A 220,065-nucleotide genomic window follows, 5' to 3' on the forward strand; every position below is an offset into this window, starting at 1 on the left:
AGTTTACCTGCGGAGTGTGGGGTCCCTGGAGCAGTCAGTGCCGTGTCCAGAGGCTTCAGAGTCAGAGTTGTTCCAGCTCAGCAGGGCAAGGTCTGAGTGTCCAGGGCAGCAGGGCCAAAGGCTGCTCTCGCTCTGGGAGGTGGAGTTCCCACGTGATGCCGCTGGCAGGAGGCCCCAGAGTCATGGAAAACAGGGTCACCACCATCGGTGGCAAAGTGCCACCCCTGCCTCTTGTCTCCATGGTGACCACTGGCAGACCAGGACACGGGGATGTGTTTATGGGCATGGTCCTGGAGGTGTTTTCCAGCAGCAGTGATTCTGTGACTTCCCAGGGTCTGGATTTGCAGAATCCCTTCGACTGGGAAAGATGACTGAGGTCACCCTTTGATTGATCACCATCTTGTCAACTAGACCACAGCACCAATGTGACATCCAGTTGCTTCTTGAACACAAGATTCCTGTGAGATCTGGAAAAATTGAGTGCCTCTGGCTCAGTTTTTGAGTAGGAAGAGAGGCTGAGGGCATTGGGATTGTTCAGCCTGGGAAAGAAAAGGCATCAGAAGGACCTAATTGTGGCCTTCCAATACCTGAAGGCAGCCTGATGGAAGAATGGAGAGTGACTATTTACAAGGGCCTGGACTGACAGGACAAGGGGGAACGGCTCCCCACTGCCAGAGGCAGGGTTAGATGGGATATTTGGAAAAAATTCCTCCCTGTGAGGCTGGACTGGCCCTGGCACAGGCTGCCCAGAGCAGCTGTGGCTGCCCCTGGATCCCTGGAAGTGTCTCAGGCCAGGTCGGACGGGGTTTGGAGCAACCTGGGACGTCGGAAGGTGTCCCTGCCATGGAATGGGATGTTGGGGGCGGGGTTTGGGGGCAGAATGGGCCAGGACGCCCCGCCCACCAATCAAGCCCCGCCCACCACAACGAGCCCCGCCCACCACCGCAAATGAGCCACGCCCATACCGTGAAGCCCCTCCCCTTTCGGGCCCCGCCCTTTCCCTCGCAGGCCCCGCCCCGGCTCCGCCCCTTCCCGGCGTGAAGGGGAGGCGGCCGCAGCCCCGCAGCTGCAGCCATGGCGCTGGTCACCCTGCAGCGCTCGCCGACCCCCAGCGCCGCCTCCTCGGCCAGCACGAGCGAGGTGAGCGGGGACGGCGTGGGCAGGGACGGGGAGGGAACGGGAGGGTGAGCGCCGGGGGCGGCGGGGCGGTGGCGGGGGAGCGGGGAGGGGCGGGGTGAGGCCCCGCTCGGGGCCAGGCCCCTGCAGCCCCCCCAGCATCCCGTAACCCAGAGCTTCTGGCTCCATCACCCTCATGGTCCCGGCCTCACGGCTCTGGCCCTTCACAGCTTTCCCCCTCCAGCCCCTGGTTCCACCCCCTCGCGGCCCCTTGGCCCTCCACAGCCACTTGTCCCCTGTCTTCATCCCCCCGCAGTCCCCATGGCCTGACTTCCGACAGCCCCTGGCACCAGCTCAGCCCCTCACAGTCTCTCCTCCCCCTGGTTTCATGCCCTTCACAGCCGCCGGTCCCTCATGGCTCCCAGCCCTGCAGCCCCCGTGGGCCCCCATAGCCCCTTCCCCCCAGCCTTGCTCCCCTTACAGCCCCCATGACCCTGAGCCTCACAACCCCCACCAGTCCCTGGCCCAGCTCAGCCCCTCACAGCCCCCACCATCCCAGTCCCCTCTCAGCCCTGATGGTGCCCAGCCCCGGCTTTTTGATGCTGCCAGGCTGAACCAGGCCTGGCTTTGTCCTGCCATTCCCCCACACACAGCCCCATTCCCCTGTGGCTGTCCCCCATTCCAGCCCTCAGCTGGCAAGGAGCCTGAGCTCCCTAAACCCTGGGGCAGCCTGCTTCACCTCTCTCTAGCCAGGTAAATCTCTGGGTGGGGTGCTGGGCCTGTCTTCATGGAGCAGCTGTGCTGGCCCTTGTCCCTGCTTGGCATCCCAGAGCTGCCACCACCTCCCGCCCCAGGGATGCTCTGCTTTGCCCTGTGTTATCCCTCTGTCCATGGCACCACCTTTCTCCACATCTGCTGCAGCTCCTGCCCCTCAGGGAGCTCACACCAGCCCTTCTCCAAGGTGACCATTGTCAGTTCTCCAGGAGCAGCTCCCATCCTGCTCCACCCCATACCTGTGCCACTCCTCACACCTCCACCGTGCTGCTGCCCTCTCCTTCCCCCAGCTCTGCTGCTCCAGGACCTGCACCTGCCACTTCACCTGCCCCATGGTGCCATCCATGTCCTGCTGGCCTGGCACTCTGCATGTCCCAGCTCTGCTGCACACCTCCTCCACTCCTGTGCCCCAGAAATGCCCTCTCCTACCTCTGCCCAGCCTTGGCCTTCTGCTCCCCCACACACAGCTCCCACGTGCCATCCAAACACAGCTGCACCTCCAGTTTCTCTTTCTTCTCACCTTTTTCCCTCCTAACTAATCTCCTCTGTGACTCTCAAAGACAGGCCTGCTGTTTCCCTGCACATACTCTCCCCCAAGCTTCTTTCCTTTGATGTTTAGTGCCCTTGGCTTCGCTCTGTCCCCACTCCTGCCAGGTAAACAATCCTATTTGTCACCTGTCAGGTCCCTGTGACTCCCCCGATTAGCTGTGCTGAGGGGGGAGCAGGAGGGGGGAGCCACAAAGCTCCCAGGTTCTCCCTGGCCCCGGGGGCTTTGGGGGGGTCCCTGGCTGCAGGGACCCAGTTTGGGCCACGCTGTGCCAACTGTGGAACTTGGAGATGTGAGCTGCACTTTTGGAAGGAGTTTTCAGAAGGAATTTTGTGGGATCTGGTTTAGACAGAGTCTTAAACAAGACCTAGTGGCCTCCCAGTCTAGAGAGATGAAAATGAGCTGTAACCCCAGAGCAGGCAGTGGAATTAGACTGGATTTAACTGGTGCAGGTGGGAGAGGAGTCAAAGCAGGCCTTGCCATGTACATCTGTCTTAGGCATTGCTTTGTGGCAGAGCTGCTGCTAGGGATTTGATGTGGGGTGACCATACAATTCTCCTTTTTCCTCCCAAAAATGCTGCCCCAAATTTGCCACCAGGTGTTGTCTGTGGCAGGGCAGCACCCACAGCTCAGCTGTGCTGTGTTGGCTCCCAAAGGAAGACATTGAGTCCTGTTAGAATGGTCTCTTCTGGCATGAAATACCATAAAATTATGATTTTCAGATTATTTTTCCAGCTTCAACATGTTGTTTTTTGCAAAGTTAATTTGAAGAAAAATCCTATAAAAAACTGCCAGCCTGATCCTGTTCTTTTAGGATATTTCTTGCAAGAACAATTAGGATTCACTGGGGCTTTTGCCTGAATAATTACTAGAAGATATTTTAGTGAGAAATGATGACCATGTGTCCTTGCTAATTGTGACTGTGCTACCGTGGCCTCTCCTAACTCAGGAGCCCAAAGGAATTTATAAAATGGATGCTGCTGCCTTGACATAGTGAGCCATAAATTCTTAGGTGAGAGCGGTTTGCACACACACGTGCAAACTTGCACTGCTTGTGCATCTCCCTTGCACACACCTCCCACTCCCCGTGGTCCTTCAGAGTGGCCACGCTCAGCACAGTCCCCAGGGAGAGACAGGCAGAGGTTGCTGGGGTCTGCCCATGGTGGGATGAGCAGCTGCAGCTGCAGAGCATCACCACAGTGTGTGGTGCCCCCCAAACCCTGCCAGCTCCCAGGGGTGCTCTGAGCAGCACAGGACAGGCCAGGAGGGCTCGGTGTGGCAGCCTTGCTGCTGCCTCCCTTTGGTTTTCCTGCAGTTTTTAGTAGAAAATACAGGGAAAGTCAGCTTTGGGAACAGCTCAGCTCCCGCAGGAGAGGAGCCCACAGCAGCTCCAGGCCCAGCCCTGCTGCTGAGCCCCAGCTGACGACATCCAAGAGTCATCATCCTCACAGTCACGTTTGTTTAAAAAGGAAAAAAGTTTTTCTCCCCTTTGTTGCTACGTGACAGCCCCAAACAAACAGGAGGGTGACCCTGCAAAGGTCCCAAACCTGCCAGACCTCCAGACCTTCCCAGGGCTGGGGCATCTGCCAGCGGGGGCACTGGGACTTGGGGTGCTCTGGGGCCCTGCCTGCAGCCCAGCTCTGCACTGTAAACAGACTAAAAATAGCCATGGTATGCTCCTCACCCTCTGCTGGGTCAGTTGGGACAGCCTTGTGCATCTCCCCTCCTCCCAATGGCCACAGTTCCAATATCCGGCCTCTGCTCTTGCATTTGCAGGATTTTTTCCCCCTGGCTTTACTTGGTTCTCACAGACTGTCAGCAGAGCAGCTCCTGTGCCCTCCAGCCTCTCAAATCCTAACTTGAGAGAATGGGGAGCGATCCAGGTCCCCTCATCCCTCCAAAGCTCCAGTCTTGAACCTTTGAAATGATGCAAAATTTGTACAAAACCACCTGGAAACAAGTAACTCTTAGGGAGATCCTTATTTGATGTGGGTTCTGAGCAAGGCTGTAGGAAATTCCAGGATGTTCCCCAATGTCAGCACTGATGGAGCCTGATTGCTGCAAGGCTTGTGTCCCTCCAGCTTTGTCAGGATCAGCTGTGTTGTGAATGTGAAGGATTTCATGTAAGGTGAAGGATTTCTTGCTTTGCTTTTTGGGCCCAAATCTTCTCAGCCCTGCTCTCCAAGCCCTTTCTCCTCTGCACTCACACAGAACCAAAGCAGAACTATCTCAGAGCCTGTTGTTTTGGTTTCTTTTTTTTTTTTGTCAACTCTGGATACAATTAACCCCAACTCTGCTTTTCTCTAATAAGGAATTTTGTCTAGAAGCTACTAGGGAAGCTGAAGGGGATGACTGCAAAGCATGACTCTGTGAAAATGCTTGGGTTTGGAAGCAGGCTGAGGTCACACTTCTCTTTTAAGGAGACTCAATAAAATGTAGTGTCCCCTGAGCAGCCAGATTTGCTTCCGGAGGGGCTTCCTACAAGTGCTTGGTGCAGAAGTGCCCATTTTAATCCACTCCTGCCACCAAAGCAGCGTGTTCCCCTGGAAGGCAGCAGGCAGAGGATGTGCATTGCTGGGAGCCGTGTGCCAGCACCAGGTGGAGGTGGCCTCCTTGTCCTGCCAGTGTGATCCATGGAGCTGCACATCAGGGACATCCCAGGGAGCACTTTTGGCTGTGTCCTGGTGCTTGGGACACCCCCAATGCCAGTTATTTGTGGCTGCCAGCTGCTGCCCTCACGTGTGTGCGCGGTGGCAGCGAGGTGTGCGCCGGTGACGTCGGGGCTGGCGCTCTTCAAAGCGCTCTGCGCTCCAGGACCAGCTTGCAGGATTAGAACCTAATAGCTTTAAAATCCCCCTGAGCCCCTTTGTCACCCGGCGCCGGGTGCTGGTGCCATACAGGACTAGGGAGTGTCATTTATCCCTGGCTCCAGGAGGAAAAACCCTGTGGAAAACAGCCCCTCACACCCTGTTGGTGCAGGGATTTTATTTAAAGGTGTCAGGTGCAAACACCCAACGTGTAACTCTTGTGTCCTTTCCTCCCCTCAGGCAGAGGCCGGCAGTGATGAAGAGCGTAGACTGAATGTGAGGTAAGCTGAACTTTTGGGCTCTAAGTTTGCACTGTTGTTAATTGTCTGCCCAGCATCTGAGTCCTGACCCTGCAGAGATCCCCTTGCCTAGAGGATCCCCTCCAGGTGTTTTTTGCAGAGAGCTGAACCTGGGGATGCTCTCTCCTTCATCAATTTTAAGATGAGCATTGAACGAGATGAAAGAATAAAAGAGAGTTTGTGATCTTTTTTCCACTCCTGAGAAGACACTGGAAAATTACTGGTCAGCTCTGGCCACAGCACTTCAGTGTTATCACAGCATCTCTGGCTCTGCTGCTGTTCCCTGAGGCTGGGGCTCCACTCAGGAAGGGGCTCTGCTCCCAGGGTGGGGAGAGGAGAACTCAGCTCATTCCTGGCTATTATCTACCAGGAATTTGCCTCCTTGGGCTTGTGCAGAGCCACTGTGTTCATGTGAGGGTAAGAAAGGGCTGAGCTGTCCTGCCAGAGAAGAGAGAGGCTCCTCTTGCTGACATTGTTCAGATCTAAAGTGGTGACACAAGCTCATGTGCCAGGGTCCTGGCTAATGGGCTCTGAGTAATGCTGTGGATGGCTCACTCTAAGCCTGGCTCTTGCAGGCAGCTCTTACCCTCTAACCTGTAAACCACAGCCCAGGGGAGCAGTGTAAAGGCACAGCAGTGGTTCAGCACTCAGTCTCTTCTCCTTGTCCCTCCTTCCTGCTTTCCTTATCCTGGCTTCAGGAAATGCAAAGCTGCTCATGCTGCTGCTTGGACTGTGTGTGCCCTGCTAGTGAAGTCAGAGACCAGAAAGCTGGGCTGCTTGTTGACAGAGAAGGAAATTGTTGGTTTTTTTGTTTCTGAGTTCTGGGATGGTATCTCCTGGCTGCAGCCTGCCTGGGAGGCCTGGAATTCCATGGCTGTCCTGTCTGCACACACATGGGTTGCAGACAGAAGTGCTGTGTGCTCTCCTGTGTGTATGGGCATTTCATGGCTGTCTGTAATGCCGTTTGAGAGCTGACCCTGTGGAGAATGGATTTTGTATTGATGAAATCAAAATTCAGGGTTCCTTGTTCTGCTCCTTGTACAATGCAAGGCCCCAGCAGGAACCTGCTGAAGCCATGATCAGCCACAGAACCCTAATTCTTGTGCTTTTCCCCGTGTGGTATTAAACAGCAACATGTAACCAAGCAGGATGGCAGCCTCCTCTTTTGGGTATGCACTTCTGTGCTGAAAGAGAAAATACAGCTTTATCCTCTTCACTGCAAATGTTCTCACTGTACAAACAAATCCTGGTGAGACACCTTTGGTCTCTCTGGCCTCTTAGCAAGCTGGGCATAAGCATCCACCCCTGACCAGAGCCACCAGGAGTGTAGATGCACTTAGAGCAGGCTTAAAGGCTGATACTTTTCTCCTGGCTGTTGAAAAATGCTGCAGCACTGACGTTGGACACTGAGATCCCTTGAGCTTCCTCTGTCCTTCAGTCTCCTGGGGCTGCTCTTCCGTATACGATTGTCAGGATAAGAATCTGGTAATTAAATAGCCAGACAGAGCTCGAGAATCAGATGGCTCTCACGTACAGCCTCTGCTGTCCTCGGGGGGAAACACTGCCAAGAGCTGCAGGAAATATGCAGACATAACACAGATGATGAATGGAGCTCCTCTTGGTTTGGTGGGTTTATCCTGTCCCCTTCCCTGCTCTGGTTCGATCTGCTGAGACTCTGCCCGGTGCCCAGGGGGTGGCAGAGTTGTTCAACTTCATTGCGCTCTGAAAAATCCCTGCAGGATGGCCTGTGCTGGTGTTTGTGCCTCCTGCAGTCCTGGTCTAGCCTTGGTGACAGCTGGGCTTTGTCACACGTGCTCTGAGCACAGGGGTCAGCAGTCCAGCCCCTGGCTCTGCAGACTTTGGAGATCTAAGGGTGAAGGGAAAGGAAGGATTGTTGGAAACATGTCCCCAGTGAGCTGCCAGCTCAAGCTGTGTCTCATCAATACAGGATGGCTGTGCTAGTACACATTTGTGACATAATGTATTCATCTGCCTGCTGAACAATTATTTTTGTTCATTCCAAAACGTTCTGGGATTTTCATTTGAGGTTGCATAGTTGGATCTGGTTCCATGAACCATCTGATTGTTTTCTTGGAGGAACAGGTCTGTGTCATGGTGTTGCACCCAGCCATGTCTTGCTGCTCCCTGGTCATCCTTCCTTATGGTTTCTGTCATTCCAAAATGCTTTTCTTTCTCCCTGGAACAGCTTCTACCCCAGAGCAGACCAAGGGGACATTCTCTAGGTTCAAAGATATTGATGCTATCTGCATTTTCTTAGACATTAATCTGCTTTAAGTCATCTTGTTCTCTGTTACCAAAAACTTTGTGGACGCTTCGACAATATAACATCCACACTGCTCCAGGCAGCAGGCAGCCAGGAGTTTGTATGGCTTCCTGAGGGGAAAGACTCAGAGCAGGAGGAAAAATAAGAGAACTGAGAGCCCTGTTGGGCTCAGTGGTGCCAGAAGCTGCAAGTCTGAGCTGTGTGATCAGTGTCTGCTCAAACCTTCCCTCCTGGATAACCATCAGGGAGATGCTGTGGCTTGATCCCTTTTTACCCCTACTGGTGCAGTGCACCCGCAGCTCACCCAAATCTTTGTAAAACTACTGTCAGGGCTAGACCAAGCCCATGGGAGGATGTGTTAGCCTAGAGCTAAGCACAGCCCTAAGTTCTCTGAGATCGAGTTCCGTGCGAGCCTCGTGCGTGCGGTGCCTGTGGCCTTATCTCAGCCCCAGATCCTGCTGCTCCAGAGCAAACTCTGAGGAGATGCTATCAAGGAGGAGGCAGAGCAGAGCTCTTTCCCAGCTGCCTGCTCTGCCACAGGGCTGGATGTGCAGTTTTTCCTTTTTGGTGTGACCCAGTTGATTCTCACTCCTGGCCGTGTGCTGGCTCTGTCACAGCGAGGCAGAGGAGTTGTTGTACAACCCAGATCGCTCTGTGAGTGTTGGCTGATTCTCAGATGTGGTTGGCAAACACAGCAAGATAATCACTGGTTTTAATTACAAATATAAATAGGTTTGTTTAGCCAGTCATTCTGTAATCTTTGCCATTATTGGCTTTCCAATCACAGCCTGAATGCAGGGCCGGGTGAATGTTTTCAGGCACCTTCTGCAGAGATAGAGGTTGAACCACTGCAGAAGGCCTGGAAGTTAGTTATCTCCAGGCTCTGATCAAGCCTGAAGATGGTTATGGAAAGAATTGTTCTTGTTTGGCTCCTCTAAACCAAATTTTAAGAGCTGGCAAGAGCAGCTGTGGATGGTAGAGGTTTACAGGGTTGGGCTCGTGTGTATTTGCAGATCAGTGATCAACAGGAGGAGTCATTGGTGCAGACAAACTCTTAACAGAGCAGCTGCAGGTTTAGATTGGGTATCAGGGAAAATTCCTTCATGGAAAGAGTTGTCAAGCATTGGAACAGGGTTGCCAGGGCAGTGATGGACTCCTCATCCCTGGAGGAATTGAAAAGCTGCGTGGATCTGGCACTGGGGGACATGGTTTAGTGGTGGCCTTGGCAGAGCTGCAGGAACAGCAGGACTTGATCTTGGAAGTCTTTTCCAACCTAAATAATTCCATGATCATCCCTCTGGCACACACCACAGGACACCATTGTATCTTATATCATATATGTATATATTTTACATACTTGATGTATATTTAATGTTTATTATATTTTAGTGCACTGAAATGATCTTTTAACACCTTGATCCTTAATTTCTGTAGGGATTTAGGAGCATGTTTTGCTGGAGCAGCACTGAGTGAACACCTTGTACCCACAGTTGTGTCCACGGTGCTGGGCAGGGGGAACACAGGGGCGGCTGCCTTGACGATTTATTTGTGGGGACAGCAGCTCATTACAGCCTTGACAAGTCCTGCTGGCTGCAGATTGATTGTGTCCCGGGGAGCTGGTGGGAGATCTCGGGGCAGAAGTTGCTGACTCCATGAAGCGTTCAAAACAGGACGCTGAATCACATCCTGGCCGGCGGCAGCATCCTGCCTTAGCGTGCTCCGTACAATGGGGAGGCACCGGCCCAGCCCCCGGCCCTCGGGAGCTCTCAGCCCGGAGGTGTGGCCCTGCAAGCTCAGGAAGGTGTAATTAGACCTTTACATTTTGTGGTGGGTTGTGTGTGGATGTTCAAAGGCCACAGAGCTGGGGGAACGTTCACTTATTTGACACTTATTTAAGATCTGGCCTTTCCAGGAAACTGTTGCTGACTTGAAATTGAGCAATATGAGGAATTTACTTGGATGTAGGTAGAGCAACAGCAGGAGAGCTGCCAATTTAAGGATGTGATGATCAGACTCTTTTGGAATTGTATCTAAATCTTTTTGATTTTTTTTTTCTTCCATGAAACCTCAGCAGTTTGGCAGAACTCAAACCATGAGGCCCTATTATCAGAGGTGCTGGCTGTGCACTGAGCACTTGTTCCTGTAAAAGGCCAGTGTGGTCACTGTTTATTTAGGTGTTAGAGCTGGGTCAGAACAATATTTTGGTTTCAAATGCCTCTAGATTTTAAATATCTTAATCTTTGATAATTGTCTGCCAAGATCTATGAATCAGGCATTTCTCATACAAATCAGAGCTGGGCTCTGCCTGGCAAATACTCCTAAGATGTTTTTGGAATGGGGAATGGACATAACACCTTCCCAGGCCTGGTTTTAGTTCTAATGAAGAGTGTTGAGATTATTTCCTGAGAGCACTGATTTCCCCAAACATTTACACATCCCTTTGCAGCATTTAAATCCCTGATGCAGAATCACTTTACCACTGCACAAAAATAAGCCAAAAATAAGCCCAGATTCAAACAGATTAGGGTGCACAGCACATCCATCAGTTGTTTAGGTTTATCTGGGATCAGGACTCTCCTCTGCAGGGCTTGTCTTCCCTCTCTGAAAATTTTAGTTTCTTGAAGAAATCCTTGCTGCAAGAACTGCTGGTGAAGGAAACCTTCATATCAGGGACCAAGTCAGCCAGAAATGCAGGGTATGGGACAAAATGTCCCGTTCAGATTTCCCAAAAAGCTGCCAGGTTCCTTGTTTGTTCTGTCTGCCATCCAAATGGTCACATCCAACCGTGTCCAACACTTGCATCCCAGTGGAGACTGCTGCCCATGGCTTGGCATCTCCCTCCCAGCCCTGCAAAACATCCTGACCTCCAGCTGTCTGCTTCCCTCTGCAACACCATCCTGCTTGGAAAAGATGCCTTTGGATTGGAGGGGGAAAAGAAGGATGGTCCTGGGGTTTTTACCACCACTTTTCCATTGTGTGTGAACTTTTCCCCTGCCTGGCACTCTGCAGATTTTGGGAATGCTGGCTGTGTACCCTCAGGGGGCTGCAGTCCAGTCAAACACTCGAGGTGTCAGGGCTGAGCCAGAACTTTTCTCACTCTGCTCTCACCGCGCGTGATCCGCCTGGATTTATTTTGTTTTGTTTTTTCCACATTACCAATGTGTCAAGTACTCCCTGGTCTCTGCTGCCTTTTTTGGAGCCGTTCTGAAACCTGGCAGCTCAGCTGGTTTTTGGGCTGCTGTGCCACCAAGATTCCCAGCCGTGCTTCCGATGCCATTGTCTGTGTCCTGGCTGACCTTCACTCACACTGCTCAGGAGCTGCTCCCTTAATCCTTCAAGCTGTTCTTCACCTGCCTTTTCTTTTCCAGCAGCGCCCTTGGAGAGTTTCCACTTGTTTCTCTGGGAGACACTGAGTGGGTGAAATGGGGTGACTTAATAAAATAGTTCCAAGGATTAAAACAAAGGGCTGACAGGAGGAATGCAGGAGGATGGGCCCGTGTGCTGACAGCTCAGCTGGGGAGGAGGACAGGAGCAGGATCAGCTCCTGCCAGGAGCGCGGGTGGAGGCTCCGCCTCTGGTGTGCCCTCCATGCTGGGCATCATCCCACCTCTCCTTCAGCTCAGACACTGCTCTGGGACAGCTCCAGGGCTTGTGGCCTGGCTGCCCCTTTACTTGTGGTCATGGAACAGCAATGGCAGGAACATGGCAACACCCAGAACAGTGACTTGTAGGAAAATACAGGGAGCCAGTGTTCTGGGAATAGTCAGACCACCAGGGAAATCCATGTTGTTGCTTATGCTGAGATCTCTGTGTGTTCCCCTGTGCCAGCTGCTGCTTTCCCATGCCTTGTTCTCCAAGTCCATGATTCCAGGTGAGGGTGAGTTGGTGTGTGGAGCAGCTCTGCCCAGCCGCCACGGCAGGGTGGGTGGCCCTGGGGTTGGCACAGCGGGCTGGGGACAGTCCAGGGCATGCACTGGGGGCTCCGTAGGGTTAATACTCCTTTTCCTAGCAGCTCGTGCAGGCTGAGGTTTGGAGAGGATCTGGCCTGGCCTCCTGAGACAGTGACTGTCACCAAAATGCCATCGTGTTTCAGTGGGAATCTCAGAAACGCTCCTTGGGATTCAGAGCGAGTTCCAAGCCCATGGCGTAGCTGGGTGATGCTGGGATCAGCCTCGTGCCTTTTTGAACTCTGCGATTAATGGGATGAGCAGAAAGGATTTCTTTTTCCTTGTGAAACAATCTCTTTATTTTATTTGGCTTTTCACCATGCAAGTACTAGGGATTCCTAGAATTTTCTCATTCCTGGCTGTTTGGGAGCAGTTCTGTCAATTTACTTTGCGCAAGTCTGCTGGAATGGGGAATGATCCATGATCCTTCTCATTTGTTTGTTTCCCTCTTCCTGCCCTTTCTCTTGGAGGGTTTATCCCAGCTGGTCCTGGGCTGTCTGCAGGCACAGCCTGGATCCTGGGGTTGCCCCCAGGGTGGGATACTCAGAGCTGAGCTGGTTCTGCTCTGTGCAGATCTGGATCCGTGCTGATTGCTGCTCCAGCCCAGTGCGTCCCAGCAGTGGCTGGAGGGACATCATCAGCAGTCTGTTTCTGTTGGGAAATTGCCTTTTGTGGGCTTCATGATTGATTTCATTTTTGTCTTTTTGCCCTTTGTGCCAGAGGAGCGTTTGTGTGTGAATGGCCTGCAGTGTCTGCAGCCCTGTCAGCATTCCTGCTGGGCTGTGGCCCACCATCCCCACGCCTCCGAGCCCAACAATGCACACTCACATTCCCCTTGCTCCCTGCTCTGCTGAGAACAGCAAAGCCTGTTGAGTTTTTTGGTCTCCCCAACATCTCACTCCCTTCAAAACAGATGGGAGAGATGTTTGCTCCTGCAGGGAGGCTTTACAACCAACACCCCCCAGCTGGAGCTGCTGCCTGGCCCCTTCCTGGCACAAAGATGCCCTGGCTGTGTCTGAGGAAGGGGAGATGTTCTCCTTGAGAACCTGCAGCCCACGTTTTGCTTTTCTTCTGGGGGTGACTTGTCTTCAGCTCAGGAGGTCAGGGAATGATGACTTTGAGTGTGGAAGTCATGGTATGGAAAGAGCTTTCCTGCCTTGCATTTCTGGTAGTAAAAACACCTCACCAAGTGGTCCTGAGCAGATCTCTGACCTTACCAGGTGTTTTGGGCTCCTGCAGTCCTGACCACAGGTCAGTTTGTCAGCATATCCCAAATCCTACACATGTACAATAGCACTTTGTTCTCTTTGTTCTAAACCATCTTTGCACACTGGGCTTTTCTAGGTGCTGCTCTCTGGAGAGCACACTGCTCCTGTGGCAGCCCTGCTCCATGTGGGGCTGAGCTGGGACGGCTGTGCTGATATTCCCACCTGTGTTTGTCCCTTTAATCTTTGTGTGGCACGGAGCAAAGGCCGCTTGGACACACTTCACTCAGAGCAGGAGAAGGGACTTGCTGCTGCTGCTGGAGTTCCTGGGGCTGTGCAGTGCCACGGGAAGGAGCAGCTTTGAAGTCCCTTTTTCCCCTCTCCTGTTTTGTGCTGCTCAGGCCCCTTCCAAAGGCCCCTCTGGTGGTCAGGAAGTGTTATCAGATGTGCCTCTATCAGGCCAGAGCAAGCAGTGCCTCCGCCTTAACCGTCGGCTTTTTTGGGGAGCAGGAGCCACACAGCTGCTCTCAGCTCTTCCTGTTTCTCTCCTTTCTCTTTGATGTGCTCCTGCCCAGCTTGGGTTGTGCTGCAGTTGTGGTGTGGCTGTGGGACAATGCCAGTCCCCTCTGCTCACTGCTGTGTCCTGCCTAAAATCCACCCTCTGGAATATGGAGGGTCTGGCTGGGCTATGGGAGCATCCAGCAGGGCTGGCTCACCCCTTTCCAGGGCAGGTTTTTGTTCTTTCTCAGTTGCCTTGAGGTGGCCAAGCTTGTTCCAGACCAAGCAGCAAAAGGGGGGAAGAAAAAAGGGTGAAAAAATCAGTTCTCTTCCTCCTTATCAGCAGGGCTGCAGAAAAGGGAAGTGTGTTCCATTCTGTGGTGCTCTGGAGGCCTGTTTTTCCCTCACCTTATCAGTCTGGAAATGTTTTGAGTAGAAGATGCCATGAAACCCAAAGAACTGGGAGGCATTACCATGTTTGCCTTCGTAAAATCATGACCAATTTTGAGAGAAGTGAATACTCCTTTTCTTGCGGGGATTTGGGTTTTTTTCTTCCTTAAACACAGACTTGGTTGCAGGAAGCTGCTCACTCACCTCAGGCTTGCCTGGGTCTTCCCAGGAAAAGTGGTTTTCTCTTTTCTGGCTCTGTCTGTGGATCTTTATTTTGAGATGAGTTTTGTAGCTATAAATGTGTTAACAGAGTGTTTTCTTGTGTCCTGCAAGATCATTATGGCTTATGTGAGATTCCCCATTAAAACATGGAACTCAAGCACATGAGGATTCCTCCTGGGACACCTCACAGCTGGAGCCACGATGGCAAAGCAAAGTGCCTGGGGAAAACTGTTGTGGGACTGGCATCTGGCTGCCCAGGAGCATGAGCAGCTCTGTCTCTTTTCCCAAAATCCCGTGTTTTTAAGGGATTGCTTACTGGCATTCCTGGCCCCGGGGGGTGGCAGTTTGTACCGCCGAGAAGGCGCTGCCTATTGTGTTCCTCAGCGGCTCGAAATGGGGTTGATGTGTGTTGCAGCCACGCTCCTCTGGAGCTTTCCCAAAGGGGAAGAAATATTTCCTTTTCAAGTTGAGCAGCACGGAGCCAAAGGATGGAGCAACAGCCTCTGGAGCCGGCTCTCAGCAGGGCTGTGGCCATGAGCACCCTGTCCTTGCCAGCCTCTGGGGGCAGGAGGGACTGTCACTGTCTGTACCCTCCTCCTGGCACTCCTGGCATTTCCCAGGTGTTGGAAGTGTTGGTTTTTCCCTCTTTTAGGGTAATAATTTCCTGGGTTTGGTAAGCTGAGGTCAGGGAGTGGGAGGAGAGCTGGTCTGCAGCTGTACTGGAGCATCAGGGTCCTGGGGCTGTGAGTGGGCTCTGTGTTTATTCGAGAGCCTGAAGTGACTCCTTGTAGAGAAGTTTGTGCTGGTCAGGATTCCTGGAAGGGCATCCAGGGATTGGGTGGTTTCTGTGGTGTGTGCCTGTCAAACTGGGTGAAAGCTGGCTGAGAATGCACAGAGAGCTCCTCATTCCCTGCTCAGGCTGGTGGGACCAGAGTGGCCAAAAGGTGTGTGCCTGCAGAAAGAGTTGAGGTTTGTAAGGAACAAATATTCGGGGAATTCAGTGCTCCCCATCCCCTAACACACAAACACTGAGCACCTGAGAGACTCCTTGTCCAGCAGGAGCTCAGGAATGGCTCTGAAAATCCAACGGGGGAGCTGTACACTGAGGGAAGGACCATTTACATTTCCTGTATCTGTATTAAAGCATTGCTCTCACTGTAAAGGCACGATCAGGCATCAGTCCATAGGATGCTTTTCCTCTAGTCTGTCCCTCCCAGGGAATATGGACTTCCCGCAGCCAGGGGCTGTGTGGGTGCTGATAGGAGCCTCTGGAGCACGAGGGGGGAAGCAAACAAACAAACAAGTCTGGAGGAGGGAAACGATTAGCCGAGCCTCAGCTGGTTGTTTCCCCTCTTGAATGGCTCTCTTTCATCGGGATGTGTTGGGACAAGTGCTTTTTCAAGGCAGGATATCAGTGGAAGACACAGTGTTCCCTAAAAGCCATCCAGTTCCCGGGGAGCATCGGCAGCCGCGATTCCTCTGCTCCGCACAGAAAATACGCTTGACCTTTTCTTTGCCTTCTGCTGTTTTTTATGGGTTTAGAAGCAAAAGGATGTGAGTTTTCCAGCTGGTTATGAATCTTTTCGATTTTGCTGACTTCTGTCTGACGCTGGGGCCACCACGATGCTGCCGCTGTGCAAAGAAAACCAGCCCGAATTAGTATGTATGGGTTGTGCTTTGGGGCATCTGTCACCCCCGCCGAGGGGCAGAGGATGGGATGTTCTTTAATGCCAGGATTTGGTGCTCTTTAGGAGTTGTTTTTTTTTTTTTAAATAATGCTCGGAGTTTTAGTTGTTTACTGGGATTGCAGGATTTAAGAGGGAGTTGTGCCTTGCCTTTCTCCCTGAGCTGTGCCCAGAGCAGTTGTGAGAAGTGGCAGAGCGCAGACAGTTCCCAGAGCGGAGATAAGGGCTGGGCTTGGGTAACGTTGTTGTTACAATGTGGTGTAAACTGTGAGCAAAGAGGCGTTTGGGTGTGTTCCGTGTGTCTGGCACCGTGCTGGGCACATGGAAACCGGGGCTGGTGTGGAGATGGGCAGTGCTGGGGGCACGGGAGGGTTTGTGCAGGGGAGCAATGGGCATTTCAGTGGGCATGGAAACCTTGCTCTCAGCGGGCTCCTGGCTTTGCTTTCTGGTTCATTTCCACGCACATGGATACATGGGAACAAAAATTCTGCTCTGTGAGTTGTCCTTTTCCTGGACCACTCACTGCTCCAGCAGCACAGCTTTCCCTTTTGCCTGCAACTGGGAATATTCTGCTTTATTGTCACAGATTTCCTGACTGCAGGAGAGAAGAACATCTGTCAAGATGTATCATCAGAGCAGGAGATCCTGATAACTTTGGGAAAGAGCTCTGCTTTTTCCAAGGTTTTTCCTGCTGTAGAAATCCTAGTCAGTACTTTGAGATCAAAGATCCTTTGGGGTAAAACACTGGAGTAAAATATCCTATTTCAGGATTTTTTTTTTTGCTTTCCCAAAGGAAATTTTCCCCCAAATTCTCAGGGTGGGAATGCTGTGAATTATCTCCAGGTGCGTGATCTAAGCATTCCCTGCCTCTTGTGAGTGCTGAATATCCCATGCATTGTGTGGGGGTCGCTGCCTTTGTGTCACTTCTGGCCTTTTTTAACGCTTTCCTGTGAGGTCTGGGGTGAGAAGGAAACAAGGCTCTTCCTGGCTGGCTCCTGGAAGGAGCCACATTCCCATTTGTTCCCATTTGCAGCTGTGAGTGCTGTTATCCTGAGCCAGGCTGAGCTTGGATCCTGCTCGGACCCAGCCAGTGAGGTGAGGGGGGAATGCTGGAATCCTGTGGGAATGGAAGTGGAGAATTGTTGGAATTAGAGTGTGCTTCTCCTGCTGTGTTTTATTGATCTTGTGGAGCCTGAAATTCAGGCAAAAATTTTAGGTCACTTTTTAAAAGCAACTGAAATCTCTAATTTAAACCTGATCCAGATTTTTCTGGGGAATTCATGAAATTCAGTTGAAACAGGAGGAAGCTTTCCTGGGAATTTGGGCTGTGTTCTTAAGTTAAAAAATCTGAAATTATGTGAATTTCATGTCTGTCCTCACAAAAATGCTGAGGTAGAACAGAGCATTGGGAGCATTACCAGTCACTCCTGGCCCAAGGCAAAGACCATGGATAAAATATGGAATAGATGAGTGCTGGGAGTAGTGACTCCAGTGGGATCATTTGCTGCAGCATAAGGAGCTCCTGTGTAGCACAGCCTCATAATGGAGCATTTCTGTTTAGTGGATGCAGACACTAATTAATGATGATCTATGGCTGCAAGAGTGGGGAGGTGGAAAATTGGGCTTTGGAGCAACAGATGGCTCTTGTGCTGTTTGGGGAGCAGAGCAAACACATCCCAAGCAATTCCTGTGCAGCTGAAAGGTGCCTCAGGAGACAGGGATTTCCAGCCATGTGGGAAATGCGACTTCCCTGCTTCTGGCCAAAGTTCTCATGTGAAACACGACTGTGCTGGTGCTGTTCTGCCTTCTCCTCCTCTATGCTCCTGGGTGTCATTTCCCTCTGGAAATGTCACTGTGTTTGCCCAGACTCTCTCCCAGGATGCTGATCCAGGCTCAGCACAGCCCAACCTCTGCTCTTGTGCTGGTTGTTTTTCCCTCAGGGTCCAGAGCTGTGTCCTTTCCCTTGGATGTGCAGGTTCCACCTCCCTTCCCCTTTAAATCTACACAGTTGCAGGTTCTTGTTTTTGCATTCCAGAGAAATGTCAAGAACAGCGATCAGCAGGAAGTGATGGGCTCAGAACCTGCTCTCCAGTCCACTGCAGGTCTCAGCCTGTAAAAAGTCCAACCCTTTGCTGCTTTTGAGTTGCAGAATTCTAGAATCAAGTGATAAAGTCATTTCCAGCCCATGACAGCTCAGGCAAGTATCTCCTGCAGGGGCCAAGTAATAAAACAGTGCTGGAAAATGACAGATGAATAATCCATGAATAATCCCAGAGTCATGCTGTGCAAGTGGCTGTGGCAAAATCCTACTATTTTAGTGAGGAAAGCACTTCCTTTCCCAGATGTGCACATTTTGCTGCTCTTTCCTTTCAGCTGACTCCTGTGTGGTTTTTTTTTATTTTCCAGCCTCAGCGAGAGCTTTTTCATGGTGAAAGGTGCAGCTCTTTTCTTACAGCAAGGAAACAGCTCCCAGGGCCAGAGAAGCCTCCAGCATCCCCACAAACATGCAGGTAATGATTCAATCCCCTCTGGAGATCCTTTTTCCCTCCCATCCAAAGGGACAGGCTGATGGCACAGGTGGGTGACACCCCAGCTTGTCCTGGTGAGCCTTGTACAAGCTACTGAGCAAACCCAGGGTTTCAAATTACTGAGTTTTTTATTGGGATCATTGAATTTTGGTTTAAACTTTTATCATTTTCTTGGAACTGTGACTGGAATAGAAACTCTGTGAAACTCATGGCATTTTGCGTGGCTTTCTTTAGGCAGGGAAGCCTGTGCAGCCAGAAGGGCTGTGTGGAATATCTCTCCCTGTTTTCCCCTTTGCCACAGAGGAGGAAATGTCACTTGTGCTTCAGTGAGTTAATCTTTGCCTCCCCTTTGCCTTGTGGCAGGGCTGAGTCACAGAGCCCAGCACCCCTTGGGCACTTGGGGATGTCCTGCACATTTCTCCAGGGGCTCTCCCAGCCTCCAGTCATCTGAAACTTGGGACTTTTTGCTTTGGAACTTCCTGTTGCTGGTTTTGTTTGGATGTTGCTGGTCAGAGTAAGGGATGTTTGATCAGGATTTGGGTATCTGGACAGATGTACATTTGTTAGCTCCTCATATCCTGGTTTCAGGAAAACCCCCTTTCCTGTCAGCTCACCACAATCTGCTGGAGTTTATCATGGTTTAAGAACAAACTGTCCTGCTTCCCCCAGTCCCTTCCAGTTGCCAGCCGGTGGGAAGAAATGGCAGGGAGTGGTGTGGTGAGTGTACACACAGATTGGGATGCAGATAAGGGCATCCAGGGAAGTTGATTCTGCTTCCCCAGAGTTTACACCCCCCTGCCTTTGGCACTTTGGGAATAGGTGGGTACTGGGCAAGAAGAACTGGGATTTTGGGGCATTTTGAGAGCAGGAGCCTGTGGGAAAGGCACAGTGTGGTACTGTGTGGTGCTGCTTAGCAAACACTCCAGCACAAAGGGGGTGTTTGAGTGCCAAGCTTGGCTTTGGGTTTCTTTAACTGTCAGCAATTCCACATACCCAGCAAACAGCCCACGGAAGGAATTTTATCTCCCATGGAAAGTTATGAGTGCATTAGTGAGTTATTAGATGGGAACTTGGTTTGTTTTCCTGTAGATTCCTTGTTCCTTTCGTCTGCTTTCCCCAAACAGAAATGTATCCACAGGCCTAGAGCTGAGAGGACTCAGTGCATGAGCAGAGCTTGGAGACAGAAGGGCTCCATCCCCCAAACCAGGCTATTCCTGCAGCCCTTCCCTCTGGAGGTCACTCGTGCTCAGTCACACCCTCTGTAGGGCTGGTGGGGCTGATCCCACCACGCTGGGGGTGATTCACAGCTCAAAGTTGTTATTTTCTCTTTTGTTCCTGTTTTTTTAATCAGAGGTTTTTCCTCCTCTTCTTCCTCACCTGTTCTCATGGCCAAACCTTTCTGTCCTCTCTAGGGTGCTGTAACAGGAAGAGAAATCCTCTCTTGTGCCTGGCACAGGTGGTTTCAATTGATTTGATGGCTTCCAAATACTGTAAGGTTGGGTTCTCACCCATCCAGGAAATGCCCATCCAAGAATCTCATTGCTCTTAGTGCTCTCTGGGACAGCAAAGCTAATTAGTATTTTTTTTACTTAAAAACATCCAATTACTTAAAAGGTCAAGACTCTGCTGATTCCTAGTGTGGCAGGAGCCCCTTTGTGATGATTGCTGTGCTTTCTGTGCAGGTGACTTGCCCCAGCACCTCCAGGTGATGATCAACCTCCTGCGCTGCGAGGACAGGATCAAACTGGTAAGGACAGGTGCATTTTCCTGCTCTCATTTCTCTTGGAAGTGTTTGCAACAGACCTGTAGAGGAGCAGGAAAAGCATTGGCAAATCCTGGATTTCAGAGCTGCCTTAACTCTGTGCTGGTTTCCAGCCCTACCCCATTTTCCTGACCACTCGTTTTGTCCTGGTCCTTGTGTCCAGCTGTGAGCTGGGTCAGGGAACTGCTCTGTCTGAAATGGGTTGTTGTGTTAGATTTCATTTTCCATCCAGCTGACAAACAGTAATGCAGGAGGAGAGACAGGACCTTGCTGGTTCTCTTGGACATTTTTAAGTCAGCCTTGAAATTGCATCAGCTGGGCTGGGCTTTCTTTTGAAGAAATCTGCAGATAAAAATCTGCTGTAAAAATCACTTCTCTGCAGAGAAGTTGATACCAGTTGTGCCTCCTGCAGGACTGAGCTATTTCAGTGAAGGTTTGGGTGTGGGAGAAGCCTGCCTGTTTTCAGTTCAGTGCATGATCAATGTTTTTACACTTCCTGCTTGAAACTTCAGAACAAACCTTTGGGTTGCATTTTGTAGCGTTTCCCTAATCTGTAATCTCAGCTCATCTTCGCCTCACCAAAACAGCAACAAGCCTTGCTGTATCTTCCATACTGCACTAAATAAAGCTTTTGGGGGTAGTCAGACCTTGCAAAGCCTTTTGTGCAGCAGTGGCAGCACTAATGAGGCAGAGGTGGTTTGCAGGCCGTGCGTTTGGAGAGCGTGTGGAGCGACCGCGTGCGCTACATGGTGGTGGTGTACAGCAACGGGCGGCAGGACACCGAGGAGAACATCCTGCTGGGAGTGGACTTCTCCAGCAAGGAGAGGTAGGTCTGAGCTGGCAACCAGGCAGGATGGGCTCTTTGGCAGCACCAAACTGTCCCCAGGCAGTTGGGTTACCAGCATCTGCAGATTCCAGCAAGAGAAAGGACGCGGGGATTGTCACAGATACATTTTATGAAAAATGCTTTCCTTAGGGTTTTTTCTCCTGAGAAGCTGAGAGGCCTCAGGAACAAAATGTAAACAATGGTTATCTGCTGCTGTGGAATGCAACAGGTGCATCTGTGATTGGTCTCATGTGGTTGTTTCTAATTAATGGCCAATCACAGTCCAGCTGTCCGGACTGTCTGGTCAGTCACAAGCCATTGTTATCATTCCTATTCTATTCTTAGCCAGCCTTCTGATGAATCCTTTCTTCTGTTCTTTTAGTATAGCTTTAATATAATATATATCATAAAATAATAAATCAAATCTTCTGAAACATGGAGTCAGATCCTCATCTCTTCCCTCATCCTAAGACCTCTGTGAACATTGTCACAGGGGATGAGTCTCTTTCAGTCTCTGTGGAATCAAAGGCTGTGGCATCCACCTCACCAGTGGGAGTTTGCTGCCTGCTCCCTGCAAAATGCTCTTGCAGACACATTTGCAAAACTGGAACTCATTCTCTCCCCCAGACTCCAGTGTGTTGATGGAATGATGCAATGGAGCTGCTTTTGTAGTAGCTTTGTTGCCAAATAACGTCAAAAAACAATACTGCAGAAGTGGCTCCAAAACCAACAAACAACTGTGTCAGCAACGAGCTGTTCCTTTTGTCTGACTGATAAGAGCACACAGTATTTGGAAAAGCAAGTGAAATATTTTGTTATTGCAGCCTCTCTCAGATTATTCCAGTTCTGGTGAGTAAACCAAGGCAGAAAAGCTCTTGGCTCAGGGCGAAGGGGCTGGTTTGACAGAGCTGGAGTCAGAGGCTGGAGCTGCCAGGCTGTTGTGTGTGTTCTCCCAAGATTTAACAAGCTGCCATGTCCTTGTGGTGCAGCCTCTATGGGTTTTGCTTCATTCTGGAAAACCTTAGTGGTGGTTTCCCCTGGAAGGTGGGAAGGGGAAGCTTTGCACAGTAGAGGGATCTCTAGGGAAGCTCCCAGCCGTGCCTTCCATGTCAGATTATTGTCATTGGCTTTGATGCTGCCTCTGTTCTGCTCTGCAATTCCCATGTGGCATTTCCTTGGTGTGCCACAGCAGGGGAGGTTTGCCATGTCACCTCCATTCTGAAACAACCTTGCATTAATTGGCAACTGGTGATTATTAATGTGAGGCAAGAGGAAGGATGGATTTCTGTTGCTGTCTGCATCCCAATTTCCTTTAAAACCTGAATATCTCAGTAGCTTAATTATTTATGGCTGGAAGTTCCTGGCCTTCATTATAGCAGGGTTTTCTTGCCAGATTGCCTGTCTGAACTGAAAATGTTCTTTTGGGTCAGATAAACCCCTAAAACCCATTTTCATCTGTTCCACCTGTTAGAGTGATCCCATGGAGATTGCACCACGAGTTATCACCTTGTCAGACCTTCAGACTCCAGCTTCCAGTTTTATTTAATGGCCTGAAATATTACAAGAGATTACTAGAGCAAGGCTTGAGGATTTTAAAAATTAAAGAGTATTAATAATTTAGGCTATTGGCATGACCACATTGTGGCCTATATTTAACTTCCTGTCTCACCATCTCTCTTCCAGTAAAAGCTGCACTATAGGAATGGTTCTTCGCCTGTGGAGTGATACTAAAATCCATCTGGATGGGGATGGGTAAGAAACCACATTGGAAGGATAAATGTGAATGTCCTTCCCTACCTGGGGGCTGCTCTAGGAGAGATTCTCCATCACCTTGCAAATGAAGTGCCCAAATTGGATTCATGGCTGCAGAGTCCTCTTATTCAGACAGTGAGTTCTTGTCTTGCTGCCCTCACACTGCTCCTGTGGTTCCAAGGAATGCTCTGAAACCCCACTGAGGACTGGAGCTCCCATTCCTGGCAGCCTCTTGCCATTCATACTTGGGAGGTTGGAAAATCAGTGAGAGAAATTCTCATCCTGATTCTTTTGGCCTATGGGTGCCCCAGTGCAGTGGCTGTTTGTAGAGAGCAGGTTGGGGTGCAGACAAAAGCAGTTTTTGACTCAATTTTCCCTCTCTCCATCAGTGGCTTCAGCGTGAGCACTGCAGGGAGGATGCACATCTTCAAACCTGTGTCAGTGCAAGCCATGTGGTACGTGAGGGGCTGGGCTCAGGGAGACACTCTCCTTTCTGTCAGTAAATTTTAAAAACTCAGCTGTATTTTAGCCTTCTCCACAATGGGTATTTAGTGAGCTGCAGCAGAGATCTGCTTCCCTGTGTTGGCAGAGGGGCTGTGGGAATCCTGATCCCAAAGCAGGATCTGCTGCTTCAGTTCAGAGCAGCTCTGTGTCCTTCAGCATGGGGGAAGTGGCACCAGGGAGATGAATAAATATGAAAGATGAGCTCAAATTCCAAGAATTTCCTCTCTCTGCGTGTTTCTCTCACTGGCTGACAGAGGAGGTTCAGGGCCCATTGCCAGCCTGTGGCATTCCCTGTGTCCTGCCCCATTCCTGGGGTTCCTGCAGCCCCAGGTGCCCATTCTCCTTCCAGCTCCTGCCACCCCTCCCCTGTGCAGGGATTCCAAAGCCCTGAGCCAGCAAATTCCTCCCTGAAGAGGCTGCTCCACATGGAACTGCATCTCCCTCTGCCTGGGCAATGCTTGGAGCCTGGAGAGATCCCAGTCCCTGCAGCATCTCCTAGAGAGGAGATACAGCTGTGGATCAGGATGTTGTGCTGGGGATGGTTTGGTACAGAAACAAATACAACTCCTGTTCCTGTCAGTTTTGAATTTGGCCCCTCCTGTTGCCAGCCTTGGATGTGGTTGATGTATTCAGTGCAACAATTTCAGAGCAGAGCCTTAAAGAAAGGAAAAATTGAGGAGGGAAGGAAGGAAAAAGTAATGTTAAGATTTGCAAAAACAAATGACCCAATCTGGGCCTTGTCCCTGGAGCCTGTCAGGGGCCAGGAATGCTGGTAAATATGCATCAGGCTCCTTGCTGGAGGTGGTTGGAAAATTGTCCCTGTTCTTTATCTTCCTTTGGCTGTACAAGCTGGTTAATGATTAGGTCCCAGAGCAACTTGTGCCTCCTTTTCCCCTATTAATTAGGAGAAGATTTCAGCCCCTGCCTCAGCCCTGCTGTGAGAAGCCCCCAAGGTGCAGTTTGTGCCTCTTTGAGCTCTGACACCATAAATTTCCTGCTTTCAAAGAGCAAACTGCAACAACTAAAGCTGAAAACCACTTTTTCCTCTGTGAAACTCTCTCAGCTCCTGCTTTGTCTGCTCACAGCTGCCCAAATCTCTTCTCCCACCCTGCAGGTCTGCTTTACAGATCCTCCACAAAGCCTGTGAAGTTGCCAGGAGGTACAACTACTTCCCAGGGGGGGTGGCCTTGGTGTGGGCCACCTACTACGAGAGCTGCATCAGCTCGGACCAGAGCTGCATCAACGAGTGGAACGCCATGCAGGACCTGGAGTCCACCCGCCCCGACTCCCCTGCCCTCTTTGTTGACAAGTCAGTGCAGCATTTTATTTGGAAAAGTTTGCTTGGCTCGTGAAGGAAATCTCCCCTTTTCCCTGTTCTTCCTGCCCTGGTTCTTTTCTGGGGCTACAAAAGAGAATTTGTGTGAAATAATCAGACCAGAAACTTCAGCTTGTGATATAATGTATGAGCACCAACAGGCTACTTTTTTTTTGTTATTTTTTTCATTATTCCCATAAAAATTCCCTTTAACCCAAGCCTTTCCCCTCACCCCTCAGTGCTGTGCAGGTGCTGCCAGCCTGGATTCATCCTCTCCTCTTCCTGTTCCTCCCCAGGCCGACCGAAAGGGAACGAACGGAGCGGCTCATTAAAGCCAAGCTCCGGAGCATCATGACCAGCAAGGACCTGGAAAATGTGACTTCCAAGGAGGTAAATATCAAAAATTCTCACTCTTGTTCTTCCTGCCAGACTCCCTCTCTAGAAGAGTGGTGAGCGGGCAGCATATGCCTGGGTGTCCCTGGCTTTGGAATGTGCATTTCAACCGTTCTGTAAAGGCTCTGCTCTGGCTTTGCTGCACCTCCCTCCTGAGAAATCAGGATAATCCCAGCATCACAACTCTCTGTCAGGACCTCAGGAACAGCTGTGTGACTTTCAAATTAGATTTGAAGGCTTTATTTTCTTCTTTTTTTTCCTGGACAAATGTCAGAGGACCTTGCAGACAGCATTTTGCTGGTGAGTTTATGGATGGAAAATCACAAATCAAGGCTAGAGCTCGTTTGGATCCATCCCCCAGGCTGGTGTAATCCATCCACCCACAGTGCAGACGTGATCAGAGTGGGAATGGTTCTTTTTGGGGTGGTTTTTGGTTTTTAAGGGAGCTTATTAACATGCAAGTGGTAGGAGGAAGCTGAGAACGTGTCTGTCTGTGGATGTGTTCCTCACTCCTCCTGCAGACAAGCTCTTGTTCTTTATCTCTCAAATTACTATTTTTAAGGAGCAGGTACCCCAAAATACTTTTTTCCCCTCAGATGTTATCTGAAGCTTTATTTAAAGCTCCTTAGTTTGGGGATTTAGGATACCAGGATGCCAGGGCAAGGGACAGTGGTTTTAAATTGCCAGAGGGGAGGGATAGATGGAATATTGGGAAGGAATCCTTCCTGGTGAGGGGCTGGGATGGAATTCCCAGAGAAGCTGGAATCCCTGGAAGTGTCCAAGGCCAGTTTGAACAGGGCTTGGAGCAGCCTGGGATAGTGGAAGGTGTGGAATGAGATGAGCTTTAAGCTCCCTTCCCACACAAACCATTCTGGGGTAATTGGAGAGATGCCACATACTGAAATTCCTGGTCTCCAGAAGGCTGAGTCCCTGTTGCTGTTTTTAATGAAAAAGTGAAAAGTGTTCTGCAGGGAAGTGCCCAGAAATGTTTCTGTTGGACACCAAGGTTCCAGTGCCATCCTTTGTGTTTGCTCTGCAGATCCGAAACGAGCTGGAGAAACACATGAACTGCAACTTGAAGGAATTCAAGGAATTTATAGACAATGAAATGCTGCTGATCCTGGGTCAGATGGACAAACCATCCCTGATTTTTGATCATTTGTACCTGGTGAGTGGCAGAAGCTCCAGGAGAGCTCTGCTGTGCTGTGTCCAATCCTTTGCCACTAGATGGTACTCCAGGCAAAACCAGGCTCTGCCTCTGGAACAAAGACTTCCCAGGGATGAACACTTTGTGCCCATTGGGTCTTTTTGTTGTTGTTCTGGATAGAGTCAGAGGAATTGCTCGTGTTTCAGGGCAAAATCTGCTTCTTAACAGTTTAAAGCTTTCTCTTGTGAAGGTCTGGGGAGAATCCAAGGTGTGAGTACCCCCAGAGATTTAGGATTTGCCTCACTTCTCATGTGTGGCATGTCTGGGATCACAGGTGCATTCACTTTGTTCTCCTGAATTATTTCTCCCTGTGTTTAAAACTGCAGAGTGGCCAGGGGCAGTGATTTGGGATGAGCTCAGTCTCACCCTGGCCTAGAACTAACTGTGGGTGAGTTGTGCCCTGGTCCCTCCTTCAGCAGGTCCCTGCCTGCTCAGGACAGGACATCAATGCCCTATTCCTGTCTCAGAGGCTGTTCCCAGCATTCCTGTCAGCTCAGGAGGATGGCTGGGGCTGGGGGATTGCAGAACCTGAGGGAAAGGGGCTGTTTTGGGGCCCCTTGGAAATGTGTGTTTGTGCCTGTTGCAGGGCTCCGAGTGGAACGCATCAAACCTGGAGGAGCTGCAGGGCTCGGGGTGAGTACTGCTCCTCCCAGCTCCAAACCCTCCACTGTGTGCCTGCAATTCCCCCAGGACCCTGGAGAGGACATTTGCAGGCTCTAGAGATGATTTTACCCCTCAGCCATGGGGTCACTTCACACCAGCAGCTCTGTGGAGAAATCTCTCCAACCTCAGAGAGTGAAAATAACAAAAGTTGTCATTGGTGAGGTCCATCAGGACCTCCATCCCCCAGTGTTCCTGTGCCAGGTGTGAATTCCTGCAGGCTGCAGAGCAGCAAAGGTTGCAGCACTAAGGAAAAAATCTCCATTTCAATGGAGCAGAGCTGCCTGTGGATGAGCAAACTCCTCCTCACCTACCTGGACAGGCAGCTCCAGGTGTCTCTCCCATCCCCATGGTGCTGCTTGGCTCCTTTCCCTGCCACACTTCTTGGATCAGGGGGAATTCTGCCCGTAAATATTTGCTGCTCACTCAAGGCCTGCGCCAGCCTTGCTGTAAGGAACTGAAATTCTTCACAGTTTCAGCACAGCTGAAAATGTTTCATTTGGAGTCCTTGGGAGCAGATGTCTGCACATCTTGGGACAAGGAATCAAGCAGGGTATTAATGATTATGTCTTGCATTGGGATATGCAGTGTCCAAAGGCAAAGCTGGACAAATTCTGAGACAAATATCCTGTGTCCTTGATTTTTCTCAGTGATAGGAGGTGATAAATCAATCTGGACATTCATTCTCGGGTACATTGTTATCCCTGCTGTGATATTTGGCAGGAATGAAGAGATAACATGTGACTCTCATGGTTTTGGTCAGAAAGAAGGGGAAGGGATGGGATTGCAGCTAAAACCTGCAGCTGGAGATGGTGATTCCTGGGCTGTGTTCCCAGATGATTCACTTCTTTCTGCATCCCCAGAGCTCTGTAGCACAGCAAGGAGTTCCTGGTTGGGGTACACAGACTCGGAGACAGTAAATGGGATAAAATAAATTTATCCCTCCTGTACCCAGGGCGTTTGGACACTTGGGATGTGCTGGCAATGGGAGGTGGCAGAACAGCCCCTGTGTGTCCTGTGTACCAGGAGTTTAGGATTAGGGCTGTAGGCAAAACCTTACAGCTCGTGTTGGGTTGGATTGCATGGATTCACAGTGTCCCTCAGGGCCTGTTTGGTGACCATGGCAGCTCAGGGTGTCTCTCCTGGTCCCACAGCATTGACTACATCCTGAACGTCACCCGGGAGATCGACAACTTCTTCCCAGGCCTGTTCGCCTACCACAACATCCGCGTGTACGACGAGGAGTCCACGGACCTGCTGGCACACTGGAACGAGGCTTATCACTTCATCAACAAGGCCAAGTGAGTGCTGGGACACCTGGCCCTGGGGGAGGGCACATCCCAGCTCTCTGTGTCTCATCCTGGGCCCTCACGAAGCCACAGGAACTGCAGGGCCTTGGCATCATCGTTCCGTGTTCCTGGAGCGCCCTCGTGCCCTGTCCCATCCTGGACTGGCATTAACCTGTTCTAGCCCAGCATTTTTGTCACTACTTTGTTTTGCTTTCGAAAGGAAATGAGGATGTTTCCTCTTCTGGAGACGTTCTGGAGCTGCTCCAGCTGTGTCTGTGTTGGACCTGCCCCAGCTGTCTCTGCAGACAGAGCCTGTCAAGCCCTGTTCAGCCTCTATGCTCAGCCTTTTCCCAGTGAGCCCAGTATCCAAACACTTGGATGGAGGCATGGTGGTCTCTGAAATGAATGAGGCTGCCCATCTCTTAACTCCCAGCTTTTCTGGAGAGGGATTCTTCTCCTGGCCCCCATCATCCCAAGCATTCTCCCCTCCAGAGCCGTGGTGCAGGGTGGGCAGAGCACTGTCCCTCCTCTGGTGAATCCATAACAAATCCATAACCAGTGACATGGGATTTATTCTCCTGTTTGTCCTGCTGCAGGAAGAACCACTCCAAGTGCCTGGTGCACTGCAAGATGGGCGTGAGCCGCTCTGCATCCACCGTCATCGCCTACGCCATGAAGGAGTTCGGCTGGTCCCTGGAGAAGGCCTACAACTACGTGAAGCAGAAGCGCAGCATCACGCGGCCCAACGCCGGCTTCATGCGGCAGCTGCTGGAGTACGAGGGCATTTTGGATGCCAGGTAAGGCTTGGGATGAGTGGGAAGGAAAGGAGCTGGTTGTGGATAACAAAGGCTCTGTTGGTGTCATGCCCGCAGATGTGTGAGGGGTGTAGCCTGAAGGGTCCCTTCTCAAGGGGCCAATCATGCTTTTCTTAAACCTTCCCTGTGCCAGGCTCCCTGCGTGGAAATTAGCTGGGAGAGCTGCTCTGGTGTAATTCAGGGAAGGTTTCTCCGTGCTTGGGAAGCACGTTTGGATTTCTCAGCAGTCAGTGCTGCTCAGCACAGCATTGTTCTTGTTTTATGAGGCAGAACTGAGCTCAGGCCATTCTGGAGGCAAAGTGTTCATGGTTCTGTGCCAAGCCCAGGGCTCTGTCACTGCAAGGGCTGTAGTATTTATCTTCTAAGGACAGAGGAGAGAATGCTGTCCCCTGGTTCAGCAGGAGCTGTGCCACGGGACGTGCAGAGGGGTCATTTTGGGGTGTTGTGCTCTGGGTCCTGAGGAGTCTCCCAAAGTCTGATCCCACCACAGCTGCGCTCAGGGAACTGCTCTGGAATGGGCAGGTGGGGGGAAAAAATCCCAGTGTTGAAGGTGGTTTGTGCAAGTGGGATCTCAGGTCTGGGCCCAGCCCCTGGGTTCTGGGCTGTGGAGATGGAAGGAAGCTCCTGGCACTGGGCACCCTGCAGGGCAGTCACTCGTGTCCCTGTCCTCTCCCCAGCAAGCAGCGCCACAATAAACTGTGGAAGCAGCAGGCAGAGAGCAACCTGCCCCAGAACACCGACGGCACCACGGGCTCGGGAGACTTCTTACTGGAGAGCTTGGACATCGACCTGGAAAACCGCCTGGCTGACCTGGACATGCCTTCCCAGTCTGCCTACCTGGACAACCGGGCCGGCTCTGAGGGCTTCGGGTACTGCTTCCGCCGCCTCTCGGACACGCTGCTGGAGAACAAAATCCCCGGGGACAGGGAGGGCTTCTTCCACATGGAGCAGCTGGAGCGGGATGCCCTGGTGGGACAGCCTCCATCTGCACCTTCCCAGGGGAGGCTGCTGGAGATGGAAAAGGCCCCAGAGAGAGTGGAGCCGCTGGCAGAGCTGGGCGGCTTCTGTGAGAAAGAGGCAAAGAAGAAACTGGACTTCAGCCCCAGGAAGGGAAGGATGGTCCTTGGGGAGCCAGGGGAGGACGGTGTCAGGGAGGAAAATCCCATGGAAAAGTGGAAGCGGCGTTTGTCCATGCACAAGGAGGAGAGCAGGCTTAATAGGGAGAACTTGAATAACAACAACAGCAAAAGGAGTTGCCCAGAGGATTTTGAGGTGCGTATGGAGGTGAGATGGAGGTGTTTGGCATGGCTGACTCTGCTGCAAGTGAAACTGCTCTTCTCATCCTCATAGCCCAGTTTCATTTGACTTGGATAAAGCCTTTCATTCCATGATGAGCTTCTCCCCTTTCGAGGCGCTTCTCACCAGGGCTTTGCTTGCCCGAGCTGTGGATGTAGATGCCAGAGAGTGCCCAGTGAGTGCCCTGTAAAGTGCTGTGGGCAGCTCACTTGCATGACCCTCGCTTGGCACGGTAGGTATTCCTTGGAGACACTGTCTGCTGGGAAAGCACGTGGCTTTAGTTCCTGCTGCAGGGCCTGAGGTGGAAATGGGCTTTGTTCCAGATCTCTTTGGCTGTCCCACACCTAGTGGGCTGTGCTGGTGTCTGTTCCCTGCTTGTTGATCTGTCCCTGTTTTCTCTCCTGCAGCGTGATGCTGTGTTTGGGATCCTCAGCAAGGTGAAACCTTCCTACCAGTCCTGCACTGACTGCATGTACTCCTCAGCGGGACTGGCCCCCGAGCCCTTCGGGGAGCAGTGCGAGAGGCTCGGTGCCAGCACCGCACGGCGCAGCAGCACCATCTGCACCCAGCCCCCGCTGCTGTCCCACCTGCACTCCCACCTGATGGAGCACCTGCCCAGCAGGGCACCCCCCGAGGAGCCAGGCAGGACTAAACATAATGAGGCTCTGCTCCCTCTGGCACCAGGAGCTGGGGCTGTGGACGTTGGCACGTGCAGGTCACTGGATCAGCACTGCGGCCTTTTGGGGAGAGGGAAAGATGCGCCAAAAACTCTGCTGCCCAGGAGAAACTCCCACTGTGACAGGAGCCTCCTTCACGCAGAGGTGGTGAGGGAAGAGTCTCTGGCCAGAAAGGATCCCAGACCTGCCAAGGACCCGAAGTACCTGTTGTTCAGCAAAGACTTGGAAAAGCCGAGCGCCAACAGTTACTTGATGCAGCACCAGGAGTCGCTGCTCCAGCTGCAGAAAGCGGGGTTGGTCAGGAAGCACACCAAAGAGCTGGAACGCCTCAAGAGCCTGCCCTCAGACCCCTCAGCGCTGCTCAGGGACAGTCCCCTGGGCAGGGTGGACTCCAGCATCGTGGAGGAAAGCGAGGACTTGATGGCCCATCCCAGCCTGGTGCCTCTCCTGACACCGGCCCCACTGGTGCCTGGAGACGCCGAGAACGACGTGGAGAAGCTGGGGGTGAAGCGTGTCCTGGAGGGGATCTCCCAGAAAACCTCCACGCCAGCCGGGTGCCGCCTGGAGCACACGAGCAGCTTCACCAAGGACTTCCTGAAGACCATCTGCTACACGCCCTCCTCCTCCCGCAGCTCCAACCTGACCCGCAGCTCCAGCAGCGACAGCATCCACAGCGTGCGGGGCAAGCCCGGCCTGGTGAAGCAGCGCACGCAGGAGATCGAGACCAGGCTGCGCCTGGCCGGCCTCACCGTGTCCTCACCCCTGAAAAGGTCCAATTCTCTCGCCAAGCTGGGATGTCTGAACCTGTCCTCCGAGGACTTGTCGAGTGACGTGGACGTGGCCACCATCACGGACTCCAAGGAGGCCGTGTCCAGCGAGTGCTCCATGCTCTGTGAGCCCCCGCCGAGGAGCGCGGACGGCACCTCCAAACCAGGGGTGAAGCCTCTGGCTGGGAACTTGAAGAACACGCTTTGGATGGGCAAAAGTTGATGCCTTGCTGGGGGGGAGGGGGCTGGATTTTGGGGGTTTGCAGCATTTATTCATTACACCAGTGCTGTTTTATCATCTGACTTGCAGCAGCTCATCTGGTGCCACCTCCTCGTCCCCTCTTTGTGCTCCGAGAGAGGAAGAAAGAACCACGATGGGTCACAATGAAGGGCACAAGGGAAATCAAATGTGTTGCATGGCTTAGAGGAGGACTTGGTGTGTGACTTGCCTGTTGTCCTGCAGGATACTCTTCCTAGTACTGTTTGCCAAGTGTAATTATGTGGATTTGTGTGTGGTTATGGATAGATATTTGTATCTCTATCTATATCTAAAATGCTGAAATATTCTGTTTCAAAGACTCAAAATAATTATTCATGACTTTTTTTACAGAACAAACACAAGTCTCTGTTTAAACAGGGCACTTGTGGAAAATCCTTAAAATGGTGACACGCACACTACCTCTGTTCTCGCTGGCTTTTTGTCCTGGTTTATTGTTTGGGGCTTTTATCCAAAAGGCTTTTCCCAGAATTCTTGCTGTTGTTTGAAGGAATTCCTTTAGCTGTAAAGGCCTGGAGGAGTGTGGACACAGGCCTTGCTGGGAGGTGGCAGAGTGCTGAGATGTGTCCGTGGGGACGCTGTGACCTGATGTCACCCTGGCTGTTGCTGTCACAGGTGTTGTGTTCTTGAGGTGTTTTGCTGTCGTTGTGGTTGGTGTTGTCCCAGTGCTGACAGAGCCTGACCAGTGGTTGCCTGTGGACTCTCGTGATATGAAGTGTCAGTGTCGTGGGTGCTCTTGGGACCCTCTGTCACTGGGCTGTGGGTGACGTGAGGTGGCCAAGGAGGGGTGGCTCTCCTGGACCCCAGTAGGTGACAGAGTGTCTTTTGTGGTTGTGCTGTTGGTTTTGTAGGATGGTCCCTGTGCCCAGGGAGCTGCTGGAGGAATCCTGGCTGTTGTTTATGGTGGGCATCAGGAGTTTGGGTGCCACAGCCAGGCTGGGCCTGTCCCAGAGCTCACAGGGCTGTGTGGGAGAGCCCTGCTGGGGGGAGCAGTCGGACAGAAACACGGACACGCTCTGAGAGAGGGATGTTGGAGGAAGGGTGAGCAGCCAGGGGCTGTCTGTGCTCTCAGTCCAGTGTTACCCCCTCCTGCCAGGGCTACTGCTTGGATTCCATAGGGAATTCACATTTTCTGTGAGTATTTTTGGCAACCAGCCTTGTTAAGAGCTGCTCCATGTGAGCCCTCTCTGAGTCCAGGGAGAAGAGCTTGGGAAGTGAGCAGGGGATGTGCTCCAAACCTCAGTGCCCCCTGATCCCATCTGAGGCCTTGTGCCTTTGGATGATGTTTTGAAGTAGATTTGGGAGGTCAAAGAAGTAGATTTGCTCACCCTGGCTGTGAGTGTGAGTATTCCCACATTTTAAAATCTCCATGGAAAGGCTTTCTTGCAACTCCCCTCTGAGGTGGGGCAGAGCGAGGCTGCAGCAGCTGCTCTGAACTGTATTGATTGAAAATCCAGTGTCTTGAGGAAGGGAGCTGTGCATTTTCCTGCCCTATATGCCTGGAGTTCCCTTTTTCCCCTTAAACATAAGATCCTGCATGTTTAATTTGTGTGAGGAATTGTAGGGACAGGCAATCAGTGAATAATTGTCCCTCCTGAAAGAATCTGAATTTGATTTGCATTTGCTCCACCCGGGAGTGCTGGTGTGGAGCAAAAGCTGCTTTGGGAGGGAAGTTTTGGAGGAGCCTCTGCTTGTTTGGGCTGAGGCAGCGCTGGGTCGTGCTCAGGGCAGGATGAAACCCCACAAGCCAGGGCCGGATCCATTCCCTGTGTTTGGATCATCTTTATCTTCCTTTGCACCCAGATTCAGATTTGGGAAGGGGCAAACGGGAGGCTCCCGGGCTGTTGGGTGCCGCAGGGTTGGAGCAGCACCTGGGGAACCTCCCTGTCCCCTCCCCAGGACAATTCCACCGTCACCCTCGGCTCGCCAGGGCTGCCCACAGGTTATTGTTCTGTTAGTGCTGCTGACCCTTCCCATCACTGCCTGGCTGAGGGAAAAGGTGATGGAAACGGTTTTGAATGAGTTTGGAAAATTCCGTGAACTGATACAAGCGAACATCTGATTTCCTTCTTGTTTCTCGAGTGCCTGCCGAGTTCTGCCGCGTCCATCCCGCCGCGTTCCGGGCTCAGCTCAGCACCCTCCACCTTCCCCTGCTGCTGCTCCTGCCTGGCTCTGGCTGGATCAGCCCCAGGCTTCACTCCGGGCTCGGGGCTCCCTCCCTGCGTGCTCGAGATGCAGGCACGGCTTGGTGGGAGCTGCTCCGGGAGCTCCGCTGTGCCATTCCCGGGGGTTGTAGCCAAACTCCCCCGTCCCGTCGGGTTTGTTGCATGACAAGGTTGATGTGCTTGTCCTCCCCACGTGTCGTACGTGTCCTTACGATGGAGTGCCTTACTCATAGTTTACAAACACTGTGTATCTGCTGAGCTGTTGGACTCTGCTGTTTGCTGTTCTCTAGGGAATTTTTGGTGCTTTTGGTGTTTCCGATGGCAGTGAGGCCGTCCCTCCTCCTGACCTGCCCTCCTGTCCCCGCCGAGCTCGGCACTGCTCACCTGCTACCGCTTCCCTCTGCTCTGGGCATGGCAGAACCGAAGGGCTCCGTGACAGCCGCGGTGCCTGTGGCTGCTCCCGGTGTCCCCATTTATCCCATTTATCCCATTTATCTATGCATCGCTGCCGGAACGCGGGCGGGGTGTGCAGGGACATATCCCATCACCGACCACGCTGTGCTCGGCAGATCCAAACCCTGTCCCGTCCTGCCAGAAATCCTGAAATGCACAAACCGGCCCCTTGTTCCCAGTCCAGGTGGTGTCGCTCCATGTGGCAGCAGTGCCCGACCCCCGGGAGCCCTGTCCGTGCCAGCGGGGCTTGTCCCAGCCGTGTCACCGAGCGGTGGGGACAGTCCCGGGCAGTCCCTGAGGAGGGGGTGAGTGACGTGTAGCTGTTCTGTGCATTGCTGTACTCCATAACAACGTTCCTTTATTCCACGGTATTTCTTATCCCAATTTTATATGGAAATCTGCAGGATTTTTGTACTGTATGCCCGCGGGAGGGATGCATCATGCACTTTTTTTTTTACTTTTGTTTGTAAAAATGTCCTGGATATTTTGTGTTCATCTTGTGAGGAAAAACAAATAAACTTTTTTTTTCTTTTCCAAATGAGTTTTGTAGCTTTGTTTGGAGGTGGGGAAGGAACAGATCCTGAAGGGGTGGAAAGAAAAGGAGGGAATGGGATCTATCCCAGGAGCCACTGCCTGCCCTGTGTTATCATTGCCCATCTATCCTGGCTCTGCTTCCCTCATTTTTGGGTCCTGGCTGTTTTCTGATGCTCCTGAAGGCTGGATCCAGAGGAACAGGATGGAAATCAGTCATTCTCACCTGGTTTCTTCAGAGACCCCAGCCTGGGTTCAGGAAAAGCCTCTCACCTTCTGGAAAGGATGCCAGCAGTGGAGCAGTGGCACGTGGAAAAGTGACACCTGCACCTTGCCGAGCCTGGAAAATCCCACTTGGGAGAGGCCTTGATGCTGCCACAGCAAGGTGGGCTGTGGGATTCCACAGGCCTGTGCTGCTCTCCTCAGCAGAGCCACATGCCAGGTGTGCAAGCCCAGGAGCTCCCACAGGGACTGGCATGGACAGCAGCTCCCAGGCTGGGGAAATCGCCTGCCAACGATCAAGGGCACTGCCCTGGGCTGCTGGGGGTGGGTTTGGAGCATTTGAGTCTCCTTCACCTGAGGATATCCCCAGGGAGGGATGGATCTGCAGGTGTATGAGCAGCTCTGGCACGGCCTGGGCAGGTGAAGAACAGCTTCCTGCTGTTGTTTGAGCTCCTGGAGCACAGCCTGCCCCTCAGCCAGCACCGTTCTGGGGGCAGTGTTTGCTGTTGGCTCATTTACCTCCCACATCCCTTGGCTGGGTCAACAGAGGCATCGCTCCCTGCTCAGCTCAGCTTCCTGAAGACGGAACCTCCCCAGGGAGCCATTCCTGGCTCCAGAAGTGGGTGTGAGTTGGATATGGAGAACCACAAGATGGGACTGTGGAATGGCTGGAGCATGCCCAGGCTGCCGGTGAGTCCCTGGCTGTTTTTTTGTTCTTGTTAGGATTGGAAATCGGTCCTTTTCGGAGTGGTTCCTCACGGCTGAATGTTACATCCTGTTGTGATGTTGCCATGGCAAAACCAGGCAACATCTGGAGCAACACAAATTCTCTCCAGCGACCAGGGAGGGTTTATTTATAGCCTCACTGACCAGAGGAGATGCCTGAGCCTGGAGCTGTCGTGGGCAGGGGCAGCCTGGCACTGGGTGCCCTCCTGGCTGGGAACTGGGGTGCTGGGAAGGTGCAGGGTCCAGCTGTGCCCCTCGTCTCTCCCCCATGGAGGAGCTGCAGGTGCTCCAAAGCTGATCTCCTCAAGGACCCTCTGATGGGAGAATGGTTCCCTGGCAGCATTCCCAGTTCCGTGTGGAGTTGGGGTGGTGAGCAGGTACTCTAATGGTGGTTTTGGGTAAAAAGATGAGGTTTAGCAGGAGGGTGAGGCTGATTGTAGCACACAGAGAAGCTGCAGGAAGGACTCCAGGGGCTGTGGCTGCATTTCCACACTGGCAGAAGAGAAGCTGCTGTCTGACAGTGATTCTCCAGCTGCCTGCAGCCCCAGGATGATGCCTCTGTGTTTGTTCCTGCTGGGCTGTGGCTGAACAGCCGCTCTGGCCCCTGGAAAGGTGGAAATGTAAACATTTTCTAAGCAGAAGCTGCAAGTCAGTGCTGCCAAGGCCAGAGGAGCCGGTTCCTGCAGCGGGCACAGGCCGAGCTGTGCTGCCAGTCAGGTTTGCTCCCGCCTCGGTGTGTATTCCCTAAAAGTCTCTTCCTCCCTCTGTTTGAAGGACAGGACAGCAGCAACGCTGCAGCAGCTGCCTTTTCCTTTTATGCAGAGGGTTCAGGAGCAGAACTGCGTTGGTGCTGTGTCAGAGTTCCAAGCAGCTCCCTGGAACATGGGACACAACACCCAGGACAGATCCCAGGACATGGTTGTGCCCCTTCCACATCAACCCTGGGCTCTGCAGTCCCCACACAGGACAAGCTCAAACCACCACAATATCCCCAAATCATGAGGGTTTGTGAGAAGCATAGAAGCAATTTGGTTTTGTCACAAGGGCTTTGAGGGGAACACCCAGAATTACTGATTGGGTCACAGTGCAAATGTTGAGCGAGTTCATCCCGTGGGAGAGGTGACTTGGCTGTGAAATTCCTCCCTCCTGCACCTGCCAGCACACCTTGCTCAGCATTTCTCTACCTGTCAGGACTGCTGCTGCCAGGTGCTCCTGTTGCTGTTGGCAGGAGCAGCAGGAGCCCGGCCACCAGCCCTGATCCCGCTGGGAGCTGGTTGTGTTTGCTCTGGGCAGCTTCAGTGGGGATTTAAGATTTCCAGTGGAAACAAACGGGGTTTTGTCTGTGCAGAGCAGCTCTGCAATGTGCACTGATAAAGAGCAGTCCCAGCGAGGGGCCTGGCTGGCTCCAGGCTGATAAGGGCTGGGATAACCGTCATCCCTCACTCCTTCCCCTCGGCAGTGGCCGGGATTCACTCCTGGCATGGGACACAGGATGAGGTAGTGGCATTGTGACCATGGTCCAGGTGTCACCAACACAGCTCCTGTGTGTCTCTGGTGCTCAGAGGTTGCTTGGGTCCTTGAGGTCTCTTGATGAGGCCCTGTGGGATTTTCCAGCCTCATGGAATATCAGGAGATGTCTTTGGGCTGGGGCCAGGCTCTGTTTGCCAACTCTTTAGGTGACACTGGGGTAATTCAGCCCCAACAATGCAGAGGTGCCTGTGCAGGCACCTCTTTTGGGATGATCTAGGTGTTTTCCTGCATCCTGCCTCGGGATGCTTCCCAGCTCAGGGAACCATAAAAGGCAAAGCACAGGGCAGCGGCTGGGCTGAGAGCTGAGCTGGGAGCTGCGGCTCACTGCAATGCCAGGCATCCCAGCTGTGTACAAACGGATTAGAGCCCTCCAGCTCTCCGGCTCCACCGCCATCCGGAGGGGTATCCAAAGGGAGCAACGTTCTGCCTGGAGGGTTATTTAGAGAAGTGCCCAATGCATTAATAGGGATTTTTGATAAGTTGTGTTTTGGAGTTTCTGCAGGGAAGGTTGTGTCTCAGGCTGCTGTCAGGCTCCTGTGTTTATCTCGGGCAGCCGGTCTCTGTCACAGCAATTCCCTTTTCCATAACGTATTCCCACAGATCATTCCAGCTCTCCAGCTCTGCCCCGCGCACTCTGTGCAAGCAACATCTCTCCCTCAAGCTCTGGGACGCAGCCCAAGGCTGAGTGCTGCTTCCAAGGAAGGAGCACTGGGGGAGCCGCTCCGCGTCCCACGGGCACAGGGCAGGGAGGAGGGAGCAGTGCCAGGGGCTCGGATGCGGGTGGAACCCACAAGGAACTGGCAGAGGTGATTCTGCCCAGACAGCCCGGCAGGAAATCCCTCTGGAAGCTGCAAAATTGGAGGCAAGCCGGGATTGCTGCACAGGACTGTGGGGAGCTGTTGCTGGAGTAGGTTGGGGAAAGAGGAGAATCCCTGGAAAAGGATGCAGATGGGAAGCAAATCCTGACTGTGAAGTGCCATGGACCAGCAAATTAGCAGCTGGAGGGATTTTTCCAGTTATCCAGGTGGGATGTGTTTGGGTAGGGACCAGCGTGGCATCAGCTGTGCTGGGTGCGGTGTCAGGAGTGGCAGAGCACGGGCTCCATCGTGCCAATGGGATGTTCCTCTCCGCTGGCCATGAGGCCAAGGAACGCCGGTTCACATGACCCAGGCTCCGACGCTTCCAAGTGCCGCCGTCTCCCAGAGCAGAGCGAGGAGGAGGCGGTGCTGAAAGCCCGCCGAGACCCAAGGTGGGAAAAATCTTGGCTGGCCAGTCCCAAAGCATTTGGAACCAGGAATTATAGTGACAGATCTCCCGGCCATGGAAGCCTCCACCTGGCAGTACCGTGGATATTTACGGGATGACACAAGTAATGCGAGGGGGAGAGACTGCCCAGCTTCCCGGGGAGACTCTGCAGGCACCTGTGAGGATTATCCACTGCTGCAGCTCAGCCAGGAGGGCTTGGGACACAGCCGAGAGCGGGGGGACCGCCCCGACCTCCGCAGCGACACCGCAGGCCCTGCCAAGAGGTCAGAGATGAGCAGCAGCGGGCAGAGAGGGCAGCGGGGGCCGGCAGGGGAGCTGTGCCTGGAAGAGCATGCCGTGTCCAAAGGGTGCAGGAGAGGGCGGGAGGGAGAAGCCCCTCCAAAGGTGTACGAGCTGGAGGTGGTGCCCAGGCGGGTGGGCACGGGCAGGACGGTGAGGCCGGTGGTCTACAGGCTGGAGGAGAGCGAGTACCGGCGCCTCATCCAGGAGGCAGAAACGGAACCTGAGGAGGAATGGGAAGAGGCAGAGGACACGCTACCCTTGATGCAGGAGGGCTACGCAGGGGATGGGAAGGTGGCAAGCCCAAGCCTCAGCAGGCTCAACTCCTTGGAAAGAGTCCTGAGGAGGCAGATGAGCCGCTCGGACTCGGAAAGCAGTGTGGAGGGCAGGCAAGTGACCAAACTGAGCCCCAAGGGCCCCTCGGAGGGAAACAAGCCGACCGTGCCCGTCAGGTCCGACAGCTTCGAGCTCATGGATTACATCCTGCAAAGCAAGCAGGACGCAGGCACACCTGTCTCCTACATCCCCAGGGACAGCAGCAGGGACAGCCTGAGGCAGGCACGGAGCTTCGCCCCCCAGCCCGATGGAACACTTGAGCTGTGCCAGAACGGCCAGGCCAGCGAGGAGGATCCGGCCAGGAAGCCGGAGCCAGAGCAGCAGGTAGTGAAGAGCCTCGAGAGAATGGTCCCTGCTGTCCCAAATTATCCCTCGGTGTCCAGAGACACGGGCAAGCTTTCAAGACAGAGCAGCAGCCAGCTCCCGGACAGCCGGGAGCAGCTCGGAGGTGAAGCTGATGAACTCGATTCCTACATCCCGAAAAGAACCCCCCCGGCCCCCCCTGTCAGGACCCACAGCAAGGAGTGCCTGGCTCTGAGTATGAGCAAGGCTGTGGCGCTGACGGAGGCGCTGCTGGAGCCCCTCGGCGATGAGGCCAAGGCTGGCAGGGAGCAGTGGGCAGCGGCGGGCACGGAGCTGCTCCCTGGAGGCAGGACTGCGGGAGGAGGGGGCTCGGAGGAGCCGGAGCGGAAGGGGAGGCAGAGTCAGGAGGATGAGAATGTGCTTAAAGTTGCCGATGCCAAGAAAACCTTCGAAAAGCCCAAGGCGTCGGAGGGGACGGCAGCAGCACCAGCGCCCAAAAAAGGTGAGGAGTGAGGGGTGCCGGCTCTGCCGTGGGGCTGGGGGCGTCCTGGAGGTCGCAGTTCTGGGGCAGGTGAGAGCACTGCCGTAGGTGGGAAATAGCTGCCCGGAATAGCCAGGTAACAGACGGGATGTGCTCAGGGCACACGGAGTCTCCTAAGGAGGCAGGATGGGAATCAGGTGTTGGTTCAAAGCCCTTCATGCAGTGAAAGTGTTTTGGGAAAATATTTGTTTTGTCAGACATAGGTACAATTTACTGCTTCTCACAGCAGCTACAGTGCAGCAGTGTCCATAGGATGCACCCTCCCACTGCCATGTGGGATTATTTGCCTCTATCTCTCCAGGCACTGGGTGAGCCAATGTAATTTTATTTTAGCTATTAAAAAAGCAGCATTATTTTCTCTAAGTTCTTTTTCTCCTGCACTGTGACTTCACTGAATAAGCCATCCAGGAGAATGACATCAACTTGGAAACCCTTTCACTGAAAAAAACCATGGAGAAGTGAACTCTGTTGAAATTTTCCTGGTAAAACAGCAGTTCTGCAAAAATAGGAAGGATAGAAATGAGTGTTTGTGTGAGAGTTTGGATCCCGCAAGGAGCCACCCGACCCACGCTGCTTAACTCCCATCTTCTGTTCAGTGACAATCTGCAATTGTGCATTTCCTTATAAGGGAAAATAAGTGTTTTAAGGCACAGGAAATCTGTGGTGGCTTTGAACTGAGTTTGCTTAAAAAATAGGTGTGATGCGTTACTGTCGCGACAGAGTTGGAGCGCGAACGTGGCACAGTTTGTGCATGTCAGGGATGACAAAACCCCTGCAGGGATGACAAACAGCTCCTGTGCTCTCAGGAAGCAGCTGAGGACACATTGCAGGATGTAAGGAAATAGAGGTGGGAGAGGTTTGTCACTGCAAGCACTGCCAGGCTCAGAGCATGGAGCAGGGTGGTGGTGTCTGTGTGGATCTCCACAGCCCTCGAGGGGGAGGCTGTCTGGTGTCACTGGCACAGCGGAGCTGGAGCTTCCCCTCAGCCACACCGGGCACTGGGATGTTTGATCAGCTCATCCTTCCCGGCATGGAAGGAGCAGGTGGATGGAATAGCTCTGGCAGAAGAAGGGGTGAGAAGGGATACAAGGAATCAGCTCCCTCCCCAAGGCAGCACCAGCTGCAGCCCAATCCCTCCTGACACATTTTTACCTCCTTGTTCTGCAGAAGAAACAGGGAGGGAGGGTTGAGACAATATTTCAGTGCTGAACTGTGGAAATGTTGCAATAAAAAAAACCACAGACTCACGGAATTGCTCTGGTTGGGAGGGACCTCAAAGCTCATCTCGTTCCTCCCCCTGCATGGACAGGGACACCTTCGACTGGAGCAGGAGCAGCTTCCCATTTTGCTCTATCCATGGCAGTCTGTTGGGGTTTTAAAAACTGGGTTAAATATTGATCTTCCCAAATCCCAAACATCGACATCTCACCTGGATTTACCCTTATGTGTTTCCTTTCTTATATCTCTGATTTTTCCAGCACCTTTGGTCCAACCTGATCCTAGACAGCAGAGAGAGAAACAGAAGGAGATGGCAAAAGAATTCCAAAGTGCTTGAATAGTGAGGCTCTGTGATCAGTGCCCAGGAACCCAACACCCAGCCCTGGCTTCTTCTCTGATTTTTTCCTGCTGTTCAGGATGATAGGAATTGTCAATCCCAGCATATCCATGTTGTAAATAAAATACAGCTTGATTTTTTTCTTTTCTTTTTTTTTTTTTTTTCAGTTCTGCTTTCTTGTCTCTCTCCTCCTCGTTAATCATCCGGAGACAGCAACAAAGGAAATCCCATCTGTTGCAAGCAATTGCTTTGGGTTTATTTGGTGGCCCAACATTTTAATTAGGTATTGGGACCTACCTCCTTTTCACTGCAGAAATAGAAGAGAAATGAAAATATATTTCACAATCCTGTCTAATGATGGAGAAAAATACATGAGGAAATAGATTAGCTTGAAATTAGAGGGTTTTTTTTTCTGTAAAAGCTCATTTTTTGATGCCTTTCTTCCAGATGAGTTGGGAGGGATGTGTCTGACACTGATATTGCTGCACAAAAGGTGTGAGAGTGGGGAGATGCAGTAATAGATGTGCTGGATGAAATCTATTGTAAATCATTAATAACAATAGCATTAATTATTAATGCACATCCTGGCCTAATGTTCACTCATTCCTTATCCATCTCCAGCATCCTCCAGCCTTTCCAGTGGCTCAGGAGCGATGTCAGCACAGGCCCTGATTCACCACAGTGGATTTTATTGCCCTTTGGGGAGGGGGTTGTGAATGACCCCCAATTCTGGGGTCTGGAAGTAGCACAGTGATGGTTCCACGTCACACAGAGCTGGCAATAAAGCTCAGGGGTGGTGGCTCCCAACCCTGTCCTTCAATCCATTATTTCCTCTTTCCTTCTTGCCACACTCAGACACTTCTCCCTTCCTGGCTGTTGTTTCAAAGCATCTGATGGAACATTTTGCTCTCCTTATCTTCATTCCCTAATTCTACAGCTCCCCTTTCTGGCCAAGGATTGAATAAGGCCAGTCCAAAGGGATTTTGCTCTCCCTATCTCTCCAGACAAACCCTTTGCAGGAGCTGGGGAATACTTCCCTGGGCACAGCACATCCAGCCAGCCAGAATCGATTTTCCATTATCCAGAGCCCTTTCGTGGTGGCTCTGAGAACATTTTCATCTTGGCAGATGCTCAACAGTTGATGATCATGGAAATGTCTCCTAAAAACCAGGATTGGGAGTAGTTTCATAAAGCTGCCACTGGCACTTGCTCTGTGCCCACAGACATGGAGGAATCAAGGCAGAGAAAGGAAATTAATGCTGAGAGCAAATCTAATTCCACTCAGGGAAAGGGAAGTGGGGAGGATTTGTCACTGCAATCAGTTCAGAGATTCCCAGAATGGTTTGGGTTGGAAGGGACTTTAAAGACCACCTTATTCCAACCCTCTGCTATTGCCAGGGAACATTTCCCTGCACTAAAAATCACTAAATCCCAATAATGTTCAGTGAAAGGTAAGATCACATTCCTGATTTTAGCAGGAGCAGCTCTTCCCAATGCTGCTGGGCCTGGCCTTGATGGGATCCCTAAATTATGGAAGCCATAGAAGAAGAGATATAAAAATATTCAAATTTCATGTGGGAGAACCTAGTACTTCCTGGTAAATAAATATTATTATAAAGTAAATATAATAATAATAATAAAAAATCAAAAGGTTTCAGGAAATAAATATATAAATAAGGACATAAAAGTCCTTGGAAAGCTGTATAACTTGGATATGTGCAAAACCAGGGTTCAGGACTGTCCTGTCTGGCATATTTTGTTTGATTTAGAAGTTAAGCTGCAAAATAACAGGACTTTAAATTGCTGATCTCTCTAAACCCTCCCTAAGCCATTTCCCTCCATTCAGAATATATTTAGCAATGAGGATTTCAGCAAAATGAAATGTTTGAGACAAATCCATCCCTCCAGTGACCTCACTGGTTCCAAAAATGGGGTTTGTCACCCCTTTGGGATGGCTCAGAGACACCAAACTGGAGAAATTAATCAAAATTTCTCCTTTAAAAAAGGTGCCTCAGGTGTTTTTTCCTCTTCCAGCTACAAACGTGGCCTTGGTGGGGAAGGCTGTGGGACACACCTGATGTGGGCCTTGGGAAGCACATCAGGCTCATCCCAGGAGCAAAGCAGGGGGATTTATTGCAGGGGTGGAATTGATGCATATTTGCAGGAGGCTAAATTTAGCAGCTGACATAAGTTTCAGAGGTGGAGTCTGTAGCCACGGTGCTGTTTCCCTATAAAGGCTGTGAGATAGTTTGCAGCAATCCTGCAGTGATGTAGCCGAGGGGAAAATATGTGGGATGGCTAAAAGTGGATTTTTTAATAAGTCCTGAATTTCTGCAATATGTGCTAACCAGGTGCTGGCAAAATGGGGCAAATTTTGATGTGTTTCTCCTTGTAGCTGTAAGGGTTTGGTGTTTTTTCTATAGAAAAATTAGGATTTGTGGCATATTTTGACAAGTTGTTTCACTTGCAGCACTGTGGATAACATTTAAATTGTTTGTTAGGGTGGTTTCACTCATCTGAAGTGATGAAAATTAGTGGTTACAGCAGAACCAAAGAGCACATGTAAAACCTGAGCTGTTTCTACTGTTTGTTGGAAAATTCAGCCTAAAATTCCTGTAATTTCTTCATCACTTTGTGATCTAAACTGCTCATTAATCCCAGACAGGATCTGGGTGTTCTTTGGAGTGTTTCCATCCACCTGTTTTAGGAAGCTCAGGTAAAAAATCCACAGGTATTATTTCCACCTGAGTACATCTTTAGCAACTCTTCCTGCACAGTGTTGAGGAATTTTCATCTCTGCAGGATCCACCCTTCCCAAGGCAGCTCTTGAGAGGATTAGGCTTCAATCAGATTTCTCAGGACAAATTTCACTTTTGTGTCCTCTCTGTGTCACTTTCTTTTCAGTTGGAGGCCAAAATTCTTCTTTGGTTCCCTTTCTGAGCTGGTGGGCAGTGCTGGGTGCTGCTGCCTTCATTCCTGTTTTCCAGTCCAGGCTAAAGCATTGCTTGGTATATGATTAAAATTTCAGTTTTATAAAATTTAACTCCCTCACACAGTTTTGAGACTTCTAATAAATTAAGGATGGGCAAGCAGGACTCTCAGCACTATCACTGACTCATTCTGTGACCTTCAACACATCATGTACGTACGTGGAAAATGTGAATCACAACCTAAACTCCCTAAACTCTGGGTTACCTTCAGCTCTGCTCCAAAGCTGCTTTCATTTTCTTCTCTTTTAGCATTAAAGGGATTGTTTGATGGAGCAGGGTGGTGTAATTGTGCTGGGCTGGTTTTCAGAAAGAAGCTATTGATTAATTTCAAGGCGATTGTTGTCATGGGCAAGGGTGGAGCCTTGCCACTCCAATCTGTTTGTGTAATTTTTTATCAAGGTGTTGCTCAGTAGGCGAGAGAGGCTTTCCCGCTTGTTGGATCAGCAGTTACACTTAGTGTCAAAGGTTAATTAATTCAGGATAACATGTGTTTAATCTGTAGCTACTGATGTTTCCACCAGCTGTGACAGTCAGACCAGGACAAATGTATCTCCCTGAGGTTTTCTGTGGGTTTTAACACCAGCTATCACTCACAGGGGGTAACTCATGGTCCTGTCACAGCTCCGTGGGGGGAGAGCAGGGCTCTCAGCTCAGCTCATCACGGCACATTTTCCTCCAAATTTTGAAGGATTAGAAGGTAAATTAGTAGGGTGATGCTCCCCTGAAACATCACCCCACCCCTTAAGCATCAAACCACATGCAAATGAACGTGCAAACGTCGGCCCAAGCGGATGAGGAAGCTCGAGGAGTTTTGGTTTTGGCCATGTATGGTAACACTGAGGGCTGTGGGTTCTGCTCGGGTGTTGCTCACCCGCCCCTCGGGCTCCCTGAGGCCGCGATGGCCCCGAGTGTGGCGGTGTCACCTGTGTGCAGCCAGGTGTGTGTGCAAAGTGCTTGCCTGACCTGCCACAACACATACACACAGATACAAACCTTGCACCTCAAGGTGCAGCATCTCCAAATTGCCTTTACCACAGTGCAATGGGGAGAACCTCTGGTCTCAAACTTCTGCCATGGGTGTCTCATTGGAGCGTGGTTCTTAGCTGGGGTCGAGCTCTGCAGTCTTTAGCAGGGGTTTTTGTCACTGTCCTTTTTTCACCACAGCCGCTGTGATTTGGTGTGACAGCGCGAGGTGACGCGGTTGTTTTCTTGTGGAGCTCCTGGTTCTCCTCAGCGTTGCCTCTGAGGACAGCAGGCTCACCTCACCCCTCAGGGCAGACACGGCCGCTCCGTCAGGGAGAACACGATGGGTCCCTCAGGGAGGACATAACCAATCCCGCAGGGATGTCATGACCGGTCCCTCAGGGAGGACAAGACCGTTCCCCAGAGAGGACAGGACCGTTCCCTCAGAGAGGACATGACAGGTCCCTCAGGGAGAACACGATCGGTCCCTCAGGGACGAGGCGATCCGTGCCTCAGGGATGACATGATCGATCCCTTAGGGCAGACACGGCTGATCCCTCAGGGATGAGATGACTGATCCCCAGGGATGACATGACCGGGCCCTCGGAGCGGACAGGACTGGTTCACAGGGAGGACACGGTCGGTCCCCAGGGCGGACACGATCGACCCCTCAGGTCGCTCACGACCTCCCGCCCCCACTCGCCGCGGAGGGGCGGCGGGGCGGGGCCCGAGAGCGCGCGACCGCGCGTGGTGGCGAGAGCTGCACGGCCATTGGCTGGCCGAGCCGTCACTCACGGCTTCGACCCGCCCCCCACAGAGAGCGGCTGGAGCAGGCGGGGCCAGACTGAAGGGGCGGGGTCCTTTTGTGGGCGTGGTCATGGAGGGGGCGGGACCCGCGGCCTCTTTGCCCCGCCCCGCCCCGCGGCGCTCAGTCGGGCGGCGGCGGCGGGCGGAGGAGGAGGCGGAGGCGGCGGCTCCGCCGGGCTGAGGAGCGGACGCGGGAGGCGGCTCGGGATCGCGGTGCGGCTCGGGGGCGGTGAGGGTGAGCGGGGAGAACTGGACAGCACAGGCCAGCGGGGCTGCGGCAGGGCTGGGCGGCGCGGTGCCCGCGGGAGGGAGCCGGGCAGGGCGGGGGGTCCGGCCGGGCGGGCCCTTCCCGCGCGGGGCCGCCGAGCCCCTCCGTGAGGCGGCGGCCGCTGTCAGCGCGGGGCCCGCGGCGGCAGCGCCCTCCCCGCACCGCCTCGGCCCCGGCCGCTCCCCGCTCCCTCCTTATTAGGCAGCGGCGCGGGGTCGCCGCCGCATCCGCATCCGGCCGGGGCCGCCGGGCAGGGCAAGCCCGGGGCGGGGCAGCGGCGCCGGGCGCTCCCGCCGCGCACCTGATGCCGCGGCGGGGACAGCGCTGGGGGGCTTTTGTTCGGCACGTTTTCGTTTTTGGTTTTTTTTTTTCCCATCCGCCCGGCGATGCAGCAGCCGCTCGGTGCCACCGGCGTGTGCCGCCCCCGGAGCGCCCGTCCCCGCCGTGCTCCATGGCAGAGGACAAAAGATGAGCGCCCTGATGGGGATTTAGTTTTAGGTTATTTTTCGGAGGCTCCTGTAGAGCAGGTCCTTGTCACGCCGTTCTTAGGGGCTCTTTGGAGGCTGTGCAGATGTGTGGACTCCTCCTGGGCTGTGTGACATGTCATTGAATCACCAGGGGATCCCAGAATGGTTTGGGTTGGAAAGGACCTTAAGGACCATCTCATCCTATCCCTTTGCTGCGGGCAGATGTCCCTGGGCTTTGTTTTCCTATGCAGGAAGCCACGTTGTTTAACAGTGATATGCCAAAGGCTGGAATTTAAATGCTGGTCCATACCTGTGCTTTATGAAATTCCCACTGATTCCATGAACAGCACGATCTTGGACACATGGGCAGGTGTCTGACACCACCACACAGAGAGACGTTCAGCTGTAGGACATTGTGATGCCTTAACTGACTGATTGCACAGGAGACAGGTCTGAAAAAAAGCAGAAAATAAAAAAAAGGCAGCGAAAGGTGCCAGGGAACAAAAGTGAACCCGATGGAAGCAGTTTTATTGTTGAAGATAAGTGAGATGCGTTCGGGTTGGGGTTTTTTTAGCAGCTGGAGTTGGTCTGAGCACGTCTGTTCGCGCAGATGTGCGTGGGGATTACTGGAGCAAGACCAAGGACGGTGGCAAAATCAGAGAGGGATGTTCTGAACACACCAGGCTGCGGTTGATTTTTCAGTTCGCTGCTGAATTTCCCGATTTTGTTTTAAATTTTAGGCCAGGCTGTTCCCAGATTACCTGGTGCCATCCTCTCCCTCCGTGTGCCTCGGTGGCACGCACGAGGGAAGCTCTGGAGTGTGGGACAATGGTGTGAACTGGCACAGCATGTCCTGGGAGCAGCGTGTTTGGATGTGGGGAAAGCAGCGGGTGTCGTGTGCGGGAGGCAGGAGAGGGTTTATTCCATTTTCATTTGAATAACCAGCATTGAATCATCTTTTCTGCTCAAGGAGGTGGGGGGGAAATCCAGATGGCTGTGTGCTTGCAGGAAGGTTTTATTGCAGCTAATAGTGGTGTTTGCTAAGGACTGTGTACACAAAGGTAGAAGAGCAAATACTTTTGTGGCAATGCGTGTTTATTTTGGATATATGTGTTTTGCTGTGTTTTCAGTAGCCCCAGTAAGACCTGACACACATGGGGACACGTCAGGCAGCATTTGCTTGGTGCTTGTTTCAGTGCAGCACTTCATAATAGTAATTTTTCAATGGTCACTTGTAGCCTTTTATCCAGATTGCTTTAATCAGCGTTTGTGTTCTCTGTTGGCATTGCTCTGTCTTCTCCTGAGCTGTCTTTTCAAACATCATTGGATTTTTTCAAGTGAAATCTTCATGCTTATTGCATCTGTCACTTCTGGGATTCACTCCAAGCAAAAGGCAGGGATTCAGTTTAATGGCAATGAGGAGGAATGTGCAGAAGGGGGAAATATCAGCTTTTCTCTGGGTGATGCAGCACAGGGTGCCGAGCTCTGCCCTCGGTGACACCTTGGTGGCCACGTCCAACATTTGACTTAAATGGCTCATTAAACCAAAACCTTGTGTTGTGATGGGAGGGGATTTATGCTCCTGAGTTTCATCTGGTGATCAATTCCCAGGAATATCCCTGGGATGCCAGCTTCCTATTCTGAAGACACGAGCAAAACACTTCCTGGCCTGAGTTTGCAGCTCGGTGAGGTCATCAGTGCACCACTCCCAGGGCCAGGAATGTCCTCTTGGGCAAGCTCACAGGCACATTTTCACTTGACTTTTAAAGTCTGGGTTTGTTTGTTTTGATTTTGTTTTACTGAGGTTTTTGTGATAATCTCAGCCCTTCTCCGAGGATGTGTTGGAACAGAAACTCACTGAGGATTTGAAGTGCCCCAGTTTAAGCCTTTGCAGGGCGTAGGAACAAGAATTAAATGTCTGTGTTCTCCTCTAGCTTGCTCCCTGTAGTCTCCCCCACTCAGTATTTTTGGGCTGGCATATTCTGGTGGGTAACTCTGAAATTGGTGTGATTAGAAAATGCTTAGAGCTTCATTTTAGGCAGCTCCTGGAGCCATGTGTGAAGAGTCAGGCTGCTGGTGGCTCGTGGCTGACAAGATGGGAACTGCCGAGTTTTTGTCACATTCTGCACAGTCACTGGTGGTCGTGAACGCCAAGTTAAAATGAAGCAGAAAAAGGTTTTGGGCTTAGCTGAGTGAGTCAGGAAAGCAGCAGTGAAAGTTCATTTTTCTGGATGTGTTGCCTCCACCAGTATGGTTGGGAATTGTTTACTGGGCCCTTTCTTTTTATCTGTTAATGAGATTGCTTTGTTCTGCTTTTCCTCCTGTGAGTAACTGTGCAAAAAAAAAAAAGGATTATTTGTTTCTTTTTGAGGTTATAATTGTTCAGTACATGACTTTTTGTGGCTTTTCTCATCTCAAACCACACATAGGCATGTGAAATACCAGCGTGACACAGAACTGCTCAGCTGCTCCCAGGTTCCACTGGCAGCTTTGCAGGGCTTGTCCTTGGAGGAACAAATTGTCTGGAGAGGATCCTAATGGAGTATCCCGGCCATTAGTTGTATCACCAGCCATTAGTTGTGTTCGTGGGGTTGTGTAGGGAATATAAATCCAATCAGGATTAATGGCTGGAGATAATGATGTAGCTGGAAAGTAGAAGGTGGCTGTTGGTGTGGCAAGTGGATGATTTGACTTTATTCCCCTCCCATGAAATTCCCGATGCCAATAAGACAGGAGGGATCCCTTGGAGCAAACACCTTCCTAAGGAGTCACAAAGTGCTCCTCAAATGGAAGAGGATTTTGTGATGGAACATCCTGAAAACTTTAAAATCCTGCTCTGTAGGTCAGGAAATTGACAGAGAAGTATTGAAAATGACATCTGCTGCTCCCTCCAGAGGTTTCTGATGTGCCCATGGTGGATAGAAGAGATCTCCTTGGTCTGAAAGTGACAAAATGTGGCCTTTTGGATAATTTCTCCTCTGTGCTGATGACTTAGAGGGAGAGTCAAGGCAGAATCACTGCACTAGGGAAAGGACAATTTCTTCAGCACGACCACTTTGCTTCTTCAACACCCCTGGCTTTGTTGGTGATAACAATAAGTGATCTCTAATCTGCTTTTTGCTGAGCCTGTGGTGACGTTTGAGGTCTGGCTGTTGGTGGGAGAAGTTGCAGTGACTCTGACATTGAGCTGGGCCTCTCAGCCCAGCATAATTAGGTTTGTCTTGTTTTCCTTTTTTAATAATTGAATTTGAAAGAGCAGTGGAAATAAACCAGTGGTGGGATCTGACTTAAAGTGATTAAAGCTCAGCCTGATGCTGAGATGAGCTCACAGCTCTCCTTGGAGTGTTGCTGAGCTGTGCTTGAGGCCAAATGTTCCCCTTAGGAAGAACTAGGGTTTCCCTGTGGTTTTCCAGATTTTGGCTGCCATCTCTGTAGGAACAAGCACATAGGTAATAATTCTTCTGAGCTGAACATTCAGGCACATTTCTGCATTTTTAGCAGATGTGTCTGAGCAGGATTTCATAGAACTCCATGGGAATGGTGTTCCTGAAACTACTCCTTGTTTGCATCCCTGTATGAACCTGGGCAGTGCATTGCACCTGCAGTTTCTAGTTTAAGTAATCCCTGGAAAATGGAGTTCAAATCACTCAGTTCTGAGTATTTGGAAATATGGGAACTTCCCCTCCCTCCCCCCTGGTTCTGCATATAGTTGCCATGGAGACCGTGTTCCGGAGTCCTTGAAAATCCATTGTTTCTCCCAAATAAACATAAAATCTGCAGTATTAAAGCAGCACATTTTGCATCATCCCATTCCTAAGCATTCCTTCATCAGGAACTGTTGTGATAGGACAAGGAGCAATGGACTCAAACTGAAAAAGGGGAAATTTGACTTCGATTTAAGGAAGAAATTCTTCCCTGTGAGGGTGGCAGGGCCCTGGCATGGGGTGCCCAGGGCAGCCCCATCCCTGGAAGTGTCCAGGGCCAGGTTGGATGGGATTTGGAGCAACCTGGGAGGGTGGAAGGTGTCCCCGCATGGCAGCAGCTGGAATGGGTTGGGCTTTAAGGTCCCTGCTAACCCAAACCAGTCTGTAAACCTGATGAGGACTTGACATTTTACAGCGTGCCAGACCTGGATGCTGGACAAACTGATAATGGGTGTAATTAGCAGCTCCAGGGATTAGCAGGCAGTGACAAATTCAATCCTTGGGAAGTAGGGTGTCCCTTGGGAACTGGGCAAACTGGCCATGCTGGGCAGATGATGGCTTGATAGGGAAGATTGGCATCAGCAAAGCCTCAATGCTCAGGCACCTGCTCAGGGCTGGAATTACCTCCTGGAGTCGCTTTTTTTTCCTCCCCTTTTCACTTTAAATACTTAAAAATCCTTCATGGTTTGTTGCTTCCTGCTGGGATCTGGATTCCCCAGCTGACTCAGGGTGTCTGCTTGGCATTTCCTTGGCATTTTTCATCATACCTGTGTGAAACAGATTGGTGTCCTTCCTTCCAAGCTGGGAATGTGAGGTGACACGTTTTACTCAGGGTCTGGCAGGTCCTAGGCTGGGAATACTTTTAGCACGTACTACTTGTAGCATGTACTACTAAGTGGAGTTGTTGTTTTACACATGCTTCAGGTATTTGCCCCACCACACATAGTGGGATGTGTACATGTGGATAAATGACCATTGTTACACTTCTAATTTCTTACTTAATTCCCTTCTGCAGTACTTACATAATGATACCATATAGTGGAGGCCCAAAGCTGTCTCATTCACAACAGGAGGTGTATTGCATTTTTTTTTAAGTTTTCAGTGATACTTTTTAAAGTTTATTTGAATTTTTGGATCTGCTGAGATCAATTTGCAAGGCAGGAGAGAATCCTGAGCCAACTTAGGCAAACACAAGTTGCCAGACATTCCTCTGCAATATATTCTGCTTTAGCACAGCCTGAAGGGTGGGCACAAAACTCTTCTAGCTCAGTGTTGCTGTGCTTCCAGCATCTTTTTCTTGGCCACTGCCAGGAAAATTGCTCCTTTCTGGAACAGTTTGTTCTGTGTGGTGTTTTAAGGTGCTGCTGTTTAAGGTGGGTGCCCCTGGTTAGGGTCAGGCTACCCTGGGGTTATCTCTCTGTTCTTCCCTTGGCTCCCTGATGTTTCTTTGGGGGTAAAGGTTATCTTTTTGTTCTTTGTATCCCTGCTTTGCCACATCCATCTTCTGCTCTACTCAGGGTATTCTTAAGTGCTTTGCAAGCTCCCATAAAAACCAGCTGGGCTTATCTGGGTGTAATTGTGTTGTTTTGGCTGGGCTCCTCTGGAGCTGCTGGAAATGCCACAGGGATTCCCAAAGGACTGGAAGTGTGGGCTGCACGTGCAGCAACATGACTGTCAAACCAACAGGTAAGTAAAGCTCAAAGGTCATCAAGGCACAGGCTGTAATTCTTCACTGGAATCCAGTTCTCCAGCTGAGAGCAGCCAGCTGAAGTTGCAAGAATTCCCCAAGGAATCAGCCTTTGCCCAGTGTTGGGGTGGGTGTGATTCTCCCTGTCAGGGAAGCTCAGAGGTGGATGTGGGGCCATGGAGGTGTCAAGGACACAGGTAGGAATCTGAGATCTGTCTTCACAGCCTAGAATGTTTATAAAAGCTCCTTAATAGACTAAATCCTCTTTTCTAAGTTAATTTTTGGTTTCTTGCGTGCCCAGAAGAGTGAGAAAGGTGCTTTGTGTCACCCTTATGGTTTGACACCAGTTGTGGTCCCCTCATTGTCATCCCATGACAGGTCAGTGACAAATCTGTAGGACAGAGGAAATGTTTTTGAAATTGGAAGCCTCTGCTAAAACAGATGCTTGGGGGGCTGTAGTTGGCACCATGAGACAGGGATTTAAAATCAAGTGAGCAGATTGAACTATCTGGGTTTGAGTTTCAGCCTCCTCCTGCCCCATCCTCCCTCCCCCAGCCCTGATTTCAAATTGCACGTTACGGAAACAGGACGGAATGACAATGGTGCTCTTGGAATTATAGGCTGCTTGGCCAGAAGAGCTGGCAGGACAGCAAATGGAAATGTGGAGAAACACACGCCAGTTCCAACTGGGAGCACTGAGATTCATTTTGCAGCTTGTTTGTACTGCGTTAAAATCCAAGATGTTGGCATTGTCCGGCCCAAACCTCCCACGTCCTGGGGTGAGGATGTTGTCTTGTCTTTGACAATTCACTGTTGTCACTAAAAGCAGTTCAGTGTGGGGCCTCACCTGTTGGGTGGGTGTTGTTGAGAAGTGTTACTCAGGATGTGGCAGCCAAGCTCATTGGCACTTTTTGGAGCAGAGTGTATCCACTGGAAATTCCAGTGTGATGGACCACACTGCTCTGTGCTGTACCTCCAGTCTACCTGAGATGTTCTCCAGGACTCCAGCCCATCCTGTTTGCTGTCACAGCAGGAGATGTGGTGTTATCCATTGCACTTGGTCATCCTGCTGCTCCCAGCTCCCATTCCCCAGGGCAGCTCTGGCTTCTCCTGGCAGGGCTGGAGCTGTGCTCGGTCCAGCAGAGCTCGGAGCCGCTGTGGTCAGGCCGGGTCATGTGGAGAACGCTGCTCCTCTCTTGGTCAGTCTGACTCACTCTTGGCCAGGCTCTTTGGGAGCCTTAGTTGTGCTGATCTGTTGTTTCTGCCTTATTCCGGAGTTGGGAGGAATTTTGTTAATTTGGTGTTTGGAGCAGAGGGTTCTGCAGGTCCTGGTTCCCTAAAGGTGCAGTGCTCTAGGAGAACTGGGACCTGCAACCTTTTATCTGTGAGACTGTTTATCTCTTAAAACACCTTTAATGTTTAGAATTTTTTCCTATGGATGCCAAGGGATGTTGCAATTGACGAATAGAAAAACAGCTTGCCTATTTCTTTGGGGATTGGGCTGGAGCCCCTCTGCTCTGGAACCAGGCTGGGAGAGCTGGGGGTGTTCATCTGGAGAAGAAAAGGCTCCAGGGAGACCTTAGAGCCCCTTCCAGTGTCTAAAGGGGTTCCAGAAGAGCTGGAGAGGGACTTTGGACAAGGGACAACATCTTTTCTGTTAGAAAAAGGTGCTTGCTTGCTTGGGAATGCTGGGATCTGGTGGTGATTTGAGAATTTCATGAAGCTGTGCTGGGGAACAGCTCTTTTTCTGTTCATAACCACCAACCTTTGCCCAAAAAAAAAAAAAAAAAGCCTCCGGTGTATCTCAGGAATATGGTCTGGAAAACGTTGGCATGTAACCTTTGAGTGAGAGAGGAATCCAGCGGGCTGGGGCAGCAGCTCTGACCAGATTGCTACTTCCCTGTTAGCTCTGATAACAGAACTAGGTCAGTGCTGGGGAGAAGCATTTTATCACTGGATTCCCTCTGCTGGAATCCTGGGAGAGCCTTGCACTCCTGCTTGTGTTTCCCTTGGGATCACAGTGTGGTCTGGAGCCCTGCTCTTCCCTGCTCCCCATGGGTGTCAGGGGCATCCCTGGGGCTGCTCTGGTGTCTCTGGCTGCAGCTCCCAGGGCTGTTGTTCAGGATATTGCTCTGGCTCTTGGCAGTGGATGGGATACAGCGTGCAAAGAAGCTTCTCTGGTGTTTATTCCAGTGGAAAAGAAAAGGAAGGATTTTTGCAGGGGATGATGTGAAAGGCCACAACCTTCTGTGGTCGGCTGCTGGAACAGCGGTGTCGGAGGTGGGAGTGTGTGGGAGGCTTCCCTTTCCTTGTCCAGCAAAAAGCTTCTGTGGTGTCCAACCACTGTGCAACTGCCTCTGCTGGCAGCAAAAGTGGAAGCTGGAATGCAGAGATCACAGAATCCCAGAATGGTTTGGTTGGAAGGGACCTTAAAGCTCATCTCCTTCCCCCCTGCCATGGGCAGGGACACCTTCCCTGAATGCACTGAGGCACTTGGAATGTTCAATCCCTGCTCTCTTAGCCCTGTATTTTGTATGCTACTTGCCTTTATGAGGTTTTGTCCTGAGTCTTAATCCTTTATTTTTAGCTCCACTTTGCTCTCCTCTTTTCATTTTAATACCCTTTTTTAGTCCAGCCTGTGGTAACATCCCCCAGCACCTCTGTGGTGGGGCAGCTTTAGTGCTAGCTGCCAGAGGATGCTCTAAAAGGTATAAACCCAAAAGAAGAGGTTGTTTGGAGTGCAGCAGAACTCCCATTCCTGCTGGTGTCTCCCTTTGCTGGTTCCCCATCTCTCTATGGCTCCTGCTGAATTATTTTGTGTAATGATTTTTGTGTGCATTCATTGCTCTGCCTTTCTGGTAGATGACACAGATTAAATGAAGCCAGACAACGCTCTCAGTTCAGGGTAATGACTTTAACTGCAGCGTCCTTTTGTCACTGCAAATTATGGTCAATGATGTAATGCTGGATGTGGAGATACAGTGACAGAGCGTGGGAGTGGTAAGATCATCCCAGAAGGGTTTGGCTTGCAAGGGAGCTTCAAGCTCATCTCATTCCACCTCCCTGCCACAGGCAGGGACACCTTCCACAGGCAGGTGATTCCCCAAGAAGATGGATTATATATCCCTGGAAATCTTGAAGTGAAAATAGCCCCAGGGGGGGAGATGTGAGACGAGCACACACAGGTAAACCCTCAGGAAATAACGAGTCCTTGGTGATCCTGGGAGATTTGAGCTCTACAGGCACTTCTGACTCAAGAGTTCTTCATATTCTGAAGGTTTTCATATGATCATTTCAGGTTACAGCTCTGAAATCCAGAGTTGTATCAAGTGTTTCACAGGTTGCAGCCAACACCTTGCTCTTCGTCCAGAACAGAAATTTCAGCTTATTCAAAGTTTGGGTCGTGTTACATTTTTCAATGTGCTGGGCTCCCCAGTTGAGATATAATCAAATTCCCTGGTAGTTTGTGGTTTAGGTTCCCATCCCAAAATAGAATCTTGCCAGTGGTAGAACAGCTGGAAATTTCAGTATTAAGTTCATATTCCAGCTTTTTGTCTTTAAAATGAAGTGAAATCAGATGGCAGGGTCTTGCTCAACCTAGGCTCAAGTAACCAAAGACTGAAAATAATCTGCACACAAATATGATGTGTTTTGGAATTGTGACCATCTGTAGTAGTGTTCACCTTTGTTTTAAATAACTCTGAACAGCTGAAAACAACAGTTCTGTCAGCAATGGACTGGATATGGATTGATTGGAAAAGGGATACACAGAGGGAACAGAATTGTGTTTAAAAGCACAGAAACTGCATCAAGGCATTTGTGGCTGTTCCCTTTTTCTGCTGAGCTTTCATGTGAAGTTGTGGGGTGAGCTGAACTTTTTGTGGCCATGTGACATTTCTTCCCCCACTTCCTTCTTTGCCCAAGTCTTGCAAGACTTCGAATCACGAGACTGAGTTCTTTGGTTCCGTGGATTCTTGGAGAGGGAGATGAAATTTTCCAAGAGCGTGGAGTGACAGGAGAACAGGGAATGAGTTCAGACTGAACCAAGGGAAGGTTTAGAGGAGATATTAGGAGAAATTGTTCCCTGTGAGGGTGATGAGGCCCAGGCTGCCCAGAGAAGCTGTGGCTGCCCCATCCCTGGAAATGTCCAAGGCCCTGTTGGACGAGCCTTGGAGCAACCTGGGATAGTGGAAGGTGTCCCTGCCCATGGCAGGGGGTGAAACTTGTGAGCTTTAATGCCCTTTCCAACCCAAACCATTCTGGGATTTTATTATCCTGATTCCTCCTGCAGCCTGTCTGGTCACCATGGTGGTCGGATTTCCCTGGAATAGGTGTGCAGCTGGACCCTGTCCCTGGGGCTGGGCATGGCCCTGGGTCACTGAGAACCCCAGAGCTTGCACAACCAAGGCTCTGGAGTGAAAAAAAATGCCAGATGGGAGGGATTAGGAAATAACCTGGAGGTCTCTGTGCCTTTTCTCAGTGGGTGCAGCTCTTGGCTCGGTCCCTGCTCCCTTGGGCCCACAGTGGTGGAGCCATCCTTGCTGTGAGGAGCACGAGGGGATGGAGATGTTTCAATGGCCTCAAACCCCCTGAATGCCCCTGCCCTCCCTTCCAGTGTGGCTCTGGACTTTATCTTCCATAGGATGTTTAGCAGATTCCTTGTGAGCTGTTCTCTGGTGCTTATCTCCATGATGGCCAACTGCTCTGCAGATGTGGCTCAGCCCTGCTCCCAGAGGGTGTTCTCTCCATGCCAGGGGCAGCTTGGATCATCCATGGCCTGGTTTGGCTTTAGGATTATAACACAATTCCTAGATTTTTTTGTAAAACCAGCTCTGAGCACAGAGATGTTTTGCTGTTGAGGCCCAAGTGGCTCAGCCCAGCTGAGGCCTCACAGTTGGTATTTGGGAATCCTCTGGGCTTTCCCATGTTCCAGTTTCACCAATGGGAACCATCCCCTGTCCCTGCTGACCCCAGCACCCCATCCATCCCATAACACCATTCATAACTGCTGCTGGTGCACTGCCTACAGAACCATGAAATTATTGAGGCTGGAAAAGACCTTTAAGATCATCAAGTCCAACTATTGACTTCTTAATTTTTATTTCTCTTAATCTGCTTCTCATTTTTTAACAATTAAGACTGGACCTTTATTCCAAAATTCCTTAGCAAGGCTCAGACTGGGAGTTTGGGGATTCACCATCAACAGCTGCAACTTGACTTTTTCCACTTAAGGAAGAGCCTTTCTAGTCCCAAATACCAACCTTTTATAAATGCTGTTCTCCTTATCCACTGGATTTGTATCTCCTCACCCGCCTTAACAGTAGCCTCTGGCTGTCTGACTTCAACTGGCCTTTTATTCCAATGCCTCCCTTTCCAGAAGGGATCACAGTCACATGGGCTGAGCAGGATTTTGCCATTAGTGGGGGGTTTTCCTGTAAGTGTTCCCTAGCAGGATGCATTTCCTCTTGCATAAGCAGGCTGCAAACCCTCCGAAGCCACAGAAATCCATCTGTTGGATTCTTGAGACAGATAAATCCTTTATAAACAGGAAAATGGGCAAACTCATGGTAGCTCTTGTGACACATCGTGATGGGAGATCAGAAAGGAGTGGGATGAAAAGTGTCCCTGTGCGAGCACGGCCAGCAGCATCCAGCCTTTCCAGGCTCCTTTCAAAAGCTGCCACAAGGGCTGGGCTCTTCAGAGGGCACACACTGGCAGATGAACCCAAAGTTTTGGTAAAATTCAGCTGGAATTCACTCAGGGAGGGAATGAATAAGAGGTCTGAAGGCTCGTTGCTGTGTCCCCACCAAGATGCCGTGTGTGGCCGAGCGGGATCCAGGAGCTCAGCAGCCGTAGATCTGTCAGCACTTCTATTGTGGAGGCCTTTGCAGGGTGTCCAAAGCTTCTGTTTTAATTTTGCTGAGGGTTGTAACTCTGGCAAAATTTAAAGGCCTTTCAGCTCCCAGTCAGGAGGTTTTAAATCCTCTAATTTTGCACTTTACCCCCCAAAAATATATTCTGTCCAGCAAGGGGATAGGGAGTTCCTTAGCCAAGGTTTAACACCATAGATAATGACCTAATTAACTTCTTTTTTTAATGCTCATGTTCCAAGTCCACTTCCTAAGAGAAAATCCCCAGCACAGCCCCATTAGCCATGGATACATTTCCTTACCCACTTGGGTATTTCCAAAGTCACTTCCCAAGGCTCCCTGAACCACCCAGGTCATCCTTCTGCAAGTGTGATAGAGGCTGAATCAGCCTTTCCTTAGGGTGAATCATCTCAGGTGTTGGTGTCTCACTTGATAATCCTAAAAGTGGCACAAAAAAGACATGGACCTGTTAGAGCAGGTCCAGAGGAGACCATGGAGCTGCTCTGAGGGCTGCAGCCCCTCTGCTCTGGAGCCAGAGAAGGCTCCAGGGACACCTTAGAGCCCCTTCCAGTGCCTAAAGGGGCTCCAGGAGAGCTGGAGAGGGACTTTGGATAAAGGACGGAATGACACGACAAGGGGGGATGGCTTTAAAACAAAAGAGGGTAGATCTAGATGGGATTCTGGGAAGAAATTTCTGACTACGAAGGTGCTGAGGCCCTGGCTCAGGTTTCCCAGAGAAGCTGTGATGGCCCTGGATCGCTGGGAGTGTCCAAGGCCAGGCTGGGAGGTGTCCCTGCCCATGGCAGGGGGTGGAATGGGATGGGACCTTTCAGGTTCCTTCCAAACCATCCCATTAACTGGCCAAGCCTGGAGCTCCTGCCTGTGACTCTGCTGAGAGAATTTGCAGCAACCAAACCGAGCTTTGGATTTCCTTGGAGATGGATGAGGAGGAAGAGAAGGGAGGGCATCCTTTGCACTGCAGAATTGAGAAGCAAAGAGGAAACAAAAACACTTTTCCCATTTAGGGGCAGTCTGTGGCAGGGCTAGGGACTCTTTTTGGGGTGCTCAGCTCTCCCTCCCCCCGTTGGGTTTTTCACCTGCTCTCCCTGAGCTGAAAGAGCCACAGTCGCTGCTCCTTCCAACCACAAGCAGCACATTCCCCCCCTCCTTCTCCTTGGAGAGCTGCCAGATCAAAATGGCTCTGATCCAACGCCAAGAATCACTCCCTTTGCTATGGAAATGAGCACTTGGAGGCTGCTCACCATGTGTTGATCAGAGAGTTCCTGCTAAGGATGACGAGCTGTAGGTGGGGAAGAGGGCAGGGAAGGTGTGTTCCAACAGATCCCTTTGGAACAAATAAGGATATTTTTGGAGGCATCTGAACTCTCTGCATTTTTAAAAGGTAATTTCTAGAAAACCGAATGATTACCCTTTGCATCAGAGGGTGAAAATGAGAGAAATCAAGTAGTTGGATTTCACCATGGGGTAAAGAGTTTCTCTTCTGTGAAAATGGAAGGGGTGACAGATCCCCAGCATGTGATATTTGAAATTTCATATTTTTTTTCCTGCTGTTCTGGTATTGATCAAGTGAAGAAGTGATTCAATTATCCAAGTGATACAAATAATCCTTTGTAACCATCCCACCTGAATTGCCAGCTCTGGAGCAGCCCCATTCCCAGCCCCCTGGCTCTGTGGGATGTGATTCCGGGCAATTTGCTGTGCTGGCTCAGCACGACAAGTTCAAACCTTCACTTTACCTTCTTCCCAGCAATCTGATTTTAATCTGGATTCACAGCAGGGTGGGAATGTTGCCAGGGGGTGAACACTCCTGGAAATCCACCGTGCACAAAGCAGGAGCCTTTTCCCTGCTCCTGGATGAGCTGTGCAGGCAGATGATGAGAAGAATTTGCTGCAAGGGGTGGAAAAAGGCTGAGGTGTCACACTGGGCTTGGGAGAACATTCCCAATATCCTGGGGGTGGCCTGGGGTCACCTGCAATGGTGGGAAGATGATGGTGCTCACTGCCAGACCTGGCCATGGCCTCAGAGGTTCTGCTGAGCCTTCCCAGCTCTGGGAGGAGCCCTGGGGATGGAATTGTGTGACAGGGCTCGGAATGAGTCGACACAAATCAGTAACTGGGTGTGGAACTGCATTTTTTATCATGTGTCTTATCTGCACCTTGAGAGTTCAGCATTTCTTGTCATTTGGGCATCTTGGAGTTGAAATTCGCCTTTTGTTTGTGCATGGTTTGGTGAGGTTGGGATTGTGCTGGAAGTGTCCAAGGCCAGGTTGGATAGGAGTAGTGCAAGGTGTCCCTGCCCATGGCAGGGGGTGGAACTGGATGAGTTTTAAGGTCCTTCCAACCCAAACCATCCCATGATTTTGTTGAGTGCTCTCACCTGCTGGCTGGGGCTGGAGAGCAGCTCCTGGTTTATGACTTCCCATCACACTCTGGTGTTCCGGGGTGTGTCCAGCGTGGAACAGGTCTTTGATTTGTGCTCTGAGGGAAACACTTGGCAGAAAGTTCATTACACAATTCCTGTGACTGATGGAAGCAGGGAGGGAGCCCAAGTTCAGCTTCAATAGGACAGAAATCATTAACAATTTCCATATAGCTTTTTCCTGTGGACATCTTAAACACCTCAGTTCTTCCCGAAATTTTGCATTTAAAACCTATTTTTTCTTAAATTCTCTTTAAAATATCAGTGTGGCAAAGGTAGTGTGGGGAACTCCTACCTGCTCTCTGTGGCTGGGAATGACCATGGAGCCCATGGAGCATGGAAGGTTTTCAGTGGCCTCCACCCCACGCCTGGGACAGGTGTCCCCACCACAAAACTGATTCTAAATCCATATGAACTGGGCACACTGATGGCTCCAGTGGCACTGGTACATCCCTGTCCCAGCAGCTGAGCCACTGTGGAAGTGACCTGTGCCAGTTCCCAAATGGGCTCTGGTGTAAAACAAATCCTCTGCTCCTTCTCCCTTACCTCTGCAGAACTGGAGAGTTTCACTGCGGAGCTGTCTGTTTGGTTAATTGGAACATTTCCCTCCTCTTCAAACACATTCCGTGGCATTTCCCGGCTCTGATGAGCGCTTCCCTGCAGTTATGCTGCTTTTTGTCGTGGTTAATTTTTTATTTCACCTCCCAGACTACAAAACAGCCATCAGCACTCGCTCAGCTCTTCCCTGCGAAGCCTTTGCAGTCGCAGACAGCCCTGGGAGCTTTCATCACGTTTGCAGCAGACAGCCTGGGAGCAGGGATTTGGGATAGAACCACATTCCCAGTCTCTCACTCTGGAACATTGCACTGGAGTGAGGAGCTCCAGGGACTGGGCAGTGTTTCCCAGCCTCTCCATGTGCTTGGGGACCTTCTGGGAGGACAGATAGGAGGTGGACTCTGCTTATTTTTAATTTTTTTCCCTTTTTTTTTTTTTGCTATCCCTAGAGACTGGGACAGAAATATTTTTCCCATATGTAAAAGCAAAATGCTGTATGGAGACTCCTCTTCTGCTCCATCTTCTCTGAGGGAGAAAGTCTGGGATGATGGGAAAAGCCCTTCCCAGATGTGAGGGTTCCATAGGTTGTATCCCTAATCCAAGTGTTGTCCCTGTGTCTTCTCCCAGGTGCTGGAATTTTCCACACCAATCCCCTTTCCCTCTATTCTAACTCCAGCATTCTTGAAAATCATTTTTTCTCAAGAAATGCTACAGACACACCAAGTTAATTGAAGTCATTAACTTGTTTCCATTACTCCTTTCTGCCTAGGAAACAATTTTTTTTTAGGGTGATTTTGGAGTTAGAAGAAAGAACTGGAAGCTAGGGAACATGTGGAACCACTTCACAGGAACACCGGATTTTGAGGGCTTGCATTTTTATTTACATCTTCTGGACCTTGTCTGACTTGAAAGTAAACAAGTTCAATCCAAGACTAGATTTATCCCTGAAAATATGTGGAGACTTGTCTAAAAACTGCTTTTGGGATTAGGAACTTCCTTTACTGCAGTCAGGGAACACATTTACAGTGGAGAAATTAATGCTTAACTGGCAAATTCTGTAAAAGCCCCCTGGAAATGCGGTTGGGTTGGGTGCAAAACAACCTTAAATTCTAGTTAATAAAAGAAGGAAAAGACAAAGCTGGCTGAGAATTTGGCAGGTCTTGAGGTGGAGGTGTCCAAGCCAGGTTGGATGGGGCTTGGAAGAACCTGGGATGGTGGAGAGTGTTCCTGCCCATGGCAGGGGGTGGAGTGGGATAAATTTTAAGGTCTTTGCTGCCAAGAGGACGGTGCCAGACTCTTTCCAGCAATGCCCAACAACAGGATGAGGAGCAATGGGCCATAAACTAAACCATGTGGAATTCCACCTCAACATGAGGAGGAACCTCTTCCCATGGAGGGTGGCTGAGCCCTGGAACTGCCCAGGGAGGGCGTGGAGTCTCCCTATCTGGAGAAATCCCAAACCCACCTGGATGCATTCCTGTGTCACCTGCTCTGGGTGACCCTGCCGTGGCAGGGGGGATCTCCAGAGATCCCTTCCCACCCCAACCATTCTGGGATTCTTCCAACCCAAACCATTCCACGATCCCACGAGCAGCGAGCGAATCTCCGTTTCCGCATCGCCGAAAGCGCGGCCGCGGTGCTGCTGAGAACATCCAGTGTTGATCCTTGTCCAGGAATCTCCTGGACAAGCAGGACATCCCTTTCCCTGGATCTGACCCTCTCCTTTTGCAGACACGATGAGGCGGGTGGTACGACAGAGCAAATTCCGGCACGTCTTCGGCCAGGCGGTGAAGAACGACCAGTGCTACGACGACATCCGCGTGTCGCGCGTCACCTGGGACAGCTCCTTCTGCGCCGTCAACCCCCGCTTCGTGGCCATCATCGTGGATGCCAGCGGTGGGGGAGCCTTCCTGGTGCTGCCTCTGCACAAGGTAAGAGCTGCTGGAGTGTTTCTGGAGTTCCCTGCTCGGCTGTGCTGTCACCCCGGCGTTGCTTTGGGATAATGAAGGTTGTGGTGACAGCGGGTGCTCAGTGGTGCCGTGTATGAATGTGTTTAATGTCTGTAATCAGTCTGATGCTTTCTGTGCATTAAACACAACAAACAAGCTGTTTGCTTGACTCATCTGAGCTGATTCTGGCAGAACTTTCCACGTAGAACTGTATTTTAGAAGCCTCTTTATGATCAAGTCTGATTTTTCTACTGTCAGGGATTCAGCTTTTTTTTTTTTTTTTTTGAACCACCTGAATCCAACTGCTCCTTACAGATTTAAACCAGGAACCACCTGAGCCCAACTTTTCCTTGAGACTTAAACCAGGAACTATCTGAATCCAGCTGCTCCTTGCAGATTTAATTCAGGAACTATCTGAGCCCAATTGCTCCTTGCAGAATTCATTCAGGAATACTCCTGAGCCCAATTGCTCCTCGCAGCCCCACACTGGGGAGATGCAAAGGAATGAGCTGGTTCCAAGAAGGGCATTCCTGTTGCCCCTGGTCCTGCATAGAAAAGTCACATCCATCTTCTAGAGGAGATTCTTCTCATCTCTTTCTATAATGCTTAACCAGCAAATTCTTGTGATCAAAAGACTTTTTTTGCAACATTCTTTTCTCGGTGACCCTCAAACTCCTCTCTTAAGCCTGTGGTTAAGTTGTCCTCAGTCTGTCATCAGTTCCCAGCTCCACTTCCAGATCTGCCCTGTGGAACACAGAATTAGTGCCCAGGATTCAGCACCACTTCCCTCCCGGCCCGGGCAGAGCGGAGGCAGCGACGTCTCCGTCGTGTTAAGCAAAGCCAAACCCCAACCTCCCAAAATAGCTCAGTTTGCTGCTCTGATGAGCAGCCCTTCCCTGCTTAGGGCTCATCCTCAGGCCACGTGTCCTCCTCCTGCCTGGACCACGCGTGGTGGCACTTGGTGGCACTGCCCTGGGTTAGGGATTCCTCCTTCAGCTGCATCACGGCACAGATGTTGACAGCTGGGGATGTGCATCCCTCTTTTCCTCTCTTAAATCCCAGTGTTTGGAGCACAAATCTGATGAGGGAGACTGGGGGCTCAGCCTGGAGAAAAGGAGGCTCAGGGGGGACCCTCTGGTTCTGCACAACTCCCTGACAGGAGGGGGCACCCAGGGGGGGTCGGGCTCTGACCCCAGGGACAGACCCAGAGGGAACAGCCTCAAACTGTGCAAAGGGAGGTTTAGATGGGATACTGTGGAAAATTCCTTCATGGAAAAGGTTGTCAGGCACTGGAACAGGCTGCCCTGAGCAGTGATGGAGTCCCCATCCCTGGAGAGATTTAAAAGCCTTGTGGATGTGGCACTTGGGGACATGATGGCCTTGGCAGTGCTGGGGGAACAGTTGGACTCAGTGGTCTCAGAGGGCTTTTCCAACATTAATGATTCTGTGTTTTCTCAGTCCCTGGCAGAAATTCCTGTTATTTCTGAGTGCCCTTTTGCATTTTTAAGTGCCATCTTTGGCGTTATGTTCACATCCATTCTGTTCTTCCTCCCACCCTCTTATTTATCACTGCCTTGGTGCCCTCAGCTCCATTCCTGCCTTCCACAGGCATTTAATATCCACATCTGAGGAGGTTCCATGGGAAGCTGGGGGAGCTGTGGCCCTCACCCCCAGCCTGACACGTTCTTTTGCAATGCAGTGCTTTGCTGGCTCTGCTCTAACCAGTTCCTGTGTTCCGCATTTATTTTTATAGCCTGGGCTGATGAAATTGTTCCTTTAGTTCCTTCAACACCCTAAATAACATTTGGATTTCTTTTGGAGCCTGTTTAGCACAGATACTTATTAAGCTCCCCGCAGCAAAATCCTTGTTGTTATAGTCAAGGAAAAAAAAAAAAAAAAAAAAGGCAATTTTAAACCATGGGTTTGAGCTGATTTTAAAATTGAGCCATAAAAATACACTTGCTGCATTTCTGCAGGGGAAATGTCCCATAACGACATCGTGGCTGCTCAATCCCAGCGCTTTGCGGCTCGCTGGGAATTACCTGGGATGTGGCTGACCCTTGGTGCGGGGTGAGCACAGAAAAGGGGCGATTTTACTCCTTTTAATGTGCTTTTCTTGCCAATTATCAGTGACCTTACAGGGTTTTGTTGCGGCCGGGGTTCGTCGCTGCCGGGCTGGTGGCTCCCGGCGCTGAGCGGGATTTCTGGGGGGGGTTTTGGGGCGGGCTGAGCCCCCCGGGACCCCGCTCCATGTGCTCGGGAAGGGGGGGCGGACACCGGCGGGAGGGGAGGCCCCGCCCCTCGCCCGCAAGCCCCGCCCCTGCGCGCGCGCGCACCCGCGCTCTCCGCAGCGGCACTGCGGCGGCCGCGGCTTTTTACCTTATATGGTCATGGCAGCGCTCGCGGCCGCCGCGCTGATTGGCGGGGGCGGGGGCGCGGCGCGGGAAGTGCGCGGGAATTAACCCGTGAGCGCGGGAATGAATTAACCCGTGTGTGTGCGCGGGAATTAACCCGTGAGCGCGGGAATGAATTAACCCGTGTGTGTGTGCGCGGGAATGAATTAACCCGTGAGCGCGGGAATGAATTAACCCGTGTGTGTGTGCGCGGGAATGAATTAACCCGTGAGCGCGGGAATGAATTAACCCGTGTGTGTGCGCGGGAATGAATTAACCCGTGTGTGTGTGCGCTGAATCTGTGCTCCAGCAGCACTAGAGAAAAATTTCTTTTTTTCCCCATCCTTCAAAACTCTTTGCAGTTTTTATCTGCACAGAAAAACCTGCTGCAAATGTTCCTTTTTGTTTGAGTTCATGCAGAAAGATCCATTCAGCCACGAGTTGTGTTACATAAGGCCTTTACCAGAGGTTTATTCAGTCCCTTTTGGATATGGCTTTTATTAGATTTTTCCATTTTCCTGATCCCTTCCTGCAGCCCCTTCACAGCAGGATCTGGGATCAGATGGTGCCCTCAGAGGCAATTAGCATGTGGGTGGGGGCGTGCACACCTCGGGAATGATCTTCTCCAAGGAATATGCTGTTCTGCAAGTGACAGGCCTTGGTGTTCATCCATGGCATATGAGAGTTGTTAAGCAGCTCTTCCCAATTCCTATTCCACCAGGAAGGATTTGGGGGAAAGAAAATAATCTTTTTCTGAACTGTGTGTAGAATAAAATCAGGAGGTTTTTGCTGTGATGGGTTTATTGAGCCTTTCCTGCCATTTTAGGGGGAGTGTGATGGATTTTGTCCTTTTATTTCACCTTGGATTTTTTCTCTATAAAAAGAAGTTTATATTTATCACTGTCAGCTTGATTCCAATGGATCATCAGGTTCTAATGCAGTAGGGAAGAGAGGGCAGCAGAGGGGCTAATGGATCTCATTCCTCCAGGGAAAAAAGCTGCAAATTCCATCCCCTGTCTTACAGCCAGAGGTTTGTACAAATATCTCTGCAATTTTAAAGCTTTGTCCAATAGTAAAAATGGAAGTTTTACTTGGTGGAGCCCTAGATCATCTGTGTTCCCAGCACATGGGGATGATTTTTGTGGATCCTTGTGGATCCCTGTGGATCCTTGTGGAACTTTGTCTCCTTGCCCAGCAGCTCTGCTCTCCCTGGGTGGATGCTCATCCTCTCTGAACAGCAGCAGAGTTTTCCACTTTATCCAGAGCCCTCAGCTTCTGGGATACCCATTGGCTTTCCTGCAGCTGGGAAGGAGCAGGGGGGATGAACTGCTTTGGAAATCATCTTTTAGAGAAGGGGAAAAAGCACTACCTCTGTCCCTTTTTAATTGTAATGCCATTTCTGGGACAGATATCCATGGAAATGCTGGAGCTGTGCTGCACTCCCAGCTCCTAGTGATGGGATTTTGCAGGTTGGGTTGGTTGTGAGGACTGTTGGTGTCGCTTTTTGGGTTTTTTTTTAACATTTTAAAGCCAGCATGTGTCCATTCTGTGGCAGCCTGGGATGGAATCACAGAATCATGGAGTCCTTGAGGTTGGAAAAGACCTCCGAGCTCATCAAGTCCAACCTTTGACCAAGTGAGCCACATCACAAAGTGCCCCAACTGCTTGTGCTTTAACACCTCCAGGGATGGTGACTCCCCCACTTCCCTGGGGAGCCTCTTCCATGCTTGCCCACCCTTCCAGTGTGGAATTTTTCCCCAACATCCAATGTCACAGCCCTGCAGCTGCCAAGGTGACAACAGGAGCACTGCTGGGGGATTCTTAGAGAGCACAGTGGCCTCTTATTGCCTGACTTTCCCGTGGATCTTTAGGGAATAACACTTCCTAATCTTCCAGATTAGTTCAGGATGCCAGGCCTGGGCTGTGGGGTGACTGATGGGTGTTGGGCATGGGCAGGAATTTCCATTTCAGCCCAGTTTTCTCCCAGTTGCCTCCTCCAGGCTCAGCTGCTGCAGCCAGAGATGGAGGCTCAGTGCTCAGAAGTTCCCTGGATGAAATTCAGGAGATTTTTTGAGGAAAATCCACAATTTAAAGAAAAGAGGAGTGTTTTCTCTAGCAGAGAAAAGGTGCAGTCGGTTGGGGTTTCAAACTTTGCAGTTGTGACCTGATTTCCTTCCTCAAACTTGTGCAGAGTGAGGGGGGGGGAGCTGCTTTGGCTTGTGCAACTCGATGCCACTTCCCTAATTTAAATGGAGATTTCAAGGAGCACAGCCATGGGCTGGGGAAGCAGCTGTTCTCCCTGATATTTTTACCATAATCCATGAGCTGTTTCCTGCCACCAAATGCCCTTTTCTGGCAGAGAAACGATCACAAGACACTCAAATTAATTCATAAAACTCCCACTTTTAGGAACAGTTTTCTTGTCTTGCTTATCCATCCCTTTTGGATTTAATAGTATTTTTTTCTTCTCATCTGCCACTTTTTTTCTGGTCTGGGTTTAGTACTTCTGATGATTTAACTTTTTTTTTAATCTGGAATACATTAGATACATTAAAATTTAATTTTAATAATTAAAATTAATTTAATAAGGCACATTTGCCCCTTCTGAAACACCTGAATATTGAGTGTGTATTCAGTCAGCATCAACTTTATTAAAAAATCCTCAAATTCACCTTTTTGACCAGCATTTTATAAAATACAACTCCCGATTTCAAAAGTTATCAGGGATGTGTCAGACCACAACCCCGGTGGATTATGAGAAGGATTGAATTTCCTGACATTAATTTTAAGCTGTGTATCAGCACTTGAGGTTTATTTTAAATCCTCTCCTAATTATAAGATTACATTTTCCAAATAAATAAATAAATCCCCAAACCTGGGAGCATTAGAGTAGCATGGGAACACACCCAGCTGGCAAACCCCGTGGTGTCCTGGTTGCAAAGGAATTCTCTTGAAAACCATGGGGTTGGTGATTTTGCAGCCTGGTGGGTTTTTATAACCCTACTGCAGCTTTCCCTTTTGGCAAATCCCCTAAAATACTGACTTCTCCAGCTTTTCTGAGCACACTGCAGTGCTGGGAATTGGGGTTCCCTGCTCCAGGGGGCTGAATCTGATGGAGGAGTCTCCGGGAGGAGGAATCCGGTGGATGGAATTTGCAGCAGCGATGCTGAGAGGTGGTAAAACACAGCCCTGAGTTCAAAGCTGCCCGTTGCTCACTCTGAGGGGTCAGTCCTGGGGTGCTGCTGGGGGTGGCTGTCCTGTGCTGTCCCCTGGGGGGGTGGCAGGGTCTCTGCTGGGCGTGTTGGTGACGAGGGGCGGATGCAGCGCCGAGCTCTCAGAACGTGCTCAGGAAGGCACCGTGGTTTCCTCTGCTCTGCAGAGACCGTTTGGTGCCTCTGACCACAAGGCAGGAGCTTCTCCCCAAGGGCTGGGGCTCGTGCTCGCCCTGCTGGGGCCTCCTGCAGCACTTTTATGTCCTTATTTAGTCTCGTTTTGATGTTTGCTGCTCGTTTTTGTACATCCCCAGAGGCGGCCAAGGAAGGACCGGACGTGGCACTCGGGGCTCTGGGCTGGGTGACAAGGTGGGCATTGCTCACAGGTTGGATGATCTTGGGGGGTCTTTCCACCCTGAATGATTCTGGGATTATTTCCAACCTGAATGATTCTGGGATTATTTCCACCCTGAGTGATTCTGGGATTATTCCTGGTGAGCAGCAGTCTCTCATCTCATGCCCAAGTGAAGATGTTGATGCCCCTGGGCTCTTTATCTCCCTGGGATTGTCTTCCTCTGCCAGATCCCAGGGAGCTGCTGTGTGGGATATCTCTTGCTCTGCTTTGTCCTCTCTTCCTTGGTTTGATAATTCTTAGTGGATAAACAAGCTTGAGGTTGCTGCCTCTCCCCCACTGCTGCTAAATAACATCTCCTTTCCCCATTGTGCCTGCCTGTTCCCTGCTGGAAACGGGGTTTGGTGTCACTCTCCTGGTGCAGGCAGGGACAGGGGGTGTCTGTAGGTGATGCACAGGGAATTCTGTCCCTCTGCCGTGCTCAGGTGAGACCCCACCTGCAGCAGCTCTGCAGTCCCAGCACAGGAGGGATGTGGAACTCTTGGAGAGAGTCCAGAAGAGGCCATGGAGATGCTCTGAGGAGCCAGGCTGGGGGAGCTGGGGGTGTTCACCCAGAGAAAAGAAGGTTCCAGGGAAACCTCAGAGCCCCTTCCAGTGCCTAAAGGAGCTCCAGGAGAGCTGGAGAAGAACTTGGGATAAAGGATGGAGTGACAGGGCATGTGGGAAGGGCTTTAAGATAAAAAAGGGTAGATTTAGATGGGATTCTGGGAAGAAATTCCTGACTATGAGGATGGGGAGGCCCTGGCTCAGGTTTCCCAGAGAAGCTGTGATGCCCCTGGATCCCTGGAAGTGTCCAAGGGCAGGTTGGATGGGGCTTGGAGCAACCTGGGATGGTGGAAGGTGTCCCTGCCCATGACAGGGAGTGGATGATCTTTAAGGTCCTTCCAACCCAACCCATTCCATGGTTCTGGAAGCTCTGCTCCTTATGGAAGTGCAGGATCCTGCTTTAAGAGCCAAGCTCCATCTCAGGTGGTGGGAAGCAGCTCCTGGGTGTCGCTGCTGTCACAGGCTCTTAGCTGCTTCTGCTCAGGCTGTGCAGGTTCATCATGATCAAAGCTGAAAGGTGAAGTTTGGGGTTTAATTTGCTGAAATTAAATATTTTTTGGCCTCCCCACAGTAATAAATGACTGTAAAAGCCCAAAACTGAACTGACAAGTGCTTGTGCAGCCTGGAAATAGTTACCAGGAGCTCCTCCTGGAGGATCCCACTGATTCCTGCCAGGGAGCCAGAACAGGCAGTCCCTGACATTTTGCATTATTATTCCTGTTTTTCCTTTTTGGTTCAGGCCTGTATTTGTCTGTTGCCTGTCATGTGCCTTCTGCAGTTCGTGTGCTCTGCATGGTTCTCCTTTTAATTGGGTAAATTAAAATGGATGAATTCTACATGGCAGTTGGGTGCATTAATTTTTTAAATCCTATTTCACATTATGGCATCCAAGAGGGATTACACAGGCTTTAATTTTTGAATGGCAGGTTTATGGCTTTTCATCTACAACCCTTCCCCTTTTAATAATTCCAAAAGCAGCTGAATCACTGAGCTGTTTTGGGGTTTTTTTTGGTTTTTTTTACTTTTGAAGCCTAAATTTGGCCTTTTAGGAGCTAGTGGGATTTTTTGGGATCAATATCTTGTTTTGCTGTTTGTGGAGGGCTCCAGGTCAGTCATCCTCAAAAGCCAATGTCCAGCATTATTCTGGTTATCAGCCTTGAATAGGAGCAGCCTCCCACATGAGGCAGGGTGGGAGGCATAAATTAAGGAATGTCACCTCCAAGGTTGGGGAATGTTCCCATCCAATGGCACAAGTGAAATTCCAACCATTTCTTCTGCACGTTTAAACACAAAAGAGGACGACCCCATCCCAGACCTCTCCCTGCTGTGTCTCTTCTCCCATCACTCATCATGAAAAGGTCATTCCCTGGAAACAAAACCCCATGGAGCAGGGCCAGGGCTGTGGCTGTGGAAGTGGAAGAGTTTCCTCCTCACCCTGCTGTTATCGCTGTGCATCTTCAGCATTGTAAATATTGCTTCCCTTGTGTGCAAGGCTTGGCCGAGAGAGAGAGGAGGATGATGAGAGTGATTTTCCTTTTCCTTCTTTGTGGGATCAGGTCCTTCAGGGGCTCCTCAGCAAAACGTAGACCCAGGGGTAGAACTGGTGTTTCAGCATCACTGGATTTGGGCCAGTTCAGGTTTAAGTGGCTCATTAGCTCATTTTCTTGGAAATGTTATCCCTGTAGGGAGCTTGGCATTGGTGGCCTCAGTCCTCTGGCCATGGAGAGGTTGGTGTGGAGCAGGTGTGGCTGTCACAGTCCACGTTGGCAACTTTTATTCTTCAAAACAATATTTTCCTCTGCTCAACTGCATCCCAAAATCTTCCCATCCAAGCAAAATCCTTCTGTTTTAAGAAACCAAGCAGACCTGGTGAATTCAGTGACCAGCAATGCCCTCCAATGACATTTTTATCTTGGTTGTCTTCAGCTATCTCCATTGGGAAGCAGATGAAACCAGAACTTTGCTCTTCCCAAGAAGTTGGGGTGAAAAAAGGGCTGGTGTGGCAGCAGGTGCTGAGATGTGGGATCACAACCCAGCTGTGCTGGATCTCTGAGCCCTTTCCTTTGCTCCATGGGGAGTTTCCAGCTTGTTGATGCTGGACAAGAGCTGCTGGTGTTCCTCTGCTGATCCATGAGTTCAAATCTCATGGAATTCTGGATATGAAAGAGCAAATGAAGGGTTGGGAAGCACCTTCCTTCAGGATATCACAGCTCTCTTTCTTCTTCTTCCCTCCAGACAGGCAGGATTGACAAGTCCTACCCCACAGTGTGTGGCCACACGGGGCCGGTGCTGGACATCGACTGGTGTCCCCACAATGACCAGGTCATCGCCAGCGGCTCCGAGGACTGCACTGTCATGGTGAGTGTCCCTTCTGGGCTAGGCTCTGCTCCCTGCTGCAGCTCCTGCTCCAAAGGACACTGGAATTCCTGGAGGTGTCTCCAGGAACCTTCTGTTCCCAGGTGAGGTGAGGGCAGAGTGATCGTGGAAGGGTTTGGGTTGGAAGGACCTCAAAGCCCATCCCATTCCAACCCTGCCATGGGCAGGGACACCTTCCATAGACCAGGTTGCTCCAAGCCCTGTCCAGCCTGGACTTGGACACTTCCAACCTGTGCCAGGGCCTCACCACTCTCACAGGGAAGAATTTTTTCCATTTTTCCTTCCCCTTGGCATTTGTTTGCTGTTTGGGAAGAGGAATGAGAGTGCCAGTCTGTGGTGAGGTGTTCAGATTTGTTGAGCTTTGAGAAGACAGGTGGTTCCTTTCCTCAGATATCCCAGTGGATGTAGAGGTGTGTGTTGGGAAGAGGAAGGGATTGGAAGGGAATGAGCCCAGCAGGTTCCAGGATTCCTTCAACCCATGATTTAAGGAAGTTGCTTGAAATTTTCCCTGTATCTCCCAAGTTTTGAGCAGGTGTCAAAAGGTCTTTTTTAATAAATAAATAAAAATAATTTCACAAATTCTGCACCTGCCAACCTTGGATCGAGACCTGTTTTAAGTCAGTGATGGCCCAGCCGGGCTTGCTCCGTGACGGATGTGGAATCCCATGTATGCAAACACAGCAGAATAAGTGAAAGAAAATCCTTGGAAGATGAAATAATGCCAAATAACTCCAGGGATCTTTGGCCATATTTAGAAATGCTGTAGGCTGAATGTTATATTGAAATCTTATTATAGATCATGTCAGATAAATTCCTTTGCTTCTGTTCATCGTTAAAATGTTTGGGAGGGGATTCATCCCAAGAGGCTTTTCCTGGGACAGCTCTTGCCTGTGATCTCTCAGTCTTGGAAGCTGAAACATGTTAACAAAACGGGCTATGTTTAATATTAAACAAAACAACAATTTCTGTGTTAGCAACTCTCACTACTGGGCTGGAACTGAGCTTTGGACGGATGCAGGAATGTTTCTCCAACCAGAATGTAGAAGGGCTGCACATTGGGAATGTTTCTGAAATATGAGCATCAGTGAAGGCCCAGAGCTGCCTCCTTGGAGGCAAAATAAGTCTGTAATCCAAGTGCAATGAGAAATATGTTGGGAGGCTCCAGAGGGACTGAATTGTGGAGAAAAGCTGACAGAGTTCAGTTACAAGTTGTCCAAGTGGACAAGCTCTCTCCCTCCCACCATCCCAAATCCATTCTGTCCTTCACACCATCCTGATGTGGACACAAACTGCAGGAATCTGCACCTCCTGCTGGTCTCTGGGAGTTCTCCACACATCCCAAGGTGGGGATGAGCTTCCCATCCATCCCTGGAAGAAAGAACCGTGTGGGAAGGAGGGTGGAGCAGGATGGAGCTCTCTGGGGTTTTGCACCCTCGTGGTCATGTTTGGTGTGACCTGTCTGGAGTGGAAGGGGAAATAGGTGAGTCCTTGCTGCACTTCCAGGATCAGGGATGTGCAGGGTTTGGGAGATGCTGGGCGTGTGTTAGCTGGAGGTTTGGAATGGGAGATGATGGATCCCAAGTCGTTCAGGACAGTTGGGAACTGCAGGTGTGTAAAGAACACCCCTGGCTTGGACTTTTGGGAATGAGCTAATGAGCTTTCCCAATTTTAATGGCTTTTCTGGCCTGGCATGGACAGTTCAGTGTCCTGTTTTCCTGGAGAAAGGGTTTGGGTCCTGCTTCCTGAGCAGCCTGAGCAGAATAAACCCAGGGAGCTTTACAGGACACATGGCTGCTCGGGCGCTCCGAGCTCTGCCGGGGGGAGACACAGAAAAGTGACGTGGGGGATTCTGTGCAATTCCAGCTGCTGGAGAAAAAACCTTGTTCTTAAAGAGCCATCTGTGCCCTGGCACTCAGGGATTTAGGATCTCACCCTCTGCCACAAGAAATCTCAGCTTCGACAGCCAGACGTGTATTGAGGGGGAGGATGTGGCTTTGGGATGATCTAAGGGAAGGAACATGGATTTGGGACTGTGTGAGGGAGAGAGCTTGGATTTGAGATTGTATTCAGGGATAGAATATGGATTTGGGATGGTATTGAGGGAGAGAACATGAATTTGAGGTGCAGACCACTGTCTCCAGGTGGACAGGGCTGATTCCCTGCAGCCATAACTCTGCAGCCCCCCTGTGGCACAAGGAAGCTTCACTTGGCCCTATCCAAAGCCAGAAACCTTTTCCTCTAAAGAAATTCCCAGATTTTTACAAAACCTGCCCATAAACCTTGAACAGGTTTGGTGTTGGGAATACCAGACATAGCATTGGAGAGGGGACTGGGAAAGAGAGGACCTGACATCCCTCTCCAAAGGCTTCCTTGCAAATACCTTCTGTGGCCTCTTCCCTTGGAGGAATTGTTTCCTTGTGCCAGCAAATGAGGAATTACTTAAATATTCCTGCTTGATGTTGTGCTGAATGGCTCTGATGTACTGCAGGCGTTTTGTTCAGCTGGAAAATGTTTTAGTGGATAAAGATTTCTAGATGGTATCGAGGCCCTTCCTCAGATCTGGAAAATTTTCTTCATCAGAAGGTGGATTTTAAGGAATTTGTGTGGAAAGGCCAGAGCAGAGCTCATGTGATGGAGCAAATTCCTTTAAAAAATCAAAGAGAGCTCTTGCAGTGACCTGAGCCACCAAGCAGGACCGGGAGAATGAGGAGAAGGTCTGACCCTGCAAAAATGATGCACCAAGAGCCTCTTCCTGCAGGGCCATGGATAAATCCAGGCCTCAAATTCAGTTGCTTCCTTACTTAAAGTGATAACAATTGATATGTATGATGTAGGAAGCAATGTTTTTTATAGACATGGATTTAATCCTCCTTTCAACTTGTGCAGAGCCAGAGGAGGCTGGTTTTGCTTCTCTTTAAAGGGGGGGAAAGAAAAGTTTGCTTTGTTTTCTGTCTCATATGCTATTTGTGCAAAACCTTCCCCTCCTGCCCTTCCTGCAGCCCCAAACCTGTCCCTCAGCTGTGCCACCACTCCACTTCCTCCTGCACAAACAAACAACCTTGATAACATCAAACCCCCCCAAAAACAGCCAGACACCCACGGGAGGGAGAGCTGACAAACCCTTCCTAAAGCCCAGGCAATCCTGCAGCAATTTAAGGTTTCCTTGGAGTCATCCTGAGTCCTCCCCCTCGGCAGGGTAAGTCCTGCATCCAAAATTCTGTAATTTCCCTGTGAACCTGATTTGATCCCAGGCTGAGGCCAGACCCCCACCCTGTGCAGGAACGAGGGGCTGGGCCAGCTGGGACCATGCCCTGACCTTTCACATTTGTTTCTTTATTATTTTTGGGAATAGCAGGCAGGACTATTGGGTCAGTAGTCTGAAATCTGCCCAGGATTGCAGTGCTCTGCAGCTGCTCCCAGCTACCAGGGCTTTACCTGACAGAAAATTCCATCTATCTCATCTATCTCCAAGGGCTTTTAAAACAAAACCCTTTTTCACTGTGATTTTGCCTCCCTTTCCATTCCCACCCCCTGCACTTGCTGTCCTATGTTTAAATTTGGTGTTGGAGTTTTCTGGCTCCTTGCTCAGAGGGATCTCAGGATCCTTCCTGGCTGAGATGGTGCAGAACAGAACTGAGTCCTCCCCCTTGGCAGGGTAAGTCCTGCATCCAAAGTTCTCTGATTTCCCTGTGAACCTGGTTTCATCCTGGCCCTGCACAGACATCCCAACAATCCCACCCTGTGCCTGAGAGCCTTGTCCAAAGGCTCCTGGAGCTCTGCTGGCCTTGGAGCTGTGACCATTTTCACCCCTTGCAGGGGAATCCTCTCCTGGGGCAGTGTTCCTGTTGTGATCATTCCTCCTGGGACACTGAGGGTGCTGAGAAGGAGGGCACTGGGAGCTGTGTCCATGAAAAACTAAATCAGTTTGGGGTTATTTAGAGGTGAGCTGGTACCCACTGAGAATCTCTGTATCTTGCTGGGTTTTTTTTCCAGAGCCAGTCATTCCTTTGAGAAGGGGAAAACTGGGATTAGCACAGAAATCCACGTGTCCATCTCAGTCTGCCTCACTTCCTAAATCCACTCCCTCACATCCCACAGCTTGTTGGGCATCGTGGGCAGGGGCTGGCAAGCCCCATTCTCCCAACTCCAGGAAAAGCAAACAATGGGAAGGATGCAAAGCAAACATGCTCTGATGCTGCCACCTACCTACAGCAGCTCCAACTGCTCCCCGAGGAGCTCTCCCTGGAATTCCATGGCATTTTTTAATACACTCTATGTAGGTCAAATTCAATTCCAAGATAATTGTCCAGTGCTGAATTGCCTGGACTGCTGAATTGTGGGGCTGATCCTGCCCTGGGGCTTTGGGCTGATGGGTTTGTCTGTCCCATCCCTGGTCGCTGCCAGCTGCAAAAGCCACCTCCCTCCTGCTGGAATTCCAGTGCTCTGGCATCCTTGGGGGGCTGTTCCTCCTCCTGGTGGCCCTTCCCTGAGGAAGTTTGCAACAGAAGGGTTGTGTAACCAGGCAAGAAGTGAACAAGCAGTGCTGATTTGGGCTGCTCTGGCTTTTTCCAGGACCAAACCACTCTTCTCTAATTAAATGGGATCTGGAAGGATCCTGAATCTAACAGGAAAATGAATTGCTGGTGTTCCTAAAGTAATCAGAAGTAGGCAGTGGTAGAGCTCCAGCATCATCCCTGTGAGGGACAGGCATAGTTTGGAAAGATAGCAGCTCATTCCATGGAATTGGAGCTGCAGGGGAGATTTTCCAGACTCTGGGGAGCAGGAGTGAAGTTGATCTGTGCATATGGAAATACAGGGGTTGCACCATGAGGAGCTGTGGGTTTGTGCTGGCACATGAGTGAGGAAGGATGTTCCTCATGGATCAGCCAGGGGTTTATTGGCTGCTGGGAGTGATTCCCTCCCTGATTCTCCCTGATTCCTTCCCTGATTCCCTCCCTGTTCACACAAGAAGTGACAGCTCCGGCAGCTGCGGGACGCGGGAAGCAGCCGAGCCACGCACTCTCCAGAGGGGCTGCCCTTGCCTGAGCAGCTTTCCTTTGCTTTCCTGTCCTTCCCAGGTGTGGCAGATTCCTGAGAACGGGCTCACCCTGTCCCTGACAGAGCCCGTGGTAGTGCTAGAAGGCCATTCCAAGAGAGTTGGCATCGTGGCCTGGCATCCGACGGCGCGGAACGTGCTGCTCAGCGCAGGTAGGAGCACAGGAACGGGCAACAGCTCCTCTCCCTGCCTTCCTTCCTCTCCAGCTTTTCCTTCTTCCCTCTCCCAGCTGCTCAGATCCCTGGGAATCACAAGACCTGTGGCAGTAGCTGGGAACACTGGGACACGTGGCTCACAGCCACCTCTGCATCTCACCCTTTTTTATCTTCAGTTTACAGGGATAAGCACCAAGGAATTGTCTGGAATTGGAGTATGAAAGTTGTTCCAGACTTTATTTGATCTGCAAGAACAATTTACATCTACATTCCCCACATCCCTGTTCTCATATACTTTTAGAACAGGCCCAAGTGTTTCTCCTTTCCCTTGATCCCTGCAAAGTATCACAGAGTCCAGCTGTTCTTCCCACAAGCTCTCATGGTCAGCATTTTCCAAATTGTCTCCTTGGTCAGTACAGTCCATGGAATGAGATTCTTTAGACCACTGAAAATCAGTCACATCATTATGGAAATAAATTGGATAATTCATTATCCATTGGTACCATCTGAGACTTTCATGGGTTGGGTCCCAAGGAAAGAATTGAGTCCTTTCAGTTGGATTGTTGGATGAGCTGGGTGTTTTCCATTGATAAAAATCCCTCCTGAGCTCCCAGTCTGCGTTTTGGTTTCCCCAAAAAACCCTTGGGAGCTGTGGGGGGTTTATCCCTTTTTCCCCACTCCTGGTTTTGTCCCCCAGTTGTGTGACTGGAGCTGTTATTTCCCATTTTAGGCTGTGATAATGCCATCATCATCTGGAATGTGGGAACAGGAGAAGCCCTCATCAACCTGGATGACATGCACGTGGATATGATCTACAACGTGAGCTGGAATCGCAACGGCAGCCTCATCTGCACAGCTTCCAAAGACAAAAAAGTCCGAGTTATCGACCCCAGGAAACAAGAAATTGTTGCTGTAAGTTTGCTTAATCATTAAAGAAACAAGCTGGATTCACTCCAGCAGGGAATGAGCAAGAAAATATGGAAGAAATATGTGGATTTTACACACCATGTTGAGTTGCTTTCTTCAAAAATTACAGGAGGAATAGTAGGAGTTGGAGGATTTGTCTGGGTTTATTGGGATTAGTGTTTGAACTGGGATTTTAGGGCTCAGTTTTAAACCTGCAGGAGTGTAATTCCACATCTAATCCTTCTGTATAATTACAGTTCCAGAGTTGTGCATGCAAAGCAGAGCTTTAGTTGTAGCTTACAAAGAGGTTTTCCTTCAGCCTTGCAAGAGGCCGACTGGCAAAGCTGGAATGAGCCAGGAATGTCCCCTTCTCCCGTGGCTCCATGTCTGGGCTCTTCCCTCAGGCAGCAGGGGAGGAGAGCTGGATGTTGGAGGAGCAGCATGTCCAGAGAGGAGCCACCACTCCAAGGGTTTTTCTGTTCACTGCTGATCCTGACGTGCTCCTCTCTTCCAGGAGAAGGAGAAAACCCACGAGGGAGCCCGGCCCATGCGAGCCATTTTCCTGGCAGACGGGAACATCTTCACCACCGGCTTCAGCCGCATGAGCGAGCGGCAGCTGGCCCTGTGGAACCCGGTACGGCCCCAGCCCGGATCCCTGGGCTCCTCACATCCATGCCCTGCTCCTACCAACCCAGCCCTGCAGCCATGGAATCGTGGAATGGGTTGGGTTGGATGGGGCATTAAAGCAAATCCCATTCCAGTCCGTGGGCAGGGACACCTTCCACTAGCTCAGGTTGCTCCAAGCGTTGTCCAAACTGGGATGGAGCAGCCACAGCTTCTCTGGGGCCTTCTTCTTCAGGGCTTCACCACCCTCACAGAGAAGAATTCCTTCCTAAATTCATAGTTTATATACTTGAGGTTATTCCCACTCCATCTGCTGCCTGCTCCTGCTTCCGTGATTTTGGCTGTGTGGTCACTCAGTGAAGGAACTGGGCAGGAGCAGCAGGTTGGAAGTGCCTGGGAAGATGCACAGGGAGCAGAGGGGCTGTGGGAAGGTCACTTCTCTCTGTGCATTGTGGAGAGCAGGCCAGCAGCAATCCCAGGAGGGTTCAGGGTGGAAGGGACCACCTGGATTGTGTCCAGGTGGCTTTTGAGTGTCCCCAGGGAAGGAGGCTCTGTCCCATCTCCCATCCTACTGACACTAACTCACTGTGTCACATATTTCCTTTGACTTGGTGAATTTTCCTGGCTCCTGTTTTTATTTAATTTAGTGATTAAAATGCCCTTGGGGAATCAATCAGTTCATGAACATTCCCAGCATTTGTTGTAACACACGGATCCTTCTGGGTGGTGCAGACACCACTGGGAGCTCAGTGCCTACAGAGAGTTAATAATTTAGACCCTCCCTCTATGAACAGAAGCTTTTCCAGTCTTTATTAACATCCCTGGCATTTTTATTTCCAGAAAAACATGGAGGAGCCAATAGCCCTTCACGAGATGGACACCAGCAACGGGGTCCTGCTGCCCTTCTACGACCCAGACACCAACATCATTTACCTGTGTGGGAAGGTAAGGAGAGGCTTTGGAGGCACCTGGAGGGAGTGGGGCCTGTGAAATGTTCCCCAAAATATCAGTGCTGCCGTGAATGTGGGGCTGCAGAGAGACCAGGCTGCTCTGGAATGGGTTTGATCCTCACTCTGCAGAACCTGGGAAGGACCTGGATGTTTCTTGGAGATGGATTAGGTAAAGCTGCTCCTAATGCAACAAGTCCCACGCTGTTGCCAAAAGATTTCTTGCTAGTGTTGACCTGGATGATTTTACACTGATATGGGAAGAAGGTACATTTTGGGTGTTGTCCTTGGAGATGCTGGAGCATGTGGTAGCTCTCTCTAATTTTATGGGGTTAAAGAATAGAAAACTGGAATTAGGTGCTCCTTTCTAAAAGCAATTTGTAGGAATTTGGTGCCCACATGTGATGGACTCCTATAAATAGGAGCCCAAGCCAAGATGAGCAAGGAGCTACAAAGGAAGATCCATACAAGTGTGTTCATGAATCCCATCTTTGTAGCAGCTGATGAGGAACATTTGGTTTCTATCTGCCCCCCCTCCTGCAGTTTCAGAGACAGCAGTGTGGTGGAGTTGCTTGGAATTAAGGATAAACTGGTTTATAGCCTTTCTGCCTGATTGTGGCAGGAGGTTTTTCCACAAGAGGTGAGGAAGGGGTCACTCCCAGCCTGGCAGCACGAGCTCAATCCCTGTCCCACAGCGTTTGGAACAGGACTTGGAGGAATTGTTCAGTTGATGGGACTCAGATTGTGGAGGGGATGAGCCTTGCTTCAGAAACAGCTGTGAGCTGTCCATGGCAGCATTCCTGGAAGGAAATGAGAGCAGCAGTGTGGGCACTGTGGTGCTGCAGCTTCTCCTGGGGTTCCTTGCAGGGTGACAGCAGCATCCGCTACTTCGAGATCACGGATGAGTCCCCGTACGTTCACTACCTCAACACCTTCAGCAGCAAAGAGCCGCAGAGGGGCATGGGGTTCATGCCAAAGAGGGGCCTCGATGTCAACAAGTGTGAGATTGCCAGGTGAGGAGAGCTCATCCCAGGGCTGGGAGCTGGGGCTGGGGATTTCAGGAGTGGTTAAAGCAGCAGAGCAGTGAGCACAGGGCAGCCGTGGCTCAGAAAACCCAGGAAGGGCAGGAAACATCTCAGGATGTCACTGCAGTGGCTCCAGGAGGGAGCATCAGTGCTGGCTGGGAACATGAGCCATCTCTTCTCCCAGGAAACAATTGATAGGACAAGGGGAAATGTCCTCAAATATTAGGAACAATTTCTTCATGGAAAGCAGGGTCAGGCATTGGAAGGGGCTGCCCAAGGCAGGGGTGGAGTCCCCATCCTGGAGGGATTTAACAGCACTTGGGGACATGGGTTATGGTGGCCTTGGCAGTGCTGGGAGAATGGTTGGACTTGATGATCTCAGGGATTTCTGTGGTTCCTTGGGGTTGCTCCTTTCCCATCTCCTCCATCTCCCTGATCCTCACTCCCTGTCCCAACTCTCCTTTTCCTTGCAGGTTCTTCAAGCTCCACGAGAGGAAATGTGAGCCCATCATCATGACGGTTCCCCGCAAGGTGAGCACTGCCCTGGGGCCTGGCTTTGGAGCCAGCTCCTGCCTCCCAGAGCTCCTGACTGATCCCTTTCTCCTGCCTTGCAGTCTGACCTCTTCCAGGATGACCTGTACCCGGACACAGCGGGCCCAGAAGCAGCTCTGGAAGCAGAGGAGTGGTTTGAGGGGAAGAACGCTGATCCTCTCCTCATCTCCTTGAAGCACGGGTACATTCCAGGCAAAAACAGGGATCTCAAGGTGGTCAAGAAGAACATACTGGACAACAAACCTGCTGGGAACAAGAAGAGTGATCTCATAAACGCTCCAAAGAAAGCAGCGGATGCCTCAAACTCCGTGAGTCAGCTCCAGGGATTTTGGGGGTGATGGCCTCAGGTGGGAATGCCAGGGTGGGACCAGTGACAGGGCCTGAGGGAATGGCTGGAGCTCTGCCAGGGGAAGGTTAGGTTGGATATCAGGAAAAAGTTCTTCCCCCAGAGGGTGCTGGGACACTGACCAGGCTCCCCATGAGATGTCACAGCTGCAAGGCTGCCACGGCTCCAGGAGCATTTGGATAACACTCCCAGGAACAGTTGGAGTGTCCTGGTCAAGGCCAGGAGTTGGACTGGATGATCCCTGTGGGTCCCTTCCAACTTGGGATATTCCGTGATTCTGTGATTCTAATGCTTCTGTAGATTGGAAGATTACTTGAAATTGCTTTTTCTAAATCACGGAACCACTAAATGTTTGAAAAGATTTTCAAGATCCCCAAGTCCAACCCTAACTCAAGATCCCCAAGTCCAACCCTAACCCAGCACCAGCACCTTGTTCACCACTAATCCCTGTCCTTTGGGACAGAGAGGAAAGTATGGCTTAAAGAGCAGGTGCTGGTCCTGGATGGGTGCACGGGTGCTGCTGGAGATGCTGCTCCATGCCCTGAGCATCCCAACTGCTCCAGAGTCTGTCACAGCCTCATCCCTCCAACAATCCCACTGGGAGGAGCCCTTTCCTTGGAAAACCCCAGAGCTCTCCTCACTCATCCTTTCTGATCTTCCAGCAAAACGACGCCAAATTGGACGAGATTTTGAAGGAGCTGAAATCCATCAAGGACACGATCTCCAGCCAGGACGAGCGCATCTCCAAGCTGGAGCAGCAGATGGCCAAGATCGCGGACTGAGGGGGCCCCAGCCCAGGCACATCCCAGCTCCCAGTTCAGCCAGCAGCAGCCTGCAGCATTCCAGTACGAGCTTTCCTGTTCTCCTAAATCCACGTCAAGAGAGCCGATGATTTCAAGCCAAGCTTTTTAGTGAAAGATCTTTTTCGTTTCCCGATGTTCCGATGAATTTCTGTGACTGTGTCAAAAGCAAGAAGTGCTACTTTTACAGGTTTTTTTGGGTTTTTTTCCCAGATGTTATTATGAATCCTTGAAAAACTAATCCATTCTTGACTTCCAATGTCATGCCCAAATATCTTTTTCTAGATTTAGGGACCAATGCCACATTGTTCTTAAACCTTTTTTTTTTTTTTTTTAGAGTTGCCAAAAAAATAGAAAAAAAATCGCTTTTATTTTTCTTATTTGCCACTTTTGCAGTATTTGTGTTTCCATTCCAAGGGACAGGGGGTGTGGGGGGTGTTTACACTGTGCAGAGAACAAAGCTGAAGCTATTTTGTATAAATCCTCCATTTGGAACAATCAGGTGGGTTCCCTTCCTTTCTCTTCCCTGTGGAATCCCCTTGGAGATGGGATCAGCTGCCTTTCCTGCTCCACAACGTGTCCCCAGCCCTGTTGGCTGACCGAAAAATACAAATATATCATTCTGAATGAGGGGATTTATTTCCTACTGAAGTTTTAAGCCAGCACCATGTTCCCATTTTCCTCCAATCCCAAGGTTTGTTTCCATGACCAAACTCACCCGTTTTACTTGCTCATTTTTATTTCCATTTCAAGGCAGAAGTGACTTCCATGCAGGAATGTTTTTATCTATGGAGCATGGAGTTCCAGGTGAGCTGTGGGATGCCAGCAGTCATTGCTGTAAATCCTTGTTCCTGCCCCCCAACACTCCTGAGCTCATGGATTTTAAGGAGCTTTTGGAATCCATCAGCCCTTCACACCAGTGCTGATAATAGGAATTTTCTGTGCTTCCAAAGCAGCATTAGCAGCAGAAAGGTGATTTTTCCATGATAATTCTCCACAAACAAAATGCCTCTGTTGTTACTTTTTTATCATTTGTTTTCTCCTGTCCATCATTCCCATTCCTGCCTCCCACCCTTCCATGCAGGAAAGGATTTGTTCCCAGATCAGATGAGCAACCTCCAACCCCAAACCCCCCCCATGTCCTCCCAGCCCTTCAGAGCAGAAGGGACTGGGAGGGTGGATTTGATCCCACTTTGGAGAACTGGTTTCTCACACAGCTCCTTTGGGATCCTGCAGGGAGAGGCCCTGTGAGTGCTCTAAGCTGGTGAGCTCCTCCTGGAATTCCATGGAAGCTCAGCTCAGCAAAGCTCTGCTCAGGCTCTGTGGAGGAGCTGGCAGGGATGATGGGGCAGGCTGGCTCCCTGCTCCCAGGCTGTGTCCTTGTGCTGGGAATGGGATCCAGGACACCCCACAGAGCTGTGCCAAGCAGGATTGGTGCTGCCATTCCTGGCACAGCCCATCCCTGCAGTGCCAGGGAGTGCTGATAACCCATCCTGAATCCAAAGGTGGGCAGAGACCATCAGGTGTCTGAGAGCTCTGGATCCTTATCCCAGCTGGACTCTGTCCCTGTGGCAGCTCCGTGTGCTCCCACCCGGAGCATCCCAGTGGACACGAGTCCCTCATCCAGGCTGAAGTGATTTTTTTTTTTATTTGCCATTAGTTTAGCTAGGAAATCTCTGATTTTCCATTTTTCCCAGTGTTTGCATGTTCAGAACTCCAGGTTAAGGATTCCCTGTTGTGGAGGGATGTGTGTGTGTGGAGGCAGAATCGGCCGGGGGACGTTGCTGGAGAGGCACGAGGACGGGATGGAGGAGACAGAGGATGTGGTGGGATTGCAGAGCAGGAAAGCTTCAGAAAAGTGGGATTTCTGTGTTTTAGGGACAAGTGGCATCCCCTGCCCTGTGCCCGTGGATCCACAATCCGGCTGCTCCAGGTTCTTTGGCTGTTTGGTGACGTTTCTGTATTGCAGTAAATGCCTGAGATGTGTATTTTTATGGATTTTTTTTTTTTTCTTTTTGGATCCCAAACCCAAAGGTTGTTCTCCCCACAGTGGTGATTTCTGTGTTGATTTGTACGTGTGACTTCAGGGTTGTGTGCTCGGGGACCTCAGGTTTGTTCCTAACATTGGAGGGAAATCAGTTTTGGGAGCCGCTGGATTGAGGTGCCCGGGGGTGGGGGTGTGGGAGATTTTAGTTCCTAGCCTGTATTTTATTTAAATGAACTGATGCCTCGCCAGGCTCAACCGGAGTCAGTGCCTGAAGCTTTTTGTAGCCGTGATATCCCGGGAGAGAACCAGCCCAGTCCGGAAAGACGCGCTCTTATAGAGCGGCCAGAGTATCTGTCCAAATATTTGCTTCCATTTTCAAAAGATAAAAGTCATTGATTATAAACTGCCTCTGCTTGGCTTTTCCTTTGCCTCTCGGCATTCCAGGTCTGATTGATAACTGGGATATGGAATGATGGACGCTTCAGTGGGGGGCTGTGAATTAGGGGGTCCTTGGGGACCTTCTGCTCTTGTCCCAGGAGAGCCAGGGCCCATTCCTGGGGTCACACATGGAATCTCCCTGGTGATTCCCAGTGATGAACCCAAGAGCTGGGCTGGATGTGGGATGTGATGGGATCTCAGGGTGGATGGGGGTGATGTGTTCCCAGGAAGGAGCAGCCCTGCTTGGGAGCTACCCTGCATCTGGCGGGGTTCATTCTGCTCTTCCCCAGGTGAATTTGTTTCCAGGCTGCCGGAAGTCTGAAATGACACAGAGCCCGGGCTGGAAACAGCATCTCTTACTCCACCCAGGTTTGAGCTTTCTCAGGGCTGAGGCATTTCAGGGGATGTTGCACAACCACCTCCAGAACACCCTGACCCCGGCGCCGCCCCAAAGCCGGGCAGGGATGCTCCCAGAGAATCAGTGCTCCCTGATCCCATGGATCCAGCCCAGGGATGCTCATCCCACAGGCCTGAGCCCCTTTTCTTCCCTTTTCCAGCCCCCTGGCCAGGTGTTTCGGAGCAGGGCCGGGCCGGGGTTTCCGAGGGCGGGGGGTTGTTGACACCCCGAGCCCGTTCCTGCGGATGTGCCTCTTGCAGCACCTTCGTGCGGCTGCGGCTGCGCCTCCCGCCCGAGCCTGCGGTTGGGGCGGGGGGTTTCCTGTCGTGCCAATGCCACGAGGCCGGGACAACACCCAGGACAATACCAGGCAGCCCCCAGGAGAGCCCCTCCGAGTATCCTGGGGATGGTGCAGAGAGAAGGAGCCCGGCACACGGGCTGTGCAAAAACATCGAGTCAGGCCCTCACCCTCCTCCACCTCGTTTGCCGGTGCTGAGGTATCTCAGGGCACCCTGGCCCCCTCCCTGGCCATGCCCACACCGTGCCCGCGGGGGTGGCAGCCCTGGCACCAGGTTCGCCGTCACTTCTGCTTTCGGGGCGACGCGAGCCCCGGCGCGCAGCTGCTCCGGTGGGGCCGAGCCCTCCGAGGAAGCCCCTTTGTGGGGTGCAGGCCACACCCTGCCACCCTCCCCGGGGGTGCCCGCAGCCCCCAGCCCTCGCTGGCCCCGCTCTCGGAGTGACGTCCTTCCCCCGCGGGCGCTAAACCGCAGCCGCTTTTCCGCGCTCTCTCCCTTCCCCGCCCGGCCGGAGGTGCAGGCGCAGGGCGGCCCACGACGCCCCGCGAGTGCCGGTGCTGGGGCTGCCCTCGCCCCTCCGTGCCCGCCCTCGCCTGTGATTCCTGCAGTTGGGATCCCACCGCGTCCATCAGCACAGGTGAGCCCTGCTGGGATTGGGCTGGATCGGGGTTTGGCCCCGGGGATGCTCCGGGTGCCAAGGGGATGCTCAGGGTCCCTGAGGGTGCCGCGCTCCGGGCTGGTCCCTGGGGTCTGGGGAGGTGGGTGGGTGATTTGGGGGTGTGGGAGCCTCCTGGGGATGCTCGGAGCATTCAGCCGTGTCTGGATGCTCTTGGGTGCGGATCCTCGGGGACCTTGGTGGCCGCCGCCCACCGGGGCTGCCGAGGGAGCTGTGGGGGGAATTGGTGATGGAACAGGGGGATTTGGGGTGAGTTTGGGGTGGATTTGCCTCTCCTGCTCCAGCACAGAGACACAGGCTCATGGTGGCCTCAGCCCTGGAGCCCTGTGCCAGCCTGGAGGGTGGAGGGGGGGACGGGCACCCTGGCAAAGGGTGTCTGTCAGAGCGTGGGTGACATCCCTGTGGTTTCATTTCCACACGGACACTCATCCCACAACTGCCCCGTCCCACAGCAGCCGCTTCCATCACGGCTGATTTCCCATTTCCAGACACTCAACTTCCTTATCAAAACTTGCTCCTGGAGCAGAGCCGGGCTGAGCTCCCCTCCCGCAGGTGGGGGCTGTGGCAGGAAGAGGATGGTGGGTGCCTCCTCCATCCCCCAAACCTGAGGGGGAAAGGAGGATCTTCGGTTGGAGTGTGATCCCACACTGGGGCTCAGCATTCTCCCGCGGGGAGCAGGACCCCGATGTCACCTGCCCTTTCTGTCCCCTGCAGGTCCCATGGCGCTGGGCTGGGCCCTGCTGGTGCTGCTGGTGCTGAGCCCCCTGTGGGCGTGTGGGGCTGAGCTGCTGGAGCCGGGGCTGCCCTGGGGCGGGCAGTGGGTCTGGGGGGAGGCCAAGCCCCTGCCCCTCTCCCGTGGGAAGAGGGATGACCGTGGGCAGGAGCCCGGTGCCACCGCAATGATCAGCAGTGACAAGAGCGATGGTGTCTTTGTGCCACCACCCGGCACCAAGGCCAGCCTGCTCCAGGTGCCAACCACAGCTGATCCCATGGATGATTCCCCTGAGCCTGAGCTGCTCCTGAGCTCTGCAGCACCAATGCCCAGCACCAATGCCAGCCTGCTCCGGGTGCTTGCAGTGTCCACCACAGCCGAGCCTATGGATGAGACAGATTCCCCTAAACCTGACTTCCTGGAGGACTCTGTGGCACCAACAGTGACCAGTGCCAGCACCAGCCTACTCCGGGTGCCCACCACAGCTGATCCCATGGATGAGACAGATCCCCCTGATCCTGACCTGCTCCCGAGCTCTGCCTCACCAGCAGCACCCAGCACCGAGGCCAGCCGGGCACTCGTGGTGCCAACCACAGCTGATCCCATGGATGAGACTGATTCCCCTGCTCCCGATCTGCTGCCAGGCTCAGAGCCTGGCACAGCGTCAGCAGCCCAAAAGAGCATCCCCACCACCACCCCCAGCTGGCTCACGGCACTCATCGAGGAGGACACAGTGACTGATGGCCTGGACAGCAGCTCCTCCACGGGGCCGCGCTCAACAGCCCCCCCAGCCTTTGTCCTCACCAGCACGGGCTATAGAAAACCCAAGAAATCCGGAGCTCCGCCTGCATCGACCCTCCCGGCCACTTGGGACACGACGCCGGTGGGCACCGCGGTGCCCTGGGAGCCCAGCGGGGTGATGAGCAAGTGCCTGCTGGCCATCCTGCTGCTGGGGCTGGTGGCCGCCGTCTTCCTGGTGAGCACGGGGGTGCTGGGGGCGCTGCTGTGGCGGCGGGCGCGGACCGGGGAGCGCCGCTTCAGCCGCACCGAGATGGTTTGCATCTCCTCGCTGCTGCCCGACGCCGAGGCGGCCGCCGGCCCCCGTCCTGTCCCCGCCCGGCGGCACAAGCTGCTGCTGCCCGACGGCAGCTCCGAGCCCGATGGAGACAACCTGACTCTCAGCAGCTTCCTGCCGGAGCACTCCTGAGCCCCAGGGATGGCTCCTGCATCCCGCAGCGCTGCGGAGCCGTGTGCCCGGTCCCCGATGGAGCCGCGGGCAGGGCGCCCCTGTTCCCCGGTGTTTTCGCTTGGACCAGTGTGACGGAGCTGCTCCCCCGCGCCAGCTCAGCCCTCGAGGCCCATCCCATTAAAGAGTTACCCGGACATGGTGGTCTCTTCCTGGCAGGGACCCGCCAGCCCCCTCCCGGCCCCGCCGCCTGCCCACATCCTGCTGCCAAAATTTCGCTTCTCCATCCTCCCCCTCAAGCCCCTGGGGGAGCAGAAACGAAACCCGCGGCCCGGCAGGGACCAGAGCCCGGGACCTTGGGGATGGGACTGCAGCCCCCGGGACCTCCTGCTCGGGCGGGGGGGACGGGGCGGAAACGGGGGGGACGGGGACAGGGACAGGACGGGTGCGCTCGTGGCACAACGTGTTCCTGCCTGCGGTCGCTGCAGCGAGGCGGGGACGCCTCCGGGGCCGCCGCTGCCTGTCAGGTGCTCGGCCCCGGGGGGAACGGTGGCCGCAGGGGCTCGGCATCATCCAGCTGGGACTGGGAGGGATGGGGAGAGCGAATCCATGAGAGGCCAGCGAAGGCCCCAGCGTTTCACCCGCTCAGGCAGGTGTCAGTCACCCCTCAGGCCACCAACTGATCCCTTCCTTGGGGGAGTGAAAATAGCCCAGGACTGGCCCTGTCCTGCCAGGCTCAATGCCCCCATTTTTCCATTTTGCTCCACCCAGGTTCCCCATCCCCACATCCCCACATCCCCATCCCTGCTGTGACCAGCTTCAATGTCCCCATCTCTCCATCCTCCCCCCAACCCCACCAGATTCAGCATCCCCATTCCCACATCCCCATTCCCACATCCCCATATCCCCTTCTCCACATCCCCAAGCTTGCAGCCTCCTCGAAGGCCACTCTGGGCTGGCTCTCCAGGAGGAATTGCCAGTGTGGTCATTCACCTGCATCCCAGCCCTGCTGCCTGTTTACATTCACCCTGAGCTTGGGATATTTTCCATCTGGATCCTGGCAGCTGCACAGCCCCGCTCCGGCTGTGAATGTAAATGTTTATGGGTGAGTCAGCCGGGCCAGGGGACCCGCAGCTGGTGGCCGTGGCCAGTCCCTACGCAGGACACCCTGGCTGTGTGCTCCTTGCTGATGCCACCCTGCTCTGTCCCACTGTGTCCCCCTGCCAGCCAAAGCAGCCACGGGGAAGAGGGATGTTCCCATCCTCTGGCTTCACCCCAGAACGGCTCATCCAGCCTCTGTCCCCGTGAGGATGAGGCCGGTGAGTCCCGAGGAATAGGATGGGGGCAGATCCAAGGGATTGCTCCCACTCTCCCAGCCCTGTGCCGGTGCTCTCCAGCAGGAGCCCAGTGAGGAGAACCTTTCCTCCACCGCGGGAGCGGGAATCGCCCTATTTGGCGCAGTCAGCAGCTCCTGTCGGGCTGCCATGGCCCGCCTCACGGCGCAGGAATTCAGGGGAAGCCTGCGCGGTGTCACAGCAGGATCCTCAGGGCAGGGTGTGGTGGGGGCTGTGGTGGGCGACAGCGGGCCAGGGGTGGCACAATCCCACTCACGACGCCGCACATGAAGCTCCACACGCCCCGTGCCGCTCTGCAGGACGGGCACCCTCCGGGTATTCTGCTGGCACAGCAAAGCGCAGCCCAGGGAAGCAAATTAGAAGCAGAGCAAGGCTGCAATGCCTCAAATTGCCGGTTCCCCGGGCGGGCTGTGCCGCCGAGCCCAGCCCTGCGCGGCCGCGCGTTCCTGCTGCCCCAAATTACACGGCGGGGCCGGGCGGTCCCGGCCCTGCCCAGCTCGGAGGGGCCGGGCCCGCGCCCGCTGCAGGCAAAAACGGCATCGTAATGGGATGGTGGGAGCTGGCACCGGGAACGGGGCCGGGGATCCCGGCTGCGAGGGTGGGGACGCTGGGCAGGGAGGGATGAGGACTCTGGGCAAAGCAGGATGGGGATCCTGGCTAGGGTGGGATGGGGCTCTTGGATGAATGGCAATGGGGACTCAGGACCATGTGGGATGCAGACCCTGGACAGGGTGAAATGAGACCCTGGACAAGGAAATTGAGCCCAACGCCGGCATTACGGGGTGCGTGGGGGGAACTCAGCCCCATCCGCACCTGGGCTGCAGGAGCAGGGCCGGATGCTGCTGGAACTCCTCGCCCCCGGCCTCCCCTCGCCTTTCCCCCTTCCCCTCTAAGATTTCATCACTGAGCACTTAAGGCCGGGAAAAGCCGCCCGAGCAGCTGCAGGGAGCCGCCGGGGCAGACAGACGGACGGAGCCTTTATTTCGGGGAGCGGCGGCGACGCCGGAGAAACCCCAGCGGCGCCAGCCCCGCTCCGGCCGAGGGGACAGAATCCTGCCCCCCACCCCGCGGGGGTCACGGTCCTCAGGCCCTGGCCGTGGCTTTTTGGGGGGTCTGGCAGGTCCCCAGAGAGGAGCAGAGGAAAATAGCAACGGGATGAGGTCACACAGCGGCTGCAGCCTCTTGAGCAACCTCAGGCCAGGCCGAGAGGACCAGGGCAGGGGGAGAGAGAGATTGGGGGGGGCTCAAGAGATGCCCCCAGACCCCAAGACTGGAGACCAGGACCCGGGGAGCTGAGCAGCTGCTGTGTTTGTCTGAGGAACCAGGGGGACCCCTGCCTGTGTCCCTGCCTGCACCCCAAGGCAGAGGTGCCCAGGCCAGAGCATTTCCAGGCTGGGATTTTAGGAAATGTTCTTCTGAAATTACGGGGATGGTCCCAAGCCATGTTTGTCCCACTGCCTCAATAATGCCAGGCCATTGATCCCACATCCCTCACTGTCCCACTTAGACCCTTGGATGTGCATTACCCCCACCTTCGTGGATAAAAACAACATTAAAAACAACCCCCTGTGTGTGACCCTCATCCCCACTTGCACCCCAAAATGTGGCCCCTTCTGGGGCTGCTGATGGGGGGCACCGTGGCTCCTTTGCTGACGGGATAAGCCAGGAAACACCCCCAGCCCCAGCTGTATTCCATCTGGGAGGGGGCTGGGGGCTGCCTGCCTTTCCCTGGCCTCCCACACCCCCTCCCCATCCCGGCCGTAATGAGAACAAGCTGGTCCTGGGCTGCGACGCAGGAGGAGGAGGAGAAGGAGGAGGAGAGGAGGGAGAAGGAGGAGGCTCCATCCCAGCAGGCTGCAGAAAGGGGCTCGAGGTGTGTGGGACAGATCCCGTCTTCCCGGCTGCCTCCTGCCGGCTGCGGGCGAGGTGAGGATCCCACTGGATGTGCCAAGCTGCTCCCCAGTTTTTGGGGGGCTCTGGAGCAGGGCACAGGCTGTCCCACAGCCAGGGGTGCTGCAGTGAGGGCAGGGCATGGTCCCCACGGCGGGACACGGGACAGAGTCAGCCACATGGCTGCATTCCCAGGCGGGAATCGGAGCGTGCTGCCTCTGGACAGCACCAAAATCCTGAATTTCTGGAGCGGTTGGGAAGCGGAGCTGGGAGCGAGCTGTGGGTCTGGGGTTGGGCAAGGAAGGGGCTAGAATGGGATTGGGATGGGGTGGAGGGCTGGCAATGCCCGTGGTGCCAGGCCCTGCTGTTGGCACTGCTTTGGGCTTTGCTCAGCCCCTCCATGGCCACGGCTGCTCCTCAGCTCTGATGGCTGCCGGGGAATCGGTGCCGTCCCCATCCCGGGACCCCTTTCCTGCCGAGGGGCCCCTGTCTGGGGTGGAGAGGAGGATGAAGGGGCTCATCTCAGCCCCTCAAACCCTTCATTCTCCCGATGCTGGTCAGTGCTATGACCCCACAGCCGCAGCAGTGCCCATGGGGAGCCGGGAGGGTTGGGGGTCAGGACACCTCCCACCTCTGCTGCCGTTTTTTGCACTGGATTAATGGAAACCAGATTGTGCAGCCAGGAGAGAGCCTGGAAGCCAAATCCTGCTGCTGGAGTCCCTCTCGGTCTGTAGAGCTGCTGCCTTGGGTTTGTTTGGGGGGAAAATAGGATGTGGATTGGGATTTGGGGAGCCTGAGGTTGGGGAATTGTCATGGGGGGTCCCTGCTGATGTACCCGGGGAGCTTTTCCTGAGACCTCCCCATGGAGCCGTGTGGAGGGGAAGAGCCCTGGGAAGGGCTCGATGGCGTTACGTGGCGTGGCACGCGTGGATCCCTCGGGAATGTCTCGCGGTGGAGACGGTCACGTCCCTCTCCCAAATCCCATGGGGTGCAGAGCCCGGCCAGGGGCTCACCCCGGTCATCGCCCGGTGGGAAGCGCGTGGCCTGTGTCTTACAGCACTCTGTGGGCTGTGGAATGGGGCAGATCCAGCCCCATCCGGGTGAGGAGCACGGCACAGGGACGGAGCCGGCCTTCCCCTTCCCAGGGACGCTCAGGCAGCTGGGACCCCATTCCCTGCACCCCAGCTCTGGGGCTGCCCCTTTGTCCCACACCCCATCCCGGCTCCACTCAAGCACATGGTGGCACCAGGGTGAAATCCTGCCCCAAACTATTTTTAGCCACGTTCCAGCTGGGAATTAACGGTCTGGGACGGCGGTTGGGAAATGCCTCTTGCGCCGGGCCCAGCCCCTTTGTAGCGTCGCCTGTGTCAAAGTTTCCACTGCAAACCTCCATTTTTCAGGAATTCTCTAATCAGCCAAATGACCGTTGTCTGGAGCCGGGTGCTGGCAGCAGCCCCGGTCCCCAGCCTTGAGCAATCCCACCCAGCTGGCTTCCAGCTGTGCCCTTGGAAAACAAACAGAGCCCCCTGCTCTGTCAGGGTGAAAACCGAAGCTGCCTTTCCACTTCCATAAGGAAATTCAGGCGGGTGAGGGCTGGCTTGGGGGGGCTCGCTCTGTTGGGGTATTAACGCGTCCCCCACCTCTCTGCATCCCACAGGTTTCCTGCAGGAATCCTGGGAATGGGCTCAGCCATGGGCACGTGGTTGCTGCTCTTGGTGCTGCTGGTGGCAGCCCCGGCTGAGGCGGCGGCGCCCCGGCACCGCCCGGTGCTGCCGGACACGGCGGGCAGCGGGGACGGGGACGAGGCGTCAGCCACGCTGCCCGCCCAGCCCGTGACCCCCCGGATCAGCCCCACCGTGGGGGAAGCACCGGGGACCACGGTGACCAACAGCTCGGCACCGGGCGTGCTGGACGGGCTGGTGGACTTCTTCAAGGAGTACCTGCTGCTGGTGGTGGTGGTGGGCTCGCTGTCCTTCGTCCTCCTCTTCATCATCTGCGCCGCCGTCATCGTGCGGCAGAAGCACAAGGCCTCTGCCTACTATCCCTCCTCCTTTCCCAAGAAGAAATACGTGGATGAGCGGGACAAGTCAGGGGAGCACGGGGCTTCAGCGAGGTGCCCGACAAAGCCTCCGAGGCCGGCGCGGAGGAGCCGCTGGACGGCGGCTGGCAGCTCCAGGCTGACATCCTGGCTGCTGCCCAGAACCTCAAATCCCCCCACAAGGCACCGCTGGCCAACGGGGCCCAGGGTGAGCAGAATTCCCCTCAGAAGGAAGAGAAGGAGGAAGAGGAGGAAGGAAAGAAGAAGTTGGGGGATGAGCAACCCAAGCCCCCTGCCCAGAACCTGAGCGCGGAGGAAGCGGTGAGCGCAGGAAGCAAGGATGGAGGATGCACCCCTGATGCATGCCAGGATGGCTCCCAGGCTCCCTCTGGAATCTGAGGCAGGGACACGGTCCCGGGCAAGCCTGAGGAGCTGCTGCCCTGGGACACACGATGGACAGGGTGGATCAGGCTCTGTATGTACGTGGTGGCTCAAGGAAGCCCCGATGAAGATCCCATTCCCTCCCAGTTCCCCCGACCCTGGTGCTGATGGGATGCTCATGGGGGGGATTTGCCAGCTGGTGGTTTTCCCCAGCACTGGAACGCTGTCAGCCCCAGCTCCTGCTGCCCAAGGGGCTTCTCCCATCCCAGGCACTGGGTGGGTGCTTCCCCCCAGCTGCAGCTCTGCCCCCACTGTGCCAACAGCTTCCTCCTAAATGTTATTTTAATCAGCAGCAGCAGCCTGGTCTGTGCCGGGCTCCTGGCTGGGAGCTGTGTCTCCCTGGGAGAAGGGATGGGACCAGGGCTGGAGGTCTGTAGGACATGGGTCAGCTTTGCCCAAGGCCACCCAAGGGAAAGAGGGATGAGGATTTAGGGACAAGGACTCTCCTTTCCTTCTTCCACCCCAGAGCCCAGCTGGATTTCTGCCTCACTTCCTGAACCCCTTCAGCTAGAAATAAACGTTTCCTCCGCACAGCTCCTCTCCCGTGTGTGTCTCAGCCGTGGGGTGCCCAGGGGACAGTCCCTGTGTCCCTGTGCTCCTCCAGGGGCACAGCTGGATGGGAGTTCAGGGCCAGTGGAGCCCTGGGCAGGGTGTTATCAGTCCCCACATCAGCACATCACGTGCCCTTCCAGGAAACCTTTATCTTGTACCCACAGCTGTGGGCTGAGGAGGGGCTGTGGGGACTCAGCCACAGCCCTGGGGTGCAGCCGCTGCAGTGGGGACAGCAGGGAACCCTGGAAGGTGAGTGAGGCTGTTCTGCCCCAAAAGCAGCACATCTCTGTACTCCTAAACCTCCTGTATCCCTGTGTTTTATCCCATTATGTCCTTGCCTCAGGACACCCTTCCCTTGGGAAGCATGTGCCACCACAAAGAGCTGGTTTTGCCCTAAAGTAAATGTGAGTGGGTGAAGTTTCCCTGATTTTTTTTTTAACTGGGAAATAGCAGGATTGTTCCATGAGGGAGAGGTACATTCTTCACTGCTGGAGGGTGCCAGGAGCTGAGGAACCACAAGAGGGACCTTGTGAGTGACAAACTCGCAGCAACGTGTGACCTCTGTGCTAAAAATTACAAATATTGTGCCCGAATGGAGCAGGATGAGACAATTATTTTTTTTTAAATGTGGTTTTAAATGTTTAACAACACCCTCAGTATGAAAAATGGGAAGTGATGTATATCGTGGGGGGGTTAGAAGGTTAAAAAGTGAAGTTTGCTCATGTGTTGTCTGCTTGGTTTGGAAATACTCCTCCAGAAAAGAGGAACTCTGGGAGCTCCCCCTCAACTCTGCATTCCAGCTCTGCTATTCCCCACTGGGGTTCCAGTCTGAGGGTGTACTTTAGAGAATCTTGGAATGGTTTGGGTATGAAGGGATCTTAAAGGTCATCCAGTTGCAAACCCCTTCCTCGGGCAGGGACACCTTCCTCTAGCCCAGGATCAACAGCTCTAAGAGAGCACCTGGTGAGTGAAGAAGTGAATTCTTAGAGAAAACACCCCAAAATCCAGGCTGTTCCTCAAACACGTGGATAGGATGGGATGGGATGGGAGCAGAAACCACCAGTGTTTCCTGGTCACTTTTCCCTTTGGCACCAGCAAAACATCCCAGAATTCCAAGGGCAGGAATTTGCCCCTGAATTACAAAACCAACCGTGACACAGCCAGAGCCAGGGACGGCCCCACATCTCACACACACACATCCAAACCAGGGCAACACTTCCCACTAAATTCCATAAGATATTAGGCAAAACTAGACATCTTCCCAAAATAAAAACGAAAAGTGCAGCCCTTCCAGTACCGGACAGCAGGGTTTGGTCTCCGGAGCGGAGTCTTCCCGCGGCATTCCCGAGGGGACAGCAGCCCCCATCCAGGTGAGCACTAAGGGGTGGCTGGACACCACAGGGACACGTTGTGCGTAACTTGTGCGTATCTTACAGCTTGAGTAGTGCACAGGGTCCTACAACAGCTCGGGAATTGCACTGCAGAGTGAGGAGGGAGTGAGGAGGGGAAGCTGCGCAGGCAGTTCAGGCATTGTCGGCTTTTTTGTCGGATTCTCTGTTCGGATCCTGCTTCAGTTTGTAATCGGCCAAGGCGGCCTTGATGGCGTCTTCAGCCAGCACTGCAAGGCAAAAAAAAAAAAAGCATTTTAAGGACAATTCAAGGGCTTTTAGGACAAAATAAGTAAAAACAAAAGCAGGCAGCAGTGAGCAAACAAGACCAGCAGCATAGACTGGTCATAGGAGTAGAATATGAATGGAATTCCTAAAATACTGAATTCCTACAATGCTGATTTAATGTAATATAATTTCAGATAATAACAGAATTCAGAATCTGATTGTTTATTATCAGTCTGCTGAGCTACAGGCTCCAAAATATTGAAGTGATCTGATAATTCTGGAATTAACCCTGAAATCTGAACATATTTTCTCTTAAGGACAAGGTCGTGCAGAAATTGTTTGGAAAACAGCCTCCAGAAACATCTGTGCTATTTCCAGAGTGTCTGAGATCCAGGGTTTTTACTTACTGGAGCAGTGCAGTTTGACAGGGGGAAGGCAGAGTTCCTTGGCAATATCTGTGTTCTTGATTTTCAGCGCTTCATCAACCTGAAACACAGGCAGAGGGGGTCAAGGGCCCTGCTCTTTGTGTTTGCTAAGAAGGTTTAATGCTCCAGAGCCAGCAGAATCCACAGGGGAGATCCTCTCAGCTGCCCAGGGCAGTGAGGGATGTGGGAATTAAGGAACGTCTGACTGACATATCAGCGTCACACACTGTCCCCACTTGGGCTGTTTAAAGATCTGTTCATCCTCTGTCACAACACTGAGGTGCATTTACTCCTAGCAGAAATGATCTAAAAGTTCTCTATAATTAAAATTTCTGCCACCAGCCTGGTTTTGCTCATTGCACAAGACACAAAGAAATTTCCTGGTGGAATTGTTCCCTGTAGATGTGACACTTGGGGACATGATCAGCGGTGGAGCTGCCAGTGCTGGGGGAGTGGTTGGACTTGATGTTCTTAGAGGGCTTTTCCAACCTTAATGATTCTCTGATGGTTGATGAAAAAGACAATTACTGCCCTACAAGTGAAACCCTGACAGTGCTGGCAGTCACTCCTACAGCACAGAGCAGTGCAGGGACTCCCTGGAGAGCATTTCCTCCATGATCCCAACAGAGAACACAGGCACGTGGGAAGCCCTGCAGCCTTCCCGGAGCTCCCTCACCGTTTTCCCTTTGACCCACTCCGTGGCCAGCGAGCTGGAGGCGATGGCTGAGCCGCAGCCGAATGTTTTGAAGCGAGCGTCCACGATCTTGCCGTTCTCATCCACTTCCACCTGCGGGAACATTTTGGGGACACTTCAGCGCCCGGTTCAGCTCAGCCAGGTCCCCCCAAGCGGGCCCGCGGGGAGCGGGACTGGCCCTGCCCCGGGCACAGGGCACGGCCAGGGGGGGCATGAGGGAAACCCGCGAGGGGACACGGGCAGCTCTGACCCTGCCTACAGCCCCGTGTGACCCCACCCAGGTGCCAACGGGTCCCCAAGGTCACCTGCAGCTTCATGACGTCGCCGCAGGCCGGGGCGCCCACCAGGCCGGTGCCCACGTTCTTGGCATTGCGGTCGAGGGAGCCGACGTTGCGCGGGTTCTCGTAGTGATCCACCACCTGCCAAGAAACGGCGTCAGCGAGAGTCACCGCAGCTCCCCCGTCCCTCCCCGCTCACCTCGCCCCTCACCTTCTTGTGGTAGCCCAGCACGGCCGGGGCCGGCCCGGCCCGGGGCCGCAGCAGCGCCGCCCCCGCCGCCCTCAGCGCCGCCATCTTGACTGAGGGGAGGGGCGGTGTCCGCCTCCCTTTTATAACCTCGGTGTTGGCCACGCCCCCAGGCACGCCCCGGCCACGCCCCTTCGCCGCCGGAGCTCGCGTCTCACCCCGGTCACACGTTGGCCGCGCAGACGGCGCGAGCGCTGGAGGCCGCGCTGCGGCTGGAACGATCAGTAAATAAATAAACGATGGGAACGGCCTTTCGGTCGCGCCAGGGTTTCCATCGCGACACACGGCGCGCGTGCGGCACGCGGCGCCACACTCAACATGGCGGGCGAGCGGCGCCGCGCACGCCACGGACCCTCTCGGAGGCCCCCTGATGGCCACACAGCGGGGTGCCCGCCGCGCTGCCTGCGCCGCGCACCAGAAGACAAAGGGTCGCGCCGCGGCCGCACGGTCGGCGCAGCGCGGCCCCGGTGCGCGGGCGAGCGCGGAACGGGGCGGGCTGAGGATTCCGGTTCTTCCCGCCCGGTTCGGCTGGCGGTGGGGCGGAGCAGCGGGACGGGCGGCGCGGGGGCAGCCGTGGCGGCCGGCGGAGCGCGGCGGGCGGTGAGCGGAGCTGCATAAGATGGCGGCGGCGGGAGCTGAGGCGGCGGCCGAGGAGGAGAGGCGGCTGCCGGAGGGAGACCCCGAGTCGGGCGGGGATTCGGACGATGAGGGCGACTCGGACTCGTCTGGGGACGGCGAGGATGAGGAGAAGGAGAACGAGGCTGAGATCCAGCGGCTGGAGGAGCAGGTGGGCCCGGCGGGTGTGGCGGGAACGGGAATAATCCGTGTCTGCCCCGGCACGTTCGGTGCTGGGACTGTCAGGGCGTGAATTTCCCTGCTCCTTGTGAGTTTTCTCCAGCTCGGAATATTCATTGATTTAATGCCGTGAATGTTTGGTGTCTGAGATGGAAATTGACCAGCTTGGAATTGTTTTGAGAGGAGGGAAGTCCTGCGAAGCAGTTGGCGTTCATTGAGAAATCTGAGCCGGCTGCCCGCGGGTTTTTATTGCCTTTAAAAAAATTAAAGCATAATTCTGTGGCGGGACCGAGGGAGCGGCCGGGGCTGTGTCAGGAGTTAGGTTAAATTTGAGAAAACTCTGCATTGTCTGGCTCTGTGATCACACCACGAGAACTGTGTGATTTGTTTTGTAACTTCTCCGCGTCCATCACTCAACCCAGCTTTTAAAATAGATTTATTTTTATTTTTTAAGCTGTCCATCAATGCTTTTGATTACAACTGTCACTTGGATCTGATCAAGCTGCTCCGGCAGGAGGGAGAGCTGGTGAAGCTCCGCAGAGCTCGGCAGAAGATGAGCGAGCTCTTCCCCCTCACTGAAGGTACGGAGCATCCTCTGCTCTCCGCGAGTGCGGGATGTTTCAGCAGTAAAATAAAATATTCAGGACAATTTTCAGCGCCCTCAGTCAGGGAATGTGATCCAGAGCTCAGCAAAGTCCTGCTAAAAATTTCATAGGCAGGCAGCAAAGGAAATTTTCCTCTTGGTGGAAATTTTGGGTGCCTGAAGTGGGGATTTCTCTTTTTGCTCATAACTTGAAGCTGATGGAAATACTGCAGAGGCTGTGGGATTTTATTCTTGGGAAGGGATGGCACAGGGTGCCCAGAGCAGCTGTGGCTGCCCCTGGATCCCTGGGAGTGCCCAAGGCCAGGCTGGACAGGGCTTGGATCAGCCTGGGATAGTGGAAGGTGTCCCTGCCTATGGCAGGAGGTGGAATGGGATGATTTCCAAAGTCCTGAGGAATTCCAACATTCCCCTTTAATAAAAAGATGCTTGTTTAGCACCAACTTAAGAGGTCTTTTCCTTATTTTTATTTAAAATTAATTAGGAATTGTGGAGATTAAAATTCCTCTCTTTGCCTTGCTCCCCCTCCTTTGTTTTAAGTCTTTTGCTAAAAACTCACCAAGTGGACATAACTTATTATTTATGAATATTAATTATGTCTTCTAAATTTTTTTTCCTTCCAGAAATTTGGTTGGACTGGTTGAAGGATGAGATAAAAATGGCTTCAGAGGTCAATGAGAGAGAGAAGGTTTATGAACTGTTTGAAAGAGCTGTCAAAGATTACATCTGTAAGTCACCCAAAAATGCTCTAAAATGGATTTTGTTGCATCCAGATTTGGGTTTGTAGGGAACTCTGTTGCTTCTGTTATAATGAAGAAACTGGGGCAAAATGTCAAATTAATTTCTAAAATCTAAATGTGAAGTGATGCAAGGGAAGGATCTGGTGTCTGGTCTCTGTATTCCTCAGGAGCTGCTGCAGCTGTAGCTTAAAAGTTTGGGGATAAATCCCTGAGTTCTTTGGGGATTGGGGTAAAGAGCTGGAAAAACAAAGCCTGAGGAAGTGGAGGGAATATGGAGGTAAATCCCCCTCAAAAGCTGTGTACAAAATGTCACATCAGTGATATTGTGTTGATGATCCCTCAGGAAGAAGGAATGGAGGTGAAGAAGTGAGGAATTATCCTCTGGATCTGCTGGATTGCATTTGGGGTTTGGAGGCACCTCTGGAATCCAGGGCAGTCCCAAGCTGGGGGTCCCTGAATGGAATTTGGTGTTGGTGGGAATGGTGCCAGGCAGCCAATGCTGTTCTCCCACCTCTCCTTCACCTGCAGGATTCAGCTGCTTCAGAAGTTGTTGAGTTCAGGGAGTTTGGAAAGAGGAGGAGGAGCAGCTTTAATCTGAATTATTCCAGAGTGTGACAGCTCTGTGGTCCCAGCTCAGGAAATGGGAATTTGCTGTTCAGGCATCTTGGTGTGGTTTGTGTGGCAGAGGTGACAGGCAGGGCCATTCCCTGTCAGCAAAACCACAGGAGTGGCACCATTCAGAAGGAAACTGGGGCTGCTGCTGCTGAACCAACAGCATAAATACAATTCCCAAATGTTTTAACTTTTTAGGATTAAAAACAACATCGCCACATGTTTTTCTATTTATGCGCAGCACATCAGCCATTTGGAGAAGCAGAGCTACATTTCCTTGTTATTATTTTTGAAAAACATCAAATCACCTGGTTCTCCTCACCTTGTTTAGGTCCTGAAATTTGGCTGGAATATGCCCAGTATTCCATAGGGGGCATTGGGCAGGAGGGAGGCATCGAGAGGGTCCGGTCCATCTTCGAGCGGGCTCTGACGGCCGTGGGGCTGCACGTGACCAAGGGCACGGCCCTGTGGGAAGCTTACAGAGAATTTGAGAATGCCATCCTGGAAACAGCACAGGTGAGCCCATTCCCCTTTGCTCCCATCCCAAAAAAAGCTGGTGGTGCAGCTCCTGGAGTCACCTGGAGCTGTCTCCTCCCTGTCACGTCCCAGTTGTTTCTTCCCAGCTGTAAAAAGCAGCCCTGTGCTCCAGGAAAACCATTCTGGATTTGGCTGATAAAGTAAAGGATTTGTGTTTCTATAAAATCCTAAAATAATCTCGAATCCAGGAGCAAAGTTTGGCTCTGCTGCTGACTGAGATGCCAAGAACAGCTTTAAATGTTCCATTATTAAACAGTGTTCTGTGGCTGTTTCTGCACAGAGTCAACCAAGTTTAATTCCTTGACTGTTCAGGAATTTAACTTTTAATTCATTTCTTATTCCACAGTTTGTGGAGGAGGGTATTTTATCCACAGTCTTTTGGATGAGGGTATTTTATCCACAGACTTTTGGCTTGAGGGTATTTTATCCCTGGAAAGTACAGTTTGATATCTGCAAAAGTCACTTTCCCAAGATGGCCAGAATGGGAATATTTCCTTATTTTTGATAATTTGCTACATAAGAGATGGAAGTTTAAAGATGTCCCTGCTCTTGGTGGCAGTGGGAACTATTTGGTCTTAAAAGGACCTTTTCAACCCCTAACAAAGGAGTAACAGGAGGATGTTCTTTCATTCCCAAACACAATTAAGGCTGGAAGTTTTAGATCCTCTCCCCACACCCCAGGGATTTACTGAAACCCTCTTTGGCAGCACAGTGGGGTTGTGAAATGGTGCAGTCACCTGCTGCTTCCTTGTTCTCAGGTGATCATTTCCCTTTGCTTGTGTCAGCTTTCAGTCAGGAATGCTTTTCCCATTCATCCACCTTCCAAGGGCAACAATTCCCAAGTTTTAACTTTCCTGACAATGACTGAGATGCAGATTGGCCTTGTGTGCCCTTCAAGGATCACGTATTCACTTGGATCTCCGTTCCCTCAGCTCATAAACAATTCCCTCTCATGTCCATCAGCTGGGGCTGGAGGGAATGGATTGAATTTCCCTGGTTTTTTTTTGCTTGTAGCCAGCTCCTGGCAGCATTCCATCCCCGGAGCAGCAGCAGGTGCTGTGCAGCCAGCTCGAGAAGATCCACACGCTCTTCCGGCGCCAGCTGGGGATCCCACTGCTGGGTAAGGGCTGCACTGCTGGGACAGGGGCCTGGAGCAGCTGGGGGATGCTCCAGGAATCAGGATTCTCCTGGCACAGCATCACCAAGTGCAGCTGGAGGTCTTGTGCTCTCTTGGATGAGGCACAGATCCCTCCGGGTCGGGAGCGTTCAGATCCCTCCGGGTCAGGAATATTCTGAGTTTTTGGAACTTGGCTCACCAGGTTGGGAGTTTGAGGATGTTCAAAGTGTGAGCATGGAGCACAAAATGTGACTTAAAAATGAGGAGTTCAGCTGTGATTGCTGCATAAAACTCCCTTGGCAGGGAGTATCTGGCAGCTGGATTGTTGGAATTCTGCCTTCTCTAGTTCCTGCTTTAAACTCCTTGAGTCCCTTTTCTTGCTCATGGGAGAAAGTTAAGCACAGTTCTTTTGACTTCATTTCCATCTGGAAAGAATTTGGGTTCTCTTTTCTCTAAAGCCTTGAGGAAAATTTTGCCACTTTGGTTTTCTAATTCCAATTGAGGAGCTTTAGTACAACTTGCCCTGGGTTTGTTATAGGACACTGTATGAGATGAAATGTCTGAATCCTTTAAGAAGGCAGCGGTGTAACAGTAAGAACCAAAAAAGGATAAAAATTAAAATATTTGTTCCAAATAAATTATAAATATTGTAAAAATAAAAATAGGAATTTGTCTTAGAACTGAACATAGGTTGAAATCTGAATTTTTAGTTTCACAAGTGCATTATTGATGGGATTTCATGTTTTAATAGACATGGAGGCTTCATATGCTGAATATGAGGAGTGGTCAGAAGAGCCCATTCCAGAAACAACAATAAAGAACTACAAAAAAGCTCTACAGCAGCTGGAGAAGTGTAAACCCTACGAGGAGGCACTGGTAATGCTGGCACTTAGACCTTCCTTCAAAACTAAGAGAGAATTGCTTTGGGGGATTTTTTTTTTCCCCAATTTAGTATTTTTCTAGTCCCCAGCTGCGGGACTTTGTCAGCAATGGGAATACCTACAATTATATACTGGGAATTTATATAGTGGAAATTATATAGTGGAAATTTTGGGGTGCATTGAGTGTGCCAGACCACTCTGAGGTGCACATGAGGACTCTGGATGTGTTTTTGGGTTAAGGGGAATAAACCCAGGATCTGACTGATTTCAGGCTCATTCAGAGGTATATGAAAATCACCAGCTGCTCATACAGAGACAAATCTTTTGTGTGAAATCTCGCACAAGAGCTGCTCTGAGGAACAGCTGAACTGTTGGAGTCTTGCTTTGCTGAAGAGTTTGATGTTGTGTCTCCCTGGTTGTTTTCCAGCTGGGTGCTGAAACCCCAAAGCTGGCAGAATACCAAGCTTACATTGATTTTGAAATGAAAGCAGGTGACCCAGCTCGGATTCAGTTGATCTATGAGAGAGCTTTGGCTGAGAACTGCCTTGTCCCAGACCTCTGGGCACGCTACAACCAGTATTTGGTAAGAAAATAAACCCAGGAATGTCTGCAGATTTGTTTTCTTGTTTTTACTTTTGTTTCTTTTTAATCTCAGTTGCTGATAAACAGCCATTAAGTTCTACCTCAGTCCTGTCCTTTAATCTGTAAATCTTCCAGAAAACAGATTCCACCTCACCTTTGGTTTCCTCCTGTTTTCAGGGATGTGTTTATTCCTCTTGTGAGCATTTCTCACTTTTCTCTGCTCTAGCTGTGTTTTCTCTGCAGAATAACAGGGTGTGGGCACTGAAGCAAACCCAGATGTTCAGCCTCTCTTTCCAGGGGGGTTTGTTAGTGCAGTTTGAGCTCCAGAGGCAGGACAGAAGGTGGCTGGATTAAGGGATCAGGGTTGACTCCCTGCAGGAGCTTATCCAGGCTCAGTTTTTCCATCATCTCTTTCTCTTCCCAGCTGGACACAGCAGATTGCAGGTGGAACAACACCTGCACAAATAGGCTGGGAGTGCTCTTTCTTTGTATCCTTGACATTCTGGGAACAGTTGGGAATTCACTCAGTGCCTTTATTACATTTATTATTTTGGCAGGACACACCTCTCTGGCCTGGTAGTTCTTTCCTGAGCATATTCTTCCTCATGGGAAGGTGTTCACTGGGTCTTTAGGAATACAGAACTTAAAATACCCATCTGAGCTTTTTAAATATAAAATTAAAGTGCTGGGCTTTAGGTGTTGGCTCTTTTTGTCTCAGGTGGTCGCTGTGACTGACAGGAACTTCACTTTTCTTGTGTGATTCTTTCAGGACAGGCAGCTGAAGGTGAAGGAATTGGTTTTATCCGCTCACGACCGCGCTGTCAGGAACTGCCCCTGGACTGTTGGGCTGTGGATTCGGTACCTGCTGGCCATGGAGAGGCACAGGGTTGAGCACAGCATCATTTCTGGTGAGGAAAGAACCAGCAAATGCAGTTCAGAGCTGCTCTCTGCCCCCAAACAGCCTGGGACAAAAATGGGACTTGCAGGATCTGTTCTTAGCCTGCAGGTCCTGCAAGGGCAAAGCTGCTTTGGTTGAGCAGCTTCACCCTGAGCCAGCAATGAACAACTTGGAATGAACATTCCTTAATTCAGCTGCCTTTAAATTCATTTCCCAAACCAATTTCTTGTGTAGGATTTCTTTTCCTGTCTTCCTAGAAACCAGTGATGTTTGTGGAGTATTTCTTTGTGCTATCACTGCAACTTGCTAATTTTAACAGTATATGGGAAGTAACTGCTTTTTCCCCATTTTTCTTTCAGAAATGTTTGAAAAAGCTCTGAATGCAGGTTTTATTCAAGCAACAGATTATGTAGAGATCTGGCAGGCCTACCTGGATTACCTGAGGAGAAGGGTGGATTTTACACAAGGTCTGTATGATAAATACAGAATAAATATCTGTACTATTTTCTTTGTACTTCTTGGATGTTACTTTTTAAAAGAAAATTAGCAGCATTTTCATCTTTCAGAAAAATTATTTTCTGGACAGTTAATAAAAATCCCTATAAAAATAGGAATTTGGTTGGTTTGCTATTGCAAAAATGCCCACCTTATATTTTTAATACCTGATTTTTAAAATTATTCATGTAGTGAGTTTTACTCATTATAAAATCATAAATTCAAGCAATAATAACAACGAGGAATAATAAATTTAATCTCCCCCTGCTACCCAATAAATTCATTGTGGGTGTTAAGGAGAAGGTTTCATTGGGTGGGAAATAAAAACTAAATTGTTATTTTAGTGTGTTTCTTTTTTTTCCTGCAGACTCCAGTAAGGAGCTGGAGGAGCTGCGCTCTGCGTTTGCACGAGCTGTGGAGTACTTGAAACAAGAAGTAGAAGAAAGTAAGTGAAATCATCCCAAGTAGTGTTTTCTCCTCTTCAAAATCATTGTTATCAGATCAGTTCTCCACACAATATTTGTCTTCAAGAGTCTTGAACATTTTAGAAAGCTGCAGATAAAGATTTCATCTCTGTGTGGAACCTGTTTAATAAACACTTTTATTTCTGAGAGCCAAGTGCAACAAACAGCCCTTGTTTTTCTTCCTAGGGTTCAGTGAAAGTGGAGATCCATCCTGCACCATCATGCAGAACTGGGCAAGAGTTGAGGTGATGTTTCTCTCTGCTATATTTAAATTGCTGAACCTGATAAAATAGATTTAAAATAAAATGTTTTAACATTCCAACTGTGGAATGCAGTCCTTTCCCAATCCATTTCCCCTCTTCCCCTGCTCCTCTTCCTAAACACAAACCAAGTTCTTAGTCTGGGGAATTATTAGGTGCATTAATCAAAAACAAAAGGAAGAAATTCAGAAACAGCTCTCTAATTTATTTTATAATCACCAAAATCAAATGGATGTGGGAGCCAGACCTAGGACTAATGGGAGAGGTGGGCAGGGAAGGATTATTCAGTAGTAGGATTGTGTCAGTGTTTATTTTAACCACTGTAAGGCTGAGATGTATCTTGCTGGGTCTGTCTGAAGCATCTGTGGGGTGGTTTTGGTTTGAAATTAATAATGTTGAACAAATAATCCTGAAGGATATTTTGGATGCTCCATTGCAGGCCCGCTTGTGTAACAACATGCAGAAAGCCAGGGAGCTCTGGGACAACATCATGACTAAAGGAAATGCCAAATATGCCAACATGTGGCTGGAGTATTACAACCTGGAAAGGTAATAATTCATCTTTTAGTTTTCTCATCTGTGGGAGAAAACAGTTTGAGACAAACGTGTTTTGTTTGTGTTTACAAAACACCTTTGAGCTTCTTGGGGCGGCTCTGCTGTGGCTCCCAGGCATGTCACAGCAGCTGAGGAAGGAGGGGCAATGTTTGCATGGCTGGAATTGTGTGTGGCTTGTCCCCTCAGTGTCCTGTCCCCTCCTGCAGGGCCCATGGGGACACCCAGCACTGCAGGAAGGCTCTGCACCGGGCAGTGCAGTGCACCAGTGACTACCCCGAGCATGTCTGCGAGGTGCTGCTCACCCTGGAGAGGATAGAAGGTACCTGGGCACTGCCAGGGGGTGACTAAGTGACAAAAGGTCACTGAGTGACAGGCAGGGGGTAATTAATTAACTGAAGGTAACTCAGTGACTGGCAGAAGGTAATTAATTACTTCATCTCTTAGCCTGGTTAGGCAGAGGTGGCACACAGGCTTTTGAGCCTGTGTTTTGTGCTCCACTGAAGTCTCACTTTTCATTGCTGTCAAATCCACAGACAGCTCTTTTCTTCCTTGCTTTTCTGAAATCACTGGATTTTTCCATGCCTTTTTGGAGTCTTGCATTATTAATGAGAGGTTTCTGCTCTGCTTGGCTCTTGGGTTTTTTTTTTACCTTGCAGGCTAGTTGTTATAATTAGAATTTTCACGTGGAATGTTAAATATGAACAGCAAGTGCCATGAACTCAGTGACTCTTATTTTTCCAGAATTGTATGTTTGAATTATGAGCAAGCTAAATAAAAGGCTTTTAAAAATTATTTTAATTTTATCCTTTAGGAACACTGGAAGACTGGGATGCAGCTGTTCAGAAAACTGAGAACAGATTGGCTCGAGTGAATGAACAAAGAGCAAAGGTCAGAACTTTCTGCAAGCTGCCAAAGCATTTTGTACCCCTAAATTAAGTCCATACTTCTCTGAATGTCACATTTTTAATGTGGCTTCCCCCCAGATAAGCCTGAAATGCCTTCAAGCCCTAGAACTATTGGTTTTTACTTTAAAACTATGATTAACAACCTCTTGCTGCTTTTTATCTTTCTCCTTTTGCCTCTTGGATGGCCACAAGAGTGATGTGCCCTCCAGGAAAGCTGTGAGAGCAAAGAATTGGGATGAGATTGAAATGATGTCCCCGTTAGTGCTGGGGTTAGGATAAAACCCTCTGGGCTCAGTGCTCTGGAAAATGCTCTGCAATCTGCAGCCAGTGGGAGAAAAAAAGAAATAAATCTTCTGTGTTTTAGGCTGCTGAGAAAGAAGCTGCTCTGGCAAAGCAGGAGGAGGAGAGAGCTGAGCAGAGAAAGCAAGCAAGGGCAGAGAAGAAAGCTTCCAAAAAAGCCAAAAAAACCAGGACTGGGGACAAGCGCAAAGCAGACGAGGATGACGAGGGTGAATGGGGACAAGAAGAAGGTAAAAATAAAATTAAATTGAAACTTCAGAGCTCTGGCAACAGGATTATTGGTTGTCTTGTGGTAGAGGGAGCTGAGGAATTGCCAGTGCTGGCAGGGCTGCTTTCCCTGGGAAGTGTTCAGTGTGGGAGTGAAATGCAAACAAGGCTAAATGGTTTTATACAAGAGAAAAACAGGTTTATTAGAACTTCCAGAGTTTTCTTGGGGTTACTTATTTTGGATATTGTGATTTTTGGTTTTTTTCTTCCTTAATTTTTCTTTAAAGTAATTTTTCTGACTCATCCTATGATACTGAGCCATGTGTCTAAATTGGGTTATTCAGAATTGTAGCAGCTTCTTGGAGGTGGGAACAGAAGACTTTAATAGGTTGTTTCCCCTGGGATTTTTGTGAGCTTTTAGATTTCTTTTTTTTTTTTTTTTAATAAAGAACCATTAGACAAAGAAAAGAACATGAATCAGCGACTGTCAGTTATGACTGGCTGAAAAAAGGAACAAATATTCCAGTTGCTTTCATCTAAAGCTGTCTTGGTGGAATAATCTGTTGTTATTTGTTCTTTAAAACCTGAGGGAGTTTTTTTTGTGGTGTCTTTAAGACCTGTCATGGTGTTTGTGCTTCCATGTGCCATTTCCAAGCTCCACAGTGGGAATGGGGGGCAGAGGAGTTTCAGTGGGGAAGGAAATGGGGGAAAGGAGGATAGAGTGAGGTGTTCCTGTAGTTAAATTTTGTAACAGTGGTTTTTCAGGTCATAGATCTCGGAGAGAGGCTGAGTAGGAATTTATGATAGAATTTGTTTTGTTTTTAGGGTTGTGTTTTGCTTTGGGGGGCTTGGCAGTTGCATCTAACCCGTCTCCTTATTATGGGGTGTTAGGGTTGGTTATAGTGGCTGTTGCAGGGTGTGGTTGATTGGTGAGTTTGGGGGTTTCTTTTGTGTCTTTGGTGCTTGTTATGGTTTATTTAGGAGGGATGTTGGTAGCGTTTGTTTATTCAGTGTTGTTGGTTATCCTGAGGCTTGGGCTACTTGGGGGATTGTTGGTTATGGTCTTGGGATTTTCTAACAATTCCATCAATCAGAGCTGCCCAGCAAGAGGCACAGGGGAGAGGGTGATGGAATGCTCCCTGAAGAGGACATGGAAGTGGAGACAGGGCTCTTTGGGAGGAGTGAAAAACCCGATGGCCCCGCAGCGCCAAAGGAAAAGGCGTCCACCAGCCGCAAGGACATCCCCAAAGTGTTCCACGACAGCAGCAAGGATAAAGTCACTGTGTTTGTCAGCAACCTCTCCTACACCATGGCAGAGCCCGAAGCCAAGCTGAGGGAGCTCTTTGGGAGCTGTGGGGAGGTCGTGGAGGTCCGAGCAGTGTTCAACAACAAGGGCACCTTCCGGGGCTACTGCTACGTGCAGTTCGGGGAGGAGGAGGCGGCTCGGCAGGCCCTGGCCTTGGACCGCACGGCCGTGGAGGGCAGGCCCATGTTTGTGTCCCCTTGTGTTGACAAGAACAAGAATCCTGACTTTAAGGTAAAAGTTTTGGTGGTTCCTGTTGGACAGTGGACGTGGGGAAGGGAGTTGGTGGAATCTGTTGTGTCCAATCAATTCATGTTGTGCTTCAAACTCTTTTTTGGGACTTTTTGCATCGTCTGTTACTCTGCCAGATATCAGGATTGACATAATTTACTCGAGATTTGCAGAAATCTGCTGATCTGAGCAGTTTAGTGGTGGGACCTACCCAGGTTCAACCTCTGAAGAGCTTTCTTGGTCAGCATTTGTTACCCAATCCCCTGGCTGGGGATGTTCTGTACCAGAACTCAGTTGTGTAATCAGGAGATTTCTGCATTCTGGAGTTTCTGCACAGAAAAAGTCAGTGTTCCCATAGTGATAGCTGAGTAAGGAGGCAATATTATAAATATATTATTATAGGAATTAGGCTCTGATCCTTCTGGATCCCTTCCAGCTCAGGATATTCTATGATTCTCAATGTCTGTCCTCACTGGGGAGAGGTTTAGTAGTATTAAGTTGCAAGTCCTTGGTGTTTATGTGCAAATATCTTCCAAAACACCACTCATGGCTTTGAGGCAGTTTTGGATCCCACAAACAGGAATTACTTTTGGGGTGTGGAATTGAAATCCTTGGAATTTCTGGCTGGTTTGTGAACCAATATCCTTTTTGCTCCTCCAGGTGTTCAGGTACAGCACTACCCTGGAGAAACATAAACTCTTTATATCTGGTTTGCCATTTTCCTGCACTAAGGAGGAGCTGGAGGAGGTGTGTAAAGCCCATGGGAATGTGAAGGACATTCGACTGGTCACCAACAGAGCTGGAAAACCCAAGGTAGGCATCCTTAACACGCTCCTGGTTTTAAGGAATCCTTCAAAAAGAAGCTTGTCATGGAGTCTGGAGACAAAAAAGTTGGGTTTGTAAAGTTGCCAGTGTGGTGTTGTATTAATACTTGTGGAAGAGTTTGGATTTATACAGCCCAGTGTGCCTTTGTGCAGAAAGCCAAAAGGAATTTTTCCAAAATACTTCTTAAATTGCATAAGAAAAATGAGATGGAGGGGGAAATGTTTACAGCATTTTCAGCATAGTAAAAACAGGCAACTCTTTACAGGATTGGTTTTTAAATAACTGGCTAAATGGGGTTTACCTGGTGCAACCAATTCCCATCCTCCTTTCCTCAATTTTCTGAGTCTTTTGTTCCTAACATCTGCTGCAGGAAGGGATTTGCCAGTGAGAAATGATCCCTCTGTCTGACAGGGCTCATTATTTCCATCTCTGAATAAATGACTCCTTGTTAAATAAGGGATTCTGAACCAGCTGCTGCTCTGCCAAAACTCTTATCTGACACCTGGGTTGTGTCTGTGTGGTGGGTCCTGTCCACAGGGACATCCTGGGAATGGTGGACATGGACTTAAATTGAATTTTCTTGCCCTCAGGTGAAGTTCCTGTTGTGTGCACACCTTGTAATGAGTGCTCTTGGGAACCCCAGTTCTTGTTCTGAGCTTAGTTTTAGCTGAGATTGTGTGTAAACCACAAATAAATGTATTTTGGGAAAGTTATGTAAAACCTGATGCCTCTCCTGTGAAACTGGATAATCCAAAAAATGCAGCTTAAGGCTTTGAATGTCATTTAAAACAGCAGGGAGAGGTGATGCCCTTCTCTGTGAGAGCCTGCTGTGATACTTCATTATATTTCCTTTAATAGCATTTTTTGAGTGGTTCTTTCCTTTTTTAATGCTTTTTCTATACATGAGAGCATCAGGAGTGAGAGACAAGAAATACAGGTTGTAAGGAGAATGATGATTGGGAGTGATGAACATTGGGACTGAGCCACATTGAGTTTCTTTGATTTACAAATTCCTCATCAGCTGTTACAGAAGCACCAAAACCTAATGTAGGTTTTTTATTTTCTTAATTTAGGGCCTGGCTTATGTGGAATATGAGAATGAAGCCCAGGCCTCTCAGGCTGTGCTGAAGATGGATGGGCTGACAGTGAAGGACCACGTCATCAAGGTGATGATCAGCAACCCCCCTCTGCGGAAGCTTCCGGAGCGGCCTGACCCCAGCAAGGCCTCCCTGGTACTACCACGGCAGATCTATGGAGCGTGAGTCAGGGAGGGCCTGAGGGAGGGGTGCCTAAAGCTGCCTGGAAAGGAAATACTGTGTTTCTTTATGTGCTGAAGTTGAGGAATCTTAGCTGGAATATGATGGCTTAGAAAAAGGAGGAGAGGGATTTTTTATATAGGCAAGGGGGAAGAGCTTCCGGCTGCCAGAGGGCAGGGTTAGGTGGGATATTGGGAAGGAATCCCTGTGAGGGTGGGGAGGGCCTGGCATAGGTTGCCCAGAGAAGCTGTGGCTGCCCATGGATCCCTGGAAGTGTCCAAGGCTGGGTTGGATGGGACTTAGAGCAACCTGGGCTAGTGGAAGGTGCCCCTGTCCATGGCAGGGGGTGTAACTGGGTGATCTTCAAGGCTTCTTCCAACCCAAATCAGTGAAGGATCCTGTGAATCTGAAAGAACATTTAAAAGGTACTGCACTATTAAAAAATGGGTTGTTGGATTGATGAGGAAAGGCAAATTTTTCCTCTTTACCCACAGAAACAGCTCTGTAGCAATGAGAGGATGAGGCACTGGCCATCCCCTTGGATCTGATGTTGGCACTGATCCCTAATAACCTCCACATCCTCTCCCTCTGGAGAAGCAGCCATTGTTCCTAGTGAGCATTAAGGCTGCTCCTTCATCTTTTTAATGTTCCTGTATTGGATGAGCCCCGTGGATAAACAGAGCTTCAGCCCTGGGAACTGTGGGGCAGTTGTCTGCCAGAACTCAGGGGTGCTTCAAAGACACCCGTGGAAAGCTTTAGCCCTGAAACAAATTACAGGAGTGGTATTGAAATGTTCATTTCTCAGAGCAAACAAGTCCTTGTTGTTCCCCCAAGCTAAAAGAGTGTTTTCTAATGGGAATTTTTTCCCTTCCAGGCGGGGGAAGGGAAGGACACAGCTCTCCATGATGCCCCGGGCGCTGCAGCGTCAGAGCAACCCCGTGGCCAAGGCTGAGAATGGGATGGTCCAGAACTCACCAGCAGCATCCTCTGAGCCCCCTGCAGAGCCTAAAAAGATGTCCAATGCTGATTTTGCCAAGATGCTCCTGAAAAAGTGAGCGAGGAGTGTGCACTCAGCGGGTCTGGTCCAATGTGAAATGCCTTTCTGGAAGCCATGTTGTGTCCTTAAGCTTTGCAAGGAGAGAACGCCCGTCCCAATCCCGTGTAAATACTGGACTGCTGCATTCCTCGGGATCAGTGGAGGATGGCACAAATCCAGGTGGTGGTTTTTTGGTTTTTTTTTGGTTGGGTTTTTTTTTTCCTCTAAGAGCAAAGAGTTACACTTTTGTTCTGTTGTAATGGCGTTAATGTGATCCCTCATATTGAGGGTAACGAGGGGGGAAATATTTCCTGCACAGCTCGGATGCCACATGGAGTTTTTTGGAGTACTTTCCAACAATTTTCTCTTTCATTAACGAATGAGATGCCATGGGAGGACCTCAGCAAGCTCCACTGGTCAGCTCAGATTGGGATTGCAGACATTCTCTCTGCCAACAGCCCCATTCTTCACCCAAACCCACGCACGCAGGGACTGTCATCTCCTTCCATGCAGAATCCAACAGCAGATGCTCCAACTTCACCACAATGGCCTCTTTTAGTATTGGGAGAGTTTCTATACATATGTGTGTATATGTAGATACACAGATATACATATATATGTATCCAGTTCCTGTTCTGTTCCAGTTGACCTGTTTTTTATATGGTGTATTTGTAAAGGACATTGAGATGATTCTTTTTAAGTGTCAGGAACTGATCCTTAGGTGGTAATTTTTGTTTCCCATGAAGCTGGACGTGCTGTTGCTGAGGACCAGTTTTTTGGTTGGTTTTTTTTTGGTTGTTTTACCTAGCTAGCTCATGTCTTTTTGCAGGTGGTTTCTGTATGGTTTTGTACAACTGTGAAGTGCAAGCTGACGTTTCTCGGTTTATTAAACTCAAGTTCTCAAAGCTTTTCTATAAATACTGTTGCTTTTGTTTAAATGTGGGTGTTGGAACTGCACTTCTCCTCTGGCAGCTGGGTGATAGTGATGTACCTCACCTCTCAGGTGTGCTCAGTGTCCCTCAGGCCTTGAAGCAGCTCATTCCATCTGCTGTCAATATCCTGAAATCACTTCAGTCATCACCTCAGACTTCCCAACAGTGGTGTGACCTTGGCTAGAAGCATCCCTGCTTGTAACTACCCTGGAAGTCACCCCCCAGAGGGGTGGGTGTGAGGGGGGACCCCAGTGCTGAGTTCACTTGGACCACACGAACACTGCTGCAAATAAACACTGTTTTCTGTGCTGATTTCACTTGGCTTTACTTTGAAATGGTGACTCTGCTCATGTTGTCCCGTGGCTGAGGGAACCAGGATCTCTCCCATGGCTTCTCCTCCTCCACAACCACTTAGTTCACTGCAGCCAAGTTCACAACAGCCTCTTCCAAACCAAGACTTTCATATTAAAATAGTTTATTAATCTGTTACTAAAATAACATTTTCTTCCCCCCACAGAGCTCTAAAGTGCATTATTTATACTCAGGTTGCACTACAAAAATAACATGCTTTGTAAGGACAGGACACCTTTCCTCCTGTATTCTCTGCTTTCCCTGGCAGCAGTGCTCAGAGAACTCCCAGTCTCATCTTGGTTTCTGCTTCTCTAAAACATGTCCTAAGCTCCCTGTCAGGTAAGAGAGAGTTAAAAGGGAAGAAAACTAAGCCTAGGACAACCTGACAGCTTTTGTCAAGGGGTTAAATGCTCTAAACTGGGATTTCAAATGGAAGTTTTGTGAGCTTGGAGGTGGTGGGGTCAATGGTGCTGTTACAGACCTGGCAGGTTTGGGGTAGGGAGATCTGTGGGTACTTTTACCTTAAAAAGCATGGAAAAAGTGATTCTTTGAACTGCTCAGCAGCTCCAGGCACTGCACTGCCCCTGCAGCACACAGAGGCCTTGAGTGATTCTTGACACATTTACCAGAGTAATGACTTGACCAGTGATTAATTGTGGAAGTTCCCTTACCTAGACTAAAGAAATGGAAGTTTCTGGCAAACTTCCTGTACACATTCTTCCCAAATTGGCCCAACTGCTGTCTCCTGGTTCTGCCTGATGACCTTTTCTGCCCACAGTTCTGCAGACAAGCTCCTTCCAGCCCCTCCACTGAAATGTCTAAGGACAGTTGTGCTTTCCCAGGGCTCCTCTTGGCTGAGATTTTCTGAGTTCTCCCTCAAGTAAGTCAGAGCTTTTCTCCTCTTGTTCCACTCCTGTCACCTGGACCAAACACTTCCCACTTGTACAAAACTCACCCCAGGAAAGGCAGCTGAAAGTAAACATGCAAAGTGCCACAGAAACAGAAATGGGAGGGGAGAGATGCCTTTGGGCTGGAGTTCAGCCTCCTTCCTGCTCAGTACCTGTGTGACTGACACCACAGTGTCTGGTGGACACAGCTGGGCGAGGGCTGTTCCTTCAGGGATGTGTTTTGGAGCTACAGGGAAGAGGCCACACTGAACCAACTCAGTTTAGGCTTTGCTGAGATCAGACAGAACAGTTGACTGCCTGGGTGAAGGGTTGTGATTGAAGCAGCTCCTCAAAGCTTAGTTTTAAGGAGAAATTCAATTTCAGTTCATCTTTTTGAGCCCTCTGACATCTCTCCCCACCTCCTTCCAGTGCACAGCCACCATCCCCAGCTCCATTTGGCATCACGTATATAAATAAATTATATTAATTTAATCAAATTTAAATAAACAAAACGCTCAAGTGACACCTCCCATCCAGTCATTTCCCAGCAGGAACAGCTTGGAATTCTGCTCTCCCACAGCTCCTGAATTTGCCCAAAACCCTCAAGTCTTGACGGGGATGGTTTGTTTGCAGCCGGCCTCGGGCAGGCCCACGGAGTACTCGGTGGTGGCGATGAGCAGCATGTCCAGCGTGGTCTCGGCGCACTTGGCGACGAAGCGGATGAAGGGCCGCACGTCGCCCTCGTTGGCCACCTCCAGCACGTGGTAATACTCAGCCCTCTGCTCCTTGCGGATGGTGATGGGCGGGTACCCCGCCTGCATCAGGATCAGGTTCATCAGCAGCCGCGAGGTGCGGCCGTTGCCGTCCACGAAGGGGTGGATGTAAACCAGCTTGTAGTGCGCCAGCGCCGCGAACTCCACGGGGTGCAGGCTGCTGGCATCCTCCGAGTTCATCCACTGCACGAACTCCTCCATCTGCTTCTCCACGTCCTGCGGGTGCGGCGGGATGTGGTGGCCCACGAAGACCTGCGTGGCTCGGAAGCGCCCGGCCTCCACGGGGTCGGCGTAGCCCAGCACGCGCCGGTGGATGTCCAGGATGTCCCTGCTGGTGACGGAGCCGATGCGCGACACCAGCGTGGTGTTGACGAACTTGAGGGCCGCGTGCATGCCCAGCACCTCGTTCTGCTCCGCCAGGCTCTTCCCGGGAACGGCGTACCTGTGGCACAGATGGGTTTTATGAAATATCCTTTCGTGAAGATTTTTTTTTCTCCTGAGAAGTTGAGAGGCTCTGGGAATTTGCAGGCAACCCCGACATAGGAAGAGACGAGAATCTTGACTCCATATTTCAGAAGTCTGATTTATTTAATTATTTTATTATATTATTATTATATTATTTATTATATTATTTGTCTGTATTCTTTTATTATTTATTTATATTATTTGTCTACATTATTTAGTATATTACTTGTTTATATTGTTTTATTCTATTATTGTAATATTTTATTTATTAATATTATATTATATTATTGTATTATACTATATTGTTTATTCATTTGTTTATATTAGTTTATTATATTATTTATATTATTTTATTATATTTCTATTTAATTATTTGTTTATATTAGTTTATTATATTATTATAATATTATTTATTTATATTATATCATTTATCATTTGTTTATATTATTATTTATTTCATTGTTTATATTATTTTATGTTATTATAATATTATTTATTATTTATATATATAAAATATACATTATATTAAAACTATACTCAAAGAATAGAAGAAAGGATTTCATCAGAAGGCTAGCAAAGAAAAGGAAGGAATGGAATGATAACAAAAGCTTGTGACTCTCAGAGTCCGAGGCAGCTTGACTGTGATTGGCCATTAATTAAAAACAACCACATGAGACCAATCACAGATGCACCTATTGCATTCCACAGCAGCAGATAATTATTTTCTTTTCCTCTGATGCTTCTCAGGAGAAAAATCCTAGCTACAAGAGGCCTCAGAAATGAAATGTAAACAATAATTATCTGCTGCTGTGGGATGCAACAGGTGCATCTATGATTGGTCTCCTGTGGTTGTTTTTAATTAATGGCCAATCACAGTCCAGCTGTCTCGGACTCTCTGAGAGTCACAGGATTTCATTATCATTCCATTTTCCTTTCTAATCCTTGCTAGCCTTCTGATGAAATCCTTTCTTTATTCTTTTAGTATAGCTTTAATATATAATTTTCTTTTAATATAATATATATCACAAAATAACGAATCAGCCTTCTGAAACACGGAGTCAAGATTCTCTTTGCTCGTCCTGGGACCCCTGCAAACACCCCCACGCACCTGGTCTCGATGATGTGCCGGATCTCAGAGAGCGTCAGCGTGTTCCCCTCGATGGCCACCGTGTGGTAGATGTGGTGGTAGTAGGATTCCTCCATCACCCTGCGCAGGGCAGAATTCCCTTTGGGAATGGCCATCACCTTCTTGACCTTGCTGTCAATGATGCTGAAATACCTCTGGTCGATCTCCTCCACCAAGGGCAGCGTCCGGCCGCGGTTGCTCAGAGCCTTCTCGTTGTGGGGGGAGATGGTCAGAGCTTTGGAGTACAGGTAGTCGGCCTGCAGGATGTCCTTCTCCTCCTCTGAAAAGATCCCAAACTCGTTCAGGGCATCCACGTAATCCGGGTCCATTTTGAGGGCGTACAAGAAGAGTTTGTGAGCCTTCTCCCGCTTCCCTTGGCGCTTCATCTCCAGGGCTTGATTCAGAGCTGCTCTGGCTTCCAGCTTCACCTCTGGAATGAAGTGGTAACAGATAAAGTGTGGTGAGTTTTACTGGAAACCTCTGGATTCTGTGATCCTTGTGCCTCCCTTCCCACTCAGGATATTCTATGAACGACTGTTCACTGATACAAAAATTGAACAAGAACTGGAACAGAATTTGTATCCCAGAGGTTTATGCCATGTTTCCAGGCTGAGTATGAGGCAGCAGAGCCATTTCTGGCAGCAAGTATGGGGAGGGCAGGACCTGTGGGCAGCAGGCTCAAGGTGGCCACAGGTGGCCACCAAACTGCTTCACGTGGGAGGAAACTGTTTTAACAGTGTTCCCTTGGCTTTCTTTTAGGTGAAATTATAATGTTAACATTATTATCTTGGCTGCCAACAGCACTTCTGTTTTTCCACTGAACTATCCAACGTTTTCCCAGCACTAAGAGCTTTAATGCAAACAAAGATACAGTGCTGGAATTGTAATAATTCCTTTAAGTGTTTTCCAAATTAATGTCCTGGCTGATACTGGCCATGGCTACAGCCTGACATTGCCTGAAAGGCTGGTCTGTGCCAGGATTTTGGGATTAACGCTGTGTAGCCCAGATTTCTGTGCATTAAACCACCTCTCTGTGTTCCAGTTGCCTCCAGAGAAGTTGCTAGTACTGAAAACACGAGGAAAAACTCTGGAGAGACGGAGCAATGCCAGCACAGGGGCCTGGAATGCAGTCAAGGAGCTGGTGAGGACCTACCTGACCTCGGGGGCATTTACAGCCACTGTTAATTGCAGTTAATTACAGTTTGTTACCATCAGGGTACAGCGTCACTCCCATCAGGGGTACAGGACACGGTCAGGAAGGGGATGAAGATCTCTGGGTTGGTGTCGGGGTTGGAAGGGCCCTCTGGAAATCACCCACTCCAAGGCAGGGTCACCTGGAGCAGGAGGGTCTCCAGAAGGGTTTGGAATGTCTCCATGGAGGGAGATTCCACCACTCCATGGGCAGCTGTCCTTCGTGGAAAGAGGCTGCTCCTCGTGTTGAGGTGGAACTTGTGTTTTAATTTTCTGCTCCTTGTCACCACCGAACAGAGCCTGGCACCATCCTCTGGAGATGTTTGTGTGCATTGCTGAGATTCCTGCCTCCAGACCCCTGCAGTCTCCCCTCATCACAAAGATGCTCCAGACCCCAAATCACCTCTGTGCCCTCTGCTGGACCCTCTCCAGCACCTCCTTAACCAGAGGAACTCATCCATTGCCCACCCAGCACCTCTCACCTGGGGATGCTTTTCCCTTGAGCACCAGCAGCTCCAGCCCCCGGGAGGTGACGCTCAGCTCTGTGCTCTGTCCCATGATCCTGCTGATTCCCGAGGAGGAGCCCAGCCTGTTCCTCAGCAGGGACAGGCCCTTGAGCACAGCCTGGCACTGGTTGTCCAGCGGCAGCAGCAGCATCACCAGGGAGCTCAGCAGCAGCACCAGCACGGCCGCCCAGCGCACACGGAGCCACAGGGACACCCACTGCAGCTCGGGATCGGTCGCCATCGCCACGAGGCTCATCCTGAGTCCAGCACCGACACCTGGAGCATCTCCCCTGTCACTGCTCCCACCTGGGAATACACAGCTTTAGCCACAGCTCCGTGCTGGGTAAGAGTGGGTCTGGGTGATGTGCTCGGGGTCTGGGTGGTGTGCTCTGGGTGATGTGCTGTGGGTGTGGGTGGTGTGCCCGGGGTGATGTGCTCGAGGTCTGAGTGAGATGCTCTGGGTGATGTGCCCGGGGTGATGTGCTCGGGGTTTGTCACAGCTGTCCCTGCCACCCCCTTCCCTGCCACCCCCCAGCCCCATATGGGATCCGCTCTCGCATCCACTCCCATGGATGCCCGGGAGCAGCGTGGGCACGGGGCTCTGCCAGCCGCTCCCGCGGGCATCACGGAACTTTTCCCGTCCCTTCCCCACCCTCCTCCAGGCTTGTATCCCCCACCAAGCCAGGGGTTCCTGCAATCCCTCCCCACGCTCCGCTTCTCCCTCAGCCACCGCTCCTTCCTCGAGCCCGAACCGGCCGGAATCCCCCCCAGCACCCTGGCTCCTCTCTACCCGGTGCACCCCAGGCTTTCCCCCCGATCCCCTCTGCCCAAGACCCTCCGGTGCTGTCCCGGTGTCCCCCCAGTTTCCCCTCACCTTTGCCGCCTCCCGGAGCCGCCCGCTGCCGGCTCCTGCAGCCCCGCCCCCAGCCCCGCCCCCGCGCACTGCCATTGGCTGAGCCGCCCCCCAGCTCCCCTCCCATTGGCTGCCGCAGCGGACGCGTCCCCCGCGCTCCTCCCCTCCGCTTCCTGCACCGGCTTCCGGGTAACGCCGCGCCCCGGGCGCGGGAGAGGCTCGTGGAGGGGGAGGATTGGCGAGTGCGCACGTCAATCACGCGGCAGTAGCCAATGAAAAAGGAGGATTGGGAGTGGGCGGGCGCGGTTGCCATATTAGGGCATGGCGTTGTGTTGCTAGGCGATGGGAGCGCGGCGGGGCTCACAAAGGGTTAAATTCCATTGCCTTCAATTTCTGGCCATTTCCGTGGAAAATCACCTCGTTCTGTTGACACAGAGCTCCCGTCGCCTCTCCGTGGCCCTTCTGGATATTTCGCTCTCTATTTTTGGCCTTAAGCAGCAGCTGTTCCGCACCTGTGCCTCTCCCTCCGCTGGAGGCCAGGAGTGGGGAGAGACTGGGAAAAAGTTGAGGGAAAAGAGAATGTTTTAAGTAATTGCAGGTAACTCCCTCAGAATCACCATCTAGCAAGGTGATAAGGTGGTTTTCTACCAGATGGAGATCATCAGCAGGAGGGAAAAATAACCTGGTTTGTCAGAAATGGATTCAAGGTATTTAAACTGTGTTCCAGAGGAAGCTGAGGGGAGATCTCCACAGATGTGCCAAACAGATCCCATTCCCATTAGGGGAATTTGCGTTTGCAGCAGAGTTCCAGAGGGATCCTGGGAGCTTTGGCGTGGGGCTGGGGTTTCTAATCTTCCTCCTTCTGCCGTTTTACCTTGATTTAATTCGCCTGTGCAGGGTTTGAGTGCAGCAATAAATGCATCATGTCTCTTTTTCTTTATAATAATATATTATTATATATATTATATTATATTATACATTATTATACATTATTATATTATATTAAATATTACAATACATATTATCATATAACAAATATAATATTATTTATTATATATTATATATAATATATTATAATATTGATATATTTTTATATTATATAATATATGTATTATATTATATATTAGTATATTATATATAATATAATATACAATATATAAGTATATATTATATTATATATATAATATTATATATTATGTAAAAATTATATATATTATATAATATATAATATAATACATATATAATATATATAATATATATAATATATTATATATAGTTTCATATATATTATATATATTACATTATCTATATAATGTAAATATATATAGTGTAAATAATATATATAAAATTATATCTATAATATTATATATTCTCTATTTTATATTTTAATATATTGTATAATATATATAATTTTATATGTGATATTATTATATATATTATTATATATTAATTTATAAATCAATTATTTATTGATTTATAAAAGGGATACTTGAAAATTATTCAGAATCATCAAGCTGTGACATTACTAACCTATGTAATGACCAGGAGCCCACAATTCCTGTGTGCCCGGCGGATTTGGGAGCTGCAGCCGGCAGGTGGCACTGACTCCTCTCGCCGCTCCACGGGAACATCCCATCCTGCTGCATTCCCCCACCAGGACCTGCCCAGCGCCCATCCTGGAAAACATATTTGGAGGTTGAGTAAGGCCCTGGCTGCTTTCTGGAACTCTTTGTGCTGGGGTAAAATTCCCTTGTATGTGCACTCAGCGATTCCTGGGTGTACCAGCAGCTTGGAGCTTCCCAAAGCTTGCCCAGCGAGGCTGGTGATCCCTGGGATAATCTTCCCTGGCCTCCACGTGGAGGATGTGATCAGGCTCACACATCAGTGCTGCTTCTTTCAGGCTGTGCTGGAGCAGCCTGGGGTAGGGAAGGTGCCCTGGGATGGTTGGGTCTCAGGATCTCTAGCTGGTCAGAGTGACCCCAAGATAAGTTGGAAAGTCCCTTTTCCCAGCCCGGCAGTTGAAGAAGGAGTCAGGGCTCTTCATTTCTCAGTCTCAAGGTTGTTTATTGTATCTTATCTGTAAAATTCTTTCTGCTGACCTACCGAGGTCTGCTCAGCAAGACAGTCTGAGGCACTCTGCCTGCCCCTGGGGCAGTGTTACCTTTTATACTAAAAACTACATTATTTACATTAACTCCCCAATACCTATCACCTATGTTAGACTGTGAGCTTCTGCTCTAAACCAATCTAAAAGTGCCAACATCACAGCAGAAGATGGAGGCCAAGAAGAAGAAGAAGAAGGAGAAAGGCAGGACACGCCCAGATCCCTCCATCTTGCCCCCTGAACCCCTATTCTAAAAACCCCAAAAAACATCTTTTTCACCCTGTGATAAATTCACTATCATTCTACTTAAACTTTCGTGGCTTGGTAATTCTTCATATAAATGTTGGTAATTGTTTTTTTTTTTCCCAAGGGCTAAATCAAAGGCACAGGGGTCTCTTGGGCTCTGTGCCAAGGTCTCTGAGTCCCCGGGGCAGGGGCTCGAGCCCTCCAGAGCAGCCAGAGGAATTTCTTGGGTTCTGACACCAGAGGAGCACTGGGAGCAGGGTGGGCACCTCTCCTGCCACAGCCCCACGCAGAGGGGACATCACCCCGTGTGCTGCATCCTTGAACAGCCACAATTCCTCCCGTCTCCCACCTCCAGGGCTCCAAGGTGGGACAGGGAGGCCTAAAACGGGCAGAGGGGTGGGAGTGCTGGGGGAGCAGATCACAAAAGGAGCTCTTTTTCCTTTCAGCTTCTCAGCTCGCCCCCTGCTTAGGTCCTGGCAGCTGTCAGAGCTCAGCAGGTGCCAGGGGAGATTTGGGGGGGCACAGAAGCAGCTTGGCACACTCAGGGGTGGCACAGAAGCAGCTTGGCACATTTAAGGGTGGCACTGCTGGTGGCTTCCCTGGTGCTGCCAGTGCCACCAGCCATGGGGACACGGCTGGCCCCACGATTTTCTATGCTCAAGGATCCTCTGCCGGTCTTGGATGGCCTCAAGCTCTTCCCTGCTTGGATTTCACTTAAACTCCCCCTGTTTAGGTGTGGATGCTTGTGGGTTTTTTTTCCTTGGTGATGGTCAGCTCCAGGCTGGAGCCAGCAGGGAATTCCTCATGGGCAGCAGTTCCTGTCCTGGGGATGTCCTGGGTGCAGGATGGGGCTGAGGCCACCTGGGAGTGCTCTGGGGACAGCCCTGCGCTCTGGAGGGACATTTCTCCTTAAAGGTGGCAGGAGAGGGGACAACGCTCGGTCACCATGGCAACGGCAGTACAGGGATGCTGGGGACAGAGCTGGGTCCTGGCAGAGGTGCTGGGGAGCTGCTGGAGCTCTCCTGTCCTGATCCCGGGCTGAATTCCAACATTTCGGGCAGTGTGGGCTACCTGGGAGGGCTCTGCTCAGCCAGGATGCCCCAAGCTGGATTTGCAAACAGGAATAATTTTATATATATATATATATATATATATATATATATATATATATATATATATATATATATCATATATAATTTAAATATAGATAATGTATAAAGTATATATTTTTATATATACTATATATATAAATATATATAGTATATATATACACTATATTTATATATTATATATTACATATATTTATATATTATATATAATATAATATATACAAAAATATATTTATATAGTATATATATTGTGTATATATGTGTATATATATATATACACAATATAATATAATATATATATAGATAGATAAGTATATTATATTATATATTGTATAATAATAAAATTCCTTAGATTCTAGAGCTATTTAAGTTTTTAAATCCCCAGAAGAGAAACAGGAGTTCTAGAGCTGAGGAGGCCTCAGGAGCCACCTGCCACTCACATAAATCCCTTCTGTGATTGGTGCCCTTGAGGAGATCTGGCCTTGGAATTCTGCACCACTCTTTCCTCAGCACGTTCACTCAGGAGCAGGGCAGTTGGGAAAAAATGGGTTTGCAAGTGGAAGAAATGGGTTTGCAAATGGAAGAAGTGGATTTGCAAACCTGTGCTGTTGAGCAGAGCTCAGAGAGCCCCCTTGGAAATAAGGAGACAGAGTCTGTGTTATTCCCAGCTCTCCAGGGTGCTGTGTTCATTTTCTTGCTGGATAAAATGGATCCTCTGAAATTCCTCTAAGCTCCCTTCTCCCCCTGTCAGCAGGGAGCAGCCCCTGTTTGTGGAACTCTGTGGTCATCAGGTGCCTCCAGCACTTTGGAAAAACTCAGAGCTGGGAAATATTTCCCTTTTTAAGGCTGGGTTTAATTCCTTCAGAGCTGGAATGTTAAATTCCCCCAGCTGGGCTTTGCTTGCCACAGGAAGAGGCTGAGCTGGAGCAGGAGCTGGGTGTGAACCTCCCTGAGCACTGGGACGGGGCAGTGCCAGGCTCCCTGTCCCTTCCCAAAAGGAATGCCACTGGTGCTGTTTTGTTCCTGAATTTGGAAATAATCCCAGCAGATTGGGGGGGGAAACCCCAGGATCTAAAGCAAGCAAGAGAAATTTTATTTTCTCCTGGAGTTTCAGGGGTCTGAGCAGCAAAAAAGCAATTATTTCCTTGTGCCTTTGCTGGGCAGATCCATAATTCCTGAGAGACAGGGGAGCAGTGCTCCAAACACCGGCTGCTGGCTGGTGGAAAACTGGGATAATGGCCCAGATAAATTGAGATAATGGCCCAGATAAATCAGGAGAGACCTGCAGGGCCTCCAGAGGTGCCTCCAGCCCTGCTCTGGGAGCCTTGGGAGAGCAGGGCTGAGGTCTGGCAAGGCAGGAAGGAGCAAAGCTGGGAAGGGAAGGAGAAGAAATTCCATGTTGTGCTCCCTTGGTGTAAAATCTGTTGGGATATAGGAACTGGAATTTTGGCTGGGATTTGGGCAAGGCAGTGCTGCTGAAGAGGAATCAAAAGGAATTGCTGTTCCTCTCCAGCATATCTTGGATTTCTCCCTATTCCCATGGCACAGGAATTCAAATGTTCTCCTGTTGGGAAGGAAAATGCCCTTTCCTTCACCTCTCACAGTCATTTTACAAATTGGAGATAAACCAAGTGATTCCAGGAGGCTGCTGGGGGTGGGAAGGGGCTCAGACCTCCCAGGGAATGGCTCCAGCTCCTGCCTCCAGCAGCCTGTGGCAATTTCAATTTCCATGGAAAACCAGCCCAAGCCTTCCCAGCTCAGCTGGCATTTTTCTGGTATCCCAGTGATGTTCAAATCAATTCTCTGCCTAATTAGCTTGTAAATATTATTCCAAGGGAGTTTTTTCCCCCCCTTCTTTTTAGGTGTGTTAGGCTGTGGAAGGAGAAATGCATTGGGAAACACACAAGGGAAAAGCATCTGCTGCTCTCTCTTCCAGCACAACCTGAAATGGGACAAAGACACAGCTCTGGAATTGCCTTTTCTTGTGGGGAGGGCAGAGAGACTCTTGGGGGTGTTGAAATTGAATTTTTTTTCTGAAGGATTGGAGCACCAAAAGTGTTGGGAATCAGGGGCAGAGAGGGTGGGAATGGTCCCTTGTGGCAGCGAGGGGGGCTGTGGGTGCACAGGGCAGGAGTGGGAGATGCATCAGCCTTGGGAAAAGTGCCTGAGGGTCTCATCCCAGCAGGAATCAGGGAGGTGTCCCAGCATCAGCTGAGTTCCCTGTGCCTGGCATTCCTGGAGATTGGATCAGGATCCAGAGCCAGACACAACTTTTCTGGAAAAGGCACCCAAATAAGGGCAGCCTCGCCAGCAGCATTATTTTTTTTGGCCAAGTGTTTGTGGAAAATCCATCAGGAATTTGCCTTTCACTGCGATTTTTTTATTGCACCTTTGGGGTCTGAGCGAGCTGTGCCCTCTCTCCAGGACCTGCCTGGGTGGGATAAGATCCAGGGAAAGCTGGAAACTTGGCAAACTCCAGTGGCAGAAAGTGAACCTGGTGTTGCTTTTTAAAGGCTGAGAGTAAACACATCCCAGGAACTGCCAGTCCATGGAAAACTGAGATAAGGGAGTCTCTGTGTGCCTCTCCTGGTTTCCCATATTTATTTGATAACTGGTGAATGCAGCAGGCACTGGTGGATAAAAATAAATGAGGAAGCTGCTCCTTGAGATCTGGGACAGGCTGGATTGGGAATGCTCCTTGGTGCAAGCTCAGGGATCCACATTCCTGGTTTTTAGTGTGGATTTGCAGCAGGATCTTCTCCCAGGTCAGTGTGGGTGTGCCCCACCATGCTGCTCTTGCTGGTGTTACTGGTCCAGCACTCCTTTTGGGATCCCTGTCCTGGGATTGCTGTGATCCCTCTTTCCCTGGCACCCTTCAGAGCAGCTCATGGAGCCCACCCATCCTCAGCACCATCCTGGCACTGGTTTGTACTGGGAGCACTGGGAGGGGGTGGCTGTGGCCATCTGGGATGGGGAAAGGGCTGATCCATGAGCCTGGATGTACCTGGGGGATTTGTGTTCCCTCTGGGAGTGATCTGGGTGTTGGGGACACCCAGGAATCCTTGGATCTGCCGGGATGAGCTCTGGATCCTCCACCCACAGCACTGATTCCCACCCAACACAGATCCCTGGATGGGGCCAGAAGCTTTTTTCCCATTTTTTATCAATTTCTTTCCCTCTTTCCATTCTGGGCTCCGTTTGGCCGCAGGATCCCGCGTTTTCCTTGGCAGGGGATGGAAATTTTCCCAAAGGAAGGGGAAGGGAAGGGGAATGCACTGCTGCCATAAATCCCAGGAATGCCAGGAGCCGTGCCAGGAGCTCTCCCATGGCAAACCCACTGCCAGGGCTCCTGAAGGAGGAGCTGCACTTTGGATGTGCCAACGTCTAATGAAGGCAGAGCCTCCAGGCTTCCATTAATTAACAAATTAGCTCATCAAGAGGCTCCCTAATTTGTCGAATATAAAGCTGCCCTATTAATTAAACAAGAGGACAGATTTTAATTTGCCAGAGCGCACATTTAATTGATAAATGACTCGTTTCAATCCTTCATGGTGGAATTTTCCAGGAGCAACGATGGGAGACGAGCAGGTGGGATCCTCAGAGCAAGGAGGGATTTGGGATCTCCAATATCCCATCACCTCTCTCTTAATTGACCCATCCACTAATTGGCTCTGCTTACATCCAGCCTCTCATTCCTCTTCCCCTAAATCCCATTAGCTCCCTGTTTTCCACTGGGGAATTGTTTTGCAGGTGTTGGGGATTTGCTGGGTTGAGAAGATGCCAGAGTGAGGGATACCCCAAATTCCAGGCGGGATATCCAGGGAAATTCTTTAATTTTAATTAGTTTTTAGTTTTAATTCCCTTGGGGATTGTGGCTCCTTGAAAGCAGCTTTTGCTGGTGTTGGAAGTGACCAGAATTCCATGGCCAGAATTAATTCCTGCACTTGAAGGCCAGGGATAAACCAGAGGTCCCCTGACATTCCAATGATCTCCACACTGAATTAATTCCTTGGACATCCTCTCCCCAGCCAGATGTGCCAGGGAAGCCACATCCAGCCAGGGTATCCCAAATTCCCTTTTCCCAACCTGCTTTTTCCCCAAAATTCTTAAGGGAGAGTGGGTGAATTATTTCAAGTCCTGCCCGAATTTTCAATTTATCCCATTTGATTTATAAGGTATTCCCAAGGTGTGAATCCTTCTGGGAGCAGCTGGATGTGAGCTCCATTCTCCATCAGCCAGGAACTGTGCTGGGGACTTTCTCCATCCCCTCCAGGCCATGGGTAACAGGGATTCCCTCTGCACTGTTTAGGGAATAAAAATCAGGAATTCATTGGAGTTAGTGGATCTGGCTTCCATCAACAGCACCCTCGGGGTAGATCCCTACATTTCTGGATCTATTTAAATAATTCTGAGATGACAGCTGGGTTTTGGGACTGGGCTCCTCTGTGTCCAGCACAGGGCTGAGTCCTGGATATTGGGATCAGTGATCCAGATCCATCCAAGGGAGATGCTGTGGGGAGCCCCAGTGAGGGCACAGGTTCCCCCACACCTCCCTGGCACCACTGAGTGCTGCCTCATTTCAGAAATAATCCCAGCCTGGCAAAGGCTCAGCAATAAAACATATTTTGCTGTTATTTTTACAAATTCCAGGGCAATTGGAGCCCAGGGAACCTGCACCAAGGCCACCCCCAGCCAAAAAAACCCCGAAAAAGGCATGGATTGCTCAGAGCTGGCAGGAATGCTGAACCTTCCCACAAGGAGCTGCTTCCCAGCCCAGAGCTGGGCTGTCCCTGTGCCCATCCCAGTGATGGGGAGCGGATGGGGCCATTGGCAAAGCCAACTTCAAAAATACTTGTCCCTGCAAAGCTCTGCTCCTTGGAATGGTGAGTTCCCAGATGCTGATTGCAAGGAAAACTGGGTTTATTAATGAAAATAAAATCATAAATAAAGCAGGTTTCCATATGGATGTTTGGGAATTTGAAGGAGTCTATTGTTAAGTCATTGTTATTAAGACAAATCCAGTTGGTGCCTTAAAGGATTGGGAGTTTCCTGAGGGGTTTTATCAGCCAGATCCCACTGATTTTTTTGCTGGGAGCTTTCAGGAATACTCCCCTCCATCCTCAGCACATCCAGCAGCAGGAAAAGCACATCCAGAGGATTTTAGGATGATGCTGAAGGGGTTCAGGGCAAAAGATGAGCCTGAATTCAGCTCCAGCAGTTCCCAGCACAAGGAACTGAAACCTGTCAGCATCTCCCATTTTCCAGTGGGATGTGCAGCATCCAAACCCAGAGCCCTGTAGGTGTTTTTAATGGAATTTCTTTTTTTTAATGGAATTTCTTATTTTTTAAATGGAACTTCTTATTCCAAGGCCAGGCTGGGTGGGGCTTGGAGCAGCCTGGTGTGTGGAAGGTGTCCCTGTCCATGGCAGGTAATGGAATGGGATGAGTTTAAGGTTTTTCCAAACCCAACCACTTTGGGATTTGATGCCACCTCTGCCCATAAATCCCTGGGCAGGTGACATCCTGTCTGTCACCTGCTGAGGGGCTCCAAGGCAACAACGGAGTGTCCATGCCTGGCAATTCCTCTTCCCTGCTCTAGGAGCTGTCAGTGGCCTCTGACAGCTCCAGCAGGAATTGGAAATCATGGATAAATCTCCTAATGTGGCACTTCCATCACTCCTGGGGAGCAGGGTGGGGATGGGAGCAGGTGGGTGATGCCACAGGTGGGGGAATCCATGGGACAGGGCCCAGCTGTGCCCTGGGAATGTTCCCATCAATCCTCCTCTGCCAAGGGTGGGGTTTGGGAGCCATGAACTTGGAATTCTCCCCTGGTCTGTGGGTGTGCATCGCTCAGATCCAGCTCCTGGCACAGCTCTGAGGGAAGCGGAAAAATGGGAATGATGCAAGATTGGAGGTAAAGGGAGGCTCTGTGAGAGTGTTTGGGGGCTGAAACAAGTGGAGATCCCTGACCTGCCCATCCCAGGGCTGGGATGCAGCAGGATAAGGTGCCAGCCTTAGGAGCACAGCGGGGTTTGGCCACCCTGTCCCAGCCCCGCTGTGTTTCTGGGGCTATTTATAAACTCGAGTTGCACAAGGTTGGGACTGGGTTTTTGGGTTTTTTTCCGTGGTTGTATCAAATCAGCGAAAAAAGGGAACGGGAGCCGTCTCCTGAACATCCTGTCTGTGGCTTCTCTATTTGTGCAGGGAGTTTGAGCCCGGATCGGGAGGCGGTGCCGGGATCCGGAGCTCGGGACCGCAGCGGGTGTGGAGCCAGGGATGAGCTCCCTGGGGGAAAGGCAGGGCAGAGCTATCCCTGGGCACAATCCCAGCTCTAAAACCCGGGATTTGGAGCTGGGATATGCAGTGGGAGCCTCCTCTCTTGTCCTCGTAGCTGAGCTCAGCTCCTTTTCCAGCCATTCCCATTTATCCCCACGGCTCTGCCCGGGGCGAGGGAAAGTGCTGCTGGATGCCTGAGAAAGCTCCCCCGGAGAGGGAAAACTTCCAAACTTCCTCCGATTTCTTCCCCATTCATTGCCACATCTGGTTCGGGATGACTCAGGCGGGTTCCCAGCGCCTGTGTGGGAGGGAAAAAGGGCGAGAACCGGAGGGGTCGAGTCGGACCTGCCGGGCTCCGGCCGCGCATCCCAACCCCATCCGCGCATCCCGGCCCGATCCTCGCATCCCATCCGCGCATCCCGGCTCCATCCGCGCATTCCATCCGCGCATCCCGACCCCGTCCGCGCATCCCGGCTCGGCAGGGAGCTGCTCCAGGGCGTTTAATCAGCCCAAATCAATTTAGAGCTTTAATTGCTTTGCTCGGTGTGGGTGGCACTCGGCGCTTGCCAAGGGCATGACAACTGCCAAAGGCTGCGCCTGGAATTGCCGTTCCCGACGGCCGCTCCTGCCCGGATCCTGCTCCATCCCCAGCCCTGGGAACGGGGATTTGTCCTTCCGCAGGCGCTGCTGCCGGCAGGGCTGTGCTGAGCCCCGGAGGGAAACCCCAACCCACAAAGGCTCGGGATGGGAAATCGCATCCCAAGTCAGCGTGTTTTCCTTTCATCTGGCTAAACACAGGGATGAGTGTGAGACCAGGATCCTGCATCCTGCCTGGATGTGGGGAGGTGGCAGGTGCCTGGGAGAGGGGGCAGTGCCAAGGGGTGGGTTGGTTCTGTGGGGCTGCAGAGCTTGGCCTTGCTGGGAACACTGGGATTGTGCCGGGTCTTGGCTCCGGACTCCTTGGATCTGCCGGGATTTCGGTCATTGCTCGATGTCCTGAGCTCAGCCCTTGGCAAGGCCACGTGCAGGAGCACCCATGGCCCAGCATTCCCAGCCCCAGCAGGCCCTGGGGTGGTTTTGGGAAACCCAAAGATCCCTCCAGGTCCCAGCTGGTGCCACCCGGAGCTGCCTGGGCTGAGCCTCTCTTGGTGACACCGTTGGACTCCGGACACACAAAAGGAAATCCCATCAGTTTGTGGTTGGTTTTGTCCCTTGCTGGCTGGATCCAGGATGTTTTTTGCTCTGTCTTTACAGCTGAGGGTAATTAATTAGCCTTAATTAGTATCCTGTGGTAGACGAACTTCCTTTCTGCTGGGGAATGGCTGGTGACAAACTCAGGGCAGTGTTGCTGGTGCTGGGGTGTCCCAGTGGGGCAAATCCTGCTCCTTTTCTGGGCTGGAGGAGGGTGAGAGGGCATCCCTGCCAAATTTCCTTGTGTTTCCTTGTGCTGCCTTTGCTCCCAACGCCTGCACTGGCTCTTATCCTTCTGGGAAGGATGCTGGGATTGGGACTGGGGTGGATGCTGGGACTGGGATGGATTCTGGGACTGGGATGGATTCTGGGACTGGGATGGATGCTGGGATTGGGATGCCTGAGGCTTGGGAGCGTGGGATCTGCGTGGGGAAGGAAGGAATTTTCCTGGTGCCACATCAAGCCCGGGGTTATCCAAACCTCCTGCTCTGTGTGGGTGGGGGCTGTGCTGCTCAGTGCTCCCAGTCTGGGGGGCTGCCCCGAAAACCTCTTGTTTGTCCCCTGAACCCCATCCCTGCATCCAGCCTTTCCCATCCCTCCCACCCAGGGGACCCTGGAGCCTCTCCCAGCCCCTCTGTGGCCCCCAAAGAACTTTTCTTGCAGGTGTCAAAGGGGCTGGGGGTGACAGAGCTGCCACCACAGAGCCTCTGCGGGCTGGGGGGGGATGCCTGGAAGCAGCTGCAGCATCCTGGTGGTAATGAAATCCATCGGGAAAAAGCAGCCCCTGAGCAGCAGGAGCGGCGTTTGGGAGCCAGATTTTGCCTGAAGGGAAGTGACTCAACGTCTTGGAAGGAGTTGGGGGCGGTGGGGGGAGCAGAGGACAGCGGGTGACCCAGGGTGGGGACAGCAGAGCCAGGGGGGCTGGCAGGCACCTGCCTCCCGTTGTGCTCCCGGCTGGAGCAGCATCCCCGCGGGGTGCTCCGGGCTCCGTTATCCCTCCGTGGGACGGCCCGGGGGGCGGCACAGGAAAGGAGGCCCCTGGGGAAGCAGCTTTGTTGCTTCCTCACGCTGGGTTGTGATCCAGGCCAGCGTTCCCAGCTCCCGGCGTCACACCCTCTCCCAGCTGTTGCCTCGCCGAGCATCGCGGGCGCTGCCAAGAAAACCTTGGTGATGGATGCAACTCCCTCCCCGCTCCCTTAAAACCGGCGGGGAGCGGCACCGTGCCTGTGTCTGCCCCGGCACGCCGGGATCCGCCTGGGAATGGGATCCCGCTGGCACCCAGGGCACCCCCAGCTCGTCCTGCCCAGCGCGGAGCAGCGGGACAGCGTTGGCACCGCACGAGGTATCGGGAAATGTCACTTGGTGGGGACATTGGGGGAGCAAAAGGGACGGGATGTGGTGGCACAGCGATGGGGCACATCCAGCCTGTGCTGGGTCCCCGTTTCTCATGGGTTTTATAACTTTGGGCTGCATTTCCCACTGTCCCGGGGCAGCTCCTCTGCACCTGGGGACCCAGCGCAGGTGGCACAAGTGCGGAATATCCCGGAGCTGCCACCCCATCCCGGGGGTCCTGGGAGAGAGGGACACCGAGGAGCCGGTCACGAGTCCCCAGCCTGGCTCCACAGTGGGATTGGCACATCCCTGCCCGGTTCACACTTCTGGGGCTTCTCCTTTCCCCGTAGCAGCCCCACGAACCGGCACATCAGCATTTTTTCAGCCCTGATTCAGCTGGGCGATGTTGCGACACCGAGTTGTGCAAAGCTGGCAGTGCCTCCGATTCCTCTTTTTGGGCTCTCACGGGAGCTGCTCCGCGTGGGACGGGGTCAATGTCCCCACCTCAGGGCCCCTGGGGGCCTCGAGCTGCCTCCCACCTGCCGCCACTCCCTGCTGGCATCACCTCCTGTCCCCTGGTCACACGTGGGGGGTGCTTTTCCAGCTCTGAGGGAACTGGGATTTGTCCCCCGGAAAACTCATGGATCTTGGTGACACAGAGCAGGTGGGGGCTCTGGTGGAAGAGCCAGCACGGTGCAGATTTTGCTCCAGGTGTTTTGTGTCTCCCTCTGGATGAGCTGTCCTGGCTCAGGGCAGGGATTTGTGTCCATCCAGGCACAGCTGGTGCTGAGCTGCCCCGTGGATGCCTCTGGCAGTTTCCAGCTCCTGGCAGGCACAGGGTGGAGGTCAGGATGGTTGGGGACAGCCCTTGGCTGGTGACCCTCTCTTTGGGGGTACAAACCAGGCCAGGCTGATTTCCTCACTGGGAGTGCACTGTGGGATGGGCAGGACCTGATGAGCAGCTTCTCTTCTTCCCTGCACCCCAGGAATGGCTTTGGGTTCCCCTTCTCCGGTGTGTGTGAGGCCAGGAGCCTCCAGGAGCAGGGCATGGATTTGGGGTGCCTGGGGAGCAGGGATGAGGGGCAGCCAGGCTGGAGGAGCCCGAGGGGACCCTCTGGCTGTGCTCACCATGAGGGACACCCAAACCCTTCCCAAAGGCTCCCAGGAGACTCCCAAGGCACTGTGGGCAGCCGTGGTGGATGGGACACGTCCCTGCTGCCACATCCCCTTCTGTGTCCAGCCGAACTCTGCAAACTCAACATCCTCCCCCAGAGCTTCCCCCTTCCCCCTGCAGCTCTGCTGAGGCCAGCAGCTGGTTTATTCCACGGGCTGCATTTATTTTCCTCATCCTCCCGTCCCATGTGCTTCTCCTCGGGATGAGAAGGCTCGGCAATATCCGTGTCAGCTCCAGCTGGGTGCCAAAGCCACGAGCCCAGGGTGGTTCCCATGCCAGCCCTAACGGGGCTGTAGGAGAAGCAGAGATGTCTGAGCCAGCCTCTAAATGCTGAAAATTCCCTTGGGATTTATCCAGCTCAGGTAAACACCTCTGGGTTTATATATATTTGTTAATTTGTATTTTTTTTAATAGGGATTTGGGAGGAAGGGTTTGCTGGAGATTTGCAGCCAGTTGAGGTTTTTTGCTGCCCTGTTGTTATACAGTGGGTTTGGGATCTCTGGGATCCCACTGTCCTTCACCCCAAACCCTCCTAATTTTCCCTAAAACCCCAACCTCTTTTGGAAGCTGGGCTTTGCAGCCCGCAGGATGGGAAAACAGCACAGAAGGGAGAGGAGCTGGCAGTGAATTTGGGGGGGTTGGTGCCCTGACAGTGTGGCAGTGTCCCCTGGCTGGGGACAGGGAGAACAGGGTGGCTTTTCTTTGCTGTGCTGATCAGCATTCAGCTGGGGACACAGAGCACAGCTGGGAGGATGCTCCCATGGATCCGGGGTGACTTCCTCGCTCGGGGGGGGCTGAGCCTGCTGTCCCCAGCCATGCCACATCCCCTGCGGGGTCACGTCCCTCCTGCAGCCCTGTTTCTGTTTCCTTGGCTTTCTTTCCCTTTGTATGCCCCAAATCCAGAGCGATGTCCCCAAGGTTTTGTCCCCTGACAGAGCCCAAGCCATGGTTAGGGACAGCATCACTGGACTGCTGGGATGTAGCGGGGAGGATGCTCTGAAAAAGGGAGGTTTTATTGTCTTTTTACTGCCTGAGAAGTGCCAGGAGAAAACCTTGGATTATTAGAAGAGAGCAGAGGAGATGAAAGAACTTTCATTATCTTTGAAGCCAAGTCATTTTAGGCAGCTCAGAAGTACAAACTGCCCTTTTTCAAGGAAATCTTTGCCTGTGTAGGTGAAAACGCCCAAAATTTTCCCCTTTAATCCTCAAACCTTCCCAAGAACAGAAGGGATGGAGCAAAAGGCCGGGATTTTACAAACAGGGTGGCTCTTTCAACACTTGGTGCCAGGGAAGGCCGGGTTCCTCTGCCAGAGTTTCACCCTGGGAGGGGCCTTTCCTGACCCAAATTTTGAGGTTAAACCCCTTTTTCTGGCAGGATTGGGAGCGCTTTCCCCATGGGGGTGACCCCCACACCGTGGCCAGGAGGATCTGTGGGATCCATCCCGTCCTATCCTGACCCGTCCTGCTCAGCCTGGCTGGCTGTGCCCAGATAAACACTGACTCATGTTTTTCTGTCCCACCCTGGGCACAGCAGCTTTTTAAAGGCTGCCTTTTCCAGCTATTCCCTTTTTCCTGTGCCGTTCACACGGGCGTGGTGCGGCCTCAGGGATGCAGGGACAGGCTGGGGATGCCCGAGGCTGCTGCACAGGGGGGTCCCGGATCCAGCATGCAGAACTGGGATGTGTCTGAGTGGATGCAGGTAGGGATTAAGCTTCCCACTGCCCTCTGTGCCTCAGTTTCCCCTGTAGCTGTGCCTCCTTCCTTTGCCCTGGGGGTGTCCAGGTGCTGGGGGAAGTTTGGGAGAATTTCCAGCCGCTGGCAGGAGCTCATTCTCAGCCTGCTGCTGCTGCTCCCATGGCATCCCACATCCCTGTGCCCTTCCCAGCCTGCTGGAGCGGGACAGAGGGGTCAGGGGTGGTGGCAGGGCTGGAATCATCCAGGAGCAGCTTTTGGGCAGGCTGGAGCTCAGGGTTTGGAGGTCTGAGCTCCCTCTTGATGGGCTGGTGGTCGATTTACACCCAGGAATGGGGGCTTCATCCCGGGTATCTCGGTGGGGAGTGGGATGCTGGGCAGCCTCATCCCTGTGGCATCTGTTGCCATGGCAATCACCGGCTAAAATAAAGGGGAATTGGAGCTGGGTACCCAGAGCTGCTTTGCCATTTGGTGCCTTGCTCCCTGAGATTCCTGGCAGCTGGATCCCTGCAGGGATGTCCCTCCTGTGTAACCCTGGGCTGGAAACACGTGGGTATTGGTGGGGTGGCCTCGGGTGCCAGCTTGGGATGGGGCTTCCATCCACCTTCCCTGGGGCATGGGATGCCGTGGAATTCTCAGGGATGCTGGGATCCAGCCAGAGCTGTGAACCCCCACAGAACTGGGACCAGCACCTGCCACATGTCCCCAAGGACATCCCTGCCCTCCAGGGATGGACACTGTGGCAGGGCTCGGTGGGGGGCTGGTCCCAGCAGCTCCAGAGGGACGTGGAGATCCCGTTTTTTACCCCGAGCCCTTCCCACAGCTGAGCTCCGAACATCTGCCGGCAATTCCCCTCTGCCGCGGGCTGTGCCGGAGCTGCCCGCGCCTCCCACGCCCGCAGGAAGCGGCTTTGGGGTTTGGGGTGCGCTGGGAACTCGGAAACCTCAATGGGAAGAGGAGAGGGAAGTGCTCCAAGGAGGGAAAGGCAGAGGAGGCGGCAGCAGGGCGGGCACGGACCCGGCTGCTCGCGGGGGATTTGTTTGTCCCGTGCCGGGGACAAGAATGTTTTAGGGGGGACAAACACCCACCCAAGGGCTCCCCAGTTCCCCCAGAGCTGCAGACCCTGGCAGGTCCCAGCCCGGATTCATTTCACGATATCCATCAAAGCGTGATGCACTTTGACAGCTCAGGCAGGACCTGATGTACTCAAAAGCTGCTCTGCTGGTTTGATTTAATTTAATTTGATTTGATTTGATTTGATTAGGTTCTATCAGTTCTCCTCAGCCTGCCCCGCTAAAAGCCGGGCCCGGCGGGCAGGAGGCGGTGCTGGCAGCCTGCCCATCCCTGCAAACTCCTGGAGCGGGGCTCTGGCACCGCCCTGCCCGCCGGGATCCGCTGCCCGAGCATCCCCTGCCCTCCCCGCGCCCGATCCCGCCGCCTTTCCCCGCTCACATCCGTCCCCCGCCCGTCTGCCTTGGCCAGGGCAGAGGGGTTTTTTTTTCGCCCAGAAAAGCTGGATTTGAACATTTTCTGCTGTTCTCTCGGTTTCCTGTTGCCTTCCCAAGAACAACATCCCTGACCTCATCCTCCTCCCCCGGTATGTGCCGGGATGCTGCCGGTGTTCGAGCCGCCCGTCGGGAATCCCACCCGGCCTTCCCTGGGTACCAAGACAAACACAGCTGCGGGAATGACGGAGAAAAGGCTATTTTGGGTAAACCCTCTGCTCCTTTTTGTCGAGGTAGGAGGACAAAGATGAATAGATTGAAGGGAGAACAGTGGTTTTGGCTTGAGCAGGGAATTTTCAGCCCGGAGAGGAGCACTGAAACACTCTTAGTATTATGTGGTTTTTAACATTTTTTTTCTTTCCTCCCAGACTTTGGAGTTTTTTTGCTGTGAGAAATGAGGAGGTTTCAGGCAGCTGCTCCTGATATTCTCCATTTTTGGGAGAATTTTGGAGAGGCAGGTGGGAGTTTGCTGGGTGAGTTTTCCCCCAGGTCTGGGCTCCTGGAGCCCATCTGGAATGTTTGTGGTGGGATTGGCCTGCTGCTCCTGTGGAGTTTGGGATTGCTCCTCATGAGCCCTGGAAACAAACCCATCCTCTCCTAAATCCCACAGGGAAGCAGAGTCCTGGTGTTCCCGTTGCTCTCTGCCATCCTCACCCCAGCTGGGAGCAGAGACCAATCCCTGCCCAACCTGACAGGGGAAAACTAACAGAGAATTCAGATAAATAATCCAATAAAACGAGCTTTGAAATGAGCTGAAAATCATCAGGCCCAGCAATTAAAAATAATATTAAAGGGAGGGTTTTGCATTGAAAACATGGAAGTGGACACAGTGGGAGGAGGAGTGGGAATTTCCTCTGTCCCTCTGGAGCAGGGGCTGAATGTGGGGTGGGAGTGAGGGGTGGGAGTGTCTCGCTTGCCCCATGGATGACACCATGGTGGAAAAGGGGGCTGTGGAGCAAGTCCAGGGAGCTTTGGGGTTCTCCGGGTGATGGGATGGGATGGGATTGGGATATGATGCAACAGGGTGTGGTGCAATGGGAGGCAATGAAGTGGGATGGGATATGAGGCAATGGGGTGGAGTGGGATGGATATGGGGTTCTGGTCTCCCCCACCTTTCTGGAGCTCAGCCTTTGGGAAGGAGATGACCTGAAATCCCTGCTCCATAAAGCAATGCCTCATTAATCACCATCAACATCTCTGGGAGAGTCAGTTCTGCTGATTCTGTTCCTTCCACCGGATCATCGACTTTAATTCATCTCTGTGACCATCGAGCTTTTCCTGGGACAAAGCCTCTCCCCAACTCCAGCTCGTTCCCAAACTTTGCGCTCAAATCTCATTTGTTCTGGCTGCTTATCGTGCCCAGGAGCTCGGCCAGGGGGAGGTGACAGGGTGGGATTTCGCCCCTGCAGCAGCAATGGCAGGAAGGAACAGCAGGAAAAGGCCAGGGAGGAACAATAGCTTCCAGCACAAACACCATGGGAATTTCAAAGCAGGGCTGGCGGGAGGGCGACACTCAGGGACCTTTGGGGTGAAATTCCTCGGGAACAGGGAGGGTCCTTGGGCGTCCCCACGTCCCTCCTGTGAGGACGCATCCGGGTGGGATGCTCTGTGCTTCTTGTCAGGCTTTGGAGATTTTGGTTTTAACCCCCCTGACCCAGGTAGGAGGTTTTATATCCTGGATTCTCACAGGGGAGAGGTTGAACCCCCTCAATCCAGGCTCTGGAGCCTGGACTCTGACACTGGCAGGTGATGCTGCTGGTTTACCACAATTAACATATTTAAACATGCAGGGCATCAACTGAATCGGGAAAGCAACCCTGTGGGAATGCAGGATATAAAATAGATCATGCAGACAATGTGCACCTCATTTATACCTTGAATTAATTACTATTTAATTATTAGCAACCTGTGGTTGATTGGTTCTTTGTGTGCACCTGAGGATGCTGCTCGTGTTGGGTCCTTGGTCAGAGAGTACAGGATGGTATTTCTGTCCTGGGTTTTCCCAAAAGCTGCTGGGATCATGGCAGGACCCCACCTTCCTCAGGCTCAGGGCAAGGAGGGTCCCCAGGCCAGCACAGTCCCCCGAGGGAGGCTGCACAGGGTTAATTGTTGCGACACCCCATTGGGTTTCCTCCCTTAACCCCACATCCGGAGGTGAGTGGCTTTTCTTTGATCCTGGCTTTAATGTTACAGCTCATGCCTTAGGCCGGTGTGGAGGGAGCTGCCGCTGTGCCCTGGGGCGCTGAAGTGTCACCTGTCCCCCATCCCGACAGAGAAGAGACAGGTGAGAGGGTGCCCGGTGTCACTGGGGTGTGGGGGGAGCTTCCCTTTGGGTTTTCAGTCCAATTCAGTACAAAAAAAAAACAAAGAGAGAGGAGCCATAATATGTTGCAGATTGGAAAGCCAGAGCTGTTGATGAGCTGTTAATGAGCATTATCCCGGTTTTCCCCCTGGAAGTAGGCGGGCAATCAACGTTTTCTGCAGGATGAGGCTGCAGCCACATCCTGGTGGAGCTGAGGGACTGAATCACGTCCTGATGTCTCACGGATGGGGGTGGAAATCAGGGAGGAGCTGCGAGAGCATCTTGTTCGGGACCAGTGGGGTTCTCATGGGATCCCCCATTCCCGCATGTTTGTCCCTTCTCTCCCTGTCCCCAATGCCCACACGTATTGGGGGCCATTGTCCCTCCTGCTCTCCTCACTGCGATTAACACTGAGTGTTTGCCCAGCAGGAGATCCCTGGCTGCAGATCCCAGCATCCCAGCTCCCCAGGATCTCACGGATCAGCTGCCATTCCCAGGGACGATGGCGCTTCCCAACCTGTCCGATTACCTGGACGGCCTCAACAATAACTACAGCGACTACCCCGACTACACCTACGAGGACACGGGCGGCGCGTGGGCAGACCCAGCCCACGACCCCAAGGACATCACCAGGATCCTGTCCGTCATCATCTACAGTGTGTCCTGCGTGCTGGGCATCCTGGGCAACGGCCTTGTCATCGCCATCATCACCCTCAAGATGAAGAAGTCGGTGAACGCCGTCTGGTTTCTCAACCTGGCCGTGGCCGACTTCCTCTTCAACATCTTCCTGCCCATCAACATCGCCTACACGGCCATGAGCTACCACTGGATCTTCGGCACAGTCATGTGCAAGCTCAACTCCTTCCTCCTCATCCTCAACATGTACACCAGCGTCCTGCTGCTCACCACCATCAGCTTCGACCGCTACGTGTCCGTGGTGTTCCCGGTGTGGTCGCAGAACCACCGCTCCACCAACCTGGCCTACGGGGTTTGTGTGGTCATCTGGACCCTGGGCATCGTCATGAGCTGCCCCTCGCTCGTCTTCCGGGACACGGCGCAGACCAGGAGCTCCGTGATTTGCTTCAGCAACTTCTCCCTCTCCAGGAATAAATCCTACGAAGGGCTGGCTCTGGTGAGGCACCGCACCGTGACCATCACCAGGTTCCTGGCCGGGTACATCCTCCCCATCACCATCATCACCTTCTGCTACGTCGCCATCGTCTTCAACCTGCGCCGCAACCGCCTGGCCAAGTCCAAGAAGCCCTTCAAGATCATTGTCACCATCATTGTCACCTTCTTCCTCTGCTGGAGCCCCTACCACCTGCTGAACCTGCTGGAGACGGTGCCCGACGCGGTGCCCTGGTCTGTGTTTGAGATCTTCATCCCGCTCACCACGGCTCTGGCAGCCTCCAACAGCTGCATGAACCCCGTCCTCTATGTCTTCATGGGCCAGGACTTCAAGAAGTTCAAGGTGACCCTCCTTTCCAGGCTGGTGAACGCCCTCAGCGAGGAGACGGGACACTCCAGCATCGTGCACAGGAGCTTCTCCAAGATCTCCTCCATGACTGAGAAAGAGACAACAGTTGTGTAAACTCAGCCTGCAGAAGGGACAGGATCCCCTGGTGTTGGCGCTGTGATGGTCACCAGCCGTGGTGTGGCCAAGCATTGTCCTGCACTGTCCTACAGCCCATTTTTGACTGGTGTTGCTGCCTGGGGGCTGGCAGGGGATGGAGACCCCCAAGGTATGGAGAAGATGCAACCACCCTTGATCCTGTGTGGGAATACAAAAATCCTTGTGCCTAATTAAGAAAATATTTTTTGGCATTCCCATCCAAACTGTGCATTCCCTGGCCTGGGAAGGGCTTTCCTGGTGTTTCCAGAGTGGGGTGCAGGATATAAGGAATGCATCTCCTGTGCCATGGCCAAATTTGTGACACTGCTCTGTCCCATGTCTGAGTGTGGCTCCTCATGGTAAATTCCTGAGGTATTTTGGTACCAGAACAAGGCGTTTGTGACTTTTTTGAGAAGTGCCCTTATGAGAGGTTGGAATACCCCACCTCAAAGAACTGGGAAGTCTCAAATGTCTTCTAAGTGATCCAGACCCAGGGCTACCTTCCAGTGTGGGGATTGGGCTCATGCACAGGGTCACCAGCATGGAAAACTGGGAGAAGAAGGAGGGAAAGGTCAATTTGAAATGGCTTTTTAACCCTCCTTTTGGTGGGCACATTCCATACGGTACACCCTGCAGGAAAGGTGGGTGTTTGGGACCAGGAACAGGCCCAGGAGCTGGGAATGAGCTTCTGGGGAGGACCTGCTGTCCCCTCATGTACCTCTTGGGACACTCTGGGATCTCCTGGGAGACTCTGCTGCCACACACCAATCTCTGCAGCCAAGGATGGGCCGAGCCACCACTTCAATCCAGTTTCACACCTGGTTAATTTTGGAGCTCCCTCCCCATTAGAGCTCCTTCACCACGACCCTGGTGTTACCCTCATTTATGTGTCACTCCCTGGAGCTGGCTTTGGGCAGCCCCCAGTGGCCCTGGGGACATTTCAGGAGGTCCCTCGTGGAGATTTGTGCAGGTTTTGGCAGTCGGGAATCTGCTCCCAAGTGCCCACTGAAGCTGAAATATTTATTTATAGCTTTCCTTGGAAATCAGAAAACGGAAAATAAAATGGAGAGACATTCCCCAGGAAAAGGCAGGGAGCTATTTCCAGGCAGCAGATCCTGAAATCCTGTGGCAGGAGAGGGATTTGAGGATTTGAGGATGTCAGGATGCCAGGATTTCAGATTTCAGGATTTCAGGATGTCAGGATTTCAGGATGCCAGGATTTCAGATTTCGGGATTTCAGGATGTCAGGATTTCAGGATGCCAGGATTTCAGATTTCAGGATGTCAGGATCTCGGGATTTCAGATGGATTATCCGTCCTCCTCTCCGCCCCGGTGCTCCTCACTGCTCCACCTCGATCTCATCACCTCCTCCGTGTGCTGGGACACTCAGCACCTGCATTGTCCCTGTGTCTCCTGGGGTTGGGATGCACCCACTTCCCCAGGGAGCACTGCCAAGCCCAGGGCTACTCCCAGCCCCAATTCACAGAGATTTTTTTACCCAAAATCCATGGATCCATACCCATGGAAGATGTATTCCCTGAGGAAGCTGCAGGGCCTCTCTGGTGCTGGGAGGAGGCTCCTCTTGCTCGTTTTCCCCAGTACTTAATTAATATTGCTGGAAGGTTGCCAGGATCCTATTAGGAGTGGGATAGGACAGATGGGATGGACGGGACAGATGGACACACAGAACTTGCAGAGGATCTGTTTAGGGAGTAGTGGGAATGGGATGTGCCCAGATACCCAGAGCCAGCAGCCTCTGGGGCTTTTTGGGCTCAGGGTTTGGAGAAGGCCTGGATGTGGGAACTGTGGGATGAAGCCTCAAGGACTGGATGCCATCCCACGGCCCCTCAGGCTGGTGCTGGGGTGTTCATAATGGATTCAGGATGCTCCTCACTAATCCTGGTGTGTGTTTTTTCCAAGCCCATCTGTTATTACTCCAAACAGCTTTCCAAAAAAAAAAAAATTAAAAAAAGCAGTGCCTTGGTACTTACCCTGGGGTTAAATCATCCCTGTAATGGCAGCTTGGCAATCCCAAGCTTCCCAAATATTTGGGTGCATCTTTGTAGCTGTTTGCTTATTTAATAAAACCTCTGTTTTCCAGACAAATACTTCGATGTGTGGAGTGGGAAGGATCCCGGGGTTTTTCACTGAGCAGTCGCTTCCCTGTGTGTATTCCTGAGGCCTGGTGTCCAATTTGGAATTGTGGGAAGAGCTCAGGAGCAGAGGGATGGGGCTGGAGGTGGGATCTGAGCCTCTTGGGTGGGCTTTGGGAGATCTGCCATGGATGATCCAAGTGCTCCACCCCAACATCCATCCAGACACCAGCGCTGCTGCTCTGCCCCCTCCTGTTCCTGATTCTCCTCATCCTGACAGGGTTTGGGAAGAAAAGGGGAAAATCCACTTGAGTTTTTTTCCTGCTGGACCCTGTTTGTTAGCTTTGAATTAAGCTCCCCCAAAAATATCGGTGATTTCTGTTCCTGTGTCACCCACTGAGACAGGCAGCAAACAGCTCACCCAGGCAGCGCTAAAAAAGCACTTTTTTATATGTCTATAAAATAGAAGCGGGGGGGGAAAAAAATAACATTCCTCAGAAAACTTCAGCCTCCTCAGCCAGGTTTTTCTTCTCTTTTTGGCAGAGTGGCAGAGAAATGCAACTCAGTATTGCCCCAATTCCTGTGATATTCCCGAAATACTGCAGGAGTGCAGATCTGGAATCTCCCAGGGTGCTGAGGATGGATCCTGTCAGCATTCCTCAGGTTTTTTGCAGTGCTGGATATTTTGTTCATAGAGGGGAGGGCGCTGCACTCCCCCAGAGCTTTGGGAAGCTGCAATATATTAAATCAAGAATCCTTGGATGCATCCAGGTGACCCCAATCCCACCCCTGCACTGCTCAGCTGGAGACATCCTTAGCTGTTAATTAACAAAGTCCTCTTGATTAACGGCAGCAGGAGGTTAATGACCACGGGCAGCTCCAGGGGAACGTGCACAAACTGGAATTAGCATCCAGGGGAAAAGGGCTGGGGGGGAGCTGCAGCTCCAGGCTGGTGGTGCTGGGATCTGCTGCTCTTTTGGGGCAGAAATCGGTGAAATTGGGGTGCAGCTGGATTCAGCACCTCAGGGTCAAGGGGTGAGTAGGATGCAGAGCCACCACCATCCCATGAAATCTGGAATTAGGGCAGTTGTGGGGATTTTAGGGACAGTCAAGGCTCGTGGTAAAGAAGGTTTTGGAGCTGGGGCACAATGCCCCATCCCAGAACCCCCATCCCCAGCCTTGGAGCACCAACTCCTGTCCAGGACCTTTATCCCAAACCCTGGGACCCCCAACCTTCAGCCCAGGACCCCCATCCACATCCCTGTGGTTCTCAGCCCAGAATCCTCAATCCCCACCTCCCAAATCCTGTTCCAAACCATTCCCCTCTCCCTCCCCCCGTTCCCCATTGTGCTGTGGGGTTCAGCCCCCCCAGACCCCAGGGATGATGTTGCAGCCCACTGGGAGCTGTGGCAGGACTGCTCCTCACCCAGCACATCCCAAACCTGCCCCATTCCCTTTTCTGCTTCCCTGGATTTTCCCCCTCACCCCAAACCCAAGGCTGGGTTTCATTTTCTGGGAGAAATTACCCTGGAATAAAACAAACCCTGCTCCTGTGGAATGTGTTACCATCCTCAATGACAGCTCTTTTTCACTTGGCAGTCACGGCCCTAAAATAAAGCTGTGCTTTCCTTTACCCATAAATCACTGCCTTTATTCCAAATTGGAATGAAATTTAAAATTAAGGGAGAAAAAAAAAAAAGGACTAAACGTGTTCCCCTCTCCCTTTGCAGGGAGCCAGGCAGGTTGGAGCCAGGTTTAAATTATCCCTGCTGTGTTCAGGCACGTTGTCAGCTGTAAATTTGAGGGGAAACAGCCAAGCTGATACATAAACCTGTTGGTTTTGTCAGGGATGGAGATGCCTGCTCTCAGATTTATGGCCCATCTCCCCATTCTGGGTTTTTTATGGAAGTTCTGCTGCTGAGGGGTGGGGGGGGGGGAGGGATTATTTCCCTTTTTTTTTGTTTTTTTTAACACAGCTTCGTGGGATTTAATTTGGGGAGAAGGGGAGCTCCTTCTCTCTGAGCCCCCCAGCATTGTTTGCATCACGTTGGGGGATTCCTGGATTCAGGAATTCCTGGATTCAGGGGGATCCAAAGGATCATCCACTCCCTTTGCCAGACCCGAGCCACACTCGGCATCCCCTCCAGCATCGCAGCGTCCAGGGAGCACAAACCCCACCCGGAATTGGGGGAAATGCGGGAGTTTTTGGTGCAGACGCCGTTGCCACGGCAACAGCTGAGCAACCCCTGCAGCCCTGGAGGCTGGAACGCTGCAGCAGGACCGGGAGGCAGGAGAACGCTGCCGGGGATGCGAGATTGCCCAAAATAGATGATTTTTCCTGCAGGAATCCAGGGAGGAGTGGGGGGTCACGGTCCTTCCAGCAGGGCAGGGCGGGCTGTGCCCACCCAGGGATGCTCAGGCTGAGTCAAGAGGAAAGATTTCAGCTTTTCAAATCCTCATGGAAAGGCTGAGTGCTGCCTCCCCCAGGCAGCCGGGCGGGCTCTTAAATGTCAAAAGAGCTTTTCCCAGGAAAATGATGCGGGAGGGGTGGTTGGCTCCTTTTTCCAGCGGGGGAATAGGAATTTTGTCCTTACGTGCCAGTTCCACTCGGTTAAAATACAGCCCAGCGTTTAATAAATAAATTTTAAAAATCAGAGTATGAAGCTCCGGGAGGGGGAAGCTGCTCCTGCATCAGTGGGATGAGGGGAAGGGGGAATCCCAGAATCCAGAGGTGCTGCCAGATGTGCTGACATGGTCACAACATCTTCCAATTGCTCCGTTTCGGTGCAATATAAATGTGTAAAAAAAAAAAAAAAAAAGAAGCAATTTTGGTGCAATAAAAGGGAAAATAAAAAAATAAAAGCTGATGTAAATTGGTGCTGTTGGAGGCTGGGGAGATCCCTAGTGGTTTTTTTGTGGGGTTGGAGGTGCAGATGTGGGGTCCCCTCCCTCCTCCCAAGCTGCAGCCCAGGCTCCAGAGCGCCGCACGCGATGTCATCCCTTAATTGTTTTATCTGGGCGATTAATTGGCTTTGAGGGGTTAATTACTGCCGAGGGGCGGGAGGGAGCGCTGCCCCTTCGGCGCCTGTCAGAACAAATCAAGGCCGAGGTGAGGCTTCATCCCTGCTTAAAAAAAAAAATAGAGGGATTTCACCAACTCCAGATTAGAAATAAAGGATAAATTGCACCCAGCTCTCGCTCTGGTGCCGAGGAAGGTCAGGAATAAATCCTGCAGTGAATCTCCCCCTTCCTAGCACGCATCCCATTAAATCTGTCTGTAAGGACACTCTGCAGGTAGTGGAGATCCCAAAAAGGAGCAGCTTTGGTGGCGTTGTCAGCGCAGAAATGACATTAATGGGATTTAAATACCTGTTAATGGGTTTAAATACAGAAATGGATTAATGGGATTAAAGGGGAGAGGAGCTGTTCTCCCTTTGATCCCACAGCCCTTGTCTGGGGTGGGTTGGGGGTGCTCAGGCGGCCCCACAAACGCACAGGGGAGGCAGAGCAGCAACAAAACCTCTCCTTTAATTGCTGGGTTACCCTCAGGGTTTGTTCTGACATGACAACCCCGGGGCTGCCATGAGCAGAGTGGGCTCAGCTCCAATCCCACCGCCAGGAATCCCAAAAAAACCTCCAGCTGTTTGTCAAGGGAAGAGTTAAAGAGTTAAAAGAGAGTTAAAAAGAGTTAAAGAGTTAAAAATGGGGAGGCTTCTCCCTCTGAATGCAATCCCCCACCTCCTTCAAAAAAAAAAAACAAGGAGCAGCCCAGCTCTGCTCCACACACACGTTAGAAAAATAGATTTTTATTGAAATTCTCCTTTTTTCTCCAGGGAGTTTTCTTCTCTCTTGGAATACAGACCAAGCAGGGTCTCTGGATTCGACCTGTGCCTGCATTTCTATCAGGATCAGGAGTTAAAAGCCAACTGGTGAATCTCTAACTCTAGAAAAGGCTGCGTACAATATATGGCTTTTGCACCTACATCCAGGGGGTTTTGCGGGTTGGGAGCCTTGAGGAGCTCGTTTGGGACAAAGCCAGGATGGGGAGGGTGGCGTGGGATGAGGGGACAGCCAGGGACCACATGCAGCTGTGCACAAAGCCAGCCCGGAAATCGGCACATTCCCGGCGTGTGGGATCCTTTGGTTTGGCTTTGGGACACCCCAAAACTCAGCCCCAAAAACGTTTGCTCCCCACGGGGGTTGGGTGCAGCGTGGACCCTGCTTTAAGTCCCCCAAACTGCTCCCTGGCCCCACAGAAATGCTCCTGAGGGGATGTTGTGGCTCGTGGGCTCTGAAACGAGGCCTGGACGAGCTCGCGGGTCCCAGCAGCTCCAGGGAAAATGTCTCCTTCTGGAGATGCATCCACAGGGAAGGGGAGCTTCCACCTGTGGCCACACTGGTGGGGGTCATGGGCCCCCCCAAGGGCTGGAGCAGGAACTTTGCCTGGTGCTGTGGCTGGGGAATTCCAGGGAATTCTCAGGGAGCCACAGGATGGCTCAATGGGCCACAGCCACCAGGTTTGGGGACATTGCACAGCACGGCCTTGCAATCCCATAACCTCAGGCAGGATCCACGAGAGTGCCATGCCCTTGGTCCATCCTCCCTTGGGAAGGCTGAGGATTCCATCCAAGGGCAGGTGGAATCCTTGCAGGGCTGGGATTTTGGGGACACCCACCCCAAGGAGCTCAGCTCTGGGTACGCCAAAGCCTGAGCAGCTCAATGTCCCCAGGAGAGCCTGAGGGGACACAAACATCCCCCTGCACCTTCCAGGAGGGCTGGGGCAGCCAGAACAGGAGCAGGGGACCCTGGGGGAGCAGGGAAGGCACCCGTGTCCCCAGGTTGGCCAAAAAAAAAAAGCTCAGCAGTGGCTGGGGACCTGTGGCGGCTCATGCAGGGAGTGACCGACAGCTACAGCAGCACACGGAGGGTTAAAAGAGGAGCCACCCACTGGGTGGAAGTAGGCAGAGCGTGAGAAGTGTGCATGAGTGTGAGCAGTGTGCGAGAGTGTGAGTAGTGTGCACGAGTGTTAGTAATGTGCAGGAGTGTGAGTAGTGTGCACGAGTGTGAGTGTGGGTAGTGTGCAAGAGTGTGCACGAGTGTGAGTAGTGTGTGAGGGTGTGAGTATTGTGCAAGGATGTGAGCGAGTGTGAGTAGTGTGCATGAGTGTGTGCGGGGGTGTGCCTGAGTGTGAGCGGGTGTGAGTGCGACCCAGCAACGCTCTGTGCGTTGCTCAGCCCTCCCAGCCCAATCGGGGAGGATCTGGGAGGACAGAGCCACCCCTGGGCACCATCCCCCCGCTGTGGTCACCATCATCTGGGGTAATAATCCTCAGGGACCCCCGAGAGGTTGCGGAGCTTCAGGGCGGCGTCCACGGTGCGGATGTAGCCACTGATGGCCTTCCTCATCTCGGCCGTGTAGGGGTCGTACTCCAGCTTCCTCAGCCCCGAGCGCTTGAAGTTGCCATCCTTCTGTCCCTCCACGCACAGCAGCCTGTCCTCACAGGCCGTGACACCCAGCAGGGCCACCATCCTCTGCAGCTGCACGAAGAGGTCGCGTTTGAGGTCCTCGAAGTGCACCACCAGCACCTTCTTGCCGTAGCGCAGCCAGTCCAGAGTGTGGGTGGCCCACCACGGGGCGTAATTGGCCACAAATTCCGGCCACTCTGGGGACAAAAAAAAGGAGTAAAGAATGTGTGTTGGGGTTTCATCCAGTTAGAGAAAATGTGGGAGCCCAGGAGAATCCTCTGGCTGCCCTGGAGGACTCGGGACCCTGGCAGGGGGCTTGGAGACCTTGGCAAAGACACCTGTGCCTTTGATTTTAACCCATGGAAATAACTACCAGCTTTTGGTGGTTGTGTGTTCACACCTTGTGTGGATGTGTACAAGCCACAAGGGTTTGAGCAGAATGATAGTGAATTTATCACAGGGTGAAAAATGTAGAATTTTGGGGGTTTTTAGAATGGGGGTTCAGGAGGCAAGATGGAGGAATCTGGGCGTGTTCTGTCTTTCTCCTTCTTCTTCTTCTTAGCCTCCATCTTCTGCTGTGATGGTGGCACTTTTGGATTGGTTTAGAGGAGAGGCAAACTGTCTAACATGGGTGATAGGTATTGGAAAATTATTGCAAATAATGTACAGTTTTTAGTATAAAAAGATAACATCGCCCTGAGGGTGGTCAGTGCGCCACAAACCGACTTGCTGGAGAGACCTCAGCAGGTCAGAAAAGGAATGTTATAGATAACAGAAAATAAACAACCTTGAAAAGCACAGCTGAAGAATCCTGACTCCTTCTTCGATCTCAGGGCTGGGAAAAAGAGACTTTCTAGCACCTCTGGACCACAGAGACTCCGAGAAGAAAACTACCCAGATTCGTGAAGAAGAAGGTGCAAAAAAGACACCTAACCGACACCCAAAATTCTCCATCTTGGCTCCCATATATCACCATATACTAAAACCCCAAATCTAAGTTTTTTCGCACACTTCTAACCAACTCCACACCCGTAATCCCACTGCTGTTAATCAATTTTGGAAGCCGTCTCCACGGCCTCAGGTAAAGTGCAGTGTTCTTTTGCGGGCACAGAAAGTTTAAAATTCTCAGCATCCAGGGTTCCAACAGATGTGAGTGGATGTTCCCTGTGTCCTCTCCCATCCCTGCTGGAACATCTCAATTAACCTTCTGGCTAATTGATCCTGCCATTCAAATCAGGTGGCGAGAGGGATGATGAGACACCGATAATCAGCTGCCTCTCTCCTGGCAGTGCTGCACTAAAGCTCCAGGCATCTCCCTCTTCCTCGCGTCCTCCCCACAAAACCAAGGCGTGATTAACAGCTGGACTGGGTTAAATTCCCTGAGGAATCGTTAACCACAGGATGTGTTCCATTAAACAGATCCAGGACAATTCACCTTGTGTAATCACAGCACATAAAACTTTGCTTTGGAGCCGCTCCAGGGATGTTGTAAAATTAATGCCACGGAACCAAGCGGGGGTTTGGCCTCTGCAGGGCTGGGAATGGGCTGGGGGAAATGGGAAAACACCCCATCAGCCCTGGGGGTGAGGCTGGAGAGAGGGCCTGGGGATTATTTTTTCCCAAATTTGCCCCAAAATTTGTTCCTGGGAGAAGAAAATAATAATGAGAGCTGCACTGCAGGGAAGGCTGGGAATAGGATCCTCATGCTCCATGTTCAGGGGCCTCTCCAGCTGGGAATGGGGTCCCCAACCATGCAGTGGAAAATCTCCATCTTTCCCAGTAGAGGTTAATTAACCTGACAATTAACCCTAATTACTCCACACATCCTCTGGAAAGAATTTGGTGATGTATTTGAAGTGCATCCAAACAAGGCTGTGCTAGCATGGTCCCCTCTGGATCTCCCTCTCCTCAGAGACACGAAGCCTGGGACAGGCTGGGGAGGGGGTTGGGATTGGGAAGGCTCAGGAGGCTCCTTGTGCTCCCTGGACAAGGATTGGGAAGGCTCAGGAGGCTCCCTGTGGGGCTGGGATACCAATCCTGGCTCTATCCACAGATGGATGGGGAAAAAATCAACCAACAGGCTCCTATGCCACCACAGTGGTGACAGTGCCAGCCCAGGGCCACAAGGCTGAGGAAGTGGGGGACACCACACCCCGCTGGTTTTATGGGATGGGGAGAGCAGGGCTGGGCTGTGCCCGGCACTGTGAGCACATGGAGATAACGAAATCCAGGCACATCCCAGCCACAGCAGCCAAAGCTCCCCTTAAATAAACTGGGAATTAAGGGTAGCAGATGTTCAATCAAGCTAAACATTTTAACTCTTTCCAATGAAGTCAATCCCACAACAGCAATTTGGAAATTGCTGTAATTAAGCAGCCTCTGGCACGCGCCTGTGCGTGGGAAAGGTGGCGGCTGGGGAGCAGCTGGACACGTGGAAATAGCACCTGGATACCCCAGGGATGGGCTGGGGACTGCCGCCACTCCCTGGGGACAGGAGATGCCCATCCCTGCCTGTTCCTGCTGTCCTGTTCATCTTATCCCACCCAACACACGAACCCCCGACCAAGAGATGACGGTTACAGCAAGAGATGACCCAAAATGGTGGCAAAGCCCAAAATTTCCCCCACGCACACCCAACTCCAGCTCTGCCGGGCTTTCCCAACCAATTCCCAGCCCCAGCAGCCAGGCTGGAGCTCTCCCAGAGGGTTCCCTGCCCTACCTTTGCCCTTCCAGTGGGCGTGGGCGGCGAAGGCGATGTGCCCGCCGTACTTGCGGTTGAACTCGGCCATGAGGGCCTTGTAGGGGTTGCGGATGAGGAGGATGGCAGAGTCAAAGGACTCGATCTCCTTCTGCCCGCTCTCGTGGGTCTTGATGCAAATGGTCCTCCCACTCCTCCAGTGGTCCCGCTCGCCCTTGAATCCTGCCCGGATAGAGCTGGGATTAGTGGGAGTAAAGGGGAGCTGGGAAAGGGGCTCAGCCCGGGGAAAAGGAGGCTCAGAGGGGACATTCTGGATCTGCACAAATCCCTGACAGGGGGAGTCGGGCTCTGCTCCCAGGGGAAACCAGACAGGATCAAGCAAAATGGCCTCAAGCTGTGCTGGCGAGGTTTGGATGGGATATCAAAGAAAATATCTCCACCCAAAAGGTGCTCAATCCCTGGCACAGCTGCCCAGGGCAGTGATGATGCTCCCACCCCTGGAGGGATTTAAGAGCCGTGTGGATGTGGCACTTGGGGACGTGGTGGCCTTGGCAGAGCTGGGGGAACAGTTGGATTCGGTCTCAGAGGGTTTTTCCAACCCTAAGGATCCCACAGTTCCTTGAAAGGGAACATCACAGGGATATCAGGTTGCAAAATCCAGTTGGATGATGAAAGCAGCTGGGGCGTGAAGGAGGATTTGCATCCCTCTCCCAGATGGAAATCGTTTATTTTCCCATGTTATGAGTCTCATGAAATTGATGAGTGGGTGGCTCGCAGGAACAGGGGCCGCTCAGGGTGACATCTCCCTGGCCACACGCGGCTCTTGTGCCTGTTCTGAGGGGTCAAGGGCAGATTTTATGGCTACAGCCTCCCTGAGCACAGCTGAAACTCTCCCAGCAATCACAGAATCACAGAATAATGAGGTTGGAAGAGACCTCTAATAAATAAAGAAAGGGAAATCCTTGTGCCTGTGGAGCAGCAGATCAGCCCAAGGTGGGGCTGATGCCATGGGGGGTCCAGAGAGGGGACCCTGCGCTGAGCATGGGGCTGAGCCAGCATCAATCCCAGCCCCTGGAATGCACCTGGAGTGGGGGATAAGCTGGAAGGAGCTGTATTCCATCAATTAGAGAGGTGCAATTGGCTCTCAGCAGTGGATAAATCTGCTGGTTGCCTGGATACCTCCTGGCCCCTCCGACAGGGAACGAACACGGAGCCCACGCTCGTGCGGCTCAGCAAAACCCAGCCAAGGCTTTTCCCACTGCTGCTGCCTTCCCTGAGATGCTGCTGCACCCTGGGGGCTGGGACAGTGCTCCCTCACTGAGCATCTCCCTCCTGCAAGGCTGGATTTGGCAGGAATTGGGAGGGATTGTCAGGAAAATGGGGATTTAGGGAATAGCCTGGGTACAGATCCCGCCAACATGGCACAGACACAGATCCCAACTCCACCACAGCTGAGGAGGAAGGGAGAATTTCCTCTCAAAGCCACAAAAAGTGAAGGAATACCTGGAGAAACCTTCAAGGTCTCCAGATAAAGCTGTTGTGAGTGATTCTAAATTGAGGGAGCTGGGCATGGGGTGGGTTATTAGAACCAGAAACCCAAAATGCTTTGGGTTGGAGGGGATCTCACAGCTCATCTCATCCCAACCTCCTTGGAAAGGGACACCTTCCACTACCCCAGCTTGCTCCAAGCCCTGTCCAGCCTGGCCTTGGACACTCCCAGGCGTGGAGCAGCTGCAGCCTCTCTGGGCTGGTCCCTGCCAGGACCTCCCCACCCTCCCAGGGAGGAATTCCCTCACCATGGAGCAGCAGCGCTCACACCCAGCCCTGCTCCGCCCTTCCTGCAGCCCCTGGGATGTCACCAGCGCTGTCCCCAGCTGGGGTGGCACCCCAGGAGTGCCCTCCCCTCACCTTTGTTGTACAGGGAGCCATCAAAGTAGTAGCTGCCGGTGTAGAAGCCGGTGGCCAGCTCGATCAGGTGCCGGGCCCAGGTGTTCCCAGCTCCAGGAAAACTGGCCAGGGCCACCAACTGCTTGGCACGGCTGGGCAGGAACCTCCTGTCCATGCAGCGGTTGTCTGCAGGGAGACACGTCAGGAATGTGTCATGGAAAGCTGCTGGTCCCACTGGGATGTCTGAGGAAATGCTGCCTCTCCCGGGAAAATGCTGGGGAAGGGGCTGGGCAGGGAAACGGGCCCTGCCTAAGGCTTAGAGGGACATCCCAAAGAGTTCTAAACACCCAAAAAGTCCTAAGAGGATTTTTCCCAAGAGTTCTCTGTCGTTCCCAGCTCTGTGTGCTTAGGGAAGGGTGACTAACAGGGATTCCTGTGCCAAGAAACGCTCCTGCTTTTTTGATGAATCAATGAACAGCATTTCCAGCACGGACACAAACACCAAAGGATCGTGACAAGACTGACTCAAAACCACCCAAATTTGGGTCCTCACTTGCTCCCTTCAGCCCTTTCCTCTCCCAGGAACAGTTTTCCTTTCTCCCAGTGCTTCCCTGGCTCCCTGCTCTCTCAGGAATGCTCTGCCTTTTTCCACCCCACATTTTTCCCTGGAGCTTGTCTGGATAGCACACTCCCATGGGATCACAGAGAGGTGGGAAAACCCTGGGAAGGAGGAATCCTGCCAGAGGCAGAATCTGCTGTGCCCTGCAGCTGAGCCAGGCACCAACCACAGCTCACCAGGGGAGCGCTGATTTCCCAGGGGAATTAAAATCCGCTCATTTTTAGCGGGATCCTCACACTTAGGTTGTTGGCAATGATTAGGATGAGTATTGCCGTTAGGAAAAATAGTAGGTAAGTGAAGAATTTTGTGATGTAAGGGTCTGAGGCAAATCATGTTGCATCAAATTGTAGGATAGATCACGATACAAACAGTGCCGTAGGGAAGAAGGTGAGTGAGTAGAAGTCTCACTTCTGTCACAGACATCTTTTATGAAAAATCCTTTCCTTAGGATTTTCCCTCCTGAGAAGCTGAGAGGCCTCAGGAACAAAATGTAAACAATGGTTATGTGCTGCTGTGGAATGCAACAGGTGCATCTGTGATTGGTCTCATGCAGTTGTTTCTAATTAATGGCCAATCACAGTCCAGCTGGCTTAGACTCTCTGTCACAAAGCCTTTGTTATCATTCCTTTTTTTTCTATTCTTAGACAGCCTTCTGATGAAATCCTTTCTTCTATTCTTTTAGTATCGTTTTAATATAATATATATCACAAAATAATAAATCAAGCCTTCTGAAACATGGAGTCAGATCCTCGTCTCTTCCCTCATCCTCAGACCCCTGCAAACACTGTCACACCCTTCTACTCACTCAAAATTCCCATCGTTTTTAACCTGATAGGAATTTTGAAGTTTATAACAAATTTTCATCCTCAGAAGGAGAATAAAAATTCATTTTTTGAGGGGGAAAGGTCCGGGGCAGAAGCTCACCCTGCACTTGTGTCTGGTAGACCAGCAGGAAGTCGGCGGAGCCGCAGCTCTCGAACTCCTCGGCGGCGCATTTGTGGGCGCAGAGCTGCTCGTCCTCGCGCTCGTGCAGCGGGAACAGCGTGCTGGGGAAGCCGCAGTGGCACGTGGTGCCCGCCAGCGCTGCCAGCGGGAATTCCTGCCGGGATGGGCAGGGGGAATGGCCCTGGCACCGCCCCCAGCCGCGGCGGAGCCTTCGTGCCCCGCACCCGTCATTGCTGGGCAGCGCGGGGCGGTTTGTAACATCATTCCAGAACATTCCAGCATCATTCCAGGCCATTCCAGCATCATTCCAGACCACTGCAGCATCATTCGAATCCCAGCATCATTCCAATTTCAGCATCATTCCAGACCATTTCCAGCATCATTCCAATCCCAGCATCATTCCAGACCGTTCCAGCATCATCCCAGAACATTTCCAACATCACCCCAGAACATTTCCAACATCATCCCAGAACATTTCCAGCATCCTTCCAATTCCAGCACTATTTGAGACCATTTCCAACATCCTTCCAATCCCAGCATCATTCCAGAACATTTCCAACATCACCCCAGAACATTTCCAACATCATCCCAGAACATTTCCAGCATCCTTCCAATTCCAGCACCATTCGAGACCATTTCCAGCATCCTTCCAATCCCAGCACCATTCGAGACCATTTCCAGCATCCTTCCAATTCCAGCGCCATTCCAGACCATTCCAGCATCATTCCACTCCATTTCCAGCATCCTTCCAATCCCAACATCATTCCAGAACATTCCAGCATCATTCCAATACTAGCATCATTCCAGACCATTTCCAGCATCCTTACAGCCTGCTCCATCATCCACCCTCGGTCAGTTCCCACTGCCAACCTTTCCCCTCCCTGTTTGGAGGCACCGTGCCCCAGGATGGACCAGAGCAGGACCCCGTGGGGCTCCTTTAAATGTCCCTTCCAACCTAAACTCTAATTCTGGGATTCTCCTTCCCAAACTTTCCCAGGGCTGCTGTTGGCTCCACTCCCTCCCGTGGCAGGGACACAAATCCGTTTATCCCATTTTGGACACACAAAAGTCATGTCCCTAAACTGGGTTCAGATATCCCGGTGTGACTCTGATGATGATGATGGAAACGAAGATGAAGAAGAGGAGTTTATCCCAGTACCTTCTCTGTGCAGAAATCCACACATTTATCCACGGACATGTTGAGCATGAGCTGGCTGGCGGGCAGGGCGATGGAGACGTTTTCCGGCCGGCGGAAGCACCCCCGGAATATCGCGCTTCCATCTGGGATAGAGAGACAGAGAGAGAGGCCCCAGTGGCACGCCAAAAATGACACTGCTGCCACTCTGTGTGTCACGGCATTCCTAACTGCTCCAGTGGCTGCTGGCGCCTCCAGCAGTGCAGCCACAATCAGAGCAAAACCCCGGCAGCAAAGTTTGGGATAATTTTTTTTTTCCTGGATGTTTCTATCAGCTCCGTGATCCCAGGGATGGAGCAGGGACAGGTTTGGTCAGGCCTGGAATCCCATCCTTGGTACCCTCAGCCCCTTGTGCATTCCTGGTTGTTGCCATCCCCTTTCCCATTCCTTGGATATGAGGAAAGGTGAGCAGGGAATGTGGGTAATTATAGAGCTGCCTAATTGGGAGCCAAACGAAGGAGCACCCTCAGCTCTGTCTGGAATTCCCACACATCCTTCATCCTGCAGCACACACAGAAACACTGTTGGTCCTGTTTGTCCATGGGGAAAGAAATCACTCAAAGTCACCCAAATTTCCCTGAATCCCAGCAGGAATCCTTAGGGCTCCTCATTCCACCCAACCCCAGCCAGCAGCATCCCCACAAGGAGATTCCTGATGTTTGCAGGAGCAAAACTACCCCTGCTCTCCAAGAACCTCCATGAAGCCACGACCCGGCTCGGGAATGCTGGGATCACCCCTCCAGCACCAAGAGAAGCCCCCCCCATCCCAGGGCTGAGCTGGGCCTCCAACTTACACCTGCGGGCGGATTCCTGGGCCAGCTCCAGGCGGTAGATGGAGAGCCGGTTGATCCCACCACAGGTGTTGCTCCGCTCTCCCTTGCACTCCATGTTGCACTCGGACTCGCTGGCATTGGACGCCTGGATCTTGTGCCCGCAGTAGCACTCGGCCCCGAATTCCAGCCCCGCGTACAGGTACCCCCTGCCCAGGGGAAACGGGATCTCAGCACATCCCCCTCGGCTCCAGGGGGGTTGGAAGGAGCATTCCTGCTTATCTGGGATCAGCCGTGCATCCCCGGGATTTGTTTTTGGGTTAGTGATCCTTTTAGGGCACTTCCAGCTGGAAAGATCCAGCCCTGTCCTATCCATTCCATTCCATTCCATTCCATTCCATTCCATTCCATTCCATTCCATTCCATTCCATTCCATTCCATTCCATTCCATTCCATGGAGAATTCCTGCTTATGGCCAGTGCTGAGATCAGCAGTGCATCCCAGGGATTCGTTTTTGGATTAATGATCCTTTTAGGGCAATTCTTTCCCATCCTATCCTTATTCTTTTCTAGTCCGTTCTATCCTATTAGTCTACTCCATTCCATTCCATCTCCTATCCTACCCTATTTTCCTGTCATATCCTAATCCATCATATAATATCATATAATTTAATTCTATCCTATCCTATCCTATCCTATCCTATCCTATCCTATCCTATCCTATCCTATCCTATCCTATCCATTATTCCATCCCATTCTGCAATTTTTCCTATCCTATCCTTATTTTTTCTAGTCTATTCTATCCTATTACTCCACTCCATTCCATCCTATCCCACCCTACCCTATTTTCCTATCGTATCCTAATCCAGCATATCATATATAATAATATCATATAAAATTTAATTCCATCCTATCCTCTCCTTATCCTCTTCCATCCCATCCCATCCCATCCCATCCCAAAAGGATTGATGGAGCCGGTGTATAGGGATTGATGGAGATGGTGGGAAAGGGTTGCTGGAGCTGGTGTGCAGGGATTCATGGAGAGGATTGATGGAGCTGGTGTGCAGGGATTGATGGAGATGGTGGGAAAGGGTTGCTGGAGCTGGTGTGCAGGGATTGAGAGGGACAGTGTGCAGGGATTCATGGAGAGGATTGATGGAGCTAGTGTGCGGGGATTCATGGAGTGTGCAGGGATTCATGGAGGCCCTGTTCCCGTCCCCACCTCTCGGCACAGTTGTCCTGGCAGCGGAACACCGTCATCTTCTTGTAGTCGAAGAAGGACATCCCGCGCAGGGTCCTCTGCCGGGTGTTGTCCTCGTAGCAGCCGATGTACCGGGCTGGGGACACAGAGGGGACAGGGTCACAACCCTCTGAGCCCACCCCTCTCGGTTTTTCCTTAAATAGGGATGTGCAGCAGCATTCCCTGTTTGTTTGCGTTGGAAACTCCAGAATTCTGGGTCCAAAACAGGCAGGGACAACTTCTGCTATCCCAGGGTGCTCCAAGCCCTGTCCAGCCTGGCCTTGGATGCTTCCAACCCCAGCTTCCCTGTGCCAGAGTCTGCCCATCCTCACAGGAAGGAATTTGTTTCACTGTGCCACTCCAATTCCAAGCCTCACTCTGGGATAACACTTCTCACCTCCTCCCTGCTTTCCACACCTCCGTGGGGTCCCTGAGCCAGCTCACCCCATCCATGGTGCACCCCACGCACAGACCCCCCCATTCCCAAGTATCCCAGCACAGCACAGACCCCACCAGTGCTGGAGCCTCCTTCCCAAGCCAGCCTGGAGGCCAAAGAGGAGGAAGATGGAGAGAAATGTGCCAGATAACTCCAACCAGCAGAGCCATCACTCCCAGTTACTCCACACGACATTCCCACAGGGATGAGCAGGTCCTGGCAGGTCAGAGGATTCCAGTAGGTGTGGGATGGCTCCAGACACTTGCACAGAGCCTGTGACTGATGTGCATTACCTTCAACCCAGTGCTCCTGACATATGCGTGCTGCCACTTATTGGGAAGCCAGCTGGAATAATTAGGGACAGACAAGGACGCAAGAGAAGGGGGAGGGTGGGACTGGCAGTGTGTGGGGAGAGGTGGATGTCTCCAGGAGGAATTTTGGAGCCTGTTGGGAACACAGCTGTGAGCAGACACACACATCCACCCAGTGATTGTCATCAAATTCCCCAAGCACCACATTTTTCCCAAGCTGGGAATACAGGGATGGCTCCAGCTCCCTGCCTGGGGTGGCTGCTCCCTGCATCCTCATGGAATTGCTTGGTTGTGTTATCACAGGTGGGAATAGCTGGGCTTGTCCAGGAAGGCACCAGAGATGGATGTGGCTGAGGCTTGGGGTCTGTTCCTGCTTCCCTTGGCTTCACTGCCTACAAATCCTCCCTGGCTGGAGGCAGGAGATGCCCCTTCCCACTGGGATTTGCATTCCCATGGGGATGAGGCTGTTCCCCAGCAGACAGGGCTGTTCTCCACCCACACCTTCACCTTCACACTGCCGGGAGAGGGAGGAGGAGGAAGAGGAGGAAGAGGGAGCTGCACTTCACTCCCTAAACCTGATTTTTGGAGCAGTATTCCCTCTGGAATGATTTCACGTGGCAGAGCCTCCGCAGCCACCTCGTTAAGCTGTCCCCACTTAATTACCAACACCATTAAATCCACCTGTTCCTGCCAGATATCCCAGTGCTCCAGAGGAGCAGGGAAGCGTGGGGAGCTCTGCCAGCCACACCAGGAACACCAGGCACGGGGGATTTCTCAAGCTGCTGAATTTCTCTCCACACCATCCCACTCAGGAGCTGCCAAGATGCTCCAAGGGGAAAATTATATTCCCAGAGCAGCTGGGAGCAGATAAACCCAAGAATCCCAAGCCCAGCATCCCATCCCTGCTGGCAGTGCTGGATGAGGTTAATCTTGGAGCACTTGGACATATGTCCTGGGACATGGGCACTGCTTGGGGTCTTTATAGGGACAGACAGCCTGGGCTCAGGGACCATCTGCTGAGGCTGCACTGAAGCCAGATTGCATTAAGAGAGACACCAAAACACCCCAGAGACCCCTCAGAGCAGGGTCATAACGGGGGAACCCCTTCAGCTCCTTTTAGCAGGACAAAATCCCAGGAGAACCACTTTTCCTTTGGCTTCCATGCCTGGACCGTGCCACCCAAATCCCACAGAATGCACAGCTCTGGCTGCCTTCAGGATAAATAAATGCCATTTTAAAAATCAATGGGAATTATTCCATTTTCTTATCCTTGATCATTAATAATGGACCCACTTGACAAGACCCCAGCCAGGCAGGGATCTCCTGGCTCCAGAGGCCACAGCCCAGCCCTGTGTGCTCTTCCATGGGCATCACAGCCAGCCCCTGCCTCGACACAACACCCACGCAAACCTGGATTTTGGGTTGATTCAGGCCAACAGAATGAAAACTGAATTTGGCCCCTGGCAGAGCCAAAGGGTTGGAGGAAGATGGGGCACAGCTTCCCCCCAGAATTGCCTGTAACAGCAAGGGGGGGATTCAGAGCTCGGTGATGCACCAAGGGGAAAGAGTGAAGATGGAAAAATAAAAGCACATTATTGGCACTTGGGGAAGGAGGAGAGGAAAGAGGGAAGAAGGAGGGAGAGGATCCTTCTGGAAATATTCTCTGGACTGATGTTCTTCAGAGCGGGGTGCTGCTCCCCAGAGCATCCCCATGGGATGTGGGGAGAAAACCTCGGTGCTCCAGCAGCGCGTGCACGTGGTTTATGAATTAATAAATAAACAAATGCACATTTCCTGGGAGGGATTGTGGTCCTGTCTAGTTCAGACACCACTTCCCCAACTCATGATGCCCCTCTGGAGAGGCAAAAAGCAGGGACACCCCCCCTGCCCTCACCTCTGTCCTCCTCCTTCTCTCGGCCGCTCCTGCCCCGGAGCGCCCGGCTCCGGGGGCCGCCGTTATCCCGGGATTTTCCCCTGTCCGACGGCTCCTTGGAGGTGCTTTTGAACCAGGGCCCGTGTCGTCGGGCCCCCGCCGGCATGGTGGCCGCCGCCTTGAAGCCGCGGCTGAGCTGCATCACGCCCAGGTAGGGCAGCCCCGGCCCCTCGGCGGCCGCGGGGCTCCGCGGGCTCCCCGGCACCGTGGGCTCCCCGGAGAAACCGGAGTGCAGGAAAACCAAGCTGCCCGCCGCCAGGTACAGAGCCAGCAGAGTGAAGAAACGCACGGGTCTGCGCCGAAAATACCGCTGGAGTTTCAGCAAAAGCTTGGCCATAGCGTCTTCATCCCTTCCCCGGCAGCCGGCGCCGCGGGGATGCTGCTCTGCCGCTCCAGGGATGCTCCGAGGAGGGGATTATCCCGCCTGGTTTGGAGGGGAATCCCGGCGAGCAAATGGGGTGAAAGCTGCAGGGCGAGGTCGTGCAAAGCTGTTGCCCGAGCCTAAAAAAAGTCTTGGAGTGCTGGGGAGGGTCGATTTTGAGTCCCCGCGTGGAGGCCGGGGTGTTCCAGCGCTGGCTGTCACCTCCAGCCCCGGGTTATTCTCCTGCCCGGCTGTGCCCCGGGGACTGCGCTGATGGAGGGATCATGTTAAGGAAATCGAGGTTTGAAGGTGATTTGAAAGCCGATCAGCTGCCGCAGCTCCTCGCTCCCGGCGGCACCGGCTCCGTCAGGCATCGCCGGAATGGGAACGGCCCCGCTGCCCTTTCAGACAAAGAATGGAAGGTGCCTGGACGCGCCTGGAGCCTGGAATGCTGCCTGGGACCCTTTGTGTAAGGAAACCTCTCTCAGCTCACTCCCAGGGCAAGAAATCTCCACCTGCAAGTCAAAGAGAGAGGCAAACTCAGGAAAGCGCCCCGGGACACGGGAGGATGGTGGCCCTGTCCCTTCAGGGGGTGAGGAAGGCCACCCGTGGTCTTCATCACCTTCCAGCCCCGGGGAGGGGCAGTTCCACCTCTCCCAGGTGGGTAACTGGGTGCAGTGGGAGGGATGCTGGTGGGGTGAGCCCAAATCCCAGAGCCTGCCCATCTCTGCCTCGCTGTGCAGGAGAGCTGCTCCAGGATGGCTCTGGGACATGGAAAATCTCCAGTTTCACCCCCAGGAGGATGAGCTGCGCGCACACACTCTACACCCCTAGATCCAAACATCTCTGCAGCAGCAGATCCCAAGTGGAATCCATGCATGGGCAGTGCATGGATATCCCAGTCAATATTCCAGCATCCCACAGGGTCAGGAGCACATCCCTGAGTATCCCTGCAGTTCCTCATGTCCTCAGGGACTGGAGATTGCCATGACATCCTCTATCCTCCAGCCAGGAGCATCCCCATTCCCACCCTGCCACCAGGATGGTGCTGTCCCAGGAACACCAGGACCATCCCTGGTGGCTCTTGGCATGGGAAGGGCTGGGGATGGGACAGTCCCCTCCAGCCCCACCAGGATGGCTTTCCCCAGAAATCCAGCTGGATTTCTCTCCTTCCAACCCCCCCAGCTATGGAAGATTTTCTCCAGCCCTTCCTGGGAAAATGCCACGTGGGAAATGCCCCTGCTGACACATCCGAGTGCCCGGGGTGTGCTGCCTGTCACGATCTCCTCTTATTTTAGGAAAGGAGATGGAAATAAATGGAAAGACAAAGTGCCATTAGTTTAATGGCCTCTATGTTCCTGCCATCTGTCTTCAGTTGATTAAATAAAAAATATTGGTGGAACATATGGCATGAATTATACATCAATATTTTAATTTGGTTTCCCAGAGTGGTTATTCAGATACCTCCGGCTCTGCCGCGGGAATTTTGCGGAGCTCAGGGCTGGAGAGGCTGGGGCAGAGCAGTGGAGGGGCACAACCCCAAACCAGCCCTCCCCAACAGAGCCGGAGTAAAGGCTGAGTAACCTCGGAGTAGCAGCGGTTTGGGTTTTCCATGTGTGGGATGTGGCACCTCGGCATGGCCATGCTGGGAGAGCAGCCCGGTGGTCCCGGGGGTGTTTGGCTGCTCTCCTGCACTCCCTGACCAGGAATTCTTGCTTTCCCTTACCCAGAACAAATCCACCTTCCCGGGGTTGGGATGGGAGCTGGATACGGGGTGGTTTGGGGAGCAAATGGAGCGTCCCCTGGGCTGTCCCTGCTCCCCAGTGTCCCCAGTGCCACCTCCCCTCATCCCCTCCCGGCCGGGCGCAGCCAGGCTCTGGCACAGCATATAAAGAAGGGGCTTAAATTACTCTCATTAAGCCATCTGGAGCTCATCCTTCTCCATCATGAACTGCGGAGTCACAGGTCAATTACTGCGCATTTGCATATATTCCATTAATGCTTCTGCTAATTGTCTGGAGCAGATAATGGGCTCGGGCTCCGGGCTCCCGGCTGCCAGGGGGGGGCAGGGGGGGCCGGCACCAGTGCTCCCAGTATCAGCTGGGGGTATCGGGAGCTGAGGGATGCAGGGAATGGCGCTCTGCGATGGTTCCTGCATCCCACCAGCGCTCCCTGGGTTTTAAGGATGCATCCACCCCGTGCAGCAGCGCCGGGGTGAAGGAGCGGCCACCGCTGGTCCCCATCGCCACTGTCACCACCACGGTGTCCCCAGGGGCCCCATCCTGTCCCTGACCCCACTGTCTGAACCTTGCTGTGCTCGGTGCCCGCCCAGCCGGCGGCGCGGCCGGGGGACAGCGGTGACACACTTTGTCATCCAAACTAATGAAGCAAACGGGGACAGTCCCCAGCCAGCGCAGTGCAGCGGCCTCAGCCTGGCCCTGCCGGCGGCTGCTTGGGTGGAGAACTCCTGGGGCAGCAGGGAATGGAGGGAATTATCCGCCAGGGAATGATCTGTCAGCCCTCGCTCGGGTACGACCCGCTGTGGTCCAGCCCCCTGCTGCATCCCAGAGGAGGGATCCGGCCCTGGGAGATGCAGCGCTGGAAAAATCCCCCTGGCTGGCAGTGCCAGGGTTGGGGAATCCCTCCCTGCCCCCCCAGAGCCACAGCTCAGCGGTTTCCCAGGATGTGGGGCCAGCCGGGATCGGTTCCCTGCCTACATCCATCGCCACACTCCCTCGAGGAGCCAAAATCCTCATCCATCAACGGGACACCCAGCTCTGCCTCAGAATAATCCCACCAGCAGCCAAAATCCTCACCCATCAATGGGACACCCAGGTCTGCCTCAGCATAATCCCACCAGGAGCCAAAATCCTCATCCCAGCCCCGGGATACCCGGCTGAGCATCACTCCACACACAACCCACCTCCCTGCGCGGTGTCAGCTGTCCCCAGGCCGAGGAAATCCCCGATGATTTGCCCGCTTTTCCCAGGTTTATCCATCCCTCTGTGCCTGAAGTGGTGGGAACAGGTCCGGGAGCGGCGGGAGCGGGATGAATGGAGGGCCCATCAGTTGTGGATTTGGGGCTTGTCTTCAAATTGCTCTGCAATTATCGAGCCCCAAGGTTCACTGGTCTTCAGGCACCACCTCCCAAACACCCTCACGTGGCTCCCCCAGGCCGGGAGAACAAAGGGCCCATTAAAACCAGCAAATTAACCACCAGCAGAATTCCATTAGGAGGAGAAGGCCGCGGGAATATCCAGTTTCACCCCCTCATTAACATTCCTTATCACAGGGACGGGGAGAGAATAGGGCTGGCAAGCAGAGGGCTGGTGACATCAGTGGGGTGACCCCACGGGAGGGCTGTGACGCAGGGACTGACCTCGGTCCCACGCCACGGGACGTGGGGACAGCAGGTCCTGGGCACCCTGGGGATGCTGGAACGCCTGTGCCAAGCCTGGAAATGCAGCGAAGGACTCAGGGGATGGGGGAAAAGAGCCCAATCCATGGGGTGCAGGATTTATGGGACACAGGAACCAGGACATGGAGGTTCCCTGGACATGCTGTCACTAAAAGTCACCCACCTGGGTGCAGGGACCACCAGAAATCCCCATGTCCCTCCATCCCGGAGCAGTTCCTGCAGCTACACATCCTCCCCAGCACGAAACAGAGACACCAGTCCCACCTCCAGTGGCACCAGCACAAACCTCCAGTGACACTGGACACCCTGGGCTCTGCCATCCCTCAAACCCTTCAGCCTTCATCCACCAGTGCCAGCCTGGAACTGCTGCCCTGGCAGAGTTTGGGCAGCCCAAATTCCAGGTGGAGTTGCCCATCCTCTTTTCCAGCCCTATTGAAATGGATTTTCACCCTTTTCCCACTCGTTAAGGAAGCAGCAGATGAGATGCATGGGGCTGAATTTAAACCCCATTGTGGCTGGGAATGCAGCTGAGATAAACCAGGATTATTCCATCCCAGCAGGGCAGACCTGGAGCATCCAGAACCTTCCAGTGCCTCTCCCAGGGGCCAGCCGAGCACAGGGAGCTGTCAGTCGCCCTCAAATCAAAGCCAAGTTTATTTATTCAGCTTCTCTCTGCCTTCATTTTGCTGAGAAATGGATTTGTGCCTCCTCTCTGCTGGGGAAAGCCTTAAAAGCAGCTGAGTCAGCAGCTTCCACACTCATCCCAGGAAGCTGCACAGGATCAGATCCTCATCCTCGAGGGTGAGACACTTCCCAAGGCCTGGGCTTCCCTGTGGAGCCACAAAATCCCCTCCACAGGCCAAACCAGGCGGGGATGCAAAGGAAAAACCTCTCATTAGGGAATTATTGGCTCCATTTGAAGATCCAGGGCAGGATTTGCCCATCTGCTGGTGGATTTTTGTGGGGGTTTTCCATTTTGTGGGGTTTGCAAATCCTCCTCCTTGCTGGGAGTCCATGGAGGAGTTTGGAATGGAATTAGGGAGCTGGTTTTGCTTATGGGTGAAAACTGATTTTGGAATATTTTGGGGATTTATCGGTGGCCTCAGCACTTTCCCAGGGCTTGAGGCACCAAGATCCAGAGGGATCCAGATCCAGGAGGATCCAGGATCCATTCGGGGCTGCCCCAGACTAATTGATTAAGGTCTCTAAAAGGCTCCTCTGAAATGAGGTCGTGTTAATTGCACAACCTCCTCTCGGTGCTCCCTGCGCTCTCCAGAGGACAGAGCCCACAGGGCACCAGCCCCGTTTCTGCCAGGGCTGAGCTATAAATAAACCCAGGAACATCAGGATGGATCCTGCCCTGGCTTATTCCAATCACTGGACAGAGCTGCACGAGCCCAGGGCCCACAGCCTGGCCCAGAAAGGCAATTTTGTTTAATCAATTTATTTCAGGAAGTTTAACCCCATTTTTAATTATGACATTGAGCTGCCTGGCATTGCAAATTCCCAGAGCTCGACCTGAGGGATGCTGATTCCTACCCAAGGGATGCTGATTCCTACCCAAGGGATGCTGATTCCCACCCAAAGGATGCTGATTCCCACCCAAGGGATGCTGATTCCCACCCAAGGGATGCTGATTCCTACCCAAGGGATGCTGATTCCTACCCAAAGGATGCTGATTCCTGCCCCAGGGATGCTGATCCCCACCCAAATCCTTCAGCCATGGGCTGGCACAGGGTAGGATCACCATGTTGGTGGTGGGAATTTGCTGCAGGACAGGTGAGAGACTCCCAAAACCAACCCCAGCTGGGATGAGCAGGCTGCTCCAGCCCCCAAAAGCAAAGATCTGTGTTCCCTCCAGGCCACTGAATTCCCAGGTAATCCCATCTCCATGGCTCTGCTCCTTTCCCTGGGTATTCTCCTCCACAATGGCCCAAGTGGAGCTGAAAATGGGGAGCTTTTGCTTCACTGTTCTGCTCCTCCACCCACAATTCCATCAAAGCCCGTTCCAGGTTCTTGGAGGCTGAATTCCCCTCACAAGTGTGAAAAGCAGCTCATAAAGAAAAAATGGTTTAAGTCATGAATCATTTAAAAAGCACCCGGCCGCTGCCGAAGGCAGGGAAGGAAATAGGGGAGGAAATCGCCGTGGATTGCAGAGGTTTGGGCAGGGAGAGGGGCCAGGGAATTGTGGAATGATGGAAATGAGGTGGCACAGCCGGGATCCAGCTGTGGGACTCGGTGCTCCCCTCCCAGCATCGTTAGCATTTGCATTAATTAATTAATCTGCAGCAAGCCCAGGGGTCTGGGTGCTCTGGTTCTCTCCAGCAGCGTTATCCCTTCGGCCCGGGGTATTTGGGGTGGGGCTGTGGAAGGAGCAGGAAGCTCCCTCCTTTAGGAGCAGGGTCATTAAATTTGGGTGCAGGGGAGCTGGATCCCAACCTTCCCCCACCACATCCCCACCAGCTTCCAGCATCCCTCCCTGAGCATTCCTGCTGCTTCATCAGCCCCATCCCTGCATCCAAGGCTGAGAAATCTCCATTTCCCCGTTAATTCCCTATTTTTGGGTGGTATTTGGGAGAGGCCACCCCGCATTGCGGGGTCTCAGCGGCACCCAGGGATGCTCCCAGACTCCTCTCCCGTTCCTTCCCACCCTGCCGACACTCAGGCCCTTGGAAAAGGTGATGTAATTCCTTCGGAGGACGCTGAGTGTCTGTGACAGGCTTTAACCTAAGCAGTTTTCATGTCTCTCGTTCGGGGGGTTTCATGCCCAGCCTGCAGAATCCAGGCACGATTTTCAATCAGGCTTGGGGAGCCGGGATGTGCATCCCAGGGAGGGAGCCGGGAGGAGGAGGAGGAGGGGGGCGGGAGGAAGGCCGGGGCTGTTCCCTAGGGAAGCACAGCTGGATCCCAGCCAGATGCTGGCTCAGCAAAGCTCCCCCCAGACGGAGCTGCCTGAATCCCGGAGGAGAAGGAGGTTTAGGACACACGGGATGGAATTTTCCAGAGGCAATGCCGGCGCTGGAGCCACCCCCGGGGGATGCACGGCCCTCCCTGCGCTGCTCATCCTCCCCAAATCCTCTGGCCACTCCATCCACGACACCTGCACATCCCTGTGGCTGTGGGAAAGCATTCCTGAGCCGCAGCTGCCGGCACATCCCGAGCTGACAGCTCCTGATTCCAGGGAAAGCCAGGATGCTGCTGTTTCCCTCCTTGTGCTTAACGAGGAGGAACAAACCCCGCAGCAGCCAAAGGTTGGATTGGAGCACCAGAGCCCAGTCCTGGCCCCAGGATTCACGGGGAGGTGATGAGAAACACCAAAAGGAGATTGTCCCAAGGGAAATCCAGGTGCAGCCAGCTGGACCTGCCTAAATCCCATCCCCATGGGATCCATGGGGAGTATCGGGGGGGATTTGGGGAGCGTGACCCCTCATGGGTGCAGCTCAGCCTCACAAAAACCTCTTCCCATGGGAGCCCCCAGCACACCCAGCCCAGGATGCAGCTCCCAAGGACTCCCCAGGTAGGGAAGAGCAGAATCCAATCTCCCCATAAATCCCACGCTCAGGTCTGCTCCATGGAGATTTGCCTCAACCCTCGTTAATCTGGGATTACAGCAGCACTGGGGCAATTAACTAATGAGCTTTTCCAGCAGCAGACAATGCCTCGCACAGCCCACAGACATTAATGGAGTGAGAAGGAGGATTTCGTGCAACACTTCCCTCAAAACCTCCTTCCCCAGGAGAGCTGATTCCTTTCTTTCCCCTCACCCAGGGAGGGATCTGCCATTCCCATGGATGCTGCAGGCTCATCCCTCAGCACGGGCACATCCTCCTGCCCCACGCTCCTTCCCCAGCCCCAGGAGGAGCTCCTGGCTCCAGAGAGAGCCAACACACTGGGAAGGACAAATTCCCACCCCAGAGCTACCTGCTCTGCTCAGTGAGTCCCTGCTGGTCCAAGGGGGGGTGGGAGAAGCAGAGATTTTCCCAGGATCTGTTCTGAGCTGGGAATGGCGCTGAACACTCCTGGATCCTGCCTCAGCCATGGGAATTGTGACTCTGGGTGGGAGCCTGGAGCTGCTGAGGCTTGGCCCAGCTTTCCATGGGGAAAAGAACCCCCAGGAAGAATGGAATATTTTTCTGGGAGAGAAAAACAATTCCCAAATCCCCTTGGGGAACCAGGGGTCTGTGTGGGGGTTCTCATCTTCCAGGATTCCAAACACCAAGGACCCTAAAAGACAGGAACATTCACATGGATGAGCCCCTCTGGACCCAGGCACCTGCAGCCCTGATGCTGCAGCTGGACTCGGGTCCTTGAGCACCAGGATTTGGGAAAGGCATCCCAAAATCCAGAGCAAAACCCCCTGGGGAGTTCTTCCTGGGCCTAATAACTGCTAATAATATGTGGAATATTATAATATAATGTATATAAAAACCACGGTAGGGGCTAATAATATAGATAATAGAATAATAAATATAAAACCATAGCACCTGCTAATAGTATATAAAATAGATGTAATATAATCTATACAAAACCACAATAATTGCTAATAATATCTACAATATAATAATATACATTAAAAGAACCTAACAAATGCTAACAAATCCTGTCTTGGAGGAGCCCCTGGAGCTCAACAGCTTTGGATGTTCCAGGGGAGAGCTCTTTGCCAAGCCCAGGGAAGGGACAGCCCCTCATGAAGGATAACTCCCAGCTAAATTCCCAGAGGAAGGAAGGATACAGCACTCACCAGGTGAGCAGGTGCAGAGGGCCAGGGCCAGGCTGTGTGGGGGCACCCCGGGGCTGTAATTCCCAGGGCCAGGCTGAGATTCCCAGCTCTGGATTGCCAGGAAAGTTTCTTTAATCCTGCCTTGACAGAGGCCGGGGTTTATAGGGCTCAGCTCAAGGTTACCTTCACGCCGTTCTGCAACTGCCTCTGCTCTCCCTGCTCATCTTTATGTTAAATTATTCCCCGGAGTTGCCAGCATGGATGTGGGAAGAGGAAAATAAACAGGGGAGAGGCTTCTGGCAGGATTACGTTCCCTTATGTTCCTTATTTCCCCGGCGGAGATGTTCCTGCACAAAGTCTGGGAAGGAGGATGAGGATGAGGAGAGCTCTCTCCTGCCTGGCTCCCTCAGCGAAGCAAAACCCTTCCCAAACCAGCGGAAACCAGCGAAAAATCCCTGCCGGGATGAGGCGGGAATCACCAACTCCCGCAGAGCCGGGGGGGGACCCGGTGCCCCCCAAGTTCCCGCACCCGCAGCCGCCGCTTCCCAGGCGCGATTCCCGGCGGGCCGGGCTCCTGCCGACCCCTGCTCGCCGAGCTCCCTGGTCCTTTTTTCTCCTATTTTCTAAAATTTTGATTTTGCGCAGGGGAGCTGGGGAGGGGTGGTGGTGTTGTTTGTTTTCTCCTCTTATTTTTTGGTGGTTAATTTGGGCTTTTTTTCCCTTTTTTTTTCCCCGTAGCCGCGGTTTCAATGCTCTCCCCGCACCGGCAGCTCCTCGGCCCCTTCCCCCGAGCCCTTTTTCCTCCCCCGCCTCCTCCTCCTCACCGTCCCCGGGCCCTGCTCCCGGCCGCCGCCGCGGCTCCAGCCGCTCCATCCCTCGCTCCATCCATCCCTCGGTGTCTCCATCCGGGAGCGGCGGGGCCGGGGGGGCTCCGGGCGCTGCCCGCGGCCCGGCCCCGCTGCCGGGGGGGCTCTGACGGTGCCGGTACCGCCCGGGGGAGGTTCTGGTGATGCCGGTGCCGGCCGAGGAGAGCCCGGCCCGGCGGCTGCCGCTCGGCTCTGCCCGCAGCCGCTGCCGGGCGCCGCTTCTTAACGTCTCCATCCAGCGGCTCCGCTCCCTCCGCCGGCTGCCGGCCTTAACCCCTTCCCTCCCGCCGCCCTGGTGGGATCTGTTTTGGTTTTTTTACATTAATTTCTTGTTTTCCCTGTTTTTCAGGGATGCGGCAGTGCCGGGAAGCGGCTCTCGGGTGGCCGCGGCCGCGCTGCTGCGCCCGAAGTGAGGGATGCTGAGGATCGGGATCCCCCCCCGGGAATCCGGTTCCATCCTCCCCGGCACTCGGGACCGGCCCGAGGATTATTGAATGGAGGCAGCAAGGATTAAACCTACCTTTAAAATATTAATAAATAAATAAATAAAAAATATATAGATAAACGCATACATTCCATATATAGTTACATATATAAATGTAAATACACCTATATATGTATATACTTATTATAAAGTATATATTGTAAAATATATATTATTATAAAGTATATCTTTATCATTGATATATCAATTATAAATAATATATAAAATATAATATATAAATATATTTATTCTATAAATATATTTATTTAGAATAAATATATATAGCTACATATATAAATGTAAATACACTTATGTATATATTTATTATAAAGTATATATTATAATATATATTGTTATTATAAATGATATGTTTATTATTTATATATAAATAATAAATTATATATAAACAATATATACATTTGTTCTAAATAAATACAGCATAGCTAAATATATCAAAATAAATAGACATATAAATATATCAGGGGCTATATCTGTGGGTATATTTGTTTGCATATACGGATTTTTTTTTTTTTTGTGCTGTCAGATCAATTAAAAATTAATCCCAAAACTTCCCAAGCCTGGGAATGAAAAAATTTCGACTCAAAAGGGATTAACTTTTTTCCCCACCCCTTTTATTGCCAACTTTAAGCGCTGGGGGGAATTTTCGGGGGTGTTGGTGGCAGCTGGGACCCTCATCCCCTTCCCGGTGCTGGCTGTGCTGTGATCCCAATCCCTCAGAATTCCCAGCTGTGACACACAATGAGTCCCTGCAGGTGAAGAGAGAATTCCAAAGGGTTCCAGAGGAAACTCCTGAAGCTGATTAGGGCAGCACCTTCTCCCAAATCTTTGGGAATCTCCGCTCCCAAAGCCACATCCAGGGAATTTTCCGGGTACCAGGAGAACGGGGGGTGTCCAACACATCCCCGGGGGTTCCTTCATCCCTCGGGGATCCCCATTCCTGGAGGGCTGGATCCTGCCCAGGGATCGGCCGATCCATGCGGGATTCACACCCCGGAGCCACCCGGGAGGGACGCGGCTGGACCGCGGCTCTCGTTTCCATAGGAAACCAGGCTGGGAATGCCCAGGGAAAGCTGCCTCAGTGCCAGCCTGGGGCTGAGGAGCTGGTTTGTGCTATTTTAATCCTCCCGGGTTTGTGTTCGGCCAGCGCTCCCTCCCTCCGGCTAAACTCTGGGAATTTCGGGAATGGGGGGAGGTGAGGCCTCCCACGGGCTGGGCCGGTGGATCCCATTGCCCAAGGGCTTTACAAACTCACCCATATCCCCCTAAACCCAGCGATTCTTCCTTGTATTTCCTAAAAACAGGGATATCCCCTCCCTCCGCAGCTCCCCAGGGCATGCTGGCAATTCCAGATGCAATTCCAGATCCCTCTCCTGATGGGATCACCGTCTGTTGGAACAAAGTTTGGCTTTCCCAGGACCCTCCTGGGACATCAAATCTATTTTCCTTATGGACCATGGTGCAATGGAAGCGATTCCCAACCCCTGCTCCCAGTGATGCTGCACCAGAAGGACCCAACCCCTTAGGCTTTTCAGGGTTTTTTTAATCCCAAAAACATCGAGGTTATTGACAAGGGACTTTTGACATTGGCCTGAAGTGTCCCCAGATAAATCCCTACGTCAGGGACGCTGGGTTTTGAGCCAAAAGTGATTGTGGAGGTTCCTGGCACCAGCCTTATCCAGGGAAACGGAGCCAGTGGCTCCCAGTGCCCAGCACCGGGGCGGATTTCACTGGAAAAGGGCAAATTTTGGGTCTCCACCCCTGTGGGGACACTGGAGTGACAGTCCCCTCCTCCCCACCCCTGCAGCCCTCATTTATGGGCATTTAAAAACCTCCTAATTACCTGAGGGCTCGGGAAAAAGAGGATGCAGTGCATTTTAATATTGAAAAAGCTGCATCCAATCTCATTTGGAGGATTAGGAAATGCCAGCACACACACACCAAAAAAAAAAAAAAAATAAAGCTGGAAACAGGAAGGCTGGGAAGATCCTCAGCAGAAAGGTCAGAATCTCCAATTTAAATGGGATGCCTGGTGCTGTTGTGCTCTGCTCCATAACGAGCCGGGGGTGTGGGAAAACTAATTTTGGGATTGAAGCCACATTTGGTGCCTTTTGGGAGTGGAAATTCAACTTTTTTTTTCCAGCTGGGGGGTGCAGGGCACAGCTGAAAGGGAGTTTCTCTGCTGCTGGTCCTGCCTTTCCCGTGGCAGATGCTGGAGCAGCATCCCAGAGCTTTTCCAGAGGTTTTGCCTCCTTCCCAAGGATGAGGTTTAATTTCTTGATGGATTTATATCCCTGCTGACCTCTCAGGGTGTCCCTCTGCAGGTGGAATATCCCTGCAATCCTGGTTTTCCCGGACTGGGGAGCTGGGCTGAGTTATCGGGGATTAAAACTCAATTTATCAGCTGATTAAAAGTCAATAATTAGCAAATCTTGCACTCTCAGTGCCTCTGCTCCACCTGGGAAGCAGGAAAGGGAATAAGGAATCAGGAAAGTTGTGGAATACTGAGCTCCTGCTCGCCTTTCCTGCTCTTCCTTTCCACGTTCATTTTCCAGCGGTACAACCTGGGCACGAACAAGCTGGAATCACTGAAAAGGGGCAGAGCAGAGTTTCCCCAATGGGTTTGAATTGCTTTCAGGGACAAATTTTGGGATCTGGAGGGGTTGGAGGCAGGAGATCCATGCGAGGAAAGGACGGGGCAGCCCCTGGCAGCTGCGGGGGAATTTTGGGAATCCTCTCTTTGGAACGGGAATCCAACACCCTGTGATCCCCCTGGAGCTGCTGAAGGCTTTTCCTCGGTTCTGGTGTTCCCCTGCTCCCCCGGGAAGCAGCCGCGGTTCCCTGGGAATTCCATGAGCCTTTCCCAGGAATTCCCTGAGGGCTCGCACCTCTCCTGCCCTGCTTTTCCTTAATTAACTCATTAGGATGCCAGGGACAGCGATGTCCCCAGGGGGGGCAGTGATGGATGTCCCATTCCCGCTGCCTGCAATCCCAAGAAACGCCCCGGGGCTGCAAATCCGGGGTCATTCTAGGGTAAAAAAAGAGGGAAAAAAAAAGGATTTGGGATGATGTAATGCTCAGGCTTTTGTGGATGCTCACGGAGCTGGGAGTTTGCACAAGGAGCTCTGGAGTCGTGGTGTTGGTTTTGTGATTATTTGGAGTGGGGGGAATTAACAAAAAACCGAACAAGAAAGAGGCAACCGTGTGGATTAGAGCTGGAAAGAAGAGGATTAAGGGATTGAAGGGGAAAGAAGTGCTGGGAATGCAGATGGAGGGGATATTTCCCCTTTCAGCCACTGTGCCTGTGGGAAAAGGGGAAAAAAAAAGGTTTTGATAAGCTCTTTAAAAAATTCATGAGGTTTCCAGCGCTGTGTTTGTTTATTTGTTCCCCAGGGATAAACTCCTGGAATACAACATCCCATTTGTCAGCAGGGCCTAAATCAGATTGTCCTGCTAATAAATTATAAAAACCAACACGTTGGGATTGTGCTGCTGGCACAGGGTGGGGGCGGGGAGGAGCATTTTGGGTCAGGAAAGAAAGATTTAGGGCAGGAGGAGCTGCTCCATCCAACCTGGCCTGGGACACATCCAGGGATCCAGGGGCAGCCCCAGCTTCTCTGGGCACCTCAGGGCCTCCCCACCCTCCCAGGGAAGGATTTCTTCCTGAAATCCAATCTAAATCTCTCCTATTTTAGTGTAAAACCATCTCCCCCCTTTTCCCCAGCAGCACAATTCTCTCCCTGAACACAAAGCATTCCTTAAGGCAGGCAGGAATTCCCAAGCAATGGGCATTTTGCAATCCATGCCCCTGCCTCCCGCTGATTTTGGGCTCAGGGCTTTGCTTTCCAGAGCTGGTGAAATTCAAAATGCACGTAGAGATTCGTATCGGGGGTGTCCTGAGTATTCCAGGTGCTCCACAGCATGGGAGGCACATCCCATTCCCTCAGGCACAGCACCTTCCCTTTAAACCTCAAAAACGGATCAAATTTCCATTTCTCCCCACTAATTCATGGATCTGGGTTTGTCTCTCACACGTTGTTGTTCCAAGCTGCCCTGGGAGTGCAGCAAGCACGGGGATGAGACTGTGCCAGGTCCTGCCAGGAGAATCCATGGAGACATCACCAAACTGGAATTTCTTCCTGCCCTGAAAACGTGCGGTTTTTGGAGGAAAAATATTTGGAGGAGGGAATTTTTGGAGGGATGAGGGGCTCGGATCAGCGAGGGGTTCCCCAGCTGCACCCACCCTGGAAGGGCAGCATGTCCTGGATGCAGGAAAATAAATCCTCCAGCAGTTCCTGGGAGCCTCAGGGATGGTTAAACCCCCGGGATAAGGGTGATGGATGTGGGGAAGGGCTGGAGCAGAGGCAGGGATGATGATCTGCCCTGACCTGGGCAAGAGGCAGCTCCATAAATCCTCAATCACGGATGGACAGGAAGGCAGAGCTGGACGTTTTCCAGTGAACACTTGGAGTTTTGGAGTCTGAGGCTGCTCCTGGCCATGGCCTTGGTGGTGCTTTTGGTCAGGATCAGGACGTTCCCAGCTGGAGCAGGTCCCCAGACCCTGGTGGCAGCGCAGGTGTTTGGCTGGGGGGGAGCAGAGGAACCATCTGTGTGCACGGGGATCATCCTCACGCTTCCATGGAGCTGTGAATCCAGAGGCAAAGCTGCTTCCCGCGGCTTTGCCACAGGATTTTGGCTCTTCCCTCATCTCTGGCTGATAAATGAGCTTGAGCTGCTCCTCACCCTCCCTGGGGCAGGTTTGCACTCCAGAGGCGGAAAAGCTGGAGAACAGCGAGGCAAATCCAGATTTCTTCCAATGTGGAATGGGGAAACTCAGGAAAACCCTCCAAAATCCCCATTTTTGCCCCATTTTGCCGTCCTCCCTTGGCAGCTCCTGGCAGAGGGATTTGCTCTGAGGATGAGGAGCATCCCAGGGCCGGGGTGAAGGCAGTGGGACAGTGGGAAGGAGGAAATGCCACATCACTGTGTGACATGATCCCACAAAACAGGAGGAGATCCCAGGGGTTCCTGGGGTGGGGTTCATCCCCTCCAACCTCTCCTCTCTGGATCTGGAGCCCTGGAGCACCTGGAAAGCTGCTCCTGGCCAGAGAGCTCGCGGCACAATGATTTCCCAGCCTGGCCAAAGGCAGGAGATTATGGAGCTTTGGAGCAGGCACGTGGAAAGGCTGTGTCCTACTTTTGGAGAGCAGAATCCAGTATTTAAAAGAAAAAAAAAAGAAAAAGAAAAAGAAAAACCACGGTTGTGGTGAGAGCAAATATAGCAACGGGCTCTTCTGGAGTGTACGAGTGACAAAGCCCTGCCAGGGTGACATCCTCAGCAGAGTGACATCCCCACAGCCTGGCATGTCCCCTGGGAATATGGAAAAGGGCTCGTTTGTCCCCCAGAGCCTCCTCTCCCCACTGGGGAAGCACCTCCAGGCACATTTCAGGCTGACACGAGCAGGGACTCCTCTCCCTTCCCTGGGGATGAGCAGCCAAGCAGCTCCTTGGCAGTGTCCTCCTCTTTGTCCTTGTGTTCCCATCCCTGTTCCTGCCCCTATTCCTATTTATGGCCTCATTCCTATCTCCACCCCATTCTCATCCCTCCTTTGCCTTTCAATCCCATCCCAGTCCCATTTCTCATCCCCATTCCTATCCTCATTCACCATTCCTCATCCCATTCCATTTCATCCCATCCTAATCCCCATCCCATCCCATCCCCTCCCATTCCCCATCCCATTTCTCCATTCTCATCCCCTTCTCATCCTATCCCATTTCTCCATTCTCATCCCCTTCTCATCCTATCCCATTTCTCCATTCTCATCCCCATCCCAATCCCCATCCTATCCCATTCCTCATTTCTCATTCCCCATCCTATCCCATTTCATCTCATCCTAATCGCCATCCCATCCCCATTCACCATTCCCCATCTCATCCCATTTCTCCACTCTCATCCCCACCGTAATCCCCATTCCATCCCATTCCTCATTCCCCATTTAATCCCATCCCAGCCCCATTTCTCACCCCCATTCTCATCCCCATCCTATTCCTCATTCACCACTTCCCATCCCATCCCATTTCTCCATTCTCATCCCCACCCTAATCCCCATCCCATCTCATTTCTCATTCCCCATCCCAATCCCAATCCCAATCCCCATCCCCTCCAGGGAATTGGTGATTCCACCCCCTCACCAATCCATGCCCAAACTGGAACAAATTAACCCCTTAATCACGGGGTGGAGGCAGAGGGAGCTGGAGCAGCTGGGGGAGCATTCCCAGCCTTCCCCCAGGAATTCTGTGACTCAGCCATGGATTTACTGCCTGTGCTCCATTATCCCCGATCAATAGAACAGTTATTACTTAATGGGCTAAAATTGTCATTCTGAGGGCCCAGATCTGCCTGTTCTGGCGCTGCTAATTGGGGGGGGCTTAATGAAAATGTAAATCCAGGCCCATTAATCAAACAATTATTTGGGAACCACGAGACAGCCGGCATTGAACCTAATTAAGAAATAAACAAAGTTAATCAGCTAGCAGAAAACATTTACTAATCAGAGAGGTAGGTTGTGAGCGAGAAATATCAGGCAATCATTTATTAAACATTCCCAAACCTGCTCCTCTCTGTAATAACCCGAAATTCTGGCTTCCAGGAAGGCCCATCCTGGGTTTATTAAAGCATTTGTTCTGCTTTAGGGTCCGCTGGGTACTGCAGAACAGAAACTTATTACTCTGCCAGAAGAATAATTGCATCAATTTCAAATAATAGGGCCAGGGCCCCATTAGGGACAGGGGGTGGCACCTGATCCCGGGGCTGTTTGGGTTTAATTATTAGCATTCAGAGCTCACCCAGCTCCAAAGTTAATTCTGATAAAAGTAGAAGGGTTGCAACGACACCTAAAGATGGAGCTGGTGACATTTCCTTTCCTGGAAAACCTGCTTGTCTGGGATAAATGGGAATATTCACTCTGAACTTCCTCCTGCCCAGTGCCACTTCCCATCATCTCCAATATTTCCAAAAATAGGAAAAGCTCCAGGTCCCTAAGCTGCTTTGCAGTTTCCCCTTTGACCCCGCAGCAGGGCTGGGGTGTGGCCCTGGGGTTTTATCCATAAATCCGTGGCTGGGCAGGATTCTGGTGCTCCCATCTCATTCCTGCTCCTTTCCACCTCCAGGATGGAGAGGGGTGGGGCTGAAAGCCCCTGGAATTGGGGGGGGCTGGGAGGAGACCCCAGCCTTGATACCCCTAAACCCGCCAGCACTCATCCCAATCCCTTTTCCCTGTCTTTTTCCAGAGCCACAATTAAGCCCATTTTCCCCCCAGCCAGGCTCAGCAGCTGTTTATCCAAAACCCCCATCATTAGGTTAATGATTCTCTGCAAATTATTTTATCCACAGCCTGGCTCATCTCGAAAATGGAGCAGGAATGTCAGCAGCTCCATCAGGAGAGGTGGGCGCCAGAACCATGGCATAGTCAGTCCATTATCCCCCCCTGGATATCCCACAATGATTGTACCCTACAACTTTCCAGGTGCTGCTCAGGACCCCAATCCCAGCTCCACTGGTGCAGGAACAGATCCAGCAAGGAGTAGAGATGGTTTTGGTCTCCATCCATCCATCCATCCATCCATCCATCCATCCATCCATCCATCCATCCATCCGTCCGTCCGTCCGTCCGTCCGTCCGTCCATCCGTCCATCCGTCCATCCATCCATCCATCCATCCATCCATCCATCCATCCATCCATCCATCCATCCATCCATCCATCCATCCATCCATCCATCCATCCATCCATCCATCCATCCGTCCGTCCATCCATCCATCCATCCGTCCATCCATCCATCCGTCCATCCATCCGTCCGTCCATCCATCCATCCATCCATCCATCCATCCATCCATCCATCCATCCATCCATCCATCCATCCATCCATCCATCCATCCATCCATCCGTCCGTCCATCCATCCGTCTGTCCATCCATCCATTCATCCATCCATCCATCCGTCCATCCGTGCATCTGTCCATCCATCCGTCCATCCATCCATCCGTCCGTCCATCCATCCATCCATCCCATCCCATCCCATCCCATCCATCCATCCATCCATGGATTCCCACCCCATCACCCCCTAGCTGGGGGAAACAAAATGAGGAGGGAGGGACCTGCCCCAAGTGCCCGTGGCAGCCTAAAGAGGTGTCCGACCCCTTTCAAAAATCCAGAATATCTGGGGTGTAAATCCTCCCCACCCAGGGACAGACCTGTCCCAAGTTCTTGGCTGCAGCTGGTTGGCACCAGGAAAGGAATTTTAAGCTCCATTTCAGCGTAAATCCTTAAATCCTTGCCTGAACTAAATGTCAGCGCACCCCACCTCCCTGAGCCTTTCTCCTCAGCCCCTGCGTGGGATCCTGACGAGGGTTTCAAGTTAATTAGGGAAAAAAGACATGGAAAACAACCCGGGAATGGATGAACATTGTGCTGTCACCACCAGCTGCTGTCCCAGGGATGGGTGGCCCTGTTACCACCTGTAAAAAATGCGGGTGCATTTTATGATTGGCTTTTCGCAAATATTAAAATGAATATTATATGTGTTGTGTTAGAAAGTTATGCTGTATTAATTCTCTTAAGTACTGTGTTAAATATAGTTTTAGGTTATAAAAAATGTTAAAATAGAAACGATGCTATGTAGGATACTTTTTTTAAAGAAAGAACTCGCAGCGAGATAGCAGCCACAGGACACCTAAGTCTTTCAGAGAAAAAGAATTTATTGCTCTCTTATCAGAAGAAACGAAATTCTTCCCGCCTCAAAGGCGCTGTTAGGATTCGGACGAAGAAGATGGTGCTGACCAGACCGAATCCTGTGTTTGAATGGAATTTATGCACCATGTATGAGGTGTATGAATATGCAACAGGCTATTGCCTTTAAGGGTTAATCCTCCGATAACGTGGGTCCTTCTTCGGGCTCGTGCTGCCCAGAAAAATGTACCCTGTAAAATGTACCCGGACGTCTGTAACTATTTGTATTTATTGTCTCATATTGTCCTAATTCAATTTGTAAAAATTATTATTACTATTTTTTTATAACCATTTTATTACTATTAAACTTTTAAATTTTTTAAAAATTTTTAAAAAAACCAAGCGATTGGCGTTTTTCACACCACCTCCTCCTGTCACACCCTGCCCCGGGGAACAGCAGCCAGCGGCCACTTCCATGAGCACAGGAGACTTCCCAGCACCTCCGGCCACCGCTGCAGGACCAGGAGATTCCAGGGGTTTGGGAAAAGGTGGAGTGACCGCCGCTTGTCTCACACCAGCAGGTTCCCAACCTGCGCACCAGCACCTCCCCGCAGCCCCGGGATGATTTCCAGGGCACCAACGCCATGCCCGGGTCATTTTTCAAACAATTAAAGATAACGAGGCCCGAGCGCGGCTCATGTTTCAGCGTTAACGCCGCTGCCAAATATCATCGCGTCAGCGGCGCTTGTAAAACAAAGGAGATCGATAAGATTCCCACTCCGGGAAAGCAGCTCTGCCTCGGGGTTATCCTGGTGCACCGGAGCCTGCCAGCTCCTCTGAGCCCTTCCCAAGGACCTGCTGGGCTTTTTTTTTCCATTTCCCCGGGTTTTTAATTCAGCGGCTGCTCAACGGGCTTTGCTTCGTTCTTCCGCTCCCTCCGCGAATCCCAGAAAAATTTTGGGCTGGAAAGGAATTTGTAATTCACCCCGTCCCACCCCCTGTCGTTTTCCACTGGCCCAGGTTGCTCCAAGCCCTATCCAACCCCACCCTGAGCCCTCGCAGGGATGGAAGGAGTGCATTTTTCAGTGGTATAACCTACCTCGATTACACCTGGCAGAGCAGCTTTCCCTCAGGCAGGTTTTCATTCCCGCTTTTCCTGCCGCTCTCCAAAGCCTTGTTTCCCTGAAAAAACTTCCCAGCTGCTCGATCACAGCCAGTTTGCAAGGCCAAGACATGTAAAACGCCCCGAGAGCAGCTGGGGATGAAAGGTGTGAGCTCCAGCAAGGTGAGAGCTCCTGGAAACTCATCCTTTGGGAGAGTTTTGGAGATAAGGCAGAGCCTGAATTCCCCCTCTGGAAGTGCCACCTGCCTTTACAAAGGAGCAGGAGTCACACGGAGCTGAATAACTCGGATTTTAAAAGGAAAATACTCTTTGTTAGAGGCTGAATAAAGCCCTGATTTGCCGAGGCTCTGGAGATCTTGGCTGTGGCACTCAGGGTTTCCATGACAGGGCTCTTATCAGGGAGATACCGATCAGCTCCTGGGCTCTGCCCAGCTGGCCCCTAATTAACGATGCTGACCCTCATCAGGGGACAAAGAGGAGTGACAGAGATACCCGCGAATTTCTCAGGCTCCTTGCCTCTCAAATTCGGCCCATCCTGTTTACAAACACCCCCAAGGCTCCTCAGTGGCAATTCCCTTTGACCTGAACTAAATTAAATTTTTTTCCTCTCCTTTTTGTCTGTCACAGTTTTTATTCCCCGGTTTGCCCCGGATCAAGGCGAGCCTTTTTGTTCAGACAGCTTTTGAAAGGAGTTTGTGGGGATTTTTTCCCAGCAAACCTGAGAAATCCGTTATCTCTGCAGCCCTAATGGATTCAGGGAGCTGCTCAGATCTCTGAAAGCAGAAAACTGCAGTTTTCCAGCCTCATTCCAGCTGCTCCATCCAGCTTGGAAGGCAGGTGCTGGCATCCTGATCTTCCCAATCCATTCGTGGCCTTGGGGCTTGCATTCATTGCCCAGCACTCCCAAAATGTCCCCAGAGGAGCTGTGGCCGTGTCCCCACACTGAGGGTGCAGCACCTGCTGCTCCCCAGCTCCCATCCCGCTCCTGCCAGGCTCATTTTCCACTCCCAGCTGATCAGAACCCACCTGGATTCCAGGAAAATGCAGTTTTCCAGCTCTTGGGGCAGCAGCAGGATGGAAAGGGCTGGATGCAGACAGCAGGGACTGGGAGAGGGAGCGATCCCCTTCCCATCCCTGCTGGGAATAACATCCCAGCTGAACCCACCCTCTTCCAGTTTAAACCCATTCCCTGTGCCCTGCTCTTTGAAATGCAGTCCCCAGGAACAGCTGAGGTGAGCTCAGCCCCACAGCCAGGCTGGGATGGAGTGGTGTTCGCTGGAAAACAGCAAAGCCATGGAAGCAAAGCCAGGGCATGATGGGAGCAGCGTGGAAAAGGCTGGATTTTTGTGCTTGTTCCTAATGAAATGCCACTTTCCACGCTGGGCAGCGAGGGCAGGCGCACAAATGATCGCAGCCTGGCATTGAGCCAGTTCCCATGTGCTGGGGATCCCATCCCATCCCATCCCGGGTGAATCCCTCACTCTGATTCCACCTCCTGGGCTCTCTCCCAGTACAAACCAGTCACCATTGTGCCCAGTTAATATTCAAGCTGGGCTTAATCAGTCTCCCTTTCCTTTTCCAATTCCCTTCCCATTATCCCATGCTTGGAGTGCGGAGTCTGTTGGAATCTGGGATTTATGGCAGCTGCTGACCACTCCTCTCTCCAATTGCTCTAAGTTACGCTCCCATTCTGCTGCCTGTAATAAAAAAAAAGCTGATATGGATTTTTCTTCCCCAAAAAAGCCAGGAAATTCTCAAACCACTCAAACACAGGTCTGTATTTCACTGGCACGGGAGGAGCTGAGCATCCCCTGAGGGTCTCCACTGGCCTCTCCCACTCAAGATCCAACATTCCTCTGTGGAATTAACATCCCAAAATTCAGATTTCCCCCCTCAGGAAAATCTTCATGGCCTCTCCAGATGGCAGCAAGACCCTCAGCACTGCAGTGGCCAGCAGCCCAGAGGAGGGGTGGGAACAGAACCATTTATTTGAGGCTGAGGGCTGATGAGATGAGAGCCATTGATCTCAGCTCCTAATTACATTGTTATCTCTGCCCTGGGGGATAAAGAGATTTCTCCCTGCTGGCTTTTGGGAAAGCTGGGCTCCAAAGCGGATAGAGGAGGGATTTATTTATTTGAGCTCCTCTGTTTTTTAAGTGAAATGTTAAAGAGGAAAAGCTTGGTTTATTTATTTTATTTTTTTCCCCCCCAGGAGATGGGAAGCCGGGGAAGGTTTCTCTCCTGCTCCTGATGCAGGAGATGAGGAGAGCTCCATAAAATGGAATTTTTAATGAATTATCCCACAGGAGGTGGGCAGAAAACAGCACTGCAGGGCATGAGCTGGGTCACTGGGTGCTGCTGTGACCTCCTGGAGCCACAGGAGCCTTGGAGAGGAGCCACTTGGCCACACTGGGTTTCACAGCAGTGGAGCAAGAGCCCAAGCCTTTGCCAACACCTCCATCCCATGGCTTTTCTCCAGGGATGGTCCTGGCCCCTCTCCCAGAGCAGCCAAGGACCTGCCTCAGGTCCTGGCAGCTGCTGCAGGTGCTGGTGCCATCCCTATTTCCCAGCCCCCTGGATGAAGAACAAACTGGAATTGATTTCCCAGCCACTGTAAATTCCTGCTCCTGCCTGGCCTGGCCAGCACCAGGATGAGAATCCAAATTTTGATTGCTCCAAAGGTGGAAATCTAATTAGCACAGGAGGAAAGGGGCTGGGAGAGCAGAATGGTTCAGATGTGCTGAGCTGGAATCAAAGCTGGGAAGCCACCTACAGAAGCAGGAGACTCAAAGGATGGTCCTGAATGAGACAAATTTGCAATTCCTTCTGGAGAGGCTGAGAAGAAAATGGGAGGAGAAACGGGAATTAGAGGGAATAAAGGATCCATTGATTTGGGCAGAATCCCTCTTTGGAATAATTTTCCAAAGAATTTTCCAGGAATTCACAACCAACCATGGCTGGTGCTGCCTCATCCACAAACACCACAGCACCTTCATCCCAGAGAATCCTCATCCCAGTCTTCATCTGGAGCTGGATGGTCTCTGCTGGGACCTCCTGGGTTGGATTTCTTGGCTGGGAGGTCTTGAATGGGACTGGAATTCCTCCCCTGGGATTTCTCTGCTGGAAATGAAAAAGAGGAGGAAAAATCAATGAGAAGAACCCAACGCTGGAAAACAAAACCATCAAAAAGAAGTTAAAGCTCAATTTTAAGGCTGCTGGGAAGGTTTTTCCCAGAGGACAAAGCCTCAACTCTTCCCTGCCGCTGAAGGTTTGAGCGGCAGGAGGGATTGCCCCAAAAATTCCCGAATTCCTGGAAATACCGGGACATCCTTGCGGCATCTCCTCCCCGCTCCATGCCTGGAGCTCCAGTGACATCTGCTGCTGTCTCTGGGCATCGCCACCGGCCCGGCCACCGCCGGGGGACACCGAGGGGCGATGTCCCCACCCAGGGGTGCGACCAGGGGCTCCCACTTGTGATGATGTTCACAGGGGTCCCAGGACGAGGGAAGAGAATCTTGACTCCGCGTTTCAGAAGGCTGATTTATGGTTATATATATATTTGATATATATGTATATCTTTAGTATAGTTTTAGTATATCATTATAATATAATATAATATAATATAATATAATATAATATAATATAATATAATATAATATAATATAATATAATATAATATAATATAATATAATATAATATAATATAATATAATATAATATGAAAATATTATATATGAAATAATATAAATAATATATTATTTCATATATAATATTTATATATTATTTATATATAAAGTAATTTATATTTATAATATATTTAGATATTATTTTATATATAAATAATATATAATATTTATATATTATTTATATATTCTATTATAATAATTATAATAGATATTTTATATAATACTATTATGTTATATTATATTATATTATATTATGTTATGTTATGTTATGTTATATTATATTATATTATATTATATTATATTATATTATATTATATTATATTATATTATATTATATTATATTATATTATATTATATTATATTATATTATATTATATTATATTATATTATATTATATTATATTATATTATAATGATATACTAAAACTATACTAAAGAAAGAGAAAGGATTTCATCAGAAGGCTAGCAAGGAAAAGAATAAAATGATAATAAAATCTTGTGACTGACCAGAGTACTGAGACAGCTGGACTGTGATTGGCCATTAATTAAAAACAACCACATGAGACCAATCACAGATGGACCTGTTGCATTCCACAGCAGCAGATAATCATTGTTTACATTTGGTTTCTGAGGCCTCTCAGCTTCTCAGGAGAAAAAATCCTAAGGAAAGGATTTTTTATAAAATATGTCTGTGACACCCACCAGCCATGCCCTGGGAACTGAGCCTAAAAACGCCCCAATAAAAGGAAATAAAAGGAAAGAAATAAAAGGAAATCCTTTCTTGATTGGAGCTGCCACCCCCCAAGGGAGGAGCTCCTGCTCTCCAAACTGGGGGTGAGGGAGCGAACTGGGAAGGAAAAAATTCTCCCACCACCATTCCTGCTTTTCCTCAGGGTTTTCACTCCCAGGCACCAAGCGAGGGCAGCCCATGGTTGATTTGAACCTGCACGATTTTACCCAGGATATTCCCAAACCCAGGAATTCCTGGGGGAGCCAGGATCTCCCTCCCAGCCACCCCAAACTTCTCAACATCTCCAACCCAACCCAATTCCAGCAGCCCCAACCCACCAGGAATTCCCAGAACCGGGCCTTTTGTCCACCCCACGAGGTTCCTGTTCCCACAGGGAATGAAAGAAACCAAAAATCTGTAATTTTTTTGTTCTTTTCCAATAGTCTCACTTTATTAGATACCACATCAAGAGAGGATGTTGTGCTGCATGCAGCGGAAGACTGGAGGATTTCTAATTCCTGTGTAAGGTTTTCTTTTTCTCTTTAACAGTTGTAAACTGATATTTGGCTGTAAAATCACTGCATGCGAGTCTGAATGCAAACAGCAGTAGAAGAGGCTTTTCATTTTCTTTTTTTTTTTTTGCTTTTTTTGTTTGTTTGTTTGTTTGTTTTTCACCATTCCCAATCCATAGGTGCATGCTTTATTTACAACAAAAAGAAGTCATTCAGGGCAGGAATTACCATCAGAAAAAATGAGAAGGGGCGAGGGGCAGAGACCAGGGCTGTGGTTTTGCACATTACTGAGGAGATTGGCAAGTTGCACTTGATTTTTGGAGGTGCAAAGAGATGATCTGAGTATCCTTTTCCCAAAGAAAGCAGGCTGAACAGGGGCTGGGAATACAGGATGGGAAAAGAGTAACCTTAAGTGAGTTGTTCTGCACATACAAAGGAGGCTGGGCTGCTGCAGGACTGGGGGAAATTAAGGAATTGCTTAAATAATGATTTTTAAAGGTTTTTTTTCACCCTCAGGCACACATTTCCTCAGCACAGCTCCGTGCCCATGTGCTGCTCTGGGTATAAACAGGAATTTTTTGGGCCAGGTCCATCTCTCTGGTAAGGGTGGTGGCAGCTTGGAGTCATCAAGGTTGAAAAGGGGAGAGTCCAACCATTGATCCTGGATCCCACCAACCCACAGCTTACCTGGACCTGGAGCAGGAAGGCTTCACCATGGGGTGCAGAGGGAAACAGTCCAAGAAAATGGAATTGTTTCAGTCTGGTCCTGGCCAGGGTGGCTCAGGGATGTCACCCTGACTGGCACGAAAATTCCATGAAAAAGGGGAAAATTTCCAGGTGCCCTTTTCCATTTCACCCCAAGCCACAAGCATCATCACATCACCTGGGGTGATGGAAGAGGATTCCCAGCTCTGGCTGGACCCTCTGGGGTGGTTGGTTTGGCTTTTCCCACCTGGAGATCCAAGGAGCGGGGAGCCTGTGCCAGGCTGGGCCAGCTCAGCACAGAGGGGTTTGTGTCACCCAGGGCTGGGGACACTCAGGGCACATCAGCAAGTTCTGCTGGGGCTGGGGGGGAGATAAAGAAAATACCAGGAAAACAGAACTCATCCAACTCAAAGAGAGGGCAGCAGCAGCAGAGGGTGCAGGGGGCTCAGGGGCAGGTTTCACACACCATGCTCAGTGTGACAAAAAATTCCACATATTCCATAGTGCTTAGTGTGCTCCTATCCACAGGGCCTGGGGTTTTCCAGAGCCAGGGAATGGTTCCAGAGCCAGGGAATGGTTCCAGAGCCCAGCAGCAGCAGCAGCTGCAGGGAGTCTGTGCTCTCCTGCTGTCCAGACCAAATCCAACAGCTCCAGGCCATCCTTAAAGTGCAGGCTGAGGGTTCTTGTGCAGAAAACTGGGAAAAAATGAAAGAAAACCTAACCAAAACAACCCAAGTTTGGAAGATCTCAGATTGTTCCAGCTAATTCCAGGAGTTGTGGTGGTTTAAAGCAATAATCCTTGCGCATATCAGGGGGCTGGGGGGAAGCAGCAGCTCCCTCAGCTTCCCTCCTGAGGAACAGTAAATCCTTGAAGCAGGAGGGGTCTGAGGGGACTTAGGACCCCTTCAGGGCTCGGCCAGTCACTACTACACAGCTCAGAGGTGAGGAGGAGGTAGTCACAACCCTAAAACACAGCTGGGCTCCTAGAGCAGCGGAACCCTGAATTCCTCGGGCGAAGGAACCACCCGCGGCGGCTGGAAAGGACAAAAACCAACCCAAACCTGCTCCCCTGCGAGCACAGAGCTCCCTAAACCCTCCTTGTCGCTGTTATGGTGTTGGTGGTGGATCTTCTCAGCAAAGGATGTGCCACAACATTGCTCAGGTGGGCCAGAGCAGAGGTGAAGCTCAAGCAGGACTCGCAGGATGACGCCGGCGACACCGGATTTTTGGCCTAACCACGACGACACGGACACCAGGCGAACGGTGACACCCACACCAAAGCCAAGGAGCTTTTTCCTTATTGCAACTGAGGTATTGAGATCACACAAGCGAGGACAGGCTAATGCTCCCAAGCCCAGCACTCCCATCTCCCCCGTGGGGAGACGCGAGGAGCGGAGGCTGGAGGGACACAGAGCGTCAGAAACGCGACGGGAACGGAGAGAGAGAGAGAGGGGGGAACAGTCGGGGGGAGAACTATTGCTTGCCAAAATTACACACCAGGGGAACTCAACAGCCTCCCTCCCCCAGCTGAAAATAAATAAAGGACAATAGAAAAGATCTGGGGAGTTTCTAGCAGAGGGGAGGGTGGAGGGGGCTTGGAGGAGGAGGACCCTGGGATCAGAGGCTGTAGCAAGGCGTGGCTGCGCTGGAAGACGGGACACCAGGGACACCAGGGACATCAGGGACCTACAGGGGCGTGGCAGAGGGCAGGGAGGGCTGGGCAGAGGCTCCCTTTAATCACTGGCCACGTGGTTCTCGTTCTGCAGGGTGTGCCAGCGCTCGATCTTCTTGTCCTTGTTCTTCAAACACTCGTACCAGTGTTTCAAGCGCTCGCCCTTGGCCGTGATTCCCAGCTGGCAACCGCCTGGGGAGAGGGGAGAAGAGCAGACTTTGTACCCAGAGGTGGTGGCTGAGAGGCTTTAGAAACGAAATGTAAATAATAAATTATCTGCTGTTGTGGAGTGCAACAGGTGCATTTTTGGTTGGTCTTATATGGTTGTTTTTAATTAATGGCCAATCACAGTCCAGCTGTCTTGGACTCTCTGGTCAGTCACAAGATTTTATTATCATTCTTTTCTATTGCTTGCTAGCCTTCTGATGAAATCCTTTCTTCTAATCTTTTAGTATCGTTGTCTCAGGCTCTCTGGTTAGTTACAAGATTTTATTATTATTTTTTCTTTTCTTTTCTAGCCTTCTGATGAAATCTTTCTTCCTATTCTTTTAGTATAGTTTTAGTATATCATTTTATTTTAATATAATATATATCATAAAATAATAAATCAGCCCTCTGAAACATGGAGTCAAGATTCTCATCTCTTCCCATGTCAAGAATTTGCCTTGCAAATTCAACATTTAGTGAACCCTGAGTGAAGAACACTGCCACATTTGGTGACCTCGAGTAAGTTGCATTGATTATCTCTTTGCGGAGTCATAAGCACAGTGGTGCTGATGTCCAGGAAATCCTGCCATGGGCACACATCTCACACCCCACAATGCTTTTTCCACCTCCTGGACGAAAAATCTCATGGAATTTCCTGGAGATGCTTTTCCTGCCCAAAAGGCATCCCAGGATGCTGGAGCTGGGGCAGTGTGGGGGGTGCACCCACCAGATTCCATCATCCCACCTGGGCAGGTGACCCAGGGCCCCCTGACATCCAGCAAACCCCATTCCAGGCACCAAACCCCTGCCCCAGAGGGCAGAGCCTCCCAGCTCGCGGCTCACCAATGTAGTCGTTGGATTTCCCGATGTCGTAATCCCAGACGGAAATGTCCAGGGATTTCTTGGCCAGGTCGCTGTGTTTGATGTCATAGAAGAACTCCTGCAGAAAGGGAAACACACCCTAAAAGCTGCAGTTAAAGGGTTGGGCCTGATCTCTGCTCAGCCTGGATTCAAAATCCAAGGAGAGGATGGTTAAAATGTAATTAATGAAGGTAAAAACTCTCTCTCCCTGTGGCACCTCTTTTCCAGGAGCTGAGCTCACCCCTAGCACCTACGTGAGCCCTTTCCTGGCGCCCCATCCAAGCAGCACCAGTGGAGAATTTCCACTTTCCACCCCCAGGAATGCTGATCCCACCCACATGCCCAGCTGGGATGCAGGGAGCTTTCAGGGTGTGTGGTGCTGCCATGGCAAAGTCATTCCCAAAAATATTCTTGGGCACAGGAGTGGGAAAGGAGCTTGAGCAAAAAGCCAAGCCTTGGGGAGTTCGTCTTCCACCTCCTCCACTCAATACAGCACTCAGTGAATTGAATTAATAATATAAAGAATATCCATCCGTACCTCGTTAAATTCAGGATTCAACGTTTTCTTCTTAATCTGTGTCTTGTGCTTGGCCTTTTTCCCCATGTCAGGTTTCAGCCAACTGGGGGCAACAGAAAATAGCTCAAAATTCAAGTGTAAGAACAGTGGGAGTTCATAAGCTTAAAAAGTGAGCTTCTGGGCTGGAAGAGATTTATTTAGAGCCAGTCTCCCTTCCCACCTTCCAGAGGATGTGGGAAAAGTGTGGGGCTGGGGCTGTGCAGCCTGGCTGCAGATCCAGAACTCGATTTAGAGCTGAGATTAATTAGATCACTGATTTAAAAATGTAAAGCCACCATCTTCTGTTTGTGGGAATGGAGAATACAACAAATAAAGAGAGACTGGGAAGGGAAACTGCTCAGCTCCACTGAGCTACAAAGAGATGAGCAGAATATGTTCAACATGAGAGTCACTGAATGAGTTTTAGGGAGAACAGAGGTTTTTCCTGAAGGCAAAGGGAAAAACCAGGAATGGCTGCAGGGATTTCTCTGTGGTGCAGCTCACGAGGTTGGGATAAAAACCCCACAGGATTCCCAGGAGCCATGTGGGTTTATGGGGCAGCAAGCAGGGCACGGAGGGACACAGAGCCACCTCTGTCCTGCAGCCAGGGTGGGTCAGAGGTGGAGAGAACGACTCCCTTTCCTCCAGCTTCCACTGTCCCTGGACTCCCACCACACCCTTGGTGAGTCACGGGTGGGAATCCCACTCCTATGGATCCCAGGGAAGTTGGTAGTTGGTAATTGGAAGTTGGCACCAGCCCCAAACCCATCCCACATCCCCCATGTGCCCTCCGCTTGCAGACACAAGGTGATCAGTCAAAGCTTGGACTCCTGAAGTCTTTTCCAGCCTTAAACAATTCTGGGATTCTCCATGAGGTAATTCCACAGGGATTTGGGCATCGGGGAGTGACGGACCCAATGGCTGGGCCAACACCACCCACACTGGGGACGCCACTAGAGGTGAAGCTCAAGCAGGACCCGCAGGATGACACCGGTGACACCGGGTTTGCCCTGAATTTCCTTCATTTGCTCCAGAGGAAGGAGAGCAGGCGGCTCCAGCCTGGGCCACCGCCGGCCACTCACAGCTTGACGAAGGGATCCGAGTATCCGTTGGCGTCCATGGCCGCCAGGTGCACGCAGCGCACGATGCCCACGATGAGCCCGCCCTGCTGGGTGCTGTACATCAGGGACACCAGGATCTTCCCGCGCTCCTCCACGTCCCCTCCGCGATCAACCTGTGGGAGGAGCCGCCAGAGGCGCGTCACGGACGCGTTTTATGGAAAAATCCTTTCATCGGGATCTTTTTCTCCCAAGAGGCTGAGAGGCCTCAGAAACAAAATGTAAATAATAATTGTCTGCTGCTGTGGAAGGCAACAGGTGAATCTGTGATTGGTCTCATGTTGTTGTTTTTATTAATGGCCAATCACAGTCCAGCTGTCTCAGTACTCTGGTCAGTCACGAGATTTTATTATCATTCCTTTCTATTCCTTGCTAGCCTCCTGATGAAATCCTTTCTTCTATTCTTTTAGTATAGTTTTAGTATATAATTTTCTTTTAATATATATATATATATATCATAAAATAATAAATCAGCCTTCTGAAACATGGAGTCAAGATTCTCTTCCCTTGTTCTGGGACCCCTGCAAACACCGTCACAGAGGTCAAATGTGGTAAAAATGTTTCCTTCCTCATGCCTCTCCTCTGGCTCATCTGTTTGCCTTAATTTTTCCTTCTCCTAGCCAAGCTTCTGTCAGATCAGAGTGCAGTTTTCAGAGTCAAGTTTTCAGTCAGTTTTTTTTTTCTTTGTTTGTTTTAAATTAATTTTGTGTTCTATGAGACAGAGTAGACTGTGTTTTAATTCTAATTTATGTCACCTATATGTTTTAATTATAATTTATCTCAGACTGTGTTTTAATTATAATTTATGTCACCTATGTGTGTGTATATATGATTATTATTTCTTTTTATTGTGGGTTTTTATTGCTTATTTGATAATTCCATTCAGAATGATGGTGCAGCAAACAAAACATTAAGGTCAGAGCTGGTTTTGAACACTGTATTTTTCTAATTTTTCTCTTTCTCCCTTGGTCTCTTTCAGTTACTTCCCTCCAAAGCCACCTCTTGTGCCAAGGAACCTCTCTTGCATCAGGAGGGAAAACTCCGCGTGGAGGAGGAGGGATGGGATGGACACCAGGGAATGTGGGATCTCCAGGATGGGGGGACAATGGGGTTGTACACAAGGGATGGTGGAAAGGACGTGGATGGAGCTTGTCCTGCTCCAAGGACTCACCTCCTCCTCGTACAGAGCCATCCCACGGGATGCGCCGGTTGTTCCAGCCCGCTTCGTCTGGGATGGGAAAGGGACAAGGAGAATGCCATGAATGGCTGGGAGAGGAACCATCCCACAGCAAAAAAAAAACCCTGGGAATGCATGCAGCCCAGCTCCTACACTGCACTCCAAAGTGGGAGGGCCTCAGGAATCTCCATCTGCTCCATCAGCCCCCATCCCAGTGGATTAAATGGGGACAGAGCAACCTGTCCCCTCCTCCATGGTGACATCCATCCCCAGGGGCTGGCAAAGCCAACAGGAGCAGGCCCTGGAGTCACTTCCCATGGATTCCCACCAGGCTCTTATCTCCTGGCCTTGGGATGTCACACCAGCCCAGGCACAGTTGGGAATGCAACTCCAGAAGGTGCCAGGGAAGTCAGGCACCTCCAGCCCATGCCTGCATCCCTCAGGTGCCATCTCCAAAGGGAACAGAAGGAATTTTCACAGACACTCACTGGTATTACTCTCTCCAGGCAGATGTTGAAGTTCTTTTTCTGGTTGGCTTTGAGTTTTTTCAAGGCAACTCTGGTTTCTCCAATAAACTCGTTGTGGCCAAATTTGTCCTCATCACACACTGAGATCCTGGAGGGAAGAGGGAAAAGGGAACATCAGCCAGGCTGGAGCAGTGCCTGACTCCAGAGCCAAACCCATCCCTGCAGGGGCACTGCTGGGGGAAGGGAAAAGCAAAACAGAACCCCCAAACCCACACTTGATGTGGATTTCCTCTGACCAAAAGCCATTCACCCCAAAATTTCTATCTTGAAAAAAAAAAGTCAACACTTTAAAATATTTGCTTTGTGTTGGACAAGAAATCAAGAGCCATAAATTTTAAGAGGAGTTTATATGGACTTTTTTTTTCTGGGCTATTGTCAAATCAGCAGAGACGCACATCTCTATGATGATAAAAATCATAGCATAATCAATAATTCACTATTAAATGGCAAGGTCAAAATGCCTGTTCTCCTCTCTTCAAAGAACCATCCAGACGACCAAACTCATGTTGATTTTAACCCAAATCTGCATTTCTCACCGCCCTAACCCCCCCTGCACTCCTGGGGGTTGTGCTGTGAGTGAGGACACCCCGAGCCCCACCCCGTGGCACCCCTGGGCTCCTGCTGGCCTTGCCTGAGGGTTTTCCTCTGCATGTCCTCGTCGGTGATGCCGTGGTACACCAGGGTCTCGTTCCACACCGGGTTCCGAGTGTTGCGCAGCGTCTTCGTCCTCAGCTTGTTCGACTGTGGGGTCACACAAACACAGGGGAATCACACCCCAGTGCTGCAGTGTAGGTTCAGGGTTTACCCCAGACCCCCGGGTTTCTCCCCTGAAGATTCCCTGCCAGGTGTGTCCCTCACCTCTCCTTTCCCCTCCCAGCAATGTCTGTCAATCTGGAATTCCAGAAGGGCATCGAGTGATTGGCAGATCCAAAGGATGCCCTCTACCCCCGGGGCGCATTGGGCCATCCACCTTTGTCCCTTTGTCCCTCCCCTCCTGTCCCTGCTTGGTGGCTCCCTGTCCCTTCCCTGCCCCTCTCCCCGGGGTTCAAAGGAGCAGCAGCCACGGGCTCAGGGAGTTCTGTTGGAGCTGGTGCTGCATTCAGAGGCCTGTGGGCCAGAATAAAGCTCTGGATCCAAACCCTCCATCAGAACCGACTCCTTTCCTTCACCATCGCCTTAAAGCTTCTCCACAGAGGGAAACCTGAGGAGCAGCCCCTGGTATGGGGGGAAGCTCCATCCCAGCACCACCAGAGCTCCTGCAGGCCTGGACTTGTCCCCACGGGCCCAGCTGCAGCTCCCAGCCAGCCCAAAGTGTCTGTGGGGTGAAACACCACACACCCAGCGAGCCAAAAGTGTCTGTGGGGTGAAACACCACACACCCAGCCAGCCAAAAGTGTCTGTGGGGTGAAACACCACACACCCATAGAGCCCAAAGTGTCTGTGGGGTGAAACACCACACACCCATAGAGCCAAAGTGTCTGTGGGGTGAAACACCACACACCAGCCAGCCAAAGTGTCTGTGGGGTGAAACACCACACACCAGCCAGCCAAAAGTGTCTGTGGGGTGAAACACCGCAGTGCTGCTGTTTGGTTCAGCCACAGGGGCCAGACAAGCCAAGGCACGTCCCATCCACAATATTGGTAACACCAATACCCCAGGATTCCTCCCTGCCCAAATCCCAGCTCCTGGCAGGGGTGCCCCATCACAGCTGGCACAGGTGAGCTCTCAGGGAGGATCAAGGTGGAATTTTGCACAAGCAGCAGGGATTTGGTGACGTGTGGTGGTCGGGAGAGACTGAATTTTGTCACTCCCTGGGGTTTATTCCCTCAAGGAGAGGGGAAAAGGTGCCCAGGGCAGGATGTGGGGGCTCAGGTCACAGCTCTCGTGGTCTAAAGGAGGTGACAGTGGGGGATTGAGGAGCTGTCACTTGCTTGTGTGTCTTTCACAACTACAAATTCAAAATTAAAAACAAAAAAAAAATTAAAATAAATATCAGCAAATGAGAGCAACAGAAATCAAAGCAATTCCCAACATCACACCTGGATTTCCTCTGAACAATACCCCACGCATAAAGCAAAGCTGTAAAAATCAATCCAATTACTTTATCATCAGTTTTCCCCTGAGCAGAACTCTGCTGTACCCTTGAAGCAAAGAGCCAGCACTGCTGGTGGTCATTCCTTCCTCAAGATTTGCCCACCCAGATCAGCTCAGCTGGGCTGAGGAGGGACATTTCCAGGAATTTCCATGATGGAGCCAGAGTTTCCCCCACAGTTCTCTCCCCACAGCTCCAACCAGAACGTGCTGGAGCTTCCAAGCAAATGGATAATTCCAACCCTGGGCATAATTAGATTTTTGGGCAGATGTTTTGTGATGCATTAACAGCAATGCCTCCTCTGGAGCTTCCCTCCATCCCTGAGCAGATTCCTGCCTGCAGGATGAGCTGTTCCTTGGGTCTGGGAGAGCATCTGGGAGCACCCTCCCTGTTCAGAGACACCCCCAGGGAAAACAGCAGCGAGCACAGAAATCAACAGGGGAAATCTGATCTGAGGGGGATTTGAGAAACCTCTGCTCCACCCCCAGCACCAAACCTGGCAAAGCCTCACCTTGCTGGCCCCGGGCAGGAGGTGCAGCTTCACGTAGGGATCAGCCAGGCCATTGGAATCCATTGGTTTTAAGCCCTAAAAAAGGATGAAGGAAATATAGGGTGTGAATCCTCCTTCAGCAAAGAGAAAAACCTGCCCATGAAAAACACAAAGAGAAAATGTGTTCAGCCACCCAAGAGCCTCTGCCCTGAGCAGCTGTGGGTGCCAGGATGGGCTGAACCAACCCATCCCAGGAAAAATCAGCATTGTAGAATCACAGCGTGGGTTGGGTTGGAAGAGACCTCAAATATCACCAAGTTCCACCCCCTGCCATGAGCAGGGACAACTTCCACTACCCCAGGCTGCTCCAAACCCTGTCCAACGTGGCCTTGGACACTTCCAGGGATGAGGCAGCCACAGTTCCTTGGGAGGACTGTTCCAGGGCATCACCACTCCCACGGATCTCTTGGACCCACACGAGGAAAAGCTGCCCAACCCTCCCCAGCCAGGAGCAGCTGTGCCTGGAGCCTCCCAAGGGAACAGCCTCTGCCAGCAGCCACATGGCTTCCTTCCCATTGTACCAGAAGAACTGGGAGCCAGATGGATTTAAATCAGGAAAAAGCAGGGGGAAAGAGGAGCTCTTGCCTTGGCCTTGATGAGGGTGCAGTGCAGGGAGCTGTTGTCCTGGTCGTAGAGCAGGCTGAACTCCAGAGCTCCCAGCGTGGCTGGCAGTGAGGGAGGAGGAGGAAACAACCTCGTTAAAACCCCAGCCAATAACTGCATTTAATCATCCCCAATTAGTAATAATTAGAAAGATTTGCAGGTCAAATGTAAAAGCTGTTTAATGCAGTGACACTGTGCTGGCAGCGGCCAAATCGCCGCAAATCCAGGCAGATTCGGGAGCTCTGCAGGGCAGGGGCTGCCCAGGGAGAGCAGCCTGGGGCTCCAGAGATGACTCCAGGCAAAGGAGGAGTAACCCAACCAACCCTTCCCACAGCAATTCCACCCTGGACCATGCTGAGGAGATGCTCCAGCTCGGGACAGCACCTGGCTCCTCTCTTGTTCTCCAGAAACAGGCTCAGGCTTGTGCTCCTTCATCCCAGGGATGAAGAGCAGGCACAGAGCTGCTCCAATCCAAGCACCTGATCCCGACCCCAGCAGCTCTTCCCACCCAGGATGTTCTACCACAGATCCTCCCCCTCAAACCCCCCACCCCAGCTCCGAGCCTGGCAGGGAAGCATCATTCCCCAAGGACTTTCCCTGCTGGACACCCACCCAGCAACCTCCTCCAAATCCCACCTTTCCCAAAGAAACTCCCTCCCTTCCCGGGTACGTACTGCCTTCATCCGAGTCGTAGCTGTTGGCATCCTCCTCCTCCTCCTCTCGCGGCTGCTGCTGCTGCCTCTGCGGGGCGGCGGCTGCGGGCGGGGGCTGGCTGGCTGCAGGGGGCTGCCAGCCCGGCCTGTCCTCCCTGCCGGGGGGCGCAGCCAAGCCCCCTCCCCGCTCCTCCCTGGCAGCTCCACGGGCCGGCTCCGGGGGGCTCGCTGCGGGAGGGACCCCGTTAGCGCCGGGCCCGCGGTGCCCGCAGCCCCCCGCAGCCAGCCCGGCGTTACCTTGTCTGTCTGGGAAGCGGGCGGGACCCCCGGGACCTGGTCTTGCTGCTGCTGCTGCTGCTGGGGACAGAGGCGGCATCAGCGCTTGGGACATCCCCTGGTGGCCTCTCCCACTGCGCTGAGCCCGTGGGGTGTCCCCAGGGACAGAACCCTTGGCCCATCCCATGCCATCCCATGCCATGCCATCCCACCTGCGGGTGGTGCCGCTGCCGGGACAGAGCCAGCGGCGGATGCAGCGGTGGCCGGCGGGGGTGGCCGCTGGCCTTGCACGGAGTTGGTTCGCTTCACACCTGCAAGGACAGGGGGACAATCAGCAGAGAGCACCCACAGACGGCTCCCGGCGTTGTGCCCCCCCGTCTGTCCGTCCGGGGATGCAGGAGCAGCTCCGCTCTCACCGGGGCTCCTGCTGACCCCGCTCTCATAGTCCCGGCTGTCGCTGTCCCCAGCGGTGTCCTCACTGCCACACGGACCCGGCCGGCCCTCGGCCGCTTTGCGGCTCCCCCGGGCGGCCGCTGTGCCCTCGGTGCCTGCAGGGAGAGGGAGAAAGGAGCAGTGAGGCTGGAAAAGCGAGCTGCCATCCCTGGCCTGGGTGCCAGCAGCGGGGGCACGATGGGTACGGCCACTGCAGCAGCACCTCCGGGCACTGCAGCAGGAGGGCTCTGCACCATCAAACCTGCACACAGGAAATCCCCAAGGACACGGAAAAACAAGGCCTGAGGTATCCATCACCATCCTCAGAACCCTGATAGCACCCAAAGACATGGCAAAACAAGGCCTGAGGTATCCATCACCTGATCCTCAGCACCCATTACAGCCCTGATAGCACCACAGCTCCACATTCCTGCGATTTGAGGGGGGGGATCATATTTTCCTTCAGCTGATCATCTCCCATTTATTAAGGAGACAGCCGTGGCAGCTGCCTCGGCCTCTCCCTTCCATCACCCAGCAGTCCCAGCGGATCAGTCCCAGCCCGGCACTCCGGGCTGATGGATGGCGACCCCGCGGACGTGACGGAAAAGGGCTCGGCGCTCACCTGGCTGCTGCTGGAGACGCCAGGGATAAATCTTTGCCGTGACATAAATGGGCTGTTTCTCCTTGGCTGGGCTCTCAGGGTCACCGGCCGCGAGGACAAAGCGGAACGCAACAGATTGCGGTGGGGAAAGGAGGAGGGAGAGAGGGAAAAACACCGGGAATGCTGAAGAGCCGGGAGAGGTGGGGAAATGAGAATCCAGGAGCGGGAGCCCCGTGGTGCAGAGAGAGCCGTGCAAGAAATAATTTTCCGAGGGAGCTGTAGGAAGATCATGGGCACAGCAGGAGCATGCTGAGCACCGGGAGGGATGAGCAGAGCTGGCAAAGCCTTCCCGACTCCAGGAGCCGTCGGGATTAATAAAAGCTGCCCTTGGGGCTAGGGGAGTGATTAAACTGCCTTAATTAAGTGCTTCCCCCAACTGCCGCTGCATGGGAAGAGGGAGATCGTCAGTTGGGGGCATTAGAACCTGGGCTAAAGGAAGGGTGGGATGGAGGGGACCATTCCAGGTGGGAACTGTCCCCTCAGCCCCTCTTTGCCTCTTCCAGGGAGCCAAGGAAGAGGAGGGTTTGCAGCCACTGCGCTGCTCCTAATTTAATGATTGCCCAAATGAGGAGCAGACGGTGTTGGAGGGGGATCAGGGATCCTCGTCCCCTTGGCATCCCATGTGGAAGTGTGAAAATGGGGGCTGTTACTCAAAATGAACTCCCAGAGAGAACTTCTCGCTCTCCACATCTCCCTGGCAGGAGCCACACGGGGGTCGGGCTCTTCTCCCAGGCAAGAAGCAATAGGACAAGAGGAAACGGCCTAAAGTTATGCCTGGGGAGGTTTAGGTTGGATATTGGGAAAAATTCCTTCACTGGGAGGATTGTCCAACCCTGCCCAGGAGTCCCCATCCCTGTGGGGGGATTTAACAGCAGTGTGGATGTGGCCCTTGGGGACATGGGGCAGTGGTGGCCTTGGCAGTGCTGGAGGAATGGTTGAGCTCCATGGGCTTTGAGGGCTCTTCCAAACTGAACGATTCCACCACTGGAAGTGCCGGAGGGTGCAAGGAACAACCAGAACAAGCCACTGCTGCACCGTGCACAGCACAAGGCTGGGCTGCTCCATCCCCACCGACAGGCACAAGCCCCCACAAGCCTCCTCAACTTTCCCTGGGAGGTTTTCCAAGGATTTCTGGTTAAATAACCAGAAAAAAAAAAAAAACCAACAACCAAAAAAACACCTGCCCCTCCCAGCAGGACCCACCACCCACGGAGGCAGCTCTGGATCGGCAGCGGCGTGTGCGGGAGGTGGGGAAGCCCTGGAATAACCCTGGAATAACCCAGACCCCCGCAGGGTGGGCGGCAGCAGCAGCAAGGAGAGATCCTACTGCAGCATCCCGGGGGAAACTGGGCGGGAAAATGCCTTGGGAAGAGAAGGAGGCAGGCACAGGGCTCAGCACAGGGAGGGGACAAAGGCCGCGGTGCTTACCCTCGGTGTCCTCAGCATCCGCCTGGCCTTGGGGGCACAAACAGAGCGAGAGGGGGTGAAGCTGCGGCCCACGCACCCCCAACCCCATCCCGGGATGCCCTGCCACTGTTTTCCCAGATTTCCCTATTTTATCCCTATTTTCTCAAGGCTTCCCCATCACCACATCCCAACCCAGGCACTGCCCAAACTCCCAGCTGCGCCCTGATCCCCACCCGGGGCTGCTTTGTTCGAGGATGTCCTGCAACCCCATCCACCCCCGCCTGGATAAAACCTGGATAAAACACCTCCAGCTCCATTGCTACCCCCTTTAGGACACAGGCAGCAGCCACACGACTGCTCTGGATGCTTTTTCCCCATAATTTTCCCTTGCTGAGCATGGGAAGGAGCTCAGAGCCTCGCTGGCAGTGCTGGGGGGCAGCCCTGCTGTCACCTACCTCGGGTGGGTGCCCGGGAGGGCAGTTTGGGGTCGGGGGCGGGCGGCTCGGCCGGGCGGGGCTCGCTCGGGGTCTGGGGTCCCTTCTTGCTGATGGGCATCGGCTGTGGCAGCATCTGCTTGGGCAAACCCTTGAAGAACCAGGCACCGGAGCGTTTCCACACCTACAGGAACAGAGTCAGGCCTCTCAGGGCTTCACACCACCGTGGTCCTCATCCAGCGACCCCATATCCCCACCCTGCCGCCCATCCCGCTAATTAATTAATCAATTAACTCGTGCTGCAGCAGCAAATCTCTGCCCACAACAGCCCCTTGGAGCCCCAAAGCTCTGTTTCCATGAAATAAAATGACGTTTTGTGTAGAAAACAAAACCATCCTGTAAGAACCACTCTCAAACAGCCGCGGGTGAGGCTGGGTGGTGCCGGAGGCCCCTGGGAGGTTGAGTCGGGCCTGTCTTGGAGGTGTGGGGTGGGGACAGCAGGGACAGAGGGGACAGCAGGGACAGAGGGGGCAGAGGGGACACACACCTCCCGCTGCTCGCTGCAGATCTTGCAGAGCCAGATGGCCTGGGGCCGGTTGTTGGTGGTCTGCACCCCACACTTGGTGCACACGTTCTGCAGGCAAAACAAAGAGCTGAGTGACATCGGTGCCACCAAAGTGTCCCCAACACCAGCAAGGAGAGCTCTGCCTGCACAACCACCAGCAAGCCATGGAAACGAGCGCCCAAAATCCGCTGTGCCCCCGGGCTGGGGGGGTTTGGGGGGTCAGGGAGGGTGTCGCATCTCTTGGGGGGGGGTCTCACCTTCTTGCAGTCCTCGCAGACGACGCAGGCAGAGCCCCTTGTCCCCAGCTGCTCCCCGCAGAGGATGCAGCGGTTGACGCCGTCGCCCAGCACGCTGCGGCGCATGTCCTCCAGCCGGGTCATCAGGCGCCTGCAGAGAGGGCACAGGGATGTCAGGAAGGGCACAGGGAATGCCAGGAGAAGGGCAGGATACAGGGTTGGCCACTGCCTTGGGTTTGGCTGTTCTTTTCCAGGTGTTGCTCCTCACAGAGCCGCTCCCTTTCCAGTTATGGGACAAAAGCACATCCCAGAGGGAAATAGGATTCCAACAGGTTTATATGGCACAATATCGACTTCCAGGGATGCTGCCAAAGAGGTGACACCGGCCCCAGCTCTGTGGACGTGGAAAATCCATCCAAGACAGCAGCTTTGCATGGAGTAACTTGTCCCTAAATGGAAACCTTTCCACCCAGGCCCAGCAGCTGCCCATGAAGAGCTGAAGGAGGAGATCCTGGAAGGCTGTAATGAGGACTGAATTTTAATTAATTTTTATTAATTTAATGAGGACTGAGTTTAAATTTTCATATTATTTGAGGAAAAATGCTGCGTATATTTGATGGTAATTCTTGCAAGTGAAATGAAAGCCCACTGGAGATCAGGCTGTGAAAACACACCTGGTTCCTGCAAAGAAAAAAAAAAAAAACAAAAAAAACCAAAAAAAAAACCAAAAAAACCAGAAAAACAAAACCAGTTGAGGAAGTTTTGGAAAGGCAGCATTAGCAGAAGGAGTTTGGGAAGCAGGAAGGAGCAGCCGGGAGCTGGCGTCGGCGTCGTGCGCTCAGCTAACCCAGAATCCTGGCCCTAAAAATAGCACAGCAAGGGGAAAAAAAGCTGCATTATTTATGTCATTCAGTGAGGAAGGAACGAAGAAAGGGAGGAGGAGACCCGAGCCCACCGGGAGGGAGGGAGCAGCCCCCCGTGGCAGCCTGACCCAAATCCAACGGAGCCACGGCGGAAGAAAACCGGCGGGTGTGGAAAAGGGGTGACAGACATCCCACGAGGGGTGACAGCTTCAGATTTGTGGTGACTCGGCTGCCAGGGCCTCTGAAATGCTCGTAAACCATCCACAGGTTCCCTGCACACAAAATGCCTCTGGGGTTGGGGTTGGGCAGCCAGAATTCCGTGGGCTCCGTGGGGAAAAGCCGAATTAAGGAACAGCGGCACGAGGAGGTGAAATGGTATGAGCATGGAATGGTTTTGGTTTGGAGGAACCTTAAAATCATCCAGTTCCACCCCTGCCATGGACATCTGACATCTCCCACCAGACCAGGCTGTTCCAGGGATGGACAACCTGTGCCAGGGCCTCACCACCCTCCCAGGGAGGAATTTCTTCCCAAATCGAAGCATTTTAGGACGTGAAGCCCATCACAGCCCAAAAATCCTCGCTGCAGCCAACAGGGGCATCTCAAAGCCACCAAGCCCAGCCACACTCAGGGATGTGGATCCATAATTCCACAAATTATCCAAGCAAAGCCACGTTAACACCTCAGCTCTGCCAAAACCCAGCCAGGAGTCTCCCACTGCTCCCCACATGGGGGCTGATCCTGCTGGGCTCCTGCCGCTTCCAGATGAACCCGCAGCCTGTTCCCAGCTGGAAGCTGGGCTGGGTGGGCAGCAGCAGAGCCAGACAGAGCCAGCAGCGGGGACAAGGCTCTGTTTTCACAGCTCTGGTGTCACCAGACGGCAGATGGGAGAGTTCACGAGTTCCCGCCAGCGCCAGGAGGATGGAGGTTGGAAATGCAGCAATCGTGGTTCTCATCCCTGCGCTGACAAACAGTACCCTCAGAACCACAGCCAGGGGGGGTTTGTGCTTTTCCACTCCAGGGAGAAGCTCCCTGCCAGCCTAACTCCCTGCTCCAGTGTGGGATGGGGTTTGGAGCAGCCTGGGCTGGTGGAAGGTGTCCCTGCCCACAGAATGAGAGGAGATTTGAGATCCTCCCAACCCAAACCATTCTGGGGTTTACTTGAGAGGTGCCGTGGTCCATCCCTGCCCTTCACATCCATAGGTGGTTCCTCCCCAGAGAAGAACCCAGCCCTGGTGCCACCATCCACCCCTGGTGCCTTCCCAAGCTCCAGAGCCCGTGGCAAACACAGGAATCCCAGAGACTCCAGCAGAGCTGCATCACCCCACAAACACCCAGCCAGCAATTCCAATTAAAAACCGGATCCTGGCTGTTCCCCAAGTGTTATTTAAAGCAATTAACCCCAGCCCACATCCCCTGGAGTGCATGACCCTCACAACATCCAGCTTTTATCATCCCCCACCTCACCAAGGGGGAACATTTTGGGGAAAAAACCTCTCTTTTATTCGCAAAAAAACCCCAAATCCCCTGCAGTTCCTCCTGCTGAGCTGCAGGAGCTCCAAGCAAAGCAGCTTCCAGTTGGAAATCTGCAAGCCCAAACAAACTTATTATAGAAACTGGAACAAATGGCACAATCAAAGGGAGGGAGGAAAAAAAAAAGCAAAAAAGAGGAAAAAGCCTTTGCATTTCAAGAGATTCATTATTTAGCTGCAAAAATCTCTCCCAGGCTCTCATTTACCACGAGCTGCTCCTTAAGTGGGATTTTTGAACCACTGGAAGAGCTCAGCAGCCAGGACACACCTGTGGCACCACTTGCAAGCCAAGTACATTTCCCTAATTAAAACATCCATTCAAGAGGGAGAAATTGGGCTTTTTTTTTTTTTTTTTTTTTTGCTTTTCCCCATGACTCAAACGCTGCTGGGAGAGAACTGTAGAAAAAGTTCAATTTAAAGTCCTGGTGTGAACCTGGCAGGAAGAAAGGGGGGGTTGTGCCCAGACCCCTGGGCTGAGAAGCTCCTGATAAAGGCAAAAACTGGGAGAAAAAAAGCCCAGGTTTGCTTCCAGCTCCATCCAGCATCTCCAGAGATCCAAATCCATCCCGTTCTCCCATTAACAACCAAGGGAAGCCCTGCCCTCACCAGGAATGAGATTTCTGCCTTCCCAAAAGCTTTTCTCTCCACGGGAGATCGTTTCCTCCTCACTTTTATTGCACACAACCAGCCTCCAGCTCATCCCTCTGCCTTCCACGGCTCCAGCAGCATCTTCCTTCTCATATGTGCCCTTCAAAAAGCAGGAAATATCCTTCCAATTGTTAAAATAGGGGGAAAAATCTGGGAGTGGAGTAACTGGAGCCAGTGGCAGGGAGCTGGCTCAGCCCAGCCCAGGGATGGGGAGAGATCCTTCACCTGCCAGGGAAACAGGGATTACAGGGATTGGGCACTGATGGGAGAGAGACAGGAGAAGCTTTATCTGCAATGAAACAGGGCCCTGGTGATGGAAATCAGCCCAGTCCCAGGAATGTGGTTTGGAATGGGGAAGGTGGGCGCTGAGGGACATCCCTGGGTGCTCCTGCCCCATATCCCAGAGCCCTGGAGCAGGCAGGGAAGGGCCCAGGGGCACATCCAAACATCTCCCATGATCTATGGCAGGAAAAGGATCCCGCAGGGATGAGGGATTGCCTTAGGCTGGGCTCAGTCCTGGGGGGGACAGAACCCACGGTGGGTTTGCCAGAGCTGGGTTCAGGGCTGGGTTCCATGATTCTAGAAGTTTCTTCCAACCTAAATGATGATCCCGTGGAACTCTCAGCGCTGCAGCAGGAGAAGAGGGATGGGAAAGGGGACAGAGTGACCAGAATGAAGCGCTGATGATCCCAGGAGACGAGGCTTAACAACAGAGCAGGAGTTCGCTGCGTTTAAATATTCATCAGCACCGCAGAAATGAATGGCCAAGGCGTCCTTAATGGGCTTTAAATTGTGGCAGGGAGGACTTTTAATGCAGCAAAAAGGACCTGATCCACGAGGGAGGACCTGATCCAGGCCACCATGGTCCACGTGCTCCTCAGTGCCGTGCAGGAGGCAGCAGGGATGGGCTCAGCCGCCACATCCATGGCGAAAGAATTCCAGAGAAACACGAAGGAGGTCACCAAGAGCCTCCAGAATGAAGCCCAGCCTCGTCTCCATGGGGAAATTGTGTGCCTTAAAGGGATGAATATTAAATTAAAGCTCATTTTCCTGGCGGAAAAGGGGCAAGAAAAGCAGCCAAGCTCCAGATTGAGGGAAGCATAATTAAAATTGGGATGGGAAATGAGAAGCAATTTTCCTCCCCTCCAAGTGGGCAGGGAGCTAAAGGTAAAGCACCACTGGGGTTTTTCCAAGTATCCCATCCCATGCTCATCCAGGTGCTTGCTGGATGTGCTACAGCAGGCTGGGAATTTTGGGAATCTTGGAAATGAGAGAGGAGAGGTTTTTTTGGAAGGGAAAGCTCAACCAAAGCCCCACAAAATCTCAAGCAGCACAAGCTGTCCCCTGGTCACAACCGAACCTCATCTCCTGCAGAAACTGCCATCCCAGGAGATGCTCCCAGCTGTCTGCAGTAACCTCCCTGCCCTGCCTTGAGCCTGAATTTTATCTCTGTGCTGTCTGCACACAGGGATGAAGATCCCAGGCTGTGGTCCCCAGACAGCTTCCCTGCCACTGAGGTTAATGGTTTAATCCCCAGGGACTTCCATCTGCTCCTGCATTATCCCTGTGTCATCCCAGCCGTGAGCAGCCGAATTAAATTAAAATCCAATCCTGCTGCAGAGCTGCTCCTCTTGGAGCAAAGGTGGCACCCAGGTGGACACAGCCAGGCCACTGCACTTTGAGAGGGGACCACAGGGCCCTGGCCAGAGCCAGGAGCCAGCTGACAATTTCCACCTTGGGATGGTTTCAGATCTTCCCCTCAATGCCAGGAGCTGCTGGAGCTCATTAGGCAGCAGAGCAGCCTGGCTGGGTTATTGATGGCCCCCAATTAGAGATGCAGAACGGAGTCAATTAGCGCCTGCAGGTGCTCCTGTGGCAGCTGGAAAACAGGATCCTCATGGATTGCAGCTGGAATTGCACCACTGTCACCAGAGTGTCACCAGAGCCACCACAGAGACCCCCGAGCGCAGAGCGACGCGGGGCAAGAACAGATCCATCCCTGCCCACGTGGATGATCCCTTCTCCCTAAAAACTTCCAGCCCTGTGCCCCTGATCCCAAAGGGTGATCCTGATCACCCAGCAGCTCCAGCCTGACGTGCTCCTGCTGTGTCATGTTCAAGACGATTCCAGCTCCTCTCGTCCTTCTCTGCGCCGCGAGACACAAAAATCTCCCCCCCACACCAAGTGTCCCTGTCCTCCAGGCCTCATCAGCACCCAGCTCACGTATCCCACAGGATCCAGCCACCCTCAGAGCTAAAAATACTCCCTCACAGGATTAATCTGAGCTGGGTTTGACACCACGTCCAATTCCACAAGCAGCAGCTCAACAAGAGGCGTCGGTTTGTTCCCAAGACAAGGGCCTGGTGGGGTGGAGGATGCAGGAGATGGAGGGCAAAAAATTTGGGAAGGATTTGAGGCATGAGGAGGTTCATCCACAGTTCTGGTTGTGGGAATCAGAATTCCTCATGGATTGGGTGTAAAGCTCAAATGAATCCCTCAAACACCTCCACTTATTGAGGCAACTCCAAGCATTCTCCACATATTCCCCCTTTGGAATCTCACTCCGTGCGAGCTATGCCTTATATTAACCCAAAGCAGTGTTTTAATGGAATAATGGAATGGTTTGGGTTGGAAAGGACCCCCTGCCACGGGCAGGGACACCTTCCACTATCCCAGGTTGCTCCAACATAGCCTTGGACACTTCCAGGAATGGGGCAGCCTCAGCTTCTCTGGGTGAGTTTTAATGGATTTATTTTTCCCTCTACAGGAATAGAAAAATCCCAGAAAATCCCAGAAAATCAGGCTTCCCATGAGAAGCCTGGCCAGCCGAGGGCCAGCCAGCACCGCTGCCTCCGTGCCAGAGGCCAGCCTGGCAAACCCGGATTATTCTGTAACAGGAGCAGCTATCCTGGATAAGGGATGATTCCTGATTCCCTGCGAGGCTGATCCAGCCGCTGTCCCACATTCCCGGGGCTGAACATCCTACAGCTCTTGTTGTGCAAGCCAACAAACACAAAGGGGCTGGCAGGGCTCCCGCTACGCCTCCTCCTCCTCCTCCTCCTCGCAGGAGGGGAATCAGCTGCGCATCCGCCAGAATTCCCGGCTCCAGCCCCTCCGCCCGGCTTTTCATGAATGAGGATGAGCAAACCTCCGCCAGCTCGGCAAAGGGAAGAGTCGGAGAACAGCTGCACGAAATAAATCTCTCCCCGAGATGATTTGCGGCTCATCCAAGGAGCTTCGACGTTGGGAAGGAGTTCTTAGCGGGCTGCAAAAAGGGAAACGCCAGGGAGAGCTGTTTGTGAGCTCTTGTTGGGTGTGAATCACGGCCACTCAGAGAGAGAGAGAGAGCCGCTCTCACCTGGCGTCTGCCAAAAAAGCCTCGAGGGGGAAACGAGGTGGAAAGCGATGCCAAGCCCCGGAGGCATCTCCAGCCCGAGGGAGCAGCACATCCATGGGGCAGGAGCCGAGCCCAGGCAGGCAGAACTGCCCCTGGAGAGGCAAAACCTTCCCAGGATGTTCAAACCCTAACATTTCTGAAAATGAGGAAATAAATCCAGCGCTTCTCCACAGCCAGAGCATCCCAATATTTAAGGGGCAGCAAGCTGTCCCTGAGCTGTGAGAGGGAATTTGGCGCTTCCCAAAGCAGAGAGGAGTGTGGCTCCTGCCTGGGGCTGAGTATTTTCCCTGCTAGGAAAAAAAAAAGGAGCAGTGGGTGCTTAAAGTCAGTGAGAAGAAACTGCTCTTCCGTCAGGAAAACAGGAATAAGGAGATCACAATGGGATCATGGAGATCCCCTCTGGAAAACCATTCCCAGCAGAGCAAGGGCATGGATGGGGATGGATACCTTGGCCTTAGCTCGTTCCACCTGGCAGGAAAGGAAACAGGGGCACTTCCCACCCTCTGCACGGGCACTGGGAATGGCCCTGGTGAAAAATGAGCTACCAGCAGCTCTGGGGACGCCAGGACACAGAAGAGAAAAATCCCTGACGAGAAAAATCCCAGGAAATCAGGATTTCCAGGAGCAGCTCCCTAAAGCAGTCTGGCCAGCTGAGTGCCCCCATCACTGCTACCTCCCTGCCAGCTGCTATCAATGATCCCTTTGCACTGATAAAAAAATCTCAGTGATCTCCAGGATGGGAGCAGAAGGTTCCAGCCCCCTGGGGCACCCAGAGCTGCTCCTTCCCTGCCCGGCTCCTCCTGGCCAGGGCCCAAAATCCCCCGCAGGCTCCTTGCAGGAGAGGCGCCGCAGTGCAGAGGCTGCTGCCCAGGAGAGCAGCCAAGCAGAGCTCCTGCCGCGGCCCCGGGGTCCCCGTGTCCCCGCCGTGTCCCTGGGTGTCACCAGCCCGCCCTACCCGATGCGCTCCTGCTCCATCTCCTCCATCTTCTCGGCGCGGGCGATCACCCGGTTGATGATTTCCTTCTCCTCGTCCGTCAGCTCCTCGCCCTTGCGCTGCCGCTCGGGCTGCGCCGCCCATCCCGCCGGGAGCCTGCGGGGACAGCGGGGACAGGGATCCAGCCATGGAGCGACCCCACCCCTGGCTGCGCCCAGGCACCAAAACCCAGCCCAGCCCAGCTCCCCATCCTCCAAACCCCAAAATCAGCCCACATCCCCATCCTCCAGAACCCAAACCCAGCCCAGCTCCCCATCCTCCAGAACCCAAACCCAGCCCAGCTCCCCATCCTCCAGACCCTAAAACCAGCTCACTTCCCCATCCTCCAAATCCCAAACCCAGCCCACCTCCCCATGCTCCAAACCCCAAATTCACTCCACATCCCCATCCTCCAAACCCCAAGCTCAGCTCACTTCCCCATCCTCTAAACCCTAAAATCAGCTCACTTCCCCATCCTCCAAACTCCCAACCCAGCCCACCTCCCCATCCTCCAAATCCCCAAATCAGCCAACCTCTCCATCCTCCAGACCCAGCCCACCTCCCCATCCAGCCTGCAATGAGCTCACGGCTGGGAGCTCTGATCTCCATTTTAGGGGGTTTCACGGGGGAATATTGGTTTCATACAGAGGGAAAACTCCTTTTCAGAGCCATTCCCGTTATTTCCACGTTTCCTTTGGCATCCTGGAGCACCAGGTCTGCCTGGCAGCCGCGGGACCGGCTCCGTGCAGGAGTGGGTGGCTTTTTTTTGGGAACATTTCTCCAAACATGGGAGTGTTTGTCCCTCTAACATCATTCCCAAAGATCCTCTCTCCCAGCCTGGGTGTCAGGCAGTGCTAACCTGGTGACAGGGTAACGTCTGCCACTCAGGGGTGCAAAAGGCAAACATTCCTCACCCTCCTGCTCATCCACAGACCTTTCCTGGCTCTTTTTCCCTCTGGATTAACAGACCCACATGGCCTTGAGCCTTAAGTTCATTAAAATCCTTAAAAGTGCGACACTTCCCGAATTTAATTTTTTTTTTTTTTTACATCCAAACCCAGGTTTTTCCTGACCATCAAAGTAGCAGGAAAAGAGGAATAAGTGACAAGTAAAAGATACTTACTGCTCCTTCTCGCTGCTGGGAAGCACAGGGAAGGAGAGGGAATAAGGATTAGGTGAGAGCAGGGATGAGGAAAGCCCAGCCAGTGATACCTCAGGGTGACAGTGCCCTGGTCCCTCCCCATGGAGCCCCAATGCCCCCAAAGAGCAACCCCAAACCTCCAGGCACCAAACCCAGCCCCCATCCTGCTCCAGAGTGGATGTGGCATCACCTTGCAGGGTGCCAGGACAGAGGGACAGCTCCATGTCCCTGCACACCCCAGCTCTGTCCCCACCGCCTCGCTCAGGGCGTCGAGGAGCAAACCCAGCAAAACGTCCCCGTGCAGCAGCACTGAACCAACTCCTGGTGTCCCCATGGGACAAACCGGTGTCCCCACCCTCGCTGGGAGTGTCCCCGTGCCCTGCTGTCACCTGGCTCGGAGGGACATGGTCCTGTCACTGGGGCACATCCACCGGTCAGAGGAGCCGCCCAGCACCGCGTCGGTCATCGCCGGCCACACCGGAGCCTGGGGACACCAGTGCCCTGCTGGCTGTCACCAACCTGGCACAGCAGGGACTTCAGCCACTCTCTGCTCCCAGGTGCCAGCGAGGAAGCAGAGCTCCCAGCCAGGCTGTAGGGAAAAAAACAACAACCAAAAAATCCCTAAAAATCACTCTGGAAAAGGTTTTGTTTGTGGGGTTATAAGAGCGTTTGGAGCAGGAATGTCACTTTGGTCTGGATGTTGAGAGCTTCCAGTCACCTCCTTCCCATGGGGGCAGCACAGCCTGGATGTAATTAATGAATCCCCAACCTCACATTAATTATGAGGCTTCAGAGCCAGGAGGGAAGAGGGGGATCCATTCCAGAGAAACAGCGGCAAACAAGGAAGCTTCCCCCAAATTCCAGCATTCCTCACTGTCCTTTCCCACACCATCCTCTAGAAAAAAACACCTCTTTTCCCTCTGGAAAAAAAAAAAACCCTCCTCCTTTCCCATTTTGGTTCAGTGAAGTTTTTGCCAAGTGGATCCAGGAAGGAAAACAGCACCAGGACTCAAACAGGACGGTCTGTCCACTCCTCCCCAAAGGTTCATCCAGAGAGGGTTCTCCAAACCCTTCTCCTTAAAATACCAATGGATGTCCAATCCGCAGCCTGCTTGTTGCTTTATTCCCATTTTTGGAGGGGTTTTGCCCCTCCACCCACTGCTCCTGCTCACTGCAGAGGGATGGGGATGGATGGATCCATTCATCCATCACCTCTTCTGAGGGAAAAACAGGGATTTGATAGATTTGCCTGCAGCAGAGCTAAAAAATTCACAAAAAATCCCTCTGCAGAGCCCAGCCATGGACAACAAGGCTGCTTCAAGCCCATGGATCATTCACCTTCCCATCCTGCTGCCCTGGGATGATGCTGCCTTGGATTCCTCCCTGCCTGGAAGGGACCTCTCAGTTCCCCTCATCCCACCAGGTCCCAGCATCCCAGCAGGAGCAGAGCTCTGCCCACACTGGTAAATGAACCTTTGTAGGGCATGAAGCAACTCCAACAAAACTCCAGCAGAGAAACTGGGGAGATTATACCAAAGAAATGATGGAAAACGGGAGCTTGCAATAGTGCCCCAGCTCCAAGCCAGGAAAAAACACCCAACATTCCCCCAAAAGAAAAAAAAAAAGGGAAAAAATGCTCTGCAGGGTTTCTCATCACTCCCTGAGGAGTTGTGGAGGATTGAGGCTCACCTTGGCTCCACGGAAAACTTGGGGATGCAAAAAAGTATTTTTGGAAAAGCAGGAGAAGTGAAGCACGTGGGTAATTAGTGCTCTGCTGCTTCACACAGAGCCTGTTCCCGTGCCAGAGCAGGAGGCTCCAATTAACAAGGTCACTTAACGAAGGAAATTGTTCATTTAAGTTCCCCCCCTCCACCACCACCTCCAGAACCCGCACTGCAGCGCAGAATTCCTGCTGGGAATGAAACATCCCAGAGGTCCTGGGGTGGGCAGAGATTGAACAGGGAGAAAGGGCAGCACCACGGTGCCACCACACATTTTTGGGGAGATGCAGGTGGGAAAGGGACTGTCCCAAGGTCACAGGGGGCAGGAATGTCCACCCCAAGAAAATCCCGGTTTTTCCTAGCCAAGAGGGATCAGGAAGGAAAACTCTTTTGCCCAACTGGAACTTTGTGCTAATAAGAGCGAGGCCAGGAGCGTTCTGTTCTGCTTTTTGCTGCTCCTGGAGGAATACACAATCCCTTTCTCCACCTATAAATAATAGATTTGGAAAAATCTACTTTGCATTACTTCCAGCAACTACCCCCGCTTGCCCTAATGCTTCTTCCAGCATTTTTAGCACATGGGAAAGAACAAAACAACAGCTCAGGGTGGCTTTTCCCCCCTTCTCTGCCAAACCCTGGCTCCCGAGCAGCAGGATGTGGTCGCCCAAGCGGGGATCGATGGGATGCAGCAGCATTTCCTTAATGAAATGGAAATATCCCAAACCTAGCAGGGTGCCAAGACCTTCCAGGCTTTGGCTGACCCCGAAGGGTCCCGGATCTGCTGCCCTGGTGTCGGAGGGGATGGGAGGAGCTGCCTCATCCCGAGGTTTTCCAAGGGATGCTGGCAGCTCCCGCCGGCGCCAGCGTGGCACGTCCTGGGCAGAGCCAGGAATAGCAGCGAGGTCTTAATTTCTGGCCTTGAGGAAGGGCCACATGACTCCAATCATGCAGCTCCATTGCTGCTGTGTGACAGAGCCCCTGGACTTGGTCATGCTTTAATAAAAGGATTGAACGCCTCCCGCGGATCCCTCTCGCTGCCGGGCCCACCTCCAGCACCCAAAACCTGGCAGGTGCAGTGCCAGGAGCCAGCAGGTCCCATTCACCCTCCAGCAGCTGTGGGAGGGCTGCACAGGCAGTGGGATGTCCATGGAATGAGCCCGTCCCACCCCACAGGGCACAGAGCCACCCGCAGGGAGCCCAGCACCAAGAGCTGCCCCCAAGGCACCCCTGGAGCCACCTGGGAATGCCAAACCAGGGCGGGAAGAGAGAAAATTCCATCTTTTCCAAGCTGCCAGGGGGAGGGTGAGGTTTTTGCAGCGAGCTCCAGCCGATGCCTGCAGAGATTGTCTCCAGCAGCAGCCACTGACACAGGCAACCTATTTCTCCCTCCAGCCTCCTGAGCTCTGCAATGCAGCTTTCTTAAATATTGAATAAGTCTGCTGCTCTCACCACCTGCCAGTGCCAATGATGAGGTAATTTTTCCATTGACAAAGCCTGATGTGATTAATCCGGGTGGAAAAAATGCAGATTTTGGGCATCATCCGCTCACCTGGAACACGGAGCAGCAGCCAGACCCCAACCAACCAACCCAAGCTGCTGCTCTGGCGCCAGGTGGGAGATTATTGGGTGTCCTCAGCAAGCAGGAGGTTTGGAGGCGGAATGGATCCAAACTGATTCTCTGTTGGGATGGTGGGGTTTGCACGTTGGCACCAGAGCGGGTTTATGCTCCACAACTGGAGCCAGGGGTGGAAAAATTGGGGAGGAGGATGGAGTTGCCTGATGGGGTGAAAAGGACTCACTGAGACCCCCCGCCCCCACCAGATGAGCAGGGTGAGGAGCAAATGCCAAAGCTGGAATTGTCTCCTCACCACTCAGGGCACACATCCCAGAACACCAAGTTGGGCTGGAAACCCCTCCCAGCTCCTGGAGGCATCTCCAGCCATCTCCCAAGTCCATCGGCACCAGATCCTGCCCTGCTCCGTGCCTGGCACCCAGGAAGGGCTGCAAACCACAGGGAATTCCAAATCCTGCCCAGACGCCTGGCACAGACACCACACCCCACATCCAGGCCTGTCCCTTCCCAGGAAAAGGCCTTTGCCCACTGCCCACCCCATTCCCTGGGGAACGCCCTCATGGCCATAGGGACAGGCAGCAGGTCCTCGCTGTCCTCTGGCTCCAGGCAGGATTTGGCACCGCTGGATTTACCTGCAGAGGAGGGAGAAATGGGAAATATCCCCCAGAACACCTGCAGGAGCAGCTGTGGAACACTGCAGGATGATCAGCAGGTCACAGGGAAGGGGTAGGAGGGCAGCCCAGCCCCGGAGGGTCCCACACTCCCTCAAACCCCAACATTCCAGCATTGGCCTCATCCCATGTGCAAACTCTTTCAGAAAGTTCAGGCAAAACTGGGCAAGCTGTGCCCGGGGGACGGTGCTCAGGGAGCAGCTCAGGGAGCAGCGCACAGCCCAGGCTCTGCTGTAGGAGCAGCAGGAGGAGGCAGAGCTCAGCTGGCTGGAGCTGCTCGGGCTGGAGCTCCTCCCAGACACCTGGGCAAGGGACAGGACAGTCCCAGAGGTGCCACCCCGGGTGACACAGCCATGGCAGCGCAGCCCTGTGTGTTCCCACATCCTCCAACAGCCTCAGTGTGGGATCAGACCCTTGGCTGCCCCACGGGAGCTGGGGGCTCCTGGGGATGCAGCTTTTGGGAGAGACCCAGAGCCAGCAGCCCTGGGGTCGCCTCATCCTTCAGCTCCACACCAAACCCTTGCAGGGAACAGCAGCCCCACTCAGTGTGGTGCTAATTAGTTAATTAAAGCTCAGTGTGACAGCCTCAGTCCACAGGTGACAGTGAGAGAGCAGAGACAGGAAAAGCAAAGCGATGCCTCCAGTGCCCTCCGGTTAAATCCACACCACAGCCTCTGGGAGTCTTTGGGAACACCAACTCCTTGTGGCTTGGCTAATGGCACTGCTGCCTTTAAATTCCCACAAGGTGCTGAGAATTGCCTTTGTTCCACTCCCCCTGAATTCCCAGCTCCCCGTCATCCTCCAGACAAAGCCTCGTCCCAAGGCAGCTGAGCAGCAGCTCAGTCAATTTTATTTAAGCAGCACGTTGACATTTCCTGCAGCAGCTCCCTCTCAAACCAAACACTGTTAGGATGCTGTCACAAGGATTTACCCCCCTTGATTAATTACAGGAAAGACAACAGTAAAAAAATAAAATTTAAAAATTAAATGAATAACCCACTGCTGGGTGTATCCACCTCACCCAGGGCTGCCCGAGGGGCAGATCCAGGTGAGCTCTGAGCACACCCCGAGCCCACCCGGTGCTGCCATCGCTCCTCAGGAGCTGCTTAGCAACGGGAAGATCCCTGCAGGGCTGGGGCACAGGGAGCTGGCATCACACCCTCAGTGCCAGCGACAGGGAGCGTGGCCAGAGCCACCAGAATTCCAGCAGGGACCCTGGAGCAGCGACAGGATCAGCCCTGGGGAAAGGCTGGGAAGCACCAGCCGGGTGAGCTCGGAGGTGGTGGCAGGTCCAGGAGGGTGACAGGTCCCACCAGGGATGGTGGAGGGCTGCGGTGTCACCCCACAGGTGCCACAGCGGGGGTGGCAGAGGAGCCACGCAGGGCCAGGCCTGTGGGGAGGGGTCCCACTGCTGGGGGGACCCCTCAGCACCGCAGTGTCACTGTCCCCAAGGGCCACGGGCTGGGAGGAGCACGCAGCCGCCAGCTCAGGCTCTGCACCAGCCCGGGACACCCCGGCTCCCGGTCTCCGGTTTCTCCCGGTCTCTCCTCCCCACACCCCCTCCATACCTGGGTTCACGGAGCCCCCACCGGCGGCACCCCAGATCCACAGAGCTGCATCCAAACCCGCCGGGGATGGAGAAGGGAATCGCTGCCCCCACCAGTGACCCTTTATCAGCAGCACGGCCACTCCCCGGCCTGGGGAAGGCGGGGGAATTCATCAGCGGAGCCCCCTCCCTTCCTCCCTTCCCTCCCAGCCCTTGCGGGCTCGGCCGGGACCACCTGGAGCGGTTCATTACTATCAGCGCTAATTAGCGGTGACTGCAGTGACAGCGTCACCGGGCTGCGGAGGGCACCGAGCCGGGGCCACCAGCGAGCCGGCCCGGGGGTCACCGCTGGGTGGCACCGCCCCGGGGGACACTGGGGACAAGGCTCGGTGCCATCCCCACCACGGGTCCCTCCAAACTTGAGCGCAGAGCCGGGCTGAGGCCCCGCACCTCCCGCAGCAGTTTTCCACCCCTCGCCCTTTCCAAAGCCGGGAATGTTTCACCCCACGCAGAGCCCCCCAATGGGCTCCGGGCTGCCACCCTCGCTGGCAAAGGGGGATGCACACCAAAAAAAACCCTTTGCCACAGCCAGGAGAGCCGGGACAGCGCAAAGGGAAGGCTGTGAAGGAGCTGGGAGAGGAGCTGGAGCCGGCACCGAGCAGGGGACGGGGTTTGCAGCCGAGCGGGGCTGGTGGGGCTGGCATTCCTTGGATTCCCACCCTGCAGGTGACACCAGCAGCTCCCACCGCATCGCCCGGCGGTGCCACAGCGCTGCCCGAGGCTCTGCGGCGCTCCCCTCCCGCGGGATGCCCGGCCAGGCGCCCACGGGATGCGACAGCGATTCCCGGTGCCGCGAGTGGGGCCGAGCCCTCCCCACGGAAACCCTGAGCAGGTCTGAGTCAGCCTCCAGCAGCAGCAGCTCGCAGCTCGCTCAATCCCTCCCGGATGAATGATGCATCATCAAACAGAGCCCAGTGTCACAACATTAACAATATTTATTTTCAGGCTAAGCTGCAGCCTGGGCTTTTGATACCAGTAATTAAAGCAAATGGTTCATCTGTTCTCATCTCTGCATCCCGGGAGCCAACTGGCCGCGTTTGGAAGCTTTATCTCTTTTTTTTTTGGTTTCTATATTTTTTTTTCCCTTGCAACCTCACGGGAAGAGGGGGATCAGGCTGATCCACACACACTCCCAGGATCTCGGGAGGAGCGTGGCACGACCCGAGCCCCGAGCAGAGGCACGGCCGGGGCAGCTGCTTCTGCTCAGAGCAGGGAAACCAAGGAGCGTTCATCATCACACAGAGACAAATTGCTGCTCCAGCCTATAACCAGAATTATTAGAAAGACACCAGCAAGAGACACAATCAGGTGCCTTTTCTGGAAGAACCCATCGCCGGGAGCGACAGCTTCCAGCAGCCCAGCCTCATTCCCGAGGTGGTTTTGCCTCCCGGAGGTTCCAGGCTACTCCAGAAAGGATTTTGGTGCGGTTTGCATCACTTTGGTCCACCCTGGGGAACGAGCAGCACCTGCCAGAGCCCTCGGCCCTGAACCGGGCAGTGATGCCCTCGCAGAGCCCCAGCAGGGAGTAGAGCACCCAAAAATGTCCCAGCAGCAGCGTCAGGGCGCTCCCCGCATCCCCCCGCTGCCAGGATCCTGGGAAGGGGCTCAGCCTTGGTGCCACCGCCGGGCACACTCCGGGGACGGGGAAAAAACCCCAATTTTGGGGGCTTCAACCCCCGCAAACGCCCAACACGCCTCAAAGTTGTCCGCACACGGCCGAGACGAGCAGCAGCACCCAGAGCCTCGCCCCAGCCGCCCCCAGGGGCGCTGCCAGCCCCGCGCCCCGCCGGGGACCCGCTCCAGCCGCTGCCGCCCACGGGCGACACCGCGGGCTGCGGGTGCCACCTCCGCCCGCCCGCGCGCTCCGGGATGCCGCAACTTTCCCCGGCCGGGAGCGGGCTGCGGGGGCGAGGAGCACCCGCGGAGCAGCATCCCGACCCCCAGAGCCGCATCCCCGTCCTGTCCCTGCGGAGCCCGCGGCAGCTCCTGAGACCCCCCCGCGCTGCGGCGCTGGGGAACCCCCGATCCCCCCCTTACCTGGGCCGGGCTCCCGGCGTTTGGGGCTCCCGGGGGTTCCGGGGTTTGGGGCTCCCGGGGTTGCGGGGCCGCTCCCCGCGCTCGGCCGCGCTGGCGCTGCGCGGCTCCGGCGGCAGCACTGCGGACGGCGCGGGGCGGCGCGGGGAGGGGACACGGGAGGGGACACGGCCGGGGCCGCCCCGCTCCGCGCCCCAAGGAGCCGCCCCCATCCCAGGCGCAGCCGCTCGGCCCCCTCTGGCACTGCCCCCGGCTTGAGGGGGCAGCGGGACCCCCTGCGCTCGTCCTCTCCTCCAGCCCATCCCCTCTCCATGTGTCTTCCATTCATTCTCCTCCCCAGCCCTCTCCCATCCTCATTTCCCATCCCATCCCATCCCCGCTCAGGTGAGCCCCCCTCCCCTGCAGAGCCACCCCCAGCTCTGGGGTCCCAGCCCAGGGAGCCCCTGGAGCAGCTGGAGAAGGTCCAGAGGGACACAAAGAAGCTCCCAAGGATGGGAGAGCTGGGAATGTTCACCTGGAGAAAGGAAGGCTCCAGGGAGAGCTCAGAGCCCCTGCCAGAGCCTAAAGGGGTTCCAGGAGAGCTGGAGAGGGATTGGGGACAAGGGATGGAGGGACAGGACACAGGGAATGGCTTCTCACTGCCAAAACGGATGGATGGATGGGATATTGGGGAGGAATTCCTCCCTGTGAGGCACAGGGTGCCCAGAGCAGCTGTGGCTGCCCCTGGATCCCTGGAAGTGCCCAAGGCCAGGTTGGACAGAGCTTGGAGCAGCCTGGAATGGTGGAAGGGGTCCCTGCCCATGGCAGGGGTGGAATGGGATGAGCTTTAGGATCCCACAGCCTCCCCACCTGCAGCATCCCCCAAAAGCCGTGGGAGCTGCTGCCCCTCCCAGATTCCTGCAGATCCCACAGCCTGGCAGCCCTTCCCAAATCCCAGAGACCTCCTGAGCCCCAGGCACGAGCCAGGACCACGCTGCCTCTGGCCAAGACCTTGGAGGAGCAAAGTTCCTCATTCCTCCAGCTGCATTTCACCACTTCCCCATGAAAGGTTTTTCCCCAGCTGCAATTAAACCCCCCCGACGAAAACCCTGCTTTTTGGGGGGGATGTAAACAGAAATCCCTGGAGAGAAAAGTCCTTGAAGGATGGAGCTTTTCCCTGCCTTCAGCCAGGAAAGTATTGCAGCACTGAAGGCTGAGTGTTGATTGGCATCAGCTGGGTCCTTGATGGACATTTTCTTCTCTTCCAGGCCCAACTCTGTGTTTTTATTTAGCAAAAAGAATTGCCTCACTTATGCAAAATACTTGGAGAGAGCAGCGCAGGCACTTTCAAGCTGATCTGTCTTGACACCTTCCTCGGAGAAAAAAAGCAGCAGCAATTTGAAAATCAGATCTAAAAGTGGCTTTCCAGAAAGGAAAAAAAGCAACACCTGCACTTGTCTGTTCAAAATCCCTGGCACTTCCACTCTCCTTTTTTTAGCCCCTCTTCAAAAATAAAAAGAGCCAGTTGGAATTTCTTTTTTTTGTGGAATTGGAAGTACAGTTTGGCAGTCTGGCAGATCTTCCAGTGGATCAAAGCAGGGAGGGCCATATATTTATTTATATGTTCATTTTTTAATTCATTTATACATTCATTTATTTATTCATTTCTACATTTATGTATATATTTATATATAAATGTATATCTTTATCTATATATTTATGTTTATATATTTGTATATACAGGTATATACATGTATACATATATTTATATTTTATATATGTATATATTTATTTTTATATTTATTTTATATTAGTTTACATTAGTTTACATTTTATATTCGTTTATTTTTGTATTCATTTATATATTAATTTATTTTTTTTAATATTCATTTATATATTTATTTATATATTCATTGAAAGATGAAAAGAGTTCCAGTGGCAATGGATAAACTCTCGGAGCTCAGGCACACAAAAACTCTGGATAACTCTGCTGTCACTGATTCCAGTACAGGGAAAATAAATCAGGAGCACCTCAGGCCCTCCCTGAGTAGCCCCAATGAGTTAAATTCAAAAACACGAGAAAGATGGGAAAGGATCCACAATCCAGCTCCCCAAATCCATCCCCAGCCTCCCAGAGCAGCTCCACGCTGGGAATGACTCCTGGGAAAAGATGGGGAGCAGAAAAGAGCAGGAGGAGAATGGAGAAGGAGCGATGGGAGCAGCAGGAGCTGAATCCAGCGAGGTTGTCCCAGAACTTTGGGGACCACAGAGTTTGCATCTCCTTTTTCCAGGAGAGAAAGCCCCAAGCCAAGGCTGGAGCAGGAGAAAACCATCCCTGGGAATTCTCTGAGGGACACAGCTGGACCCCCTGTTTCATCAACACCTCCAACCCCTCCAGCCCACCCTGAGAAAACACCAAACCAAGCACAAGCCAGAGAATCCTTGATTCATCCCCCAGTGAAAGTGCTGGGATAAAAAAAACCCCAAAAATATGGAAAAAGAAGAGAAGAATTTTCCCCCCTTGTCCCTCAGTTCCGGCGGCGCCGCAGGGAATCTCCAAGGGCTGGGCAAGGGATTTTCTCCTCTGGAGAATCCGAGGAGGAGCAGCACCTTGGGAGGCTTCCAGGGTGTTTTTCACCACCTCCTGTGCCTCCCCCTGGGCTGTCAGTCCCCTGCTCCCAACCTGCCAGGAATGCCAGGGAGCTTCTGCAGGGAGGCAACTCCACCATCCCACCCTGCTCCTTCCCACCCTGGTGAAAATTCCCCTTCCCAGGCACTTCCTGCAGCTCCACCATCCCACCCTGGGTGAAAATTCCCCTTCCCAGGCACTTCCTGCCTCACCCCAAAGCTGAGAAAACCCACAAGGACCCCAAACCCCACAGCAGCACCCCCCATGTCCCCTCCCCGTGGTGGCACAGGCAGGATCTGGCAGAGCCCCGAGCTCAGCAGGCCCAGCTCGTTGTGTCTGCAGCTCATTACACCCTTTTAATGAGATCTCTGCTGGTTTTACATCCATTTCCCATCCCTGATAACGCCCTGCCCTATAAAACTGCGCTGTTATCCTTGCCGAGGTGAGGGGAAGAATACATTTCCTCACAGGCTGCCTGCATTAATTTTGCAGTGAGTGCCATCAAAGATTTAATCTTCAGCTCCTCTTTTGTTAATGGAATTAGGAGAACTTATTTACTGATTTAATTAATTGGCCTGTCTTGCACTCAGCTGAAGGCAGCAGCCCAGAACCTTCCTGGGTTTGGGGCTGAGGAGAGCTGGGCCTTGTTTCCTTCCTGAGGCTGCAAGGAGCACGTACCTGTGAGCTTTAAATAATTGAAATTCCTCCTGACAGCGCATTTAAAAAGAGGGGAGGAAGCAGCTTTCTCTTCAGCTTCATCTCCCCTCCCACCCCTCAACGAGGAGCAGCAGCTTTGCAGAAATATTCCATGGATATATTCCATAACCTCCGGAGGGAGGGACCCCCCAGGGCTGCTCCTGCTGCCTCCTTGCCAAACACAGGAATTTATCCATTTAAACTCCTCTTATCCCTCTGGAACCTGCAGGGATGGTGCTGCGAGGGTCCTGAGCTGCAAACCTGGGGCTGGGGGAGCAGCACCCCTGACACAATTAAATCCATGGTTTAATTTGGGGGAGCAGCACCAAAACACCTGTCCATTATTTCATTTAGGGGAACAGCACCCCAAACACCTCTCCATGGTTTCATTTTGCAGAGCAGCACCCCAGACAACTCTCCACTATTTCATTTAGGGGAACAGCATTTCCAACATCTCTCCATGGTTTCATTTGGGGGAGCAGCACCCCAAACACCTCGCCATGGTTTAATTTAGGGGAGCAGCATCCCTGACCACTCTCCATGGTTTAATTTGAGGGAGCAGCACCCCAAACACCTCTCCGTGGTTTCATTTAGGGGGAGCAGCACCCCTGAGCCCTCTCCATGGTTTAATTTGGAGGTGCAGCACCCCAAACACCTTTCCATGGCTTCATTTAGGGGAACAGCATCCCAAACACCTCTCCATGGTTTCATTTTGGGGAGCAGCACCCCAAACACCTCTCCATGGTTTAATTTGGGGGAACAGCACCCCAGACATCTCCCTGATTTTATTTAGGGGATCAGCACCCCGACCCCTCTCCCGTGCCTTTATTTAGGTCACCCTGTGCTCGGCGGCCCCGCTGGCAGCGGGGGAGGTTGGACTTCACACTCCTGCTCCCGGAGCTGCTTTTCTAGGTCACCAACCCACAACGGTGGTTTAAAATAGAGCCTCTCTCCGCTCCCCATCCCCACAGCCGGGGGCTGCTGCCGTGCCCGGGCTGTGGAGCCGCCAGCCCGAGGGAAGGGATGGGGACAGGGCGGCTGCAATCCCGGGATTGGGATGCTGGGGTGGGCATCCCAAAATCGCCAGCTCCAGGGTGGACAGGGCGGCTGTGATCCCGGGATTGGGATGCTGGGGTGGGCATCCCAAAATCGCCAGCTCCAGGGTGGACAGGGCGGCTGCAGTCCCGGGATTGGGATGCTGGGGTGGGCATCCCAAAATCGCCAGCCCCAGGCTGGGCACAGCAGGATGTGCCCGAGCTCCTGGAGGTGCTGCTGTCCCCAAATCCGTGTCCCCGTGGCCCCAGCCGGTGACCGAGGACAATCCCCCCCTGCAGATTGATGGGAAGAGATCCCAGCTCGCAGCTCAGGCCGATGTTTGATCCAT

General features: G+C 52.2%; 10 protein-coding genes across 19 annotated transcripts; 6 read left to right on the forward strand and 4 right to left on the reverse strand.

The window, feature by feature from the left end:
• Positions 1–1,023: 1,023 nt before the first annotated feature.
• Positions 1,024–34,899, forward strand: SSH1 (slingshot protein phosphatase 1). Of its 2 annotated transcripts, XM_030959072.1 has the most exons (15): positions 1,024–1,140; positions 5,485–5,525; positions 18,181–18,284; positions 19,985–20,049; positions 20,769–20,890; positions 22,574–22,642; positions 23,032–23,097; positions 24,261–24,455; positions 24,758–24,851; positions 25,894–26,022; positions 26,648–26,694; positions 27,876–28,022; positions 28,607–28,807; positions 29,503–30,097; positions 30,529–34,899. In XM_030959072.1, the coding sequence occupies exons 1-15, from the start codon at positions 1,075–1,077 to the stop codon at positions 31,786–31,788; spliced, it is 3,201 nt and encodes a 1,066-aa protein (XP_030814932.1). In that variant the 5' UTR covers positions 1,024–1,074; the 3' UTR covers positions 31,789–34,899. The 2 variants fall into 2 exon arrangements, with proteins under 2 accessions (XP_030814932.1, XP_030814933.1); XM_030959073.1 differs by lacking the exons at positions 1,024–1,140; positions 5,485–5,525 and adding an exon at positions 15,067–15,748 and having other exon boundaries at positions 30,529–31,788.
• Positions 34,900–46,621: 11,722 nt separating this feature from the next.
• CORO1C (coronin 1C) lies at positions 46,622–85,189 on the forward strand. Of its 3 annotated transcripts, none has more exons than XM_030958678.1 (11): positions 46,622–46,722; positions 63,232–63,431; positions 72,248–72,370; positions 77,467–77,596; positions 78,330–78,511; positions 79,020–79,139; positions 79,970–80,074; positions 80,944–81,089; positions 81,575–81,632; positions 81,716–81,961; positions 82,662–85,189. In XM_030958678.1, exons 2-11 carry the CDS (start codon positions 63,237–63,239, stop codon positions 82,779–82,781), a joined length of 1,425 nt encoding a protein of 474 aa, XP_030814538.1. In that variant the 5' UTR covers positions 46,622–46,722; positions 63,232–63,236; the 3' UTR covers positions 82,782–85,189. The 3 variants fall into 3 exon arrangements, with proteins under 3 accessions (XP_030814538.1, XP_030814539.1, XP_030814540.1); XM_030958679.1 differs by having other exon boundaries at positions 46,646–46,744; positions 82,662–83,310; XM_030958680.1 differs by having other exon boundaries at positions 46,682–46,738; positions 82,662–83,310.
• Positions 85,190–87,312: 2,123 nt separating this feature from the next.
• On the forward strand, positions 87,313–88,649 carry SELPLG (selectin P ligand). Its single transcript, XM_030959235.1, has one exon. The coding sequence runs from the start codon at positions 87,313–87,315 to the stop codon at positions 88,510–88,512; it is 1,200 nt and encodes a 399-aa protein (XP_030815095.1). The 3' UTR covers positions 88,513–88,649.
• A 3,414-nt stretch (positions 88,650–92,063) lies between these two features.
• On the forward strand, positions 92,064–95,970 carry TMEM119 (transmembrane protein 119). Its single transcript, XM_030959039.1, is given in 5 exon segments — positions 92,064–92,355; positions 92,358–92,375; positions 92,378–92,462; positions 93,394–93,824; positions 93,827–95,970. Coding segments are annotated over 5 exon segments (1,158 nt in total). The 5' UTR covers positions 92,064–92,078; the 3' UTR covers positions 94,174–95,970.
• On the reverse strand, positions 95,386–98,328 carry ISCU (iron-sulfur cluster assembly enzyme). The gene is made up of 5 exons (XM_030959040.1): positions 97,992–98,328; positions 97,808–97,921; positions 97,485–97,595; positions 96,791–96,869; positions 95,386–96,385 (listed from the first exon to the last, which is right to left on the reverse strand). The coding sequence occupies exons 1-5, from the start codon at positions 98,073–98,075 to the stop codon at positions 96,291–96,293; spliced, it is 483 nt and encodes a 160-aa protein (XP_030814900.1). The 5' UTR covers positions 98,076–98,328; the 3' UTR covers positions 95,386–96,290.
• Positions 98,329–98,608: 280 nt separating this feature from the next.
• Positions 98,609–113,532, forward strand: SART3 (spliceosome associated factor 3, U4/U6 recycling protein). 2 transcript variants are annotated; one of them, XM_030959215.1, is made up of 19 exons: positions 98,609–98,814; positions 99,277–99,403; positions 100,047–100,151; positions 101,107–101,291; positions 102,327–102,432; positions 103,181–103,305; positions 103,738–103,893; positions 104,662–104,800; positions 105,150–105,257; positions 105,653–105,730; positions 105,936–105,994; positions 106,449–106,558; positions 106,771–106,883; positions 107,376–107,452; positions 107,834–107,999; positions 109,071–109,513; positions 110,171–110,323; positions 111,409–111,593; positions 112,466–113,532. In XM_030959215.1, the coding sequence occupies exons 1-19, from the start codon at positions 98,647–98,649 to the stop codon at positions 112,644–112,646; spliced, it is 2,784 nt and encodes a 927-aa protein (XP_030815075.1). In that variant the 5' UTR covers positions 98,609–98,646; the 3' UTR covers positions 112,647–113,532. The 2 variants fall into 2 exon arrangements, with proteins under 2 accessions (XP_030815075.1, XP_030815076.1); XM_030959216.1 differs by having other exon boundaries at positions 111,409–111,567.
• Positions 113,533–114,092: 560 nt separating this feature from the next.
• On the reverse strand, positions 114,093–119,764 carry FICD (FIC domain containing). The gene is made up of 4 exons (XM_030958937.1): positions 119,733–119,764; positions 118,835–119,164; positions 117,144–117,591; positions 114,093–116,012 (listed from the first exon to the last, which is right to left on the reverse strand). The coding sequence occupies exons 2-4, from the start codon at positions 119,112–119,114 to the stop codon at positions 115,400–115,402; spliced, it is 1,341 nt and encodes a 446-aa protein (XP_030814797.1). The 5' UTR covers positions 119,115–119,164; positions 119,733–119,764; the 3' UTR covers positions 114,093–115,399.
• An 11,941-nt stretch (positions 119,765–131,705) lies between these two features.
• CMKLR1 (chemerin chemokine-like receptor 1) lies at positions 131,706–142,241 on the forward strand. Of its 4 annotated transcripts, none has more exons than XM_030958887.1 (3): positions 131,706–131,979; positions 138,534–138,624; positions 139,069–142,241. In XM_030958887.1, the coding sequence occupies exon 3, from the start codon at positions 139,145–139,147 to the stop codon at positions 140,231–140,233; it is 1,089 nt and encodes a 362-aa protein (XP_030814747.1). In that variant the 5' UTR covers positions 131,706–131,979; positions 138,534–138,624; positions 139,069–139,144; the 3' UTR covers positions 140,234–142,241. The 4 variants fall into 4 exon arrangements, with proteins under 4 accessions (XP_030814747.1, XP_030814748.1, XP_030814749.1 ...); XM_030958888.1 differs by having other exon boundaries at positions 139,072–142,241; XM_030958889.1 differs by lacking the exon at positions 131,706–131,979 and adding an exon at positions 133,336–133,505.
• A 5,235-nt stretch (positions 142,242–147,476) lies between these two features.
• On the reverse strand, positions 147,477–169,438 carry WSCD2 (WSC domain containing 2). 2 transcript variants are annotated; one of them, XM_030958894.1, is made up of 9 exons: positions 169,169–169,438; positions 159,807–160,721; positions 157,148–157,262; positions 155,951–156,135; positions 155,121–155,242; positions 153,941–154,115; positions 152,419–152,583; positions 150,532–150,732; positions 147,477–148,009 (listed from the first exon to the last, which is right to left on the reverse strand). In XM_030958894.1, exons 2-9 carry the CDS (start codon positions 160,180–160,182, stop codon positions 147,657–147,659), a joined length of 1,692 nt encoding a protein of 563 aa, XP_030814754.1. In that variant the 5' UTR covers positions 160,183–160,721; positions 169,169–169,438; the 3' UTR covers positions 147,477–147,656. The 2 variants fall into 2 exon arrangements, with proteins under 2 accessions (XP_030814754.1, XP_030814756.1); XM_030958896.1 differs by lacking the exon at positions 169,169–169,438 and adding an exon at positions 163,130–163,262.
• Positions 169,439–185,965: 16,527 nt separating this feature from the next.
• On the reverse strand, positions 185,966–215,487 carry RPH3A (rabphilin 3A). 2 transcript variants are annotated; one of them, XM_030958816.1, is made up of 21 exons: positions 215,381–215,487; positions 208,162–208,361; positions 207,755–207,769; positions 206,614–206,748; positions 199,240–199,369; positions 198,965–199,051; positions 198,439–198,601; positions 198,005–198,031; positions 195,900–196,031; positions 195,696–195,794; positions 195,505–195,564; positions 195,229–195,435; positions 194,537–194,616; positions 193,913–193,987; positions 191,940–192,049; positions 191,270–191,396; positions 190,776–190,832; positions 189,569–189,720; positions 188,469–188,550; positions 187,913–188,009; positions 185,966–187,054 (listed from the first exon to the last, which is right to left on the reverse strand). In XM_030958816.1, the coding sequence occupies exons 2-21, from the start codon at positions 208,236–208,238 to the stop codon at positions 186,924–186,926; spliced, it is 2,043 nt and encodes a 680-aa protein (XP_030814676.1). In that variant the 5' UTR covers positions 208,239–208,361; positions 215,381–215,487; the 3' UTR covers positions 185,966–186,923. The 2 variants fall into 2 exon arrangements, with proteins under 2 accessions (XP_030814676.1, XP_030814678.1); XM_030958818.1 differs by lacking the exon at positions 198,005–198,031.
• Positions 215,488–220,065: the final 4,578 nt, after the last annotated feature.

This window comes from Camarhynchus parvulus, chromosome 15 (genome assembly GCF_901933205.1).
Source record: "Camarhynchus parvulus chromosome 15, STF_HiC, whole genome shotgun sequence".
NCBI classification, from domain to species: Eukaryota; Metazoa; Chordata; class Aves; order Passeriformes; family Thraupidae; genus Camarhynchus; species Camarhynchus parvulus.

Excerpts from the sequence above, each read along its gene's own strand:
- SSH1 (XM_030959072.1), top strand. The coding sequence starts at position 1,075 with ATGGCGCTGGTCACCCTGCAGCGCTCGCCGACCCCCAGCGCCGCCTCC. Across the intron at positions 26,695-27,875 it reads GAGGAGCTGCAGGGCTCGGG|CATTGACTACATCCTGAACG; the intron begins GTGAGTACTGCT and ends CTGGTCCCACAG. Across the intron at positions 28,808-29,502 it reads GAGGGCATTTTGGATGCCAG|CAAGCAGCGCCACAATAAAC; the intron begins GTAAGGCTTGGG and ends TCCTCTCCCCAG.
- CORO1C (XM_030958678.1), top strand. The coding sequence starts at position 63,237 with ATGAGGCGGGTGGTACGACAGAGCAAATTCCGGCACGTCTTCGGCCAG. Across the intron at positions 63,432-72,247 it reads TGGTGCTGCCTCTGCACAAG|ACAGGCAGGATTGACAAGTC; the intron begins GTAAGAGCTGCT and ends TCTTCCCTCCAG. Across the intron at positions 79,140-79,969 it reads AGCTGGCCCTGTGGAACCCG|AAAAACATGGAGGAGCCAAT; the intron begins GTACGGCCCCAG and ends TTTTATTTCCAG.
- SELPLG (XM_030959235.1), top strand. The coding sequence starts at position 87,313 with ATGGCGCTGGGCTGGGCCCTGCTGGTGCTGCTGGTGCTGAGCCCCCTG.
- ISCU (XM_030959040.1), bottom strand. The coding sequence starts at position 98,075 with ATGGCGGCGCTGAGGGCGGCGGGGGCGGCGCTGCTGCGGCCCCGGGCC. Across the intron at positions 97,596-97,807 it reads GCGACGTCATGAAGCTGCAG|GTGGAAGTGGATGAGAACGG; the intron begins GTGACCTTGGGG and ends ATGTTCCCGCAG. Across the intron at positions 96,870-97,484 it reads AGTGGGTCAAAGGGAAAACG|GTTGATGAAGCGCTGAAAAT; the intron begins GTGAGGGAGCTC and ends CCTGTGTTTCAG.
- SART3 (XM_030959215.1), top strand. The coding sequence starts at position 98,647 with ATGGCGGCGGCGGGAGCTGAGGCGGCGGCCGAGGAGGAGAGGCGGCTG. Across the intron at positions 106,559-106,770 it reads GAGTATTACAACCTGGAAAG|GGCCCATGGGGACACCCAGC; the intron begins GTAATAATTCAT and ends CCCCTCCTGCAG. Across the intron at positions 109,514-110,170 it reads ACAAGAATCCTGACTTTAAG|GTGTTCAGGTACAGCACTAC; the intron begins GTAAAAGTTTTG and ends TTGCTCCTCCAG.
- FICD (XM_030958937.1), bottom strand. The coding sequence starts at position 119,114 with ATGAGCCTCGTGGCGATGGCGACCGATCCCGAGCTGCAGTGGGTGTCC. Across the intron at positions 117,592-118,834 it reads CAAGGGAAAAGCATCCCCAG|AGGTGAAGCTGGAAGCCAGA; the intron begins GTGAGAGGTGCT and ends ACTTCATTCCAG. Across the intron at positions 116,013-117,143 it reads CGGCACATCATCGAGACCAG|GTACGCCGTTCCCGGGAAGA; the intron begins GTGCGTGGGGGT and ends TCTGTGCCACAG.
- CMKLR1 (XM_030958887.1), top strand. The coding sequence starts at position 139,145 with ATGGCGCTTCCCAACCTGTCCGATTACCTGGACGGCCTCAACAATAAC.
- WSCD2 (XM_030958894.1), bottom strand. The coding sequence starts at position 160,182 with ATGGCCAAGCTTTTGCTGAAACTCCAGCGGTATTTTCGGCGCAGACCC. Across the intron at positions 155,243-155,950 it reads CCAGGAATCCGCCCGCAGGT|ATGGAAGCGCGATATTCCGG; the intron begins GTAAGTTGGAGG and ends TCTCTATCCCAG. Across the intron at positions 148,010-150,531 it reads CGCCCACTGGAAGGGCAAAG|AGTGGCCGGAATTTGTGGCC; the intron begins GTAGGGCAGGGA and ends TTTTGTCCCCAG.
- RPH3A (XM_030958816.1), bottom strand. The coding sequence starts at position 208,238 with ATGACCGACGCGGTGCTGGGCGGCTCCTCTGACCGGTGGATGTGCCCC. Across the intron at positions 195,436-195,504 it reads CCGCTTCCCAGACAGACAAG|CGAGCCCCCCGGAGCCGGCC; the intron begins GTAACGCCGGGC and ends TCCCTCCCGCAG. Across the intron at positions 187,055-187,912 it reads GAAATCCAACGACTACATTG|GCGGTTGCCAGCTGGGAATC; the intron begins GTGAGCCGCGAG and ends CCCTCTCCCCAG.